The sequence below is a fragment of the Homalodisca vitripennis genome, chromosome 5 (assembly GCF_021130785.1).
Source record: "Homalodisca vitripennis isolate AUS2020 chromosome 5, UT_GWSS_2.1, whole genome shotgun sequence".
Classification (NCBI taxonomy): domain Eukaryota; kingdom Metazoa; phylum Arthropoda; class Insecta; order Hemiptera; family Cicadellidae; genus Homalodisca; species Homalodisca vitripennis.
The window spans coordinates 171,931,406-172,168,098 of NC_060211.1; the positions used below are offsets into that span (position 1 = coordinate 171,931,406).

Here is a 236,693-nt window from a genome sequence, read left to right on the forward strand (position 1 = left end):
ATATAATGCCTCAGAATGGATGAACCTTGTAGATCAAGTGATATTCGTGACATTAAAATGGAACGTGAAAATACCCACTTTGTTGAGTCTGAAGTAGAAGTGTTGTATATTGTTTTCTTTTTTGTTAATTTTGAGACAATAAACTGAGAGTTGTACACTGTTCTACATCAGCTAACTTCTTAAAAGGGTAGAAAAAACACATTAATTTGCATGAGAGTAAATTTTATTACATTCATTTTATTGTGTTGCTTAGCAACTAAAAATGGGTAAAAAACTTCCACTTTGCTCTTTTCTTTCTAGACATAAAAATTATTTCCATTTTTATTTTTAAATCCCATAATACTATACAGTGTGTTCCAGACTGTATGCACACTGAAGGGATCTTGGAAAATATAAAGATACAGTAAAGATTAAATGGACAAAGTTGTGCTTGATAAGACTAACACATTAATGTGGTCAAGTTGATTTATTGGTTGCAATGTTCACTTGCTGGGCTCAAAACTGATTTAGATAAAAATTTTCAAACTGTGCTTTCTTAAAAGTGCTTATATTGAATGGTTTGTGCATGAAATTTCTTATAGTTAAATATTATGAAAAAATTTCAAGACTAGCCAGCAGGAGGTGTAGGGTTTGAGTCAGTTTTTTAAATGCCACATTGACCGGTTTTTTACTTAATCAAAAGAAAGTAAATTTTTTTACTGATTTAAAAAATAATTCATAAAATGCAGTTATTATTGTTGGGTGCAGGGACTTTCTATTCTATTATTTGAAAAGTTTGTCAAAAAAAGACTCCTAACACTACATTATGCAGTGGAAAATTGGCATGCAATGATGAAGGAATCAAGAAGAGACATTTAAAGAAATTATTATGTACAATTTTACTGTATGTAATAATAAACAGAACTTTACAACTCCTTTCATTAAGGATTTTTTCTAGCTACATCTTTTATTTCAATTTAGCTTAATTAAATTCTGACATGAGTGCCATGTATTGAATTACCACTGAAATCCATGTAATATTAGATAAAAATTACTTTTTGGTAGGCACTGCTTATCACACACTTAATGTTAAATAAATGCTCTATGAAGTACAGATTATTGCAGCAAGCACTATTGGGCAATACTCAGAGAAGAAGGTTTGATTCAATGTGAATGTTGAGTTCAGCTCCAGTTCACTTTCCTCTTAGTGCAGCTTCTGGAATCTAACGCTGTCGGACTTGACTCCTGAAATCTGGAATCATGTTCATCTGAAGAGATCCAAAAAAAGTCGGCGACGACAAAGCTCAAAACTGACTCAACATCAGAGACTCAAACTACAAAATATTAACATATAGTGTAATCTAGGTGAAGAAGCACTCTCATTTTCTCATCAGGTGTATAATTGAGTGTACTACAATGTTTCTGATTCAGGAAGGATCCAGGAGTCAAGCCTGTGAGAGTGTCAGATACCAGATTCTGTGATAAGAGGAAGGTGAACTGGAGCTGAATTCAAAATTCACATTGAATCAATCCTTCTCACTACAGCTATGTTATGTGTGTAGAAAACTCGTTTACTCTGCCGTACTTGTAGATCGTGTCAGAAACATCACAGTGCACTCAATTGTGCACCTGATGAGACAATGAGATGCTTGTTCACCTAAATTACTCTACATTCTTATATTTTGTACTCTAGGCATCTCTAATGCTAAACGATGTAAAAAGTCAGTTTTGAGCTTTTTCGTTACCGACTTTTTTGGATCACTTCAGACAAACATGACAAGATTCCAGGAGTCAAGTCTGCGACAGCACTGCACTAAGAGAAATATGAACTGGAGCTGAAGTTAAACATTTATACCATACATATTATTGCATATCTATTATTTTGGAACATCATCATCAGTCTCTTTGGTTTTAATATCTGCATTTATTAAAACACTATTAAGATATAAATAATGGTTATTTAAAACTCCCCCGTAAAAGTAAAGCAATGTTAACAAGTTTTTGTAATAAGGAATATTAATTTCACTCTGACAAGGATAGCATCTTGAATGTATCAAATGCCTCTTCTCTTCTATAGGATTCAGTCAGTGACAAATTTGACATTTGTTTGTTAGAATTATTTTAATAATTTTTTACACTTCACGCTAAAAAATCCCAGAGGAATAAATTGTGATTCGGAAATAAAACATACAACATCAAGCATTATGCAGGAGATGAAATTAAAACATTGAAAATGCAACAAATTAAAAGCTAAATTAGTTTGATTGTGAAATGAATTTAAAATGTGTTCTTATGTTTTCCCAAACATTTAACCTCAATCTTAAACCAATATTCTATTAAGATTTATATTGTGTTTTTATTAAACAGTGAGCTGAACAAGAGAAATAATTGACGTCATTCCCTCAAGGAAGACTTGGGGATCAACCATCAACATAACAAGGTGTAGGCTGCTAGGAACTGTTGCGTTTTTGAGACAGGTTTAAAGTTCAGGTCATAGAACCAACTTACTTATGGAGTCAAAGGTCATGATAGCGGCTTGTTCACTCGGTTCATAAAGATAATCACGAAACATTATTAATTATTAAAATCTCCATTAGAAATTTACTCTTAAGTTACATGGTTATATATAGACTATGCAGAAAAATTTTTGTCATGAGATTTAAATTAATTGTAAAAACAACTTTATTGAGCTAAATCAGCATTTATATTGATCAAACTACTTGATTGTTCGTCGGTCTTTAGTTTTCGCTAAGAAACGGGTTTCAAAATTTCATAGTTTAATCACGAAAATCTGTGAAAGACCGGGATATTTTTAATGAGAGTTTTCAACAAATTTAGAGTTGTTAAAACATTAAAATTACCCTTTGGGTACAATACGAGCACTATAGATACACTCACGGCACGTTTTTTTTGCATGTTTTCATAATCAATTGCGAACTTGTGAAAACATTGATAATATGTGTCAACTCATCATGAAATTGTTGTAAGTATTGGGTGTTGGGCTTGAAATATGAAGAGTAATTAAAACTTGGGAAACACTTCCTCACTATTCACAAATGTTGTAGAGATTTGCCAAAAACCACGATACTGACCATTGTCATCACACTGGGAAGTGTGTCAAATTATAAATTGGAGTCAGAATCACAGTTAAATCTACATTTACGTCCACGACATTGTTTAGCCATGCCTTCATAATCATCAATCACTCATGAAAAACCGCAACGCCCATTTATTTCATCACAAAAATCTCCCTCCACCACTATAGAGAACTGATGCTTAAAAATGCAAATGGATTTTGAAACTAATTGGGATAACTAACACAAATAACATCTACAATTTCACAATGAAATTTAGTTTAAAATACCATGAAAAACAAAACTGTTAATTTAGTATTTGCATATTTTATGGCATTTCAATGAATTTTATAACACTGAAAAATAACATGTATGGTATTAAATGAGTAAATCACAGATTTATTAATAGATTTATAACCATAAACGCTTAATTATAATTAACATAAAATGCAATATTTGGCACTTTTAGGAACAAAATACTTAAGACCTAATTGTAAATTAGTGTTCACTGAGAAGTGTCAACAATTTATGAACCAATCTCGAAATTCTGTATTATTTTGCATTTCTAAATTAAAAAAAAAGAAATTATCTGGCAAGTTTTGCAAATGAGTATAATTAAGTATGTTTTTATTTCAAAAAGAAAAATATCAGTTTCACATAGACTACTCCAGGTTCAGTTCATCCGGTAGTGTGATCCTTTGGGTTTATTATTTACAAGAAGATAATGAGCTCTTCTTAAAATCCAGTAACACAAAATCTACAAATAGGTCACGAACAGAAACGTTTAAAAATCCAGTATATGAGAATCTAAAGGATCCGCCCATTTATACGATTAATATTAGGTTGGCACGAAAGTTATCAGGGTTTTGTATTACTGATTTTTATTTGTTTGTTAGGAACCCAGTTGGAAGCTGACCCATCGCAAACTGCTCGAGAGACTGTGCAGAAGTTATGCTTCAGTCACCATGCAGTCTTAGATGGTCTAAAACGTATTGGAAAGGTAAAAAAGTGGGAGCCCCACAACTTGAATGATCAACAGAAATTTTCACGTTTCGAGGTCTGTATTTCTTTGCTTCTGCGAAACCAAAACAATCCTTTTTTGGTCGAATCGTGACGTACGATGAAAAGTGGATTCTGTACGATTACTGGATACGTTGGGGACAGTGGTTGGACGCCGAACAGCCTCTTAGGTACTTCCCAAAGGCGAAAACCCACCAACAGAAAAATATGGTTACAGTATGGTGGTCTGCAGCCGGCGTGATCCACTCCAATTTTTGGGACTTGGCTAAACCATCACAGCAGAGTCCTATTGAGGAACTCGACGGAATGTACCGAAAATTGCGTCGTCCGGCAGCAGCCGGCACTGGTCACTAGAAGAGGTCCGATGAAGGTTGACACGACAACGCCCGTCCGCAAATTGCACAATCAATCGTCCGAAAATTAAACGAGTTGAACGTCGAAGTTCTGCCTTACCAACCATAGTCCCCAGACCTCTCGCCAACCGATTACCATCTTTTCAAGGAGTTCGATAACTTTCTCATCGGTAGAACCTGGGATAATCGAGACAAGACAAAACGGCTTCGTCCACTTCATCGAATCCCGAGCACCTATTTTTACTCTGACGGAATCGAACAAATTGTAACACGTTGGCAAAAATGTGCTGATTCTGCTGGCGCTTATTTCGATTGAATCAAGTCGATATTACTGAAGTTATACCATTACGAACTTTACCAATTATGACCTTGAGAACTTTTGTACCTGCCTAGACTTTATTAGACTATTCGAAACTGTTCAAAACCGGTAGCAACATTTAAATCTCACCTTAAATTTTAAATAATTTCAATTATTTAAAAATTATTTTACAACAAATTACTCCTACTTACAACATAAAAGCTTTGGAACCTTCAAACAGTTAAGTTATAACAGATTAAACGTATTGATTGCTAACAAAACTCATGTTTATGCATATTGAGTAGCTAATAACATTCCTTATTTTACACTCTCATTATAATCAATGGCCCATTTACTTTTAACATTAACTTTCATAATTTGAGAATTGCTACAACATGAAGATAGTATTAGCGTCCAACATGAGTTGCATAGGTACTTTCACAACGTCTTTTTTAATGTTTCCATAACCTATCGCAGAACTCGTAAATGGTGGCGACTGTTTGCGATCGTCACGTCTGCACACTGCATTCGCCTCGGCTGCGATCGGCCAGTTGATCCAATGCACAACTAAATCGCGCAAGGATCGATCGCCATTAGAAACGCGAGGCAATTCTCGCCCTTGTGAATCTTGTGAACTCTTCTTAAGTGTTGAGATTGTCAAGCTTATTTAAGCACAATATATTTATATATACACAATATATATTTATGAGCACAATGTTTTCGTCAAGCGTTAATAGCGTTTATCACAGTTGGAATTGGGAAAACAATTTTTTGTTGTTTTTACTGTGTAAGCTGTATAAACTTTTACTCTTCTGATCCCGCAATTGACTCGCATTCAAATTTTAACACATGTTGTTACGAATATATTCCTAAAATAATATTCTTTACAATATTTTCGAACACTCGAGAGTATTTATACACGCAATTTCCGAGTATAGCAGCCCTTTCGTGCATATCTCACCAGCAAAATAAAATACACTACCAGCAACAGTTAATTTATTCAAAAGATTTAAAAACAAATTACAAGTAAAGAAAATGTACAACTTCTCTAAGATTATGGGGGGGACTTTCGGACACCCCCTTATCTACCCACTCCAAAAGTGGGTGGCTCTTTCTTAGTATTACAGTTTTCAAGCCTAAATGGGCGAACCCTTCCACTGCCCACTTTGACTGCAAGAGGCTGAAACAGAGTTAACCAATTCTTCTAAGATAGCATGTCTGAGATGGTGCCCGTTACCCCTCCTCATGGAAGATATAACATGAGATCTCAGCAGGAGGTGGAATTAGCAAAATCCTGACCCATACCCATCCTATCACTTTTTGAAGCGCCACAGAAGTTCTTATAGTACCAAGTAACTAAGTGCAATGAGAAATATTCTCAAACTTGTCCTAATTAACTGAAAAATTCCAATCTACGCATACAATAATTTTTGCTGAATTTGTAAAAATAGTGTTGTGTTGGATATTTAGTTTAGAAACGAATTACCACATGAACGAGTAATCTTATTTCCATAATGAACAAATTATATTTCATTATAAATTCATGGAAATTTGGTCTTATATGATTGGCTATGGTAAAAGAATTTTAAAGGTTGGTTCACGATTTGACAATCAAACACAGTTAACCATTTTCAGGTGAGGGGTCCTGATGATAAACTTTGGAGGTCTAAACTCCCAGACCTGGTACAATGAAATGAGGTAAGATTCCTCCCAATATCTATCCCATGGATGCTCAGGCACGTCTCATAATTTTTCAGATGAGGACGTTAATACTGCGTCTGTTGGAGACGTTAGGCTTCAAAACCTGTACTAGCAGTGACATCATGTGGATTGCAGAACTGGGAATGTCTGTATTACATTACTAAAATAAGTAATGCCCAAGGACATCTTGCCTTTCAGTTACAGGAAATCCTTGTTTACAGTCCATGGCATTTCCGAGCCAGGCCAGTGAGGCAGAAGAGGTGGTTTCTCTTATAAGCTTGTATCTGTATCTGATTCTATGACTGTTATAAGTGTAAACCAAATTCAAGCCGTTACTTATTTTATGGAAGGAATTAATTTTGTGGGCTAGCACTTAAAAAACTCATGTTGAATAATCCTTTCAACATTCAAACTGAAGTAGGACTAGTATTTGGTTTTTATTTGCTTTCTCAAAACTAATTAATGAAAATAATAATTTAAAATATGATAGTTTCTTATTTTATACACCAGTTGAGTGTCCCTTAATCTGATGTTTGTTTTTCGATCACTATTAACGCTCATTTTGTCACCGCGAAAAAACAGCACAGTATAAAAAGTGTAGGTGATAATAATAAGCCTGCTTTATTATACCTTGTATATCTACATGATAACATATAAAGTCAAAAGTCATGAACTAATATATTATCTAACTCTTGGTGCCTTCGGAGGTTACGAAATCGCTGGTTGCTTGATTGTGTGTACGTGGTCTTTTCCAGCCCAATCCTTCTTCCTATTTGATTTGCATTTCAAGCAAATCTCATCTTCACTGTGTGCACCAAAATACTAATTTTATGCACAGTAAAACACCTGATCCATATCAAAAGATTGTAATAGCTACACGTGGCAGATAATACAATGTTTGTATATATATATATATATATATTATATATATATATATATATATATATATATATATATATAAATAACCTGTGACAACTGTAATTAAGAGAGATCATGTTCACGACTAGAGCAGCCGTCCCAAAATAGTCCGATGACGCCTCAGGCGGTGTTGTCATATCGCTACTGACCATCAGGTGTTCAAAAAAAGAGTTTTCAATAAGTTTAGTAACCTCATAAGTATAACATGCAGACATTTAAAAAGAACTAATTGTCTGGCTCTTGAAGAACCCATTTTATTCTTTAACTGACTTCCTGAGATGTCAATATATCCTTTTAATTTAATAATTTGTTATTGTTTTTTCCAATTCATTAAAATTTATCTTGTTGTTACTTTGTTAGGTTCAGGCCAGCCAGCATTTCTATCTATAAGCCATATTTATTCATGAGCCTATTTTAACATGAATTTATTCGTTATTGTTTTTGTTATTCATATGTTGTATTAATTTATTTGATTGTTAAATACTGCCGTTAATATTGCTCTCATTACTGTTTTATAATAATTACTTTTATATTGAGTATTTTATATTATGTATAAGTATTGGTATAAGTTTAAATTTACTATTTGAACCACGTTAGTCTACAGAACCACAACGGATCTCATTTATACTTTGTTATTTTATGATTGCCAGTTTTTAAAAATATTTAAATATGTTATTGTTAATAGTTCTTTGACGAGGCATTTGACTAAAATTTGTCACTGCATGTAACTTTCATACGACAATACAAATGATTTGATTTGATTCTATGATGTTGAGATGGACTAGTAATTTCCCTAGTTTTTGGCGTGGAACGTAGAAGGGGGATTACAACTCAACAGCTACCATCGGTCAAATTTGGCGTGGGCTTTTCTAGTAAAGAATACTTACCATCACAAAGGTGACGATAAATTCTATTTGATCCAACACAAGATTTTTTATAACGCAACATTGCGTTATAATTATAGAGTAAGTATAAACACCAAGAGCACGGTGGGAATATGAAGTGGCACTAAAACCTCTCTTAAAATACTTAAGGAAGCAATTGCTCCAATTTCGTTTTATTCAAAACGTTTTTGAAGATTTATGATTGAATAACTTTTGAAGGCGAAAAACACAAAATTGACCAATTTTAAAATATGCAAATAAAATCCCACCACGAGTTAATTGGCCGTTTTTTAAATAGTTTGATGTGTACTACCTGTATATTGTACTTTTATGATGACATTGATTTCCATTATAGTTTTGTAAATTTTACTCCTGCGTAGTTTTAATACATTTAACTACAGTATAAATCCAAATTAACATCTTATGGAACCTCGAAAGAGGTGTATAATACTTTTTTTCTAAGAACTTTCATTTAGTGCAATGGCAAAAGTATTTCTGGCATGATTCATCAAAACTTGGTCAGTATTTTTATGGCTCTTATAGGTTGTATGTTTAGTTTTTTTAACCTTTATACAACAATTATATTTTGATAAAATATGAATATTTTAAGCAATCAAGCTTATGCAATTATAAGGCATTTATTTACAGTATTTGACTCAGTTGTATCATCTAGGTGAATTTTTAAAGACAGACAGACTATATTTTGATTTATGTCTAAAAATAATTGTGGTAACTTTTATTATACGTACTACTTTATATTAATTTTTACAAGTCAATGTTTATTCGGAGTGACGATGGCCGAGCGGTCTAAGACGTTGGACTTTGGGCCTGAGTTAGAGATAGCGCAGGTTCAAATCCTGCCTGTAACCGTTGCACTTTTTATCTGCACCATCGACCTTGTACTATATATCGACTCTCCCCCTTATTGTGTTTGACAAGATACTCGCACAGGCCAGTGGTCAATTAGGACGGGCAGAATAAAGTATAAAAGGGGATAGGCCTCTCCTAAAAAAAGAAGAAAATAACTAGAGATTCCTATAGTTCATGTCATTCCCTTCTCGATATACTCACGTGTTTTAAGCCTTGGAAATTAAGGTAGCTTATTTAGTTGTGTTATAGTATTACGTCTCAAATTTGTACTAAATAATGTTACACTTTGAAGCGGTTTGATTTCAAGAGGCAGAGAGTAAAATAGTTTTGGCAAGTAGAGAATTGAATTTGTACTTAAATTTTGCTATTTTTAACAGATTTTAGTTGATATATTGTTGAAGTTATGATCCAGAATAAAAAAAATAGTGGTTATTAAAAACAAAAGCAATGCAACATGAACAATGAATGAAGAGGGCAGTGTTAAGATACTATCTGATCGAAATATTGTCAGCAACTCACTCGCGGTCTGAGACCCTAGACGTTCTGCAAGGCCATGCGGAAAAAATAAAATCCCCAGAAAACTATGATATATCTCACCCTTACTAAAATATGTCACCTTAAGGCATCCTGCGAGTCTTGTAGTTGACAACATCAAAAGCCTTACTTAAATCGAAAAAGAGTCAAAATGTGCTCATTTGACTAAACGGGAGCTACAGCTTTTCAAAATAATACAAAATACCGAGGAAATTGTGCAGAAATTATGATGAAGCCCAAATTGAGATTATTTTGAGAAAGTAACATTATAGTAATGAACTGTAAGCAATGAATTTAATTAGTTTACTGTAGTGCAGTGTTATTATTCAGGAATGTACAAATTTCTCAATAGTTTTTGAATAAATGTGAGCCTACAGTTATGAAGGTTACATTTCTTAAAATAGACTGGATATAGTTTTACTAATCTTCAAATCAGTTGAGAACCCTGAGTGATAGAGGAGTCTTATAGGGGGTAGCTCAAAACACATTTTTTGACGAGTGATTAAGACAAACACAAAATCAGACCTGAATGCATTTACTATGTTGAAGTAAAGATTCAATTATCTTTATTTTGTAGAAGTAAATTCAATTCAATATATCAATAATGGGTTTGCATGTGTGTTAAGGTTGTACTGTTTGCTGGAAGGAAAAGATTTAGATTTTAATGTAGCAGAGTTGTAGATAAAGTTAGTATTTGTAGAAATTCTTTAAGCATTGTGTGTAATATTCCCGCTCGAGTGAAACTCACCAACCTACGGGTAGATGACGAAGGTGATAATTTTTCAGGTTTCCCTCAAAGAGTTGCCACTGGCAACAATCGAGTATCTGGTACGGTCGGATTTCACTCTAGCAGTAAGTTCGCATGTTCAAACTTCTTTAATTTATAATGGTCCTTCAATTCTGGTGAGGTAATCTGTAAAATCACCTTGAAGTACTTGTCTGTTATCTGTAATTTTATGATTAAACAATTGTTACTTACATTAATTGTTTTGTTTTTCGAAAGGAAACGCTGCGTGATAGTCTCTAAAATTATCTCTAGACATTTAATGGACAATTTTTCAATATCTGTTTAATTGAAAAAAATTATTCTAATTTCCTTGGTGTATTATTTCCCGAAAGTTACATTTATAACTAAAAAAATATTATTATCAATTTTTATTTTCGAGATTCAAGAACTTGCTTAATTTTTTTGAAAATGTACCTTCGTGACCAAACAAGTTGAAATGGAAAATATCTTATGTAAAATGGTTAAGATTAACACAGATGTTATCTATGTACGTGTCTCCTGTATTAGATTTCAGGTTAATGCCTGTAATAGTTTATTTGAAACTGTAAATAAAAGAATATCTAATATGGCATTAGAGCCTTTGTTGTGGCAGTAGGATAACATTAAAATATCTAATAAACAAAATAGATTTATTTTCGCCCATTTACAATTATTGTGTACGTTTATTATTACGATAGTTATTTGCCGATCGCTGACACGTGTTTGTGTACGAAACGCAGAAATTAGATAATAAATGTAACGAAATATGTTTTGTTTACAATATTATCTATGTTTCTTCACCACGTATCTATACGCGGACGTCAACCGCACTAAAAACATGTTAATAATTTGATGCGTCAGAATTTTTGAAGTTGAATAGACAGTAATCTATCCTATATAAAAATATTTCTCAGTTTATATCCCAATATTTTTTTTATCACGGATGGCATTGTTTGAAATTTAAAACATTTATATTTACTATAGCCTACATACTATTTAGTTAATGGCCATATTTTTCAGATAAAACACATATTTTGGTAGTCCATTTATGACCTATAAATGCAAGGTAGAAAGTAAAAGAAGTGATTTGTTGTTCTTAAGATATAGATAGCCATTTTCAGAGCCTCTGCAAATTCCTTTAAAGTAGCATCGTATTACTTTTGTGTTACTGGACACTCTCCAAAAAAGTTATATTTTCACTTAGTTATAGCCATTTTTGTAGTGCATAAAACCGAATACAAGTATTCAAATACTTTTTCTAACAGACAAGTCTAGACTTGTCTTACTTCCATCCTGTAATCCATTGTTTCTTGGTTATTTGGAATTTCACTGCCAAAAAGGTGGGATAATCCTTTGCCTTTTTGTGCCTCCTGCAAACATGTCATACCCGTGATTTATGAACTCCAGAAAAAATATATTTGTTTATCTGCTACTTCAGTCCCGTCTGAAGGGTTCTTTTCTACTGCAGGTTTTGTCACCAACGGTCATAGAAATAGATTGAAGCCAAAAACCTTAATCATATTTTGTTTTTAGACACCAACATGAAATAAACATTCATTGTTCTCTTTATTGTTTACAAATGTATTTAATTGAATATTTGTACAATATTATACATTTCAAGTTTGAAAATGTTTAATTATTTATTCCAAATTATGAATATCCCCTTAATTATTCTTATATATATCTAAAACCCTCCAACACGAATACGAATACAGCTCTTGAATATTTTATTTGAATACTATTCGTCCAAACAAATGAATACCGTACTGTATATCCACAGAAATTGTATTCATTTCAAAAGTATTCAACTTCATTTTGAGGTATTCAAATATTGTGAATAATCAGGCTGTATTCAAATACTATTCAATTCTGTAGTCCATTCTCCCATCACTAGTCCTCGGACCCCAGCTTGACTCCCCGATAATGGTAACTCCCTCCCCTTCCCCCCATTTAGTTATCCTAGATACGTCTATGGTAAGAGCTCCTGAACTTATATAAAACACACTTAAAACTTGAAAGTTCATTAAAAATGCTCAAGTTTCAGAAACTTTTTTTGCATGTAGTAGTGAATTTGTGGATTATTCACCTAAGTAGTAATATATTAAATCAATAATTATGAGTGATACTATTAACATAATTTTGTATTATTACAGTTTTGATATTTACAGGAAAACTACTAGTAAAAACAATGGTAGTTTGATGTAAAATAAATTAAAATTTCGTGTAGTGCTTTTTTTGTACAATATTATAAGGTCATAGTCAGAGACTAACTACGCATATCCCTTAATTATCGCAGTCATTGAATGAAGTCATGGTCATTAGTTGAGTAAAGTCAGAGGTTACTGTTACATTATCATTTTACACAATCTGTGTGAATTAGCGTCTTAACGTCAATAATGCGATTCTTTGATGTTTACAAACAACAAAGTTCAATGTTACAAAACATCAGCTCCATGCCTTGCTTCTCACTTTTTTAACTTACTTATGCCGTACCCTACATTTTATCTAACATTCATTATACTTGTGTAGGTTTGGGCTGAGCATTAGCGAAGCCTATCACTCAAGGAGTTGGATGAATTTTGATTCTGTTCATCTGTTTACCTTATATGTGCGTACAATATCACACATATATGGTACAAACTAACACATAGACTTACATTTTTGAAACTTTATTTATATACAGGGTGGAGACTGGAGACACTTTCGAAAATTTACTGTAATTTGGTGGAATAGATTTAGAGTAATGTTTTCCGATTAATTTGACTTTATACTGTTATGATTAAAACATCATATATCAAACATCTGTGCACTTTATTTACACTACATTGTTCAGAATAACATTTTCTACAAGTTTTATTTAAAAATTTGATCTGTTTCTTGGTGAAATAAAAAAGTTATTGTGGCCCAAAACTGAAAAATAGTGTTTTATCACTCCATGTTTTGCATTTGACAGAGGTTTTCTCAAAAACTACTTAATTTACAGTTCTGGGACCTGTTTAATCCACTTTCAGGTCAAAAACCATAAGAAACGATTGAATTCGCTCCTTAATCTACCTTACCAGAATTTCCGGAAGAACCCTGTTTTACATGGTGAGCTGAAATCCGGGTGAAACTAGCCATAACTCGCTAACAAAGCATTTCTGGACCCATGTTTATATAAAACTTTTCATTATTTGTACATGTAGAATAAGCTACTACAGTTTCTGCATATCTTCATACGCTTACCCTGAATAAGCAACATTAAGTTTCATGATCTATGGCATTTCATGGGATTTGGCTGAGCTGAGCATTAATGAACATTTTTACGTTGGTCTTCTGGGTAACTATGATGGCAACGAGCTGATAGCAGAATAAATAAATTTGTAAAAAAGCTGAGTACAATCATATGAGATTTTAACATGTGACTTTTATTCATGGATTTTGAACAAGATTCAAACATATTGCGATTGGATCATAGCATGATTTTTAAGAAATCCTCCACTTCCTTGCACTTTGCTTTTTAACTAATGTACCAATTCCAGCTCGAAATTTTCAAAAATATTAAAAATTTGTTTGTAAAGGAACAAACACGTAATTAGTGTCACTGTTAATGTACTTTAACTGTATATTTTGAGCAAATATTAAGTATTAGATATAAAAGACAAAGTTACTATCTAAGGACTGAACAAAAAATAGTAAGGACGAATTAGATTATAATGGTCATAAATATACACTTTTTAAAATATTTTATTGATCGTGACAAGAAGGCAAACTCAACATTGGTGTCGGAAATATAGCCAGAATTTGCTCATTCATGTGCAAAACTTACGAAATCGTGTGTGAAGCCGTGGGTAACTGCTAGTTTTATTATAAACCCACCCTTTACCATTTACCTTATACTTACATTTAACTTATATTTATAGAAATGTGCATTCTGTTTAGTATAAACTTCAGAATTAAAACTACTGGTATAAATGATTTAGATGAAGTTTGTTGTGGGTAGATTCTGGAATGTTTTTATATATTATTTGTTACTATTCATTGTGTGTAGTACACAAAACATTAGTTCAAAGTATAATGGAAGCATACCAAAATTTAATGCAGGACAATTGAGGCAAATAAATATCAAGGATTCAATTCAATACTTTGCTTGATAATAATAAACTCCTTAGTTGAATTCAACTAAGTTATAATTTCATACTTATTTTTAATTTCAAAGCTCGTTTCCATAGTATAGAGTATAGAGTTGAATGTAAAATTTGTTGTAGTATTACATTTTTATCCTCTATATTTATAGCTTCAGTAATTTTGTTTGTATAAGTAAGTAAGTATGATACGTTATGTACAAAACTTCATTCAATAAAAGAAACACAATTACATTGTGATTATCTCTGTTATTGTCTACAAGTATGATACAGTGTGGAGGATGGAGTTTCAACATTATCCACCTCACAATTCTAGAAAATTCTTCCCCTAAAATTTCGTTCTGTAGAGGTTTGCTAACGTTCCACAGGCAGAAAAAAATTAATTTATTGAGGATGTTTTCTCTTCCAAGTTTTACAGAGGGAAAATAACACCAGAGGAGATTCAGTTGGGGCATAACTAGGACTTGGCTTTGGTGAGGAGGGGAAGTATTTGATGAAGAATGCAACACATTGGGTGTAGGGAATAAGTCTGACTAGATTTAAATTTCTGATGAGACAATGAGAATACCTCTTCAACTAGATTGCACTACATTTTGTAGTCTGGGTGTCTCTGATGTCAAAACGATGCGAAGAGTTTGTTTTGAGCTTCTTCATTCTTTTTCGTCAGCTATTTTTGGATCCCTTCAGATGAACATGACTCCAGATTCCAGGAGTGAAGTCTGCAATAGCATCAGATTTCAGATACTGCACGTAAGAAGAAGTTGCACTAGAGCTAAACTTAAGATTTACATGTTGGATTGTCTTGTACGAATATTTTATTTGTTTTTAGGCTCTTGGAGGGTTTCTATCCCCCTCATTGGAGAGCTTTGCAGTTACACCACTGAGAAGATACACAAGTTGGAGGGAAATAAAAATCATACGCTTTTGAGGAGTTTGAATAATTGAGAATCAAATTATCGATTTTTTGAGAGGAGAAGCCAATACCCAAGAAGATCACTAAGGAATGCTTTTGGTCTTTAAGGTAGTACCATTGAATGTATGTCAGTTAGAATATATTTTTTCATATTTGTTCTTAAAGTAATGGTTGTGCACACATTCCTCTATCTGTATGACAATTTCCAGAGGGTTTTCTACCTTAATTTTATGCACAACTCAGTTTCGATTTTCAGTATATTGAGTTTTATAAAACGTATGTTGAAGAAAATCACAGCATATTCTATTAATCAAAATGAAACTTTCCACATACTAGCATTATGTCTAAAAGTTGCATCTCTTCCAAGTTTCAGCCCCCAAAGTTGGGCAATAATACTATTGTCTACCCAATATAAAATATCATATATTGCTTATCAAAAAAACTATTGAAACTTGTGTTTTAAAAATTCAAAGGCAGGAGTTTGGCCATATATCTGCCTGCACCCAAGGACGTAGCCAGCAAGGGGCTCCAAGGGGTCCGGACCCCCCAAATTTTTAATTTTTTCATATTTTTTTAGTAAACGATTATTATTCTTTAAATAATTCAGTATTACTGACATGTACTGCTCAAAGATCATTCTCAACAGAGAAATGGGTCAAAAAATTTGTAAGGAATAAAATGGAGCATTACTCTCTGTACAATAAAAGAAAATATCAGTTGTCTGGAACCCCCAAACATTTTTTCCTGGCTATGTTCTAGCCTGCACCATCAACTGCCATCACTGGCTGGTCTGTCATAGGGGACGTACCTACCTATTTATGGTATGTTAAACTTATGACTAAATTATCTTGATAAGGGTGTCTCATAGCTAAATCAAGAAATAACTGTTATCGACAACTTAATTTTTCATTTCCTTTAAGTATTTTTTTAAATCAGACTTTTCTATTTTTACTTAACATTAACTTCCTCTAAATTTGAGGAAGGAATTTTGAGGGAAGAATATTTCTTAAGCATTTAATCAATTTTATAATTTTTATTCAACTGTAATTAAAATCCTCCTATAAAAAACCACAAGAATTTTGTAAGAACATGTACACCTGTGATAAAGATAAGGGCAGTGGCCAAACAACGTTTTTATTCAACTTAAGGGATTAAGCTCCCATGGATGGCTCTAAAAACTGTTCTACTCTTAAAAAAAAAAAAAAAACAATAAATATTGTATAAACTTCCACATAAAGGTTTCTTAATATTTAGAAACATAGGAGACATCAGAAACTGTGTTACACTGTTTTATAAATACAAATAAAATTTTAACTTTAAAACTCAAAATGGTGATCATAAAACAGTGTTAACATTTTCCTATTATTTACAAACATAGTAGAACCTATCAAATGTTGTCGTACTGTTTGATTAAGTGAAATAAGATTTCTGTTTGTCAATAAAGTTTTGTTTATTTCATCTCTTTATCGCTCTGTACTAAGTAGTCTTGATAGATCACTTTAAAATCTTCAAAATCAAGGTCACTTCCTTGAAACGCTCAAACTACGCAGATGTGTGCTTTCCACGCTCTGTCCACTGGCTATTTCAGGCCACCACATGATAATCTCTATCAGCTGTGTGTGTGTGTCGCTGGCCTGGCGCCAACACGGCACTTACTCTCAAATAGTAGTTAGTAGTGACTGCAAGCTACTTTGTTATCATTCAGGTTGTGGACGAGGTAGCAACAACATGTCTCTCTTGAAAAACATTTGGAAGAGCAGCAGCAAACATAAAAGTAAGTATTGCTATACGCATAGAAGTGTTTGCTAATTTCATTGACAGGCTTCAATTCTTATTAAAAAAATACAATAAATTGGTTTGAATTGACTGTAGTGGGAAAGATGTATGCTTTAAGAAATTTAAAGTAAATGGGAAAACAAATCCTAAAATTTTTTGATAATAATCAACCAGATCTCTCTCTCTACTGACAAAACCATTATGTTTGGTTGAAGAACTTAAACTAGGCTTGTTTTATTTGGATCTCAATACATAAACAACAACTTCTTACTTCCAATAGAATATACACAACATAAATACGTACTGTTTTTACATTTCTCTTTTCTTGATAATAATTGTAATATATTGTAACTTTATGGTTTAATTGTTTGGTTATATGTCCTTTTCCAACATAATCTCCAATATTATTGAAAGAATTTCTTGAATTTTGTACATCGATTTTAGGTGTCTATAACTATTATTTTATATATTTATATGGTACCAATCAAAAACTCTTTTACTATAGATTTCTTTTTTAATTGTACATACATTCAACCATAGGCTCTGTCCAACAGGCTTCCAAATTTTGGATGTTCATCTTATGAGTGTTTTGTTTAGTTTAAAACAGCTGATTACTGAAATTTGTGTATTGTTGAGGCACTTATTCAATAACCCACAATATCAGCTGATTGATTATGACAATGAGAAATAAATTAATTTAAACATGGTGTACAAAATTATGAATTTAGGCCTCCAAGTGTACATTGTCATGATTCGTGATGACCTAGTCGTTTTTAAGGTGCCACCAGTGCAAATTACGATGACTTGTATTCTCCGGTTAAAATCACTTTACGGGTTATTACTACAGATCAATTTTAATTTTACACTATACCAATCAAAAGCTCGTGACTTGTTAACATGAAAAAGGGTAATCAAATACACAATTTATTGCATATAAAATGTTTTGATAAATTCAACTCAGTGCTTTTCGTGAAAATGAAAACACTTTTAACAACAAATTTTCTTGTAAACCCTTGTAACATTATATATTTCTGTTTTAACGGTTAAATTTGCTGCAATTTTGATATTCTGAATTCCTTATTTATATAACTAACATTTATGAAAATATAGATATCCACACTTATATAAGAATTTGTTGTTTACTTCAAGGACAATTTTTAGAAGCCGCTACTAGTAAAAACTAGTATAACATTATATACTTCTTTGAAGATTAATTATTTTTTTAAAGTTTTGCAAAGTAAGTCTGCCCTAGGAAGGTTCACCCCTGGCTGGTTTATACCTTCCAGATGTACCTATTCTAAGTACAACTAAAACTGATGTGTCACTTAAATCTGGACAGTCTTATAGATCTCCAGGAGTGGCACATCAGTAACCGCAAATGTCGAGATTCTGGGGTTCAAGGGTAGATCGATACGTGTAGTCTACTGCGGGAGATGACTATTGGAGTTGGTTGGGCTCCCTTAGTGTTAAAGGTTCTTGCTAGCCTAGACATAAGAGCGTGCCACCCCCTGCCTGCTTTGACTATGGAGGCTGGTTTAGAGCTGGCTTCTCCTTCTTCCAAGGAGACATGATTGAGGTTAGCACCCTAAATTCTTCATTGTAGATCATGACAGTAGGTGGCCCCTAACTCTACCTTACCCATCCAGAATATCCTGTTAGTCCGGAAGCAGCGTAAAGGTCCTTTTAGGACTATGTGCAATTTCTAAGCACCTTGTCCAAAGAGAACAAAAAAAGTAAGTCTGTAAACCAACTTAAAACTGTTGTGCTTCTCAGGATTTCTGATGATCACTGCCAGGGTTAAGACCCTGTCTTACAACCCTAAATAAAATGAAAATAAGGTATTCTAAAATTTCTGTTTAGAAGTAATACAAAAATTAAATATTATGCCCCCTAATTACAAAATATTACTCTACCAAACATGTGTGAACTCGTATGGACGAGGTAACGTCCTAAGCAATTGGCCAGTGATAACACTAGTGCTCCCCCTGTTATCTGTCTGACACACTAACCCCATGAGAGTACTCAGAAGTGTATAAAAAAATATTAAATGGCTATTAAGTAATGATGACGAAACAAAAACACTTTTTAATTACTTATAAAACTCTGCTGTGATTATATAAGATTTTCTTGAAAGTTTTGTTTTATTCATATTTTTGTTGTAAATGTAAAATGATCTGAATAACCATAGCTTTAGTTTTGGTTTTGGGTATGTCTATGTTAACCTCTGTGACATTCCAGCAAGCATTTAATAGTTTAATTGATGTTTTTTTTTAAATTTTAGTTGCTTATTTGTTTTATTATTCTTAACTAGTATTATAATATTATTGACTTACAAATTATTTATTGCAATATTTTTAAGCAAATTAATTATTTTTGGTAATTAGCTAATCGGTATTGTTTGATTTCCAATGCAGACCTTGTACCATGCAAAAACATAACCAGGAAAAAATTAGCAGTGGGACCAGACAACTGATATTCTTTTGTAGTGGACAGAGAGTAAGGCCCTATTATGTTCCTTAAAAAGTTCTTGACCCGTTTCTTTGTTAATAACAATCTTTCAGCAGTACATATCAGTAATACTGAATTATTTGAATAATAATAATATTCATTTACTAAAAAAGTAATTGAAAAAAATTAAAAATTGGGGGGTTCCAGACCCCTTGGACCCTCTCGCTGGTAACGTCCCTGGTACCATGTGTCCCAAAGTCTCTTCACTCACCCACACCACAAGGTTTGAACGGTTGAGAATTTTGAAATATTCTTTAAGAATAAGCATTACATCACATACTGCAAACGTTTCTGATGGATTTCAAAATTTTTTCTCTCTACCCCAAAATTGGTGTGGGGAGGAGAGGGAGAGAAACATAAAAATGTTGCATCATATAAATTACAATGCCTCAAATTCAATATTTTGGTAAGACAATACCCAAATGACCAATAAAACTAATTTCTGACCACTCTACATCGAATGGGTACCATTTTAACAAATGTAAATTCCAAATTCAAAAATACATTATATTGGACAGAGCCAACTTTTAGTTTTCACTAATTTCTTTTATCAAGTTCTTTGAAATGAGGTGTGAATTAGTGAGTTCACCATTAAAAAATTTTACTTCCCCCCAAAATGGGATACGTGAAAGATAAAAAATAATTTAACTAGTAATTGAAATAAACACACTTAATTTTTGCTTCTTTATCTTTAATTTATCATCGTATAATTTATTACCTCAATCACAAAATAAAAAACAGTGTAAATTAGTTGATTGTTTTGTTAACCGATGTATTGATATGTTTACACTAACCAGAACGTGAACTATAAAGAGCTAGAAAGTGAAATAAACCAGGCATTGCCAAGTAAGAGTGCAGCTCGTGCGAGAGGTGAATTAATGCCAAGTAACAGTATCATGATGGCTTAGATCCAACAACTGCACCAGAGGCATGCACCAGATACAGCACAACACAAGTGCTTCAGTCACGTACACCAAAGGGCTTGTTATACCACTATCACTTAAATCTCTTCAATTGCCAAATTACCACAGCGTGGAATCACCGGTTCGTCTTTTATTTACTAGTTTACATATCAAAATATATAAATGATTTAATTTCCATATTCTTTTCAATAAAGCTCATGTTATATTTTTACTTGCACATTCATTCAAACTCTAATGCTTCAAATCGCTAGCTTTTCAGGAAATTAAGAAAACTGCTCTTAAAAATTGTATTACTTTGTAATTTTTATTTGTGCTATACAATACAATTTACTGTACTTTAAAATAGAAGTAACAAAAAATAAACATTTTAAGTGATACATTTGAGTGTATTTTTATCTAGTAATTTCCTGGACGATTAAGAAAAAAATTATGTTGATGTTTGAAGTTAGAGTTTAGTCAACGCATTATTTTAATAGTGACTACCACAGTGACTATTTTGGTTTTTAAATCAATGCTTTCCTTAATTGTTTTATATGTGTTTAGGTTTGAGATGAGTGTGACAATAGAATATTTATATATTTTCCTCTACTTTAAAGAGTTATGTAAACTTCGCTTTAGAAAATGAAATATATAAATTAAATTTAATACACAATGGAAAATGCAAACTGTAATAAAAAATTCCTAAAAAATATGTATATGTATCATGATATCATCAATGTAACATACTGTATAGTCAATCAATGATCTATGTATAGTAATAGCAATTATTATTAATTTATTTTCACAAATCATGGAGATAATTTGTATTTTAATTTGGTTCAAAATATCAAGCACTTAATAATTAGACCAAGCCAAAAAAGATATGATAGCACTTTTTAGAGCATGCTTAACATTTAACCAATTGACCTATGACTCTGTCAAGAGAAGATAAGAGAAATGCACTGTTAGTGGTCATCACATGTACAGACCAACAGACATTGGGAAGAGAACATTGGTTTTTTAACTCATTTATCATTCACATGTAGCCTAGCCCGTGGAAATGCCAACCATGTAGTTTTAGCATATAGAACATATTTATTTTCCAATGGAATAATTACAAGAATTATTTCTATGATAACATTTTTTTTATAATTTTCTCAATTAATTAATTTTAGTAAAAAGTATGATGCTTCCTAATGAATAAGAGAACAACAGAGATTTTAAAATAAACAATCACCATCCAAAAGTTTTAAAATGAAACTTAAATTTTGTGTTGGATACCTGTTTAGGATGGAGATGAATGGCTATATTTTATGAATTCCCTTTATGTATTCCATAACAAATCATTATTTTAAATTGAATTGATTGCATGAAAAATGTTATAAGTTTATTTTAAGAAAGCAATGAAGTACTGTATTACCTCTTAAAATTAAACTATGGTCAACATTTTAACAAAAAGTGAACATATAACGTTCACGAAATATCAGCTGTCAATTAATTCAAAACAATGTTTTTGTGGAAAACAAATTGGAGGAATAACAAGAAAATGGTACTACATTAGTTTGTTTCAGAATATAAGAATTAAAAAACATTTAAAAAAGTTAAGTATGTTTCAAAATGAAACAATTGTACATGGCTGCTTTGAATGAATGCTCATCGATGCCATTTCAGATGGACATTTGGAAACAAATATTAAAATAAACACTTTTAATAACATGCACATAAAAGCTGTATGAAAATGTCAGACATTAATATGATAAATACGGAAAGTTTTTAAACCATCACAAATAATATATTGTTAAATAAATAAAAACATATTTGTCAAACAATTCTCTTTCCCTTGTCTCCTATTGTTGCTAATAATAATATTGCTATGAATTTAACAATAAGAAGATTCCAACAAAATGATTCCCTAACAAATAAATAAGCTCTAAAATAAATAAAAATACTAAAAACTTTAGCTGTGAATAAATTAACTATAAATTAACTAACAGTATTAATATTGCTTATGTCAAACATTTATTTCATAAAATATTACTGTCAGATAAAGTTAAAAGTGTAGCATTACATGAAGTAATAATAACCATTCATTAAAACAATAAATTTAGTAACAATATAAAATATGCAAAATAACAAAACAGAGGGTAACCATTGATTTCTTATTTTACTATATATATTTTCTAGTATTTATATACTATATTTCTTATTATATTATGTATATATTTTTAATACATAATGATTTACAATAATATATTGATTTCACTTAAATTTAAAACACTTCGTTCAACATGTTTCAATGTAATACTAAATCATACAATAACAACTCTATTTTAAAAACAACAGTGTATCAGCTCTATGACTGATTATCGCTACGATTTATAATAATTTTTATATCAGTGCTAGAACAAGGTTCTTGTTGAAAGTTAGAGCAAGATGTAGTTTAAACATAATAAATACATTCTTAATGCTTAAATGTAATTTAATGAACTTCCCTAGGAGGGTTTACGTCTGGCTGGTTTATACCTTCCAGTTCAACCTACGCTGGGTACTGCAAAAACCGGTGTTTCACTTAAACCTGAGCAACCTTATGGCACATCACTAACTGCAAATGTTGAGATTCTGGGGTGCAAGGGCAGATCAACAGGTCTAGTCTACTGTGGGAGATGACGGTTGGAGTTGGTGGAATTTTTCCCTAAGTGTTAAGGGCTGTTGCTAGCCTAGACATAAGGGTGTGCTACCCCCTGCCTGCTTTGAACTAGAGAGGCTGGTTCAGAGCTGCCTTCCCCTTCTTCCAAGGAGACATGACAGAAATTAATGCCCAACATTATTATCCCCAACCTTACCCACCTAGAATATCCTGTCACTCCAGAAGCAGCACAAAAGTTCTGTTAGGAATATGTGCAATTCTAAGCTTCTTGTCCTAATTAGGAAAAAAATAGTTAACTTTTTAATTTCTCTGTAGAAACACCTATATGTCTTAAAATGATTTACTTAAATGGAAAATAAATTCGCTCTTAATCCTCAAAGGACCACTATAACAGTGATGTCATGTGCGTGAAGGTCATACGATGGTGTTACTGGCAACAGTGATAGTCATTGAATGTAGTACAAATCATTTTCCCTAGTTTAAGGCTAGTGGGTCAGAGCTATAAATAAAGGGCTATAAATAGCCCTCTGGCCACTTCTGGTAAATTGATTTGTGTGGAGCACATTAAAGTTTGCTTCACAATACAGAGAGCCTTTACATTCTTTCAGACTCACCGATGTAGTAATCTATTGAAACATGATAAAGACTCTTTTGCTGCAAGAATTCAGAAATCAGAATGCGTTATTTCAACATTTTCAAGAAATGAATTGGCATCATTATTATACATATTTGTTACAATAGTGCATGTATGTCAAAAATAATGCAAATTATTAATATAAAAAGTCAAGGTTATTATTCAATTTAGGTAGTTATTTAATAATTAGGTAGTAATAGAGCAAAATTCTTCAAATTCTTCTATAGTGTAGATGAACTTCTCTACAAGCACGTTGGCCAGTCGTTTCTTGAATGTCTCTTGATTTCCGTTCTTGACATTAGAAAGGAATAGGTTGAGAAACTTGCACTAGCGTAGGAGGGCTTCTTGGTTAAATACTAGAAGGTTAAATATTCATATAGAGTTTATTTCATTGTTCTATCATTCACCACCTGTATCAATCACCATTTGATTGTAACTGATATCGTTTCAGAACTCAGTGAAGAATGGAATCTTGCTTCAAACCAAGATTTTGATGATGACTTTTTCTCTCCGAGTGGAAATTCAACGTATAAAGTGAAGTATCTAGGTCATGTACCAGTGGATTCTTCAAAAAACACTCAGCAGATTACAGAGACGGCGATTGATTCAATAATATCAATGGTAATTTGTGCACATTCAAATAACAAACAAACTGTGTTGTAATCAGTTTAGCAAGTTAGGTTAATTTTTGTTGATTTGATTCTATAACAATTATATTAGCTTGTAAAAATATTAAAAAATAATTCTTATCTTAAACTGCTATTGTGTACAGAAACTCTAACATCTTTTGCATTTTCCAGAGCAAAGCAAATCAGAAGAGTATCAAGAAGGTTTTGGTTTCTGTAAATTTTAAAGGCATCGAAGTTACAGACAGATCAAATGAGAAACCAATATTAGATGTTTCTATCTTCAGGTAATTCACATTATTAAGCTTAATTACTTACTTAAGTATAGTATCGATTGTACCTTAGTCAGGCATTTTGGTTATGTATACGAGAAATTATACATTTAGCCCCTTTACCTTCTTGTATTTAATAGTAAAAAAAATCTTTATTGTTATGGGCTATGTGCAAAAATTGATAACATTAATCAATTTTGGATTAGAATATTTTTTACTTTAAAGTCATAGCCCTGTATGATAACTTACTGAAAAACAGAGAAAGTAAAACTAATATTTTGATCATTCCATAAGGTGATAGGTATTTAACACTTTTATTGTGGCTCTATTTATACTGAGAGAGGCCAACATTCTCCCTAAAATTTTAAAAGACCCCAAATAAAAATGGCTGAATATAAAAATGTGAAATTATTGCAATAATTACTTAAGGATAATAATATTTAAAATGGGAATGTGTGTGTGTGTGTGTGTGTGATTTTTAATATACATATCCTTAGAGACACTTTTTTATAAATTAAAAACTTCATTCTCTTTGGTCATCTACTGTAAAAATATTCATAAGTTTTCTTTGGAGCTGATATTGTAAGATCACCTACTACCTACATTTTCTTTAGTTTTATTATAATATAAAATTACTTATGTAATAAAATTAACTGAATATCAATATTAATCTATTTATTGTTAAAATACTTTTTAGAAGAGTATTAACAACATCAGTATTGCAGCACGATGCCAAGTCTAGATATACTTATAACTAAAAATTACAGATAAAAATTATTACATTTAGAATTTATAATATTTTATAATTTGATGTATGTCGAGGTGTAAAAAGAGTTGTTAAAACAACACTATCAATTAGTTCAAATAAATTATTGCAATTAACACATTTTAAACAATGTCATTAATGAAATAACAGAAATAAAATTCAACAATTAATTAATAAAATATTTAAAAATTAACTAACAGTAACAATCATTAAATAACAACTAGAGGTTTTGGACTAATCTGAAATAACAAAGAAAAAGCAACCAGTAAAGAGTTAACCAGACAATAGACAATAGACAATAGACAAATTCTTTATTTACAAATTCTTTGAGAATTGTAACTTGTCAAAATTTGTTACGTAACCAGTAAACATTAAAGGGTAACCAATTTTCAAAAAGCAATTTAACCAGCCATTTAACATCTATACGTATTGTGAACATACTTGATGATTTTAGGGCAGAGTATGAAGGCTGTGAGTGTGCGTACAAGAACGTACAAGTTGGCGAGGTTCCATAATCCTTCAGGAACCATACTTCTCTAAAAACAATATAATTATTTGTTGATTTTCTTAACTGAATTGTGAAATGTCAATTGCAATACATATTTAAAACTAATGTAGTACTTAATTGAGTAATGAAAAGGATTTTCTGTCCACCAGGGTCTGCAGTTGTTTGGCTTACGCGAAATGTAGAAGAATCTTTGCTTTCCTTGCCACTGATTTACAAGAGACTACCGAGTGCCATGCATTTATGTGTTCAAAGAGAAGTACTGTAAGTATAAATATAAATAGTGGTGTAAAAGTAGGCATTTTCATGATTATGCATTACTAAAACTGAAACATTAAATTTTTAAAATTGTTTCATGCTATTTTTGTCTCGTTCTTAACATAAATTATAATTCTTAACCTGAAATGCTGTTAAAAAATTCAGATAATTAGTTGAAGACACGACAAGTGGCGTAGCAAAGGGGGGCGGGCGACCTTTTTTGGGGTGACACCCACCCGGTCTCTCAACTTTAAGAACAATGTACAAACAACAACAAAATAAATCACTAGCACAAAAATTTCAGCAGCATCATATACTTGCGATCTTTAACGTTTCAGTTGCAACATTTCTCATTTGCTTCGTGAAGTGTGTTGTGTTTGGTTGGCGTGAATTGTTAAACATGTATTATTCTATAGTGATAGATAATAAAAAGAAAGAAATATATTATATCCATGACCTTTATCATATAACATTTATTGCTTTTTACTTTCGATGGGGTGACACCACCAACTTCTGCACTGGGTGCCATCCAAGGTAGGTACGCCACTGAATTTAACAACCAACAAATAAAAAAAAGGTGTTTAACAAGATTAAGAATTAATTTATTCACAACTAATAAACAGAAATGCAAACAAAGATTCAGACACAAAACGGCTTAATTTTTTTGAATAAATAAGTCAATGTAACCAGTATCAGGTCCTAAGCATAGAAGTTTGAGGAATTAAAAAGGCACTGGAGTTGTTACCAACACCTTTCCTATTGTTTACATTTATACTGTAACAATATTACTGAAAGAAGTATAAAACTCTTACTAAAGTAAACTTAATACACAATTTTGGATTTAATACTACAATCACTTTTATACATAACATACAAAAAAATGTATAGTATCTCAGAAATAAAATTAACAAAGCCTACTTTTTGATGTAAATTGAAGTGCAGTCAACGTATCACTTGTAATAAACTTTTTTGTGTAGTCTTTTTTTCTTTTTCCAAACAAGTTAAAATTAGTCCAATTCATGTTCTTTACAAGGCAAGCATTTTGTCATCCAGTGAAAAACAAATTTTTGCCACCTCTGAATCTTGAGAACGATTAGAGATCAGGATGATTTAATTTTTTCCCCTGAGATATTTATATGTATTCAAAGTCTTAAAACTTTTTTACTGTAGAAGTGGAAATATTCCAGCCAATGTAAATACCTATAAATTGAGATTAAGAAATGCAAATAAATTTACAATACCTAAGCCAACAATATCTTTTTACACTAGAACATATAATTTTATCGCACCAAAGATTTTTAACGAAATACCTGATTATATTAAATATTCATACAACAAAAATATTTTTTTGAATAGACTAAAATCATGGCTCTTTCATTTGGAAGATATTGAGTTTCTGTTTAATATTATACAATAGCTTACTTATTCAGATGATCAGTGTTTATCAGTAATGTATGGTTAATATTTGTATGTAAATATTTATTTATTGTTAATACAGTTGTGAAGTCAATATTTTTGTTTTTATTATGTATCTGTAGTCTATGTTCTGCTTCCTTGTGGATGGTGGTACGGGAAGTCAGGTGTTGTTATTTTCTCTTGTTGCAAGTTGCATTTGTTTATTTTGTTAACTGTGGATAAATTTTTTGCTAAGGCACAACATATTTGTTTTTTTGAGACCATCTTTGTTAATTTTCTTTAAAAAATAATTTTTTCTGAGTGCTATTGTTTTTTTGTAAGTACTGTAAAGGAACCTCTGAACAGGCTTGCCTTAGAGGCCCTAGATTTCTTAAATTTCCTTCTTGTGTCAATATGTACCTGCTGTAATATGTACATACTGTATATTGTAATAGTTAAGGCTGTTTTCAATGCAAAACTACTAAGTTAAGTAATAAAATAATGGTCAGCCTGACAAGAGAATTATGAAATGTTGAAATAAAAGTGTACATTTTGTTAACTGTTGAAATTTAAGAAAATAAAATTCTTTATTCTTTATGTATGAAAATATTTTTTGCTGTGTTGGGCACCAAATCTTACTCCTTTGATAATATCTAGACAATGTCCTTGTAAAGCTATCTGGGTTATCCTTGGGCGGTGAAGATATATCATTCAGAATTGGCTAGACTAGAATGGCATCTAACATCTATCACCTAAATTTTACGGTTCACACCATGTCAGAACATTGATTACATAATTTAATTGTTGAAATATTTCGGCCTTGCTGTGGATATAGCCATCTTCAGTCAACTGAAACTGCCAATAATAAACATCATCTACATGTGTCTGTATAGGAGATTTGAAAGGGGTAGAGCTTAATTGTAATTGGCTGAAGTTACATCAACCGGTTTTTTTTGTTATCAATTATGATCGGTACAAGGATCACAACGTCACATCGTTTCTTTATCACAGAACATCAGCTTTTTGACAGTTTCACACTATCTTCTTTGTTGAAGTTCTTGTCTTTCTTGATAAATTCTATGAGTTCTCTTATTATTCTTGAACAACAGAAGGAAATTTTCCCAAGAATTGATTTGTTAAATTCTATTGCATGTTTAGTTTTAAAACTGTGTTCTGAAATGGTTGATTTTCCATACACTTGATGTTTTGTGTAGCTAATTATTTACTTACTTGTGTAGATATTATATATGTTCCTATGTTCATGGAAATCATAGACTCCTGGCGTACACTGTGAAACTGGTGGACCTCCTATGTGTTGCTCCTATGAAAACTGGATGCTCCTATGTGTCAAAAGAGCCAACTCAGAAATCAAGTTCTAAATATTGTCACACATGTGGGTTTAGTAGACACATCCAACAAGAAAAGTCTATTATAATGAAATGTGTTCTTCACTGGTCTCATAAAATTTTTCAAGTTTTGAGCTGGTTTAAATAAAGTTTTTGTATTGTATCTCCTTAATATCCTCCCTATTTTATTGGTCATTTCTTCAATTTAAGGAGGAAAGGCTAGTTTTGGATGTTCTTCATTTTGACTTTGATCGTATTGTGGCACATTCTGGCACATAACTTTCGTAATTTGATTTTGAATGTCTTATTAGTTTGTGTACTTTATTAGTTTGTGTACTTAAAATGGTTTCATAAACAATTATAAGATTTCCTCATCTGCTCTAGATTTCACTTGAAAACATTGAAGTTCTTAGGGAGCTTAAGACTACATCTCTTCCAACCCGCATGCTCATCTCCATAGTTATTACTGTAATATATGTCGGCGCCCCAGGTTGATAATTGGTTACATATGGTGTTACTGATTTGACAGGCGGAAAGTATGGCGGTGACGGTGGCTCAGCTGTTCAGTGCAGTGTACCATATGTGGCAGTCGGCACATCGGGAGAGTCTCGGGACATTGTACTACAACAAGGGTCCCTTGCTACAACATTCATTACCTAGTAAGTGTCTATGTGTTGTACAGTATTGTGTGTCTGAAAACAGTTTAGAATTTACACAGGTCAAGTTATTTGATTACAATGACTCTAGTTTATTTAGACATTTGCGTTATATAGGGTGAGTTAAAAGTATGGATACACTCTGTTTAGTTTTTGATGGATAAAGATGGAGGGATGGAACTTGGGACACCTTTCTAGAAAATAGAAGTGAACTTTTTAGTCACTGTTACAACTTTGCCCATTTCCCCAAAATGGGATTTGGGGGGGAGGGGCGAAAAATTTAAAAATGTAAAGACCCATTAAGTGACACTTAATTTTAAAGATCTTTATAAAAGAAGAAGAACAGTGGAAACTAGAACTTTCTATCTCAACCCAGTACACAATGGCAGCTCATTGAAATGGATTAAGTTAAAAGCATGAATGGATCCTGCTCAACCTTCAATGGACAGAGATGGATGGAAAAATGAAACTCAGGACACCCCTCTCGGAAACAAAAGCGAACCATTTTCCCAAAATGGGATTTTGGACGGTGGCTCAAAATTGCTTAATGTAAAGACTCATTAAGTGGGTCTAATAAAAAATTAATTTAGGTAACATGAACATCCACATTCATAAGGTAAATAACGGATGATAAATTGACCTCCTAGAAGTAAAAATAAGTAAGTAGGTAAGTCGATGATAACAATATAATAAATAAAAGTAAAAAATGTAGTCAACCGTATGTGCAATCATTAATTTAGTACAAATGTATTCATGAATAGTTTTTTATTAAACAGTCTAAGTGATGATTTATTTACTATTTTCTAGGTTATAGTAAACATGATGTTGACTTCCAAATAACAGAAAACGTGCCACTAAGAACTCTCGCAACCACTAAATGGGTAAGTTCTACCTATGATTACTCAATCTTTTGGATGTAAATAATATGATTATAACATTTTGGAAAATGTTCATTAATACTTATGATATTATCTAGAGATTTTTCTCAATTATTAATATTTTCCAATACTATTTACTTTTCACTAGTTTAGAATAATGTAAAAGAGTTTGTATGAATTTAAATGAAAACAATAAGATTTAACCAGCATTTTAGAACATAATCTCAAATGAAAATACTGTATCAAGTATCTTCCATAAAGTTGGTTTGTTTCAAAGGACAAAAATACTTGTATATTTATGAACAATCGTTTTATTTATGAACATATAAGTCTGACTTTTGTCATCGTTATATGTAAATCATCACAACATATAATGAAAACAATGCCAGAAATCCTATTATTCTTTCAAATCGTCCAGTGTTAATAATACAGTTTTAAAAAAGAAAAGAATGTTATGAGTCTCATGTAAATTTAATGCATAAATGAGTAGTTTTCAAACATTGGTTTTTAATGTTGAATTTAGCTCGGGTTCATCTTGCTGTTATTGCAGTGTCTGATATCTGACGCTATCTCAGACTTAACTCCTGGAATCTGGAGTCATGTTCGTCAGAAGAGATCCAAAGAAAGTTGGTGACAAAGAAGCTCAAAACAAACCTTAACATCTTTTCGACATCAGAGACACCTATAAATAGTGGCAGTCTCATTGTCTCATCAGGTGCACTATTGAATGCACTACAATGTCTGTGACACGATCTCTTAGGACTGTTTCTTTGGGTCTCTTCAGACGAACATAACTCCAGATTCCAGGAGTCAAGTCTGAGACAGCATCAGATACCAGATGCTGCAATAAAAGGAAGGTGAACTGGAGCTAAATTCAACATTCAAACTGAATCAACCCTTCCTAACATAGCTACGTTATGTGTAGTGGTTTTTCATGTTGTACCAAATTAAGTAGGCATGACTGTAATTTTTTAGTAGTAGCCGGTCTTTCCCTAGAAGAGTTCACATTTTTAGTATCGTTATTCACATATACTACTGTTTTATAAACAGGGTGTTTAAAATGTCTGCAAACATCGTAATATTGTTTTAAACCATAGCCAATAAAATCTACAAACCATGCATGACTTTATACGACTATCTAAACTAGTTTTTTTTATACCATCACACGCCTACCATGGAGGACAAGCCTGTGGAGAATGTAATGGAAATCTTAATATAATTATTATATATTATTTTATTCATTTGTATTTTGGTGTTTTTCAGATAAGCTTTGATGGCAGTCTAAAAGATGGATCGTTACCTTCAACAAGGTAGGCAAAATGGAATGTATGAATTTTCAGGATTTAATTACTTTAACATACTTTCACGATTTAATTACTTTACAATACTTTCAGGATAATAAACCTGTTGTCAATAGCTATTATAATTAATTGATCCCATCGATAATAATGTCAAATATTAAGCACACAAAACTTACATTTCATTTAATACCAGGTTGACCATCCTATGCTTAGAAAACTACTGGTTCTCAGATTATGGAAAACCTTCCCCTGGATTTTTTTACAATTTATCAGTATTAGATTACTGGATACTAATTTAACTGACCTAAGTTTGGAAAGCAAAAAGTTTCCTGGAGTCAAATTTTTTCTGAAGCTCAAAAATTAAATTTAAGATAATATTAAAATAATAATAGAATAATCAAGCAAGTTAAACTTGAGTTTTTCTTTTCTTAGAAGTTGAAAATTGCAGATTAAACTAATATTTTCTAGCTTTTACTTGACCAATAATTAAAAAAAACTGCTTATGAAGAATCACTATGTTAAACATTCTTTTAGACCAAAAACGGTTGTGCTTCTCTGAAAGATTACTTTTTAAACTCATGTTACAAATCATATTAGTTATATTTTAAAATAATGGTGTGCCAGAAATAACCAACAATTTCCAATTTGTAATTTTGTTCTATAAAACATTATTTTAGTACATAGAACTTATAAAGGCACACATCTGAGATTCAACTTTAATGTTGGGATAAAGCTTAAAAATGTTGTATAAATAAGAAATGATCTCAAATCTAATAATGTTTCACTTTATAAACTTAAATTTTAATGTCTCGATAAATTGTTAGAAATACGTTAAATTGTCTTGATAAACTGTTATCTGTTAATACTAATGTTTTTTCAGTTATATTCAATTTAGAGCTACTTATACAAATTCTATACTGAATATAAATTATAAACTGTTAACAAAATCGCACTTTGAACAATTAATTAACGTCGATACATCTATGTTTCTAAAGTGAAATATTTGATGGATCTAAGATCAATTCTTATAAACACACCATCAAATCTTAGCTCCATGTTAACAGCAGAGTCACAGATGCTTGACTGGCAGCTAACTAGCATTCCCTTCTTAAATTTGTCCTCTCTGGATGATGACTAATTTAATTTGCATCTCTAATCTGTTCAGGTCACTAGCCTACGCTGAAGTGTACGTCTCCCCACCAGCCTACTCCGAGAAGCCTGCCTCGGAAAACCAAACACTCGACAGTAAAGAGTGGTCAGAATGCAGCAAATCTGTTGAACTTATAGTATTGTAGTTTGTAGCCGACTTTGTAGAAAACTTTATTTTTTATATGTGAATAAACTTTATTTATTAACCCTTCAATTTGCTGTGCAACCAATCAACTGAATTGTACACTCAACATGTTTCCTGCGTTCTATAAGGCAATTAAGTGTATGCAATTATTGTGTACGCATTTATAAATCTCAGATTTTTAAATACCCTAGAATTGTGGTACGATTTAAAAAAAATATAGAGCATAAATTTGCTTACATCTTTACTTAGCATTGATCGATTTAGATACAACATCCTGACTGTATTTACTCTCAGCAATATCACATGATACAACATCCTGACTGTATTTACTCTCATCAATATCACATGATACAACATCCTGACTGTGTGTACTCTCAGCAATATCACATGATACAACATCCTGACTGTATTTACTCTCAGCAATATCACATGATACAACATCCTGACTGTGTGTACTCTCATCAATATCACATGATACAACATCCTGACTGTATTTACTCTCATCAATATCACATGATACAACATCCTGACTGTATTTACTCTCATCAATATCACATGATACAACATCCTGACTGTGTGTACTCTCATCAATATCACATGATACAACATCCTGACTGTATTTACTCTCATCAATATCACATAATACAACATCCTGACTGTATTTACTCTCAGCAATATCACATGATACAACATCCTGACTATTTACCCTCAGCAATATCACATGATACAACATCCTGACTGTATTTACTCTCAGCAATATCACATGATACAACATCCTGACTGTATTTACTCTCATCAATATCACATGATACAACATCCTGACTGTATTTACTCTCATCAATATCACAGGAAACAACATCCTGACTTTCTCTACTCTCAGCAATATCACATGCTCACTATATGATGCTAAGAAAAGAGTTAATAACATTCCAAATGTTTCATTTGCAATGTAGTGGTGTGTGAGGAAATTGTATTGTGATTCGCAATAGGCAGGTAACTTCTTTAAATATTGTTAAGTTAGAAGAGAGCTGAATAAAAGTTGTAATTAAGTGACAAGAATAGACAATAGACACTGAAGAAATAATATTTATTCTTCTTTGCCCATTATGTATATTGAATAGTATAGGAAAAGTAACATTAATTAATAATAACAACAACTATAATGATAGATCTATGACTATATCCTTTGAGTCCATTATTCAAGAAGTCCTTTGAGTTTAACATTAATTTTGAAACTAATATAATCTAAGGTATCAGCCAATAGCAGAGTAGCACATGGTTGCCACATCGAACAGCTGATGACTACTGTCAAAATATGTTAAAAACAGTTATTTTGGACACAACACCTATCAGAATATAATGCCTCAATGCTCAACATGATCATGATCAAGGGGTGTTTTGATTGCACATTGGGATCAGTGTTTTACACTCGTTATATTTTGATCTTGCTTGATAGTAACGAATTTCAGACATTTATAAATTCAATGAAACATGTCACACTAATGACTATCATCTAAGTTTTCCAGTTCACATGGTGTTGTAGCATTACCAACACAATCATTCAAATCTTGAGAAATTGTAACTGTGTCAGCTATCTTTCCGTGCAGTGCGAACTGGAAATCTTACATGACACTTATGACAACAGCCAAGTTAAGCCTGAGACTATGGATGCTACAATGAAGGTTGATTGACAATTTTTTTAGTTACAGTTTCTTAGCTTTTTTATCTTTCCTCAATCGCAAAATTCAGGCTATATGTTAAAATCGGTAAACACCAACTTCACCCACCACTCTCAGTTAAAAAGTTTGTTTTTAAATGGATTCTATGAATATGAGATATTGTGTTTTATTTTAAACATAACCGTATCTTACTGTTGATCATCCAAATACGGGAAGAATGGCTCTTTCAATGTTTATACCTCTTAACCAACTTACTCAAAGCACTACAAAGTAACACAACACCTATGATTCCATCAGAAGAGGTATTTATAGCTTAATTTTACCAATAATACTTTAAAACATTTAACAAATTTGTTGATATGTTTGAGAAATTAAATTTAATAATCAATCAATCATTTTTTTAATATATTCAATGTAATAGCATTTCGATAGTTCAATCTGAAATACGGGGACTAAATTTATTTCACAATAAAATAAGAGTATTTTAATTTTGTGATAGCAACAACAAAATATTAAATTACGCTCAGTACTGATTTTAAAAGAAAAAGAATTATTATTTTTAATAATATTGACAAAAAGTCCATTTTAAATTAATTATACAATTATTTATCTTTTTATTATAAGAATTAGTTTACAAAATTATGTAGGGTAATATTACTTTGATTTATGATACATCTTAGAAGTTTAGAATTTTACAGAGTTAACCATTTTTGAATCTCTTTGAAGACTTGGCATACATTAAAAAAGATTGGTAATTTTTAAATCTTTTTGTATCAGTAAATTAAGAGTCTTAAGGTTGACTCTAACTCATAATCTCTTCATAAGAGGGAATCACAAACTTAATCACTAGCCAGCTAAGAGAACTAATTGGCTGTTTCCAAAACATTTATTGTAGACATTCAACAGCTGTTAAAAGTGACAATCACATCACATGCTATTTTAAACTACTGTCAAACAGCCAAATGTAAAAATGTTGTTTGGCCACTTGTGATCTAATATATTCAGACACCAAGCCTCATATTCTTGTTGGTACTCACTATGCCTCAAAGCTAGGAAATGACTTCAAAACACTGCATGATGCTTATTGGCTAGTTGTCAACCTACAGACTCTTCCTTCAATTGATTTCATTGTTGGTGTTCCTTTGACAATAAAGTTCATCCAAATATTACAGAGCTATTCCAATTATGTAACATTTTAATGTCTGTTTGAATATATTATTGTCTTTGATATCAATAATGCTCTTTTAAGGATGTATTTTGAAAAACCAATTCTAGAGTAGATACTTTTAAGAAATTCAAGGTTATGTCAAAGTGTCACTGTGTAATTCTTTTCTCGTATTAAATGTGTATTGCTTGTCATACAACAAGAAGCAGAATTGTTGTTGTTTTACATACATAACACTTTCTAAAATGTTTAAACCAAACTGTACAAAAATCTATATTTCAAAATGCTGTTTTAGCGAAATATTTTGATTTAGTATGAATATCGAGTTTAGCTACAGTTCACCTTCCTCTTAGTGCAGCATCTGAAATTTGACGCTGTCACAGACTTGACTCCTGGAATCTGGAGTCATATTCATCTGAAGACATAATAAAAAGACAGTCACTGACGATGAAGCTCAAAAAACTCTTTGTATAATTTTGCCATCAGAGATACCTAAACTATGAAATTCAGCGTAATCTAGCTGAAGAGGTACTCTTTGCTTCATAAGGTTCAAAATCGAGTGCACTACGATGTTCTAGACATGATCCCAAAGCACGGTGGAGCAACTGAGTTTTCTACACAGAATATAGCTATGGTGAGGAGGGTTGATTCAATGCGAATGTTTAGTTTGGTTCCATTTCACTTTCCTCTTAGTGCAAGGTCCGGAATCTGACGCTGTCACAGACTAGTCCTAGAATCTGGAGAGATAAAAACATTTTCAGATCTCGATTTAGATTTAAAATTGTTCTTATTGCTTTTTTTATAAAATAGAATTTTATTGAGGTTTTGAGAAATGGTAGCACTTTAAAAACAGATATATGAAATTGAATGTATATGTAAAAGATAGACTTCAAAACTGAAATGCCACAGTTAAAACATAAAGAGTGTAAATTCAATTCTGATACACTGGGAAATATTTATTCCAAACGGATTGAGATATAGATGTAAAATCTTTACCAAACCTATTAAAATGCTTTTATGAACTTTTTGAAGAATACAAATATTTCATCCCCCTTTCTTAAAGGGGGCAGAGGGTGGTTACTTTAAATTTTCAAATTGCAACCCCTATCTTGGGAAATGTAATTTGAAAGGTAAATTCAAAAGAAACACAATGTCATGAACAAAACATCTCTACGACCACTTAGGAAAAGTTATGGGCAAACGACCACTTTACATCTAAGGGTGTAAATAAAGTCCTGATGCACCTGGATATATTCCAAACATATTGAGATATCATTGTACAAACTTCACCATACTCATTAAATTACTTTTTTTGGATTTTTGAGGGTAAAAGAATGATGCGTGATATCATTCAGTAAGACTTTGAGGGGCCCAGCTTATTTCTTTACGTAGCATCTAATATTTGTGGTGTTCATAGTTTTGGTGAGAGGTGTCTTTTTCTAGATGGCATTACAATGTAAGGGATTATTTGCCTATAACTTTTGCTAGGATCGTTGTAGAGATGTTTTTTTTCATGCCATTTGGTTTCGATTGAATATACCTTAAAATTACATGTCACAAGATAAGGGTTGCGATTTGAAAATTTAAAGTGACCTTTTCCCTCATTTTAAAAAGGGAGAGAAATATTATTATCCAAAAACAAAAAAGGGTTGTACATTTCAAGAAGTTCTTGTATATAGTACAATTCAATTCAGATTACTTTGAAAATATTTTCACTAACAGAAGTTAGTAGAAGAATGTCACAACATTAATTAAAGTTAACTCTTGTTAGTTTTTAGCATGGATTTTAGTTATATTTTTTATTGTAACAATGATTAACACATTGTGAACAAGTCATAAAATAATTTAATTCAAATTACAGGTTATTATCATATTCTACTTTGAATCAACAGACCTTGGTTGTTTATGCATAATATTTATTTAAATATCAGTGTGTGTTACGCATAGTCATTTAAACAAGTAATTTTGAAAAAACTTATAATTTTATTTCAATATAGTTAACACTGTGACATATACGAGTGAAATTTGATATCTTACCATTACTACATAGACCAATTAACTCGTTAAAAAACATAATACAAATTTTTCAGAACAGATCTAACAACATTAAATAGTATAATAACTAGTAAATAATTCAGATGATTTTAAATAAGTTTTTTCCTAAAATATATAGTTTTATAGTCTTGCCCAAATGAATTTGATTTCTCTTGTTACATTTTGAAAAAAAGGATTTTAAATTACAAAATTAGTTTTTAACAAGGTTTTTTTATCACTAATAAAATGTTTTAATGTTCGGTTTTACCAGATTTTAAGGTTGGTTACACATTTTTCACCCACTAGAAGATTTTAATATTTCTTGAATTCCCAAAAAATCCTAGTTAACTGGTTTGTTTCTTGTGCTGTTCATTTTTTAGTAGAGGAGGGTATTATTACATTCTTATACATTTATAAATAGCAAATGTACCATGGGATAGGGTTTTATCATTTTGAACCCTTTGACAATTTATGACAAAAATTGAGCTTAATATTAGGGATTAGGGCTTAGATTTAGCCACTGTGGAAAGATTGTTTGAACAGTTGACCCTTCTGACATTCCTTACTGTGATAATAAGCTCTTCCATCATCCCTTTCCCTTTCTCCTCTTATTATTTGTTGGATTTAATCGGTCTGTAAATGCAATTTCTTGTAAGAGAATCTACAAGAACAACACACAACAGTAAGTTCTCTTCCCTTTAACTTTCTATTCAGTTAAACATTTTGTACTTTTTTTGTTTTAAAATTTTGTTTCAAGCAAAAAATAACATAGTTCCATTATAAATCTGGTTTTTTCTTTTACTCTTAGAGTTAGGTATATGTTAAAGTTTTAATTTAATAATTGGAACTATATGAGTAATTTATATAAAATGCATATTAAAAGTTGTATAATTTGAGACTCTCATGAACAACACATGTTTCATGATTTTTCATTAGTGGTTTCCTCAATTTAATTTAACACTTTTATTAAATAGATATGAAATTTTGTATAAATAGAAGCGTATTGAATTATAAATATCATTAATGTATTTAGTTGGAAGCCCTAGTCAGTCTTCTACTGACGAGTTTTTAATAACTAAATGCAATTTTTAAAATTAACTATGGTAATTTTACATTTGTGATCGACATAAACTGCAAGTTAATTCTTTGACTGCCGCTGTATGTCTGATATCTTCATGACAATCTGTACGTCAGACTGCGTGTTGCCTGTTGTAGCTGTTTAATTAATTAGAGCTCAAAGTTTGAGCCTATTCTTTGCTATGGATTTGATATTGACAGCATATTTGTGATTGTCATGTATCAACACTGCACAAACCCACTACTGCCGGTGACTAGGAATATTCCATCCCTGAAGTGCCTGTATTTATACCTACATCGAGACATCACCTACAGATCTTGGAACACAATTTGCGTTACACATCTGTCACTTTGTTGCCTACAAAAATATGAAGGAGTTTTGATCAGTGGTTCCAAACTTGGAATTTCACAAACGGTGAATTCTGTGATTCTTTGTAGTTGTTTTTTATTATGTATTTATTATTGTGTTTTATTCCTAGTTTATTTATTGATGATGAATTCACTATTGGTTTTATGATTTAAATTATTACTTGATTAGTTTTATGTGTATTTCATTTTTATTTTATACTATAATTTTTGTTACCGTGAAAAGTTACTGCAGCTCTTGTTGATATGTGTGGCTCTTCAATGAAACTTTATAATGCATCTATGGATTTATCTTCGTTTGTAGCAGATTTAGGTCTACCACTTATTTCATGGTCTTTTACACTGCCATTCTCTTCAAAACATTGGAATGTTACACATAATGTAGACTTTGATATTGGTGGTCTGTCCAGGAAAGTGTCATAATAAATACACGACTTGATCAAATTTTCTTAAACGGTCACCATATCCCCTCATCATAAGTAGAGTTATTCTTTCAGTTTAAGTCAGAGACATCACAATAACAAAATACACAACTAGACAGTGTTGATAAAACGTGCGTTAAAACCAATTTACACTATAAAAATCATCACTTGCTTCACAAAGATCAACTGTGCAACATCTACAGAAAAATTAAGTTTCCTGTCTGAACATTCTACAATCACATAAGATAAACGAATCACTTTAATCTTGGAATGACAGTAAGAATGTCATCAAGAAATTTCACTTAATAACAAGGATGTAAAGGCTAATGACCTTTCAAAAATAATACGCTGTCTGAGAAATCCCATTGTTGTGATCATTGTTGCCAACACACAACTAATTCATAGCTTCAATGAAGAAATTCAGCAAATATCTCTGGATATCTTAAAAAACTTTAAAACACCACCAATTTACATAGGGTAAACCTTTTGAGGTCCAGTTTGCAGCATTTTGTTCTGCTAAGACCTTTAATTTTATGTACATCTCGACCTATGCTCTAATTTAAAAATTTCCTCTTACTTCTTGTGGGCCATCCCCCTAATGATATAAAAACCTGAAAATTACATAAAAAATTAGATTTTTGGGTAATATTGATATACAGTCATTGCCTTACAAGACACTTTTTAAAATTATTAAACCGTTCTTGGAATTTTCAAGCACACTGTATTTTTAGGGCTATTGGGGAGGGGAATTCTATCACCTCACCCTCTCATATAGTTTCATCACTGCTTGAAATCAATTAAATATTTACTTTGAAATCAATGCTTGGCTTTTTAAAATATAAAGTTGATTATAGATGTGAAATCTATATTATTTTTAATAAGCTCACAAATCAAAACTATTTTTATGTAATACAAACTAAAATAGAAAGCTAACATATATTTATCCATTGAAAAATATTTATTGGAGTGGATTTACAAAATAATTTTGAAAACATTTAATAAAAAAAGTTTAACAATTCTTTATGAGCAAATTGTAATACTGATGGTATTAAAAAAAAATTACTGAATATTCTATACTCTACATTAAAATGCATACTCTTAAATCCTTCAATAACAAATATTTTAAGTATTTGGCTAGTTCATATTTTGCTAAATGTCCTGAAGATTTTTAGAAAGTCATGCTTAAAGATAAAAGTGTTATGTAAATGAAACAAAAGTACAATGCCTTGGCAAACAGTTTTGCCAATAATTGATGGTTTATTGATTTGAATGACTCTCTCCATTATTTATGCCACTTGAAACTACTTCATACTTCTATCATTGATCTTTTCTTTGCTGCCGTGTATTGTTTCTACAACTTCAGGACTTCACAACCAACAGGTAAGGTTAGGTTCTTGATAATGGTGTCGATTTATACAGTTTTAATTATTTAACTGTCTTAACATGTGCTAATCCTAATTAATCCTGTATCAGCTAAAGGTACTTTAGAATTTAAATGAAGAACTAAATTTTATTTACATATTTTTGAAAATATTATACTTTTTGCACAAGAAGAGATGCCACAGAATTCCAACACATGATTCTATACTTAATCATAACTGTTAGAAATCCAAATCTCCAAATAAATAATTTATATATATATATATATATATATATATATATATATATATATATATATATGAATGTTTGTCTGTATGTCCTTAATAGATTCAGAAACTATTTGGTTGATCATTACGTAAATTTATATGTATACGTATTTTTCCATGTAGAAGGTTTATATGCTATGCCCATTGATGTAACTCACCACAAGGCTGCGCTGCAAAATACAAAAATTATCAAAGCACCTGCATATTATTAACTGCAATTACGAGAAAGTTACGTATAATAAAATAGCCAAACACTATTTGAAGACGCAAAGTTTTTATGTATATTTGTATTTAAAATAAATTTCTGATTGAACTTAAAGCTTGAGTGTTAGACCACTTTATAATAAAGTACATGTACATATACAATGGTTATAAACTTAAAATTTTGACAGATTTTCTTGATTGTGGCAACAAGGTAAACTCTACACTGGCGTTGGAAATATAATTCACTTGAACCAGCAGTGCTCATACACAGGCAAAAGCGTGTGAAGCCTCGGGAAACAGCTTGTTGTAATATATAAATTACATTTTGAACAGAATTGGACCTTTCGTTTATACCATCTGGTAAAGTCATATCACATCAAAGTTTTGCTTTCTCTTCTATAGTGTAGGTCTGGTATGTTAATGTTATCCAAACACTGAATTTTGGGTTTAGTAGAAATATCCATTTAGAGTCTACCAGAGCAGAAAAATGGTTTTCGCAAAAGACTCCATATGAATGTAGAACTGTAAGGATGAGAAATAGAGATATGTGCTGTGTACAATTTTTAATGTCTCCATGAATTAATCCAAATGTTAAAAGAATATCTAAGGACATGACACTAAAATTAAAGTTAAGTTAATACTACCACATATGTTGCACAAACTTCCCCATGTACTACTGCAAAACAATTTTACTGTTAGATGTATTTTTTAAATATCTTTTTTGTTTTTTAAGAGCTTTTAGAAAATTAAAGTAAAACATAGTGTAGATACATGGTACAGGTTCCACCTTTGATACATCAAACAATACCTTTTTTGTACCTATGTTTATACATTATGGTACGTAACATACCACATTTAAATTCAATTTTGTGATAACAATTCAGTTCAATTCAATTCAAATCTTTATTCATTTTTGCGCAGATGTACATTGAACAGTATCTGTGACAATTAAACCTAAATAGTTAAAACTACAGCTGAAGTATTTACTGAGTTATACATTGATGTTGCCTATATTTCACATAAGTAATTAATCAATTCCATAATTATATTGTCAGGTTAATTAAAAAAAATCTTTTATTGTGAAAATTTATGCTGAGATGCGCAATTTTTAATATGATTGAGAATACATTTAAAAACATTGAAGACAATTATAATAAACATTTTCCTTAAAAAATTCTAGTCCGTGTTGAAAAAATATTGTTTTTTGTCTCCCCCTAGTCTTATAATTAATGAATGTGTTAAATATGTGCATTTCATATCAGATAGTGAATTATTTTTAACAAGTAAAATGGAGTCATAGATATATTGACCACAGACTATCAAAATTCTCAATTCTTTAAAATAATTTCTAGCAGAATCATCTGGCTTCAGATTAAAAATACACCTAATTCCTTTTTTCTGAGCTTTTAAAATTTTATCCGTTTTTAGTTGCTCCATAAACTGATACACCATATGCAATATGGGAGTGTATATGAGCGAAATAGATTTGTTTTAACACAGGAATACTACAGAGTTTTGACATTTTATTTACTGCATATAATCCAGAGCTTGGGTGATAATTAATCTGGAGAAGTAAACAGTGTCATTTAAAAATGTCTAATAAGCTGTAAATTAGGGAACTTAAATTTAAAAAAGGAGTCACTTATAGAATATTTTGACAAAATGTGGTTTTGTCAATAAAGTATGTGAAAATTTCAAAATTAAAAGATTACACGGTACTATTTACAAACCACATTTGCATGTCAAACTTAATCATAACCAGTTATGTACACACATAATTGGCAGATAAATGTGTGCAAAATTGTTATTTCACTCTGTGGTTCCAGAGAGAAGGGATATATAAAATACCTACAGAAAGATAATTGTGGGGTGTATCTTTCTGGTAGTGGTCCAAAATGTTTATTTCCATTAAAAACCAAAATTTGAGTTTCAGAACTAACTCAATGGTTTTTATTATGATTTCTGTATAAGTACAAGTTAAAAAGTGATAATGCTTTCTTTATTTAACACCATTTAGTCTAAATTAAATTACCATTTTATGTGAACTGCAAAACATGCACACTCACACAGTTATATTAATATAATATTACAATAGTGTGCTTTAGTTTATATTACTGTAGATATAATAGCTATAGCTATAACTGTATTTTTTACTACTGTCGGTAGTGATGAGTAATAGAACACCAGCTAAAGAAATTATTAATCTTTTGAACTTTGCCACATAATGTGAGCTTTATCAGTATCAGGTTGTGGACACGCATACAATTGGTTTTGGGTTAAGCTTGATAATGAACAGGAGGTTTTACAATATAATCTTCTCTCATTAAAAATTATTGAGGTAAGTCTCTAGTAAATCTTTTCAACATTAGTTTATTATTTTTCACAATCAGTACATCTATATTAAAGCATACATTATTAAAGTAATGCATATAAATATTATTCTCATAGCTTATAGAGGGAGAGTATTGTTATATTAAACGACAAGCATTATTTTATTAGTGTTATAATGAGTGTCACAATCACAAAGAAACTGGCATTAACCCTTTTGATCTCAACATCCAGTGAATACGGACGTCAAAGATATCCATATAAAATCCCAACGTTCATACATATACAGACATTTACAAATTACTTGTTTTAATATATAAAATGTAACAAAAAGTACACTTGCACTACACTAAAGTGATCAAAAAGCTATGCCAAAATCAATATTTCTAATTCAAATTTAAATTCATACATTATTATTCATTACTGTATACATACAGAAAATACAGATTGAATAGAGTTACTATATTGGCTTAAAGTAATATGGTTCATACTTATTCTAAATTTTATAGCTATCACATAATTTTAATTAAAAACAAATAAAACATCAAGTTACAATGAACAATATTTTAATCTAAAATGTAAATAATATTATTATTTGCAGTTGGGAGTGTAAAATTAGCTTATATACAATACAAAATTTCAAATTATGCTCTAGTCCTAAAAATATTCTGCAAATGAATAAAAATGATGTTGTATTTTTAGGATTTTGCTTGAAAAGATATTTGTCTTCTATGCTCTTAATGTATAAACGAGTAAAATTCAAAACTTCAAACCCTTATAGATTTTTTCTTTTTATACAACTCCAATTTATGGTCTTAAAGACTAATCAGTTCCAAGTATTGTACTCTTGGTTCACATAACTGAATTTTCCGTTATATTTTGCACATGTTACTGTTTCAAATATGTATTTATTGTATACTCTAAATATGTCTCACGATTTCTTTCCATTTTAAATTAAGTATTAATCTGATTGCTTTGTTTTGTAATTGTAGGATCTTATCAAGATTTTTCTTAGAAATTACACCATGGACACTAATTCCCAAACTAACTGTGAATGTATTATTGCAAAGTAAATTTGTTTCATAAAACAAAGGTCCCAAAATTGAGTCCTGGGGAACAAAATATTAAATAACTTGTTTTGATAAATATTTATTTTTACTTGTATTTGTTTGTGCACATTGATTCTGTATACTGTTTATGGTTAGTCAAATATGAATGAAACCAATTTAGTTTATTTTTTACTACATTATCAAACAATATTTTTAATAAAATCTACCATCGCAGTAAAAGTTCATCTAAACCTGTGCTGATCGTCATAAAGAATATTGTGTACCTGTAAATAATTTAGAACTTTTTCATACACAACTATCTCAAAAATGTTAGAAACATTGGTAATAATGACACTGGTCTATAACTTTCACAAAATCGAGTGTCTCCTTCTTTGTAAATTGGAACCACCTTAGTTGTAATTAATTTCAGGAATTTTTCTAGTTATTCACAAGGAATTAAATGTGTATTAATGGCTTTAAAAATTAACTTTTAGAATTACCATGGGTATTATATCTAGGCCTGTTAAATATTTTATTCTCATTAGAAGAAATATTTTTTCCAACATTATCTATCCTCTGTTATTTTACAGTATGTAAACCTTACTGTTTATCATATTTCCTACCTATATTGTTTATAGTAATTGAGGGCTTTTCCAAATTCATATCAACATAAGTTAATATTTAATTGTTAACAAATTTAATAAGAATATCATTAAAACATTACATACATAACAGGCTTACTTTTCGGCCAATTCTCGTGGACACATTTAAGATGACAGTTCTTACCCTGGGTGCCAGAAATGCGTAAAAAATTCTAGCCGAGGGCCACATCAAAATTGTGTGGGTCAGGTGTCGCTTACGCGAAAAACTTACGGCCTCCAGGTGTTTTAATGCCTGGGTTTTGGTCATGTAGCCAATAGCTGCAGCGGTCCCGAAAGGAGCAGTATCTGCTACAAATGCGGTAGCCAGGACCACAAGGCCAGTACATGCACCGTCACTGAGTCTTGAATCCTGTGTTCGGAAACCGACTTGAAGTGCGTACATGTGATATATTCCGCTGGGTCTAGTCGCTTCAGGGCGTGTAAACAAGCGCTACAGAACCTCAGAAGAATTAATAAGAGTTCTTCAATTGAACACGCAGAGGAGTAAAACAGCAAACGATCTGCTGTACCGGTATGCCTCTGAGCGAGGCTCTCAATCTCGCTTCTCAGTGAACAATACCAGAACCGTCGCTCTCTTCAGTGGTTCTCGGATCCTTCTGGCACTGCGGCAATCTGGATTCTTGACCTCGGAAAGGTACATGGCCTGGTAACCGGCTCGGGTAAGGAGCGGGAGTTTCACCTTCTTCTCGTGCTACCAAATCAACCCATTGTGGACTTTCGTCGGATGATCGATTCCCTTGAGGTTGAGATCAGGACCTGTGTCGGGCAGTGCTTGGCTAATGATCTCAAAACATAAATACCTGAGGATAATTTGGTGCAAACATGGTCAATGTAATGGCGGGCTTTTTTCTCTGCCGAGACCAGCTTCGCGGTCTCACACCCGTTGGAACTATGCTCCAGGGAGAGGACACCTGGGGCTGTGTGAAGCACGTATGTCCAATCTGTACTTCGGGCGACCTCGATCGGTCTTAACTCTCCTATCCCCCGACGAGGAAAGCCCTAGTGGCTTAACTTCACAGGCCTAGCCCGATGTAATATGCTTAACGGTTCTAGACTAGTGCCCTCGGTGATAAGGGGTATTTTAGCCAGTAGTCCGTGGGACAATGTGCCTGCGGGAATCCGGTACTATTAAGGGGACAACGAGCCTCTCAGTATGCGCAAAAACAATTTAACCTCCTTCAAAAAAAAAACACAGCCTTACCTTTAAATGATCCTTCCCTATTCCACACAACATAGTTATCGTCTGAAACTGTTTATTATGATTTGCCTCCAAACTACCAAATACGAGGTTGTTCTTATGACATAGGATAAAGATTGATTAAATTTGGTAGTCAGAAAACCTGTTTCTTTGTTGTTATAGTTTGTTCCCTCAGTCATGTTTTTTTTTTAGGTTTCAAACTGTAAAAATGTTTGCTTCCCCTCAGTCCATTTCTAGATTAATTAAATTATCCTTCAAAATTTTTGTACCTTCTAATATCCACTTATTCTTCAAGATGTTACTAAGTTTTACAACTGATACTTTGAAAACGCTAAGATTAAAATTGTATTAAAAATTGCTATGAAATACCTTAAATTTATCATCTACATTTGACATACAAACTTTTATCTAATTTTCTGACTCTAAAAGTTTCAAAAATGTTTAACTATTATCCTCTTAATTTGTCTTTATACTTAGTAATAACACAAAGATTATTAAAATTTCAAATTTCCATCAATTCTGGAATCTGTAATATGTAATTAAATGTTATTTATTCATGTCCTAGACGCGTCTTAGTCTAGCACCAAGACATGCAGTAACATTATTTTGTATAATTCTTCAATGCCACAATTTAGTTCAAAGTTAAACCTGAAAACGTAAATCTGTGAATGAAACACAAGTTTAGTAAAGTTATTGTTGTAACAACATAAATACACAGTATAATAGGTGATTACTTAGCAACGACAAATAAAAAAGTATAACTCTTACAATTATATTTGATCCATACTTCCCATGATTCTTATCTTATGGTTATCAGCTATTACAACAGCTGAAACATTAACACATTGTCGCTTGCAGCCATGACCTACTTTCGTAGTTTCATAAAATAACTAAATTAGTAAATTTAACGAGCTCCCAGGTGTCCAATCGTCTTGCGTTACATCCTTTCTAAACAAGACCATTAAGGCCTAGAGTGTGTATTCAATATCTTGTATAATGTAACATTATATGTATTGATTTTGTTCTCCAGATAGGTGTTTTGTTATTGGCATTTGTGCGCTTACAAAGACTAGCCGAGACTTAACCTTTAAAGGAAACCTCTCATTATTTCCATAGAGTCTTCTGTGTAAAAGTGCAATTATAATCTTGTATTTCGTCGCTTAATAAAAATGTAGCTTTTTAGTTTTTTACGATATGTTTTTTTTATCTGGCGACTAGAGTTTTCGTAGTTGTATTTATTATACAACAACTAATAATCAACAATAATGTATATATCTGCTCAATATTATGTCCTTTTACCTTGGACTTTAATATCCTAGTATGACCTGACTTGTATAACCTAAGCATATATGGAGATTCCAAAATTACATATACTCGTATGTTTACAATTATGTACAATAACATCAATAATACATGTGGGATTGCCGATGGCCGAGTGGTCTAAGACGTTGGAATTTGAGTCTGAGTTAGAGATAGCGCAGGTCGAATCCTGTCTGTGACCCTTGCACTTTTTATCAGAACCATCGACCTTGTACTGTATTGACTCTCCCCCTTAAGCACGGCGCCCACCGAGACCGGCCCGGACCAGCCCAGCCCGGACCGGCCTTTTATACTCTGTCAAAATGCATGAAATCAAATGGACACCCGACCACTGCGAGCGGCCCGGCCCGGGCGGACTCGGCCCACACGACACCGGCACAGTCGCCCCAAGAGCCGATCGAGGCCGTATAGGCCGGGGCGGGCTGGGCTCATGGTCTCCTTTATCTGTCTACAGTTTTTCCATTCTCCGAACGTACCCTCAGCATTTCAGGTCATTGTATTGATCCCTTTGAGAAAAATGGTTAGTTGCGTTTATTCAGGCGAAATTTTGTAAGAGATCTGGGAAGAGATGAGCAGATTCACCACATTCTTCCCTTTAAGATTGATATCGTGAATCCAGTACCTTGGTTTTCGTTTGCTTAGCTCATAACAAGCTACAGCTATCATAATGTCTTCTTCGTCAGAACTTGTATCCTCACAACTTAACATGTTTAGTAAACCACGAGTAGAAGTAGTAACAGTGACTTCACAACGGTAAATCAACGTAGTGTGAAGTTGGAGAGAGACTACTGACTGCGCTGATGCAGATGGAGTAGATATCATGGATGTATTTAATCATGAATTACTGACATATATTTTAAATCTGCTTAAGTAGTCCTTAGATTTTAAGCATTCTACTATTCTTTTTATTTTGTGTAATGATTTATTTATTTACAATATTAAAAAAATGATATATGTTATTTATTTAAATGTAAGTCCACCCTCTGCCAAAAGATGACTGGATAGGCTTTGAATATACATTGCCAACTGTAGTATATAATGACAAAATATTAAAAAGAAAATTGTCTTTCTCTTCCACACGTGCTTTGTATAGCATATTAAATAATTGTAATTTTGTAAACTGTTTGAAAAATAAAGGTTTTTGTGAACTGTGAATGGCGCTGACGTAACAAGGACTGACCGGGCCGGTCGTGATGGGCGGGTACATCTGGTAATGCGCGAAGACAGACCGGAAAAAATGGTGGTATTGGCAGGCGGTGGTAGTGGGCGGAGGTAGGCCGGAGTGAGCTGGGCCGGGCTGGACCGGGACGGTCGCAGTGGGCGCCGTGCTTTATTCTGTTTGATAAGATCCTCGCACATGCCAGTGGCCCATGAGGACGGACAGAATAAGACTTACAAAATAGGAAAGAAAAGTCCATTTTCTAAGCTTTACGATATTTATGAAAAATATACAATAATATTTGCTACCGTAATTGTAACCAACTTTTAGATTCGAACTTTAATCAGCTCTCAATAGAGTTATAGGTTAATTAATCGGACACAATTACCGAAAGGTCGGGCAATAATAAATTTTGTAATAGAAATAGTTGGAATAGGAAATTATATTAGAATACATTCAATGTATTGTTCAATTTTGGGTCTCCATATGCTTTTGTACACTGCACATAAATAAAAATACTGCAAATAGTAGTCCATCACTTTAACACCCCTGCTAAATATAAGTTTTAAGAAATAGCTTGTTATTCTTGTATTAATACTTATTAGTATTATAATTTATTGTATTCATACTTTAAAAATCAACAACTATTCACTTTCTGGAGAAAAATGTAAGTTTATGGTTTATGTTATAAACCATAAAACCATGGTTTATGAAATCTTGAGTACAGATAGCGCTTTCGAGATTGTGGACCACTTTGTCATTCAACACAATTAGGTAAAAGTTGGGAATTCTGTATGAATTTTTAATGTATGTGACAGCATATACGGACTACGTTAGGCACGGCAGGCGAGATGTAGCGGTTTATTATGGGACGGTGTAAGACGGGCATCCTTAGTATTGATTTTAATGAAATCCCCAACGGTAGAATGGAGGAGCATAATTGTTCATACTTAGACTTATACAGGGTCTGCTATGGGACATGATCTCCCGCATGAGATTGTTACAATTGCATCACCATCGCATTGTCAAAGAATTTGCAAGAAGATCAAAACGTCAATGAAGTAATACTGAACTCTGGTGGAAACTGGTAAATATGGATCCCAGGCCAGAGACAAGTAAGCAAATGCAAGCGATACATCCAATCGTTCAGTCCTTTACCCATTATAGAAGGAAGAACCCTTATAATCTATCTTCTTCTATTCATCACTAACAAAGGTAATTGAGGACCAGACCTCCAATCCCATTTTCTGATCGAAACAATGACATACCCATGATCTCCTTAAAAATTGCGAGAACCTTATCATATTATTTACCAGGTGAATCTTTCCTGTAGTATAATAGCATGTGAGAAGCCAACCAAATATGATGGACAGTAGCCGAAGTTCCTGAGCATAAACCACATTGATATCCGATGTAGTGGGATGTGTGTGTGTGTGGGTGGGATGTGTTAGTCATTGGTACATTACACATAATTTAATTATATTTTTAATTAATCATAAAATATTATTGAATATTTTATTATTTCTTGTATGTATAATATTTTGAAATATACATTTAACATTATATTAATTCATGTATTTGTTAGATATTTATACTGGTAAGTTAATAATTTAAAATAACTTTTCAACTTAGGGCCGTTATTAGCTATCTAATAACACGTCTCAAGCCCACTCGTGCGTACATTGCATCTCAGAGGGATGTTTCAAGCTTGTGCTAAAGTACTCCACTAAGTTTTACTCCGTAAAGTTAAACTGTGTGTGGGGAATACTGAGAAGAATTAAACTGAGAGTAAATTTTTAATTGCATTGTTATCATGTAATACTAATCTAACGTAACTTAAAATATAGATACTTGAGAATACATACATTATAATAACTCTGTACTAATTTGTATATCAAATATTTATGTTGTGTTCCTAAATAAGTTTTGCAACTAAATAAAACAGGTTTCAATCGATGATTTATTTATTTATAAAATAATTAGTATTATATTTGAACTGAGCGTATAGGAAGAATAAGGTCATTAGTTAACATCAGTTAATAAATTCATGAGGGATTTTCATAGCATAGTTCTGGTAAGAACAACAAACTTAGTTCTGGTAAGAACAACAAACTTGCTTATGCACAGTTTACAGTTATATGTGCATCTTAGTGAAGTACATTGTAAAAATACACACTTCATTTAGAAGTAATTAATTTAGATTATTTAACCTTACTACAACTGCGTAGAAATGAAACATCACCAATTTCCAAACTGCTATTATTTATTTACAAACTCAAACATTAATACTTAGGTCTAAGAACGAGATCATAGCCTATGCAGAGACCGCTCTAAGGGTTTGGCGCCTTAGTTATCAACATATGTTACGCCCGAATTAAAGTAGCTTTTATTTTAGATACTACGTCTTCGGCAAGATCTACTGGGTATGGAACTTCGGAATGACGTTCTCCTTAATAAAATTGTTATAAGAAACAATTTGATTTTATTATCAGACAAGATGTAACACACTTTCGACATATGCAAATCAGAAATTTTTTTCTCAAGAACTAAGGAAAAAAAACAGCTGTATTCTGTTTTAAATTCGTTACTTTGGCACATTTCTTTGTTTCATACCATAGTTTAAATTAATTCACACTAAACGAACACTACAAACAAATTAATGCTACAAACAATAAGCCTTACAACGTAAGCTAAATTTTCGTCGTAAAACGTAAACTTACGTTGTAGCTGCGGCTTTTACAACGCAGATTACAGAACTTACAAAAACAGCTAGGCTCGGTTCGGTTTTTAGGTCCTCTATTCGGTTTGGTTCACTCGTGTAACTTTGGCCAGCACGGCAATGAAATTTTCGTAACCCTCAGCGATCGACAAGTTAGTATAATAGCTTAAAGCTAACGAAGCTTCCCACAGAAACAAAGCCACTGAATATTAATGATGGACAAAGTGTAAGAAAGCATTGGTTTAGGTTTGGCACCCATTAAGTGAAGTCAAAGGTACAAACACTGGTTGCTTTTCGTTCTCAAATACGATTTAAAAACATTTTCATTTGATAACGCTACAAAATCTTTTTACAAATATTAAAACAAAAGATTTTTAATGTTTTTCAGAAATTTACCTAAGCCATAGAAAGACCCTTAAAATCTGGATCTCAGAAATTCTAGTAATATAGCAACTTTACGAGACAAATTGCGTGGTTGTCAGTTTGAGTTCCTTTACGCATAGCCAGTTTGCCAAACCGAGTAGAGTTAGTGTGTTAGGGTACACTCTCCTACTTTCTAATAAAAGGAAATTTCCTTAAACTTTCACTACCCAATACTTTGTCTGCCAAAGTTAGTGGCGCGCCAAATCTCATCGATTTTGCGTCCTAGGTTGCCTATGTGGACCCTAGGTTTATGGTAGGTATTCTCTACAGAGAATGAGCGAAAGCTAAAATCGTCATAGTTATAATTTATAGCCTTTAAGATATGTAATTTGTTCGTTCCACACTGTAATCTTTTTATCAGAATAGAAATATACTAGTATTTCTCGATTTGGCCGTTAATGGGAATCTGATCAGAAATTTTACTCTCTCTTCACCAATTTAATATGTTTATTAATTAATTCTAGACAGGCCAAACCACTTTCTACTGAGAAAAAAGCTGTTTAGGTAAGGCATTGGTAACATTGCTTATGTTCCAAGAATATTTTAAGTTCTAGCAGTTCAGGCCTCTGATGAACCTCTCATTAAGTGCTTAATAACGAAACTAAAAGAACTAATTAATTCTATTGCAATTTGAGAAAAATCCAAACTTGAAACTATATGATTATTAAGACGTATCATTTTAGAAAGCAGACTGAAATCTAGGTTAATTATCATAACAGCTTTGGTTCCTAATCTCAGCTGGTCTTTTTTTCTCACAAGTCATATTTTGCGGATACTACTGCAGACGACGTTGTCAAATGTCAAAATTTGCTGCGGGCAGTGCGGTAACCTCATGAGAGGGTTATGAAGGTTATGTCGCTGGTGAGAATCCGTTTAATTTAATGTTTTCTATAATTGCTTAGTTTAAGGTAATCTTTTGTCGAACTTAGAGCAGATTTATAATAAAAAATGTAGAATTTTAAATCTTGTTTAGTTCTGACATAACCATGTCTAATTATTAAGAATTTATGTTTTGTTGTGCCCTAGATGTTAATATACATGTATATTCCAAAATTAATTTAAGGGTTTCAATAGACAGTGTCTCCAAAATCTTCTACACACATACATTAAAAAATAAACTTGATTATATAGTTTCTAATGATTTGGCTTTCTTGTAAGTATAGTAGACCACCTTAGTGTATGGTAACCTAACAGTACTTCATTTTCCAGTGTATGGTAACTCTTAATGCAGTGAATGGTAATAACTTTCTTTGTTCCAAACAGTTGAAATTTTTTATAAACATTGCCAAATATACTGATTATTCACTTTTAACCTTCATTCTAGAATTTTGAAAACTGTAAGGGAAGATAGGGTACACAGGATTTTCCATATAAATATTTTTATTCACTCGTACCGAACAGAAATTATCTTAGACTAAGTTACAGAGTTAGGTTAACCCATGAAGTTTATCCCTTCATTCATTATTTTCACTCTCACTATTACTTAACTCCAATATGGATCATTGTCCGAGTCTATATCATCTGCACATAAATGGCAAAGGAAATTAAGCTCATCTTCGTCATCATCACTTTCATCCAGCCCAAATGCATCGAGGTGCTTTTTTGGGATACATCGGTAGTGGAACGTGTTCTTGCACTGATCACACTCAATCCAGCGTCTTCTCACATGAAGGATTAACTCTGCTGAGTAGCGTTTCGCACATACTTTACACACTCAATCATCGTTTTGATCAAAAAGTAACTTCTTTTGAGATTTTTCCTTTTTTTGTTCCCTTAATCTCCTCCTCTCCATTTTCTCTTCTTCTTATCTCTTCTTTCTCTCACTTCTCTTTTCTTCAGAAGCTTGCCATTCTCCACTTGAAACAACTGCTGATAATTTTGTTTTTGGTTTCTTTCCCTTAGTTTTTTTAGGGGACCCCGGCCAGAAAAGATTTTTTTAAATGGAGATGGCACTTGTCTTTGCCGTTTGAATCGGGTGAAAGGACTTTAGCCAGATTTTTGTTGATAGCAGTTAATGTTGAAGGCTGATGTTCGACACTTCTCTCCTGTGGCATGAGTTGCGTTGGAGAGTTAACTTCAGTCAATATATTCACCATGGGTGATGAAGACAAAGCCGTTATTTCCTGCAGTGCAGATTGTGATGAAGACAACACTTCATCCATGTTCTCTGGGTGAGATGTACCCGTTTCTAGTTCTTTTGTCATTTGACTTTAAGGAATCTTTCGTATTCTTCCAGCACACATAGAGGTCTTGATATTCACAATCACCTAACCATATAGGTGTGATTTTGTTGTAGGTTTCCTCAAACTTAATCAAAATTTCTGGATTAATGAATTTTTAAAAAAAAATTCATGCAGTCTTCTTTTGTGTGCGACTGTCTCTGGCCAACTGCAGTTTCTGACTGTACTTTTGCCTTGGCACGTAATATGTCCACTTTGCTGTAGTCCACTACGTCTGCGTTTAATGGACACAGACCACATCGTCTAAAACCGTTTGCAATAGTGTCTTTTTTCAAACGACTGTCTAGAACTTGTTGAAGCAGTGGTGGGAAGTTGTACTTTATAAGACGTTCCAGACCATTTTCAATTCGCCATTTATGAACAACAGCTGCCCATTCTTGTTTCACAGGGCAAAACACTGCCACATCTAATGGCTGGAGTATGTGGGTGCAGTTTGGTGGCAAAGCTACCAGAATAATGTTGTTCTGGAAACAAAACAAACTCAAGTGGTATTTTAAATGCGACTTTTGCCTGTCCAAGAATACCACCACTGGAAATTTAACTCCCTTCTCTTTCAAATATTGAACAAAATAGTTTGCCATGTATTCATAGAAGATCTCTCCATTAATCCAGCCAGAATCAGATTTACTTATTGTCCAGTTCTGTGTCACCGATAATTTAGCAGCTGGAGGAATCCACTCACCAGAAAATACCACCAGGGTAGGAGGAATATAACCACTTGCACTTACAGTACACAGGATAGTCAGATTCTCTTTATCTGTTGCTGTATGAACCTTATAAACATTTTTTTGTCCCTTAGCAGCAATGACTTTTCCCGAGTTTGGACATAAAAAAAGGCATTTCCACGAAATGCTCCTGTACTTCCTAAAACCATTTTCTTATAGTTGCCTTATTAACTGTTGATCTTACTTTACTCAACTTCTCAGCTGTCCTTTCGCTCAGCTCAGGATGAGGCTTGAAGAAAAGTGACAACCACTTGGAACCTATTTTTCTCTGTAAAAATAGATCTCTCACAATTTGTTGAGCAGAAGTAATTAAGTCCTGTTTATTAACTGGGAAACCCTTTGCAGCCAACCCTTTATCCAGTTCACAAGCATATCTTCTCCGTCTTTTCCTAACAATGGTTGAGGGCCTATTTTCCTTGCTGTAGGGTTTTTACCTTTAACTTTAGCATCTCGAGTGGATTGGGGTATAGCAAAACGTTTACTTGCAGCGTTGACCTTCTTGCCTTGCTAAATCTTGCCTTCATCATGCGAGTAGCTAAACTTTGGCTTTTTTATGAGTGGCATCTGAAAAGAAATTTCCCATCAATTAGGCTACTAGACAGAACAGAGCAAGAATGTTGGAGTAATTAGGTTATAGGCCTACAGCATGTTACTAGTAGGTTTTTTAATGATTACCATACACTTGAACTCCACCAAAACCAATGTATGGTACATTACCATACACTAGAATCTCATCAAACCAGTCTATGGTAAATGTTACCATACACTAGGGGAACTAATATTTGTAACTTACCAGTAGATGGTGATGATATTATAGCTTTTAGGTTAGGTCTACAGTCTTCACAAACACCTTAAAATGAAGTGTGTTTTAAGGAGAAACTGGTTCTAAGCTTAAGAACCTTCTAATGTTCTAAAACAATTTATTAGGTAGAAAATCAAATTCACTTACCTATTACTGATTTTTATAAGGAACTAGAAATTCTCAGCAGTGAAACTTTCCAAAATTTCCCACCAAAATCTGGCAGTAGAAGAAGAAAAATGTAGAGTGAACAGATGGTAGAAGAAAATCAGAACTATTTCCTGATTGGTCAAACATTAATTAATTCCACACTTTATTAAGAACAAATAAAGAACATTATGACATCACTTGAATCTATCAGAATTTTGTATAATAACAAAATAAATTCGTTCAAATAAGGGTGTTTACTTAATTTTTCCTATAAACAGTGATAGTTTCTGTTGGTATTTTTGTGACTTATTCAATTAGTAGATAATAAGAAAATGCATAACAATAAATGTTTTCTAATCTCAGGATAGTACTTATTTTGGTGATTGTATCAAATTTACTTGTCACCCACAATATTTTTCATATTGAGGTATATTAACAATGCTCGTATAAAGAAACATGAATAAAACGTTAGAAAGTCTCAATCTATGGCAGTACTTTCAACAGCACTTTACAAAATTTGTTAACGTTTTGCTTTACTGAAACTTAGGCTTACCTAATCCTTTGGTTCCATTCTTTTTCCAAACATATTTTATTTGTAGAAGGAACTATTAGTTTAACAGGCTAATGGTAATGTCTGTGGTCACCAGCACGTGTTTCAGCAGCACCTTTGATGGCGAAAAATGGAAAATATTCTGTGGGATAGTAGGCCTACCTATCAGTAAATTATTAAACTTCTAGACGGTCTGATCAGAAACCCGAATGTTCGAGGCCTGAAAATTAATACAAACATATAATCACTATGTCTTGTGTAAGTTAGTTATATTTTTTGGTTTTCGTTGAGTTTCCAACTTTTTATTTGACCTAATGTAACATTCTATATGCTTAACAACAAATATATCTCAATACAAAACATTTGAGGTGCAAATTAATTTGTTTGCAATTTTTGTTTTTTTGCTTGTGTACTTACAAATATTTGTCACAAAGTTTATAGCTATTGACAGTTTTTTACTCATACCATGATACAGAAAAAATAGGTTAAATAGTTTTTTAATTCACAAAGTTTATTTATATTGTTTTTACATACAAGGTGTTTTAGAACTCTTTTATTATACTTTAGTGAATCAGTCCTACGGCTTAATAAATTCATTTTTAACTCTAAGTTAGTAGATTTTTATGTTTTTGGCACTGACTTTTATTAATTAGCAAATTATGTCATAAATTTATAACACAATAAATACCGATCTTTTTTAGTTTTATTTATTGTGTTATAAATTTATGACATAATTTGCTAATTAATAAAAGTCAGTGAAAACACATTGAGTAGTAGAGTGAAACGCCGCCTACCGCATCAGAATACGACGATCCAGTCAGAAATGGCAGCGCATAATGTACTTCACAATGTGTACCTAAAACAACCCGCCATTTCTGATTGGATAAACCTTTTGAGATGCGGTTTGCGGCATTCAACTCTACTAAGTGAGCTCTTTCAAATGAGGTATCACTCGACCCATGCTTCAATTTAAGATTTCCATGTTTTCCTCTGTGGGCCGTCCCTCCATGGTTGGCATGTCATGGTAATAGCAAGGAAAAATAGTTTACATAGCCATATGACACTGCAAAGTTTATAGATGTTATCTCTTATGGTTTTTAAAATATTAAGCCGTACCCATACTTTTCAAACACCCTGTATATAAATGAATTTTCATGCAACATTTCAAGTCTATAAATCAGTTTATTCTTGAGGTACTGTGTAGAGAGAAAGTCAGACAGAAATTAAATTTTTCTAACCCCTCCCGAGTGATAGGCTTTGCTGATGCAAAGCCTCCTTTCACTACCTCTCAATCAATCTCTAAAACAATGTATACTTACTGTATTTTAATATTACCCTCTAGGCTATAGCACCTTCTCTTCAAGTCCTCTTTCGTCTCTTCCCTCCTCAGCTTCTTGTTACAGGGGATGTTTGCATCTTTTGCAATAGTGAAATAATTTGTACAGCTTTCATTCTAAGTTTAAATAATGGTTGCTTAGTTAAAGTGATATTTAAATTTTTAGCTTGTATGAAGCTATAGTTTACTTATTATTACATATCATTTCAATCTAATTATATAGGTTCACCCTATTTTTCAATTTGTACTTGGCCATGCTTGATGTCTTGGAATAGTTGCATTAATTTAATGAAAGAAGACATTAATAAGATTTACCAAGATACTTACATATTTTGTCTATCTAAAGTATTAGCAACTTTTGGATCACAGCTAAAAAATAGTGCTGATAGACTATGATAGGGTGACAAGGGTATCACTTGAATTGCTGATATTGAATATAAATACAATTAATTGTTTTATGAATCCTGATAGTTATAATGAAGTTAAGTAATAGTTGAAATAATTCAAAGAGTGGGTTGGAAATACCAATTAATTATTGTACCTCTGTTTTAAATATATACTTATAAATTAGCATTACTTTAGCATTTTGAAATATTGTAAATTCCATATTGTCATAACTCGTTTGTGTTTGTTAGATAATTGTAGATAAGACAATTAAAGACTAAAGCGTGTGGAATGCTATGAAAGTGTTTGAAAGAAAAACGGAAATTATCTAGAAAAATAGAGGCAAGATCTTAGACATGAAATAAAAAAGTTATTGTAAAATCTCTGGAATGATTTTATTACAAAAATGAATCTTACTTTCTGAAAAAATTCTTGTGTTGTAACATGAAGACCTGAGATTTCAAAGTGCAAGTTTAAACCATTGTCAATTCAAAAAGTGTTGATTAATCATTGTTGATAACCAGATTAGACTTCTAATTCATCTGTTTCTTGTGGATACACAGTTTTGGCATATAACACATGTTAATGAATTGCCACTACTTTGTTCATATGCATGGCAATTCTGCATATTGCGCTTGATTCCACACCAATTTTAACCATCAATACAGAAGAGTCAGGAACAGCTATCACTTAATTACTTATTATTTATGAAGGCAATTTTAAATATTTCAGGCCTATCAATTAAAAGTTGCCCCTTCATTAATGAGTTCCTGATCAAGTTCCATTTCATGCCCAATAACTTACATTAGTTTTGGTTCTTTGTACAAATTATTATTGATATTTAAAAAATACAATGAGACAACAATACAAAATTGTTTAATGCAAATTGAGTGATCTTGAAAAATTGATAAAATATTGTTAGTGATTAGTACTAAAATAAGCAAGGTCAATTTATGTATAAATTCTCAAAAATCTAAAGTATAAAATAAATTTAGAATAGCTAGAATTATAAAAAGTTCTATGTTTAAGAGCTGGCTATACTGGTGGCCTTCTTTATTTTAGCCTTATAAGAACCATGTTAAACCTCTTGCACTTTTACAACCTTATTTTTAAGCTCTTTTAGTTTTTATATTTTTAAAGGCTTTTCAGAAAAAAATCTCTGTTTTTTTTGTATTTAATTGTTTAAATATTAAAAAAAGAATACAATACTATAAGAAAAACTAAACAACATTTGGTTGTGTTTCATCTTCCATAATACTACACCGATCAAAAATAAGGGTGTAAAAATGCATAAAGTTTAACATTTTTCAGATGAGGAAAAACTCAAGATTGTATCACTATAACAGGCTCATGAGTAGAATTTCTTAAGAGGTCAAAACATGATTCCAAAGCCTTTCCTTCATGAAAATGGCTCCAAATATTTTCTAGGAGGTTCCCCCTTTTGGCACATCTTATTTAAGTTATTTCATGACAGTAAATTTAATTTAGGCCATACTTTTGCAGATAAAAAAAACTATATTGTTAATCTAATTACAGTACTTAAAACACTTAAAGCATTTATCATATTTATCAGGATTGTCCAATTTGTGTATTTCTCATATCATAGCCCCTGCTTTATCAGTGGAATTTGAAGCAGCAGTTTATGTGAGAACATAGCGTCATCAATGGCATAAAAAGTGGCTTACAAAAATCCTCAATTGTTGTACAAAACCTCGTTTTGTGGTAGTTTAACAATTCAAATCTTTTTACCACAGGCTTACAGTGTATTTGAATTATAATCTTACTTTTATTAAAAATCTTAGTGATTCATTGTAAACTTGTTCACTTTTGTATTAAGATATTTTAAACTAAAGGGATGTGAATTTAAACAACGTAAATATTAAGGATATTGGAAATGTTTTAGTAGCATTAATTAGAAAAATTTCATCTATCAAGTTTATTTTAACTTAATAAAAATGTAAAAGCTAATTACATCTGTTTCAGGCGCTGTAGCTCTTCAACACATTTATCAAAATTTCATTGTCAATGTTTAATTAATAAAATTTCACAATGGTGATTTGGTGCTTTGGTTCCTTCTTTGGGGCAGTTTTCTTCTTAACCTATTACATGCGAAATGTCGTAAAGGTAAGTGAATGAATTTTAGTCTTGTTGTTTTTTCATATTTTCATATAGTTTTTGTACTTCTGATATATACGATATTGTACTTCTGATATTGTGATATAAGGGGTTTGTTGTAATTAGCTTTTCACTGTATAAGCAATGGAAGACCAACATATATGAATAACTTTAAACGTAATGACCAAATATTGTAAGTAAACTGGCACGGTAGTTTTCTTTATCTTTGCATAATACCTATAGTGTACTTATTACTGATCTAAATTACTTATAGTTAATTACAAAGTTATGCATAATTGTAAAGAAGTTGAATTTCCCATTTAATTCTTATGCCCTTCTTTTGTTACCTTTTCTAGAATCAACACCATTTTGAAGTTCTCAATTAGCAGATAGTCAGGATGATGCAATATAAGTGATCAATTATTTATTTAACTAAATAATTTAAGTTATTGAAAGCTGCTAGGTGTCTACTAGTGTGCCTTCCAATTCTAAATGTAATAAACTGTGGTTCCGAGCTGATTCCTGCCTCCTAATAATGCATATGTGTAATATTTTAAAATATAGATTCAAATAGTTGTTCACCTTGGGCTATCTGATCAGCTGTTCTGGTTAACCTGCATCAATGAGATCAATTAAGTTTTTAAAATATTTTGTAATAGTTTTATATAGAAATTTTTGAAATATTTTGTTTGTACAACACAGTTGTCAATAAAGTAGTATACACAACTATCATGAACTTACTTACATTAAAACATTAAACCAATATTTAACACTTTTATTATTTTGTGAGGCCTTTCGATATCAAAGATTTCTTTGATATCGAAAGGCCTCACAAAATAATAAAAGTGTTAAATATTGGTTTAATGTTTTAATGTAAGTAAGTTATCAGTACCAATATAAGCTCCATCTACAACATTACAACTATCATGATATATACCAAAAAGATACGTCTGATGTACTGCTACTGAACATGTTCGCACCAATGTGGGCCAACGCCGTCATATTCCACGTTTGCATGTTGGCATGATTGGCCATTGATGACCCATAGCCAATATTTGTTAAATCATGTCATGGACCACTAATAGCCCACAAAGAATCCATAATTCAGAAAAATGTGATATTAAGCAATAATTTTACCAAATATTTTGTACGGTCTAATACCCTTTATCAAAACAAAAGAGACATAATGAGGGCCTATCTTACTTGAGTTTCGTCCAGCTCTGGACTTTTAAAAAGTTGTTGCCTGTTTCTAACAGGTATTTCACATTTTGTAGGCAAATACAACATTTACAATGTCAGTGATCCAGAAACTGTTAGGGTGATCTACACATCCATTCAGTAGTATGTCCCATAATAATCACAAGTATGAGTCTTTGGATTTACTAGAAGATCCATGAATAAACATGAAGGCTGTAAACATGAATAAACCGTGATTGGTGTCACTATTCTGCATCAGAATATTCATAGTCTATCAATCAAATCCAATTAGGTCTTTTCATCCATGATCAATTCTAGCTCCTGGATTGCTGAAAGACGGCCATCATCTGTTCATGCCTTGGTTTTTTTTCTTCCCCAATTCATTATTTATTCAGCTGACAAGAAATATTGAGCTTACAATACAACTGCAGTATGACAGTCTGTCACAAAATGTCGCTATGGTGGGAAAGGTTGATTCAATATGAATGTTGAGTTCAGCTCTTTTTCACCTTCAGCTTAGTGCAGCATCTGAAATCTGATGCTGTCTCATACTTGATTCCTGAAGTCTGAAGTCAACGTCCGTCTAAAGAGATAAAAAAATGTTGTTGAGGAAGAAGCTCAAAACGTTTGTCATATATAAAAAATAAACATTTTTATAAATCAGTATTAAATTATTTTTGTAAAAAGTGTAGTAAAACCTTGATTATCGGAAACAATGGGGTCTGAACATGTTTTTGATAACCAAAATTTCCGATGATACAAGTCTATGTTAATACTAAGAACTTCCGGGAAATGAGAATCAGAATCATTTTATTGTCGTCCAACAATTACAAATTGTATTGACAAAGTCAAATGTGATATTAAAAATATCACTAAGTAGGCCTACAGAGCCTAAAATAAATACAACCTATATCTATGTTAAAAGTTTAAAATCGTAAGTCACTAAAATTAGCATTAAAAATCTCATCTACAGAATAAAACGTTTTTCTCTTGAGCCACTCCGCAACAACATTCTTAAACCTACCAACAGAAATTGATCTAGCACTTAATGGTAACTTATTGAATAGCCTAGCTCCGGTTATTGCATAGTTCTGTTGAGTTTTACTTAACCTAGCATATTGTACATCAATTGTATTTTTAATTCTAGTGTTGTGTTCATGGTTAAAGCTTCTAAGATTGAAAGAGTCGAGATAAACGAAGATACACTCAAATAGTAATATTACTGTATTATTTGATAACATGTACAGAACAAGAAATATTTTAAGGAACTGTAACAATGAAGTCAGTATAAACTTCTTTGTTCTTGAAAAAAATCTGAGTCAAAATTAAACACTGAACTCTGCACTGCCAGACAAGCACTGAGCGACAATGGGGAAACAAATTTTGCTGCTGCCAGCAGGGTTGGTAAGTGCGGCACTGGCATTCCAAGATAAGATGCGGAAGAGGCGGTCGTAGAAGTGGTGTAGGGGTAGCAAGATGGTGATTGGTGACTCATCTACTGATGATACAGTGCGCAGAGTTAACGGTGATTACGGTGCGCAGCTCGGAAGTTGTTACATACTTGTAACAAACACAAATATGTTCAGTAATTTAACATCTTTTTAACAACTAATAGTAGTGGAAAGAGCTGATTCTTGTAATTAAAAGCAGGCAGTATACATGTGATAATTTGTATTTCATTAGGACAATACGAAATTAATTAAAAACTTTACAAAAGATATCTGAGATTTTGTTTCAATCAGATACACTGTGGTTACTTCAGAGCATTACTGATCAAAAAATGTGATTAACGAAAGCAAAAGTATGCTTAGCCAATCTGTTTTAATGCCAATATAAGTTTTATTTCAAACTAGCAATTAAAATTTTTAAGTATATTTTTAACACAAGTACTAAACACTAAATATGTTGTATTCTACGTTAAAATACAACATGGGATAAGAGGCTAAGAGGGTCCTCAAAATGCATTGAAGATTATTAATGGATATTCTTCAAATAAAATATTAATTGCTATTTGCTAAAATATTATGTGCTTATGTCATGTTGGGAGGAGGTGTGAAGAGTCATACCTTCATTTATTTAAGTTCCATTTATGTGATGTTTTTATCAGAGAACCACTTCTTCTCAACTCATCTGGAAAATTCTGAACATTCTTGGAAAGCAATGTTACTTTAACGAGGAGAAAATTCTGGCCGACTGTGTGGTGTTTTGAGTCCAGAGCCCAGACAGTGATATCCAGACTTGGTGCGAGGCCAAGTCCTGCCAGGACATTCAATATACCAGTGAGTGCGGTTATACTGTCTCGGATATTCAGTATCCAAGTGAGTGCTATCCTGTCAGACATACAGTGTTTTATGCAAGTGCTATCATATCAGAGAATCTGATCAGTAATATCCCAAGTACAGAATATATGTTTTATTTAAAATTGAGATTAGTGGAAATAATCATTATTAAAAAATAAACCTGTTTATTAATGGAACTTTACATTTAATTGAAAAAAAAATTGGCACAGGGTAATTGAAAAAATTGAATGTAAAATATGAGATTTGTGTTCTGAGCGCCCAAATTTATCTTTGGATTTTAGGGACTGAACAAAATATGTGTACCCCACTTCCTTCAAAATTAAAACACACACATATATATACTAATTCCTTGCTTTTGATCTAGGCTTTGTCGTCTTTTACGATTGACTGATTGGTAAGTGTTGTGATGGGTGCAGGGAGATGAGATACTGCGGCTGAAGGATGGCGGGGAGGTGGCCTTGGATTGGAGGTCCCCAACGGGAGCTTCAGGACGTTACACCTGTCGTAGTGATCCTGCCAGGGCTGACGGGGGGTAGCCAGACTGACTATGTCAAGGGGCTGGTGCTCAAGTGTCACAAAACCACACGCATCCGAGCTGTGGTCTTCAACAACCGAGGAATTGCGCATCACCTTGAAGGGAAGTTGTGACACAGTGTGATTGATTGTATATTAAAGGACATAGGTTAACTGACTTATAGCCTAACTTGAATGGTAAACAGTGTTATAGTCAATGTGTCTACAATAAAGATATTGTCATTATATATGAATTTTCTCCAGATATGGACTACAAAAAAAGTGATTTGATCTGTCGTAAAGTGGTGGGGTGATCATTTCACATAAACAATGGTTGGTTTGACTGGAGTATGACAGAAAGAAATAATTATAATGGGCCAAATGTACTACTGTTTACTTTTTTTCCTAATCATCTTATCTTTCATTCAACATATGTTAACTTTAGGGGACAACGTCCGACCCATTGGATGGTCATACTATATAGTAAATATGCCTTAAAGAGGCATGACCAGTCCTTCAAATAGTTAGGAAAATGACATCAATAAAATAAATGTTTTAGTAAAATATAGTATTAACCATTGAACCTAAATATAACAATATCTTCATTAATGTATGTCTATATACAAGAGATACAAATACCTTTACTGTTATCAATGTTAACATACGCTGCCTACAGGTGACTCTTTTTTTCAGTTCCAGTTTACGTTGACGCTTGTTTATGTTTTGTTACATCTCTACTTTGTTTCTTTTCATATTTTGACAATGTGTGTAAAACAAAAGAAGCTCAAATCTTATAAATAAAAATAAATCGCAACATGTGTTGCTAAGTGTTAATCTCGATAACGGTTGGACCAATTTGGTTAATCCTGTTTGTGAAATATTTTTTGAGGTCTGAGAAAGGTTTATATCAAGAGAGAAAGAGCTAAAAAGTTGCATGGATTTTTTTTTATTTGGAAAAGATGGTAATAAATAAGTTTTATAATCAAAATTAAACTGGCACTAAACAATTTGTTGACACTTTCAGTTGAATTTCGTAAAATAGGCAGAAACATTTGTTTACAAAGTAAATTTTAGAATAACACTTGATCAGTAGTGATGCAAAAGCAAAGACAAAGTTAATATATAACTTTTATCCAGATTGCACCAGTGACATATTAAAAACATGCAGTAGTAAAAATACTATTTAATCACTGTTATAAAACCAACCTTAACAAACAAACATTGAATATTTTCACTTAAGCTACTCAAAATTGGTATGCTCCCTTGGCATTGTGACATGGAATTTTAAACAGTGGCTTAAAAAAAATCGCACCAGAAATTTCTTAGACCAAAAGATGATGTCAAGGGCTATAAGTAAACCAAAGTAGGTTTTCTGAGAACTATAATTTGTATTTTTTTTATTGGAGCATCAAGGCAAAACCCAGAGCTATGCGTCAGAAATACCATATAATTAATTCAAACCAAAAATATTCCTACATGCGCGAAAACATGATCCAAGAGTCAGATTAATTCTCTGATCCTCTTAATCATGAATACCATAATAATACCTGATGTACGCTTACTTTAAGTCTGTAAAATTTCATAGGACTCCATCATAAGTGCTTTTATTAAGCAGTATAAGGACTTCGATTTTTTGAAAAATTGTATGCTAAGCTGGGCATAATAGCTAGTATGGATTAAAGCTGTAACTTTATCTTATCTCAAAAAGATTGGATGCTTTGTCAGCAGATAGGGCACTGAAAAAGCTGTAATGGTTTATTATCTGAGAGGCTAGGTAAAGGTCATGCTGAGTATGTTGATAACTTCTATAACAGTTTATCGCTGACAAAAAACTTATAGCTGAAAAAACTTATATCATTGGCACAATGTAGATAGACTAAATCACCCAGATTATAAAAAATCTAAAAAGGTATCTAAAAAATATAAAAAATGAGGGACAATGGCCCAAATATTACAAGGAAACTATGGTGGAGAATGTGTATAGATGAAAATAACAGTTCTTTACATATCAAATTAATATGAAAAACACAAATAGTTAAAAAATAAAGAAATAATAGGAATCACTAATGCTTTCCTTTTGTGTAATAAACAAACAAACGCAAAAGGCTAGAAATAAATTGAACAGACTCATGTCCATAATAAAAAAAAAAACTGATGAACCCTAAAAATAAAAACAACATAGCCATAAAAATTCAAAATGACTGAAAAAGGCAGACCTCTACTAAGGCACTGCATTGTTTGTATTGGAAATGGATCAAGAAAAGGTACAACTTATATCTGCAATGCATGTGATGACAAGAATTGAGAAATCTTCATCAGTCTATAAACGTAACAGTAAATTATGCAATTGACTTCTTTACTTATATTCTTAGTTTTAAGTATCAATACTACCTTCATATTAATAGTTATAGGCCTGAAATCATTATTAACAAAATGGGCAAATGTATAATAAAATAATGTTTAAATCATCATTTTGGCAGTTATGTTTCTGAAATAAATAAAGCAATTAAAAAATGTAAAGAATCGTATTATTATTAATTAGACAATAAATTAACTTTGAAATATTCTTTCAGACACCAAGAACGTACTGTGGATCAAACTTCGAGGATTTGTCAGAAGTGTTGGAACACGTCGGCGATACTTACCCAACAGCTCTAGTCGGTGCAGTAGGAATCTCAATGGGAGGGTTAAACATTATATTTTATATAATTATCACTGAAATATACTGCAAATAAAGATGTACTGATTTATCATTGTTCAGTGATAAAAAAAAATCAGTAACACTACGTTTCGAAATCTGCAATGTGGTCTCTCTTCCTCAGGTGAATAACTAACCTAACACATGTGTAACCTAATGTGTTAGATTAATTATTTACCTGAGAAAGAGATCAGATTGCAGATCTCGAAATGTAATGTTACTGATTTTTTGTATCACTGAATGATGGCACATGTCTGGATAAAACCTGTTTCCTTCCCAATCCTTTCATCGTAAAAAACAAATTTCAAACAAAAGAATACTGGTTTAATGTTTATATTTATTATATTCATGCCAGATTAGCTTTTTCAGGTGTGAGTTCAACTCCTTGCTCTAACAACATTGTTATATTGATAGTGTCAACTTTTACAATATTATACATATCACTATAAGCATATAAACAGTTACATGAAACAATATATATATATAAATATATATATATATAATTTATTTCAATAAACAATTGAATCGCAAAAAGTACTTGCTCCGCCGGGACTCGAACCCGGATCTCTCACTTGCCGGGTGAATGTGCTACCATTACACCACAGAGCCCTCACTTTTTACGATTCAATTATTTTGTATTTGGCCGTTTCTTTCACATGTATTATGTTTAAATAACCAAACTAACATATGATCGGAAGACCAAATACCTGTCAAATGACTTTTATTTACATTAATTAAATTTGTATAAATGGCAATAATATATATATATACTATATATATATATATATATATATATATATATAATAACAACAGGAGTACTGATATTATCATCATGAAACTCGCATTGTTAGTATACATTTTCAGTAAAAGTTAATTTTTGTACTCTTAATTTTATTACTACAACTAAAAAAAAACTCATTGAAAATGATTGAAAGAGTAGGGAGCCCTCATCACTAAGTATTTCTTTTAAAAGTATTTAAATCTTGTTCCATTCAATGTTTTGTGGAAGAGATAACATAGAATTTAGATCCGGCATATTTTGTCATTTGTGTGTGATAAATCTGTAAACTGGGCGAGTAGAGCCAATTTACTGTAGCCACTGGGTACTGTAGTTGTGTGAATTTCTACCAATTCCTGTATAATTCAAACTAAATATGTATTTGTTGCAATAAATTATTATTTATAATGAGGATATCTATAATGGTTAAACAAGACCAAATACCAGTTGCAAAACAATTCACGAGAATTATGAGTAAAAAATAGTTTAAACGTTAGCAAGTACTTTTTAATCAAGAGATGAAATTAATTCACTAATTTCTTTGTTATTTATTAATTCTACGTTCTACTTCGTCTATTGAAATTGAAGGAGCTCTTTCAGTAATTAATCAATTCTTTATAAGTACATTAATATTATCATTATTTTCATTGAAGATTCTTGGGAGCATTGGAAATATTTTCAGTTAATGTCCACTAGTGTATTATAACACATATTCCAATGTGAATGTTGAGTTTTAGTTCCAGTTCACTCTCCTCTTACGTACAGTATCTGAAGTCTGATGCTGTTGCATACTTGAATCCTGAAATCTGAAGTCATGTTTTTCTGAAGGGCTCCAAAAAAACTGTCGGTAAACAAAGCATCAGATTTCAGATGTTGTACGTAAGAGGAGAGTGAACTGGAGCTAAACTCAGCATTTGGATTGAAAAAAAACCTTTCCCACCATATTAAATACATATTCCATTACATATTACAATATTAATTTAATTTTGCGAGGCCTTTCAGTATTAGCAACTTGTGAAGTTGCCTGACGATGGACTCCTCTATTCTGAAAGGCCTTGCAAAAATTCAGTTGGAATAAGTGTTGTAATTCACTAGTGATATTATTTTTTATTGTTCGATTGAAGGAGATAAAATCGGTCAAACATATTTTTAGTAAAGAACAAACATTAATGGTAAAGAAGATGCTTTAAAAATCGTTGTATAATACAAACAAATTCCATACATTTTGGTTTAAAGGGTTTGATCTTATATGATTCAGGCTGATTCTGGGCAACTACTTGGCGGGAAAGGAGAGGAAGCAACCAAACGATTGAGCGCAGCAATGTTGATCTCTGTGCCCTGGGATGTCTTCAAGGGGACAGAGAGCATTGAGAGACCCATCCTCAACAGGCTGCTCAACTATCACCTTGCAGGCTGCCTGTCAAAGTACTGGCCGGGTGAGACATTACTTTATAGTAGTAGAGTAGAATAAAACAGGTAGTGGAGTAACTAAGGGGGGATGAGGAGATAGATAACACCCCCCCCACAACAAACCACAAAACGATAAAATAAAATAACAGCTATCCAACCTTGTTTGATGTTAAATTTATCTAATTATTCAAATTTATATTTTACACTTTATTCCCGCCCCCATGATGTGGTGTTGTGTTCGATTAGCCTCATTCCCCCTCCCCCCAAAGCCTAGTCCTAGTTATGCCAATGAAAATAAGAACATGTTATGCACTTTACTAGATGCACTCAACACTTGTAATTCAATTTAAAATTAATCTAATTAATGTTGGATATGTTAGTAAAAAAATAAAGTATGTAATTTTTTTGAATAGTTTGTGTTTTGAAAATACCTTTATAATTATTTAATTATAATCAATTAACTATATCAAATACAAATCAAAAACAAAAATGTTGTTATTTTAAAATTGGTTAAGAAATTGTGTTAAATTTTGTTGTTATTAAAGCAGAAACATAATGACGTTTATTTTGTCAAAACAGAAAGCATTATCAAAAACGAAAATTTTCTATTAGTACAAATTGGAGTTGTATCAGACGCTTAAATAGGGGTATGAGGGGATCAAACTACCCCTTCCCCCCACAGAGCTACATTTTTATACTGTAGCAATCCAATTTGTTTGAAAAACAAACAGTTAATTGTTTTACTTTGTAATTAAGTCTTTCAAATTTTAGATTTTGTTCCCATACCCCCTGGTATGCTCTTCAATTCACCCCTCTCATCAAAGTCGTTCTGGTTATACCACTGAGTTGTATCTTTTAATATTTCAAATTAATAAGAAATTATTCTGAGCCTAACGTGTGTATATTGTGAAATTTTATTGAACTAGGAGGTTAATGTATTGTTCTGACACACTTGCGAGTAACCATACCAAAAAACACATGCAGTTGAAATATTACGTACAATGTGTAAGGTCAAATAGTCTTAAAATATCTGATAACTCGTAAATTTGAAATTGCATACCATAAATGTTTATTGTATTAATAAGTACAGTTTAGATTTAATTGTAGATGTTGGCAGAATATTAGCCATCATCATAAGATGTTCACAAAGACGGGTTTATTGCCAAACCCAACATGAGTCTGGTGCCAAAGTGTTGCTGGCTACCTTAAGACTACATATATGACTTCTACCTGCAAGTCAACAAGCAGAACTGCTCCTTATTGTATGACTCAATCGAGTATCTAGGAGAAGTCATAGGAGACACAGGTGCCCATCAAAAGTTCAAAGCAATGCCATGTCCATCACATTTTGAAGAAGTAAGTCATTCTGAGCTTTTTATCTTGTTATTTTTGCTTATTCCCAAATTCTTCTTCAATGCTTATATTTCATCTTCTTAGCATCATACCATCTTTAACATCATAGCATCATTGCTTGTCGTTAAAAAAAATCAAAATTGGCATGGACAAACTTGTGAAAAGGGTTTTTCTTTAATTGAAAAAAATTGTAGGAACAAAATGAATTAAGGTAGTTGAACTATAAAGCTAGCTTCGTGAGTGCAATAAAGGTTATTTGGGTAGAAAGATGATAAAAACTACTACTGTTTTGGAAGAACACACAGTGATAATGAAGAAATGTCTGTTACCGATTTGGAAATGATAACAAAAGTGTCTTGAGTGCAAAATGAAGATTCTCCAAGTTTTACACTGATGGTTTACATCTGACTTCAAGAGCAGGTTTTGGGAATACATAGGAGCCAGAACTGGTATGGAAAGTAAGCCATAGAATTTTAAAGCAGAAATCAGAAAATTTAAACATGTACCAGAAAGGTTATTCAGAATAACACAAGACGTGATGAATGTCTAAAAACCATCTGACGGTTAGGGCTTGCTTCAAAGGTGTTGGTCGCCTATACTTTTTGAGTCGAGGCTAGAATGGGAATGCAGGAATGCTCTAATTGACCTGTTGAGAGAAACAAAGTGGTCTTCGGTTGGATGTTGGCTCATGAAGGCATTCCTAGAAATAAAATAGCAGACCCCTTGGCCAAAATTGGGTTCTGATATATTTTATTTTGAAGGGTCAGAGCTGGGTGTGGAGTTTCCTACTTGTCCCAGCTCTAATAAATGCCTAAGAAAAGAAAGTCATCATAAAATATGAAAAAAATATTTGCTTTATCTGTCCTTCTAAAGGCAGGACTAAACTCCTGACCTAAGGAAGGAGGATTTACATCTGGTACTTGAATGCTAACAAGATCTTTGGAAACATCTAATGACATGGTTGGCTGGCTGATGAATGCAGACTCTCTGGTGAAGCAGAAGAATCAGCAGAACACTTATCGCTGAAATGTCCTGCTGTTTGTGCATCAAGGAAAAGTGTCTCTTATTTTCCTGAGCCCAAAAGAGATTCAGAGAACAGGAACCCATGAATCTTATACATGTTCGTAGAAGCCTTAAGTTTTAAAGATAAACATAAGTAAGAAAGGCGGAAAGTCTTCTTTGTAGGGTCTTTAGACACATTCTTCAAGAAGAAAAAAAATGGGTGATTGTACCTTTTCAATCCAAAATTAGCAATAGTTCTCACTTCAGATGCATCTTCTGCAGGTGTAGCTGCTGTCTTTAACTACGTGATATGTGAGGAGAGAAAGATCCTATACACGCCATGTATGCTCACAGAGGTGCTCTAATTGGTTGTTCTTGTTAGCTGAATAGTCAGCATATTAGCTAATCAACCTTTAGGTTTGAAATCCTGGCATGATCAACATTTTTCACATGCTAAGAAATAACCATCTAAGCCTTATCAGATATAATTTAATAAATGGTATTGGGGTCTAGACCCTCAGATAATCCATAAAAAACTAAACTAATGGATGGTATTACTATTTATTTTCCTATTAAGTTGCTTAAACTAAACTTAGACTATTATAACAAACTAAAAACCAGGAACATGAACTTGTTTTTATTGTAGAGTAAGAATTGTTGTTTAATATGTTTTATGAGGTAGCACTCTTGATCTTCTTTCTTGTTTAAAATGTAGATTATAATCCATTAATTGTATTAGTGCTGGCTATAATGCATTTAAGAACATCGGTACTTGAGTTCAATAATTATATAAGAGAAAAAATGTAAAAGTTTTCCTTTGTTATCACGAGGCATGGTCACCTGAGGAAGCATCTTCACAGAGTCGGCATCCTTCAGGAGGATCCGCTCTGTAGAATGTGTAAGACAGGAGGAGACTGCTGGAGCACCTGCTCTTTGACTGCCCTTCAATAGCAAGGGAGCGGTTTGCCATCTTTGGTAGTTTGGACAGGGGTGGTGAATTTCCCCAGGAGAACCTGATAAGTTGTTTTTCGGCGGTTTGTGGAACTGCTGAAATCATAGACTGCTAGCCTCATGGTGTGTTTTCCAGGGTGCGCAAAAAGCTCTTGAGGCTTAAGTGCATGGCAGAAGGCCATCCCAAGGAAAAAAAGTTGACAACAGAAAGGTGTTGGCCAAAAAGACATATTCTCCAATGTCTTCCTCTATTACTTCCAGTTTTTATGTCTGGTATAAGAAAAAAAAAAAAATCAAGAACGAAAAAAGGTACCGATTTTTAACGCTTTTCAACTAAACTGCAACTTTAAAAAATTCCATAATAGCCTAAAATTGCCATAAGATAAATTTTGTAGTATTACATACTAATGTAGAAGTATATGCATTTGAAGTTTATTTTTGACGATGGAAGGATTGTGAAGGAAACATGATTTTTCCGGACATTTGCCATTGTTAAGTGAAACAAAAAATTCAGTAACACTAAGTTTTGAGATCTGAAATCTGATCTCTTCTTCAGGTAAATAACTAACCTAACACATAATTACAGATCAGGTTAAAATAAACAAATTCATTACCAGAGCGTTGTGACACGCCTATGTCAGGAATCACACCACCATGTTGTGTATCAACTTCACTCTAACTCTAAAACATGCACTTAATAGAAATACTAAACACAGCACTAATTTATTTTAAACTGAACTACAGAATACAGGTCACAATACTTCTGCATTCGTTGACCAACCAGTTACATCTGATTTACCCGAAGAAGAAATCAGACTGCAGATCTCGAAACGTAGTGTTACTGATTTTTTTTTTGTTTCACTTAACGATGGCAAATGTCTGGAAAAATCCTGTTTTCCTTCAAGTTTATGCAAATATTGAGTATATTTATTTAGGATTTTTTAGACGTTTTTTAAGTTTATATATTTTTCAGTACAATATTCTAGCATTTTTTAAAATTCTATTCTTTTTAAATTTAAATTCTTCTATGAATTTACTGTTTTCTTGTATACAATATTTATATTGAAAAATAAGAAATTTTTTACATACTTAAAGTTTTACAAACTCAATCAGTAATGAAAATGTGTATCTTATTAATTAAAGAATTTATATGTGTAAACAAATTCAAGTTAAACTGTAAAATATAAGTACATCACTTCAAAACCTGTTCAGTGTTTTGTATCATACACATTTGGTAAATATTTTCTGATAGAGTCAGAAATTAAATATAACTTCCACATTGTTGCATTTAGTCAACATTGATTTAATTTATTTTGTACTTTAAAAAAGGCACCAGCTGAAAGAAAACTTTTTTTCTGCTTGATTAATCTCTGAAAGAAAATAAAACTAACAAAAAATTAAAAAAAGATTTTATGAAATAAAGTTCAAAATTTATTTGACTGGAGATCATCACCTTTTTTTAAATCTTGTTTTATTGATATGGAATAAACAAAGAAGATAATGAATATATTTTTGTTACAGAGTCAGGGAAGTTGGTTAGAGCCTGCTGGTTGTGAGACATTGATAACTGCCTTAAGGTAATCATTACCTGCATTAATTAATTTTTAAAAACCAATATTTTATAAATACGATTTAAAGCACTGTTATATGCTCAATGTTTATCTAGTGGAAGTTAAACGCACTTGTTAAGGAAATGTAAACTTACTAATGATTCTTCAATTAATTACAATAATCAGGAATATTTTAAAAAACTATTCCTATAAAAAAATGTTTATGTTAGCTACAGCAATTTTCAAATTTTTCTTAGCTAGAATTATCAGTTTGAATTAAGAATATTTTGTGTTATTTTAGTATGAATTTCTGTTGTCAAGTAAAATTAAGGTTATTGGTAATTTTTAAATCAATCAGTTTTAAAGTTGAGTAATCTAAAAGAGCTCTAAAATTTTTGGTTATGTAACATGACTGGGGTAAAATAAATATTGATGCAGTTGTTTTAGAACAGATAATAATTAGTGCAGCTGGTGTTCATCACAGTTATTCAGTCAACTTTACATTCTAACAGATTCAAACAGTTTTTCATGTATTTCCTTTCTCTATTATGTATTGAAAAAAATTGATTATCCATTCCAAGGCAAATGTTTTTCTAATATGGAGTATATAATATATATATTATAGAAGTATACTAACGTATTTAATTTTCAAAAAGATAAGTAGAAAGCATTGGTCAAACATGCTGTGTAATATAAAATTGAAAAAACTAAAGAATGCTAAAAAAATTCTTCCTCATTGTTCTAAGAAAATGTAACAAATGTAAGAAAACAAACAAAAATTTACAAAATCTGAAACAAGCTCATGAAACTAATTATTAAATCCAAGTACCCCTTCAGGGGTTGAATTTAAAATAAATCAATCTAAATCAGTGCCCCTAACAATATGAAAGCTGAATATAGTAAATGCGTATTTACATTTTTTGTTATATTGCTCTTTTGTGTCTTGTAATTTTTGCTAACCAAAATACGTGTGTGTGGGCTGATCCCTAGTTCTTATCAAAACATTTATTTAAAATTTTCTGAACCTAGCATTAAATAATTTAAGTGAAGATATTTATAAAAATTAATACTAACACAGGCATACAAATAACAGTTTAGTTCAATTTTCTAAGCAATCGTCAAACATAAAATTGTTCAAATATTTAATCTTTACCCTTTCACTATTCTGCCCAAACAGTGGTCAGATACTTTCATCAGGCCAACTTAGACTAGATTCAATGGTCATTTAAATGGTAAAATCCATTGAAAAGGATTATTGATCTTGAAGGTTCCACCTTATTCCAAGATCTGCCTGTCAGAAAAATCTGAAACGCCAACCAATACAAAATTACCTAGAATGGTAGATCTATTATTATATATCCAGGAGTTGAAAAATGATTACAGTGATTTTATTCCTCGCAGTGCTAATGCAGAAGGCAGTTTATGTTTCCAGCAGCCACTGAAAAGCAGAGTATAACCTAGGAAATTGATATTATTAGTATTTTTTATAAATATCGTAAGGATGAGGTAAATGTCTTGAGAGGGTTTGTGTATTTTGGAAATTTAGACACAAAAATATCTTAATAAAGACAATACAGGGTCTCCAAAAAAGAATGTGGTGATTTTGAATGGCCATTACTTAAAAACTATTCAAGAATAAGTAAACGATTTAAATGTCAAATTGAAGTTGAAATAAAAAAATTTTGTTTTTCATACAGCATGGGAGGAAACGTTGACCTTTGCACGTGCAGACAGTTGCTCGGTGGCAGTCCACTATTGTGACTGACATGCCTGGCACCAATCATGAGTATTGTTTATGCTGCAACAGAAGGCACAGTGTGTTTTGGTGATATGCAGAATTGAAATTGATTGCTAGTGTGCAGTTTTGATTACAAGTTAGTTGGAATTCGCTAGATGATAAAGCAATTCGTCACTGATTTAACCAGTTTCATGACACAGGACATGTGTTGCACAAGTGATGACAAAATCGAAAAAATCCGACAATCTTCCATCAGAAGCTTGAAAAGCGTATTTGTTCGGTAAAGTCTTCAGTTAAATATCCCAAATCGACAGTCCACTAAAGGTTTTTCAAATATTTGGATAGGCATGGGTGTGCCCATTCCCTAACCTCTGGAAAGTCTTGATTTGATCCCTTTGAACTTTTTTGTTATGTTACATAAAGAATATTGTTTATGCTGTAAATAAATTCGTGATTTGGCACATTTTTTTTGGGTGGATTTCGGAAGCGATCGCAACTGTGACACCAGATAAGATACATAACACTTGGTGAAAAATCGAATACCATTGTGATATTTGCAGAGCAACGAATTGTACTCACACATCCAAACATATTAAGGTATGAAAACAAAATTTGTTTCTATTGTCTTCAATTTGACATTGTAAATCATTTAGTTTTTAATCTTGAATCATTTTTAAGTAACAGCCATTTAAAAAAATTCTGGTATTCTTTTTCGGAGAACTTATTTCAAACTGATATTGCTATATGCCCAGTCTCCATTAGAGCATATTGCAAGTAGAATATTTTTGTTATGTCTGTACCGGGCCAAAAATCATCCTTTAGACTGATAGGGATATCCTTGTTAAGAAAGTCATAATACTTCGCAACTAATCAGTACTGGTTCTAAAATTATCTGAATTTGTGATTATCAGTTTTTCTGTTCTGCAGAGTTCCTCTATCAGGGAATTCGACTCAAACTTCACGTCGAAACAGTTTTGGGTACAAGGATGTGACCGACTACTACAACCACGCCACTCTACATAACAAACTAACACAAGATATGTTTGCCCACTCTCTGCTTAGTGCTGGTGACGATCCGTTCCAGCCTTTTGAAGGTACGTAATAAACTCTTGAGTCGCAAAATAATATTATATTAACCTTCAATCTACAAGATTTATTTCTACGAGGTTCTTTCTTAAAATATCCTCGGGCACTTAAAACTCTCTGATGCTCAGCAAAATCTCATGGAGGAACATTGCATCATAATTGACTCGATTCAGCTATATTATAAGTGAAGCTTTCTGTGAAAATTTGGAACCCTTAACCTCAAATTCATTCTTGTGATATCCTGCAGACAGATTAGCTCTACTCCTTCTTGAGATATCCTGCAGACAGATTAGCTCTATCCATTCTTGAGATATCCTGCAGACAGATTAGCTCTATCCATTCTTGAGATATCCTGCAGACAGATTACCTCTATCATTCTTGAGATATCCTGCAGACAGATTAGCTCTATTCATTCTTGAGATATCCTGCAGACAGATTAGCTCTATTCATTCTTGAGATATTCCTACAGACAGAAGGAAGGGAAGTTTTGCCAGCCCCCTGAGTGGGACAGTTTTAAACCTTATGTTTCAGCTATCCCGGTAGACGCAGCCAACAACTCGGACCATGTTGCCATCGTCGTGACGGCCGCGTGGTGGCCACATTGGGCTTCATGGAGGGCCTGTGGCCCTTCCACCAGGATCAGTATATGTTTGAACTATTTGCTCAGTTTCTTTGAATCTATGTTTTATAGAAACGGGTACAAGCTATTAAAAAGTTACAACCTAGCAGAAAGAATAAATTAAGTCACAGGAGTTTTCTGACATTCCAGTTCATCAGACCTTTCATACGAGGGAACAGGTTGTTTATTAATGCCCGTATAATTTGTTTTAAATAAAATTTAAGAGTTTTATATACTCTTATCTGCATTAAATCATCCCGTAGTGCTTAGTGTAGGGTATTACTATTTGTCACTATTTGGATACTTTTTGGCAAATTTTGTGATGTATCCAACAAAGCAGTGCAGTAAATTACAATCAATTGAATTACGGATAGAATATTTAGACGTGAAACGTAAAAAATTAATTAGACGTCTGATGTGCGTCTATGCTTTCATTGTACTTCATTAATACAACACACCAAAGTACTGTGTATCCATATATTTATTAAAATGTTGTATATTATGTCAAAAGTTTTTTACAGTTTTTAAAACCAAAGCACTTGCGGTGTCCATTTTAAGCACTGATATTTATGTTTTTAGCCACGCTAGTAACACACTTTACTTCGTGGAGCAGACAGAACTTACGCATTCGTGCAGCGACATTTGTCTACTGTGTCCATTTTCACGTTTAGGTGTTCTATCAGCACTTAAAAACCATTTAAAGATATATACTAATTAAACAGATGTTGTCATTCTGTACATAGACATACACAGCACTGGCTGTATTTTATTCTTTTGTTTAAATATTACAACCTTGGAATTCATAATCGAAGATTTAATATGAGAAACATACATTTGTAATTAATTTACATTTACAGTTTAGTTTCTTGTAAAGGACAGTACAAATAGACAATTTTATACTATATAACATTAAACTACCATAATTGATATTTCTGTCCGCTTCTTGGCTGGCAACTATTTGATTAAGTTTTATCAATTTAAGTTATTAAACTATCTATGGCCAGAATGACCTCAGATAATAAGATTATCTAGCATAAGTAAAACATGTTAATATGATTTGTATTGATTTAAACTCAAACCTGTATTGGTTGTTAGGTTGTATGTGAGGATAGGTTTGAAAAAAAAAAAAACAAGAGAATACCATAAAGATGTAACAGTGAAAGTATTTGAGTACACAATGCTCCAGTGAATAGTACAACTATCAGTTAAAGAGTGCTTTGAAAAAATGATATCGTTTAAGAAGTGAATTTTAATAATCTAGTTTGTTATAAGATCTCTAAGTTATTTCTATTGGATCTCTAACCTAAACTCCCCAAATCTGACCATTTAATCACCAGCTTTCCTGGTCAGCTAAAATTCTCTTGTCCAGGTAGGCTCTTTTTATTAATTCATACCACATAAATTATTATAGAGGCACTGTTGACGTAACTCTCTCCAGTGGTGGCGGCGTGTGTGGCATTAGGCTCAAGCGATTATTTTTTATTTACCGTTAGAATAGCAAATGTGTCACAAAAAGTTGACTTTAATAATTACATAGTCTGGAAGTTTTAAGCCTTCCTCTCCTCAAAAAATGTCTTAATCAATTTAATTAGGAGCCTGTGTTATTCTTCAGAAAATTCAGTTTAAAATTAATGGTAAAACGTCCATATTATTAATTAAGTTTACTGAACCTGTATATCTGGCTGATCATTACAGTTTCTAAAAGAAAACTAAGTCGTTAATGATCTAGTTATTTTAAAGAAAATTTTGGTTTCAAGGTCACATTTTTTTTAGCAATCAAGATGTTGGTTTTAAAAACTTTCAATAGTATTTTTTAGGTCATAAATATCAATCCTTTATTTATGTCTGATTAATGATTAATCAATATTAATCATAGTTTGAATTAAATTTATAATATATTTACAGTTTTTATTCACATTAGAGTTTGAACTTAACTTATGACTTTACCAAACATAAAACTCAAATTGTTTACTCGAGTTAATTTGTTGAATGGTTAATAAGGATAGAGCCTAATTGATCGAACACCACAATTTATTTAGTTGACACACTCATGTAATCCATGCGATTTCCTTTTTTTTACTGTTATTGATTTTCACGTAACGTTATAATGTGACCAATTACACTGAAATTTAATATTTGGTATATTCATATAAAATCATTATATTGTCATAAATAGTACAAACTAAGTTGCATTAAATGTTTACTTTGATTTATTGTATGTAGTATGCACCTTGAAAAGGCTTACTTCATTCATTAATAATTGGTCACGATTAAGTAACGATTGCCACCAGATGCCATCATTAATTAAGTCAACAATCTCAAAACAAAATGTCTACTACAGCCACGTCAGGAGCTTGGAAGGAAGTAAAATAGAAATGACACTAGAAACAGGCTTGGGAGTATTATCGTAAATCTTAACTGCAACAACAAGAACTTTTATTGTATTAATCTAAACGAAATGTTGTAAATTCACTGGGCATAGTTGTGCTGTCATTCTATGCCTAGTGTAGTGTTCACTGGATGTCAACGATCCGCATTGGGTTCATGCCTTACATTACATTCAAACAAGAATAGAAAGTAAAAATTCGAGTAGTAAGAATGATGGTCTTTTCTTGAGCATGTTTGCTATCTATAAAATGTTCCAATATGTTTGTTACTTTCTTAGTTAATTATACTCTCTCTGAGGACCATGACTCTTGAAGGAAAGATCCTTACCACTACAAACTCTCTACTACAACTAGCCATGGCTACTATACTACTAGTCATTTTAATGTTTAATATATTGGAGTAATTTGATGAAATACAGTAAAATTCCATTAATCCGGCATCTTATAGTTCGGCACGCTTGGTAATCCGGCACGCTTTTTGTAAAAAAGTAACGTTTTTCTTGAACAACACAAAACAATCATTTAATACGCAAAAACGTTCTTTTTCCATTCATGGTGGACATAGCATTTAGGTAGCAGCGTGGAGAAGATGTTAAGCGTTATATTCAGCCGACTTTGGGTGATATCAATTCATGTGTACCCAATTGAACTTTCCTATCAACTCAATTGAGTCTAGTAATGGTAGGTTAATTTCACAGTTAATGTGCTCAGCACAGGTTTATAATGGAAGGACGACTGTAAAAGACTGACGTTTCTGGCCACTGCCATCTAAAATAGGCAAGCAGTGTCTAGAGAGGCTGGCAGTGGTAGTACAGTACGGGGCTGTGATGAACCAGGATGAACGCACCCTCGATCTTCACCGTGTTCCGCCCAATTGTGATGCGTAGACTACGCACTGTAAATAGACCGTTGAAAAAAATAGTTCTTATAGATCCACATATAACGAGGACTACCTTAAGGTTATATTTTAATAATAAAAACGTGTTTTACTGTGATTGTTTATTTATTATGTCTACATTATTTCTCTGATATATATATCCAATAATCTGACATATTTGATAATTCGGCATGCTTTAAGTCCTGACCGTGCCGGATTAACGGAAGTTTACTGTATGTTATCTTCGTAAATACGTAAAGAAAATGAGTTGAAACGTAGTATAAATGTGACATTTTAAAGTAAGAGACATTATGATTTTAATATAGCAATAAATGTTAGATACTATTAGTTTTATAAATATATTGTATTTGGACCCATTTCCTTTGTTTCAAAAGAATACATATGTAATAAAAATTAACTGAATTAATTAAGAATTAACAAAAATTGTGAATGTACATCAGAAACACAGCTACTGATTTAGAAAGCAGCACAATCAAGAGAGCAATGAGTTTACGTATACTGGTGCTTGGGCATGTAATACTTTGTGGCTTAGTACTACCACTACTACTACTAAATGATTTCCACAATATTATATAATACATACATTTTATTTAAATGCATGTTACAAAATTAGATTATGAATGTGGAAGGCAGTTTAGTTTTTTAGACGTTTTAAATAATATTGTTGTGATTTTAAGATAATAATTATAAACAGTTTAATAAGTTTGATATTTAGTACAAATAGGTTTTACTTATGGGTCTTAAAATAATGAGTTTAATAGTTTTAAATAATGTATTAAGCTGTTATAGAAATATTTTGAGTTAATGAACATTTGCTCAGTATTCTTTGTGGTTGTAGTTTGATTTTCTGTATTACCATTACAGAATTCATACACAATAGAACTTTTTGTGTTTACGTTTACATACGTTAAATTCGCATTATTTGAAAAAGACTCAACGAGATAAGAGTGATAATAGAAGAAACGCAATTGGATTAACCTAAGAAATCATTAATCCAAAAAAACATTAATTAATCATAAAATCTTAAAAAGTGTCATGATACTCTGGGAACAGGAAATTTGAAATAAAATGTGCTAAGTTTATTATTAACATTGAACCTTACGATGGATACAGGTATAAAAGTAAGTATATGGACAGTAATGATCAGTATACATAGAATTAAAATCACTGTGCTGAGTGCAGAGAGCAAAAGATCATCCAAACTTTCTTGTTCTAAGATTATTTTGATACGTTTGGTTTATATATTTGAGTTACATAAATAGCGGACTCTTTATCAAATAGTGAGAATGTAAAATAAGCCTTATATTTTGCTTTAAACAATTCAGATTTTTATTGAAATGATTTTTAAAATAATTATTATGTATAATTATTAAAGATCAGGATTGATGTTCAAAATATTATGTCAACACAGTTAACTAAGGAGCACTCCTGCTCGCTTTGCAAACGAACCCCAAATTGTGTGCTGACTCGTCTCCACACTCTCTTGGTTATTGCAAGGTAAATGTTATTGAAACAGCTGGTAGATTTGATAGTGTCAAAAATATTTGAGATGAGTGGATTGAATGCAATTGAAACTTATAGTGTTCTGCTGTCAAATACTTGGTTATTTATATCAACGTTATCATTCATGGAACCGTTTCGGTGCAACCGGATTTGGTTAACCGGGGTTTTAGTGTAAAACAATTATAAAATTTTCTTATAAATTACAAAAAAATTAAATTTACTAAATTAAAAAAACGAAAAGGTAACAAGTGATTTTTGGAACACCTGGAGGATACGGTGCATGCAAATGTATGTATCAAGGTAATTGTTATGGATATTGTTATCTCAAAATTGATTTCAAACATTTCTAATTCGATCATATAGTATAAGGGTGTTTACAAAAAGGGTGTAACAAACTTCTGTGTGTGATAGTATTCTTCATTTCAAGTAAAAAATGTCCTATTAATATAGGTAGATAAAAATGTAGGTGTTGTTTAGCCGCTGGTCACTATTTTGTATTTTTTATAAAAAATTCATACCTCTAGAACTATTTAATCTAAGGAAACCAGATTTTGCACAAAACTTTAAATAAATAAGAGGAAAATTAAAAATAATTGTTTTATTTACTTTTATATAAACAAAATGGCGTCTATTAAAATATCTAAAGACAATTAACAAAAAAACCCCGTATAGTTATAAAAAATGTAATAGACACCAACTATTTTTCAATTTTTATAACAATGGTACTTATTTCAACAAAATCCGTCAATGCACGACCACTTTAAAAGATACCCAACAACAACAAACAAGCCAGGAGCAAAACAACTGATAACTCTCAACTGTGACATGTTTGGCACTCCTGGTTTTTTTTTTATAGAACATTTTGAAATGAAGAATATAATTAACCACAGAAGTTTGAACACCCTGTATATTCCACAGTTAGCCTTTTAATACATACGGTATATGTGCATATTCAGTATATATATGTACCCTGTATATGTGTATCAATGTGAAGTATTTTACTGTTTGATAAGTTCTATTTTATGTGTTTGCATTAGCATTGTTTATTTATTTTTGTATATATTTTATGATTTTAGAACAGTAGTATGTCTCTGGAAAAAAGTTATTGTGCTGAATCCTTTTGGGTTGAAATCAAGTTTTAGGTTGTAAAGTTAAAAGTTTCGATCAGTAAATAAACATAAACTTTGGTAGTTTTAAGATGTAGTTTATTGTTTTTCATCTCTTGTGTAGATTTTGGATTATTGATTTAGATTTAGGAGCTAAGTTTATTCAACCAGTTGTTCTGAATGTTGTGGCGTTAAATCCTTTAAGTAGGCTACCTAATAAATATTTTAAGGTTTTCTAGACACATTTTCCACCTAATCTTTACTGTAGTAATTTTTACAATGTCTAACTATTGAACTGTTACCTGGAGAAATAAAGAGTAATTTGTCCCAAAAAAGTTTGAATGTGAGAGATTATAGTGTTAGTTACAAAACCATATCCAGATAGCAATACTTTAACCAATTACTTTAGTGCTTTTATGCAGTAAAAAGTTATTTGGTTGCTGCATTATAATGTATGGCAGTATTCTCAAACACTTCTTAAGAAATTCAAACGTAATCACAAAAAGCACAACTCCTCCCAGGGGATTCTTGATTCCTTTGGCATGTGTAAGTACCCAAATTATTTCTATCCTGGGTTTAGAGCATATCAACACAAATTGAGAAGACTTTATTTATTTCATTTTTAGTCGCTCTGAATTAACCCATTCACCAACTGGTTTTTCGTACTTGGTAGGCTCTAGAAATTCCATTATTTTTATCAATTGTTGATGGATAGTTTTATTCAAATTTGGTAACAGTAATCTTCATGAGTTTACCTACCATTGACAGTGCAGTTAAGTAATCTAATTATGAACTACTCTGAATCAAAATCCATCATAAATCCATCTGTGATTGCATTACGATTACACCGGCAGTTGTTGACCAATGTTGGAGCTGGCCGTTCCTCTTCCGATTCATAATGATCGGAGTTTTCAAGCAGTTTGCGTATTACACAATCACATTCCTCCTTCAGTGTATCACTCTCAATGCTAAATTTTTCATAAAAATAATTAAAATCGTTCATGCAAAATTAGGTCAGCCTCAAGCTTGCTGTTCCTGGTACCTGAATGCTTAGCGTTGCAGATTTTCACTATATAGTTCAATTCCTAGTTTGGGCATGTAATTTTCACACTCTAAAACAAATCATGACCTACACACAGGTTAAAGCAATGTGATAGATTGTTCCAGATTGAAGCTTCACATCACCTTTTGTGTTCAAAAATGTACCACGACAAAAATTGAGGAGCCAGAGAAGATGATTGGTTATAAAGAGATTTATTATAGAATACAACCTTACTGGCTGAGACTGATGACTGTAATGATCCTGAGGAAATGCATGATGATAATGTAGCGGAAGCTTTATCCTGTGCAGTGCTATCCAAGAATTTTTAGAACAACATTTTAACATAGCACTGTCGCAAACAAGAAGATTTAATGTTAGCCTTTTGAGTTGCTGACTAACATCTGTTTCACATTATTTATCACATCATTTTCTCATCTAATCAGATAATAAGAAACAAGTTCACATATCCTGTTGATAGTACAATATTCTCTACAGGAGCTGTGCTTATCAGTTCGCAAAAGTCTATCCTTCTAAATCAACCTTCACAAGCCTTATAATGTTCAGACTAAATTAGTCTTCATAAGTGTTTGATTTTATTACCAATAATATTACCCCAGAGGAAATTTTGTATCGATCAATACGTAATATCCATTTAATACGTTAGTTCTTACAGAATAATATGTAATAAACATTGAATATGTTCGTTCTTACAGAAGTCATACGTAATGTCCATTTCATACGTTAGTTCTTATAGAAGTAAGTTTATATAAACTTCCCTTGAAACAATATCTTTCATGTTACTATTTTATACTACTTTTCCATTTTGCTCTTATTTACTTTATAAATGCCCGACGTTTTACCTGCATTGCGTAAGTGCCATGCTTGTTGTAAGGTTTTTTATACAAACCAAAAGTGCCATGCTTAATTAGGATATTCAGTAATATTTATTACTTTTCAAGATAAACTAATAATTAAGTTTTACCAAGAGATCAGCTTAGACTAAAAAAGAACCAAGATGTCCTAGGATCAAATGAATGTTTCAACACCTCTACTACAATTGGCTGTATATCATGCTAAAAATATAAAAATTTAACTTAGAAAAAACATCTTATTACAATGTATAGTTATTAATTTAAATTACCATTAACCTCTTTCAACTCAAAAATATTTAATGTGAATTATAAGGAAAATCAGTTGTCCTTTCTAAATATCAATGTTTACACTTATGTGGAGTACAAACTATCCATATCGATCTTTCCAGTAAAATATATTAATTTAATATAATGTTTAAAACAATATAAAAATTCATAGTTGTATTCGCTTTATGAAATCTTGTATTATTTGAAATACATGAAAAACTTGTATGCCATATTTAATCTTCACTTTTCACCATGTTTTTACAACCTTGAATATTAGCATTTTATAAGTTAGTTGTAGTTTATAAATTATTGGTTCCACTACTAGCTTAAGGACACAAAGTAGGCTTGAACATTTTCCTCTTCTGCCTTTCTCTATTATGTAAGTATAGACTATATACACTTACACTCTTAGATCATTCTATGTTTTATTTAACTGAGTATGTTATCTTAAAACAAAGTTCACTAAGTGTTTTCATTTTTAGTTCATAGAATTTCATTCATATCATTTGAAATGGTTACGATTGGTACTCTGACAACAATATAATTCAGGACTGAGGATAAGTATTTTGGATATTTCCTACAGAATTCTTGAATTCATATTTGGAGGTTTATTCGTAAATGTAATAAAAACATTATTTTTTTACGACTAGTGAATATTTTCTACTGATAGGCATTTCAATCACAAGAGTTAATAGTGATGTAAAAGTTGTCATTATGTTATCGGTGACGTAAAAGGAAATAAGGAATTTTATTTTCAGGTGTGCTCGGTTTGCTTTTACAGTGAGGGAAAAGATTGAATAAACTAAGATGGTTATAAATCACAGTAATGTTTTTATCAACTACGTTCCCCAATCATCTAAATTCCCAAAGAATGTTTTTTTACTCCTCTAATTAGGTTAAATCAGATCACCTTTTGATTATGTTAACTACAGGAAAATGACACTTGTGCCCAGCTATATGTGACACAACATAACCACAAAGAAATATTTCAAAATTAAATGTACTAGATATATACTTAAAAATTGTTTTTATGCTAGCTGTTATTTGCAATAGAGTTCCGATTAACTGAATTAAACAAGACCTGAACTATCTCTGATACGAAAATAACTTGGATGATATAGATATAGAATAAAATATTCTAGTTTACATAAAAACTCAACATTTCTTAATAAAAATTATTTATTTTTACAATACTTTACATTACTTACTACCCCTCTGCAAACCAATAATTGTAGCACAGTATTTTGCACCCCGGCAAATCAAAAACTGGCCTTCAGCATAGTTTTATACACGCTACCTAAATGTATTTTTTTTAACAGCTTTAGTTCTCAGTAATTTATATAATTAGAATTTGAATTGGGACTCAGATAATCAGAGTTCTACTGTACTAATTTTTGCCCTGATTGTATGATATTGAGGTTACTTGTTTTTAAAATGACAATAAATTGAATTCTTAATTCTATTTTATATAAATAATGTACAGTAGCAAGTGTTTCAGTGAGAAAGAAATAAACATTGTCGTTATTTTCTTGTTGTAACATCATGTAAATTTAGAACAATTTTAATTCTGAAGTATAAAATGTTATATTAAAAGTTTTAAAACACCTTTTTTTAACTTATATAGAGTTTTTATGGAAATTTCTGTATTACAAGTATACGTGAACTTAGAATGGGTAAAATTTTCCTACTAAAAAGGATTGTTTCATTCAGGTTGTTTCTTAAAAAAATATGAATGTCACATATTTCTTTGCTGCAACCTCAGCATGGCAGCAGGACCAGAATATGAGTGAGATCTTATTGCTAGCCCATATATATCTCATTGACCACAAGACATTTTACGTTAAAAAAGTTAAATTAATTTTGTACGACTAGGAGTGCTACTACTACTAGTCATATTTATGAGCTGTCACAGTATCATTCGTAAGTGGAGTGTACATTGGTATGTAGAAGTGGGTTCAGTCCGACGTCACTAACCGTCTCGGTTAAAGCGATTTGTGTCACGAAGATTTACGCAAGGTCATCAGGGAAGCAAAACTCAGTTGTAATGGTGCCAGTTATAGTATGTAATAAATAGAGCCAGTTATATGGCAGTGGCACTGCATTAATCAATGTTGTTACTATTTTTGCATTATTACGTTAACTTAAATAATTTTGCTCATTGCTTTAATTTAATTTTTGAAATCATGTCAGTTAACAGTTGTAATACCAGTAAGCATTTCTGTTATCCAAATTTGGAGGAGAATGAGTTATTCCTTTGTTTTTGTTTTCTTCTACTTACAAGTTTTGCGTCAGCCAATATGGAACAAAACTCACTTAACCTCAAAAATGTTTGTTTGAACAAAATGTCCTTTGTTTTAAATCTTTTTATTGAAGGATAACAGAATATCAGACATTTAGCATCGTTATATGTTACAAAATGTACAACACAACATTTCGAGGATTGAAATCTATCCTCTTCATCAGGTGAGAAGATAATTTGTACATACAAAATAGAACATGCAGCACTGGACTGCCACTAAAAAGAAGAAAGAAAATATCTTTCCCCCGTGCTGGTGTGATGTGTGTTTATGCTCTTAACTTCTCGTGCTCATGACTTGCATTCTACGCTTGCGTTCATTTTCTACAGTCTGGAATCCAAGCAGTTTTTGGATATGTTTACTATTTTCTTTCTCTCGTCTCTTTATTATTTTAGTGGCAGTCTATTTCTGCATGTTCAGTTTTTTTATGTACTACTTATCTTCTAACCTGATGAAGAGGATATATTTCAATCCTTGAAATGTTATTTTATACATTATTGTACCGTTATAACGACGCTAAAAGTCCGAAATCCTATAGAGCAATGCTTTGTAGCTTACCCCTGTCCTATGCTGACTCCAGTGACTAATTTAAATTAACTCTGAACCGATGTCACTTCTACATACCGGTGTAAACCAGGTGCAAGTCGCAGTACAATTCACACGTAGTGTTAGTATCAAACTGTGATAAGTTACTAGCAATATTTTCAGGAATTTCACTCAATGAAACTTGTTGTAAAAGGAGTATTTAACACAAATAAACTGTTATCAACATTAACAAACGTTTGTTTTATTTACAATACCTAGTAAATGTTACAGCTCTGATCTATATAAACATATTAATAACTCGTTTGAGTATTAAAATTAAACATAGTTTAATCAGAATATTTAATTTCTATTATGATGTGCTGTATTTTTATCCAAAAAAACATCTTATGTGTGATTAAATTTTGTAATATTTCATTACATACCTGATCTAAGCTCAATTATAAATAGTGATTTAAATAATGAAATTAAAATGTTGAAAGAATAACACAGTTTTGTCCCCATGGCGCAAAGTGCAATGCTGTTGTACAATGAAGAAGAATGATGATGGGGGTAAGTCAATAATCATTGTAAAAACAAAGAGAAATGGGTTTGTAAAAAATATAAATTGAACATTGAACAATGATCTCTCACATAATAATGACTTGACAACAAAATGGTTGACCAACTCCTCAGTTTAATAACAATAGAGTGAACTTGACACATATTTACAAATGACAATAAAATTTACAACATACAATTTGACTGTCTATCTAATTAGTCGAAACTTTAAATTTCTTCTGTATTATTTCCACTAAAAACTTGCTTGGTTTTTTTCAATACACCATAACTGTTGGATTATCACACATATAGTAAACTCCTTAAAATTTTCCTGGAGTCCAAAGAAAATAGCAATTTTATGGAATTTCTCGTTCTCTTTTTCACCAGTACATCTTTCAAGATGTTTGGTCAAACATTTTAGTCTTCGTAATGAGCTAAGTGTGCCAAATTTTGGACAAATGTGCCTTTGCCTCACTCCTCCTTCACTCATCAAGTTCTCACCTTAAACTTCACTACGTTGTTGGTGGACTTTAATGGGTTACAGTTAACTACATGTTTTAAACAGTCTTACTGTACAAAATAAAACTTTTACTTTATTTTTTCATTGGCCCAAAATACATTATCAGATTGTTTGAAATGAGGAATGTCTTAGTGGTGAAATTAAGACTTATCGGTTGTGCAACAAATTTATTGCTGGTGTAAAGAAAATTCATACTGTATTTGACAAAAAATTAAAACAAAAAGCTTCTACGCAAATTGAGCTTGAGCTTTCAAGTGGAACTGAACATCAAGACATCGTTTAAGTCCATTATAAAAATTTCCAATACATTACTGAGCAATTATACAGTTCTTCAATAAATGTTTTCATATAAATCCAAGTGGGATAATAAAACAAATATATTCATAATTGTCTTGTATTAAACAATAGAACAATAAAAAAATAATAGTTATGTCCTGTCTTCGCTAAAGGCCAAATATAACCGGAAGGTAGAAAACAAACGCCACTGGAGACTGGTGCGATCAAACGAGATCAAGCTAGAGGGCATCGACTATACAAAAATGAAGATTTAACTTAAATATAACTACACCTGAAGATGTAAAGAATTATGTTGAACTAAACAACATAAGATGTAAGACCATGTTCAAGACCAGAACGGTACCATCTCCACCTTCCATGTTCAAGTGATAAGTTATTGGTGGCACAAGTACAATCTAAACTGCTTCCTCTTCTTTGTCATATGGGCGATTTTTGATCAAATCAATTCCTTCTGCAGATATAAAAGCTTGTTCATAAGCTTGTGCTTGTGACAGTTTGATGGCACTGAAAAAAAGCTGTATGTTAGATAAATCAACACCACAACCGTATTCATTTAGATTGTATAAAACTTCAGCACTAATGTCACCTTTTAATAACCGCTATTAACTATAAATGATCAGAATAAAACTTTTATTCAGTTTTTATTTTCTGCTATTGTTTTTTTTTTTCGTGTGAGGAATCTCCTTCAACCAACAATTATCATTGACACCAAATACATGATTAATATCAAGTCTTCCTTTGAAGCATTTTTACAATTACACAAGTGGTTATATTGACAATTTTTGTTATATATAATCAGTATATTTTCTTTTTTGAACAGTAAAACATCTATACTGATTCTAGCAGAAAACTTAGTTTATAAGGTTATCTTGGTAGCCAACACAGTAAAATTACGATTGACTATTTGGCACGCATTTAGCATAAAACCCGTTTTATTGATTTTTACCTTGGTATCCAAAGAGTATAAATATTGTTGACTATTTCGCACCCATCAAGCTCAAAACTAGGTTTACAATTTACCTTTGTGGCCAATACAGGAAAGCCACTACTGATTCATAAATTAACCTGAAGGTCATTTCCACCCCCCCCCCCCCCCACCCCCCCCCCCCCCCACCCCCCCCCCCCCCCACCCCCCCCCCCCCCCACCCCCCCCCCCCCCCACCCCCCCCCCCCCCCAAGAAGTGTCATTTTGTGAATATATTTTTATACTGTGCTTCTCGTTATCCATTTGGGCTACAGTATAATAAGTGGCCACCAGTAACAATCAGATTATGATTATCAATTTTAAGTATCGATACTATCAAATACAACATTTGACCTATAGATATTGACCTTATTATTGACATTGACCTAGCCTATATTGGCTCAAAATAATTTTATAAACACTGAGCAATGTTTTATATGGTTAACAAGGTAATGATCTGGCTCCTTTAAATCCAAATTGTTGAGTTTGTATTGACGAGATGAAAGCTAGGAAAAAAAGTAAGACCAAACATGACTTATCTAAAAACGATCTTTAGAAGACTTTTTGAACATTCTAAATTTGGTTCTGAATATAATGAAAAATTGTGTACTATTTTAGTTGAAATCAAACAAACTATGACATTTAATTACTAATGAATGTACTTTTGATGGCATCAGTACCTGCATAAATGCCATTTCAGATCGGTTAAAGTACAGTAATTGTAAGTACTACACTGCTCAAATGTCGTTTAACTATAGTTAAGTTATTTATGCAATCTGAAACAAATGGTTACATTTATTTTACATATAAAAGTATAGCTTCACCATGGATAATAAGATTTTAAAAGAGTGAAACTTAATTCAGTTCGCTCAAAATTAATTCAAAGTAAAATCATGTTTGGAAATACATTTAAAATTAAAATCATGTGTTTCGTTATTGACTAAGGGTGGAAAGAACAGTGACGTACAGGTGTTTTCTTTATTTCATAAGCAGTCACGTTTTTCCTTGAAAATACATAAGGTGATTAAATGTTATTGTTTTGTTGTAATTATATTAATGATATATTATATTTTAATTTGTAAATTATATTAATATTTATACTTTAATTTTAAGATTGAAAACCAACAAAACCATAATGTGCTTTGAAATGTCTATTATGTTATTTGGTCTGACATTTTGTTTTTAGTCGTGACAGTTTGCTTTCAGTCTTTGGATAGTCATGAATGTCGATGATTCAAATCATTCGATAATCAACATCTGATTAACTCACGTGATCTGAGTTAGAATTTAGGTACTAATTCGAGGATGTTTGTCTTTTTTTGCCAGAAGTGTGAGGTGGCACCTAAGGTACCATCTAAGCCCACACTGATGTCCCGAGGCATTTCAGATCGTTACTATTCCGACGTAATTTCAGTTATTATTTAGGCCTCCCACTCTTTAATATCTATTGTACTACTCTCTACCTTTATTTTCTTTTATTTTAAGTTGAAATTTTGACAAATAGTGTGAAGTGGTTATTTGAAGTAAACAATTACCAAAATTAAAATTAGGTTTGCATTTTGAAATTATTTTCTGTAAATGAATCCAACAATTCCTGTTGCCGTTAATTTGTTAATTACAGGCACTTGTAATTGTAAGCTATAAAATTACACATATATTGTATATTAGGCCCTTGATGTTGTGAACAACTGAAGTTGGCAGATAACTTAGAGAAGTAGGTGGTGATTTCTACAGAATGACCTCATTCTAGTATGGTGGCGATGTCCAATGATGATTTATGCACTCTCAAAGCATTAATGTATGGTTACGGTACTGTTTGTTTTTATTGATATTAACAACGTAGCTGTATCAGGTCTGGTGTCATTTCAGACTGCTCAACAAGGAAAACTGCCCGAGTTTGTGCGCGTGGTAGAAGTTGGACCCAGGGATGGCCTTCAGAATGAACCAATTTCAGTGCCCACTGAAGTGAAAATAGAGTTTATTAATAGATTGTCTCAAACAGGATTAAAAGTAATCGAAGCCACCAGGTGAGGTTAAAATATGTTTAGCTTTATTTTAGACTTTAACCTTATGAAACAAAATTAATGTTAAGAAGAAACTAAATCCGAAATATACTGGTCATTGCATTGTTTGATGTTTTATAAGGATTCCGTTGGTTTGGTTACATGTAAGTAAATTCATGGTAAATTACCACTTGTGTCACATTATTAAGTAAAATCAATAGTGTTATGTTTTCAGGTGAATACTACGCACTAATATATGTGACGAAACGGTCATTCCGTTTGAAATCAACACAAAAATAAAAAACATTTACATGACCTCAGAATTTGATAAATTTGGTATGAGGGTTGGTTGTCCTTGTATAGATTAGTAAAATTGCCAATTATTCTCCAAATATCTAAAACAGTTCCAAAGTTGTGACCACGTTACGTTTATCAGAATAAAATAATGCACCTAACTTATTTTGAAATTACCATAGTTTTTTTCCTAATCAAGCTAGATAGATAGATGGGGGTGATGTAATTTTTATTCAGTTATAACTAGACTCTTTCTCTTGATGTTCAACACAACGTACTTTGTTATAAAACAGAGATATCTCGGGGAAAATTAGCAAAATTTCCCAATCTGTTTGAGAACTACCCTCATACTCAATGTTATCAAATTTTGAGGCTGTCAAGTTTATACCCTGCATTCATTTTATATGGAATGACCCGATAGTAGGAAAAACTAATTTATGAAATTTATTACTACAATTTACAAAAGCCACAAATTGTTGTTACCAATTAATGTCATTGTTAGTTATTATTTCTGATTTATTTACAGTTAAGTTATTTTCTATATGAAAGTTTTGAACCTTTCAAACAAAATAAATTGTTTACATTATATTTTGGATGTAAAACTAGCTCATTCATTGAATCAACCAGCTGCTCATAGTTAAGTTATGTGTAGAAACTTGGTTGTTCCACTGCTGAGAATGTCTTAAACAACTCAGTTGTGCACCTGTGAGACAATGAGAGTACTGCTATACCTAGATCACACTATATTTTGTAGTCTAGGTGTCTCTGGTGTCAAAAGAATCTTCGGAGTTAATTTGAACTTCTTCGTTCCCAACCATTTTTTTTTAACATCCTTTTATGAATCCATACTGATACTTAGTAAGTAAATCATGTTGAAAAATATGGTTCATAAGTCTGGATAGAACCACCTTCTCAATTATCGTGGACAAGGTTGATATCAATGATATTGGGCAGTAGTTCCACTACAGTGCTTGAGGTATGACTTTGGCTCCTTCTCCAAATGACATGTTTATGATCCAGGTTAGTGGGTAGGCGAGCGAGTTCATTACAGCACACTTTAATGAGCTTAGATAATACGTCATCAATCCTAGCAGAAGTTTTATTTTTTAAAGAGGAGATCACTCCTCTTTATTTTAAATTATTTACACATAGGGTTATTCGAAAATATTGATTACTTATGATGATACAGTAAAACTGTTTTGCACCTCAAGTATGATTTCATTACAAACACTCTTTTCACTCACCGCGTATCCCCTTGTAAAATCATGTACTTAATTATTCTTGTTATGAAACCTTACATTAATACTTGGCTATTAATGATTATAATATCTTAGTTTGATTTTTAGTCAAATGAATGTCTGATATTCAGCAAACAGGAACTGTACACCTGCAAGTTTCGTCATGACTGTCCAAATTAGATTTATTATATAATTTTTCTAAAGCTTTTCTAGAACTTAAAAATAATGTACCATTTTGATATGTGTTTATCATACTAACAGAGATGTCCCATTGAAGGGGGTAAAAGTGTATTTGTTATACCAAAGCGGTTTTTTAAGCTATCTGTGGTTTTTAAGAGCTTCACTTTTACCGTATATGTTGAAGTTTAAAAACAAAATCAAGCCATCCAAGCACTGTTGGACAATGTGGTGTCAAAATACAGATCTAGCTTTTAAAATAAATTAGATCATTTTGGCAATGTGCTCATTAAAATATTGAAACTTGTTAAAGTCCCTAAAACTATTTAATTGTTTAGACAAATTGTTAACGTGTTGTACATATTTTATGTGTTTTCAGTTTTGTATCACCAAAATGGGTTCCTCAAATGGCAGACCACAGTTCTGTTCTGCAAGGCATCACCAGGAAACCTGGCGTGAGCTACCCAGTCTTGGTACCCAACCTAAAGGGACTTGAAGCTGCTGTAAGTTGACCCAAGTACGATTTGAAGAAAGTGCATGATACATTTTTAGTGGTAAGATAAGATAAGATAAGATAAGAATCTCTTTATTCATATTTGTATACATTTTATACATGAATAGTGTCAGCATTGTATATACAAATAATTGACTAATCTTTACATTAAACAAATTAGAATTTCTGGGTATATTTTCCAATTTAAAATAGCCATACATAATATATAATGGTTAATCTATAAACATTATATTTCTGCAAAGTTCATATTACAAATTAAAGAGAACTTTAAATTATTAAAAATAAGCTTCAAATTAATGAACTAACTAATGGGCCCTCTGATTCATAAATTCCTCTATTGAGTAAAGTGCCTTTGCTGTCAGGTAACTTGTTAATTTTTTCTTAAATTTTGGCAAGGTTTGTTCCGATCTAATGTGGCAAGGTAATCTTTGAAGAAATTTTAGTCCCACGTAGGTTGGGCTTTTTTTATAGAACTCAAGATTATGATGCCCAATTATTCTATATCTGGAATTCCTGGTATTGTATTTTTGAGTAGGATAATCTGATATTTCAATACATTCTTTTGCAGTTAAGATTGTGGCAGTAATATATAAGGCAAATACTGTTGGAATTTGTAGCTGAGCAAAATAAATTTTAACTGAGTCTCTCCATCTAAGATTTAACATGATCCTGACAGCCTGTTTTTGTAATTTCAGAATTCTATTGAGATTTGCTTTGACTGTCCCCCGTATAGGCTAATTCCAAAGTTTATGTGAGAATGAATGAGTGAATAATAAATTGTTTTCAATGTTTTTGAGATTGCTCAGCTTTGACATTCTTCTCAGAGCAAATAATCCAGATGATATTTTGGATGAAATTCTATTTACGTGGTTTGTCCAGTCTAAATTTTTGTCAATCGTCAACCCTAGAAAAATTTTGTGCTGTCTGTTTGATCCAGTTCATGATTCTCTATTAGGATTTTAAGGTTGGTCTCTTTATTTGAATTTTGTTTTGTGAAAAATTGCATAAGGTGTGTTTTTTCATAATTGACTAATAAATTTTTTTGGGCCATATTTTGAATAAGATTGGAAATATTAAGAAAAGATGATAATTCAAGCTGTTTTATATTGTCCTCTGTTACAAGAAGATTAGTGTCATCTGCATATAAAACAAATTTGCCCGTTTCCCATGGACCACAACTGGGCAATCCCTTCAGATAGCAAACAAACAGCAAAGGGCCTAAAATGGAACCTTGGGGGGACGCCATATTTTATGAACTGTTGTCTTGATTGGATTTTGTTGATTTGTTTTCCATTTTGCTTTGTTATCTCAACATATTGCTTGCGGTTTGTTAAATATAGATTTGAACCAAGCAGCTGTTTTTTTTAATCAATATTGAGGTTTTCCAAAATCTGTAGTAATTTAGGATGTGAGACACTGTCAAATGCTCGGCTCAGGTCAAGGAAAATGGCAGCCACTTTTTTTCTTTTTATCAATATTTTCAATTATTGACTGCACAAAATCAGTTGCAGCTGTAATCACAGACTTGCCAGATCGGAAACCATGCTGTTCCTTGTCAAATAAACTATTAGATTCTAGATAAGAGGCAAATTGGTTGTACACTACTCGCTCATTGACTTTTGAAAAAACATGATAACTGAGAAATAGGACGGTAGCAAGATACATCATGAGGGTCACCCTTCTTGAAAACTGGGACAACTTTGGCAATTTTTCATTTGATCAGGAAATATACCTGTGACAAAAGAAGAGTTAATGAGATGAGCCAGAGGGCACTGATAACTCTGCCACATTGTTTTAAGACAACCACAGACACATCATCATGGCCTGATGAGAATTTATTATTGAGAGAGGCAATTATGGTGCTAACTACATCTGAATTTACTGGTTGAAAGTAAAAGGACTTATTCATTTGAACATTTATAGTTTGGGAATTCTCATTTAGAACAAGGTTATTAGGCAAGTTTGGTAAAATTAAATTTTCTACAGTTGATGAGAAAAAACTATTAAAACTTTCGGCTATACATAAAGGATCAGAAATTTGTTACCATCTACATTCAGAAGTAATTCTGAGTTACAACCAGTTAACTTTCTACCCCAATTCATTATTAATTATTTGCCAGGTTGATTTTATCAAGTTAGTAGAGCATTCAATCTTTCTGTCAAAAAACTTTTTCTTTTCTAAAATGGACATTCTGTTTTAGTTCTTTCCTTATGTGTTTTAACATTTCTTTGGTATCACTATCTTTAGTACTCCTAGCCTGTGCACTTAAATTAACTAATGTAGCCTTTTTTATTCCTAATACTGTCAGTTATCCAAGATTTACAATTTGCATTAATTTTGACTTTGGTTAAAGGAAAATGTACATTAAAATGATACATAAATGTGGTATAAAAAAACATTGAATTTTTCTTCAACAGGAGCACAATACATATCCAACCAGTTTTCTCTCTCCAAAACTTTCACAAATCCATTTACACTGCTTTCAGAAATGTTTCTACTAAATTTATAAAAGCTATTGGATGTACTTTTTGTTTTTACATTGTGTAATTCCAACAATTGTCCATCATGGTCAGAAATTTCAGTTACTATGCCAGTTACACAAGTAAGTTTTTTATCTATATTTGTTACAAAATTGTCAATGGCAGTTCTGGAGTGATCAGTAACTCGGAGTAGGAAAGTCAAACTAAATAATAAAGGTTAAAAGCTTTCAGAATATTTACAAATTCTATATATGTGTTTGCTATGCTCTAATACATTTATATTGAAATCGCCTCCCACTACAATATTACTTTTACCATGTATTTTTGCTACTGTGCCTAAGAGAGAATCAAACTTAGTTAGGAAGGAATCATCATACTTTTTTGCATGGAGATCTATAAATACATACTAGTAAGTAGGAGTTATCACCAAAAAAAGAGTTGAGAAAGACAACATTCAAATTCTCTGTCTTTAAAGCAGAGACTTAATTTGAGGGTACATTATTGGTTTTACTTTAATATTACTGTTACTACGAGTTAGTATCATTGTTTCCCCCACCAACTGTGGTTTTTCTACAGTAATAACTGCTTATTTCATAATTTGGAATTTTTAGGTAAGCAAAATCACTTTCAGAGCATTTATGCTCAGTTAAGAATAAAATTTCAGGCTTTTGGCTGGAATTCAGACAGTGTTATGTCAAGCAGATCGATTCGAGATGGTAGGTGCTGAATATTTTGATGAAATATTAATAAATTACTAAGCTTATATTTTTGAAAAGGGTTTTTGAAACTTTGACTTTCCCTTAAAATAGGCCTAGTTTTAAGTACTTTTTCTCTAACATTATTGTAATTTACATTTGGTCTTAATCTAAAAAATACTGCTTGTATCATTGGACAAACTCTTATTATCTGTACCAAAACTATCAACATGGTTGAGGGTTATTTTCAACTCCAGACACCTTACATTCACTAACTCCCTCCACATGTAAAGCAGGACCCAACACCTCACTAACACTTTGCCCATTGAACTGAACACCCCCCTCATCACACTGCACTGAAGACGCTAGAGGTGGTACAGGTCGTGTCGTGCAGCTAATGGCCTCATGTACGGGAACCGGAGAGCCGAAAATGCTTGAAGAAAGGCAATGATATCCACGTGGTCTTGATGTTTTTATTGTCTGCGTTGCTGGAAACTGCGATTGTTTAAATTCCGCTACATGACGATCAATGTTTGAAGGATTTGAACTTGTATCCAGATTTTGATAAGGAAGTCTTTGTAGCAATTATTTGCTGGAGATGTTTAACAAAGCAGTATGAGGCAGTCCACTACGAAGTATTCCGTCTGAGTTTTCGTTGTATGTAACAATGAGAACAGAGGCACCTGTTTTGTTTCTGAAGTTTTGAAGATTAGCTATAAAATGTTCAGGTAAAACTCGATCTCGTACACACCCCATCGGTGAACAGATAAGTGTCTTTAAGTTTCTTGTTTTAAAATCTTCTGCCAACTGTGCAAAGGCTGAATCATAAGCACTTGTATAGTTTGTGGAGTTGATAGCATTCATAAAATATTTAGGTTTCGTCACTAAACTGTAAACATTTGTTCCATAGGCACTTTTTCTGATAGGTTAAATTGCTAACCACAATAATCTGAAACATGGGGTTTTTCCAAATTTTTTCCTTGAAGGCTACAGCGACACCTTTGCTCATCCTGCTTGTGATGATAAAAATCACCTGAGACGCAATGGGCAAAGGCTACACAAACATCAGTACAGAATCTGTCAATGATATGCCTCATGTCTGCTTCACTATTGTAATACCATGATTATCTAGTGAATTTGGGTCAAGAGGTATTGGGTTGTAAGTTGTTGAAGAGTTCTGGCCATTTTTTTTTTGGAACTAAAACAAATTTCTGATAATCCAAGGTTTGAATGTACTGGTTTTATCTAACTAGTACATTTAATACTTTGATATTATCCAGAGGCCTCTATTTTTGGAACAGTTTTTCTTACCAGGGACCTAAAAAAACTACATCATTAGAAAGAACAGACATTATTTGACACTTTTAATTACATGTCATTATTTCTTGTTATTATGTAATATAATTAAGTAGATTAGGTTATCATAAATATGTTACAAGTAGTACCAAAGTTGAAGATAACCTTTACGAGCGCAAACGTGATCTAAGTTCTATATCGTCCAATTTTCTGACATCAGATCACATTGGACGATCAGGCACGTGATCTGAGATCTTGAAATTACCGATTGAAAATGCTCTGGCCATCAGTATGGGCTTTCCTGCACTTCTAACAAAAAAAAAGAAAAGCATCGCTCAAGATAGGGTTTAAATATAAAGCTCAGATCACGTGAGTGTTCGAAAATTGTCAATTTTAACTTTTTATACTTATTTACGTATAGACTGGTAAAAAATATTAGATAAAGATAGGATGGCCTCCCTTCCCCTGACATTCCTTTCTTTTGGGAGGTGGAAAACAAAACCAGATTGTCATAATGACATGTTTTCTAATTATGTAGTTTTTTTAGGCCTCCGGTAACAAAAAGTTTTAAAAACAAAGTAGCCCCCGGATTATTTATTATATGGCCAAAGTACCATACATTTTATTATATGAATGCCAAAAACATCCTCAGTTAAATTAATGCACTTTATATAGATAGAGATCATCCAATTGACAGTGTGATAGATAACTAGTTAATTTTTTTATTTGCTTGAATATTTTATTTTTTAACCCATTGCGGATCGTGAAAACGGCACGCGCGCGGGCCTTAGAGTACGAATTAATCCGTATTACAACGCAGCACCCCGCAGTGTTTGCACGCCTACCTGCCTGCTTAGCGCGCTCGCTAATTATACATGTTTTGTTTGTTTATGTTGTTATTTATGTTATATAAACATTATACAGATCATATTAGACAAGTATATTATACTAGAAGTATATTCAAGTATATTCATAAATATCCTCGGAAGCACTACTTTGAGCGTTTTTATTGATATTGAAATGATGTTGAAATAGAGTTTCCACATCCGGTGGTGTCCCAGGAACAATGTCTGAAATAGTCTGAACATCTGAATCATGGTCACTAGCCCGCTCGTCACTGTCAACATTAGTATCCGCGTAATTATGAAAACGTGGACAAATACGCGTGATAGAAACGTCTCCATCCTCAATAACACTATCGATATCACTTTCATCACTTCCACTTTCTAATAATAGTCTATCTAATTCAGATGATTGTAAATTGTCACCCATTTTATTTACGTACACGCACACGAGGCAAAGGAAAATCGAACGCCACGACTGTACGCCTCAGACAAACAATTTGTCGCAAATAATTACATTATTGACCGATAACGAGGGGAGTATTTGTGGACGAGTACCAGAGATAAGATAGGAAGCCAGTCCAGGAAAACTGACTATAAATATCTCCGAGGCTTATAACAGCGATAAGCGTTCAAAACAAATGAGTCATCCGTACCACGTCATCCGCGTGAGGGTCATGTCATTGTGCTTTTGGTCCACGCCTCGCTCCGCGTCACCCTCACGTCGTTGATCCGCAATGGGTTAACACTAAGAACACCCGTATAATATTGGGACTGTTGCATGTGGCACATGAAAGCATTAATATTACAGATATATAATTATTGTGTATAATATACGTATACAGTAGCATAGTTAGACTTTGCCTATTGCATAATCTGTTATTGTGGATAATAACAATAAAAACAGCTTGAATCTGTTTAAAGATAGAAAAATCTTGCAAAATTTTGCCCCAGAAATCTGCAAGAGCAGAGGAGATTGCTGTGTTTGTGACTAAATATTATGGAATGTTACTCCAAATGTATGCGGGAGCAGAGGAAATTGCTGTGTTTGGAACTAAATATTATGAAATGTTACTCCAGATATCTGCGGGAGCAGAGGAGATTGCTGTGTTTGGAACTAAATATTATGAAATGTTACTCCAGATATCTGCGGGAGCAGAGGAGATTGCTGTGTTTGGAACTAAATATTATGAAATATTACTCCAGATATCTGCGGGAACAGAGGAGATTGCTGTGTTTGGAACTAAATATTATGAAATGTTACTCCAGAAATCTGCAAGAGCAGAGGAGATTGCTGTGTTTGGGACTAAATATTATGGAATGTTACTCCAAATATATGCCGGAGCAGAGGAAATTGCTGTGTTTGTGACTAAATATTATGGAATGTTACTCCAAATGTATGCGGGAGCAGAGGAAATTGCTGTGTTTGGAACTAAATATTATGAAATGTTACTCTAGATATCTGCGGGAGCAGAGGAGATTGCTGTGTTTGGAACTAAATATTATGAAATGTTACTCCAGATATCTGCGGGAGCGGAGGAGATTGCTGTGTTTGGAGCTGCCTCAGAGACATTCAGCAAGCGCAACATCAACTGTTCCATCGCAGAGAGTCTGGTCAGGTTCAGGGAGATCACAAGGGTAGCTCTAGACCGCGGTCTCAGGGTCAGAGGATACGTGTCATGTGTCTGCGGCTGTCCGTATGAAGGAGACATTCCCCCACATCAAGTCGTCAAGGTCAGTTTTGGTTTCTTGTGTAATATTTTATATTTTATTAAATTAAGTGTAAAGGAATTAATGTCCTTGCAATCAAATTAAGCTATTTTACAATAAATTAATACATTCATTTCTAAGTAGTTTTATAGGTGCACCTCTAGTACTGCAGATGATCTGGCACATAGACAGGCACTGCATGTGTGAATGGTTGAGATGTCTGAAAACGTGTGATTGATTTAGTTGCTCATAATGTGTTTGTATGTTACCATATTTGGTATTTTTAAAGCAATAAAATTTAACCAATATGTTAAAAATTTCAATTGACATGCACAAAATGTAATAATACTATAGTCTACTTGTTGCACTATACAACAAAATTATAACTGTACCAAAGTAGAAAGGATTGTACGCCAATAGATAAATCTTAGCCTTCAGATTTGACAATCATTTATTGTAACAGTTTTATGAACTGACAATTGTGTGGGACAAATCGCTAACCAAACTCTTCCTTCATGTCAACACGAAGTTCCAAAATAGTTTTAATAATAAAAATTCCTTTTTTTATAACTGGGCGATTGCAAATCTTGGTTCCACGAAGCAAGTATGTTGACCATGAATGTATACTATTATAAATGAATGTTGACCACAAAATACTTAACCACAAACCCACCTAAGACAATCCTAAACGAATTAACTTTAAGCCGAAACGTCAATTGATAAAAAAAAACTGCTTCACTTAGAAGGGTTAAGTTTGTGCAACTTTGTTACTGGCTTTAACACTTTGTACCCTGGGCCCTTAATACATGTTTCGGCGTGGCTCCCTGGGGGTTTTATGATGCTTTTAAATAATTCTGTGTTATTAAAGTAATTATGTTATAAACTCATACTATATATCTTTTTAAAGATAGAGATACATACTTTTTTAAATGTATACAAATATAAAGTTTATTTTCAAAATGAAATTATTACATACTATTGAATGTTACGTAAAAAATACAAAAAAGGTTTCATAGCTTTCGCAGGCTACATAGCTTGTTAGTTCAGGTAGTTCGCCTTAGTGTGGTAATTTTTAAAGCACAATGGTCTGAATCAAATACAGGATCTCACACATTTTCGTTTAGATCGTTCATAAAGTCAATATTTGGTCCCAGGTGTGTATCAAAATCATCGTCCCTTTCCGACTCGGAGTCAAACAAAAGATCGCGAATTGCATCTCTTTTGATTTCATCACCCATATTATTTAAACTCGAAAATAATAAGTAAAGAATATAAAAGAAAATTAACGGAAAGTCGAGAAGAAAGAAGAAAGCTAGTGTAAATACAAAACAAAACACACGGATAACCTCATATTGCTTGCATTTGCCTTTACTTCATTCAGTAAGAAACTAAAGTTCTGATTATTTACAAACAGGTAAATTCACATTTATAATACATTATAATAACATTTGCTTCAGTATTTGTCGGCAAGATTTGTAGAAAACTTAGTAAGACATCACTAAGACTCACAACAACACAAAACGTGAAACTCTACAAAGCAAACTGACAGTACCGATGATCAGCCGCGGCGCCTACGATCAGCTGTCTAGACTCGTTTGTAGTACGATGATAAATATACGTATTTCATTACTAAAACGTGACCCAGGGATCTCAAAACCAACAAATACGAACTTAGATAACTAATGAGCATAATCAAAATGTTAGAATCCAAAAATAAGATGACTGAGCTAAATAATACAATTAATAACATGACCCAAAGCCATACTCGGGCGCCGGTAGCAGGCACTGCCGACGCGGCCCGATTTATACTCGGGCTCAGGGTACAAAGTATTAATCATAACGAAAAGGTTACCATTCGTTGGATAGGTAGCGCAAACTATGCTGGACAAATGATGCTATGAGATATTTCCTCTGAGAGACACTATTGGTATTTCAGTTTCAATGAGTAATTACCAGTAATATTGTTGACAACAGGTAGTGCAAGCCATGCTGGACATGGGATGCTACGAGATATATCTCTGGGAGACACTATCGGTATTTCAGTTTCAATGAGTTAGATACCAGTAATATTGTTGACAACAGGTAGTGCAAGCCATGCTGGACATGGGATGTTACGAGATATATCTCTGGGAGACACTATCAGTATTTCAGTTTCAATGAGTTAGATACCAGTAATATTGTTGACAACAGGTAGTGCAAGCCATGCTGGACATGGAATGTTACGAGATATATCTCTGGGAGACACTATCAGTATTTCAGTTTCAATGAGTTAGATACCAGTAATATTGTTGACAACAGGTAGTGCAAGCCATGCTGGACATGGGATGCTACGAGATATCTCTGGGAGACACTATCAGTATTTCAGTTTCAATGAGTTAGATACCAGTAATATTGTTGACAACAGGTAGTGCAAGCCATGCTGGACATGGGATGTTACGAGATATATCTCTGGGAGACACTATCAGTATTTCAGTTTCAATGAGTTAGATACCAGTAATATTGTTGACAACAGGTAGTGCAAGCCATGCTGGACATGGGATGTTACGAGATATATCTCTGGGAAACACTATCGGTATTTCAGTTTCAATGAGTTAGATACCAGTAATATTGTTGACAACAGGTAGTGCAAGCCATGCTGGACATGGGATGCTACGAGATATATCTCTGGGAAACACTATCAGTATTTCAGTTTCAATGAGTTAGATACCAGTAATATTGTTGACAACAGGTAGTGCAAGCCATGCTGGACATGGGATGTTACGAGATATATCTCTGGGAGACACTATCGGTATTTCAGTTTCAATGAGTTAGATACCAGTAATATTGTTGACAACAGGTAGTGCAAGCCATGCTGGACATGGGATGCTACGAGATATCTCTGGGAAACACTATCAGTATTTCAGTTTCAATGAGTTAGATACCAGTAATATTGTTGACAACAGGTAGTGCAAGCCATGCTGGACATGGGATGCTACGAGATATCTCTGGGAAACACTATCAGTATTTCAGTTTCAATGAGTTAGTTACCAGTAATATTGTTGACAACAGGTAGTGCAAGCCATGCTGGACAAATAATGGTACGAGATATCTCGGGGAAACACTATCAGTATTTCAGTTTCAATGAGTTAGATACCAGTAATATTGTTGACAACAGGTAGTGCAAGCCATGCTGGACATGGGATGCTACGAGATATATCTCTGGGAAACACTATCAGTATTTCAGTTTCAATGAGTTAGATACCAGTAATATTGTTGACAACAGGTAGTGCAAGCCATGCTGGACATGGGATGCTACGAGATATCTCTGGGAGACACTATCAGTATTTCAGTTTCAATGAGTTAGATACCAGTAATATTGTTGACAACAGGTAGTGCAAGCCATGCTGGACATGGGATGTTACGAGATATATCTCTGGGAGACACTATCGGTATTTCAGTTTCAATGAGTTAGATACCAGTAATATTGTTGACAACAGGTAGTGCAAGCCATGCTGGACATGGGATGCTACGAGATATATCTCTGGGAAACACTATCAGTATTTCAGTTTCAATGAGTTAGTTACCATAGTTACCAGTAATATTGTTGACAACAGGTAGTGCAAGCCATGCTGGACATGGGATGCTACGAGATATCTCTGGGAGACACTATCGGTATTGGCACTCCAGGGAGTGTGAGGAGAGTGTTGGAGGCAGTCTTAGCTGTCGTACCTTCTCACAACATTGCTGTCCACTGTCATGATACTTATGGGCAAGCTTTACCGAATATACTTGTTGCATTACAGGTACGTTTGAATAGTTATATTCTTTTATATAGTATTCTTTTGTTGTAACTGGTTATTATTGCCTACAAGGCAATAAAATTGCTTTACAAATTTAATTTTTGGCAGAACTTTTAGTTAATATTCTTCTATTTATTTTCTAATTTTTAATTTAATTTTAAATTCATATTGTTAAAGTAGTTGTAAAACTACATTCTGGTTTGTCTTTTAACATAGTTTTTCATTCGGATAATTTGGTTTGAATGCAGCAAATATCAATAGGCTTAATAAAATATTTTTATAGAATGAATATACTTATTGAAATTATCAGTTTATAAATAACAGTGATATTTATCGGATGTTCCAGATGGGGGTGAGTGTGGTGGATGCGGCAGTGTCAGGATTAGGCGGGTGTCCGTACGCTCGTGGGGCGTCAGGTAATGTGGCCACAGAAGATTTGGTCTACATGCTGCACGGTTTGGGCATCAACACAGGCGTGGATCTGCCCGCTCTTATCAGTGCCGGCCAATATATCTGCACATTCCTCAACAAACAGACAGAGTCTAAGACAGCTCGTTGTCTCATAAAAAAAGATAAACTTTCTTCCTTGAATAGTTGAAGATGTAAATCTCTTGAGTCAAAGGTATAATGCGAGAAATTTTTCGTTTTTTTCACGGAAGGAACTGTAATATGTTGTACATATATTTTTTAATTAAAATTTTTATACTTTGATTATCAATGTGTTTTTATTTTTATCTTATACACTGCCAAGAGAATTCTGAAATGTTAAAATGTAAGCATTTATAAATAATATTAGTAAGAGAAGAGATTACATTAAAATCATACATTATTAAGGACTTTATAACAATCGTCTTAACTTTCCAGTTAACACCACGTAAATACATGAGTAACACAATTAAATTCTTAAAATATTTTTGTTTCTACCTTTGGTGAGCCATTTTCAATCAATGAACGGAATTAAATTGAAACTGCCAATAAAAATATCTGCTCATTCAGTTTAATTGAAAGTGCTGAAGCTGTAATGTAGTTGGCTATAGTTTAAACAGTAAGATCAATTCAACATGGCTTGTTTATTACAGGCTGCCAGCTTTTTAATAATTTTTGCTGTCTTGAAAGAATACTGCCTGAGTTTACAGCAGTCTGTGTTCAGTTTTCACAATAAAGTTATGTCTGAAGAGATATGCAATACAAAAAATACAATGCCTGCAACATAAGATGAAATTCTTTCTATTTGTAATAACAAATAAAATACAAATTTATGTTTGGTTTTTAAAGGAAAATTCATAAAATCAGTTAAAATGTTTTAATTTGTTTTCAGGTAATAATTGTATTGTAATTAAACAGGTATATTAGTAATTGATCAATAATGACCACAGCCACACCATTACCTTTAATAATGTTTTTTGTATCAACATTTGATTAGGTGTAAATATAGAATATAATTGTGACCTTTTTAACAATAATGAATTACTGATAGAGAGTCTTGGTTGGAATCTGGGTCAGATTATCAGGAGACTAAAGTTCAGAGGAAATCAAAAGTTCAAAGTTAATTCTTGTGATCATTGTACTACATAAACTAAAAATAGAACATTTTGATAGTTTGTGCAACTGAGATATGTTATCTATTTCTTAAAGAGATAACAGAATTTGTATTGTGCATCAGAGCTAAACATTAATTTATCCTTTCAGACTCAGATTCAAATTATTTTTTTATATAAAATATACAAAAAGTTGTACTAATGAACTAGGAACATCAAGGAACTAAAACTAACTGCAATCCATTTTATTTACAATTAGATTTTATTTACATCTAAATTAATTATTCTGAATCAATAATACTTGCCTCTAAGTCATGAATTCATCAAAGAATTATAGTACCTTTCTCTATTAGTATTTTTATATTAAGTTTAAATTTTGCATAGTTATTTAAGCATTTTACTGCTCTTGGTATATCATTAAAAAATATAATTATTCCAGCATGTAAAGATTACTTTTTATGAAGAGTTGATTTGTTTTTTTTAAAGAAAGATCATTTTGTTTGTGTTATGTTTATGAATATTACTTAACCCTCGAGCTTTAGGTTGATACTGCCTCCGTCCTTTTCAAAATGCCATCAGTACCATATGTTATCGACGTATGTTTTATTTATATTTTTGAACTGTACTTAGAAATTTTCAGATACTGATGGGCACCTGGACAACCAGATAAGAATGACGAGATTATTGCAGTACTGTATGCACAGTCTGCGAGTATCTTTAAACTTTCAGAGTGACCCTCATACAATATCTACCTGAAAAACACCAAACTTGGGGAAAGGAACAGTTCATATGCACACCAATGTTTGTTTCATAGATAAGTTAATTAGTCAGCAGCATTCATTATCAGTTTTGACCGCTATTGAAATGTGGAATTCCTTCTGGAAATTCCTGATTCAACATCAATTGTAAGCCCATTACAATGCCAATTAACTTATTTTAAGCAAGCAAAAATGTCAGACAATGTAAAGAAATTAATCAAACGAGCTACATTCAATCTAATTGACTAGATTTAGGATGCATACTGATAGGATTGAACAATATGAACATGTGTCACAGCTAGAAGACAGATTTAGTGTTTTTAAGGATTCTTTGTTGGAATTTGAATAATTTCAAATTGAAAGAGAATTAGTGGACTCTTGACACTGATCATGAAATAGTGCTTTGAAGAAATATTTTCAATTAATGGCTAGGTCAAAGGCTCTTCTTCCTAAACAAATATCCAACAATGCAACTTGATCATCCTATCATCATTCACAATCTTTATCAACTATTCAGGTTAAATTGCCGACGATTAGTCTAACTACCTTCAGCGGGATGTATGAAAAATGGCTTCAGTTCTATGAACTTATTTAACTCCATAGTAGAAGACAATACATCACTTTCACCAATCCAAAAGTTTCATTATTTAAATTAATGCTGCAAGGTCAAACCCTTCGTGTAATAAAGTTTGGAAGTTTCAGCTTCCAATTACGTCACAGCTTGGATTCTTTTAAAGAATAGGTTTGACAACAAATGTGTCATGATAAAAAATCACGTCACGCCCTTGTTCAACTTAAAAAAACTCGACAAAAGAGTCTGGGACAGCATTGAGAAGTCTGTTAGATACAGAATTACCCAGGTTTGATCAGTTTACCTCATGCCTTGAAAAATAGATGCAACATATTAGAAACAATAGAACTAAATAGAACCTCTAATAGTAGCAAAAGTAATCAATTTCATCAATTCAGGAAAAGCCCTAGCTCATTTGTCACCAGTATACCGAATTGCCCTCTCCGCAAAAAGGGCCGCAACATATTTTAATGTGACAATTTACACAAAATGACTATCTCAGGTAGGCTTGAATCAGTAAAGAAACTAGGAATGTGTATTAACAGGTTATCACATGGTCATCTCATCAGAGATTGCAAATCAAGAAACATCACACTCAACCACATTTTTAACAAAACCATGACACCATTGCAGAAAGTAATAATGTTCACCAGGGAATAAGTAACAGCCCTCCCGCAACTTTGGCTTCAAATACATTTGACAATCCTGTATGTAATATCAGTTGTGGACATCTAGGATGCAAATGGCGAGGAAAGAACCTGCAGAGTGTTATTAGACTTGGCATCATAATAAAATTTCATAACAGAGAGGATGGTGAACTTACTAAATTTTTTTTAAAATCAAACAAAACTGAAGAATTACAGGTATTGGGAACTGACAAGCTTTTGCCTCACACGTACTTCATTGTTCTGTTCACTCACAGCACAATGTCTATAAAACAACATAAGCTGCCTAGCTCTTCTGAAAGTAACGAACAACCTGCCCAACTATCCAATCGACAGCAGTGCTTTGAATCTATCAAAGACTCCAGTTTCAACTCGCCATGACCCATCGACAAGCTGATAGGAGCAGAATTGTTCTGTAGATTACTTCGTGTTGGGCTTTTATTTAGTTTTTATCATATTAGTTTAAGAATTTTACTGTTAATGACTGGAGAACGTTTGTACACCGGTGTAAACCGAAAGCACTTGACAATAAAGCCATTATTATTTCTCCCAGCTTATGAATAAGCTATGAATAGTGCGTTAAATTCTTGATTATATATCTTTTTGCAAATAAACTGACAAACATATCCATTCATTAAAGCAGTGCAGGTGTTATGGTTATCCTGATTTCAACCTAAATCCTGACTGCAGCCTATGAGAAAATGTTCTGATAACACATATTCCAAAATTTGTCTCAAAACTATATTTTACTAAACGTTCTATATGGTTAGACAGACGCAAATTGGAAATCAGTCTTAATATTGGATTACACTGAACGAACTCTTATGTTTCCAGTTTGGTAAATATTGACAAGCTCTTATTATGAATTAACATTTAACATTTAGGAATGTTAGTGCCCTAATGTCACAAAGGCTTATGGGCTTTAATCATATCTATACTTAACAATCGTCTTGAAGGTAATCTCATTCACTTACAATTATTCCTCATACTTTAGAACTGAAATGTATTTGGGACATTTTCTCATTTGTTTAACTTGTAAATAAATTTCAATTCTTCATCTGATTCAGAAAACGAAACCGTATACACAAAATATTCATTCATGTTATTGGGTTAATGTCATTTGGTATTCCTATTCTTGCTATAATATGCAATATCACACTGACAAAAATGTCCAAACATTTAAAATCTTTCATATTAGAATGTTTTCCACAAAACAACTTTCTTTGCTATATGTAGCCTATTAGTGTTTTCTGTCAATTTCTGTCTTGTACTTTTTCTAGTCATCATATTGCCTTCATTCCCAGGATTTGTTCATCAATTTGTTTTTCTATTTGATCAACAGTTCAATTTCTTCTGTCCACCAGAAGAAGGGTCCCATTTTATCTCATTAACTTTTGTGTTGGTGGTAAGGATGTAGTCAGTAAGGAATCCAGGACCCCCCCCCACATTTTCAATTTTTCACGTTTTTAGCAAATGATTATTATTATTCTACAAAATTCAGTATTCCTGAAATATACTGGTGAAAGATCGTTCTCAAAATTGAAACGGGTCAAGATCTTTTTAAGCAACAGAATAGGGAATGAGCGGTTGACTGCACTTGCTTTACTGTCCGTCCACTGAGGAAAAATATCAATTGTCTTGACCCCCCTCCCCTTAATGTTTTCCAGGAATGTTATGTCTCTGAAAATTTAATAAATTTTGGAGCTCATTTTCTCCAATTGTCTTCAAAATAAATTATACGACTGCAAATTGCTATGTACTTTCAGTTTACAGATATAAAATAACTCATTTCCTCTGGCATCTCAGATTCAGAGCATTACAATTGGGGCACTTGTAGTTAAGTGTGCAGTAGTAAGTGTACTACTAACCGTCCACGCTAACATTTGATTTGCACTGCCAATGCTGGTAGATGACACATGACCTAGACATATCACACTTATGTTTTCAGAAAGTAGCCTCCTCTTTACCTCTCTATGTATATATCTTGGGGCCGTGCACTTAGCTATGTGTGTACTCTTCAATAGGTTGGAATATTAACCATATGTGATGCACAGCTTTCGGATTACAATATACTAAGTTTGAGCATCTGATCATGAATGCTTCTAAAATTGGTTTACATGCAACCAAAGTGATGAAACACAATGGGTTGGCTGTATTTGATATTAAATGAGGAATCGGGTTTTTATTTTATAAAAAAAGAAAACAATATGATTGTGTTAACGTTGATACTAGCAAAGTTTGTGATCGTTGAAAAATTCAAACTTAAAACATAATTCTTAATTAAACCGATCTCATTAGTAGCAGAGAAAGAGTGTACAATTTACATAACGTACAGTACATGAAAATTACAGTAAAATTGTATTTTATTTATGAGAGCAAATGATTTTTTTAAATATCGATACATTTTATTATTCATCACGTAGTTCATCATATTGATATTACACGATTAACTAGTTAACCCTATTCCATAATTAGACGCTTACTCTTATTTGAATCTGATTTCGTACGCAATATTTCTGACATAACCTATTTCTAAAAAATCCGAGCGGACAAAAAATTTAATATTTGGTTAAGAGACCCCTAACAAAATCTATTTTAGGTTAGCCCCAGGCCTCCAACAACCTTTGAGCGGCCCTAGACGTGACAACGGACGTCAACAAAGTATAAATCGCCCAGCGCCGCTCCGTACGGTGGAGCGCTCTAGCGGAGATTGCGGGAGTCACGACACGCTCGGAAGCCATAGTGCACCAGTTTAAACTTGGCGGCGGGCCATTTTGAGCGCTGTTATGAGGGACTCGCATTTAGACTGGTGCAAACGACGGAACCAAATTAGCGGGAAATGGGCACGGGATTCCGTAACGTAGCTCATAGCTCGTCCTAACGAGAAGGTATCTCTGAACTTTCTCAGCGTTCAGTTATTCCATATTGTGTTTTCTTGTTTACTCATATGAATTCGCCTGTAGATATCGTGTATTTTGTACCTAAGTCTGACTTCTCATTCACATCTCCCCTCACATGTTCTATGGAGTGAACACTTATTCTGTGTGTAATGACATTTTTTCTCGTAAACGATTTTGTAGCTCTGGTGTTTTGTGAAGACATACTTGTAATGTTGATTCGTAGGCCCGACTGTAGCTTCACTCTCCCATGACGTGACCAGCAACGAACTAGTGAGTGAACATACAATTATTTATTTTTACATTATTATTGTGATTGGTTGGGTGTCTGCACGAATACAATTACGTGAGGAGTAGACTATTAATTGGTAGAATGTAATTGTCGTAGTCTACATACACCTGATTGGTAGAACCTTTCAATCGAACGCAAGGCCGATTCTAAAAAAAATATTATAGTACCCAACATAATCACATGTCTTTAAAACAAACTTTTAGTAGAAAAATTTAAGAGCTTTTTTAAAAACGTGAGCTGAAAATTGTGTTAAAGTAATTGGGTTATCAGATTACATCCTTCGGAGATATTTCAAGATAAATTTAGCATTCTTTTCACTGGACAAAGTAATGTCTTACTTTAGAGGGCTAATACAAGAAGGTCTGAAACAGTACTTTGCAAGAAACCCTAGAGTATAATTTGGAGAAATTTAGGGAAGTGTTCTTTTCACCTACTAAGGAAAAACTAAGCTTGATAAGTTGTCGTAGTTTCCAAACCTTAGCACGCGAGCAACAGGAAGTAGAAATCGATGGTCAAGTCTCGACTTGGTACTTTAGTAGGATACTGTTATATTGGGAGTGGAACGGTTAAAATTGTATATTCTCGAACACTAACAGTACATTATTCAATTTAGTTACATAGTACACATTCAAGGAAATATTCCATAGTTTTCTTAACAAAAAGAAAATTACTTACGAAATGTATCTTTCAATAGATTACTAGTCTATTAGTAGATATTTACTATATAAAACCAAATGTAATAAAGGAAACCGCGTAGCTTAGTTCACTACTAAGCGATGCTCGATACTGCCTGTAATTGTGTACTACTGTACACCTGTAATAATGGTAGTAATTATTACAGGTACTGCTGGTGTTTGGCACCAACTCTGGTACTCGGTGATCATTCAATACTGGAATGAGTCACAGTTCTCGGCCGTGGAATGGGACAAAAATAAACGCCTTCGTTTGTTGCTTCTCGCTTATTTCCGAGAATTGAATAATATACTGACTAAGCAGTGGCGGGATCGCTGAATCATAATTTTTTAATCAAACCAAATAATCTAAAATTCTTTTATTTAAAGCGTATTATTGACTATTTATGATTTGGAGGATAGCAGAATTCTGGATATTTGCCATAAATAGGCATATATTTTACAAAAGTAGGACACAACGTTTCAAGGATTTAAATCTGTCCTCTTCTTCACGTGTCAAAAAAGTAGAGCCAGCCTTAAGGGTCCATAAGGATCATTTCTCTACAGCCTTATCCACACTCTAGGTGTGATATTGTATCACTGACTGCAGGAGAGAAGATCCTGCAGCAGGATCATCCTTTCTAGCACACAGAGGAATGTGTCTGCCATCTTGGGAATATCCGAGTTTAATTCTTGCACATCAATGTCCCATATTGAAATGTTTTACGGCGGGTATTAAAATTAATTAGATCATATCCTTTCAAAAATGAATAATCTTTGAAAATTAATTTCTACATTTGATGAAAAGTACTAAACTGTCAATCGCTGAATTGTCTGATCAAACTTAATCTGAAATTAAAATTGAGCAGAAATTGTGTTTTTGACACTCAGGGCTTCTAGGCCTATGCTTGACTTTTTGTTTTTCTGTTGTATAATTTGTTTGCGAGTTTTACGCCGTATATTAATCTGCAATTTTTGTGCATGCATTCTGAACCTTGTCTTAAGTTTTTAACACCGGAAGAAGAGAATAGAGTGCAATTGTCGAAACGTTGTGTTCTGTTTTTGTAACATGTAAAGATGGGCAATGTCCTAAATTCTGATATCCACTCATTATGGTTAATAATTTATTCGATAATATGCAGCATGGGCGTATATAAGGAGGGGCTCAGCGGGCGCAAGCCCCCTCCCCCCGACATTTTGAAAGACAAAACATTAAAAGTGGACCCAGTTTGTTTTAAACTAGAACACATTTGTGAGGTCATAAAGCTCGATAATTCCCGGAGGACATTCCTGATCACCTATTTTTTGAGGGTATTTTATACTTCCTAAACCACCCAGTGTGTCAACCCCCCCCCCCAAAAAAAAAAAAAAAAAAAAAAAAAAAATTTGCTATAAGCGCCACTGGTGTGCAGCGCTCAATAAGCGTGAAATTTAACTGTCACTAATTCGTATACTGAAGGTATTAAAATTAGCCCTGGACGTATGCCATTAGCTTCAGCCACATTGTAGGCCTAAGCTACAAACGGTATTACAATGTTTGAATTTAAAGAGAAAAAAATATGATAGTCCAATTCACCACAGATGTGTTCTGATTGTTATCAAAATAGCAAGCAAGTTCCATCGGCCAAGGTGCTCCTGTCAGGACTATGATTGCACGTAAAACTTAATTATAAGTATACAGGGTGTTCAGTAAAAGTGTTCCAATTGGGATTTTGTTCCACACATAAAAATGAGCAAAAACGTTCACATGAAGATATGTCCTAAAACCTTTAGCTTTCCGCCTATCTGTTTATATGTGTTTTTTATTAAAAAATGGTAGTCCTTTTTGAAAATAAAATGTTAACAAAATCCTTTTGTTCCTTTCAAAATGGCGTCTGTATAATATTTTTAAAGTCAAATAACAAAAAACCGGTTTAGCTATAAAAAAATGCATATGATAACAACCATTTAATAATTTTTGTACCAATTCCAACGGTTTATTTTTCAACGAAATCTGTCAACGCATAAGCGAGCACGGCCACTTTAAAGATACGCTTGTGCAAGCCGGGAGCAACAAACAACAGAACAACTGTTGTTGTTGTAAGGGGCCAAACCTTTAAAGTGGCCGGATTTTGTTAATATTTTATTTTCAAAAAGGTCTACCCAAGGTTAATACAATTCATAACTTTATCTTAACTGGTTATAAAGATATAGGCCTATTTTTTTATAACAATTAAGACGGAAAACTAAAGGTTTTAGGACAAACTTTCATATGAACTTGTTTGCTTATTTTTATGTGTACAACAAAATCCCAAAGTATTGGAAAACTTTTACTGAACACCCTGTATAGTTGCCCATGTTATACACCGTTATCACGTATGCTGTTAATTTGGTATTAACGAAGTTTGATATTATTCTTCATAATTGTTACTTCACTATTACATTTTTCATTTTGAAAATGCACACATAGACTCAATTTTCAAGAGGTTATAATACAATCTTATAACAGACAACGCTAACAAATTAATTTCATAGGTCTACAATTGACGTATTAACTGTATGCACATTTTTCTCATAATAATAAACTAGTAGCTATGAATAAGTTTAAAGAACTGTTATTAGATAGGCCATTATAAACTTTCTTCGCAGGAAAAGGTTTAAATGTTTGAATACGTTTTCTGTTAAACAACAATTATTAATTTTTATTTCTAACTTTGTCATATAAATGTTCATTGAAAAAACATCTCGCGCTTATGTATTGTGCTACATATGGAAATGTGGTATATTTTGAGAATTGGGTAGTTAATTCATTAAGACCAAAAGATTCATTTTTAAACCCATTTTCGGTCATACTCTAAATACCGGTACTTTTGGAAATATTTTAAAGTTTCTTCAACTATACATAAGTTTTACAGGATATTTGTCATAGCGCGATCCGACGGTCAGTCCTAAAACTAACATTTGCGGAACATGTCGCGTCACTGGTGCATTCTGACTGGTCTAGTTAGTTATTTAATAAGATTTATTTTACCGCTTTTATTTTTTAACTATTAAACTCTGACGTATATTTACAAAAAAATAACATAGACCAACAAAAATTACAAAAAAGGATGTTCGAATTTCTTTAAAAGTTGGAGAGACTAAATCTCTTCAAACACGTTAAAAACTTTTATTTTATTTTAAATACAAAAATATTTTAAAAAGGTTAATAAATAACATGACAAGCGAACAAATCATTTAATACTTGTAGGGTTTGTACATATGTAATATATTTATAATAATGTAATAGTTATATCTATGCATTGTTATTATTTGAGATCATTCCCTAAGAGAGTAGGAACTTCATGATTTTGTAGCCCTTTGATTGTACTTTTGTTCTTCCCAAAGTCCCTGCATACGTTTACTGTGTTATTTCTTCCGTTCTTTCCATTTGGTTCCTCTTTTCTTTACTGTGAGTACTTTTTCAAATTTGTGTGTTATTGGGGTTCCTAAATTTTTGCCCCCCCCCCCCTTTATATCATCTCCGTGATGTTAAAATGTTTCAGATCTTCCATTTCGGTTAACTGTTTTATACTGGGTGTCCCAAAATTACAGGACCAAACTTCACCAAATTGTTCAGGAGGTCAAACTGAACGAAAAATGTTATATAATGTATAGTCCTATCTTGCTTCGTTTACCTTAGATCGGCCATTTTGTTTTTTACATACAAGTAATTTTATTTTTAATACGGGTTTACCGATTTTTTGAAACTTGGCATAAATATTATGAAGACCATCGGGCTACAAAACTTTTTAGGTGTATTGCCTTTAAAAAATCAGTATAGGTTAAAAGTTAACACTGAGTAGTCATAGAACGGATAATAAACATAATTTTTGAGCATTACTAAAGATATTTATTAATGGAACTGTAATCATTATCAATAAGGTAAATGAAAAAGATTAGTTCAAACTTAATGAACACAAAACAGCTTAAAAGTAAACGACATTGCAGTTCATTCTCAAAATGAGCGACCATGTCTTTTCTCACACAAGCTTTTGTCAAGTCGCTTTCTCATTGCTCCTAAGGTCATTTTAAAGACAGTTTTTCCGAAGCCTTTGAGCAGCCATAGCCCAACAAAACACTGAGTAGTCTGCCTCGTAATTCTTCTTCTGAGTTTATGGGGTGGAACTGTAATCAAACTTCCTGCTTAAAAAACCCCCACACATAAAAAGTAAAATCATTGCAGTTCATTAGGTTTTAAGGTCAGGAGATCGGGCAGCCAAAACAGTTCCCCCACGTTCAATCCACAAAAAAGTCCATAGGTTTTCAGATCCGCCATTGACAGTACTGTTGCAATTAAATTTGTGGAGGGGCTCCATCCTGCTGGAATATAAGCTCGTCTCTTTCAACATTGTTCAAACCATCTGTTAGGTAGGTCGTGTTGCAAAAAATCTAAAGTAGTTTGTTCCATTTACAGTTCAATCAAATACGTGAGGGCCAATCAATTGGTCGCCTAAGACTCCACACCAAACACTAATACTAAAAACGCGTTTGAAAGGATTGTTCACTTGTCCGGTGTGGGTTTTGTTGATCCCAGTGGTGCATATTATGACAATTGAAAATTCCTGCTCTTCTAAACAACGACTCATCAGTTCAAAGGATTTTTCGAAAAAAATACGCTGCTCTATGTCTCTGTTTTAGCAACCAACGACAGATTTGTACTCTAGGAGCATAATCAGTTGCTTTCAGACCTTGAAACAGGCGTAAAATGGTATGGATGGAACTTATCTTATGAAAAATGTCAAAAACCTTCCATTTATGATACACCTACGTCATTAGCAAGTTGTCTACTACTAACTTCTGGATCATTCAACTGAATTTAGAACTACTTCATCTAATTCTACATCATGAACAAATGTGTCCTACTTCGTTAGGTCTTTTGTGAACTGTAACCTCCCTCCACAAGACGTTGATGGAGTCTTGAGAACACAGAATGACTGGGAAGTCGGCGATCAGGGTAGCGAGCTTGATACTCTCTTTGGGCAGCACACGCATTTTCCATCACAAACATTGTTAAAGGATATGACCATTATTCCGTAACTAGCATCCACAAAATTATTTTAAACTGCTTTACTTTTTTGTAATCTTCAATTCCCTTGTTTTATGAGGCATTTTATGAAACATAAAAATTAAGTTCAGTTGTTATTAAATTGTTTTAATCTTTTTGTAGCTTGCGTGTTTTTTAATATTCAAACCGATAAAAGTAGATAAAAGAATACTTAACTATGGTCATATGGCATACTATTTTAAAGCCTATTAAATGGAAAAGTTTTTTAATATGACTTGACACATTCTTGTGTACAGGGTGTGGTAAAAAGATGGGGTTCAATGATATTTCAGTTTTTCTTAAACTTAGCAACTTTGCCATTTGAATCGATCTAAAGCTCAATTTTCTTTTCTTACCGTTTGAACCAATAACTTTTTCAAATTTAAGATTTAACGGAGTATCTAACAATGATGTAGTTTGCTCACATATGTCTATACTTTGCTGAGAAATATAATATTTACGTACAAAAACATGGGGTTTTTTAGAAAAACTGAAAATAATTCATTTCAGACCTAATTTTTGGAGTTAAACTTTTTTATAACCACCATTGTATCACATTTACATTGTGTTATAACCCAAAACATTTTGTCACACCAAGAGCCACTCACCCTGTAATATATATATATAATATATATATATATATATATATATATATAATATATATATATATATACTAAAATGTTTAGTATAATTTCCTCAATTATTAGTTGTGAGAATATCAAGTTAATTTCAAGAACATTAAAGAAGTGGTTATTGGGTTTTGATAAATTAGATTTTCTTCTCTGCATAGATTCCTAGTTAATTAAAGAAAGTAACAGTAAATTTTAGTTTGAATTTATTTAAGTGGATTTTCATTTGCTTCTGCAGCAGCAGCACACTTTTAATCAATTTTTTTAGGAGCTTATAAAAAAAATCAAAGTTTTATTGAAATTTTCTTTGAGCTAAAAAATATTTTTGTAATAAAAGGAACCTCTCCACAGGCACTTGCCTCTAGAGGCCCTAGTTATTTTTGAAAATATTTCTTTTTAATTTACGAGTGTTTTTGTTTTAATTTTATTTACAAGAATGTTACATTTTTATTTAAGTTTGCTCATTAGGTTTGTACATTGTGTATACATTTGGTTGTTTAGGTTACTTTATTGATGTATTACATTGTGTATACCAATGTATATAATGTGTTATTGTAATATTTTTCAAAAATAAATTCTATTCTATTCTATTCTAATTTCAATAAACACTGAATCACAAAAAGTACTTGTTCCGCCGGGACTCGGACCTGGATCTCTCACTTGCCGGGTGAATGTGCTACCATTACACCACAGAGCCCTCACTTCTTACGATTCAATTATTTTGTATTTGGCCGTTTCTTTCACATATGTGTTTAAATAACCAAACTAACATATGATCGGAAGACCAAATACCTGTCAAATGACTTTTATTTAATCATTAAATTTGTATAAGTGGCAATAGCCTAATATAATTTAAATAAACATTGAATCACAAAAAATACTAGCTCCGCCGGCACTCGAACCCGGATCTCTCACTTGCAATTAAATAAATAAATAAATCATTATTTATTTATTTAATTGTATTAATAATTCCATAATACAAGAACTTTTGTTTGCCTCAATCCGTAGAAAAAAACCTACAAAGAGTCGCCAATCAGATCTTAAGCAACGTGTATATCTTTCTTTACCATAAAAAACGCCCGCAATTTTCAATCAACGCAGTGCAAATGTTTAAGTGTTGTTTAAAAAAATATAAAGTTACAGCAACATTTATTAGGGTAATAGGATAGTTTCAGAGTAAACTTAACCAAATAATTTGATTTTGACAGTCTGGCCAGGTTTAATACTTTTCATCCCATGTAGAACATACTATTATTGATAAGATCACACATTCAAAATGAATCCTTATGTTTATAAACTTGTATGGGGTTTGGTCTAATTTTAATACCCGCCGCTAAACATTTCCATGCTTAAAAGTACCTGTAGAATATCCAAACACAATAGTTCAGCGTTTACTGTCTTCAAGGACGCCCTACAGGGCAAGAACGTAGCCTGGAAAAATGGAAATTTGGGAGATCCAGACAACTGATATTTTTCCAGTGGACAGAGAGTATGGCCCATTTTGTTCTTTAAAAAGTTCTTCACCTGTTTAATTATTGGTAACGATCTTTCAGCAGTACATGTCAGTAATACTGAATTATTTCAATAATAATAATAGTTTATTTTAAAAGTGAAAATGTGGGGGGGTCCAGATCCTTGAACCCCCCCGCTGGCTACGTCCTTGATACAGGGGGTTCTGAAGTTTAAACTAAATTAACCCAACTTAGAATATCATGTAAATTAACCCATCATCTTTACGTATAAGCCTGAGAAAGAATTTGATAGTAAGCTTAAGTGTGGTAGTATTCATTTTAGGCTCTTAGTGATCAATGTGATTTACATAGGATTATTTATATTTTATCTGAAAATAACATAACATTAAGACTACTAACAAGAAATGTTGTTTTGGAAGCTGCCTGAATCTTTGGAATGCATTCCAGGTAAGCAAACGTTGAAGAAAAAGTTAAAAGTTAAAGTTAAAGTAGTAAAAGGATGTTTTTATTCGGTGGAAAACTTCCTGTCTTGATAAAAATAGTAATTTCGTAAACTTTTAAGATGCCTCTCACATGTTTTATTTGTACTCTCACACACAATTACGTTATTCTTAAACCATAATTAGGCTATAATTTTTTCAGAATATAAATTAGTACTTTGTTATTACTCGTATACTGTGGCATGTCTGTTCCTATCTACTAATTGTTATGACGCTGTATAAGTAGGTTGAATATATAGTACGTATTATAAATATAAATAGTTAAAGTTAATTTTTATAAGGGCTAACGTGATCTGAGATTGAATTTAGGTGCCATATTGAGGGATGTTTCTCTTTTTGCGCCAGTAGTGCAGGGTGACGCCAGGCGCAATGTTGGACGACCTGGCACAATTAGTAACATATTTACGATTACCTAACCTAAATCTACTTATATCGCGCAATAACGACAGTAATTTTGTGTTGTCGATAACTAGTAAGTTACACTTTCCACTAACAATAACGATAATGTATGTTTATCCTGACGGTAACTGAAATGAAAGTTACACCATTATTGTTGATGATTGATTGTTAAAGTTATTTTTTGTTATGTGTAATTCTGTAATTGTTGACACTGTCATACAACGAGATTTTGTCGTAAGACAATGGATATTTATTTTTGTGCATGAAAGTTGTGTGAACCTAACCTAGTAAATAAACCAAACTTCAACAGTTTGTTATTGTGTTCATGGTGGTGCTTTCAAATTAAAGCAGCTGACCCTTGGTTACCCATGAGTCTGGGAGAGAAAGAGAGACTCAGTTAGTATCTCTCGCGTGCCTGACAGGGTTGATACCCCCTCCCCCTCCCCGTTACCTTGGTCGAATTGCGTCATAGAAGCCCGATCGCTGCCTTATCTCTGATTATATTTTCACGCCTCGATCGCCAGCTTCCTCTATGCCGACAATCCGGTTATTAATTTGTATGCCCTGTTTAAACACGGTTTTGCGCTAATTTAGCTTAATAGCGCAAAGTAAATAATAGGTTAATTTAGCTAATGCATCGCGTTTCTCATCACGACTTAAGAGGAGGCGGTTCCCACGTTAAAACGCGTTTAGATAACAAAATGTACGATAGTAATAAGCGTAATTAACCGTTTCAACAGGGAAATGAGCTTCAGTCGCCATCATACTCAGTCCACAGCCCAGGAAGGTAAAATAGAAGAACATAGAACACTTTTTGAACGGGTTATCCAAAATTGTAAATCTACGCTATAAAAAATTGTTTAGCTCTTCTTTCAAAAGATGCTTAAATTATTTTCCAATGAAACAATTTGTATTTTCAACCTTACTAGCAGCCATATTAATGTGTTTTATACGAATAGCATAACATTTATGTACAGGGTGTCCCGTAACTCTCTGGACAAAGGTATAACACTTTTTTGTTCAGGTCGACAAACATCATCGTATGAACATGGGTTTTCAATTCTTAGTTTCCCATCTGTATGTCTGTATGTGTTTTATAAAAAAATAATATCTTAAAAGTTAATAAATTGAATTATACCAAATTTGACTCAAATGTTTATGATAACAAGGCCAGTTGCAGAAACAAATATAAAATGATCTTTAGTACTTTCAAAATGGCTGCCACTAAAACTTTTAAACGTTTAATACCTTAAAAACCAGCAGTTTTTCTTAAGAACTTCAAGAATAGCAGTTTTAGAGGACTTTATCTTAATTCTAATAACACCGAAATTATTTAAATCGAATAGTAATTAACTGATTTAGAGCAGATTTACTGTGACAAGATATAAGCCACATTGAGGTCTTCAGCGAATAGCCAACAATACAAAAACTGAATAGACGGCATCAGTTTGTAGTTTTTGCTATTTTAGACGAAAAATAGAAAAGCTTTATATTTTATTTCACTAGTTTATATAATATATATATATATATATATATATATATATACAGTATATATATATGTATATATGTGTGTGTGTGTGTGTGTGTGTGTGTGTGTGTGTGTGTGTGTGTGTGTGTGTGTGTGTGTGTGTGTGTGTGTGTGTGTGTGTGTGTGTGTGTGTGTGTGTGTGTGTGTGTGTACGATATTTTTATCGTACTACCGGAACTTGACAGACATTTACGCAATTTTAAGTGTCATTTTTAGTGATATTAAATATGCCGGCATCCGCGAAGGACTCGTGTGAGACTGGGTTAAAGAACCCATGCTCTGGAAGTGACCCAGAAGCGGTGGCGGTTGGCGACGACTATACAGGGTGTCCCACGAGTAACCCGACAAACTTCTCAAGTGGTTTCCTCTCATCAGAATAAAAATCAGTATTTAATTTAAAATCTTTATTTAATAAACATATATAACATTTTCTGTGTTATGTTTAATTTAATTAAGCATTAATTTTTAAACTTTGTGTTTGTTTATTATTAGCCTATTTTACATTATTATCTTCTAAATTAAATTCTCTAAAAGTTTTGGTTAAAAAGGTTGCGCGTTTATTGCCCTTTTAATGAAGTTAATGTACTTCAAATCTAAACAAAGCATGTATTTTCGAGACCGAATTTAGCACATTTTGTCTGATATCTCATAAATGGGTGGTCTAACAGTTCTGAAACGAATTTTTTTTCAATTTTTCAGTTAATTTTACATAAAATGGAACACATTTAACAACTATCTTATGCCATAAAAACATCATGTTCGCTTTATTTCCATCTTTTCATAGAAACTCGGGCGAAATCTTTCGCTGGCCGAAACAAAGCGTTTCCGGACATATGTTTATATGACCTATTTTAATTATTTTGATGAGAGGAAACCACCTGCGAAGTTTGTTGGGTTACTCGTGGGACACCCTGTATATTTTGGTGCTCACCTGCAGTCAGGTCGTTAGTACCCGCTATCAGTATTATCGCTATCGCTTAAATTCCAATTAAAACAAGGTAAAAGTACGCCACACCACGTGTCACGTAACAGGCTTCGCTAAGGTTAAATGCATAATTTAAAATCTATATAGCTCATCTCATTTTCTATATGTCCTGCGGACTTATAGACAGACATACAATTATGCAGAAAAGAAATGTTTATATCCTTCGGCAAACGAAGAGAAATTATGTCAGCCAACTGAGTGACTGACGCTCAGCCAAATTCCGTGGTTGGACTTGCACCACCAAAGAACTCATTGTTGTCTATATAGAAATGGAGTTTCTTCCCAAATTCAAAGTGTACAGATGCAATATTTCTTGAGATCTTGCACATGATACAGTCACATTTTTGTTCAGTATGTTAGGTTTTATAGCAGTGATCAAATAAAATTCCGAGGTTAAATATTGTCACAGACTGTTAACGTTGACTATATGTTCTTTTTACTCTATAAATAAAACTGTCACGTTAAAATGTCATATGATTCTTCGTTTAAAGATTGTTATTGACAGTGGAAGGTTTTAAAAGATACCAGGATTTCGGACACTTGCCATAGTTACATGTTATAAAAGGTATAACACAACGTTTCGAGGATTTGAATCTATCCTCTTCGTCAGGTGGGGGGTATAATACATACAAAAATAAAGAACAGAAAGAAGTAAAGAAGGGAAAGAAATATTATTTTACATGGTTTGTTTCCAAATTTATTTATTCAAGCTATTTTCTCGTTTCTATCATGGTTACCTCTTAAAGACCAACGTAAAAATATTCACTAACGCTCAACCAAATCGCATGGAGTGACATGCACCATCAACGAACTCAGTGTTCCTCATATGTAAATGAATCTTCATGTTAACGTCTATAAGTTCAGTTCGTTTTCGAGATATCGTGCGGACAGACAGACATACAGAAGTACAATTTTCTAATCATACGAGTGATAGGCTTCGCTGAAGCTCAGCCACTAACACAGCAAACTAACTTATAAGAAAGAAAAACGCCAGCTCAACAAGACAGACATTCACTGACAGCAGTACAGTTCGAGGACTTTAGCTGTGCGCGTGACCTTGAGTGTGTGGTGATAGGCGGGAGGGGTGGCGGGGTAGTATTATGCGCTGCGTCCCGAAAACATTTCCTGTGACACATAGTTAAAACCCTCCTTTCAGGAATCGTATTGGCCCAAATAACTCATCATACTCGCTAAAATCAGTCTGTTTTGTGACAGTGTTGATTTTGGTGGAAGTAAAAAATAAGAGAATACCAAATAATAGCAATAATAGGACTTATCCTTGTTTTTCAGTTGTTATAGTGTTGTTTGATGTTTTTGAAAATAACGTATTTGTCAATACTAATCTGCAAATCGAAATCGTGAGTTTAAAGTCGTTAAAGAGATTGTTGCGCCTTCATCTCAGCGGCTAGCACGTAAACGCAACCCGCCACACAGATAGCGTTTATTTGTTGAAAGGGTAGTATTTGGGCCCTACGAGCCCAGCTAAATTCCTCCTACTGTACGTTTGGCGTAGACTGAACTACATTCTTTCGTGTGGACTGGTGTCTCGTGCGCATGCGCTGCCTTCATGCTACATGGGTCGGTCTGTACTATGCTACGAGACATTTCGTATAGAGCCAGTAGCGTTTCTCGACAAATAAACCTAATTGAAAAATCGAACTAAATACCATTTATTGCAATCTTTATTTCTTTTATTTTGTTCCCTAATTAGACACATTCTTATCTGATTTAAACATGACAAGTTTTACATACTGTAAACATTCATTTTCAGAAAAATATTTGAGGTTAGGAGTTTTGTTTTTGTTAAAAAAAAAAAAAAAAAAAAAAAAAATAGAAAGTTGTGTGCAAATTTGATTACCGGTGATTGATTGACAATGTTTATCTATTTAGATTGCAATGAAATCTGTTTCATATTTAGCCCTTTTAATGCCAGACATTTTTTCAGTGACCATTCGAAAAATGCCAACCTGTTTTCAAAAAGTACATGCGAAGAATGCTAGGCCCTTTTTCCATAATTTGACAACTATTTTTTAAAAATGTATAACTTTTTTATTTATTGAAGGAAATTATCCATTGAGGTGTTGTTTTTTATGTCATAATGTGAAGTGTGTGAAACAAATGAATATTAAAATTTTTACAAATTTATATAATTTATATTTGTAAAAAACAAAAAATAAAAAAACAAAAACTTAAAAAAAAAATTAGTTTGAACATATAAAGGTACCTTTATTATTAGCCTTAACTAAAAAGTAGTTACTGGCAATTGTACTATATTTAATTGTTAACACACACACCAAATTTGAAGAACTTGCCTTGAAAAATAGTGAAGCTACAGCATTTTATTGAAAACCTTGTAAAGTCCACATTTTACAGTAAAATTCAGTAAGACATATTTTGGTCATTCAAAATCACTTTATTTACACGTGTTGTTTAACCCAATGTATAAAATTGTTTTTTTTTAATAATAAAGAAAGTAGTTTACATAAAATTAAAATTAATTATTTACAATATAGGGTACATAATTTAAATTTTTTTTAACACTTGTGTTTGCCGAAGCACAAAGTATGAATCCCCCTCTTTTACTCATGGTCAAATCTATTTACAATAATCACAAAACTAATAATAATATAAGCAAACTGAAATAAACAAAAGAAAAGCACGAATAATTCCCATTAAAACATAACCTATATAGCAACAACGTATTACCACAGAAACCAGACGCTCACTGAATGATTGGACGTAAATGAGGTTGAAAACAGCTGATAACGTCCATCACATGTTGAGTTTGTATCAATAGTAGTAGTGTCTAGATACAGTATGCAAAGTTTAGTGGCATTTAGTCAATAATTTATTAAAACTACAATATAACAAAAACCGGACGAGCACCCCCAGCGCACGTCGGCATTTTTCGTAAAACCTAATGACGTGCGCTCGCGGCGCACGTCGGCATTAAAAGGGTTAGGTAGCCTACAATCCAAGTAAAACTGTAAAAGTAAACAAAAGTCTATGTAACTAAATTTAGTTTACAATTAACGCACTTTATTTTTTAAATATAGAAACACGTGCAAAATTAAATTTTATGACGTCTTTTGAATTTTTGACCTAACTTAAACCATAACGCTGAGTACGTTTTATTGTCAATAAGATTATATGTAGAGGTTATAGATAGGTATATAGAACATACAATTTAATGGCTGAGCTCTAGCGAAGCCTATCATTTTTTGGGTCTAGAAAAATGTCATTTCTGCTTCTGTCCATACGATATCTCGAAAACGAACTGACATATAGACTTGAAATTTTGCACGAAGCTTTATTAATATATTAACAACACTGAATAATCTAGGCTTATGTCACTCCATGGGATTTGGATGAGTGTTAACGAATATTTTTATATTAGTTTTATGGATAATCATGATGTCATCGAAAAAATTGCAGAATAAATAAAGTTGTACAAAAACATATCCAATTTTAACATGTGACATTTTTATTCGTAAAGTAAAGAGGAAAAAAATAGAGTGAAAATACAATATTCAAAGTTTGTATTTCAGACTACTCTTGAGTTGTAGCTCCCTCTTTAGCTCACAGGGACTTTTATTATTTAAACACTGCTAAGACACCTTTCTTAATGAAAAATGTGAATGTATCATGCGATAAGATATTTTGCATGCAACTTTATTTCTACATAGACAAGAATGAGTTCTATGGTGGTGCATGTACAACCATGGAATTTGGCTGAGCGTCACTGAAGCCTGACACAATTTCTCTGTTGTTTGCCGGACGGTGGGGGGGGGGGGGGGGGGGGGGGGTGTAAAAATTTATGTTCTATACGGTTGTCTGTTTGTTTGTCCACAGGGCGTCTCGAAAATGAAATGAGATTTGAAACTTTGCAAGCAACTTCAACGAAGCCTGTTACAAAACAAGTTGTGTAGCGTACTCATGCCTTATAAGTTAAAATGAAATTAGAATGCAAAGTTTGAGTCTCCTATCATATCGAAAAGCACGGGTGGAATCCTGGTTGTTTAATGTTGGTCAGTCTGTGGGTTTTCAGCTTTGTATAACTTCTAGTAGACGCAACTTAACGCCTCGATCGTCTACCCCGGTTCGATGAGCTCGCCTATTGCTTCAGTTTCGGCCCCCAGCCAGAATATATCCAATGCCTTGTCCCTCTTTGTGGGCCTACCCTGGTTCATGCATCATTCTTCTACATTCGTATTTGGTAAATATGGAATTTTGGACTCTTGTCCAGGCATTCAATAAACTAAAAGTAGGCTAGATTTGGATACACAAATATGACTACATAAATATGTCATCTTACACGAATATATCTCAAAACCTTCTTAAGTATTGGAGATATTTTGACATTTTAGAGGTAGTCTATGGACGCAACTTATTGCAAAGTAGCAATTGAAATTATACTCGGATTGCTAATGAGGTAGTATTAATTTGCTAGGCGCCATAAATATGAGTTGTAATAACTGTTTTTCCATAAGTTTTTCCACGTTTTGGATAATCTTGGAGAGCTTTTATCATCCCTTAGCGGCATATCCAGAACTTGAGTTTGGAGTCCAAAACAACCTTCAGGGGGGAGAATATAAGATCGACCTCACCGTTTTTTAACATTATAAATGATATAAATGTACAGGATGTCTGAAAAATGTGGACCAAAACTTGGAGAAGTGACTGACTGGAATTGATTAAACAAAAACTTTCTCCTACCATTGTATGGCTCCCCAGTGTTACACTTAGTAGCTTGTTATATGTCTGTATTTTATGCTGGTGAAACCCTTTTGAAAAACCTTAAATCGGAATTCAGCTGTAAAGGAAATCCTTAAATTTAAATTAATGCCCAATTAATAGAGTTCTGTAATATTCGTGAAGTATTTATGATATAAAGAAAGAGAGTTCTAAGCAAATAATGAAATTCACGAGTCTTAATTACGACTAATTCGATATGAATTTCAAATTCACTATATCACACCATTCGATTCACAAGCCAATCCAGAGCACCTCGCTTAAAGCGCCGTTGAACCAATCAGTTCGTCCCAGTTTTAGATTAGACGATAGCAACTATGAAAATTCATCACTTCTTAATCAATAATTGTGTTGTTTTATTTCAGTATAAAAACTTATTTAATACTAAATCAATTAGTGGAAGTGTACCCTTGTCAGATAATTTCAGTGTTATTCTCAAATGGTTTATGGGACATTCCTGGTTTTATGCTTGGCAGTCTCTGTTACAAACTGTGTTTAATTCCAGTAAAGCGCAACATAGTGACGTATACACTATTTTCTTACCAAACAATGGTTAGAAGAACGTTCTCAGACTGAACAGGCTGTGGCCAGAAACATCTTACCGCTTCAAACAGAGCCGGCTCTCCTCTGAGATAAGATACAGTTCTTTATGCACTGCCTCATTATCTGCGTAGCGCAGAAGGGAGGACTGTCGGGACCGGAAAGTGGGGCTATTTTTAAATCAGCTGGCAGCCAAACTAAATCAGCTGATAGTTCGGTCCGTTGTCTTGCCGGACTGCAACACTGTCTGCGTAGAGTGGACTATTGTTAAATTCCAAGAGTGAGGTTATAATTTAAACAAATTGAGAAGTCCGCGTTCCTTTAAAATTGTAATTGTGGGCCAAGAAATTTGGCCACTACGTGAAATATCTTTCATACCGCTACCCAAAATTGAGGTTAAGTGGTAGGGAGGACTTTATAGTCCTAACTTCGCCTCTAATAAAGACATTTTTCATTTAATTTACAAGAATACAATATTTGTAATACTTAAGGGTCTTTTTCGTTAGTCCACACAAAACCTTGAAAAGTCTTATATACGAAACCTGTTAATCGTTATTGTTAAGGTTATCTTAGGGAAGTATAATTTGCTTGTTTTACAATAGTGGTGATGGGATAACGTCCATACCTTTTTTTACTAATACCTCCGACCATCATAGCAAATAGCAGCACCAGTGGTACCACACACTGTTAGCGACGAAAAACAAATATACCTTCGAGACAAGGATGTATCCAGCGAGAGGGTCTATGGGGTCCGGACCCTCCCCAAATTTTAAATTTTTTAATTATATTTTAGCAAACAATTATTTTTATTTAAATAATTCAGTATTAATGACATTTACTGCTGAAAGATCGTTCTAAACATTGAAATAGTTCAAGAACATTTTAAGGAACAAAATGGGGAATGAGCTGTTGACTGACTGCACTTGCCTTACTTTCTGTCCACTACGGAAAAATATGAGTCGTCTTGAAACCCCTCCTAAATTTTTTCCTGGCTACGTTCTTGCATCGAGATATTGCCTATCATGTAACAGAATAAAATTCTAGAGGGTTGGATCGCTAATGGCTGAGAGAGGAAAAACAATATTATAATCCGTAGAAATCTGTAGAACATTTAGAGTGATTTGGTACGTGCTAACAAAGAGGACCCTTTAAATTAATTGTAAAACATTTAAATAATATCATAAATAATGCCATATAATGCAAAATTCATCATAAACTATTTCGGTTTAGTTCATCCCACATTTCAAAGTGAATAGGAATAGCAGAGTAGTGAATTCGTGTTTGCTTCTATTCCTAAGTGACTGGGGAGGACAGAATCAATCCGAATGAAGAATGATAAGTGTTAAGAAAGAGGTAATTGGAAACACATGATAGGATATAAATATTTTGGTACTATAAAAGTGAAGAAAGACACAAGTACATGTTAAACTTCAATCAATAAGCAAAACAGAATAGCTTATGCATATGTCAAAGAAAACTGAAAGAAATGTGCCATTGTACATTGCAAATTCATTAGAGTCAGAGAGTCTCAAAATCTCTTTGCATATAGATGGCGTCATCAGCCACTGCTTTTATCTGTAAATCGATGTTTTCTGTGCCAAAAAACGCTTCATCAGTATGAGTAAAGTATATTGTTTCTTCTGTCTATTCCAGAACAAAGCAATATGGACTTTGGCACCGAGCTCCAACACATGACATAGATACAGATGAAAAGCTGAAGGTCCTTGCAATTAATTTTAGTTGATGCAAAGTCTAAAGGAAAGTATTAGTGCCATTGGAGGGAACCGGATTTTAATTATGATTAGCTTCATCTTCTGGTGTAGTTGAAAACATTGCGTGAGGTCAGATTTTGTATCTAGTGAGACTCTTCTTGATATGCTTAATGAACCAGTGTCAATGTTGGTAGAGGGTACGGCTGCATTGCCCTGTTCTAACTTGAAATCTGATAAAACAAAACTTATTTGAATTATATAATAATAAGGAATTGAATTACATAAGGACCAATACGTTGGTCCTTTTCTTTTTTGGGTACCGAGAAAGTCATCATCATTGAAAAGTCGAACCCTTGATGGCAGCCTGTAACTCTTGAAGCTATGGTCAATGGTTTCTACATAAACTGATGAACTTCTTCCTTTTTGGTCGTATAATATTAGGGACATTTACAGCAGATAGCAAGTCAAGGTGTTTTACTTTTGAAAGGCATAATTGTACATTTTTAAAATTTGCTATGGCATTTTGTAGTTTAAGAGTTATTCATATAAACGTTTTAAAGGATTAGGAAAATTGGATCCCTGAATTTTGGGCCTGTTTTGGCATACCAATCTCGATCTGGAAATTCAATTACTACAATTCACAGAAATATCTGAACTACTGTGTATTCTCAACCACCAAGATTTGTTAATGGGAGGCAGTTGTCATCTTCCAGGACCTTTCTCAAAACTGTTCTTCCTGCTCTTTTTGTATTGCCTTATGTGATTACCATATAAAGCAGGCTGCATCTTATATGTTTATATGTTGCTGTTCTAACAAATGAATTGGTCTTGATAAAATATAGTTTCATTACTAACTTTTTCTGTACGGTAATTTTACTCTATAAGTAAGTTTATTGCATTTTCTTTGGTAAATGCTTTGCTTGTGACAAAACTTCATACTTAGAGTTGAATCTAACAATACTATATTGTTGTTAGGTATGTATATAAAATTACTCTTAGTGTAACATTAATGTGTGGGATGAATAAAAAATAAATAGTTTGCAACATTGTTTTCATTCACCCCATTATGGGTCTGGTTGTCATTACAAATCACTGTAGTTAAATTGTATACTTTGAATAAAAATTACACAAAAATAACTAAATTTAAAATTCTTTTGGAACAGTAACTCATTAAAGGTTTAAGAAAATTATGGTACTTCCATGAAAAACTATATTTCAAATTACAAAAGAATAATATAGATCAGTTCAGCAGAACCATTATTTGTTGACCAGAAAAACAACAATGAAGCAAACTAGTGAATGCCTTTCTTTATAGCATTTTAAAATCAATAAGTACCCAGCAAATTTTGAAAATAGATGATTTTAAATTGCTTCTAAATCTTATTATTAATTAATATATAAATATATTACGTGTAACCATAAAATATTTGTAATAGTTGGCGATATATACGATCTATATCACATCTGTAGCAGCAGCAGATTAAATTAACAATAACAGACAATTTTGAATATAGACTGCAGTGAAGCTATTATAGTCGCACATATGCCAATAAATTCTGTTAGTGTCCCAAGTGTTCAAAATGATATGACACATGCCAGGTTGTGACAGCCTCTAACATTGATTGCCAGGCTAATGCTTGTTTACATCAGTAGCTCGTGAGACATGCAAGTCAACTCTGGAAGTGAGCCAGGTGTTCACATTGATATGACACATAGAGGTTGTGACAGCCCTTAACATTGATGGCATGCTAATGCTTGTTTACATCAGTAGCTTGTGAGACATGCAAGTCAACTTTGGAAGTGAGCCAGGTGTTCACACTGATATGACACATGCAGGTTGTGACAGGCTATAACACTAATTGGCAGGCTAATGCTTGTTCACGTCAGTAGCTTGTGAGACATGCAAGTCAACTCTGGAAGTGAGCCAGGTGTTCACACTGATATGACACATGCAGGTTGTGACAGGCTATAACACTAATTGGCAGGCTAATGCTTGTTCACGTCAGTAGCTTGTGAGACATGCAAGTCAACTCTGGAAGTGAGCCAGGTGTTCACACTGATATGACACATGCAGGTTGTGACAGGCTATAACACTGATTGGCAGGCTAATGCTTGTTCACGTCAGTAGCTTGTGAGACATGCAAGTCAACTCTGGAAGTGAGCCAGGTGTTCACACTGATATGACACATGCAGGTTGTGACAGGCTATAACACTAATTGGCAGGCTAATGCTTGTTCACGTCAGTAGCTTGTGAGACATGCAAGTCAACTTTGGAAGTGAGCCAGGAGTTCACACTGATATGACACATGCAGGTTGTAACAGGCTATAACACTGATTGGCAGGCTAACGCTTGTTCACGTCAGTAGTTTGTGAGACATGCAAGTCAACTCTGGAAGTGAGCCAGGTGTTCACACTGATATGTCACATGCCAGGTTGTGGCATTCTATAACACTGATTGGCAGGCTAATGCTTGTTTACGTCAGTAGCTTGTGAGACATGCAAGTCAACTCTGGAAGTGAGCCAGGTGTTCACACTGATATGACACATGCAGGTTGTGACAGGCTATAACACTGATTGGCAGGCTAATGCTTGTTCACGTCAGTAGCTTGTGAGACATGCAAGTCAACTTTGAAAGTGAGCCAGGTGTTCACACTGATATGACACATGCAGGTTGTGACAGGCTATAACACTGATTGGCATGCTAATGCTTGTTTACATCAGTAGCTTGTGAGACATGCAAGTCAACTCTGGAAGTGAGCCAGGTGTTCACACTGATATGACACATGCAGGTTGTGACAGGCTATAACACTGATTGGCAGGCTAATGCTTGTTCATATTAATCCCTCATATCACTTCCTCCTTATAGGCGATTTTTCGCTGCTTCTGGAGTGGTAAGATCATGGTAGGTAAGGTTGTGGGTATGTGCTATCCCTTGTTGAGATCCCACGACTAGAGTTAATAACAGACGCTACCTTGGTCATGTCATCTTGAATATTGGCGAGGATATTTCCGTTCCAGCTTTTTCCGTGTGCAGGGAAGTCAATTATCCATCATGGGAACTATGGAAAGTCTTAAAATTAAGAAAGCCCCACCCACTCTAACATAATTTTCTGCAGTATATTAGGCGCTATCCACCCTTTTCATCCCATATCTTGAGATTTGAAATTAGTAAAAGGACACCCCTGGACATCCGGTTTCATCTTCTAACTCGATTTTCATTGACAACGTTTCATTAGCCAGGAGAAAATATAAAATTTATTACATTGTAATCACAATCTGACTGAAGATGAATCTCAACAGTCTATTTTAAAGGAGAATCTGACTAAATTTATGCATTAAATTTATGGAATAAAAATGTAATAAAACTTATTTTATTTTAATCTCTAGATTATGTATCTGAACGTTGTCTCAAGGATTCAGATACATTCAGTACAAGCATTAGCCTGCCAATCAATGTTAGAGGCTGTCACAACCTGGCATCTGTCACTATCAGTGTACACACCTGGCTCACAGAGCTGACTTACATGTGTCAAGCTATTGATGCAAAAATAGCATTACTGCATTCTTCTTTCCTAAATAGTCAACTGTTATTGTTATTTAATCTGCTATCAGCACTGCAATGACGCAACAGTATTCTACGCTTATAAGACCACCTTTAAATTATTAAGAAATGGTTATACTATTAAAAGGTTAATTTTTAAACACTTCTTTGGAGTTAGAATCCTCCAAAAGTGGATAAAATAAATTTTTATTGCAGCCTATTTGGATAAAAATTTCTAAAAATAATCTATTGTAAATAAATAAGTTTTTTGGGTTTTTGTAGTTCAGAATTCATTTATTGGAGATTTTCAGAAAAGTAACACAAATGAATTCATTTTTCAGCACATAAAAATGAAGTTTATTAAAATTTAATGGACAGTGTGAAGGCAACAGGATTTAATTTGCCTTCGTTCAGTGATACAATACAATCAGTAACACTACGTTTCGAGATCTGCAATCTGATCTCTTTTTCAGGTAAATGTCTAATGCATAACTACAAGTTAGGTTAAAGTAAACGAAACATAATAGAGCGTTGTGTCATGCATAAGTCAGGAACCACAACAGCCTTGTTGTGTGTCTATTCCATGCACACTAACTCTAAAATATGTACTTAAAAAAAATTAAACACTAATTATTAAAACTGAACGACAGAATACAGGTCACAAAAGGTCTGCATTCATCGGCCAATCAAATAGAACTATGCTTAAATTCTGGTTAGTTATACCTGCTAGTAGAACAAATTCTGGATACAGTAAAACGTAGTGTTACTGATTGTATTGTTTCACTGAACAATGGCAAATTAATGTCCGGCAAATCCTGTTTCCTTCACAATCCTTCCATTGTCAAAAACTATGTCCAAACAAAGAATTAATGAACCATTGTATTAGTCTATGTTTAAATTTGTATTTGTAGGCTGACTATTAACGCAATAAACAACTCTAATAACCAAAGAAAGTGTGGTGAAATTTAACATCATATCATTTTATATGACGAAGGGAGGTCTAAAGTGTGACCTACAAAGAAAATCAGTTCTAATCCTAAAAACTAAAAAAGCTATACATTTCCATCATAATCCAGAGTAGGCTATTAAAGTCACTCATCATCAAGATTTTACGTATTATGAAGTTAAATTTCCCACATCATTTCAAGATAAGGACGAGGACAAGTATAACTAAAGCAGTAAAGTAAATGAAAAAAAATCTGCTACCGTTGTAGTTACTACCTTTTAAGAAAATCCTTTTTAAGGAGAGCTCAATAAACAGTCTTTTATCAAAAGATGTGTTTTCATTCAGTCAATGAGATTCGGACAGATCTTAAAAACATTTTCTAACATTCAACTACAAGAAGTAGAAACGAATTTTGCATATAGGTGGTGTATATTCAGAGGGTTCTTAGGCCAGTTCAGGAATGACTCAAGGCTCCATTTTGTGCCCACTGTTTTTTGTTTATTAACGACATAACATGCTTAACAATATCGTAATTTTGGGAAGGGCTAATTCAATTTCGATGTTGTGTTCAACTCCATTTCACCTTCTGCTTAGTGCAGCGTCTGAAATCTGACGCTGTCGCTGACTTGACTCCTAGACTCTGGAGTCATGTTCGTCTGAAGGGATCTAAAAAATTCTGTGATGAAGATGCTTAAAACGAACTCTTTACATCGTTTTCACATCAGAGACACCTAGTCTACAAAATATAGTGTAATCTTGATAAAGATATCTTCGTTTGGTTTTGAGCTTCTTCGCCGCTGACTTTTTAGGATCTCTTCAGACGAACATGACTCCAAATTCCAGGAGAAATGTCTGTGACAGGGTCAAATTCCAGGTGCTGCACTAAGAGGAAGGCGAACTGGAGCTAAACTCAACATCCACATGCTTAATAATGATATCCGAACAACTTTGGCCAGTTTTGGTAGAGCTTAAAATACCATGTGGGCTGTGACTATGCGACTTATTGCACGCAAGCTTTCTTGTTTTCCAAAATAGCAGTCTGCTTCAGGCTCAACATTAGATTTTTCAAATCGGATTGCGTGGTTTTAGGCCAGTATGAGGATCGGTGAGGTATAGGGATGAGTTTCACTTATAGCTTCATGATAGATCGGGACTATAGAATCTCACTCATCCATTCATTTACGTTTTCAAATGGTGACGAGGAAAAGCGAAACTGACATAACCTAAAAGTTACCCAAGTTATACGATCTTTTTTTTGAAGAGTCTCCAACGGTTATCGAATAAATGCTTATCTTGTAGTTTATTGTAAGGTGTTTACGCTGTTTCGATGTTCACCAGCGGTAAATGAAAGCTAACCTTATAGCACAAAAATAGGCGCAACAATGTGATTTAATAGGTGACTACACACGTGAGCCGATGAAGCAGTACAACGTGATGAGGCCTGAAGGTCGGTAGCCACGAGTGCTGGCCTGTGAAGTACGAGGATTCCCCGCCTGTACACTCCGCCGGCCATCTATTTATACACTGGAGCTAGCTTTGTTTATCTCAATAATGTCGGCCAACGGATTTTTTACCTGTTGTGCAACGCTGTTGAATTGTTCGACCAGAACAGTGATAAAGGGCGCCACGCTTATCGCATTCGTTGAATTTCGATCTTTTGAATCACATGGTACGTGCAGTTCATCGGAAAGCCAACACATTTTGGTAAAATTGGAAAGATTTCGTTATGGGTACATAACTAACAAGAATACATCGGGCTTTAAAATATAATAGGGCATGTGAACATAACAGCTACTATGATTTGGAGAACAATGCATTTGAAGTCATAATTAAATTATGGTTACTCTCCAAATTATTTTACTCTCTTGATGAGTTTTTTTGCTGTTTAGGTGGAGGAATGGACTCCAATCTCGTGTAATACCGCCATCTTGCCTAGAGTTTTATTTTAAATAGTATTTATTAATTTTAAGTCCAATGACGCAATATATCCAGCTAGTCTGGTAAAAGATGCAGTATTCAGGTATTTATAACATACAAAAATTCACAAATAACGTGGAATTGTGCAAATAGGTGGTGTTTAATCAGAAGGTTCTTATACCAGTTCAGGAATGACTCAAGGCTCCATTTTGTGCCCAGTGTTTTTTCTTTATTAATGATATAACATGCTTAACAATATCGTAATTGTGTGAAGGGCTAATTCAATTTTAAAGTTGTGTTTTCCTTCCGCTTAGTGTAGCGTCTGAAATCTAACGCTGTCACTGAGTTGAATCCTGGAATCTGGTGTCGTGTTCGTCTGAAGGGATCCAAAAAAAGTCGGTGATGAAGAAGCTCCAAACGAACTGGGAGTGCCGATGGCCGAGCGGTCTAAGTCGTTGAACTTTGGGTCTGAGTTAGAGATAACGCAGGTTCACATCCTGTCTGTAACCATTGCACTTTTTATTAGTACCATTGACCTTGTACTGTAACGACTCTCCCCCTTATTCTGTTTGATAAGATCCTCCCACAGGCCAGTGGCCCATGAGGGCGGACAGAATAAGGCTTAACAGAGGATCGGCCTCTCCTTTTTTTCTAAAAAAAAAACTATTTGCATCGTTTCAATATCAGAGACACCTAGACTGCTAAATATAGTGTAATCTAGATGAAGAGTTAATCTCATCGTTTCATCAGATGCACAATTGAGCGCACTACGATGTTTTAGACACGATCCCAAAGCACGGTGGAGCAACCGAGTGTTTTACACGTAACTTTTGTCTACTTGAAATGGGAATAGTACTTGCATACACCTTGGTTATCCCTTTTATTGCCAAAAAACGTCCAAAAAATATTCCACATGATAAACTATATACATATTAAAAGTATTTTGAAATCGCAATATATGATCTTTCCAATAATTACTTTATGTAGTTTGTAGGGCAATTCATATGTCCATAAATACTTGATTATCCACGAAGTCGACTAGTGTGAATACCGCGATATGCGACTTTTTCCGATGATTTCCAGTAGTAAATGCAAAGTAATTGATACTGGATCTCGTACGTATGCAAGGTTTTTAAAAGTGTGGGTATATATTTTGGATGAGGTTCAATAAAGGATAATAAAGTAAATGTCCTCTAATACTATGGTCTATTAAACTTTGTTTAGCACTATTTGTCTGTCTGTACGTTTATCTAAACATCATAACTCATAACCGGTAAACATTACGGTCTTTTAATTTTGCATGTTTTTATGTCATATTAGCATGATACTTTCTGTATGTAATTAGTTTCAAATGACTTCAGTAACAAAGTGGATTGTATAAAAGCAGTGAACACGTATTTTTCCATTATTTATTACCTGTTTATATAGCAAATAAGGTATTAAAATTATTTTTTTTACAAGCTATCTTTGATGTGACTTGGTGATATAGTGAAAGCTTCAAATTGAATTTCAAAACTATTAATACATTTTTATATGATATTTCAAGATTAAAACCACTCATAATATGAAATATAGCTTTATTCTACTGCAGGAAGAATTATTATGTTGTTACAGCTATAAAAATAAGCTATAAACTAAAATGCTTGAAGTATAAACTAAGGATCTAAATTTATAAACTATTAGTAAAGCTGGTAGTGAAATTTGAAAAATGTGGTTTAAATAACGTTTTATAAAAACTGATGAAATTGGTAGAATAAATCAAATACAGTTTTCAATACAGTGTCGTAGTAAGGAGAACTAGTTTTACCTATCGTAATAGAAATTCGTTCTTCTTGTGACAAGAACAATTTGAACATATGACAAAGTATTACAGTTTTAAACAAACTTTCCTAAAAGCGAATTTCATCCACTTAAATCCACCCATTTTCATTATAATATATAGTTAATGTAGGTCTAGTATCCATATGAGGAGCAACACCTTGAGCTAGTGTACCTTTAAGCTATACATAAATCATGAACAGCGTAAATAAAATAAATATATCATTTAGTTTTTTTCAAGTTATACACTCGTAACAAATTAAATTGTAAAACGTGATTAAGTTAAAATAAAAGGATTTATTAAAATATATAGGTACTTTTAAATTAAATAAACCCTGCATAATCTTTTGAAGTGGATTTAGAAATTGTAAGATAATGTTTCAGAAAAAAAATGGTGTATTGTTAAGTTTCAGATCATTCTGTGCAATTGGTTCAATGTAAATCCAACAGTTGGTCCTAGTAAATTTTGCAGGGCCACCCATGATGATTATTTAAATTGTCACTGGCATAGACAAGGGAAACTATAAGTGCTGCATTTGTTGGTTTCTAAAAATGTACATCCATTTTCTCCCAGTACTTGTACTTTAAATTAAAAACTTTTGTCTCTGTTGCACAGAGCGCGAGGCAGAATGCAGCACATCAAACCCTCGGGGAAGGGTGACCCTCTGTGTCCTCTTGGATTCCACCCTCAAGTCCGATGGCCCACCAGGTGTAAACGATGTTTCAGGTACAGAAGAACTTTGTGCATTGTACAATTTTCTGCCTACTCTACAACAAGGAGCAATTAAGTTGACGTAGTATACAAACTAATGAAGTATTTCAGGAGAAATATGTTCATAAAAAGATTAAAAGTAAAAAAGGAAAAGAGTTGTAAAGAATAAACTGTTGCTTTTACCTAATAGCTAGAAATAAGAAAACATTAACATGTTCATGCCAACGTGGGGCTCTAGAGCCCCACTCACACTTTCTTGAAACTTGCCATGGGACTCTAGAGCCCCACTCACACTTTCTTGAAACCTGACATGGGGCTCTAGAGCCCCACTCACTTTTAAAACCTGGTATGGGGCTTTAGAGACCCGTGCCTTACCATTACCTTAGCCCAGTTTGATTTGTATAGTGGCTTTTAATGCTTTTTACAAAGAAAGTTTACGCTTTTAAAAATATATGGTGCAAAATACATACAACATATTCAATCAAATGTATAATCAAGAAAACCACGATCGTTGTGAACGCGTTAACTTAATTTGTCATATTCCACAGTTTCCGATAAAACCTCTATTTATGTGTATAGTTTCTTCATAAATATATTTTTCTTCAGTGATACTGACTTTTTCTGATCATATTTAGAGCAATTCTCAATATTACCTATTTATTGTTAACACTGAGCTATCCAGTAAATATTTATCTACTCTCATAATCTCGAAGACAGCGTGACTTGTCCGTGTTCTCAGGGACTACAAGGAGCATGGGAACCGGAACAAAGACAACGATGTTTCTCTAAGGAGAGACGAGACCACAGTGTCGTCTCCAAGCCTGTCATCTTGGTCATCAAAGTGAGTATAATATTGTGAAAGAGCTATATTTTTGAACAATTTATACCATTAAGACTCTAAAGTATTAAATATCTTTAATATAGTTAAAATTACAATATCAAAATTCCTTTTGGTATGAAAGTTAAATTAATGTTCTTTAAAAGTTAAACTAAATTTATTAAAATTACAAGACTACAGCAGCCTGCATCAACCGTATAAAAGAGGGATTATTGTTTTAGCTAAAAGACTTTTATCTCTAGAAAAGAATTTTGCCAACAACAAGAAGTGTTTCTATTGATTTTTCCATCAGGAATTAATGCATCTGTTGCATTTATGTAGAATTCAATATATTACTAAAGTTGGAGATAAATGTACACTTTATAAGGTTATTTCTAAAGCAGTATTGAAACAATTCAATTGAAATGTCTTTATTTATTATTAACCAGGTTAGGTTAAATAAAGTGTCAAATATACAGTAAAACAACAACATTTTACCACATTATTCTCTTTTAATCTGCTTAAATATCTCATATTAAATGTGTGTGAACTGAATTTAAATTTTGGATGGAATTGAATTTACTGTAGTAAATTACAAATACAAACCTCATGAAACTAAAAGCATTACTATACATACAAGTTTAGAAATAATGTAATCTTAAACTGAATAAAGTTTAAAACAATAAAAACATTAATCTGGGTTGCGAATATTTTTTATGACAGCATGAAAATCTTCAGACCAGGAAAATGTCTGGTATTATGAACAGAGGTGGTATGTGGTATATACACTATTGCTGTACATAATGCACTTTAGACAGTATAAACTTTTATTACAATGTGTTACAATAATATGGAGAACTAAACTCTAATCTTATTATGATTCTAAATTGGTTGTTTTATTAAAAAGATTTAAAAAAGCAGGGCTTACAATAATCTACTTGAAATAAAAAGTAACAACTTGGATACTATAAGGTTTAAAGAAACGCCATATAAAATATTTTTAACATAACTAGCTGTTTCCCACGGCTTCGCACGCTTATCATAAGCTTTGCCCGTGTATCAGCACTTCTGGTTCAAGTGAATTATATTTTAAATGCCGATGTAGAGTTTACCCTGTTGCCACGATCAAGAAAATCTGTTTGTTTAAAGGTAAATAAAATACGTCAAAACCTAGTGCCTTCAAATAATGTTTGGCTAATTAAAATACGTAACTGTCACGTGATTGCAGTTTATAATGCGCAGTCGCTTTGATAACTTTTAAATTTGGCAGCGTCGCCTGGTGCTGAGTTGCATTGATGGGCATAGCATATAAACCTTCTGCGTGGTAAAATTCATATACATACAAATTTTAATAATGATCGGGAAAAATCATTCCAATTTCCAATTCCATAAAGGACAAACACACAAACATTCATTTTTATATATATAGATAAATAGATTATATATTGCATCTTTTATTGTTTTTTATTTATGTATTGTATTCATTATTTATGTTATTTAGATTTTTGCTCATACCCTCTACTAAGTAAGTTGTCTTATGTACATGTCATGTAATCTGTTTGGTATTGCTAAATTGTAATTAGTTCAAAAGTAATGTAACAATGAGGACTTTGGCTATGAAAGATAAAAAATGTGTACACTTGAAACACTCTTTCCTAAATAACTTAAACCTTAATTTGTCACTTGGCTTTCTTTTTTATCAGTCATGTCTTTCTATTTATTTACTTTAGAAAACACACATCAGTAGCGTAACTAGAAGGGGGGATGAGGGGGAAGGAAATCTCTTCCCCAAAAGACTTAAAAGATTTAAATAATATATGTATAACAATTAACTTGTTTGAAATGCAGCAGTTAAGTGTTTTAATTTAATTAAGGTCTATCTAATTTATTTAAATTTATAATTATTTGGATTTATTCTTTGCCTCTGGCCGGTGGTATATTCTTTAATTGGATCCATCCCTCTCAAAGTCAAGAACTAGTTACGCCACTGATACAAATACTGTAAAGCAATACACTACTAATAATAAATTAGTAATAAATAATAAATTACAGTTTCACAGGATCTTCTAGGTCTAGAACTTAACATCATAAAAATAAATAAATTATTAATATGAGTTTATCAAATCATATATTTCAAATTTTAGAGTGATTTTGTATACACAATTTGAAGAAAATTAGATATAATAAACGTGTTTTCTTTATTCCTGCAAAGGAGGAGGTTGATTTGTCATGATTATTTATTCTCTGTTGTCTGATAAGTAGTCTTCTATCTATCAGATTCACTAACCATATAAATAGACAGGATAAGGCTATAAAAGAAATTGTCCCTTTTAAAAAAGTAAATCTAGGTTACCATAATAGTAATTTCTTCATATTATCTAATATCTATTGGATTTAGTAACTTTAATGCTGTTAAACAATTAATAGTGAAAGTTTTGTTAAAAAAAGGCAAATCTAAGGTTACCTTAATAGTAATTTTTCATACTTATCTAATATATGCTGGATTTAGAAACTTTAATGCTGTTGAAACAATTAAGAGTGAAAGTTTTGTTAAAAAAAGCAAATCTAAGGTTACCTTAATAGTAATTTTTTCATACTTATCTAATATATGCTGGATTTAGAAACTTTAATGCTGTGAAACAATTAAGAGTGAAAGAGTTTTGTTATGCTTTTCATGTGACGTTGCCAGCAGGAATAGAGACGACAGTCGTAGCTCGGACAGTTTCGGCTCCCGTACCTGGACCAGCAGTTCCAACCTCAATCTCAGCTCCTCAGACCTCTCCACCACTGCCACCACCAAGAAGTCCACCACAGAGGATATCCCCTCTAGCAGGTCTGTAGCTCTTGACATTTTCTCCTGACTTTTTCCTCTATGGAGGTATTGTGATGATCAATGAAGTGAATTTCGGTTTTCACTAAAATTGCTTGTTTCGGAATCATCACTCGAGTGGATTTGTCAAAAAAATTAGTACTTGTTTTCAACAAAACTAGTCAAGCAGTTGATGAAAGCACTGCCCTTTTTATTTTTTTAAATGTTACATTTTGGGATTTTGATTTAGAGACGTATAAAAAGAAAATTTTCCAAATACAACTTCAAAAATTTGAAATGGGCTTTTACCGTATTAAATTTTCAACAAAATGATACAAACTAAATTGTGTATCTGGAAATGTTCTTGATTTTAAGTTTTAAAATAATTCTATTTTAATTTTAGATATCAGACATCTTTTAAGATAACTTTGGAAGACCACGAGTATCACATAAGTTGTACACAAAAGGTTTTTGAACAGATTGTGTGTAAATATGTCTCATAATTCATTACAAATTATTTTCATAACTTAAACAAAAAGTATAGGAGCCTAACCTCTGTATAAATTTATAATGTGTTTAATTACTGTGCTGAGTGTTTAAATTATTTAAAGCTTGTTGACATCACTATTAGTGTAGTCAACCATTTTAGTGTTTTATTGTTCTCAAATTTATTAAAAAATCAATATTTATTTATCACACGACAGATTCAGTTCAGCCGCATCGTCATGGACGTCATCCCCAAACCTGGCCAACTTGAAGGACGACACTCCGACGGTGAGCTTCACTCTGCCTCGCAGGCGGCCATCCGTGGAGAGCGGCCAGGATGACCCAGGTAAGCCATTACCTGACTTGACCCGTGAACGGTGCCAACACAACACAATACTGCTATTACACTCAGTGCGATCGCGATGGCGGTGTGTTGTGACAAGTGTGGTCGTGTTGTACCCGACGACAGACAGGCGGTTCACTGTCACGGTTGTGGGCGGATGTACCACTGCCGGTGCTCCGGCCTCGGGGAGGTCATCCACCAGAGGATGAGCCCCCGCATGAGACAGGACTGGCAGTGCGTCTACTGTAGGGGGCTGTTGAAGAAGTCATTGTCTCTAACAGAAATATCATCTTACACACCAGGTTTGGTGGGAGTATGCAAGTGTATCGGTTTGTGTTGTCACTTTGGCTGTTACCGTTCAGCTTGGGGTGCTGGAACACATTAATTTAACAAGTAGGCTACATTTCAAGAAAACAAAATTATTGAATTTATTTCTATTCATTCTTAAGAGAGAGTAACCAATTTGAGTAGTATAAAACTGACTTTTTTATGTATAGTAGAAGTTGTATTAAAACAGCACTGGTAAAATTAATAACTGATTTTTAATAATGAAGCTGAAGTATGTTATAAGTATAATAGTTCAATTCCACTATAAAGTTTCAAAAAAAAAAACATTTTTCAAGTTTAACACTTTTCAAATTTGTTTTGAAGCAAAGAAAATAAAAATGTACACTTTTAAAATAAACAAATGAAATTTTTAAATCTGCTAGTTCTCCTAATATTTCTAAAAATAAATCTTATATAATTATATAAAATGCTACTACTTTTTTTACAGATTTGTACAGGTACATAGGAAATCTGAAGACAAATTTTTAAAATAAACTAATGCCATTTTTGTAAGGCTCACCAGTTCTCTTAATATTTCAGAAATTAATAATGTTCAAGTGATCAATAGTTAAATCCATCTGGGCTTCTTATAAATCTGGATTGAGTGATTAAAAATTCAAATTCTAAACTAGACCATTTGTATAATAGAGCTAATCTTATATTTTACTCGTCCTTTATATTTTCAATATTTTGGGCAGCATTATTGGTATCAATTAAAGCATCAGAAACTAAAATTAACACGCCTAAAATAGACCAATAATATTTATTTAAGATACATTTCACCACTGGTAACTTTGCGATGCTAGGGACTGAGATTGGATCTCAAAAATCAATATATGATGATATTGATATATCATATTCAACCTGTTTTGCAGTAATTGCAGTAATTTTAACATTTTTGATAAAGTTCTCAATTTTGATCCAATATCTATATAAGTTTTTTTTTTTATTCTTTTTATATTGCAGGATTGACTAAATAAGAGCTGATTCAGTAGAAAATTTAAAGTAAAATAAAAAGTTTTACTTTTAAATTAATAGAATGGAATATGGAAAAACATAACTTTAGGTAAAATAAATCTTTCAGTTCTCAATGCTCAGTTTCATTAAAATTTTTTTAAGAGTTGGAATTTTAAACTACCAAATCAATATTTGGTATTTTTTGTTAAATTTATATATGTACAAGGTTTTGGACAGGATTTTTGTTTGTTTATCCTTCCTCATACATATTTAAGAGAATTTAAAAATCATTAATATATTTACTTTTAGTAATTTACTTTTTTAGTAATTGCCAATGATATGTTTCAGTTAGGCCTACAAGAGTGAAATTCTGTTAGGTTTCCAAAATTACAGTGTTAAATATAATTTCTAGTGACATATTTGAAGTATAGATAAATTTAACTTCTTTCCTAATACTGTATATTTTAATTTAAATGCTTGAAACTTTTTGAGAAAATGCAGTTCTTACAATTTTTCTTATTGCCTAAAATCTTATTTCACAATCATTTTTTTACAAAAATATTTAAGAAAAAACCAAATTCTTTAGTGAAATGTTTTTTATTTACATTGTTCCAGAAGAATTAGAAGACTTAATAAGTGAGTATGAATAACATTGTTTAGTGATGATTGTCCATTTAATATCATATCAAAGTTTACTGAAGACTAAAAATCATCAAAGGCAATGATGATGTTTTTATATGATTGTAATTTTGCCTTAGTCCAATAAATCATTATGTGTTTGGAAAATATTAATAGCTTTTAAAAATAATAACTTGATAAATCTTCATCAGTAAACTCTGATAAAATAATCTGATATCATTCATGTACAATACTTTGAGTTTAAATCATATACAATAGTTTTCATGATTTACTTAACCACATCTTGTTTACAGGACGATACTAGTGAAATAACGGTTTTGGTTTTGTTAAAAATGGTATTTAAATATGTACATTAATATCAATGTGTTTTCATGTGACTAAGTGTCGTTTGAATATGTTTATAAAAATGCTAACTATGTGTCATGATGTTTCTTACACAAGTTTTTATCATCAAAGATCTAATTTTATGAAGGATCACTTTTGTGTTTTACAATACGAGGTTATGTTTTTTTTTTTGTATCTGTTTTTTGCGTTTTGTGTGGTACTAAAACCTTTCTCTCATTTTAACAAGTGTTGGTCATAATAACAACAATTTGTTAGGAACTATTTCAGTCCTTGTTTTATCAACTAATTTATTTTGAGCTTGTCCCAGTTTGGAGTAGAGCCAAAATCAATTTTGTATATTTTTAGTATGAAGACAGCTCATAATAGGACAATGCATTGTAAATTACCGACTTCATATGTTTTTAACTGTAATTTAAATTGCTCCAAATTAAACATAACTTTTATGAAATTTAATTGTAATGTTCTATTTTGTTTCGATACATTCATGAAGCGGATAAAAACTGTTGGTTTTTAATTTCAATTTCAATTTTTATGATGATTAAAAGGTAGTTGTATTTAACATGTGTTATTTACAATGATAAGAGTTCCCATAAACATTTAATACTCTTATTATATTTAGGAAAAGGTATCACACTGAAAATGTAAGGTATATCAGTAAGGAAGATTTATCAGCTAAACTTGCTTCATTGAAAAAAGACATGTCATTGAAGAAAATGAATCAGTTACATTTGTTTCACTGAAAATGAAAGGCATATTGGCACGGAAGAGGTATCAGCTAATCTTGCTTCCTTGAAAAAGGAAGGCATAACAGTAAGGAAAAGGGATCAGTTACATTTGTTTCACTGAAAATGAAAGGCATATTGGCACAGAAGAGGTATCAGCTAAATCTTGCTTCCTTGAAAAAGAAATACATGTCAGTAAGGAAAATATAATCTTTACAGTCGATTTATTGAAAAAGAAATGCATCACACGAGGATAAATGATATAGTTACTCACACCTAACTGAAAAAGAAATATCCTTATCTTTAGATAATGTAAAATAATTTATTTTGAAAAGTTTCATTCAAACTGAGGTAATTTTTGAGTACGCTCAGATGGAGACCACAACTGTTACAAAATGTATCTGCTCTAAATTTTTAAAGGCAGATTTTTAACAGGTTTATGTTCTCACTGCTGGCTTATGGTTAAATTTGACACTCTTATAACTCAAGAAATGTAGGTATGAAATGAGGGCTTACAGCATGGCATTTCAACAGGAAGCAAAAGATAGAGGACAAAGTCTAGATAACAACTTTGCTCTTCCTGAAAAACGTATGACTTGTGTTTAGTTCATGTACCAGTGCAATTTATAATATTATTTAAATTCGTTAAATACTTCTTTGGTTTATTAATTAATGTAGTATTTTGTTTTAAAGTACTCAATATTTAGTATCATTTATGTTTGTTCAAAAATAAAAACCTTTAATTGTATAATAATTTGTCGTATTTTATATGCTATGGTGTGAAAGTTTTTAGCATTACAAAAATGTAATTCGGTGTGCACGACTGTATGTGAACTCAGACAAATATTCACTGTTTGAAACTAGATGACTACAGAAGGACGCAGTACACGGTGAGACGGCGGACCAGTGGCTCCAGTCTAACACCCGCCAGCAGTCCGACTACGGAGGCTCCATCTCGCTCCTTCTCACGGTCCTCCTCCACACGCGAATCCCCCAGCAGCCGGGCCTCCCCTTCACCTTCCATCCCACCCCCTACCACCACCACTTCCAGTGAGCGATTGAGAACCTCCCCGTCTCCAATATCTGACAGATTCCGTACATCTCCATCTCCTGCACCTGAGAAGACAAAGACATACACTTCTTCCTCAACTGCGGAAAGACCCAAGACACTGCCTACCTCAACGACACATTCTAACTCTTCAGATGTTGAGTTTTTATTCAAGGTGAGCTGTCAAAGTTCTGTTTAATAAATTTCAACATGTATTTTTTTGTACAAAATTAGTAATTTGTTGACTTTCTCACTTAATCACAATCTGATTAGTTTTATTATTTGTTCATTTGAAGAAAGCATTATTTTATCCAACCATTCTTTTGATTTGTGGACTTTGATTTAATTTCTGTTTATCCTTAGTGTTCATTTTTTTGTGTACTGTAGTTAAAATCATCTAAATCTCCAATACCTCCAAAGAAACCTTCTCAGGTCACCAAAAGCAGTGCAAGTTCTGTTTATAAATATTACATTTTATTCTTGCACAAAACTAGTAATTTGTTGACTATCTCACTTAATCACTGTCTAATTAGTTTTATTTGTTTGCTTTAGTTATTTGAAGAAAACATTATTTTATCCAACCGTTCTTATGATTTGTAGAGTTTGATTTAATTTCTGTTTATCCTTAGTGTTCATTTTTTTTGCGTAGATAAAGTCATCTAAACCTCCAATACCTCCAAAGAAACCTTCTCAGGTCACCAAAAGCAGTGCAAGTTCTTCCTCAGAAAGTGATGACGAAGACGATGTCAGTACAGCTGGTACAGAGACCACCGATACAACCATAGTCAATGATAATGAACTGCAGGTGAAATGTGTGATTTGTGTTCAGTTAACTTCTCAATTTATATTATACCATAACTATTTATAACTATTTTTTTCGAGTATTTTGTCGAATTCAGATCCGCTGTATGGAAACAGGTGAGAGAACATGTCATTGATCATTACATTATGGTCAGGTCTGATCGGTCAGTACAAAATATTGAAAAATAGCAGGACCGATTGTATTTGATTATGTATCACCTGTTTTCCTCTCAGCATATACAGTGTGTTCCACAAAGAGCTTTACATGTTCATCGTTGTTCCAGTGTGTCACTATGGATTGGTTTCTAGTTTAAATAAGTTTTGTACAATAACATTTTAAATTCATATTTAGTTTCCATAAAATTGGATTTGTAGCAATACAGTATTTTGTGAACCTAATAAAACAATTTCTGCACTCAATTTTAAATATTTCTCTCTCAATCATCATTCCGCTTCTGCAAACCTTTAGAGTTGTAAATTTTACACACCATTCTTGCTTGATCTTCTAATTGAAAAGGGTGTAAAGTTTCGGAATGAGCATGTTATGGAAGCTAAAACGTGTAAACCCCTTCGTTGGAGACACACTGTATATCCTACTATATTGAGAAATCTTGATTTTAAAATTTCAGCAGTGGTCAGTAGCAATTGAATATTTTCTTTGGACAATCTCATATCATTGTACTCTTGATGTTGTTAATTATGATATAAATATGAAGCTTTGAAAAAAATAAATCAGCACAAATACAGTACCTCTAACTTAATACATTAGAATCCAAAATCCAAAATATAAACACTGTTTCTTAATAACAAGATGTTGGAATTTCTCAATTTATGTTTTGGTGACAAAGTTTTAATTACAGGTTGCCATAGAGTACAAAACAGAACATTAAGTTGAAAGTCCAAGTTAAATGCAGATTTAAGAATTCTGGACTACCACTCATTCTTATTTTTTTAGTATCTTTTTCGGCTGAATGGGAATGGAATATCCTAATTCCCAGCACCTACTACTTGGTGCCAATAATAAATTCATCATTAATTAATAAATAATTTATTAATCTATTTTTTTAGATGTTTTGTTGCAATTGTTCAACTGTTTTCAACTACAATTTCGTTAATTGGCATATAATATGTTTTGGTTGGTTTGGATCATTAAATAAAAATATGAATAAATATGGTAATAATTCTGGTAACAGTAATTCAGTGACAAGAACTGTAAATGATGTAAAAAAACAAACTGATACAATGGAGTATCAAAGGATCCGACAGAACTGATTGAAAGCCTTACCAACTGATCAAATCGTAAATCCATCATATTTGTTACTATGCCACATGATAAAATTTCATATGATTGTAATCAAATTTTTGTTTGTTTATTCTGCAATTCTCTTGTTGACATCATGGTTACCGATAAGACCAATGAAAAAATGTTTTAAATTTATTTTTTACCTTTAATTGTGACATTTTTACCACAAATATTTCTCCTTTGTCAACAGCAACATATCTAACATGGTTTCTTCAATGTCTCTATCAAGGCAGATGACACAGTTTAAGAAATGTCCTTTATAAATAATAATGATATTAATTTATTTATAAAAAAAGATGCTTTAAAATTAACAGTACAAAACTTAAACCAATTAAACACTAGTAAAAACTAGCACTCCTTTCTATTTGTTAATCAATTATCTACCATAATCATCATACTTTACCTAGTTTTAGCTATATGTTACTAGTGTTTTATTTATTATTACGAGGGGTATTAGAAAAATAAGGTTCCCATGATTTTTTTAAATAGACAGCTCTATATTTCTACTTAGTGTTATGCATCAATTTAACACGTAAAAGTTAAGCTATTTCTCCACATAATCACCGTTTCTGTCCAAACACTTTTGTAGACGATGCTCCAACTTTTCTATCCCCATGTGTAGAATTCTGCCGCCAATCCTTTGAGTAACTTCTTCCTTGACTTCATCATTGGTACTGAAGCGTTGGCCACCCAAGTGGTCCTTTAATTTTGGGAATAAGTGATAATCACTTGGGGCTAGGTCTGGGCTGTAGGGGGGATGGGGCACAATAGTCCAGCCAAAATTTGTAAGCAGTTATTGAGTTTGACGTGAGACATGAGGTCGAGCGTTGTCATGGAGAAGCTTCACACAATTGGACAATCTTCCTCTCCGGCGGTTCTGGATCGCGCGTCTCAGTTTTCTTAATGTGTCGCAATATCTGTCAGAGTTTACTGTTGTTCCTGTGAATGATGATTCTCCGATCTTCAAGCAGTATTGTCTCAACTTTTTCAACAACTCCATCTGAAACTGAAGGCCGTCCACTTCGGTTTTCATTGTGAATTTCCATGCGGCCTTCACTGAATTCTCTACACCATTTCCGAACGTGTTGAACAGATATGTAGTTTTCCCCATAAACTTTGATTAACTGACGATGAACTTCAATAGATGAAATCTGTTTTGCATTTAAAAAAACGTATCACAGCACGAATTTCGCATCTGGCGGTAACAACGACAGGGAGCTACATCTTCGAATGCAGCTATGTCGGCACTGTTGGACGTAGCGAGGCGCGAGTGGTATGGATAGAGAGAGGGACAGCTGATGAGTAAGACAGTGTTGCCAGATTTCTCCCAACATATCGCATTCTGTCTCGGCGGCATAGGGAACCTTATTTTTCTAATACCCCTCGTAATTATTGCTATTTAGTGTTTAGTGTTTTTATATCTTAACAAGCCTTATAACAGTGTAATGTTCTATTGTTTTGTTGTAAAATGGTAAAGCTTTTAATTTTTTTCATAATTGATGAAGAAGGAAAACACTTGGCACAGTCACTATTATTTTGTAAGTTACCTGACTCTGCAATTTCACAGTATGTTTTCATATGAAAACAAATCAATTTGTTGAAAAAAATAACTAGCTTTAACCAATTTATGCCTTTAGAAAGGGACATAAATTTAATTGGCTGGCAGTTTTACAGGTTTTTACAATTACTAGTAACAGATCATAAAATTCACTATGAGTGTTTGGTTGATAGGAGCAAGTGGAAACGCTAAAGAGAGAACTGGACATGATGAAGGCTCGGTTGTGAACGAGTAGAGAGGGAGAAAAGCGACATATTACTCCGCAGACTCGCTTCCTTGGAAACAACAACCAGCAAGACAACAGCATCTGAGGTTTGTCACACTTACGCAGATTCATTTTTGAAATCTCAAATTAATGAGCTTAACTTTAAGTAAACTTTTAACCACCATTAATTCAGAACGAATGCCTCAATTCATTTTGTGATTCTAGGTTTTAAAATTGCAACAAAAGGTGAATGAACTTCAGTCAACAGTTGAAGACCTAAGGGACGACAAGAAAAGTTTATCGTTGAAAGTACGAGAGTTGGAAACTGATCTGGAGAAGACAAAAGACATTACGGTTGTGGAGAAGGAGGCTGATGCTCTGAGAGCGAAACTCCATGCTGCTGAGACATTGTGTGAGGAGCTTATGGATGAAAACGAGGACATGAAGAAGGAGCTGAGAGATCTGGAAGAGGAAATGGATGAGATGCAAGACAATTTCAGGTAATTTGTTTTCCTTATGAAAATGGTTTACATTTAAGATTTGATAAGATTGGTACTTACTATTAAGAAAATGTAAATTTTAAGAGGCATAAATTTACTTTTATACATGTGTTATATAATATTTTATGGTGAAGTTAAAAAGATTGATTATTTTAAATAGTATATAAAAATATTAAAGGTAAACAGTTTTTGGAAAATGTGAATACAACCTAAAAAAAAAAAAAATGGTTAAACAGATTTTGTTGTTAAGCAATTTTTTCCTAGCATTATATGTTATAGCCATTTAGAATATACTTAGTACAATAGCCTTCCTCTTATTTGGCTACCTCAGGATTGAAGGGCAAACAGGATACCAATTTGACTGGATAAACTGTTATGCTCTAAAACTCATAATATTACAGTTTCCAGAACACTAAGTTTATATACATAATGTCAAGAATGTAGATGGGAATAAATTTTGAGGGGGTCCAGACAACTGATATTTTTCTGTAGTGTACAGAGAATAAGACTCCATTTTTGCGTTAAAAAGTTCTTGACCTGTTTCCTTGTTGAGAACGATTTTTCAGCAGTACATGTGAGTAATACTGAATTATTTAAATAATAATAATCATTTACTAAAAAAGTTGAAAAAATTGAGAATTTGCGGGGTCCAGATCCCTTGGACTCCATTGTTGGCTCCATATGAGTAATAGAGGTTGGTTTTAAAATTGCCATTGTTCATTTCCGGCCAATCATGACCTGTTAAAACAATGTCTTATTAAAGTGTGGCTGGTTGAAAGGGTTTCATTGTTTTGAAAACAAAGACTGGTTAAAGCGTTGGCCAGTTCAAAGGTGGTTGGTTAAAAAAAGGCTACTGTAATGCACCTCACACCTGTCTTACAATGAATAATATGAACAATGTAGCATACCTTTTCTAACCTAATGTTATATAAGAGACCTTCTCTGGAAATTCATCTGAATATAATTTCAGATGTAATAAACACTCCTAAACTTAAATGCCAGCAAGATATATTAACCAAGTAAGCAACTAATAATGCAATTAAAATTAGTGACTACTATTTAATTTTATGTTACAGATTTGTGATATTCATATTAATGTGTTAATAATAAAAAGAAAGGAAACCTATTTTGATTGAATGTGTGTGAGTCTATTTACATTACTTCTATCGCTTAAACATTTGAGCAATCTCATTTGGTCTCAATCAAATTCAAATTATACATTTCGTACCAGCTTTAAAACTGTCAAATAAAATAAAAAAAAATACACCTACACCTGTAACCCCAGGTACTGGTACTCTCTTCGTCTGTTCCCCTGGTCCTAGTATTGGAATCTGATAATTTTATTTACGGTAGTTCAGTGGTAGGTGCAATAAGGTAGGCTTGCCGATTGGAAGGTAATGTAAATATATGCTAGATACAGGTAGTAATTGCAACATTGTAGACAAGGACGTATCGTCATGTTCATTATTAAATATATGTTTGCAGATGTGCATATTTTTTTATATATATATATAAAAAAATATGCACATCTGCAAACATATATTTAATAATGAAGATGACGATAGGTCCTTGGCTACAATATTACAATTACTATCTGTATCCAGGAAATTAGTATTAAAAAATTAGAATAATTTAGGTTTGCAACATAAGTTAAAACAAATATTTTTTTCATAGAATTGAATTTTTAAAATTCCATGAATGAGAAAAAGAATGAAAGGGTTAGAGCATCTTCTTAATAAAAAAATCTCAATATATCAAAAGTGTCCCACGAGTATTACAATAAGAAAAAATAATCATTATTTTGTGTTTTACACACATACAAAGTAGTGTCAAGATGTAAATTTTAAAGGTATATTCATTTCCCCTTGTATGGTAATCCAATGAGTTTAAAAAACTATTAATTTTTATGAAATTTATTATGAAACTGTTTACAAAAATTCATTGTATTTCAAATATAACTTTTGTAATTTGAACATGAGGCTCTTCCAATGAGTAGTCAAGAGTTACTCTAACTATTTCCCTAAAGCATGTTTTACGAATATTGCTTGTTATTTCAAATGCCAAGTTATAAAAACATTTTGAATCTATTTGTATTTTTTTTTTTGTAAAAGCTCATTGTAATTCTTTACAATGCCTAGTGTTATAAAAACATACATTTTCTGAAGATTTACATATCAAATTGTGTTTATACACAAACAATACGCTCTAGGATGTATTGGTCGTAAACGGTTAAAATATCTGACTTTGGAAAGTGCTCCTTAACTGATCGAAGTGTATTTAAATTCAATACGATTCTTATTGCCTACTTTTATTAAGATTCCTTCTTGATGTCCTCCCTTAAATTGCCAAACTGTAATTATATGAGAATGCACATGGGCAAAATACATGACTGTATCTAAGTTACACAAAAGCACCATCCTACTTAAATTATACGTATAAACTTGAAAGTAGTATCATTTTAAAACTGTTTAACTGGAGATATCTGTGCATAAAGCAATTTCCATGCTGCTACTACCACTGTTACCAGTAACACCATCGGTGATTACAATAACACTATTATACGATCAGGTATACAGCATTACATGGTATTAGGGCCAGCCTTTTGGCAGGAAGTAATCCCCTCCCTTATTAGATTGATTTGATCCATTTTGGTGTGTTAGCATACCTTAGTTTATGTTAGGATCCCAGCTTTCTACTAAAGGAAATGTAAACGGCGATAGAAACTGTTTGTAAATAACTCATATCATTTGGGGAAACTCAGTTATTTGGGGAATTTATTTTACACTCATAACTAGTATTTGTGCATTCACTTACAACTATGCCTCAACCAATCATTTTATTATCAGAACATAATTGTTACATTACTAACAAGGTCAAGGTAACTTATGTTATATACATTATTATTGCCCAAACATTCTAAAATGTAGGGTAGCTAAAAATGGTTACACAAAGCCAAAAAAATTGCCTTCTTTTAGGTTACTAGAAAATTGAAAATATGTAAAACATGTCAAGCAATAAACTTATGTCTATCTACTACAATAATAATATTATCTATTTTATTTTTGTGTAATGTGTTTCAGGGTAAATAAAAAAAAGTAAAGATGTCTTATTTTACCAGTTACGAAGTTTTACGAAGTTAGGGCTAGGAAGCCCTCTCTAACACTTAACCACTTAACTTAGGGTATGATGGGCTCTACATTTATGAAGCAATATTTTTTTTTAATTAGCCTGATCAATATACATGGTTGAAACGTTGGTATTATAGCATAAAAATAAACAAGTTTTTATTTCAGAATAATATCAACCCAAGTATTTTATTGAAACAAAATCTAATTTATGGATACATACAGAGTGTTCACAAAAGGGTCCCACAAACTTCTGTAGTTGATATAGTACTTCATTATTCCAAACAAAAAATGTCATATAAATATAGGTTGAGAAATGTATCGTTTAGCTGCTAGCCGTCATTTTGTACATTTCTAAAAAAATTAATGTCTCTAGAACTAGTAAATCTACAGATACCAAACTCCACACATAGGTAAGAAAAATTAAAAAATATAATAAATTATGTGATTTGCTTTAATATTAACAAAATGGCACCTGTTAAAAATTGTTAAAGTCAAAAAACAACAACAAAACCAGTATAGTTATTAAAAAATGTACAAGATACCAACTACTTAGAAACTTTTCTAACAATTCCAATGTTACCTTTTTCAACAAAATCCGTCAATGCATAAACGAGCATGATCACTTTCAATGTACGCTTGTGACACAATAAGGTTACAGTTGAGAAGTATCATCTATTTGTTACACTCTTTGGTGAACACTCTGTATATGGAAATATTTAAATCCAAAATGTAACATTTAAATCTAAAATGTAAAAAATTTGAAACCTTTAAAAAACTATTGAACATACTGAATCAATTTGGTTTCATACAATGGGATTTCAAAGTGTATGTTTTAAATTTATCTATGTTATTACCATCAATAATTACCTTAAATATACAATGTGAAAGTGTGACTATACAATATACATGATTAATTAATGACAGGGAGGAGCAAGCGGATGAATATACAACACTGAAGAAAGAGCTGGAGCAAACTGCGAAAAACTGCAGGATTTTGTCCTTCAAACTTCGTAAGGCTGAGAGAAAAACTGAAACCTTGGAGGCAGAGAAACTTGAAGCTGAGAAAAAGTGTAGAGAGGTGAGTGTTTTACTACCAAATATGCTTGTAATTTAATATTACAATGCGTAAATTCCTCTTATTTATGTCTATTTTTTTATTTATTGATAAAACAATGATTTAGTGCATTTAAGATAAATAGAAAAACAAGAAATTAATAAAATAAAAATGGTAAACATGATAACAGTAATTACTAAATCCATTGTAGTCGAGTTTAGTCTCTTACTTTTGGTTGCTATGGTATTTGATGAAAGTGCGGAATACAACATTCTGCTGCACAATCTTCAACTGAGTACGCTGTAGCAGTGACAGTTGAAATCTCTGTCTACCTGTGTCTGAAGAGACGAAACAATGTCCAAACTAGGCAGGGGAAGGATATCTTCTTCACTAGATCTTCTTGCTCACTCACTAGATACGGGTTTTCTCCGTAATCTGAGTTGAGTAGTTCCTCAGAGTTAAAATGGATTGTTCCTGTTATCAAAGACTATGCTGCATGCCACTTATACTGGCTGCTAAGGCATAGAGGCATCACCCCTGTGCTATGCACCTAGCTTGTTTGCGAAGCCAACTTTGAGCACAAGAGCAGAAGCTCTGCCTAGTGAAGCTATATCGACATTGTTTCATCTCTTCAGACACAGATAGACAGCAGATTTCAGCTGTCACTGTGTTACAGTGTACTCAGTTGAAGATTGTGCAACAGAATGTTGCATTCCACACTTTTTTCGAGTACCATCCCAGCCAGAGTAGGAGACTAAATCCGACTACAAAACTTTCCTGGCTAAGACGATCTGATAGACTAACAACTAGTCTATCTCTTCATGGATACTAAACCTACTCCAAAAGTGGTATTCAATATACAGGGTGTCAATTAAGTCTGGAACCTCTTTTTTAATTTTTAAACCACAATATAAAAAAATACCAAAGTTCACACGTGCTTACTGGTGATAGTAACGCATACATCTGCCCAATTACCGACCGGATAATCCCTTTGGGGGACGGTCCACAAGGAGTCAGACAAAATTCTTAAATAGCAGCATAGGTCAAGTTTGGTATCAAATTAAAGGTCTTACTTAGCAGAGTACAATGCTGCAAATCGGACTTCAAAAGGTGGATTCATTCAGTAGTTATAGCTATTTGAATTTTAAAACAATTGAACAATGTAAATTATTAAATATTACAAGTAAACACCAATTTTTAAGTACCTGTGATCAAAGTAAGTGTTCAAAATGTTCCCCTCCCATCGTCTGGCAATGTCCTAGGCGGTTGTAAAAGCCATCCACTGCATTTTGAAGGTAGTCACGAGGAATATCTTGAGCTTCTTGGACTATGAGATTTCTTAGGTGCGCACAAATCTCGAGGCTTAGTACAATAAACTTTATCTTTAAGGTATCCCCAAAGAAAAAAAATCCAGCGGAGATAAATCAGGGGAACGAGCAGGCCACTCTACTGCACCATGCCTTCCAATCCATCTGTGACGGAATATTGTAGACAAGTATTCTCTAACAAGGAGAGCAAAGTGTGGTGGCGCGCCATCTTGTTGGAAATAAATTCTTTGAAACTGTCGACCAAGAGCAGCTTGTAGTGTAGGAATTATCTCATTTTGAAGCATTGCTAGATACAAGTCACCATTTAAATTACCATTGATAAATAATGGGCCCATAATTTGATTTCCTGTAATACCTGCCCAAACGTTAAGTTTCTGTGGATACTGTGTATGACTCTATCTGCCACTTTCACATTCTAACAGTAGTTGTGTTATTGGTAATAATTATTGATTCCTGGCTTCGATTACTACATTGTCCGATGATGGGAGGGGAACATTTTGAACACTTACTTTGATCACAGGTACTTAAAAATTGGTGTTTACTTGTAATACTTAATAATTTACATTGTTCAATTGTTTTAAAATTCAAATAGCTATAACTACTGAATGAATCCACCTTTTGAAGTCCGGTTTGCGGCATTGTACTCTGCTAAGTAAGACCTTTAATTTGATACCAAACTTGACCTATGCTGCTATTTAAGAATTTTGTCTGACTCCTTGTGGACCGTCCCCCAAAGGGATTATCCGGTCGGTAATTGGGCAGATGTGTGCGTTACTATCACCAGTAAGCATGTGTGAACTTTGGTATTTCTTTCTATTGTGGTTCAAAAATTAAAAAAGAGGTTCCAGACTTAATTGACACCCTGTATAGAAGTCACAAATAAATATTTAAATTTTATTATTTTTATTGTATGTTTTAGTTTATTCCAAAATTATGATGCATGTCAGCTGTTACATTCTGTTTCAGAACCAATTACAACAAAATCCATACAATTATACATCAAAGCCAACATAGTCAAAGAAATATGGTTCAAGAAATCGGCACTAAACATTGTCTTTTTGTTAACTTACTTATTATACGAACAAAACATATCTTCTCTAGTTCTGTATTGGTAGTTTTCTTTCTTTTTATTTACTAAAACGTCTTAGTAAACTTAAATATCAAAATTTCCCTAGTACATTTTTTGTCACATTTATACTAAATTAATATGCTTTTGATAATAATGATATAAATTTTATTTTAAAGTAATAATATACCCAAATCAATAAAATAAATTACAAATATTACTAGAGAAATTGAGAACACGATAAATTATAACAACAGAACATTGGATCCAATTTGTTTGAATATCCAAGGACTAATTTTATTGCATTAAGATAAAAAGCTTATTTAAAAATATAAAGATAACAGTTTTTTAAAAGCTTTTAAATAATAGTCTTAATATGCTGGATTATAAAATGAATATTAATTTAGTGTTTTTTGGGGTTTTCTTTAATGAACTGGAGTAATATTAGGCTAAAAGGCAGAGCTTATCTAGTGAATAATTCAATAATTACCCCAGGATTTATTAGGTTACTATTAGAAGCCATTTGGGTCATGTCATCAGTATATATATAATTGGTTGTATATTTTGTGTAACAGTAAAAAAGAAAGTTCCAAGAATGGATCCCTGAGGAACTCCTATATTAACATTCAATAATGATGATGACTGTCCTCTAACTGAAACATTATTAGAATCACAATATTGATTTAAAAACATGTGATACATAAAAATTTAAAATTAAGTGCATCAGTGACTTTTGCACCAAATCCTGATGGTTGCGCAGTGCCTGGAAGTCGTACCCGAACGATTTCTCGTGGCCGTATTGTTGACTGGGATCGGAAGATGTCACGTAGACAATGAGCTCTTGCAACACAAATGATTTACAAAACACAATGCTTTAAATTACTTCATGCTATAGAATGGTAGATCTCATACCTCCAATAATTTATTACCTGAAAGTAACAAAATATTGGATATTAAGGAGTATTAGCAGACTTTGTATTTAAGAAAATATTCAAAGAGATCACCTATTCTCAAACTCATGTGTACAGTACAATGTGCATGTGTCAAACACCTAGATTTATTGCATGAATAAATAGTAATGATTCAATGTAAGAATACATTGCTTAAAAATAGTCATAATCCAAAAACTCAATGCAATACTACATTTAGAAAATATTACGTGGTACTCATATAAAAAAACTGATTAAGACTAAAAAAAATAAAGCCCTAATTCAAACTGTATGAATATTTGAAGTAGTACTTGTATGTAAAATTTGATTTCAAGTGCTCAAATTTGAATTTCAACACTTTTTTTATTTTCTCATCAGATTTCAATCTAAACTTATAATGGAGACAGAAATGCCAATCAATTTATTACATTAGTCGTTAAAAATTAATTGACTGTAACAGTGGAAATAATCTCTGCATTTTACTACAGCTCGCTGGAGGACAGGCAGGACTGGACAAGGCTGAGAGGATCCGACACTTGGAGCAGGAGTTGTCAGTTGCTAACGAGGTTTGTGCAGCTTGTAACAACTAAAAAAATATCCTTATTTTATTAAAAAACCTTACTACTACTACTATTACAGATGTATGTTAAACCTGACAACTATTTGATCACTGACTCAATATCTTTCACTCAGGTGTCAAAGAGACTTCAAGCAGAATTAGAGGAGACCAAAGGGAAACTTAAATCTTCCAACGGGTCTACCGAGAAACCAGCTACCAAGAAAAAAGCTCCAATGTTGAGTGCTATAGGAAAGTCTTCTTCTGGAGAGGTATACCACTTGGCCTTATTGATTTTATTTGTAAAAATAAAATACTTAAAAAACGTAATATATGAACAGTATTAAAGAGCTATTCAAGCTGGGTCAAGAATTTATGAACCTCTAGTTAATTGATTCAGACTAGTAAAGTACACGTTTCTATTTATTTTAATAGTTATTATATTTAACTCGTAAGCGTTTTCAATAAAACTAAAATATTAATGTTGACAGTTTTTTATAGCTATACAAATTGTTGTAAGAAATCATTAATAAATTCATCCAGAAAATGTCATTAGAAGTTGTCAAGGAATCGGGAACTGAATAATATATCTTTCGATTTTGATAAGAATTATATTTTTTTAAACAGAAAACAACGATTTTAACACTATTAGAGCCATTTAAATGATCAATTGCTGTTTGGTGTATAATACTGGTTTCTTTTTTAACAAAATGAATCATTCAGATACTAATTAAAGGCTTTTTTTTAGAAAATGTCTCGGGAATCCCTGACCAGAGGAGGATCTCAGGAGGACCCAGTCCAGCTCCTCCGGGATCTGCAAGACTCCATGGAGAGAGAGGCAGACCTACGGGAACAGCTGAGGTTTGCTGAAGAAGAGGTCAGTATCAGTGTCAGAAGCATTCCACATTATATTGATAAGAATGAATTTTGTAAAGCCTTGGGTTTAATGATGTAGTACAGAAAATTTGCTTTATACATGATATTTCATGTAGATTGCAATTAATCCAAGCATAATTGGATGAGAGCACGGAATTTGATCTATGATTTCTAGCTATGTTAGCTAACTTAACTGAGGAAAACAAAACTTATCAGAATCAACCAGACGAAAAACTTGATAGAGAAGAAGGTCCTTTACTAAACTGTTGCCTAATGTTGAAGAGAGGAGTAGGGAATGTCAAAATATGTCTTTAAATAAAAATGTTTATAAATTTAGTGGAAGTAAAATGAAAAAATAACTTTTGAGATATTTAACTAAATGTTTAACCCATTGGCCTTGTATCACAGAACGGTTCCGGACAGCTAGTCTGGGCACAAAATTTATATCACGGAACCGTTCCGTGCCAAGTACAGCGCCATCTAAATAATTTTTTTTAAACTCCTTTTTCAACCAAATGTTAGTATAAATTAGACTAATATTGTTGTAACACATAAGAAAAACTGCAATACTACAATTAATTGAAATTTAAATGAATAATAAGTTACTATAAGAATATTAGTGTACTACAAGAGACAAAAATCAATATTCTTGAAATTCTCAGTATTTAGAAAAACATTTATTCTGACAAACTATGCATATATATATACACATATTCTAGTATTGCTAGATAGAGAATACATTTCAAATAAAATAAAAGCAGCAATGGGGTATTTTATTTTATATTTGAGTAAAATAATTTTTTTAATTTAAAAAATTACAAAACTTTTTTAGTTTGTACAGCATTATTATTTTTAAATTATGACAAAATATATCACAATCTATTTATTATTAAAGCCCATTTCATGTTAATCCAAAAGATATAAAATATAACCAAATAACTTGAAAAATAAATTTTTTATAAACATATAACAAAACTCTTACGTTTTTAGCATTTTTAATATGATAACTCCAGTTGAGCTGATAGTAAAAATATGTATAAGCCAATGGGTTAATACATGTATGAATAGACATACATTTACATGAAATTCGGTAGTAACCATCCCTTTAATAGTCATTCTATGAGTATTTACTTATTTAATCCACAAATATTGTAATAGGGAGACATGATAGCTAAATATACAATCAACACAATTTTAACGATGTTCAACAAATTCTGTAAAACAAACTGTAAAATGGTGTAAATTGAGACACAACATTTTGACTTGCTATTGAACAGCCCTTATTTGAGATAAAAGAAATTCAAACAAAATTTAGTTACCACTCTACATTTATTGGTTGTTATTTTAATTCTGCTAGTGCCCCCGAGAATGCTCTGTATGTAGTTCCGTTAGTTCTACATTGTTAGGTACACTACACTTCAACATAGTATCAGTTTTCTGCTGTAGAACTTCCAAATGATAACTAAGTGCAGTTTGGACTTAGACCTTGGTGATCTAGTGTCTAAGGTCATTTGACAAAAGGTTAATTCAAATCATGCTGTGGGTAGAAAAAATGTGTGATTATGGTCTGTTGGATTTTTTTAAGGTTAAACATTTTAAGTTCAGTGTTATGGTAAATTGCTTCCTTCTGTGTTTATATTTTATATGGGTGAATGGCATTCTATTAAAAAAGAATTGATAATTTATGGATATTTGGGGAAATATAGGTTATGTTAAAAGTATTTTGGGATATAACTTCCACTAATATGCGATTGAAATGTAGTACTGTCTGTCAATACACAAGTTGTCATTTTATTTATTACTTTGTTTAGATATATCAATTACAAACACGGAAGCAGAAAATTGTCATCTCAAAGAAACAAACCACACTCACTTCAGATGTTGAATCTAAATTACCAAGAGAACCGGAGATGTCCTCGGAATCGACTCAGACTTTGGTAACCCGGCTCACATCCTTGGCGTCTCAGATGCAGTCATCACAGACTCAAACTGATATTTTGAACAATGTGGAAACACAAACAGAAAGCCCATTTTCATTTGAAACAAAAGAATCGTATACTGACCCAAATGACTTCTTCGTCACAATAGAAATTCAAACAGAAAGTATTGAAAAATCTACTAAAGGAGAAAACGTCTGTGCTTATTGCATAGAAGGGATTTCGGAATATTTAAAGACTGATAAGAAAGACAATGAAGCTCAAACTGACGTTTATTGTAAGACTGAAGAAATAAGCACTCAGACAGTTATTGTCATTCTTGAGGAATCAGGTATTCAGACAGAAAAGCTCACCAGCTTGGATGTAAAACAGCTGACAAACATCTTATCAAATGATTCTCATAGTCAAACAGATGATTCTGTAATTTTAGCAGACAACAGCGCACAAACTGACAGTGATTACTTTTTCAGCATCAAAAATAATAATGAAAATGTCATTGATAGCTCAGATAAGATTCAAGAACTGGGTAATAAACTATCTACAGAATCAGGGAAAGATCATCTGCCGCTAATGTCTGTTGGGGTTCAAACAGAAACACTTGAAAACCATATCAGTGATGATACAGATATAAAACAACCACATAAAAACACTGTTAATGATTGTCATACTCAAACAGATGATTCTGTAACTTTGATAGAAAACAGTGCGCAAACCGACTTGGATAATAATCTTAATCCCATAGAGAAAACTGAAAATGTCAGTGTTAGTCCTGATGGAATTCTGCAAGTTTATGTATCTTCAGAATCAGCACAAACTCATATGTTAGAAATTGGTGTCCAAACAGAAGAAATTGAAAATAATGTCAGTGTTGACACGTATATAAAACACCAAAGCACAAATGCTCTCATTGATTGTTATAGCCAAACAGATGATTCTTTAACTTTGGTAGAAACCAGTGCACAAATCGGCTTGGACATCCTTAATCCCGTTGACAAAACTGAAAATGTCAGTGATACTCTTGATGGAATTCTGCAAGTATGTGAAAAAGTATCTACGGAATTAGCACAAACTCATATGTCAGCAGTTAGTGTCCAAACAGAAGAACTTCAAAATCATGCCAGTGTTGACTCGTATGTAAAACACCAAAGCACAAACAATTCCAATGATTGTCACACTCAAACAGAACATTTAGAAACAACAAAAGACAACAGCTCTCAAACTGACCCAGAACACAAATCCAATTTGGAAGACACCACTTACAAATTCAGTGTAGGAGTTGATTTCAATCAAGAAGGGAATATTAGCGTTGAAGCATCCACGGAAGCAAAATCAGTTCCTTCAGCTTCGATGTCCGTCGGTGTCCAAACGAGTGGTCTTGATTGGTCAGCTGGTCAGCTATTGCCCAACGCTAGACACGGTATGATGCGTGACAGTGTTTCAGCCCTGCGGTACACTGACAACCACAGGTCCAAGTCACTGCCTGTGCACCTGGGCTCTGTGCAGTGTGTTTCCGAGGTGGGATCACAGACCGACCCACAATTCCCAGCTACATTCCGCCCTGTCCACCTGTCTGGCTCCATTCTACCCCCCGCCCACTTGTCACCGATGGCCACCTTACTAACACCTCTAGGTAACTTGAGCTTCAGCTTCCTCTATGTTTCAATAACTGGTTTGGTTTCAGGCTCAAAATTTGCGCAAGAAAGCATCGAGAGTGGAAGACGATAACGAATCGTTGGTTTTGCAGCTCAAGAAAATGGCTACCAAGGCCAGAAGTACGTGTCGATTGTGGACCGTAGTACAATCGATGAAAAATCTAACAACTCTCCCTAATGCTTTCATTTGGTTGCTTCTCTAAACGTGTGGTGTGAAGTACCCACTTAGATAACTGTGAAACTACAATAATTTTACACAATTATGGCCTTCTGTACCCATTTTCTACGACTGCAACATTGTATATGTGGTTATTTCACAAGAATTGTATAATAGAGCGTGTAACTAATTCCCTGCCCTTGCCTTACTAAACTTTTCCTTTAACCAGAGTTGCACCTTTTGTAGTGGGTTAACTGCATGTTTAGTGAGCAGTGTTTAGTCTTAGTGAACTTTGTAGAGTTATACACTTAGTGTACTTTGTAGTATTACACTTAGTTTAATTTTTAATAATTTGTTTTGTGTATATTGTGTTGTACTGTAAATTAAAATATGTCTTTATTTATGTAGAACATTCCTAAAATAAGTAATTTATTGATTTAATTAATTATGTGACATTGAGTTAATATTAACAACTGAATCATACATATATTAAAAGCCAGAGTCATATTAGTAGCATTTTGTTACTAATACTGTAAAAATACATGAGAAGTTAATACATAACGTACGTACGAACATTACGCGTACGTATGAAGTTATACGTTTGCATTGTATGTGTCACGTCTTTATGTTTTTGCTTGAACATTGTATAAACTTTCATAAATAGTGTAGTAATAAATCATTAAAAAGTAAATTTCTTTGCATTTGTATAATAATTTCATTTTATTTCATTAAATGAGAAATGTTAATATGTTTGAGGAATGCAATAAACTTATATTGTACAAATTTCAAAAATTGTGACGTTGTTACGTGTATAAAAAATATGCTAATTAATATTAGTCCCTAAAACAGTTGTACAGAATCAAATATGAAATATGTAAAGTTGGTGAGATAAGATAAAGATTTTGAGCTGGATACACCAAGGTATGATTAGCCTATAATTGTTGTAATTTGCATCTAAATTTAATTTTGATAATGTTTTTTTCACACATGCCCAGTTAGTATGAACCAAATTAGAGAAATTTGGTATATTCATGAAGCATTGTTCGGGAGTCATAGAGAAATTAAGAGTATAGGTGATAATGAAATCCCAAAGATTATATAAAATAAGTATACAGTGAGGTCCATGTCCAAGACATAGTTCAGAAATATTTTGTTCTATAATTTCTTTTTTTTATAATATTTTCTAAACATACACACTTATGGGAATCTTATAGGGTAATTTTTTAACTAAGCAGCTGCACTTAATTCTAACCTATTTGTGATTGCTCATTTCGTATGGCATTGTAATGTAGTCACATTAAGGAATGAACCATGTTACCAAACATAACCTCAAAGGAGTAAGGGAAATAGAATTGAAATTTTTGACGAAAAACTAATTACTTACAACAATTTAGTCAGGAAAGATTTTTTGGGGGGGGGGGGGTAGGGGGTCAACATGACTGATATATTCCTGTAGTGGACAGAAAGTAAGGCAAGTGCAGTCAACCGTTCATTCCCCATTTTGTTCCTTAAAACTTCTTGACCCATTTCAATGTTGAGAATGAACTTTCAGCAGTACATATCAGTAATACTGAATTACCCATTTAAATAATGATAATAGTTTGCTAAAAAGTAATTGAAAATTTGGGGGTCCGGACCCCTTGGATCCCCTCGCTGGCTAAGTCCTTAATTACTTATAAAAAATACTATTAGGGTTACTTTCCAAGTTTAAACATTTTACATCATTAGTTTTTATTGTGTGCAATCTTTTAAAAGAAGGAAAAACGCATAATGGCACATGAACACTCATAAGAGGTGTCCTTTCACCATGTTGGGGGATTGGTTGTGTGCATGCACACATATCAAGGTCTTTGGAGTTTCCTCTTGAGACCTGAACTAGTGGAAAGGGAAAGTAGTGACTGAAGAGATGAGTTGGAGATTCTTGGCTTCGCCGACAGGCTGCGAGACAATGACAACTGTGTAATGTTTAGGAGCTATATGGGCTTCCAGTAGTAGTATTATTAATGCTATTTAATAGTATTTTCACAATTACTTACAAATAAATGGGAACTTTAATGTAATATAAAGTCACACCAAATGAAAAGATCCTTTTGGGCACTTTTGAATTTTTCTTTAACAGGTCAGGTTAAAATAAAAGGTGTTCGGCATGGACTCCAGAGTGGCAGGATGGTCTGGATTGGTAGTAGGGATTAGGGGTGTCTATTTCTTCTAGAGGGAGGAGCCTCAACCATTTTCACGTTGGAAGAAGTAGAGGGTACCACTGTTCAGCTTGTTACAACCAGTCCTGGCTTGTTACAACTTAAGAGATCCCCACTTATTTCAACTGTCAACCACTAGACCTACCAACCGTTCATCCTTTCTCCCAGAATGTTTTTTTACATTTAGAATCCCTTTGTGGTTAGTGTCATGCCGCTCCTAGACGTCCATTTCAAATGTGATATCCATTGCAGCTGTACCCATTTTAAATTCTGCAGACACAAACCAGAAGTCAACCATTCTGAGAAATGTTTGTAGAGTGATCCCTCTACATTGTGAAAAAATCAGGTCTTTTTAATAGCAGATAAACTACTGATGAATAGTATCTAAATGGAGATTTTTGCGCATATCGTAGTGGGATTTGCAACACTATGGCGACATGAAACTGCACCTCAATTGACTTCCTTATTGACAGTTACAATAGTAACCTCCCATTTTAACCTTTACCAAAATTAGGGTGGCTGACAATGAATTTTTTTCTTAGGAGAAATTTCAAGAAAAACTAGGTTGTGTACTGGTTACTCTAGGGTGGCGTCTGACCTTCTCTCCTTAAGTAGATCAGTGTCTACTCTGGTTATCCTGATTACGGACATGGTCACCTGAGAAAATATCTTGTGAGAAGAGTGTGCATTCTTCAGGAGGATCCGCTCTGTAGAATGTGTGATGATGAGCAGGAGGAAACTGCTGAAGACCTGCTGTTTGACTGTCCTGAAGTAACAAGGGAGCGATACGTCATCTTTGGTAGTCTGGACAAGGGTGGTGAAATTCCCCAGAAGGACCTGATAGGTTGTTTTCAGTGGTTTGTAGAACTGCTGAAACCTTAAACTGGTTGGCCTCATGGTATACTTCTGGGGTGCGCAAAAGGCTCTTGAGGCTTAAGTTCATGGCAATAGGCTGCCTCTTAGAAGAAGAAGAGGGCTGTGTACTTCTACAATGCAATTTGGCTATAATCCCCTAGACTGTTATGAATGTATAAAAGTTTCAAATGTGTGAACTCCAAAATAGCAAAATGTCCCAATTATTGTTTTTATGGTATATCTGGTTACAAAATTGATAAATAATTAGTTCCAGTTTGTGTCGTCAACCCATAGAACATAAATTAAAGAATGTTTAACTAACAATAATAATTTTTTTTAGATTCAGTCTCAAAATGGTGTGAAACATTGGACTGAATCATAAAAAATTATAAATAACTATTATAATTAAATATTAAATAATTTAACAATTTTATTATGCTGTTAATTACTAAATTGTTGGGAATAATAATTGTAAAAGTTTTAACATAAAAGTACTGACTATACTGGTACTGTAGCAGGCAGAAAGGCAAGTCCCACTCCATCGCGGCTAACTCCTGAGCCTCCTGTAGAGAAGGATGAAGGCATATCAGATGAAGAAGACCCAGCCGAACTGAGATTGCTTTTGGAATTGAATGAGCAGGTACTAGTATACTTAAAACTAACAATAAACTTTAAAATCAGGGCTGTATGTATTCACTGTTTAGGTTATCACAACATTAAAAATTAAAGCCCTCAGTTATAGTTAACATTTTTAGAAATCCAATTAACAGTAACTTTCTCTGTAGGGTGACTGTTGACCTTGAGTGAATAATAATTTTATTATTTTTATAAATCATTGATCATCTCATGGAAGAATATATTATTTATAAATATAATTTTGAACGTTAATGACGGTTTAAATTTAATTGGCGAGGTCTACAGATAAGTATGGTAATTTCTTTTGTATTGTAATCTCACAAAAAAAACCTTTTAAATCTTTACAATTCCTAAAAGTCCATTTTATAAAACATACAACCAAACAATCTAATTATGAAAATTCAAAAAGGTTAAGATTTCATTTGAAACTTGAAAAGAATTGTGAGAATGCATTAGCCATATTCTGCAAAGAATAATTAAAAGAATGTTATTATCAATGGCGCAACAACATGGAGGGGGAATACAAAGTGAATAGAACCCTACCCTCTTTCTAAGAGCCCAAAAAACAAAAGATATTTCGATAACAGCAATTTAACTTGTTTGAAATACAACTGTTAAATGTTTTACTGAATTAAGCCTATTAAATTTATTCCAATTTAGACACTCAGATTCATTTCGTCCCTCCCCTCCGGTGTGGTGTGCTCTTCAGCCAAATTCATCACTCCTAAACCAAGTTGTAGTTACACCACTGTAATTAACGTTAGTGTATTAGTTTAATAATACTTATATGTGTATACACATATTTTGTCAGTACTTCTAAAAAGCTGCAAAAAACGAGATACAACCTGTACTGAAAAAAGTTTTTACAGCTCTAGGATATTTCGCATTGTAACACTATCCGGTAAAACAATTACGTAAAGAGGAAAATAAAAAGATTGCCTTAAAATCTGTGTATGTGTGACATCTGTGTAGGAAGCTGCTGTGCTGCGCCGCAAAGTGGAAGAACTGGAGGGTGAAGAAGAGATGTTGAAGAGGAAAGTACGAGAACTTCAAGAGAAACTATCGGCAAAAACAAGTTCGGCTAGCAGTAAAGTGTTACTCAAAGAGACAGAACCTACAAAGTCAAATGCAATCTATGAAAAGAAGATTACGGTACGTTATTTTACAATTCAACTTTCAAAATAATCTTACACCTGCTGAAAACTAAAATTCTCTATTGTGGGCTTTAACAATGGCATCATAGGAAACCCTTAATTTTATATAGAGAGATGTTCCTGTAGAAATTGGTGATTGGGAGAAATCTCCATGCCCTGTTCTGCACCTCTGTGACAGATTTAAAAACTTGAGGACTCCAACAGGGACATTATCAGAAATTTCTATTAAAACAGTGGCGCTTCAGCATTCTGTGAGTAAAATTTGCTCTCCATAGTGAGGTTGAAATATTTAAAGGATTTAATTGCGTTAACATTTCCTTGCCCCAAATTTGGATGTTGCCTTCTCATGAAGAAATAATCTTTGGATCAAATCTTTTTATTAATAGTAATTTTTACTGACTTGAGAATGTTATTTGATTTTGGGTTTTGCCATAAAAGAAATTTATTGCTAAATTGAATTTCTTTTTGCAGTAACGTTTACTTATTCTTGAAACCATAAAAGTATGTGCCATGTTTTCAGGTTTTGGAAGAAGAAATGAATGACTTGCGTAAGAAGTTACTTGAAAAGGAGAGAGAATGTGAAAGACTGAATACTGAATTAACTCTAACTCAAAAGAAACCTAAAATTCTTCAAAAAACCAAGTAAGTACCGTACTTTGTCCCTAAAAGTTGCTACAGTACTGTTGTGTACAATAGTTTAACATTTAAAGCTAAACTAAACATTTTGTTAAATCTCATTGTACTATAGTATAAATAAATATTTGGAAAAAAGGGAAAGATTTTGTGAAACCTTTTCTGAAGATCAATATTGCAACAGGAAAGTTATATAAAACCGTTCTGTATGAACAGAGTAGTTTTCCTTTGTCTGTGGATACCTAATAATCAGACAATTAAAAATCAATATTTCCCATTTTAATATAAATCCAGATTTTCACACATCAAAATGTGCTGAAGGACCTTTCAACAATGAATGATTGTTGGTGGAATTGTTTGATGCTCAAAAATATTAATACATTCTTTATAACGAGATAAAACTAAATTTCTTAGAGAGTATAAAAGATTCTTCATTTTTCTTTACACACCTTGTTTGCCAAAAAGTCAAACCATAGGTCTTGATTTGACCTTCAGTTTGTCAATGTTATAATAATTGTCACAAACTTAATGATTGCTATTAATTTTTTGTTTTTATTTTCTTTCCTTTTCGATGTAAAATATTTTATTAGTCAGAGATACAAGTATTGAACCTGTTGAAGACCTGAAACATTGTTAACAGTGAGGGTTGTAGGTCTCTGGATGCTGATCAACAAGCTCTGGACCTGAAGAGGCAGCTGCAAGTGGTGGAACAAGAGGCGAGCGTGCTGAGGACCCGGAACAACACGTTGGAATCTGACAATGAGAAGTTGATGTCGGAGAACAAACGTCTTCTTCTCTCCCAGAGCAAGAAGGCACCACAAGACAAGATGGCATCTCTTGAAACTAAAGTCCGTATTATTGAGCTTGAGAAGAAGTTAGAGCAAGCCAACAAAACGGTAAATATGTTTATGTATTGATCCTTGATGACTTCATGAATTTTAATAAGTTTGATATATTAAATGCATGCTGTTATGAATGGCTATATTCGAATTCTCTACTGTTATGGTTAATAATTTTCTTTCTAAAATCCATAACTTACATGATATCCATGGACATTTTCCTCTCATACAAATATATTTGCCATAAGCTATCAATTTAAATTTTGTATTGTAATTAAGTTTTAAGTATAATTTTTCAAAACTAGAATTATTTGTACTCTATGCATGTTTGCTCACAATTTGACTTACTTTTCTATTGCTATGTATTATCTGTTGGTTCAGTTGATCATGGAATCAAGATTTTTGACATTCCATAATTTTGCAGTTGGCAGAAAAAGAAGAAGAACTTAAAAGCAAAACAAGTACGGATGTGAAATTGCCAGAAAAAGCAAGTTCGTTATCAATAACTGAAATTGAAAAACTTAAAAAAGACCTGTCAAAGGTAAGTAAAAGTAAAACTTTTCTCCGCCTTAAACATTGTTAGTTATCTATTTACCTTATCCTTTACTTACTGTAATAACTATTGTAATTAATTACAAAACAAAACATAGATTTTGAAAACTCAAACTACAGTACAACCTACCCCTCAAGAACCTCCATTAATTTGTTGCCCTCTTTACAGATTTAACTAGTAACTGAACTGTCCCAAATTTTAAAATGCTACTGATACTAAAAAGAAACTTTTTAAAGTGTACAGTTGTGAACTAAAATATGTTTAAAATAAAAATAGACACAACTTTTTAAATGATGCTAAAAGTTTACTTATTATATAATTCATAGACAGTTTTGGGATTTTATAAAATGGAATAAATGGGTGAATTATATTCGGTTATGTATGAATATTGCTACTCAGTACTGATAAGAACTGCATAAATGGAACCTAAGCTGTCTTTAAGCTCCAATTCACAACCAATGATTCTCCAGACTTTGAATTAACTCTATGGGGCTGACTGGGACACCGTCTGTCCCAGTACGCTAAGATAACCGATCAGCATGCTGATACCTGCTGTTCTACACCATTGTTTGCCCAAAAGCCAATTAATTTGTTTTAAGTCTAATTTTTTTGTTTGGTAAAGAGTTATATTTTTTTAATAAATTGAAAATTCTGATTTTTGTTTGTTTGTTTACTTAAACGCATTTTTATGCAATGATTTTTGTTGGTGCGTGAATAATTTCCATCCGTAATGATTAAAATATGCAGCTGAAAATTTTAGTTATACGCATAAAATAAATGAATGTTTGTATGTCCTTTATAGACTCAGAAACTATTTGACCGATCATTATGAAAATTTGTATGTATAAGTATTTTTCCACGTAGAAGGTTTCCATGCTATGCCCATCGATGTAACCTACCATTGATGTATTATTGAGGTGGCACTGCAAAATATAAAAGTTATCAAAGCGCCTGCACATTATAAACTGCAATTACGAGACAGTTATGTATATTAAATAGCCAATCACTATTTGAAGGTGCTAAGTTTTGATATATATTTGTCTTTAAAATAAATTTCTGGTTCAACTTAAAGCTTGAGTGTTAGACCACTTTATAATGAAGTATGTGTACTTGTACAATGGCTATAAACATAAACTTTTGACAAATTTTCCTGATTGTGGCAACAAGACAAACTCTACATCAGCGTTGGAAATATAATTTTCTTGAACCAGAAGTGCTCATACACAAGTAAAGCTTACATAAAGCGTGCGAAGCTATGGGAAACAGTTAGTTCCTTGTAAAGAAAGCACTAGTTAAATATCACCTATGTCATAGGGTTAATGTTATATCATGTTTAGTTATTTGATTAATTTCAAGTATCATAATTTGTGTACTAAACCGAGTTTGTGGCGTTATTAACTTTCCCCACTTAGTAGTGTTATTGAATTAATTGAACTGTGATTTCTAACCGACGGATCTGTAACAGGCTGAGCTAGAGAACAACAAGCTGAACGATGCTCTAAGGCGGTTGAAGGAGGAGGCAGTCACTGACGTAATCAAGTTTTATAAAGAGAGAACACCGAAGAAGCCAACAGACCTGACCACCAAACTCCAGATGAAAAAGATGGTTGATGATTTAGAGAGTGAAATTGGTGAGTAAATTTGCACAGAATGATGTCTGCAGGGTAATAAGTGAACTATTTGCGGGTCTTTTTAGAATAATTGTCCACTTAACCATTTTAAAACAACTTCATTAAAAAGACACAAGATTAAGACAAAATACTTCCTGTTTTGAAAATGGAACAAACGAAAATTATAAAAACATAAACCACGTAAATTCTGTCAAGGAATGTCCCACATGATCAGTAAATATCTTTTTCTCAGGAGTTATTCAAGTGTTCCTAACCAACAAAGTGCAATATATTTGGACTTTTTATCTCTTCATATGTTTTGCAGTTATGTCAGTTTTCGTTAAATCTTACATTAAAATTTTAAAACTACAGTAGTCCCTCTAAAGTCGTGCGCCAGTCCGGTTCTCCCCCACCCTCCCCATGTAATCCAGCTAGTAGACAAAGGCAGGGGGGGTAGGTAATGTTTTTATTTTTATTGTACACCTTTATAGTAAGAATTAACTTTTTGGATAACAATACTTTCTATCATGTAATTTTAATGTTTAAAAAAATTTAACTTCAGTAATCTGGCTTTTTATTATTAATCTTGGTTATAACGAACGATTCCTATCTGTCAAGTCAGTTTCACAAACTTGAATATTATGACCCATGCTTCTCTATATATTTACAACAATTTAATTTATACTAAAGAAAATATAAATAAATTTGACAATCAGAGTTCAATACATGAATATGACACTAGGTATAAGTCTAACTTGGTCTTGCCCAGAATAAGACTTGATAAAAACCATAAGAGCTTTAGCTACCAACAGTTTAAGATGTTTAAGAAGTCACCAATGTTAGTTAGGAAACAGACTATTAATAAGTTTAAAATTGCTATTTCTATGTGGCTTATTTCTAAAGCCTTTTACACTACTGATGAATCTTTAAATTCTGATTGTTTAGATATTTAAACTAGTTCTAGTACTTTTATGCACCAATGACGAAACCTATTGTAACAGAGACATTATTTAATGGTGAATAAAATCTAATTCTGATTTTTTACTAATCCGAAACATATCTGGTCTGAATTCTGTCGGATTATTAAGGAACTACAACTATCTGTACTTTGGTATCAGAATAAATATTTTTTCACATTACATCTAATGTTGGAAATTTATAAGGCAAACATGTCTTGTACAATTATGTTAATGTGTTCATATGAATTATTTGCAGGTGAAATCTTGACTGCATTTAAAAAGTGTGATGAGGAGCGTAAGAAGTCTGCCAATGGCAGTGTGCAGAACAATGACCTGAGTAAGTATAAGAAGGAAATCCAAGACTTGAAGAGCAAACTTGATCAAACTGAACGAGAGAAGAAAAATTATCATGAGGAAAAAGAAAAATTAGAAAAGTTATATAAATCTGCAGAAGAAGGTAAATATGATATTTTTATAATAGTTATGTTACAATTGTATACGTTAATTTTTCAAAAATTGCAGAGTGAATGGCATTTTATGTTTAATCTCTATTTTAGAATCTAAGAGCTTTAACCAAATTTTGTTATATTTAACAAAAATGGTGATTATGACTGGAGTTTGGTCCTCGTACTTAAAGGTCGTAGTTTAAGTTTAGTTTTAGGTCATTGTTGATTGAAATCGGTTTCTCGGGTGTGATAGAACCTTGTAAACGAAGAAAATTCAAACCCAGACTGTCTTTAGTAATTAGGAGCAGCACTCAAAAGAACTCACTAATGATTAGTTATACCCCACCAATGGATATAGCTAGGTCTAGCCATCGGACGGTGCAGTAACATGTGTTCTAGTGAGACTTCTGTGTTCTATCTTTTTTGTGCTTGTAAATGTGCTGAGGTCATCTTTTGTTGGTAAGAGAAGTAAATGTAACATTGAAGATTGGATTACAGTAACCTACCATCACAGCTAAAAACTAAATTCCTTTAAACACATTACACTTATATATCCATCCTTTATTCTTAAATTTCTTAAAATACGTATTTAGTCATGTCAGTATCATAAGTTGGCAAACTGAAAAATAGGATCCTCAAATTATAGTGTCACATCATAAGTTGACATGAACAAGTAAAACAAAAGATTGCTTTTATCACTGTTGTGTATTATTTTCCCTTCACTATTCCTGGAAAAATATAATTAAAATATCTGCTGATTTGTTACCATTGTACTTAATTCTGTTTACCAGTGTATGACTTCTCTGATCAAACTTTCAGTAATTATGTTATTTAACATTTCTTGTATTTATTATTTTTTTGCAGATAAGAAACGGTTAGATGGGGAAGTAACTAAAATATCAAGCAAAACAGAACTTGAGAAGAAAGCATTAAGAGATGCCAAAGTTAAACTTGAGAAGGAAAAGTCTGAATTGGAATCTAAATTGGACAAATTATTGAAGGAGAAAAGTAAGTGTTTCTTAATCATTCGTGTAACATTTTTTTATAGGAAATTATCTTGCTATGTAATATTTAATGTAACGTACAAATTGTAGTAAATGGTGAAGTTGATTTTATGAAGAAGTTTTTCTAATTTTAATGTATTAGAATTGAATATTTAAGTAATATAGTTTCAAATTTCTGTAAGCTAAACAATAAACAAGTGTGGTTCTCTATAATTTATTACATTAACTGTGTATTTTCAGGTGAAAATAGTGCTGCTAAAGATGAGATAAACAAGCTGAACAAACAAATAGAAAAGCTAACACAGGAACTGAAGGATGAGAAAGCCAACACTGAACAATTGAAGAGCCAACTGGACACAGCCAAGTCTGTGGAGAAAGAGCATACCAAACTATCCAAAGAGGTAAATTTTATTTATGGTGTATACTCATTAAATATGGATAGATGCGATCATATTTTTATAATTCAACTTTATTGAAATAAGATATTATAAGAACAACAAACTGTATAAATAGTTCCAACAAGGTCATAGTAATTTTTTAAATCTTAAAATAACTCAGTGTATCAAATTATAATTAAGAAAAATTATTTTAGATTACAAACTGACTTTATACCTTCTCATAGTAACCAAAAAACAAGTTGTGTATGTATTTTCAAGTCTTGATGAGTTGAGAATTTGAAATTTGGACAAATCCAATAAAAATTATACTAGATATAAATGGCCATATCAAAGTTTACTCATATTGAAACAAACTTAAATAAAATTAAAAACTTAAAACAAATGTAGTTGTTGCTTTAAAAACTGTAAAAATAACGGAACTCTTAATTTGTTTATTTTACAAATTTAGATTCTCACATATATTTTGGTATTGAAATATATAGAAGCACTAATCTTAATAGTATGAACACCATTTAAACAATTAATTAAGTATTCTTACCTCCGTCAAGTCCTAAAAATAACCGTGAGGTGTTGTCAATAGTTACATGTTTCGGAAATCATTCCATCATCAGACAGGTAAAATATGACCTACCGAACGGTTTCGTTTTTGTTATGTTTGTCCCAAATTTAAATTTATTTGTATTACTAATATTTCTCATATCAAGTATTTCACATAAAAAATTATTTATAGTTCAGTCTGTATTTACATTTCAGATTAATCTTTATTTCTAATAGAACCCACTGAAGGGAGGAAATGCTGATAAAAACAGATTTTGTCTTAAGGACATAAATAGTCCTTTTTAAACATTACTTTGACGTGCAAAGTTTCATATGCCAAACCATTAGAAAATGTCTGGCCATTTCAGATATTTCACATCCTATTTTTTTTTACAGCAAGAGATGAGTTTACTTAAAATTTTAGTATTATTTAATAATTGCTTTTACTTTAAGTATGCTAGGATTATTATAATTTTGTTAATATAAAATACTGTACAAAAGCATGTTCCATAAAGGGCAACAAATTGTTTGTTTGGAAATGTCATTTGTGCCGTCTTTTTAAGTCAAGTTGTTTTAGTAATAATGGAGCTTGTCAACATGTGAAATGAGTCCAAATGTTAAAATCTTGTGCATGCTATCTATAAAATGTAAATAATTCATAATAAAACTAAAAAATGTCCGGAATATCCTGAATAAAATGTCCCATATAAAAATATTCCTTATCCTTCACAATTTAAATACAATTAATATCTCATCTCTAATCGTAATAACTTATTCATAATCATATTTAAAATTACCTTTCTAGAGTTGGTCAACTTTTTAACTTTTCCTCACACAGACTTTTAAAAAGTCTCAAAAGTTGTTAAAATTCAGGAAAATGGATCAAATTTTATTTATTTTTGATTACCCGGTATTATAAAACCTGAACATATTTAGAAATACAGGTTGGGACGTAAGTCACTTGAAAAAAGTCATTACAAGAGTAACTATTAATTATTACGATTTAAGTATTTAGTTGTGTTACCAAATTACAAACAGATACCGAACTTAAATGTTCAAAGAATCCTACTTCATATTCAATACACATATAACACCTTGTAAGCATAGAAGCACATATATTGTAAGAGATTCAGTTATTGTACCTTGCCTTCCTATCCTCCATTCATTAAAATTCTCATTCAAGAAATATCTCACATTGTGCCCATAATGAGGAGGTGCACCATGTTGCTGCCATTCAATACATCTCTCACATTGTTCCCATAATGAGGAGGTGCACCATGTTGCTGTCATTCAAGACATCTCTCACATTGTTTCCATAATGAGGATGTGCACCATGTTGCTGTCATTCAAGACATCTCTCACATTGTTCCCATAATGAGGAGGTGCACCATGTTGCTGTCATTCAAGACATCTCTCACATTGTTCCCATAATGAGGAGGTGCACCATGTTGCTGTCATTCAAGACATCTCTCACATTGTTCCCATAATGAGGAGGTGCACCATGTTGCTGTCATTCAAGACATCTCTCACATTGTTTCCATAATGAGGATGTGCACCATGTTGCTGTCATTCAAAACATCTCTCACATTGTTCCCATAATGAGGAGGTGCACCATGTTGCTGTCATTCAAGACATCTCTCACATTGTTCCCATAATGAGGAGATGCACCATGTTGCTGTCAAATTATTTATTCCTGAACGGTTTTTGTTGTATAAATGCAGGATTGTTTTCCAATTCAACTACCACCTGATGCAACATGTCTTAATGATTAACAACAAGATGATTTGTTCAAAAAATGTATGATCCAATAAGCCCACCAGCAGATTCCAGGCCATACATTTACTCCAAGGGCATTTAATTCAGTTTGCAGGGCCAAGTGTGAGTTTCAGAATTCCAGTACACACAGTAATGTCCTTTATTTAAGTTATAAATGGCTTGTCCTGATAGATGGTCTACTTCTGGAAAATGCTGCAGAAATGAATCAACCAAATATTTGTAATTAATTATGATCATGAACCACCACTTCTAAAGAACATAAACATTTTCTCTCCCAGTAAGCTTACCATTAATGGTAAACTTAAAATTCACATCGTTGTTAAATTTGTTTTTCTTATAAAACCACTTCTAACAATGTATAACTTCAAACATAACCTCAAAACAGTATTGTAACAGACAGCTGAATAGCTACAGATATAGTATAATCAAATTGGTACTGAGTAACTGCTAGTGTCAAGCGACTTATGGCCCACCTTATATTTTAAATATGGTTTTACATACAATGTCAAGTAAATTAAAATATACTGCACAACTACCTAAAGTAAGGTATAAGGATTTTTTAAAATTAGAATTATTAAAATTGCATTTATATTCCTCCAAAAGTACTTTTTACTACATATATTCTTTATATTTAAATATTTTGTTAAACTACAACCTCTGTAGTATTAAACAAACAACAGAGCATCCATTAAGGACTATACATTTTAAAGCACTAATACAATCATAGAAGAAGAACCAGCTTTGATTACATTAGCCAACTGTAAGTTAAATGTATTTAAATATTGTACTATACAATAGAAGCTCCAAACGCCGTAAAGGTATTTTTCCTGATTTTATTTCATAAATTTAATATTTCTAAAAATGTGCTTTTAAAATCGTACAATGATTTATTTGAAATGATAAGAAACAGAAATTATTGCCTTGACTTCAAACACCTATTTCGTTACCCTGATTAATGCATGGCTTATTTCTTGACAAATTGTGTACAGTCTGGAGATAAAACAAAGAAGATAATAGATTTAGAAAAGAAAATAAAAGAAACCGACGATAAGCTGAAAAAATCAGAAAAGCTACTGGTCCTCAAGAAAGAAAAAGTAACAAAACTTACCAAAGAGGTAATTTCAATTAGAAAAAGGCGATCAAAAGCCAATGAGTTTTAGTAATTGTGTTGCTATTATATGTAGGCTTTGCATTACTTTGATGTATTTTCATTGGTTTGTACTTTTCTAGGATATATTTTTCACATGCAATCTTTATTATTTTTGGTAGATAGCTTCCTTCAACTTTGATTCTTATTTTGAAATTTATTCTTCTTCATAAAAAGACATCACTTTATGTCTCTGGATTGGTAGAACTATTATGGTTTGAATTTTGCCTAACTCCTACTGCTTAGTTATAAAAAACTTGCCATCTTCAAAGCAAGGAGAAGGTTTTTTTTATTGAAGAACTCCCAAATTGTGGGGCTTTTGATTTAAAGTTTTGAATTGTTTATATGTTGTTTTGTTTGATTTAACCTATTTCTATATAATCATTACACTGTCATGTTATCTCTGTATATAAGGTTTTTTCTTTGATAATTTGACATGGATTTAAAACTTTTCTATACAAACTAAAATTAGTTTTCTAGTAATATGTTACTAATATTAGGTAATAAACACTTAAAAATTCCGATCTTCTGTGTGCCTCTGGATCAGAAAGAGAAATTGCATGTGATCGAATGTTATAATAATGCATGTAATCTTTGTCCCTGTTTTGATATATATATCGTATGGTGTGAGTTTACTAAGTATATTACTGCTTTTGTTCACTGGCTGAGGTAAATATGAAATTATTTAATTAATACAGTGGTCATTATTATATTCTAACTTTCAAATAAATAAAACAAACTTTAGTGTGGGTTTAACGTCTGTCGGTTATAGATTACTCTATATTTAGCGAGGCCAAAATGTTTCAAGTATTTAGTTATGTAAGTAATGTTTTGGCATAGTTAGAACTGGCAAAATTAGGTGATAGTTATGACACTGTCCTCATAAGCTTAAGAAGTAAGATTGTTTTTTATTAAGAGCCAGCTGTACTCATAAGCTCAAGAGCTAAGATTGTTTATTGATTGAGAGCCAGCAATTGAATTTGTAACCAACCTTGAATGCATTAACTTCAAAATGCTCATTCTTATATATTTTAACTCAAAATATTTTTTATTAAGATTGGAGTGGATCTTATAATAAAGATAGTTACCATTATTACAGACAACATGACTGAAGATGATAATCTTTCAATACATACAAATAGTCTCCATTAAATTTATTATTCACAAAAGCCCTGACAATATACTGATAAAACAAATTGCACTGACCAACAAAAACATGATCTGTTAGTGTTGAAAGCAAAGATATAAGGTTCCTATTTCAAAACATGTAGTATTAATTGCTGGGTATCAGTTTGTTGATCTTTCCAAAACATTTCCCAAAGGGTTTATGAGTGATTTGTACAAATGGTTGTTTTCTACGTTATAACCTTCACATCCAGTATTAATCACATTCAAACTTCTACTACATGCCTTTGTCATTTCATGCCATCAACTTGCCATTTTCATGCCAAACTGTGACTCATTTTCATTTTTACTAGTTTATCCAGCTTTTCATTATTTCCTGGAATTCATTACTATCCAGAAAGATTCAGACTTCTTACAAGCTGAATAATTTTCAAAGATTAATATATATTATACATACTGTACAAATGCATTGTTATCTGGTCATGTTCTTCTTTTTTTAGTCATGCAATGACAAACTATAACTATAATTGACAAAGTGTATGAGAACATTTTATACTTTGTTATTTCCCTAAACACTAGATAGTGGTTTCAAGAGTGAAACAAAATAATTATGTTTTTAATCTGCCTTTTACAGAGAAGCTTAGATCACAGATCACTATTGAATCAACAAGAACAGTTTCGAGAAAAGGACAAAGATTGTTTGTGAACAATAATTATTGGTGTAAATGAGATTAATTTCAATTTGTCCCCTAAACTTCTAAGAAAATTAATATTATGTCTAAAATTTAATGCAAAATTAATTTATATTTTAATAATGTAGATTTTTTCACCTTTTGCAAATAAATATAGTTATTTATATAATTTATTTTTATTTATTATTCTTTATATCACAATATAAATTATGTACTTCATTCTATATTATATATCATGTTTTGAAATATCTAATTAATTACATGTTCTGAATATAACCCCTCGAAATAATCCAATTTCAAATTAATTAATCTTTAAATGAATTAATCTGGTGAAAACAAAAATGCTAAAGGTTTTGGACTGAGTAAAAAAGTAGAGAAAACATTTTGTTACTCATACCAGGACACTAGATTAGGGAAATTAAAGGGGAAGTCGAGCAGGTAAACCATTCCAGACTAAATATTATACCTTTGGCTCTATTAGTTAAATACGAGATAACAGTAGATATAAAGATTGTACTCAATATCGCAACAGTCAAAAGATACAGGACTATAAAATGTTACTAATAAATGACTATGTTTTTCATGATTAGTTATATCATTTTATGACCATTTCGTATTTCTTATCACTGATTGTGTTGAATTACAGTTGGAAGACTTAAAGAAAACAAAGGCTGAAGAAATGGAAACAGCAAATAATGAAAAAGAAGCACTGAAGACTGATGTCAATAATAGGCTTGAAGATAAAATAAAACAACTGCAAGATGACGTCAACAACAAAAATAGTCTTATAGAAACATTGGTAACTTAATATTTTAATGTCAATGACTTATAAATTGCACTGCCCTTTTGCTTAAATTAAATTAGGGAGTATTATAAGATCAGTTCCCGGACTTGTTCATATTGTTTCTTTAGTCCTAAGAAATTAAAAAAATGAATTTTTTATGGTAAAGACTTTGTAAATGTTTGAATGCAGGTATATTGACATATACATTTTATATAACATCATATGACATTTTTTATTATATTTACAACTGCCATTCCTTTTTAGATACTGATATTGTTAATTATCGTTCTAAAATTGAACAAGTTTGAACATTAGAACTACTCTAAGTATAATCATGTTCTGTAAATATTTTTGGCCCTAGTTTTGGATGGGCGAGGAAGTTACAGTAAATTATCTGTACAGGGTGATTACGATAAAAGTGCACATATTTTCAGGCTTAATAGAGGATGTGAATACAAATATATTTTTTGTCCAATACACATGGGGTCGCAAATGTTTTGTTTCCGTGAAAATTGAGAATTTGTGAAATGTCTCCTTGTAGACAACAAGTAGTGTTCCTTTTTAAATAGGGCCAAAAATACAAAGCTGCTGAAACAAAAATTTATTTCCTTTGTAATAACACATAAAATAAATAAAGAATGTAAAAACAATGTCATTACAGCAAATGTTCAAAATTCCTCCCGTTTGTGATAATGCAAAGCTGAGCTCTTCTTAACATCGACTGTCTTACTTTGTGAAGTCATGGGTTTTCTCCCACTTTTCTGCTTAATAATATATTTTTACAATCTTTTTTGCATGAAGTGGTTCTTTTATTTGTAATTATGGAGAAAAACACATTTACTTTCAATAGCTTTGCAAATTTGGCTGAATCTCAAAGGAATAACTATGTCTTTCCTACAAGGAGGCATCTCAATGAACTCAGAAACATAACCTTTGCGACCCCATGTGTATTAGACAAAAAATTTTTGTATTTACATCCTCTATTAACACTGAAAAAATGCACATTTTTATCAAAATCACCCAGTTTTAAATTTTTGTTACTTTAAAGGCCATTGAATTAATACTTTACACTCACGTGTTTTATGCCATTAGCATTGCTGTATGTTAATGCTTTATAGGTCAAATAGTCCATATCCCTGAATTAAATTTTAGTTGACCTTTGAAAAATCAAACTTGTGACCTACCTCTAGTTGAAGAGTTCCAGCCTTATTTCACATTTACAATTGAGTGTATTAGAACATTTGTAGGACAGAAGTATGTCATAATATGAACTCTCAACAGTAAATGAGACATTAGCTAATATGGAATCACAATGGTGAGAAGAGAACAGTTTTAACTAAAAATACGAACATATTTCCCACAGTACTCTCCAGTGTTTTCCTAGTTTTATATTTTCTTCATGGTTTCTCTTATAGCTTTATTCTTCTCATTGAAACAATCGATACTTTTGTTCATTAACTCTATTTCCTTCAGAAGTTTAGAGATACTTTATAGAAATTCTGACTCAGAAATGTGACTCTCAGGAAGGAAACCTGCGGCGAGAGAGGGAGGAGCGCGCGACGGACGCGACAGTGAAGGCAGGCTCTGCGGCTAGCAGGGAAATCAGTCAATTACGGGAAGAGCTCACCAAGGCCAAAGCTTCTGTCCAAGAGCTCACTGGCAAAATCAGCAAGGTACGTAAATCTTGTTAATGTTATTCACTGATTGGTAATTTAAGTGGGAACTCATAAATAGTTTTTATTGTATATATATATTATATATATATATTGTATATATATTAATTTAAATTGACCTTGTGTTTGGAGCCGGATGTAGTAAATTGACCTTGAGTCTTTTGCATAAGAACAATGTTAACTTAAACCTCGTGTAGTTTTACACCCTTATTTTCGAATGTATCATTATAGAAGAAGAAGAAAGAAATAAAAATTTTTTGTTAAATTAAAGATTTACAGTATCTAGAGTCTGTGTAGAGACTTCCTGATACAATAAAAACAAACAAACACTTTACGACTATGGCCAAAATAGGCCGTCAGCCAAGCCAACTTATCATAGAAAACAGAAAGAACCCTTTTACAAGTACTTTAAGCTCCTTTACTAAAACAAGCCCAGATAACAATATTCTACAACTTAAAATTATTTAGTATATAAACATATTTATATAAAACTTTGATTAGAGCTAAATGGAGAATAAGAGAACAACCAGAGTAAAAAAACATTTGTATTATATAAGGTTAAATTTATAAAGTTATATTTAGTATGCAAGTAAATGCTTTTTTTGTGAGTTGTATACGTTTTGTGTATTTAAACGATGAAGTGCAACAAATGTTGAAATATTTCTGAATAAACATAAAGATATAGACAAAACAATAGAATAGTCTTTACTGTCTTTTATCAAAGTACATTGCAATAGACAACATCAATAAAACTAATATTTCATAAAGCATGCACCATTTAACAAGTCGTTACAGATAGTACCCTTGTCATTTAAAAAATTTAATATGGGTTTAATTATTTTTATTGCTAAACAGTAATTTTATTTTCATAAGCCAGTAAGAGTTTAAAAATTTAACAATATGAATAAAATATAACAGTATAAATTAAGAACACAATAGAACAAATAAATAAAAACACAACAGTATAAATAATAACAAAGAATTAAACTATAAAACAATTAACAACTGCTTAGGTATCAACAAGGTTAAAATTTACAGAAAAAAATTCATCAAGGGAATAAAATGCCTAACTTGTAAGCCAGCTAGACAACTTGGCTGCAAATGGGTTTAGTTCTATGCTTCTAAGCGTTTGAGGTAATTTATTGAAACATTTAATTTGTAAGTAAATATGACTTATTAAAGTTTTTTATAGTCTAAAAGACGATGAAATAATATGATGAGCATGTCTAGAATCATAATCATAGATTTTTTCAAAGCAGTTGAAGTTATTCAGGATTTTCCTCACATATAATAAATTTTGAAACAAAAAAATACTGGGAACTGTAATTATATTACAATAAATAAAACACTGTTTACAATCATTTCGATAAACTAAAATGCATTTGGATGCATATTGATTAGGAATATCTTTCAAATGAGACACCTTCTATAATTGTATGGCTTAAAATAAGGGCGTAAAGCTGCATGACATTTAAAATTGTTCTTATAAGGAGAAAGTCAAGGTCATTCTACTATAGGCGGCTCTTAATAATACTAAAACAACCTGCAGTGAGCTTAGATTATTTCAAAAGAAACTTTCATATTATGTTTCCATAAGGTGCACAAGGATACAAGTAAACAGGAGTTTTTCTGGGAGTAAGTTTGTTTTGGTTTGGCGATGAAATAATAACACTTTTGAAACATCAGACTTTCTGCCCTTTGAATGGTAGATAGTAATGCTACTGCTTCTGAGAGACGAGTTACAGACAATGTTGACTATCATCAAAAGCAAGGACGTAGCCAGCAAGGGGGTCCAAGGGGTCCGGACCTCCCAAATTTTTAAATTTTTTCAATTTTGTTTTTAGTAAATGATTATTATTATTTAAATAATTCAGTATTACTGACATATACTGCTGAAAGATCGTTCTCAACAAAGAAACGGGTCAAGAACTTTTTAAGAAACAAAATGGGGCCTTACTCTCTGTACACTACAGGAAAATATCAGTTGTCTGGACTTCCCTAAAATTTTTTCCTGGCTACGTTCTTGACCAAAAGGTGAATGATACAGCTTAAAGAAGCTATAACTCCAAGCTCAGAATTTAGTCAAATGGTCGTAGTTATCATGGATCTATGTACACTCTTTGGCAAACAAATTGCGTGTTTTATCACATCACTATCACTATAATAATGTTGTATCCATATGCACAAAGTTTGCAATGGTTATCTAAAGCATTAAGCTTTTGCCTGTACAAAATATATTACATTTATGTATTAAAACAAAAGTAATTTTCTTCGTATTCCATAAAAAACAAGTAATTTGCTTAATACATTATTTGTCCTAATTGTAAAATTTCCCAAAATTTCTACTTTAACATGGTTTGATGATGGTGAAATTATCAAACCACTTTTCCAATTTTTTCAATTAAAGAAATATTTTTGAAAGTGCTGTGACTGTGAATTAAAAAAAAAAAAAAAAAACAATTGTCACAACCAAAACCCAACTAAACTGGACTCTGACCTGCACTACTTAACTTAAACATAATGACACTATTCCAACTTCTCCTTACCAACCCAAAGAAAGCAGAAGCAAAGTTAACTGTCCAAATAGAGTACAGTACTTCTGGTAACACGTTTGTCTTGCATCTTCAGGGATGCAAGGTATTCCTACAAGCAAGTTAATTTGTTTTACTATTTTCGTATGCAAGTTGATGAAACTAAAAAATCTCTTTTTCAGATGGAAAGTGAAAAGCATGACTTTGAGAAATTAGTAAAGGAAACAGAGTGCAAGTTAGAAAAGGAAGCTAAACTGTGGGAGTCCAAGGCTTCAGATCTTGAAATGGAACAACAGGTAAGTTTCTTCAGCCTGCTTCAAAAAATTGTATACTTTGTTCTATTTTATTTTAAACATAAACTAACAACTACTGTACTTGGAATTGTACTTACGTGGTTGGAATATGTTTCAGACTTTGAAGAAGGCAAATGAAAAACTGAAAGCATCTCATGAGAAGGAAATAAAGTCAAAAGACGAAGAAATAGCCAGCATGAAAACCAAATCTCTCCAGGCAGGTGGAAAGAAAGTGGCAGAAGTCAAACAAGAATATCAGGCAAAGATTGATAGTAAGTGAGAGATATTGATCAGTTAGGGAGTACTAAAATTTCAAATCTAGTACTTGAAATTATAATATCCTCTACTTTAAACTTATAATGCTGTTCTCTCAAATCTAAATCAGACAATGAAAGTTAGTATTTATAAAGAATACTATTTATTATTGTCCATTAACTAACCAAAAGGTCATGGGTTCGTTCCCGGGGAGGTTTATAAATATTTGTAAGTGGTTTTGGACCGTTTTTCCTTAAAAACTTCTAGTGTAGTCAATTGAAATGCCATCGGCGAAAAAAGAGCAGCTTTCAAAAAGAAGAGAAGAAAATTGTTCTTGAATTTAAAAGTAATTATAATAATATAAGTACCCAATAATAAAGTAAATTAGCACACAATTTTTATTTTATTATTTGAAATATTTTTTTTTATCTTTCAAACTGCTTTAAAAAATGCCATACATATAAAAAACTATTGTCAGTAGATGTTTTAGGTGTTTTAAATAGAATGTTTCAAAGTGGTAATAATAAATCAACTTTCAATGTGATGTCAATTGTAAAATTGACTTAATTAGTTGTTGAAAATTGTTGTCTGTGGTGTATAATAACAGTTTAATGTTTATTATCAGAGTTGGAGGTGGCTTTAGCAAGTGAAAAACGAGAATATGATGACCTAACCTCCAAATATGAACAGTTGGAGGAAGAACATGTTGTGATGAAATCCAAGCTTGTCATGGAGAAAGAAAGTGTTCAAGCGTGAGTAGACAAGTTTAGCATAGACAATGATCAAAGCCTTTATTGGCTACAATCTTAATTTGAGTATTCACATCTAGCAGTAATGCATCAAATTGGTACTCAACTGAAAACTTGTTAGTTAATTTTCTAAAAAGAATAATTGATACTTGAGAAATAATGTTAAGAACGTTTCTAAGTATTATTATTTGCTCAATTACAACACTTACTTGTGTAATGGTACAAAATATGTATTACAAAATCCTAATTGCACTAAAATAAATATGATCATACTGCACAATTTGTACAAAAAATTACAATTCCAGGAAAAAAAGTGGGTCTATCTACTGATATACTAAAACTTTATCACATGTTGAAGTTTCGGTATATTTTGGATTCTCTGACTTCTTAAAACATGGTGTAATTATTTATTGTAATCTCTTAATTTATTTTTAACAAATAAAATGTTATTCTCATAAAACATACTATGCTGTCACCATGGCATCATGGGCACAAACTTTAATTCACTTCATTTTATTTACTTATGAACTTCATTTTAAATTTCATCATACTATGTACTGACCTAATATTAAACAAGGACATAGCCAGCAAGGAGATCCAAGGGGTCCAGACCCCCCAAATTTTCAATTTTTTCAATTACTTCTTTAGTAAACAATTATTATTATTTAAATAATTTATAGTATTACTGACATGTACTGATCATTCTCAACAAAGAAACGGATCAAGAACTTTTTAAGAAACAAAATGGGGCCTTACTCTCTGGGAAAATATCAGTTGTCTGGACCCTTCCCCCCCAAAAAATATATTTTCCTTGCTACGTTCTTTATATTAACTTGAGTACATACTATGAATAAGGCAATAATTCATCACACAGATAATTGTTATATTTTTCAAAATATTAATGCTCATGTGTTCAGTGCTGCTTTATCAGGAAAAGTAAATGCACATTGCTTTAACTTATTCTTTATCACTAAACGCAAAAGAATACAACAGAATAAGAATTATAAAATTAAAAATAAAGATTAAAAATGTTCTTTGGCAATCTTGGCAGTACTGACAGAAATCTTCAAGACTCCGGTGGTCACTAAGTCAGTAGGTAAGAAGTAGCAGCATATAAAGACATGTGACATATTGGTACCATACCAGTCATGTATCACGTCCATCACATCATCGTCATATTACTAGAACAGAAAATGTTAATATTTAATTCCTCAAAGTATTTCTTAAATAAGATCAATCATTAATCGGAGGATTAAATTTTGTTTGTGTTTTGTTAGTGAGCTGGTGAAGAGTCAACAGGAGTTAGCAGCACTAAAGGATGACCTTGACACTGCCCATAGCCAGTCTGATAAGCAGGAAAAGTCATGGAGTAAGGAGAAAAGAGACTTGGAGGTAATTAATAAAAAGGCTGTACAAAAATTATGTTTTCTTGATAATCGAGTCATACCAAAGATTACAGTGTGACAATACTTCCTAATAATTGTTGGCATAAATAGCAATCTATTGAATAAAGCATAGCAATGGTAAATCTAACTTTGGTTTTCTGTAACAAATTTTATTTGTTGACCTGTGGGTAAACAAAAAAATAAGTACTTGCTTATGAACATTTTTACCAACATCCACATAATAGGGTATTGGTATTGTTTAAACAATCTTATAATACTCAATAGTTAAATAATTCTTCATTGAATGTGAATTATATGTGTCAATAATTTTTAAATTGCAATTAGTTTTAAAATTTGCATTGCAAGTTATAAATTACACCAGAAAACTGTTTAATTGTTCACTAAAATAAAAAATGTTGTAAACACAAACATTTGAAAATCCTGACTGCATTTATCTATAAATCTACATTCAAAAACTGATAAAGAACTAAATTTTAGTGTTGGATACAGTGTAATTGATATCGTTATCTTGAAAGATTGTCTGATTTTGATCAAACTGATTATGTATATTACAATATGTAAAAGTATATATTCAATTTAATGTATAAATATGCAGAAAGCGCTCTTAATTTTTAAACCTTAAACAATTTTTTTAACTAAAAAATTAGTAAATAATTATTTTTACCTCTGAAAATAAATTCTTTGTTCTTAAAATAAGATTTTTATCAATTTTTAGCATAAAAATCATATTAGGCCTAAATGACAACAAAATCTGCTGTGATGTAAATATTTTATCACTTTTATTAAATTGTAAATCTCGTAGTATTGTTTTATAAAAGAAATAGTAAGGTATGAACCATGTATAAGTCAGTATCAAACATTGCCTAAATATATAGCAACACTTTTCTGCATTTCCTTCATTTTAAATTGTAATGCAGCACAAATGGCTAATATGTGCCAGATTAGTGTTGTCATGTGTAAATGGCTAATATGTAGGCACAGGCTAATATTGTACTATAATATGTTATAGAAATAACTCTGCTATTATATTATTTATCATTTTAAATTTGGAGTTAGTATACATGAGAATTTGACCCTTTACTGCAAATATTATAACAATTTACTTCCATATTAATATCCTTATTCTCATTAACATTGATAATTTTAATTTTCTATAAATCCTGTTTTTATGCAGGAAAAGATAAAAACTCTTGAAAGGAAGCTCAAAAACAACAGTGATTCTGCGGATACTTGGGTATTGGAGAAAACTCGTTTGAACGCCATAGCAGAAGAGAAAAGCTCAATAATAGAACAACTGAAGAAAGAACAACAGAGTCAGTTGGAACAAATAGATCACATGCGCAAGGAGGTGAGTCAGATTTATACAAGTTTTTAACTGCTGTAATTATAACTTATTTTGTATGAAAATTGAAACTAATACATGCCTTTATTTAAAAGGTGGAGTTAGGGCCGTCTATACCACTTAACCTCATATCGTATACAGTGAATTTACTGTAGTTTGATATAATTGCGGTAAATTATTAACTTGTACTTTCAATAGAAAATAACAAAATTGCTTAACCTATAGAAGATTATAAGAACTTAAAGTAATAATCTATGTTTGAAATTAATTAAAACTTAATATGCAAAAGAAAAACGTTATATATGTGGTAATAAATACAAGAAAAATTTAAAATGAAGAACAAGAAAGTAAGACGCATTCAAACACTCCAACACACTCTCTGACCACAGCAAGCAGCACGCTATCCCTCGCCCCGAAGTGTGCACATTCTTCAATTCATCTAACATCATCGAGAAGAGCGTTCCAAAGGCAATAAGCCTGAACAGTAAAGAACTTATTAAAAATTGTTGATCCATGAATTAGAATTTAAAGTAATGTGTCTCCCTTTTTAATGTTGACTGTTGTTATTAAGTATGACTTGTTATTGTTGAAAAGTGAACCCCTTAACGGTTCTCTTTTTGTACCTTACGAGTAAACTATGTTGTTTTATGTAGTAGCTGTCTGCTCTGTGCAGCCAAGGTGCAAACACTCATGACAAAGTACTAAGGAAATACTGACATCTAGTAGAAAACACTAAAACTACTTGCATGATGCGTGGTTATCATAGAAATGCTTCTTGCTCAATATTATGGCAGATAACAGAGTAAAACAGGAACAATATAACGATGCATAATATTATGTCAGTAGTACACTTTTACGCGATGAGCATATTACATAAAAAAACCCATTAAGGGGTTAAGAAAGTAAGTTCTGGAGACCCTCTGGAGATTACAATTGGTCAACAACCATAATTTAAAAATCAGTGAAAGTTAGTGAAATATATTCTATGTGTTTACTCCCATTCCATCATTAAAAGGAATTGCTCATTCCCAATTGAATATTTGTTGTGTAGATTATGTTTATTACAATTATTTATTTGTTATTCGTTTTTAAGTAAGTCTTGAGATAGCAAAATATGTTTTTTTTTTGCATTAATAAAATCAATATTATAAGTAAATGTGTAGAAAAAACTAAAATGTATGACGTTTAAGGGATTTAACATCGGTTTCATGCATCAAAAAAGTAGACAAAGTTTTAAAAAAGATTATTGTTCATTGTGTATTGTTCAACTAAAAGCTACATCAACTGTTTAACCCATAACAACCCAGCGTAGCCATATAGAGACAGTGATATGTTGACTCCTCACACATAGTGTCCATTCTCTCTTTATTATCTGGGCTGATATGAGTTAATTCATATTTATGCTGAGAATTTATGTTACTTTGTGACTAAACAAATTTTTTACTAAACTGATTTTGTAAAACACTTTTGGATTTTTGGTTGTTTTATAGATTGAAGATTACCGGAAGCAGATGGAAGATTATGAAAAGCTCACAAACCTCCAAAGAAGCATGACTACAGAACAGGCTGGAAAGGATCGTGAAATCAAGGAACTTAAAAATAAGTATGTCATTAATTCATTCAGCGTTTCATTATTTTCCTCATCATGAATAATCAAATAATCAGCCTACTAATGTACGATTATATCTAAAAATTTGGAATCAATCATAACTATAATTTTTTTTTTAATATTTAGGTAACTAATTTATCTTGAAGTGAGCATAAATAAGTCTCTAGTAAGGAAATCACAACTGTTACTACTGAGAGATACGATATTGACGTCATTTAATTTCACTGGTCACAAATAATGTTGCAAATTTGTCATGACTGGAAAACTAAGACTTATGATATAAATTTTTTTGTAGACTCCAAGCAGAGGAAAAGAGCCGCAAAGTGGAAGTTTCAGAACTGAAGATGCGCTATGACAACCGAGTGTCCGTGATCTCTGACGAGTTGACAGCAGCACAGGGACAAGTGTCTCGGTTCAAGCGAGAGAGGGACACGTTCAAGCACATGCTGGAGGGGGCTCAGAAGACCATTGGTGATCTCAAAGCCTCTGGAGCTTCCGCCAGGAGCAGCCTGTCCTTGGACGATGTAAGCATACCTAAGTAGACATGCTTTACAGTAAAACCAACTTAACGAATGAACTTCAATAGATGAGTTCAACTTGTCTCAAATGAAATGATTACTGGATTAGCTGTAATATTATACGCATGAGTTTGTTTTTGACAATAGAAGGGTTTTGAAGGACATTTTCCATCATTCCTTAATAAAAAAAATCAGTAACAATTCGTTTTGAGGTCAGTAGTGATCTCTTCCTCAGGTGAATTACTAACCAAACACATAACAAATCAAAACGGAGCGTTATGACACGTATAAGTCAAGTCAAGAATCACAACCATGTTGTGTGTCAACTCCATTCACATTGACTCTAAAACATGCACTTAATAAAAACAAAACATTGATTATTATAACTAAAGTACGGAATACAGGCCACAATAGGTCTGCACTTACTGACCAACCACATAGAACTGACCGAAGGCCACTAGTAAATGAAGAGTAGTACAAATAAAGCCTATAGTAAAAACCTTTGAGATGAGTCATTATTGCTTGATAATAACATTAACCAACTTAATTTAACCAATATTACTCTAGGACAACTATATTTAAACAATTAGGTCTAAACATTTTTTTCTTCTTAGAAAAATACGTGGAGACATCTTCACCATGCAGATATGAAATTTAATTTTTTTGTAGAAACACTGCCTTAACTTGTACAAGGTCAAGTATGTACAGCTCAATAACTGTGACAAGATTTTATTTAAATTATTGTTTTAAAGGGAATGTAAGTCATTATAGAATGTTGTATTGAATGTGTTTGCAACATTCTGTATTGACTAAATATCTTAGTGTTATATTTTACTTCCTAATATAGGAGTACGTACTCTACAAATTAAAAGCACCAACATTATAAAATATTCACTCATAATTATGTAACTAAGTAGTAAAATAAAAAAATAACACTAATTTAAAACAAGTTCAATAAAAATAATTGATTTTCTTGGACAGTCCGAGGAACTACGTGGACAGATAACAGCGCTGGAGCAGCAGATCAGCTGTATGGAGGACGAGCTCTCAGAGTCCAGGCTGGAGGGTTCTAGGCTCAAGACAGAGCTGCTGTCCGAGCGCTCAGCCTGGGAGATCAAGATGTCGGAAATGACATCCAAGCTGAATGAAGTGAGTAGTATGTGAAAACATCTGTTGTTTTCTTGCGTAACCAAGGCTTGACGGAAAACTATCATGTTGGCAAGATTTGAACTAATATGGCTGAAAGTGAAGGTTTATTGCTAGTTCATAAGAAAATCAGCAAGCTTACCATGAAAACTATCTTTTAAAGTGCACTGATTTGGAAGAAACACACAAAAATATATATAAAAGTATGCACATTTTGAAATTTTCGATTGCACTGCAAATTTTTTCAACCAGGAGAGAGCATTCTAGTTGTCTGTCCACTTTAGGTTACAGAGTCAATGTGGGAAGCAGTGTTGCCAAATCAATTTTTTCCCAGACACTGTTATCACTGTACAACTGTTAATAATGTATTGAGTAATGTATTATATGTCTATTGAAAATGTTGGCTTGCTGAAGGGAGTAAAGGGAGAAACTTATCTCAGGTTTAGGTTTGGGGGATTTCTTGATTTTGTTACCAATTGGTATGCTAGATCCCAATTTCTTATCTGTGAGGGATTACAGACTTTTGGTAATGATTTTACTATTGTGGATATAAAACAGTTATTGTGACGTGAAGTTCTACAATCTAGAATGGTTTCTACTGGTTTAGAAAGATTGCAGTGCAATTCAAAATTTCTAATTATGCATACTTTTAAGTGTCTTTGTGTGTTTCTTTCAAATCAGTGTACCCTAGAAAGTAGTTTTGAAGGTAAGCCAGGTAATTTTTCTATTAACTAGAAATAATACCGGTAAGATAAGTCAAATACAGATGTAAGTAAGATTTCTTTATTGTTCTTCCATGAATTGACAGGATTGACAAGAAGGGAACGATTCATCAAACATTAACAACCCACAACAAATTGTGTTCAAAATGTTGATATGAATATCCTTTTTGCTTTTAAAGTTCTTGAATAGTTTGAATCGAGTAAGAAATTCGTCAATGATTAATGTAATTCACATCAACTGGAAGCACACTTGTAGACATTAACACATTGACTGCGGCAGACATTCTAGTGCGGAGTAGTCTTGAGATGCTAGTCAAGATCACTCAATATAGAGCCGCAGTAAAGATGTTAAGAAAAAAGTATTTAATTTCAAGCAAACATTAGGTGATCTTGAATACTCTCCATGAATAAATTTTTCACTTTAAACTTTTTGTTAGGTTGTAATGTTAAATATAATTAAAGTAAGTTCCTACTGTAAATTTTACCTTACAACAACAAATTTTTAATGAATATTTAACAATAGTATCATATCTTAATTTAAATTCATTGCTAACTTTGAGTGCAATGTACAGATGGAGGAAGACAGGATACTGAGTGGTAGAACCAAGATAGCCGGCCTGAAGTCACGTCTTGAGCTAGCTTGGCAGAAGGAGAGAGAGGACCAGCACCGGCTTCTCCAGGAAACATCGACCTTGGCTCGTGACCTCAGGCAGACTCTGTTTGAGGTGAGAAAATGTTCACAGAATACATAAGAATGATATTGTATGTCCTTATTTATTTCCTATTCTGTGTTATTTTACATTTTTTAACGTTGACTACACCATTGGTGGGCTTTTAACTTTTTAACCACATGATGATGGAAGTTTTTTCTGAAACATGTAGTGGACATCTACAATATTTTGGAACTGTTAGACAAGATATTGTACCAAATGTTTTAATTATTTACACAGTTAATATAGACCATGAATTTTGTCAAGAATGTTGTTTTAATTTGTGATAAATGTTTTGAAACTGGTGGGCTATGTGGACAGACAGCCTGCTTATAGCATGTTATGGACACACACGTCCCCACATGTCTTAAGCTGTGGTAATCTGAAGAGCACTGTATAATGCAGAAATATGTGCATATATATATATATATATATATATATATATATATATATATATATATATATATATCTATAACCTAAAAATTGTCATCATATTTTCCAAAATCATCATGCTATTACCTATCCACTATGAAATACTGGCCATTTGACTATTTCACGCCCCTAAACTTCTTTAAAAAAATATGTGATCAACAAAATGTATCAGTCTTTACAACACCTTTACACCACTTCTTAAGCAGGGCCGTACTCAGCTTTGGCGGGTTCTGGTAAAGATATTCGACTAGTCCCGAAATGTCTCGCCACCGCTGACACAGTCCCTTCAAGTAGATGTGTGGTGAAGCCCTGCCCGGGCCCCCTAGGGGCTGGGCCCTGGTAAAATTAACCCAAAAAGCCGGCCTGAGAATAGAGCTGCTCTTAAGTTAAAGACTCACATGAATAAGTTCAGATGGTTATTGAAATCCTTTCTGCTTCATGGGCCATAGTATTGTATTCTGAACTTTCTAAATGATTCCAAAGATTAACTAATAATGAAATGTTTTTGAGTTTGCTTTATTTTAACATTATTTATATATGCCGTGATAATTTGCTTTGACAATTGCCTGCGAACAATATTTTTTCTACAAATAAGAAATTTGAATCTGAGGCAAGACTGGCCTTTGAGATGTAGTAGGAACTTAAAAATGTCTACAATTTATAGAAATCTAAGTAGTTGATCTCACACATGTCACATACAGTCTGTTTGTCACAGTGAAAGTAATTATAAAGATATTGTTCATAGTAAACAACCTGTACGAATTTTAAAATATTCCAGTATTCATGGGCTGAGTTTTTGTAAGACTGGCATTCATCAGTGTGAGCTAAAAGTGTGAGGTACTCCTACATAGCTCTGTGAAACATATGTAGATTATCATACAGAGAGGGTGCAATATTGTGGCTCGCAAGTGTATCATCCTGTAACTTGGTAATTTTTTTAACAACAAAACAAACCGTTTTCTGCATTATATGTAATGTCTAGATTATGAATGATTTAATTTTTAGAAGATATAACTTCAATTGTTTTTCTGGAATAAACTTGCATGATCCGCCTGTTAAGAAAATCATTCATTAATAAACACTGTAGGAATCAACTACAAATGTTTCCTTCGTAGGTTGAAAGAGAAAGGGACAAAGAACGTCTGGAGTCCAAACGTAAACTTGAGCAGCTGAAGAAGACTGTTGAAGAGGAACAAGAGGAAAATAAAAAGAAACTGAATGAGGTAAATATTTAATAAACGTGGTATTGTTAGAACAATAGGATTACGGATAAATGTCATTGTTATTTTACAAGGAAACACAAAGTTTTGAGTATTGTTATTTGTTCTCTCTTCTTCAAGTGTAAGAATTTAAAAAAAAGAAGCAATTTAAAAAATTTGAAATAACTAAATTAATTTGAGAGCAAAAACGACGTATGATGAAAACACAAACATATACATGAAACCCAACAACGAAGTCAGGATAAAACACAATACGAAAAACCACATAATACAGATGTACCATTGCAATACCATATCAGTAAATTTCAGTCTGAGTAGAAAATACCTTTATAATATTTCCCATGTCATCATTAAGGTCCAGTTTAGGAACTTGGTAAACTTGAAAGCATGAAAAGTCAAGACATTTCTGTAATATTATAACAGTTTTTGAGTCTTGTGTGTAATTGTTTAACTTAATTTTATGAGAATTTGCCAAAGATTGTATTGTATTCTAAATTTGGTTCTATTATCATAATTTCCGCCTACACCTGTAACATTTTATTTCCTTTCATCAATTTTATTTGCCACAAAAATGTACAACATCATTGACAAAGTCATAAATACAGTTCATTATTACAGCCACATCAAAATCTTAAAACCAACAATAATTAAGCTTATACAGCACAACAGTGATTGTAACAGAATACAAAAACGCAATAATCATTAAAAATCCATATATTTAATTTTGAAAAATTCATTTAAGGTATAAAATGGATTCTTCAACAGCCAGGAATAGAAATTATTTTTAAATCTATCAAAGGAATGGGTGTGATGTCTTAGTAGCCTTTGTTACTATCTACGTTCTACTATTCATTAGACAAGATTATTAACCAGTGACAGTGAAATGAAATGAAATGAAAAATGACTTTATTAGAGGCGAAGTTAGGACTACAAAGTCCTCTCTACCACTTAACCTCATACAAATTAAACTAACATATGTATACATTTATAACTAAAACTTAGTCTATTTATTTACATTACGTATTAAATGAATCTTAAAATCAAAACAATCATCAATAATTAATGTAACTATATACAAATTTACAATAATATCGCAAGACACACACTCGCATTCATTCAACTTGCATGCAATTGCCTTAAGTACCGCACACCAAAGCCGCCAACCGCTATACCCCCTGAGCCCCCAGCATCAAGGCCCTGACCTCCGCCCCAAAGCGAGCGCGCTTATCGATGGCTCTGATGTTAACAGGTAAAGCATTCCACAATCGGCAGGCAGAAACTGTAAACGATTTGCTAAAGGTAGTTGTTCGATGAATTGGGATAGATAATAAGGATGTACCCCTCCTTGTACTTCGTTCACTTATTTCAGACATAAATCGAAAGTTGTTTGAAAGATAACTAGGACAATTTGTATTTAAAAGAGCGTGCAACAGCATGAGTGAGTAATAGTCTCGAAGGTCTTGTAATTTTAAGTGAGGAACGTAATACACATAGGTTTTGGACTTATTGTATTTAAAATATAAACGTTCTATTCCCATGTTTATTCAGATCCAAATAAAGCCTTTCTAGTCAGACAATACAGGAACATGTATCTTATCTTATATTTAAAATATATCATTTTATGTTAATCAATGCAACAGAGTCAAATTTGAGAAATTATACATCCGGTACGGTCTGGCTCTATGGGGACACTCTTCAGTAGGTAATCTGAAAAAAACCTACTTCTACAAAAACAGTCATTGAGAGCAATCGAAGGTCTTGGACCCTGAGGAAGTTGCTGCACAATATTAAGAACATGAAGATACTGACAATAGTCTTAACTATATGTCAGAGTGATTCTTCATACACCAGAGATGAGAGAAGCAACTGGAAAGGTGCTCCAATCTCCACAACTCGTACAATACAAGGCATTGGAGCTGACTACCCACTTCCACATCATCATGCAGTACACTATGAAACAAAGCCGACTTACATGGGGATGAAACTTTTCTACCTACTTCCAGATGACTTTAAAAAAGAATCTAGGACTCCACTGAAAATCCGCCTCACCTACTGGCTTCTTTATCATCCCATTTTTACTATGACAGAGGCTTTTTGCTGGGGGAAGGGTGAATTTTTACGTACTTGATAAACACTGAGTCAAGGCAAGTTTTGACACTATGATGTAACCTGATTGACACTAACTCTAAACTTAATGTTTATGAAATAAAGATTATTGACTATTGACTATTAGGGCTGGGGTTGTGCTAGAATAGCCACATAAATTGGTCTTTACAGCTCATAAAAATCAGGATATAAATTTTTCAATATTTGGTGCTAAAAATTTGTGTTATAAGTGTAATTTCCTTCATATATATTGTTAAATGTATGAGTGTTTTGGGTTAACACCATTTTAAACTGATGTTTCTGTGAAACTCTCTGCTAACACTATTCATTATCTGGTACAGATCAAACAACAATGTAAAAATTATGAAATGAAACAAAGACAAGTTAGTAAGATTACTCTGAAAATTATGTATTATTGCACTAGACAAATTAATATCGGGTTCATGTGTTTCTTTCTAGGTGCAAAACGACCTGTTAGAATTACGAGATGCCCATGCCAAGCTGAGGACAACCAATGAGAAGCTAAGAAGAGACAAAGACAGGTTTGAAAAGGAGAGAGAATCTCTTAAGTCGATGTCAACTGCAAGACGTAAAGCAGAGCTGGATGAGGATCGTAAGATAAATTCACTTCTACAACTGGTAAGTTACAATATTCACCTTCAGTAAGCACGTAGTAAAATCTTGATAACCATCAATCTAAATTTAGCAAAATATAAAACTTGTATTTAAAAATAATTGTGAGATGCACAAACTGATTGGTCTTGTCCCAAATTTATATTTAATTCAAAAGAAGTTTATACATTCTACATAACTATCTGTATTGTAATAATCATGTAGTTGTTGTATATCATTAAAATTAATTTGATAGTCGTACGCCAGACTTGTTTCTTAGTAAAACAATTCTAATATAGCACTAATAACAAAGTAGATGTATTTATTCTGTCATCAAAATTAATTGATGATTACACTACTACTCTAGTTATTATATACCAGAGCAAGGGCGTCGCCATGTGGAATGGGGGGAGTCAGGGAGGGGCAACTGCCCCCCTCTAGAGATTCTAAAAAAGTTACTAAACGTATAGCAACCAAAGTCCTAAGTCTTTGACTTGACTTGCTTGATCGATCATTCCAGTATGTCGAAACTCGAATGAATTCACCAATTCCATTCCTAATATTTCCTACACCCAACTACAGTTTGCTCTATGCTATTGTTAAAGTTGGAGAGGGAGAGTGGAGTGGGGGAAGCAACAGCTTGCCCCCCTAGACCTTCGGCTGGTGACGCCCCTGTACCAGAAAAATATCCTAATATATCAACTACCAGATTAATTTTTATTAAAGTAGTTCTATTGTTGCACTATGTTGTAATGCAGCTGTAATTTATTTTCTAACAGAGAAATGAATTCTTGAGTCTAGAACAAGCTCTAGTGTAGTCCTATCCCTTTTGTAATGATTAGTGTATTTATTATAACCCAGAAAAATCAATTTGTGAATATAGAACCAGATTTTTTCCTCATTAAACAAGTTCTTATGTAGCTCTCTATCAGTTTGTGTCATGATTCATGTATTTATTATAACTCAGGAAACTAATAACGTACCTTCATCAAACAGTTCAATCTGTAGTCATAACACTACTGTAGTTTCGACTTCTAGTAAGTCATCTTCTGGCACGAATAAGTATCAAAAGGGAGAATTATCTTCTGGAGTTGTCATAGTTTAAAACACAACATTTGATAGATCACGAAAATAAACATGATACAACATCACTGCTGTCAGAAGACAGGAAAACTGACGTGTGACATTTGATTATTCCAGTTCCCGGTGCATCAACATTATCAGCTGATTGGTTGCTGAGAAGCCCTTGTGATGCAGTAATGTGTTGAACAAATAATGGACTCTGAATTGTAGCTTCTCGTTTAACATGACTTCTCAAAGTGCCACTATATGTAACTAATTATAACAAGGAATTAAATATTTAAACATATTGTCAAGGCTAAATTTTATAATAACATTATGGTGGACAAAATAGTACAGAAAAAAGAACAAAAAACAGGACAAGATGTACATATGTGTTAAGTATAGCCCGACAACATAGTACTGCAGTAAAAAAAGACCTTGAATCCCATGGTGTAGACCTAACCTTCAAGACAAAAAAATCCTCACCAGGAATATCATGAGATATAAATCTCAAAACATGGACAAAAAGCTCAAATCGTCATGTATAAACTAACTTGTTTTGATTGCCACAATCTTTACATCATACAGGCAAGCAGGCTGTTTAGGCAAAGATTTAAAGAGCATTGCACATAACGTAAATTTTCAAAAGCAAACATCATTGTTCGCTCAACATTTGATGGATGAGAACAACACAATAAATTTATTTAATGACAATCTGGAAGTTTTGCATCAAAGTCGCAAAGGCAGCACAATAAACACACTTGAAGAATTCAAAATTTATAACCATTTTAAAAGGAATACATTAGGTGAACTCATGTTAACGCAACAGCGTCTCGTCAACCGACCAACCAGCTGATAATGTTGATGCACCAGGAACTGGAATCTTCTAGTGTCAGTTGTCCTGTCTTCTGCCAGCCTTAATGTCTAATGTTAATATTTGTGTGTGATAGGCCTATCAAACGTCGTGTTTCGTTATTTATTTGTTGTGTTTTGTGCTGTGTTCATACATTTTAAACTATGACGACTCCAGATGGATAATTCTCGCTTTTAATACTTATTGATGCTAGAAGATGACTTACTAGAAGTTGATACTATAATTATAGTGGTATGATTACAGTTTGAACATAATGATGAAGGTACGTGGCATTGTTATTAATCAATACGCAGTTCAGAGTTATATAATATGAAAACATAGTATAATATTGCATGCTAATAGAAGTTATATTATATTTTAATGACCTGTATTAATTAGTTGTATAGCAGGCAATTAGTACTCAAAAGTTTAGACTGGTTTTGCTCCACATTAAAGCAGATGTTTCCACTTCCTACGTAGTTCTACCTGTATTGTATACTCATGTATTTTTGTACACTAGGTTGATGAACTGATGAATCTGGCCCCAGATTTGTTCCCCAATAGAGGAGAACCTCCCACTTCCAATGTAGCTATGCCAACCCCTCCAGTTCGCAGAAAGGTCTGATACTTTACTAATCCTACTTCCTAGTGGTTTAGCAAGCTGTTTTGTCATTAGTACCAAAGTATATTAGAATACTTTTTAATTTAAGTCTCTAAAAATTGATATTGGTTGACCATTGGAGTGATTTATTTGCCATTTAGCTATAATAATATTTGTAGTAGATAATATGGTTTCAAATATTATCAAATAATGATTATTTTGTAACTTACTTGAAACTTCCCATAATAAGGGAGGGGAAAGTTGCTTAAATTAATATACTGGTAATATACTCACATAGAGTGGGAGTAATGGATCTACAGCGCCTAGAATAAGCATGTACAGGCCAAGAGATTCCATGTGGTCCTCGACCCGATGATGCGCAGTAACCTACTGGTCATGTGGAGTAGAGGGGGAAGTCGCAAGCTCAGTCTGTGAGCTGGCTCCCCTCCATGGCTTTTCCCCCTCCTTGCCAACCCTGGTTTTCCTCTTGCGTATCTAGAAGACCACATGAAATCTCTTGGCCTATACCACTTGAGTTATAATTTAGTTATGTAAGAGTTGTTCATGTTTGTGATTGGTAGAGCTGCATGGTGGGAAATTTGAACATGTTATATATGGCATAAGACATATTACATCTAAAAAAGCCATTACCAAAAAACGTTTCATACATATTTCTGTTTAAGAGCCAGCTGTTGCAAAATGACCTTGAGTTTTTCTTCATAAGGACATTGGTAAACCTGTACAATTATGAAAGATGTCTCATTTTAAAGAACTAATTCATTTGCAGAAGTAATTGGTCAGCCCTACTTACTAACCTCAGTGAGACTAGTAGTAATTGGTCAGCCCTACTTACTAACCTCAGTGAGACTAGTAGTAATTGATCACCCTGAACTTACTAGTAACCTCAGTGAGCCTAAAAAAATATGATTGGTCATCCTACTTACTAAACCTCAGGGAGACTAGTAGTAAATGATCAGCCCTACTTACTCAACCGCAGTTGAGACTAGTAGAAAGGTTGGGTAAGCCCTACTTACATAACCTCAGTGAGACTAGTAGTAAATTGGTCAGCCCTACTTACCTAACCTCCAGTGAACTATAGTAAATTGATCATCTGTATTTAGTTGAGCCTAGTGAGAAACTATAGTAATTTGATAACTCTACTTACTGACCTCAGTTATAGAATAACTTGTAATTGATTAACCCTATTTCAGATCTCAGTGAAAATAAGAGTAATTTATTAGACCTACTTACTGACGCTCAGTGAGACTAGTAGTAATTTGAAATTACTAGCTACAAAACTGTATTTTGTTAGTGAACGTTTTAGTTGGACATATGATGAGTTCATGTGAAAAAGATAACTGAACTAATATGGATCATTATTTCCCATAGAATATTATAATATGTATAATGTCTAAAAGATATGAGTTAATTCCACGACAACGGTGTTTGTATATCCTTATTAATCAACTGGTATATAAACTATCTGTGTAATGTTCATTCGAATGATATTAAACTTCTGATGACTTTTCTTTTCTAAGGGTTCTAAATCGAGGAGAGAAACATCACTATGGTTGAAAGACGGATTTCAGTAAAGGGTATAATAAAAAATACTTAAGTTGCATTCAATTTATTTTATTTATTGTAAGATCAAATGATATACAATTCATGTGTGAAATAGATTGTATTGTTAAAATACGACATAGAATTCTGGCAGGCTTAACTATTTGTCCTCAATATCAATTCAGTGTAATTTTTTGACAATAACATTTTTGTATTGAGAACATTAAGCCATTTTTTTTACAAACCTCTTTAAAATGCTTAAATGAATTTATGATTCTTAGTTAGGTTGCTTTTAATACATCAAGTCATGTGAATCCTAACTTTCTGCTGCTGGTGTAAGGAACTTTTTCTGATCCCCTAACCTAATAGTTTGTTTATTCTTTCTCTCTTCCTCATATGAAGTATTTTTCTTATTTATTTTCAGCCTTACTTTTCTTTAACTTTCCTTTTCTAAAATTTCAAATTTCTCGCTCAAGCCCCTTTCTGTGCTAACTATGGTCATATCATCAGCATCACACAATATATTGCACATCACCTAGCCTTTGAGCCTCTTCTGACTTTGAAGACCTTGTTATATCTCCTCCTCTACCTTCACTTTGCTCTTAGAGATTTTACAGTGTTATTACCATATAATGCCACATAGTGTGCTATGTTTAGCGTAGTGTTGCTACTATATAATGTTCTCTATTGTTTACGGAGTATTTATTTTAGTGTTTCGTCCACAGAAGCCTCCCAGCTGTACATAAGCAAATCAGAGCAGATCCAGGTGACCTTGCAGAGGCTGACTGAAGCAACCCAGGAACTTGCAGAAGCCAGAAGGCATCGCAGGAGGGAGGAGAGAGACAGAGAAAGAGCTAGAAGGGCTTTTGCTGCAAGAAGGTATGAATCAAGTGATATAATCATAGATTATTATTAATAGCTATTATGCTTACCAATAATAATAATGTCCACAATATTAATGGACAAAAAAAAAACAAAATAAATTAAAAATTAAATATATTTTCATTCTTAATTTAATTGAGTTTGTCCTTTCCTTAAAAATTCTAAGCTAAATTTTGGATTTTACAACTAACATTAATAATAAATGTATGATTACGAAATGATATTCCAATGTGTTTCTTCCCAGTGCTGGATCTACTGAGTCTGACACAGCGTCTGGAGTTTCTCTATGAGTGCGGGTCTTGAACAAAGACCAAAGGACGATTGTATCGCAAAAGTCTCTCGTTAGAAACAGACTTCAGCGATTTCTGCTAATCAAGACCAGGTAATCTTATTTTAAGTTAAATCTTCTTACCACTGTAACTAAATTACCATTAAAACAATGAAACTTGTTCAGCAAAACAATTCACTGAGTTTTACACAAGTTCTGTATATAAAAAGTAATAACAATCTGTGAATATGTTCAAGCTTCCCATGTTAGTAATCATTTAAATACTTTGATTTTATCTGTCCATTTTGTCAAAAATTTGATGTTAATATTTTCATATTATTTAGAGTAATACAGTTTCCGTACAAGTTCCTAAGCCTACCACTAGTGACCGTCATTGGCATTAGTAAATTAGAAAATTACTTTCTAATGGTTTCTTATGACGATGTGACGGTTTTTATGCGTGTCCGCATCAATGTAGTGACATCATTAAGTATCCATTCAATTGTGTTTCATTATAGTTTATAATGAAATACATAGAATGATACAGCAACACACAAATAAATTTAAACTTTTCCTAAGTTTAACCTGTTATTAAACCAATTGGTATATTTAATATTATTTAATATATTTATTTATTAATAACCCAATAAGTAAATTTACGATTTATTAATACATAAATTCAACATTTTTACTTTCTTAGTACAGATACTTGAGTAATAGCTTTCTGGGAGAGTATGTTTTTTCTATTTGTTTATGAATTAAGGACATCTATTATTTTGAATTAAAATACAATCCATAAAAATGTACCAATTTTGTACCATATAGTTTTTCTTGACAAAATTTAATTTTTTATAAACAAAAAAAAAAACGTTAATCCCTGCATATAAATAATTGGAAAATTTTATATTTCTATATTAATTTATTTTTATGTGGATCTGATTACAAAATGGGCTAAATTACTATTTTTAAATGCTTGAGATTTTTCACAAAATTGGCCTAGCACCTGTTCTGATGATTCATGGAAGTTATTTTATTCTAGAACTATGAATTTTAACATACAGAACATTTTATAAAACCGAAATTGATTGCACCGCCTTAATAATACCTAGATGTGAATAATTATGAAAGGTTCTTTCTAAAACAATCTGTAAACTTTTAAATTGTATACTTTCTAATATTAGTGGTTTGAGAAGATTTATTGACATAAAGCTGAATAAAATTTGTTGTTTTCAGATTTGGAAAGATGACAGAGAAGGAAGCCTCAACAGTATCCAGTCCTGGACGAGAGGGTCGATACAAAGTTTATGAGTTTACAAAGACGTGACCCAAGTTTAGACAGGCGAGTAGACAGTTTTACCTACTGTACTTCAAAAAGCAGTGTTGAACAAAATTCTAGTTAATTACTTTGAATATTTTAGTAACAAAATTTTTTATTAAAGCCCCACTTGTTTTTTTAAAGAGATCATAGTTCCTACAAATGAAGGTCCAAGTAATTTTTATTTTACTTATCACTCTATGTACAGCACTTTAAAGGGTGGTTTAGTAAATTGTTTGATTTTTTTTAGTTTTTTTGTGGCCAGGTTGTTCCACCATTTGGCATTTAATCCCCACTTCTGTAGTGATTTTTTAGTAAATTGTTTGTGCATATATATTGTATGCATGTACTATAAAGGTTTCTACAAATCTAATGACATTGTTTGATAACTCACGTATTACTTAGATATTTTGGCCATTTTAAACTCTTGTGATAATTCAATTTTTCTGTAAGGTTTTCACCTGTAGTTTTAAACTGATCTGGTTTATTTGTCTTTTATTTTAAACTCTAATTTCATTTTATAAGAAACCTCAAAGAAAGATCATCAGCGGAATATTAATTTTGTTTTCTACATTGTGTTTATTCAACTTAGTGTAAGTATGTGCGGGTCTCAATAATTGATAATGTGTTTTTATGAGAGTAAAATACTTTAAATTCAAAAGCATATAATATTTATTCTAGGGAGAGTAAATTTGAATGATCCTCAATATTATTTAACAAAAACCACTGAAATAACTGAACCAAATTGGTTTTACTAATTAACTTTGATAATGTTTGAAATGGAACAAAACTAACTATTATTTGTATATCTAAAAAATAATTAATCTCATTGACCCCATTGGACACAAGTGCCTGAGACTCCGGTACTATCAAAAATGGCAAAGGCCCTTTTGTACACTTTTACAATGTTTTTGCTCTGTACGCCGTGTGACTTAGTTTTTATGTAAATCAGTACATTTGCATCAAAAGGGATTAACTAAAATTATTAAACATGACCATGCCTGTAAACAATGTGAATATACTTTTCAGAGCCGACTGTCTGGAGGCTCAACTCAGAGTGAAGTCATTCCTTTCCTTCGGATAAGAAAGTAAAGAAAGGATTGTTTGGGAAATTGAAAGAAATTGACAAAGTCTTCCAGGAGTGTAGACTACGATAGAGATGCATTCAGTGAGGTGAGTTTATATTTTACTTGTTACCTGCGGCTTTGCACGCAATTTCGTAGGTTTTTGCAACCTATGTATGAGCACCTTCTGATTTAGTTCAAGAATTATATTTCCGATGCCTCAATGTTGAGTTCCCTTCTTCCCACGATCAAGAAAATATGTTAAAAATAGTGTGTATTTATTGGTCATTGTAATTTACTTTGATGTTTTAGTATTTTTGTTCCTTAGCTGAATTTTGCCACTTTTTCTTCAGTTAAGAAAACATTATATTGCACAGCTTCCAGAATAAGCCTATTTATCGTTCAAAATACAACGAAGCATGGGTTTTAGAACAGTTTCAAATGTGTATTAAAGTTTAGGATCTATAACTGTGTTGGCATTTATATGCAATACTCTATAATTTATTTTGCTAAAAATTCCACCAGTAAAAGTGTAAATTAACAAGACCACTATTTACGCGTGGTTGTTTCTTGTTAACGGAATAATTATTGTTAATATTTTGAACATTTAAAGCTGGAATTGTTACACTTAGTTCAACATACCCTACAAGCACAGGTGTCAAATTCTGACCATCTTATTTTATTAGGAACATTTTGTAATGGTAGATGAGTGATTACCTTAAATCTAAAACGGCATTATAAATACAATATTAGGAATAGTGGGTACTCACTATTCTACTATAAATGTAAAACACAGAAATTGAAAATAATAACAAACAACGTATACACAGAACAGTTGATTACATTTGACAGGCTCAATTCAATTAATATTACACAACTATAGAGACGCAGAGATGGGATCTTTAAAGACACGTGGGGTAGCTGGATAGGGATTTTCCATAGGAATAGAATAACGCTCTATAAGTCAACCCTAACGGGATCGCTGTGAGGAAGAATGTCCATGTAAAAGGGGGTTGTGATCCAGAATGCAGGACGTATCGGTAGGGATGGAGTCTGAGGGAATCTCTCATGTAAGACGGTTGATCAAGGCGGTCAAGTAGCAACTTGTAACAAACAAAGGCACTACTGGCGAGCATGGGTGTGCATACATTATTCGAAGCATTGCGGCGAGTCGTATTCAACCTGAGACAGGAGCGAGACACATCGGATTACGGGTTATGTTATATCCTCTAGATATCTGTTCTTAGAATGGCAGATACGTTGATGCACCATAATAGAAGAAACTGTGAGTGTCTAAATCTATTACGGCAGCTCCACGATTAACAGAGCTTAGCGCCGTGCTCTGTTTTCGGACCACAAAGTCTGGGGTCTCCTGTGGGGCACAGAAGTCCAATTTCCTTCCATGCAACGCGGTCGTCCTGTACCGGGGCGTGAACTCTGATGCCTAGGAGCCCAGAAACTCCTGTCCGAACCCGCTCGCATCGATCTCAAGGAACAAGCATCAGGATACGTTGACATGTCCAGTAAGTCTGGAATCCCACTAGTCTGATGTGCGATAGGTGCAAGCACAGGACCAAGAGGTAGCAAGATGGAACTCAAGATAGATTAGATGGACATGTTCAAGAAGTTCTTGGATCCACATCTAATGTCAGTAAGTTGATGGATTAACTTAACTTAACCTGAAGAGACTAATGATGTCAATGTCAGGGACATTAAGTATTTTGAGTCAACTCGTATAACCTTAAACAGAATTATGTTGTTCTTGAACTAGAACATTCTTGTCCCACATTTATATTTCGGACATTTAATGTGTATTAATATTAATATGGTCCTGAGATTGTAGTATGTTCAACTACATTTGAATAATTGTTAAAATATAAGGTTGCATTGTTTTATTAAGACACATACAGTTAATATTATACCAGGATGTCCCATACCTCTCTTTTGACATTGAGGTTCTCAAGTTCAGAATATAGAATAGCCAACAATACAACACTGGCAAAAAATGGCAACTCCGATGGGGCCATGTCTGTCACAGTAAATCTGCTTCTGTAAATCTAAAAATGCTTAACTGATAATTTTTATCATTCGATTCAAAATAATTTGGAATCATTTAATTTGTAATAAAATCTTCTAAAACTTTTTTGTTACTCATGCAGATTGTTTTTGAAAAAAAATTGCGGGTTCTTCAAAGTTTGAAAGTTTTTAATTGGCCGCTGTTTTGATAATACTAAAGATAATTTCATGATATATTTTTCAGTAACTGGCCTTGTCATCATAAACCATTTGAGCCCAAATTTGAGTTGAAGAGCAATAATAATTTATTAATTTTTAGTTTGTAAAAATCTTTTAAATAAAAACACATACAGACAGAATGGTTAACCATGCATCGAAATCCATGTTCATATGGTGAAGAGTATGTCCTGTCCTTGACATGAGGCACATAACGTGGTTATACCTTTGTCCCCAGAGAGTTACGGGACACCCTAATAGGATATAAAAATAAATAATATTATTATACTTTGTTTAGCAGGAAAAATGAAGAATTATCCTTTGTCCAAAGAAAGACCAGAATTAATTATTATTTTGTGTGTATAATAATATTATTATACTTTCTCGTTTAAAAAAAGAAACATAAAACAGCAAGGACCAGAATTAATTATTAATCTTATCAACTATCATATCTGGTAGGCAGTACAAGTTGTTACAAATAGTTACCAGCTCATATTATCAATTGGATGTAGCAGTGAAAGGGATAATCAACAAACCAATTCACTTTCAACAGTGACAGTGTTTATTTGTGGAATTTAATAGTTTAGGTAAGCCTTTGGTTGTTTTTATATTGATATTTCAGAGGCGTGTGTTTTACCTTGGATTTGAAAGTAATGCTAGTGAAGATCACTGATTTTGTGGCCACTTCAGTTACTGTAGCGTAGTTATAAATGGCTACGACTGTTGAGCTTTTCGGACAGATTACAACGTGCTCTAAAATTATTGTGGTTTCCTTTTATCTTCATATAACTTTGTGCGATATGACCATATAACACCCTTCATCAATCAGTTACATCTGACAAAATTGAATCTACTCCGTCATTCCACATTCTTAGCATTTTTTTACATTAATTTTACATTCTATTTTTTTTTCATAACGATTATTCCCCTTCTTATATTGTCTGAATGCTTATCTCTGTTTGTCGACTCTGGAATAATCTCCGGCTCCACGGATCATATCAAAGGTATTCGTAGTCAGGAACGGTTTCGGGATGATGGATTAAGGACCATCTGTTTCGGGCCTCGTCGGGTTGACAATTCTGTAGTCATAGGGTACGAGACGATGGCTTTTGTATGAAAGGTAATGGGTGAATATCTGTTCATTTCCTTCCAATTTTTTATTTTATTTATTTATTTTTGATTTCATGAAGAACCTTCTTTTCATTTGTATTATTTTCAAATAGATACAGATTATAAGTTTTTTTAATGTAAAAAGTTAATTTAATATTACACTGTAGCTCTGTTTTACACTTACATAGTATTGCTTATAGGATTTATGGTTATGTGTAAGAGAGCTATTAATAGGTCCTAACCATCGCCAATTGAGTATGTTTTTCTTTGTGTTCAATAAAAACTTTTTCTGTGTTTCATTTAATTTAAAATATATTTTAATACATTCACTTAGATTTGTTTCTGAATGTGTTTTATGTTGGCAGCCATGGAGCGGACCCCATGGAGTGTCCCGGTGCCCAGCCAGTCTGACATTGGTACTGACTCGACCCAACGACCCTGCGAGGCGACCAGCATGACCCGGACTGAGCCTTCTCCTGCAGTAAGTTCATTGGCCCCTCAGCGAAGAATTCAGACACGGCTCTAAGTTGAGGAAGATGAACTAGACCATATAATAAGGTTGTGGGTTGGGGGGGGTGTTGATTGGGTGGGGTTGGGGGGGGGGGGGGGGGGGGGGGGGGGGGGGGGGGGGAAATCACATTCATTTTTGGGGGGGATGGGATTGTTATTTTATAAATTAATGGGGGGGGGGGGGGGGGGGGGGGGGGGGGGGGGGGGGGGGGGGGGGGGGTGGGGGGGGCCATTTTCATGCAATGGCATGGGTCGTTAATGTAATGGGTGCAGGGGTGGGGGTGCTCACAGCGCGTGACTGGAGATCGCTCTTCATAGCAAAGTGAAATGTTTCAAGAATTAAAAATTGGGCGAAAATGTCAATTTTATGAAAATTATGTTTTGTTATGTGTGGAGAAAACATTTTATGTGAGGAGATAACATATAAACGGGTCATAACTGGCATTAATTTGGAATCATAGTTATGTTTGTTTTTTGATGGATGATCGTGTGAATGGTCCTTTTTATGCTTTATACAAACAACAACAAAACTTATACATATACTGAGACATGATGAACAGAGTGTGTCCGTTCCTCAAGTTGGAAGAGATTGAGGTATAAAAAAGTGCTTTGTTTTTTCCAACAAGATGGCGCCCCATCTCATTACAGTAACCATGAGCAGTCAGTCTTGTAGATTACTTGCTTTCCGGAAAGGTGGATAAGCCCTTAAGTGAGGTGGCCCAATATCTTTTCCCCCATTAAACTTGGACATAACACTACTTTTTATCTGGTGGCACAGAAAATCTTGTGTACACTGGGTAGAATTCCATGAAATCAACCGTTATGGAGAGAATCGTCGTTAGAGGTTGAGACAGTTAAAGCTACTACGTTGGTGATTACCTGATGAAGAATTATAATGTGTAAGGCTACTAGTGGATCTCGCATCATTGAAGCTTACTAACATTTAAAACTGAGGACTGCATCTCTTTAGAGTGGGTGAAAGAAAGAGTTAATTGTTGGTATCAATCCAAAATCTATAAGTTTGTTTGCTCCTTAGACTGAAGGAAAAGGAAACGTCAACATACTTCCTTTGGAGTACCAAGTTACCAATACTGATATATCTCACATCAGGACTATAAAACACTGTCAAGAGTCAAGGAGGTCCAAGAAGACTGTTGTGTTTGTATAATAGAGATCTAGGTTATCCACACAATATAACATTTCTGATACTTACCAGATCCAAACTGGACAGGGTAGTGCTTGTGTCAAATTTCAAAAAGGGGAAATACTTTGTTATGGTTGTTTATGCATAATGGATATATCAGTATATCACGAAATTATACCAAGTATAAATTAGCTGGTTGGACACTGCTTTGATTGATCATATTATTGAGTGTATATATTTATTGTCATCATAACTATATTTAAGACCTCTATATGACATTTTATGGGAAGCTATAACCCCCCCGCAATCTTCATCTGGGTAACGTCACTGCTCATAATGTCTGTTAGTATTAAGACCCAACATTAAAATCGATATCTTATTTCTTGTCCATGTGCATACTTTAATGATAATAATCAAAAAACACAAATTTGCAGATTCATTGTGTATTTTTATATCAAAGTATATCACTAAATTATACCAAGTATAAATTAGCTGGTTGGATACTGCTTGATCGATCATAGTATTGATTGTAATATTTTGTTTTCCTCAATTATATTTAAGACCTTTGTATGACATTTTATGGGGAAGTTATAACCCCTGCAATCTTCATCTTGATAACGCCACTGCTCAAAACGTCTGTGGTATTAAGACCGAACATTTGATAGAATCTATATTCTTATTTTTTGTCATTTGCATACTTCTAATGGTAATAATCGAAACACAGATTTGCAGAATTAGTGGTGCAATGTTTGATATAGATTGGTATTTTAGTAACCCTATTGATGTGATACGTTTGTGTGCGCAGCGGAGTGACGTGAGCCAGACATCGACAGCCTCCCTGAGGCCCCCTGCCAGCACCGGCGGCAGTAAGCCCCCCAACAGTGCCCCCCTGCTGCGGAAAGTCGCCAAGAAATGATCCCAGCCTTCCCACGTTTGGTGTTACCCGACCTCTAGTGTTCAGAACAGTGCTTGTAAATATTCCCGCCAATACATTGTACAGTTTTATAAAGTGCCTTGTTATCCTCTCCTGAGACAGTTTATTTCTGTAAATAAATACACTGAAGTTACTGTTGATTTTAATGGAGTGTCCTTTTCTGCTGATTGCCTTTAAGTTTAGTAATGATTGTACCTTATTATTCCAAAAACTTGTATAAAAACTGTTTTTCTTTTGGATTTGTATAATGCCTGTTGTTTATCAGTTGAAGAAAAATTTTATTTTGTCTCTTCTACACATATTACTGTCCCCTACCATCGCCTCTTTAATAAATCTTTTTACTGTCAAGTCTTTAAAGAATATAGTTATCAAGTTCGATTCTCACCATAGAAGGAGACACGTCTATGCAAGCCTGGACATTTGGCATTACTATTTATTAATAATGTAAAGTGATCTCAATCAATTATTTAAATACTAGTTAGAGTAAAATAAGCTGTGTTAAAATTTATTTTGGTTGTTTAATTATTTTTTGTGACAATATTTATTTTTTATAAGATTATAAATTATGATTCAATTTGAAACTAACATGCTATTTTACTAATCAATTACAAAAGAGTCAGTAAGTCATTTTTAAACCAACCTTGTCTGATGATATTTACTAAACAGCTGATTCCAACACTGTGCAGTGCAATAATATCAGTCAGGTTTACCAACTGTTCGAAAATATAATTAAAATTCCCTTCACACAACCATACAAAAATGGGTTTTTATAAATTATTTTATGAAAACTTGAGGAAAGTATAACATATATGGTATTTTTGAAATCAGCAAAATATCTAATTTATTTTGATTGTTTAAAACATGGTTCGTTGCATTTTAAACAAATTTACATGTTATTTTCAATGAATATTCAATCTGGTAAGAAAGTTATCAAATATGTCTGAGATCTACTTCAGTACAAGTATTTCTACAATATGAATGCACTTCTACAGTAAGTACTAATTATTTAGCAAAATATTTTATAATTTCAAAATGGGATTATATTATTATAATTTTGAAAGTTTCTTATAATCAAGCAACACCTTTATAGTCTGCAATTTAAGCAACACAGTGTGGCATATTAGTTTTAAAAATACAATGTTTAGTAATCATTTTAAAATGTTCATGATTTAGGCATAAACAGTCTCATCTGAAAAAAGTGTCATATCATATGGTGAATAAGCAAGTACTTTACACTGATTAACTGACAGGACGATTTGTGTCTGTTATATTTGACAGTTAGTTTGTAACAACATTATTAAACTATAATTAAAATAAAATATAGCAAACTGTCATAACATTTTTAATAATTTTTGATGATACTGATAAGTTTCAATGTTCAGTATCAGTGTTAGTTTGAGGAATGTACAGTACAACTGTGACAATGATCTGTCGGCCACAGCGCTCCTGACAGGGCAACAGTTGTGTGGCAACGTTGCACGAGCCTGTCCATTTTATCGGTTGCCGCCAACTGCACTCTCTGCTGGTTCCTGATATAAGTGCGTCAATGATGTTACTTCTGGTTCAGACATGTCAATTCTAGTGAACAACCCAACTTTGCGGTAACAGCATTGGATCCATCCTCTTCTCCTTCCAGCATCATTCTTCCTGCTTCAGTCTTGTTCAGTAATGAGGAATATTGATCTTTTATTCATAGCTGAATATTAATAATTATATTCAGGATAATAATTAAATTAAGTCAAATAAAACAGTAACACGTTGTTTATTATTGCTGATCTTAACAATGTAATTCACGTAAAGAAGGTAACAAAGTATGAAATAAATAAATATGATAAATAAAATGAGTAATAAATAGTGAATAAATAGAATGAAATAAATAAATTAATATACAATATTTAATAATTTAGGTGGATAGTTTGGCAAAGATAGATCTTTCACTTCCATCTTGTTTTGATGGCACACGTTATAAATCAGGTGGTACATGTAGTAAGTTACATGCCAGGAAACATCTTGTTGTAAGGGATTTTCTCCAACATCTTGGAGCCGAGTGTTGACATCAGCTGACTGAAGGATCTCTCAATTGAAGGCTTCAGCTGCTTGTACACATCCTCCCAGTTCTCGTTCAAGAAAGTGTTCATCGTTGTACCTATAAAACAGTTTAACAAAATTAATTTTACACCAGTGAAGGATACTATTGTTAAAATTTATTCGTTGTGCTCGTTGCGGATTCAATTGACAAACTAATTAGTTATCCTTACTCACTCACTTCCAAAAACAACCGATGAGGTATTGTGACAGGTTACATGTTTCGGAGATAACACTCCATCATTAGACTACTGTACAGTATAAAATCAAATTTGCAGAATGGCTTCATTATTTCAGTTAAAATTGTATAACAGCACACATAACACAATTACCCAACCCACAAACTTCGTAGGCCTACATCTAGATGACAACAGGAAACAGCAATCATCTACTTCAAGGATCATCGAGTTTGACTTTAATTCTCCTTCATTTCAAGGATATTGCGGTTTACTGTTCAATTTTATACTATAGTTGACAGAGTTTTATCTTGAAATAAGTAACGATTGACAACACCTCATCAGTTGATTTTGGATTTGGCGGAGGTAAAGATATCTATTAACGCATAAAGCAGTATATCTCATATCAGGACTATAAAACACTGTAGTACTGTAGATATAGATTAGGTTATCCACACAATATAAACATTTCTGATCTTACCAGATCACAACTGAACAGGCAGTGTTATAGTCAAAACTTTCAAAAGAGGAAGAGTTTGTTCTGGTGGGAAGGGCTGATTCGATGTGAATGTTGAATTTAGCTCCAGTTCACCTTCCTCTTACGTGCAGCATCTGAAATCTGATGCTGTTGCAGACTTGACTCCTGAAATCTGGAGTAATGTTCTTCTGAAGGGATCCAAAAATAGTCGGTGACGAAGAACGAAGACGCTCAAAATGAAACCTCCCCCCCCTCGTTTTCGACATCAGAGATACCCAGACTACAAAAAAGTAGTGCAATCTAGGTGAAGAGGTATTCTCATAGTGTCATCAGGTGTGCTTAATTGTGTACGTGATGCTTCACGTAAGAGAAAGGTGAACTGGAGCTAAATTCACATACCTATTTAATTCGTTATATTATTATCACTTGAGACATTAGAAAATTTAAAAATACTAGCAGTTTTACTTGTGGTACAAATACAGTCTGTCCACTTAAAGGACCAAAAAAATATTATCTATTGACAATATCTTAATAGGTCCTGTTTTTATTGTGTCACATTCGTTTATGTTACAGTACTGATATTGAGTGTACTCGTCTTTCTTGGAAGTATTAATTGATAATTTTACACAGACAGGTTATATTCTGAAGATGCTGTAGTCAAGTATGTATTACTGCTATTTGTGATTACTACTACCATATTATACACTTGAACGCACCTGTTGATGTTTAGCCAGGCTTTACATCATAATTCACTTTAATCTCATGCATTATTGATATCATATCGTGGCAGTTGAATTAATTACTCTCTACAGTACATTTTCATGAACTTCAATTAATTGACTCTCTACAGTAAATTTTCAGGAACTTAATTTAATAACTAGATTATCTCCATTTGGTAAATAAAAGCCTTCACAACTGGATCAACAGATAGCCAAATGAGTAAGAACAGCATTTCCTGTTTGATCTCGTTTGAGGCAGCATGGTAATTGTTGTAGGTGTTATTAAAAAATAATGTATCTATTGTGACATCCAACAGTTTTTTTTTTAACTTGTTCGGTTATTCCGATAGTGTTATTGTGCAAATCTTAGTTTTGTACAGTAACAATGTGTAGATCTAATTTACATACAACAGTTTGGCGAACTTAGCTCCCCAGTGGACTGTTACTTGCCAAATACGAACTCGGATGTTACGGAACGTAACAAAATTCATACCAACCAATCCAATATAGCAACTTCTTCACATTGTAGATTATTTAATAAAGAATGTATCTTATTGTACTGAGTTTGTTTATAAATTCTACAGGGTGTACATAAAGTCCTGCACTGGTATAATATTTTCTAAACGATAACAGATAAATGAACAAGATTTGGTACATCAACACTACACCTAAAAATCTACTTTTTGAAGGAACTATCAGTTTTCTGTAATATCATGGGGACGTCCCGCAAGGAGTCAGAAGGAAATCTTAAATAGGAGCATAGGTCAATATTGCACATCATTTTAAAGGGCTTATCTAGCAGAATTTTAAATGCCGCAAACCGCACTCAAAAAGATTGATCCAGTACAAAAAGGCGGCTGTTCAAAGGTTTTACTTGGTTACATTTCAATTAGTAGCCATAACCCCGGTAAAGCAAAAACTGCAACCAAACGAATACTGCAGATAAATACTACATTATGATTGTCAGTTGTACAGAAGTGAATTATGACGTAGGTTATCCTCAAGGATTACAAATTTGGTCCTAATATATTGGTAACAGTGTTTAAAATAGGCTCTTACGTCAATGCCGTAGTGTGGGGGTGCTCCGTCCTGTTGAAACCAGATATTCTGGTAATGTTCTCCAAACATGTTCGAAGTGCTGGAGTAATTTAATTTTCTAGCAAACGTTGGTATGATATTGCACTTAAATTTCCTTCAATAAAGAAAGGACCTACCAACTGGGTACCTATCACACCAAGCCAGACATTCACCTTTAGTGGATACTGCGTACGTGCCTCCCGCATCCAGTGAGGGTTTTCGCTACTCCAGTAACGGCAATTGTGCCTGTTTACCGCTTCCATTCAGCATAAATGAACACTCGTCTGAAAACACAATATTGTTTGCATCAACTTCGTTGCCATCATAGTTCCACAAAATTCTATAAACGTCGATAGAAATCACCTTCGTTGAGTTCGTGCACCAAATGAACTTTATAAGGCTTAAAATTAGAGACCCTTTCAGAATATTTTTAACAGACGTAACAGAGATGTCATGAGTTTGTGTTGCTGAGCGTAGGGACTCTTGCGGATTTTCAATAAATGAGTGCAATACATCTAAAGAGTTGCCTTCAGTTGTCGCAGTAGCGGGCCTTCCTGTCCTATGACGATCGGAAACACTTCCTGTTTTCCATAAAGCGTTGAAACAGTTCTCCCTACAGTTGTTCTAGAAATTGGCTGCCTCTCGTGAAAGTAGTCATGAAATAAATGGCATACTTCCTCGTGTGATCATCTGTTGTTTCCCCAACCAACCATCATAAGAAGTGTTTATACGTTCACATTCGTCAAGCGACATAGTGTAGTTTGAAGAACTACAAGCAATACGACAAACTCTTTTGTACTAAAGTGCACTGATAGAAAGGTTTGGACAGCACTACTAAAACAAGAAAACTAGAATAGCCTACTATGAATAGACTGGCTAATTGGAAAGTCCAAACTGCGACCCAAAGATAAGTGAGCTTTCTAATTGTTACTGTTATCAGGTTTTCCCCCCGTTATCAATATATTAGGACCAAATTTGTACCCCTTGAGGATAACCTACGTCATAATTCACTTCTGTACGACTGACAATCATAATGTAATTTATCTGCAGTATTCGTTTGGTTGCAGTTTTGCTTTACCGGGGTTATGGCTACTAATGAAATGTAACCAAGTAAAACCTTTGAACAGCCGCCATTTTGTACTGGATCAATCTTTTTGAGTGCGGTTTGCGGCATTAAACTCTGCTAAATAAGCCCTTTAAAAATGATGTGCATATTGACTTATGCTCCTATTTAAGATTTCCTTCTGACTCCTTGCGGGACGTTCCCCATGATATTACAGAAAACTGGTAGTTCCTTCAAAAAGTAATTTTTAGGGTGTAGTATTGATGTACCAAATCTTGTTCACTTATCTGTTATCGTTTAGAAAATATTATACCAGTGCAGGACTTTATGTACACCCTGTATAATAGTTCTATAATATTTTCAATGCCATCGTGTTTACTCATAAGACCAATGTAAAAATGTGAAAATTGTATTTTACTTTTAATTTCGACCCAATCATTAACAGAGTTCTTTCTTGGGCCATAGTAACCTATGTACTTAGTTTTGAGTGTCTAGGATCTTTCTATCAAGAGTTATAGTACAGACAGACAGAGGAATGTATAGATAGATAGTGACACAATGTTAAGAATTTTATAGTGTTTTTAAAATTAAAGAGGCTTAAAAATGTTTCAGAAATAAGCTATTCATTTCAATTTATAAAATTTAAACCCACGATAAAGTTCTTAGTTTTAAATATCTCTGTTTGACTGGTGCAATCTTCATGATGACATAACTTAAATTAGTACTGAATGTTTAAACATTTGTAAAGTACCTGTTAGTACCTATATTAATCGAATTACATTGAAGTGTAAATGGGCTTTCATAAAGTGGGCAGTAAAGAAAGCTTACCAAGTTCTTGATTGCCATTAAACAGGTTGTCCAGTTTCATCTTCATGACCTTGGGCACAATGTCAACCTTGAAGTCAGTGATCTCCATAAACTGTGTGCCCTTCTTGGTGACGGGCTTGCCCTTTACGTCCCATATCACCGTTAGATCCTCTGTAACAGAGAGTTAGCTAAGATAGAATTACATCCTGAAAAAAACAATAACAGAACTTCAATTGGATTAAATTATTTCTCTCATTAACAAATTCTTGTCTTGCTATGACAACATTCCATTTCCAGACATTAAGCATGCCAGTTTATTTTTATTAAAATCCTTAATACATGTAATAATTTAACTCTAATCATAGGTTATTTTCCTAATAGTTAAAAAATTGTAAAATTAACCATTTTTCAAAAAAGTGGAGATCCAAAAGAAATCAAGAACTATCGACCAATTTCTTTATTAACTTCATTTTCAAAAATGTTCGAAAGATTATTTTGATCAATAGTTAAAATTTATAGAAAATCAAAGGCTTTTAAAAATAAAGAAACAATCCAAGAGCCAGAGTGCAATACTAGAACGTAGAACCACTTTGATATAACAGACATATGAGTGCAAATTTTGCAATTGGAGAGTTAATGAATGTGACATGGTCAAATTAACTTACTGATTTTGATTTTAACACTTGCAGAAATAAAATAATGAAACTGATTTGTATATGGGCAAATGTATGAAGAAACTAAAAAATTCTATGATCAAGAGATAAGAGGTGCAAGTGTGACTGAGGTAACAGTGTTTTTTCGACCTTAATTGATTCTTATTGCAGGTTTTACATTTCAGTTTAGTTCATCAAATTTTAGTACATTGGTTTGTTTATAGCAAGGCAGATAACGATAACTGAATTGTTGAAATTGAAAGAAACAAATAATCAAATAATATTGGATTTAATTTTCAGCTTGGTACTTTTAAATGATAAATAATAATAATTAGTAATGAATAATGAATTGGTGTTACACTGTATGAATATAAAACGTGGATCAGTCAAACCTCTATTTAAAACTTGGTTCAGCTCTGCATGTCATAAAACAATTTAAGTCCTCTATTACCCCATAAACATCTAAAACTGTGTACCGTGCACTGTTTCAGAGCATGCAAATCATGCTATGGTATTTCTGTCTGGGGTGGATCCTCAGAAGGTAACCTATGCCGGGTCTTGAGAAGGCAAAAAAAGGCTAACAGAATAATGACAGGTTTAGATTCTAGACAGAGTTGCAGGGAAATTGTAAAATATCTGGGCATGACAGTTCCTTCCATCTATATCCTGGAAACTATCCTTTACTGTGTTACTTAAGTTCCATAACAAAGAACATGCATGAAACTATATACTACCAGTCCAGAGAACAAGTATGCTCGAAAGAAAAGCATTAATATACAGGATTAAAAATGCTTAACAACCTAACAAATAATTTGTAATCAAGAAACAATTAGGCCATGCTAAGGAGGTGACTGCAAAACAAGGCTTTCTACAGCATACATGGAGTTTTCTTAGAGAGACGAAGAAGAAAATTAAAGGACTTGGTAACTATTATTATTTAGGCTTTATTTGACAATGTAACATTTCTTGATGATCATCATAACATAATCATAATTTTTATTGCCATTGATCACATTTTACATATAATGAAATAGGCATAGTCATGTATTAATAATAATAGATGTAATAGAGAAAATAGAATAAAATATTTTAAAAATTAGACATGTAAAATTTACAGTAACTTACCGAGTGTAATATCAGCATCGCCTGTACCCATCACAGGCAACATGGCAACCTTGGCGTTCATGTCATATGTTCCCTTGATGTTGTATTTGGGAATTGTCATATTCAGCATGAACTTGAAATGCTCTGGGTCAGCCCTGAAAGCAGATAAACACAAGTCAAGGTCATTGCCATTTGTTGATGCATTGAAGTAAGAGTCCTCAATCAACTTGATTTCTTCAGTAGTGCACTTAGAGTTGAAAATCAATGCAATAATGATCATCAGCTTAATTTGATTGCTTTTTAACTACTCTATGGTTTTAAACATTGTCTACCTAGCAGATGTGTTTTTGAGTACTAGAAAACATCCTTCAATTTAAAATGGTACAGGGTGTTTATGAACTCCCCAAAAATATTGCAAAATTGTCATTGTTTATATGTTTTTATAATTAACCGTGCATTATAACAGTACAAATCATATATATATATATACTAAATCAAGTACACACTGGGCTTTTGTAAAGCAAGTCATGCACCCAATGGGGTACACATTACTATGAATTCCCTTACTGAGTTTTTATTGTTTGCCTGTCTTGGTGGTTTGTTGAATGTGACCCTGCGTTTAAATAAATACCAAATACCTTAGACTACCGTGTACCCCGTTGGGCACACAATTGCTTAACTTTTTAAGTACCCCTTGGGGTACACCAGGAAATAATGGGGGAATATGAGCCGTTGTCATAAGCGTGTTAAATGAGTAAAATAATTAACTATTGGAAATTTTACTCAAGTTTTGGAGATATTGAGAACATTTGCAGCTCAACAAATTTAACAACTACCGTACAAATAATGTTCCATAACCGATCACCAAAAAGTGATTTAACACTTACTGTGCCTTGTTTATGACAGAAGCACCGAGGCCTGTGTGAGTGGCATCCATCAATTTGAGGTGCATGCGATCTCCATTGTCGAATACTTTCATCTTCTTCACCTCCAGAGGATCCAGAACAGGCAGCCCCATCTTCTTGTCTCCTGCAACAACCCTTCCTTTACGTGTGACCTTTGACATGTTATGAAAATACTCCTTTTTCTATCAGGCAACATGTTTAACAAAAGACTTTTTAGAGGTTTAGGTCAAACCGGAAAATATTTTACATTCTTTATTTTTTAAATCTTTGTAATACATTTAATTAATATACTTTTAGCCCAGCATTATACTATGAAATATACAGGGTGTTCAATAAAGGCGTTACAATACTTTGAGATTGTATTCTACACATAAAAATTAGCAAAAAATTTCATATGAAGGTATGTTCAAAAACCTTTAGTTTTCCGTCTATCTGTCTGTATGTGTTTATTAACAAAAACATTATACCTTTTGTACCAGTAAAGATAAAGTTATGAAACTTGAAAATTGTATTATACTAACTTTTGGTTGGCCTTTTTGAAAATATAATATTAGCAAAATCCTTGTACACGTTTTAAAAATGGCAGACAGACAGACGTTAATCCGTTTTGAATTATTTTGATGAAATAATTTAAACATAAAATTTCCACAAATGTCTTAACAATTCAATAAGAGATAATATCTAAATAATACTAATTATGCCACTAAATGTCACCATTTGTATAGACATTAACCTAAATAAACCAGTTGTACAACAAAATTTAATGTATACATCAAAATATTATTCCCTGACTTACTAACCTTTAGACAGCATTTTGAAGAGATGATTACCAGCATCCATGAAGCAGCTGGTGAAAGTGTCTTGTTTGACATTGCAGCCATTATTTTTCTCTGAAACAACACAAATAGTATGTTTTAATAAAGTACTGCATACCAATTATGACATTCAAAGACTTCTCTTCATTTCAGGAATGCATTTAAGGGTGTTTTGCTATCAAATGTAATCTAAAAAACTATAGGTATAGTGATATAAATTAACATAGTAAATAAACTTTTTGGATATTCATGTTACAGTCACTGTTATTAATCAGTAATTATGCATAATGTTTGATTAGTATAGCATAATGACCAAATTCACTAGCAAAGTGGATAAATTAATGACTAGATAATCATTATATACAGGGTGATTCAAAACTAAACGGCAATCTCTCGGGAGCTTATTCTATAGCTAAAAACAAGTAAAAAAGTTCATATAACCATATGCCCGGAAACGCTTCGTTAGCGAGTTACGCCTAGCGAAAGATTTCGCCCGGATTTCAGAACCCTTGGTGAAGTCAGGCCGTATAAAAATGGTAAAGGTAGTTACAAAGATACAAATACGATTATTTTTTATGTTTTTATATCTGACAAATTTATTAAAATTCGTCCCAGAGCTGTAAATTGCAATACTTTCAGAGATATCTTACGTAAAACACAAGAATTGGTGCAAAGAAATTAACACATTTTTGTGTTTAACGTAAGATTACTTCCATAAATGTTAAATAAAGGTCATTTTTTTTCTTAAACAGATTTGTAGAACATTTAATTTTGAAAAGATTCATGTGAATTACTTAGGAAAAAAATTAATAATAGGTATTGAAATTTAGCTTTATTTAAAAATAAAAACAGACGCACAAAAATGCATATTCTTATCTGCATAAAATATTAACTAATGTTTAGGTTGTGAGTAACAGCTGATCATTTATTCAACACTTTTTATCGTCATATTTTCTTTGCAAAGGTTGGCAATATCAGCTGATCAACAATTTAAGTTCATGAAGTAATATTTGAATAACCTTTATGGAGGTTTTTTGTATTGTGGCGTGTGAAGAGATTGTATTTTGTGAGATCCTGTGATTATTTGGAAATATTTTATACAAGTGTATAAAATATTTGATTAAATATTTATTTTTAAAATATTTTATTAAATATTTTTATAAAAGTGTATGTAATTATCTTAGTAAATAATGGCAGATAATGTAAATGGTATGTATTCGTTTGAAGAGTATACGGACATGATACTGATTTACGGCAAAGTTAACAAGAATGGTTTAGCTGCAGTTCAGGAATATCGTGATACTTTTCCACATCGAATCGCAAAACATTTGAAGCTGTGGAGAGACGACTTAGAGAAACTGGTAGCTTTAAACCGAAGCGAATAGATACTGGTCGTCAAACGTAGCGCAAGGAACTATAATAATGAACAAGCAATAATAAATGCTGTAGAATTATCACCAACCACAAGCACCAGACGATTATCACGTCAGTTAAATATTTGCCAGTCAAGCGTATGGCGGACACTTCATGAAGCACAGTTGTACCCATTCCATATAACACGTGTTCAAGACTTATTACCGCAAGATCTTAATAAACGGAAGATGTTCTGCCGCTGGTTAAGAAGAAATTGTTTACGACATCAGTATTTTCTTCGGCGTATTCTCGTTACTGATGAATCCTGTTTTTACTAGAAATGGAATTGTAAATTTTCGTAATACCCATACTTGGGCGTACGACAACCCACATGAAACTGCGACGAGGCATTTTCAAAACATACATTTTCAGTCAATGTATGGCTTGGTGTTTGATTGGTCCATTTTTCCTCCCTAATCGACTTAATGGAGTAGCGTACGGTACTTAAAATTTTTTAAGAAACAAACCTGCCTACCCTCTTGGAAGATATTCCTGTTCAAAACAGAATAAATGCATGGTTTATGCACGACGGAGCACCTCCACATTTTTCTAATGATGTGAAAAACTATTTAAATGATACATACGGTAGAAAATGGATTGGTCGAAATGGACCAGTAAAATGGCCACCACGTTCTCCTGACCTCACGCCAGCAGACTTTTTCTTATGGGGTTGGATGAAGTCAATTGTTTATTCAAAACGGATTAACACCATAGAGGAGTTACGTAATCGCATTACAGAGGCGTCAGAAACTATCAAGAATGCTCCAAAACGTTATGAAACGCGCTAGAAAAGAGTGGATTCGTCGTGCGAAAACGTGCATTGGCTAACAACGGAAGACACTTTGAGCAACTATTATAGGTGATTATTACAGTTTTATAAAGGTAAATACATTTTATGTTAATGTTCAGTCTAGAATAAATGATCAGCTGTTACTCACAACCTAAACATTAGTTAATATTTTATGCAGATAAGAATATTAGTCCGGTAAAATAAGGATGCAACCTCGGAATGAAAGATAATAAGCTAAAAATTTGCATACGTCTTTATTTTGATGGTATAAAACTTACCTCAAAAGTCTCTATAATCACGTGTTACGCGTCTTTAGATATTTAAGGTCAAAGTTCACGATAAAATCAGTTTTTTGCAAATATCTCGTTTCCCTTACGCTAAATGACTTTGAAGGTGGTTAGAGAAATTGTAGAACGGAAAATTCTCTACAACTTTTGTCTGAAGGGATTTTTATGTACGTTCAACCCTTTTTGAGATACAGCGCAAAAGAGTAGGGGACCGCTTACCTGTATATACAATAATGCGAGGCCAGCCAGTAGAATACAATAAACAAATGAGTTATATTGTTAATTATTCACTTATTATTATTATTATTATTACTTAATACTATTATTATTGTTAGCATTATTATCATTATTATTAAATTTTTATTATTATTTATTATTTAATATATCATATTTATAGATATTAATTATAAATTACATATTCTCTATGTAATACTTATTTTATTTTTACCAAACATACAATATTAAAAGAAATATTTCAAATAAAGTTTAATTATATATTTATTTATTGATCCAATAATCAATTTATTAAAATTACAAATATAAAATATTTTTTTCATTATTAATGATTAATATTTTTGTTTTAATTTTCTTCTTGTTCATCGTCGTCTTCTTCTTCTTCTTCCTCTGGCTGTTCAATATCGGATTCATTATCATCATTCTCGTTTACTAAATTATCAGAATAGAAAGATTCAAGAATATCAGGTGCATATTCACTTTCTCATTGAAACCATCTGAAGTTGATGAAAGCGTTGAGGCATGATTGTCCATTACACTGCCCACAAATTAAAGTGCATCGCAATCCTGATTTCCTGCATCCGCAATTAGAACCACAACCTTTCTTGCATTGCAAAATATTGTATTCAGCAATTCTTCTGGTGCTTGGTGGTAATAATGTTGTTACTGGTTCCAGGAGTTCATTTTGCAGTACCCAGCCGAATTCCTGGGGTTCTAAATCATTTCCCAACCAAATTTGGGTCTGATAATAGACACGAAGGATATGCTGACGAGCTGCTGTACTTGAAGGAGGAAGGGACTAGATAACTGCACTGGTTTGTTGAGTCTTGTTGATCTTGTTGATTTGATGAACTGGGTGTATCGAAAAGAGTCTATATCGTCTTCTGATTTCGGAGCATTATACGTTGCTAAGAAAATACGTACTCCATTTTCAAAATAATTCTTGTACAGAGCAGTTTTTTTGTTTAAAATAGTTCAGCTGATTGATTTAAATCGTGATGTTTTTCGAACATTTTAATAAACGATATTTTACCTTTTTTATAAAGTGCAGAAGTCGTATCACATCCACTAAATGCGTGTAAAAATAATATGTGTTTTCTTGGATTGAGGGTATTTATCAAAACTTTTTCGATGAATACAGTTTTGTCTCCACATTACCCTTACCCATTTTTTTGAAAAGAATTTTCTTGTTGATGTGATTGAGCACGTCCTATCAAGATAACTAGCAAATCAATATCTTCGCCTACAATGACAGACGTTTTTTTTTTTAAGTTCTGACTCTGCAATAGCAGTTTCTACAATGAGAACATCAGCATCATCTCTGGCCTGTTTTGTAGTGATATTAACAGTTTTTAATTTCTTGATAAGCATGTCTATAAATATTTTTTTAATTAGATGAATTCGATAAAAATTTTTCTTGGCTGATTGGCACCTTCATTGTTTCATCAAAGCGGAGTTCGTAAGATTTTGAAACACCAGCAGTTCTTCTTAATTGTTCCATTGCTTTAATGTTCTTAGTGTAGTCTGAGTAACCATCAAATACAACAACGATACTTGACCCATAATGTGTTTGTAAATATTTGACGTATTTATTCAAAATATCAGAGATAGTATCATCTTTATTCCATACAACGCGATGCAAGAGAAATCCACCATCGATGGATATATGTTGTAGTGGTTTCGTCTAGTTCAATATCAACAGAAGTCATGTTTTTATATAGTGCTGATTTTGTTGTTTTTCTCATGCCATTATTATCAAATAAGGATGTTGGATACGGGCTTAACTCGTATTGTAGATATTCTTTTAGATTATTTTGGAATTTTTTGTTTACAGTTATTCTCTGGAAGAGTAGTAATGGGTCGATGGGAACTTTACAATCGTTTATTTTGACAGATTTGTTAACTATTGAAAGAGGTTGTACTTTGTCAACACGTTTCAGTTTTATCTCATTAAAGTTCAAACCAGTCATTTTCACCATTGATTGGATGCCGATATCATACGCTCTATGACAATTAATTTGATCATTGCCCACTATTCCAGAAGCTATAGATATCACCTGTTCTGTGCTTTGAAAAGGATTATGAAGAGTAAACCAATCGAGAAGTTTACTTACATCGCTATTATCTCTTTTAACTCGTGAATCTCTAGTATCAACGTGTTGTTCTGAAGAATCCAAAGAAATGTTACAAAAATTTTTCAATTTCCTCGCAGATTGTATTCGTAGCGTACATAGCGTATACCCATTTACATAAAACACTTTCTTCTGTACTCCGTCCCCGAGATATTCCTCCTTCTGTCTTCATAGATTTCATAAGACTTTTGCTCTATTACCATGTCTGTCCATGTACCAGAATTAAATTTTTCTGTTCGTTTAACCGTAAAGAATCCGTTCTTAAAATTCTCAAAAGTCTGTTCATCCATTGTTCTTCTAATTTTATCATATCTTGAAGATATAAATGGGCTGATTTTGCATATAAAAAACGACCACTTGCGTGAAAATATGGAAGCATTTTTCGCACTGCATCAAGATGTTCTTTTAAAAAGTCCCAGCCTTTCAGCACGAACAAAGTCCAGAGCTATTGAAACCATCTCGAAATACTGTATCCATAATTGAGCTGTAGGACCTTGAGTTTTTAACTCAATCAATTTATTATGAAATTGAGAAATTATTGAATTTGAATTATTTGCACACCCTTCAACATTTTCATAGGAAAACATCGTGTCTAGTTATCTGTTTAACTAACTCATCTAAAACACAGCTTTTAAATCTTCATGTCTTGAAAAATGATTTTTGATAATGCAAGTCGTAACAGCGTATGGCCTCTAATACTTCTTGAATAAGCTTCACCACTTAACATTTTTTCAACAGAATTTTGGAGCATATATTTTACTTAAAACTTCTTTGAGTCCACTTCCGTCCAATTATTGTATCCTATGCATCCAAGAAAAGACATGAGCATATGAAAGCCTCCTAATTTCACAACTATTTTGGATAGGTTTGAGTTTGTATCTGCAGCAGCAAACCATTTCACGTGCTTTGGAGTACAGGGGTTTGATCGAACGTTATTACACACGTTTTTTGTCTATCCGTCTTGGCAATATTTAAAGCGGACTGCAATGTGGTAAAAATTGTATTTAATTTACTTGGAGGATGATCAATAAATGGAAGAAACAAAATCCGAGAAGTTGAAAAATTCTTATTATTTTTTGTGAGTTGTTCAAGATATCCATTCCATCCTGGTAACGGTGAGGTATTTTCCCTTTTTCCATACAACCACAAAAAATCTATTGCATTTAAGTGTTGTTGAGTTTGTACGAGTTCATCATGTAGATTTTCAACCTGAATCTTGCTGAATCCAGATACAACTGGCTTTTCATATGTTAAAAGAGGTACATCTGATAATTCTGCCAAATCTTTACCAGTTGGTTTAGTTGTACACTTTTTATACGTTCATCGTAAATTATAGCATGTTTTGGAGTAACTATTTTTATCATTCCCATTACATGAAATGTATTATTACCATCAAGACTATTGACATTTATATCTGCATTATCCCCAACATACTGTACAAGAGAGCCTGACTCTGATGATAAAATACGAGGCTGCGGATGATAAACTGCTGAAATTTCATACTGTACGGTATTATTTATATGAAGCACAAAATCCCAAGCTAGACAAAAACATCTAATAGTCTTTTAGATCCGTATCTCCTATGAAGAAATACAGACAGACCTAATAGTAGCTGTGATGAAAATGATCGTTTCTCGTAGTGAAGCCATGTATAGCATGACTTATTGATGTGCATTTTTTGTTTTCAAATTGATCAGTTTTTCCTTTTTTTATTTTTCATAATAACTTTCTTGCAAAAAAAATAATAAACTGTTTGGTATTTCTCCATTAACATCGTCTAGCATTTGATTTGGAGGTGGATTATGGGACTTCGTTTTCAACTACAGATGATCGAATATCTTCTCTAATAATCGCCGCAGCAGCTTCTACTATTTCGTAATCGTTCTTCTTCGGGTGAGCTTTTTTTATTTTCGTACCAAGCTTTGGATAAAATATTTGACTGTGTGTCACGAAAAGATATAATAGTGAATGGACCCAACCTTAGTTGTAATTATTATATCAGTCAAATACTTCTCCCTCAATTTAGAAATGATAGTCTTATCATCCGGTACGTACTCGGTAGGAATATCTTTCAACTCTTTTAATGTAAATTGTGAATCATTATTATTTTCTATATACAAAAAAATCTCTTTCATGGCCTGTGTAATGTTATCATCTTTGTGATGCTTTTTATCAGTTGGTATTCTATTTAAAAAGTGAGAGTAGCAAATAGCATGATATTTAGCCTCAGCAGCTACAAGTCATGTTCAAAAAGTATACGATTTTTGACTAATTTTCCTAACAAGTCGTCTCTTTCTTCAGCCTTCGTCAAAACGTTATTTTTAAAATCAAGAGTACTTACTTTACTGATCGTGCGTTTATACTTTTCTTTTCTTTTTTTTTTCTGCGACTTCATCAGCTACTTGACCACAAAACAAGCAAGATGTTTTAAAATCAAATAACTCTTCTCGTTTTTTACGAGATGGACTTTCATGAAGTTGTAGTTTCATCGTCATCTACACGTCGCTTCGATGCAGCAATTGAATTTTTACTTATATATACTTTTCGACAGTCAACATGCACCATCACAGAAGTCAAAGTATTTAAATAATTTTATATGACCGTCATTTCTGTCAATACTTGCAGTTTTTAATGTTTGTAAGCCACGCACAACACTCACAGAAGCACTTTCTGATATTAATTTATTACAAATAAAACAACAATCAGCCATTGCAATTAAAAGATACACTCAAAATCGTACGTCTGTTAATGCTAAGATGTCGTTTTCAACTAAGTGATAAAATATATTTTTATCGGTATTGAAATACTAACACAGAGAAATACACTACCATTCCCATCATCAAGTAAATATCTCACCACCACTACTGTACTTATACATAGACATTCCAAACTCATTCGGTACGGTGTGTAGAAAGTCAACAAACAAACAAACCGGTCAACAATGGAACATCTGATACATCTTCCCAGAAACAGCAAACGTCGTACAAGAGATTTGTATTACGAGACATAATATTCATAGTAATATAGTAATATGGACGAAAAGTATTTCTTTTAATATTGTATGTTTGGTAAAAATAAAATAAGTATTACATAGAGAATATGTAATTTATAATTAATATCTATAAATATGATATATTAAATAATAAATAATAATAAAAATTTTAATAATAATGATAATAATGCTAACAATAATAATAGTATTAAGTAATAATAATAATAATAAGTGAATAATTAACAATATAACTCATTTATTTATTGTATTCTACTGGCTGGCCTCGCATTATTGTATATACCTTGCCTTATTTTACTGAGGTATATGCATTTTTGTGCGTTCTGTTTTATTTTTAAATAAAGCTAAATTTCAATACCTATTATTAATTTTTTTCCTAAGTAATTCACATGAATCTTTTCAGAATTAAATGTTCTACAAATCTGTTTAAGAAAAAAATGACCTTTATTTAACATTTATGGAAGTAATCTTACGTTAAACACAAAAAAATGTGTTTATTTCTTTGCACCAATTCTTGTGTTTTACGTAAGATATCTCTGAAAGTATTGCATTTACAGCTCTGGGACGAATTTTAATAAATTTGTCAGATATAAAAAACATAAAAAAACAATCGTATTTGTATCTTTTGTAACTACCTTTACCATTTTTATACGGCCTGACTTCACCAAGGGTTCTGAAATCCGGGCGAAATCTTTCGCTAGGCGTAACTCGCTAACGAAGAGTTTCCGGGCATATGGTTATATGAACTTTTTTTACTTGTTTTTAGCTATAGAATAAGCTCTCGAGAGATTGCCGTTTAGTTTTGAATCACCATGTATAACAGCTAGTGTGATTTGGCTAAAGTAATAATAATACTAGGAAATTAATTGTTTCGCTCAAACATTATGAAGAATAATAACTAACTGAAATTGGTCAAAGTAATAATATTTCAGGATGGTGAGTGAAGTCACGTGACAAAGCGGCCTTGTGACGTAATCTGACCTAACCTAACTTACTGTATCGTTTGATAAAGTACTAAACAAAGCATGATTAATCACTGACAAATTTCAGTTAGAGAATGGCTGGGTAAAGTGATAAATAGTTACTAAAAAAACATTACTTTATATTATATATAATGGCTGAACTAATTACTTTGACATTTATACACGAGTACGTTATCTATATCTATATCAATTATTCTACAAAATTTTCACTGAGGTAATTTAAGCCACCTCCAAATTACCTGAGTAAAAGTGACTGAAATGTAATTTTATAAACGATAATGAAGTCTTTTATTAAAACATGTTCTGCCAATCATCCTAGTTGTTTTCCAGTTAATGTAGTCAGGTTGTAAGATGTTTTACAGCAGTAATTTAATAAGAAACGAGTACAGTAATAAACAATGGGTGAAACAATGCTGAAAACCAATGACTTTGACTGCATTGATTTTCAGTGTTCATTGGTTACCTATGCGTCATAAATGAGACTATGAGAGATTGCAATAACACTGAAAACTAAAGATCCGGCTCCGGAGGACCAAACGGAGTAGCATCTACTATTGCTATATATATATATATATATATATATATATATATATATATATATATATATATTAGTCGGCGTTGAATTAATACCTAAAATCAATATCCTAACATAATTATAAGTACAACTTTTACCTTAACCACTCAACCAGTGAAATCCAAAATCGTCAAAACTTGAATCAGTAAAGAGCTTTTCTTCGGTATTTACCGACCGGAAGTGATTTGTTTCTCGATAATTATATAGGTAGTCGAGTACAGTTTAATGATAACGAAGAATCGTCGTCCTAACTCAATCAAAAATACCACGTTTACCTCAATAACCGAAGTCCGAAGTAGTTGAAGTTCTAATCATTAGAGTTTTTCAGATGTATTTTATTTCCGACCAAAAGTGATTTTTTTTCCGATAATTATATACTCGTCTACAGTTTAATGATACAAAAAATCGTCATTATAACTCATTCATAAATACCTCAATCAGTGAAATCCAAAGTAGCCGAACTCCTAATCAGTAAAGTTTTTCCGGTGCATTTTCCGACCATTAGTTTGATCTGTACCCGAGCAACGCTCGAAAATTGCCCTCCTTTTCTAAAGGGTTTTCGGCCGTCAGTGGCCCAATGTCCCCGAAGGGGTATTTCATTTTGTCCACAGAATACAGTAGTTGTGTCAATTATACGCTTGAGTAAAGCTCTGTTTTGTTCTTTTTCTTTCTTATCCAATGAATCCAACATCACTTTGGTGCCTTCTACTCGGCCAGAATCGAACTTCGTAAAGTTTCTGGAGCTATACAAGAAAATTTGTGGTAAGAGTTGCTGTGAGAGTTTAATTTGCCTATTAAATCTTTCCACTTTCTATAAGGCGTAGTTGTTACTAAAGCTCCATATTTTTGGTATTTAACTTTTACCAGTGAACTCATTGGCAAATAACACACAAAACGTCCCCCGGATCACCCGGTTTCGGACCCCCCCCGAACGAAATTTCTGGCTACGCTACTGTCTGTGACTTGGCGGTTCCTGGAATTTTTAAACCGATTATATATAACTGCAATATTTTCACATTGCCTGTTATTCAACTGCCTTAGTAGTCAACCTGGCCACTAAAAGAGAAGTTTGATGTGTCCAGGTGACTGATTAGCAGACATCAATCAGACCTTTGTCAATGTGATGCAGTTAATTTTCAATTGACTTATTGTTAAGCTGGTTAAAAACCATTCCATGCCATAAGGAATTAGTAAGCCATTTAAAATCGTAATCGAATGCACTATTTTATTAAATAGTGTAATATTTATAATTAATAATCTATCTTAATTCTTCTCTAATTAATATATATGGGAAATTTAAAGATGAAAAAACCACTAACATTTACTTAATATCTTACTTAATCACCTATTTAATTAATTAAAAGTGCCAATTTTCTAAGTCATAAACTATTAAAAACCATTTCGTAAAACTCAATTCTATAAGTCTGCTTTGGCCATCAAACCTGTATCTAAGACATCCAGGGATCGTGTTATACTGCAGGCCCTTTAATTAGCTTCCCTACTCCCATAGGATACTAATAAAGCTTTTCTAAGGCTCAGTAAAGGTCCGATAAAACTGCAAAAGGTTCATACAGTGCAGCCAGTACACGGACCAGTTCAATTACTCCAGTATTTCCTAATAGTCACGAGAAATTCCTAATTTCAGTAAAACCTGTTTTTAACGTGACCAACGAGGGCAAGCCAATACTGTAATTTTATTGGAAATGCTATTAAGTTTGGAGGTCAGTATTAAAGACCGATTGCATGGTATCAATTATTTTACGTTATCCGTCCGGTAAATCCAGAGCTACAATAAGGCAGTCATGTCCTGAATTTGGCTTTGTGCCATTTGAATGATCCGATCTTCGAACCCTGACCTCATTCAAGTTATATCAAGTTCTGGGTATTTGACAATGCTCCTAAGAACTTACTTGATTTGTGAGGACAAGCTATGTTCAGTGTGGGCATAATTAGCATAATGACGGGTTATAAAATGTGTATTAAAGGCTAACATATGTGGGTATTTTATAGTCTTTAAGTATCATGACATTATGTGTGGTTCAATGTATGATCGTCACCTACATAATTCGCAGAGAAAAGACATGCACAGGAAGTTGGGAAAATATCACCGTAGTACGCAATAGCAATACGTTGTTGAGTGTGTGCAATGGCATTTTTCATTGTTGAATAATTTATTTAACTGAAAAAATGTAATCACAACGTTAACAAACAGAAAATTGAGCTAGATAAATAAGGTATAAATCAAGATCAAAGCTAAATGTTGATGTCTACTGTCAGATCAAAGAGTCAGATTGTTGAAAGAGTTTGATGATTCTAAATCAATAAGAGCACATTTTGTTCTCGATTACTGGAAGTAACCGGTAAAGGTACAAACCATTAGAATTAATAAAAACTAACCTCACTTTCATTGTTGATGTGACGGTGAAATTAAGAAATTTAGCGCTTTGAATAAAATTTAAACATTATACATATATGTAGTTCCGTGTATTTCGTAAATGAAAATAGTTATAAATAATATAAAATAATTTAATTATGATATATTTCAAAGTTCTCACATAAACGCCGTAAAATAGACTATTAAGCGATCGTCGCGTGTTCTTGGGGAGGGGGACAGGTCCCTTTCGCCCCCCCCCCATCGGTGCGCCCCTGAATGTGTGCATAGTTGATGCACAAGTCGATGTGCTGCACTAATTTCGTACATTTATTCTTCACACCACTGACTGCTACTGCCGCCTAACTAATACAAGCGGGTCGCAGTGGCTGAAATAAAACTACGGAGGGTTATTTACTTTGTAACACAACAGTTGTAAGTAAGTAGATAAATTTGCCAATCTCAATACTTATCTGTGCAAAAATGATAAGACGTTCCACTGTTGCCTGCATTGAATCACAACCCTCATTTTAAAGTTATTTATAGAATACACAAAGAAATAATTAATTGGTAGATGAAACTCACCGTCAGCCGGCCTGGCGAGGGAACAGCTGGCCACAGCCACTAGTATCACAGCGACGATCACCATTGTTACGGAAGTGCGAGCCCGGACAGGAAGTAAACACATATAAAGCGGCGGACTCGCTCCCCTTGGCTAGTACCTTGGCCGAGTCCACGGCCACCGTCACCGCCATTCCCGCAACAACACGTCAATTAGGACAAACAGCGTACTGTACACCTGTCCCACTGAAGGCTGGACTCTTGGTCTCCACAGGTTCCAGTGGTTGTTACAGTACTTCTAGGACTTACAGTAGGTCAGGTTCGTAGTTTCTAGACGTAAACCGTACTACTTCCAGAGTTAGATAAAGCGACTCCATTATAAGACCAGACAT

General features: G+C 32.7%; 5 protein-coding genes and 1 long non-coding RNA gene across 6 annotated transcripts; 5 read left to right on the forward strand and 1 right to left on the reverse strand.

Annotated features, from left to right (window-relative positions):
* Positions 1 to 17,025: 17,025 nt before the first annotated feature.
* On the forward strand, positions 17,026 to 33,267 carry LOC124363170 (low density lipoprotein receptor adapter protein 1-like). The gene is made up of 8 exons (XM_046818315.1): positions 17,026 to 17,208; positions 24,353 to 24,522; positions 24,702 to 24,814; positions 26,223 to 26,334; positions 29,599 to 29,728; positions 30,533 to 30,606; positions 31,867 to 31,913; positions 33,070 to 33,267. The coding sequence occupies exons 1-8, from the start codon at positions 17,031 to 17,033 to the stop codon at positions 33,197 to 33,199; spliced, it is 954 nt and encodes a 317-aa protein (XP_046674271.1). The 5' UTR covers positions 17,026 to 17,030; the 3' UTR covers positions 33,200 to 33,267.
* A 30,246-nt stretch (positions 33,268 to 63,513) lies between these two features.
* LOC124363726 (protein ABHD1) lies at positions 63,514 to 79,313 on the forward strand. The gene is given in 14 exon segments (XM_046818988.1): positions 63,514 to 63,596; positions 64,253 to 64,463; positions 64,862 to 64,921; positions 64,923 to 65,086; positions 67,522 to 67,644; positions 69,693 to 69,715; positions 69,718 to 69,870; positions 71,055 to 71,200; positions 77,366 to 77,410; positions 77,412 to 77,532; positions 78,056 to 78,111; positions 78,113 to 78,127; positions 78,129 to 78,191; positions 78,193 to 79,313. Coding segments are annotated over 14 exon segments (1,338 nt in total). The 3' UTR covers positions 78,268 to 79,313.
* Positions 79,314 to 93,122: 13,809 nt separating this feature from the next.
* LOC124363171 (hydroxymethylglutaryl-CoA lyase, mitochondrial) lies at positions 93,123 to 107,122 on the forward strand. The gene is made up of 5 exons (XM_046818316.1): positions 93,123 to 93,406; positions 95,471 to 95,594; positions 102,441 to 102,653; positions 106,223 to 106,411; positions 106,755 to 107,122. Exons 1-5 carry the CDS (start codon positions 93,180 to 93,182, stop codon positions 107,004 to 107,006), a joined length of 1,005 nt encoding a protein of 334 aa, XP_046674272.1. The 5' UTR covers positions 93,123 to 93,179; the 3' UTR covers positions 107,007 to 107,122.
* A 5,606-nt stretch (positions 107,123 to 112,728) lies between these two features.
* On the forward strand, positions 112,729 to 205,521 carry LOC124363727 (myosin-2 heavy chain). The gene is given in 42 exon segments (XM_046818989.1): positions 112,729 to 113,110; positions 140,221 to 140,331; positions 141,056 to 141,157; positions 143,823 to 143,966; positions 144,647 to 144,774; positions 146,671 to 146,691; positions 148,626 to 148,984; positions 149,459 to 149,614; positions 152,645 to 152,692; positions 152,694 to 152,783; positions 152,902 to 153,176; positions 157,229 to 157,382; positions 161,170 to 161,247; positions 161,375 to 161,509; positions 161,986 to 162,114; positions 165,732 to 165,822; positions 169,431 to 169,552; positions 170,521 to 170,700; positions 171,223 to 171,344; positions 171,988 to 172,231; positions 172,599 to 172,715; positions 174,193 to 174,358; positions 175,553 to 175,753; positions 176,607 to 176,750; positions 176,987 to 177,147; positions 180,447 to 180,572; positions 183,068 to 183,220; positions 184,729 to 184,878; positions 187,592 to 187,705; positions 187,821 to 187,974; positions 188,583 to 188,709; positions 189,984 to 190,098; positions 191,287 to 191,460; positions 192,945 to 193,057; positions 193,359 to 193,587; positions 194,563 to 194,730; positions 196,022 to 196,174; positions 197,707 to 197,814; positions 200,377 to 200,556; positions 202,965 to 203,063; positions 204,584 to 204,633; positions 205,317 to 205,521. Coding segments are annotated over 41 exon segments (5,883 nt in total). The 5' UTR covers positions 112,729 to 113,110; positions 140,221 to 140,233.
* A 6,321-nt stretch (positions 205,522 to 211,842) lies between these two features.
* LOC124363958 lies at positions 211,843 to 214,210 on the forward strand. The gene is made up of 2 exons (XR_006922570.1): positions 211,843 to 211,957; positions 213,936 to 214,210. It is a non-coding gene; the product is annotated as an uncharacterized LOC124363958 (long non-coding RNA).
* A 1,702-nt stretch (positions 214,211 to 215,912) lies between these two features.
* LOC124363959 (protein takeout-like) lies at positions 215,913 to 236,462 on the reverse strand. Its single transcript, XM_046819228.1, has 6 exons — positions 236,326 to 236,462; positions 223,932 to 224,021; positions 223,114 to 223,255; positions 222,248 to 222,381; positions 220,491 to 220,640; positions 215,913 to 216,210 (listed from the first exon to the last, which is right to left on the reverse strand). The coding sequence occupies exons 1-6, from the start codon at positions 236,426 to 236,428 to the stop codon at positions 216,056 to 216,058; spliced, it is 774 nt and encodes a 257-aa protein (XP_046675184.1). The 5' UTR covers positions 236,429 to 236,462; the 3' UTR covers positions 215,913 to 216,055.
* Between the last annotated feature and the right edge of the window lie 231 nt (positions 236,463 to 236,693).

Coding starts and splice junctions, on each gene's coding strand:
- LOC124363959 (XM_046819228.1), bottom strand. CDS start 236,428: ATGTGTTTACTTCCTGTCCGGGCTCGCACTTCCGTAACAATGGTGATC. Junction 223,256..223,931: donor CTTCAAAATGCTGTCTAAAG/GTTAGTAAGTCA, acceptor GGGTTGTTGCAG/GAGACAAGAAGATGGGGCTG. Junction 222,382..223,113: donor TCTGTCATAAACAAGGCACA/GTAAGTGTTAAA, acceptor ATCTGCTTTCAG/GGCTGACCCAGAGCATTTCA.
- LOC124363171 (XM_046818316.1), top strand. CDS start 93,180: ATGGTTACGGTACTGTTTGTTTTTATTGATATTAACAACGTAGCTGTA. Junction 93,407..95,470: donor AAAGTAATCGAAGCCACCAG/GTGAGGTTAAAA, acceptor ATGTGTTTTCAG/TTTTGTATCACCAAAATGGG. Junction 102,654..106,222: donor CCCCACATCAAGTCGTCAAG/GTCAGTTTTGGT, acceptor TGTTGACAACAG/GTAGTGCAAGCCATGCTGGA.
- LOC124363170 (XM_046818315.1), top strand. CDS start 17,031: ATGATAATCTCTATCAGCTGTGTGTGTGTGTCGCTGGCCTGGCGCCAA. Junction 17,209..24,352: donor GAGCAGCAGCAAACATAAAA/GTAAGTATTGCT, acceptor ATATCGTTTCAG/AACTCAGTGAAGAATGGAAT. Junction 31,914..33,069: donor GGATCGTTACCTTCAACAAG/GTAGGCAAAATG, acceptor TAATCTGTTCAG/GTCACTAGCCTACGCTGAAG.